The 250,772-nt window shown below is 42.4% G+C and overlaps 1 protein-coding gene, 1 long non-coding RNA gene, 2 other non-coding genes and 1 pseudogene across 10 annotated transcripts; 4 read left to right on the plus strand and 1 right to left on the minus strand.

Moving 5' to 3' along the window:
- The first annotated feature begins 20,891 nt into the window (after nt 1–20,891).
- LOC100349856 (small ribosomal subunit protein eS17 pseudogene) lies at nt 20,892–21,298 on the plus strand (annotated as a pseudogene).
- A 30,599-nt stretch (nt 21,299–51,897) lies between these two features.
- Nucleotides 51,898–53,158, minus strand: LOC149121204 (uncharacterized). 2 transcript variants are annotated; one of them, XR_016223874.1, is made up of 3 exons: nt 53,033–53,158; nt 52,481–52,730; nt 51,898–52,298 (listed from the first exon to the last, which is right to left on the minus strand). It is a non-coding gene; the product is annotated as an uncharacterized LOC149121204 (long non-coding RNA). The 2 variants fall into 2 exon arrangements; XR_016223875.1 differs by having other exon boundaries at nt 52,481–52,706; nt 53,033–53,140.
- Nucleotides 52,421–240,606, plus strand: NLK (nemo like kinase). 6 transcript variants are annotated; one of them, XM_089317474.1, is made up of 12 exons: nt 52,421–52,551; nt 54,079–54,233; nt 141,451–141,580; nt 158,355–158,410; nt 195,513–195,619; nt 197,292–197,377; nt 205,918–206,127; nt 211,068–211,169; nt 230,203–230,289; nt 235,606–235,804; nt 236,711–236,804; nt 238,820–240,606. In XM_089317474.1, the coding sequence occupies exons 3-12, from the start codon at nt 141,497–141,499 to the stop codon at nt 238,872–238,874; spliced, it is 1,080 nt and encodes a 359-aa protein (XP_089173600.1). In that variant the 5' UTR covers nt 52,421–52,551; nt 54,079–54,233; nt 141,451–141,496; the 3' UTR covers nt 238,875–240,606. The 6 variants fall into 6 exon arrangements, 5 of the variants coding, with proteins under 5 accessions (XP_089173600.1, XP_089173599.1, XP_089173598.1 ...); XM_089317473.1 differs by having other exon boundaries at nt 52,544–52,663; XR_519262.5 differs by lacking the exon at nt 52,421–52,551 and having other exon boundaries at nt 52,742–54,233; nt 238,820–238,946; nt 240,081–240,606.
- On the plus strand, nt 92,616–92,737 carry LOC127484534 (small nucleolar RNA SNORA54). The gene has a single exon (XR_007911595.1). It is a non-coding gene; the product is annotated as a small nucleolar RNA SNORA54 (small nucleolar RNA).
- LOC127484511 (U6 spliceosomal RNA) lies at nt 165,011–165,112 on the plus strand. Its single transcript, XR_007911572.1, has one exon. It is a non-coding gene; the product is annotated as a U6 spliceosomal RNA (small nuclear RNA).
- Nucleotides 240,607–250,772: the final 10,166 nt, after the last annotated feature.

Raw genomic sequence — 250,772 nt, forward strand, 5'->3', positions numbered from 1 at the left:
GGACCACAGAGTCCTGCAAATCAAACTCAGTTTGCCCCCTGAAGTCTACTCCCCCAGGATCTGTTGACATAACAAAATCATATTTTAATTGCTGTTAGTCTTAAAGGAAACATTTAAAGCAGTAGGTGACAGTCTTATGATAGCTCCTACAGCGAGCCCAGAGGAGAGAGGCTGGCTAGGGCTCTTCTGTGAAGTTAGATAATTCCTGAGAAAGGTGTGTGGGCCTGCTAAGTTCCTAATCAATAGTCCTGTTTAGATTTCTGATTGTTTCGCTTTTTCCTCCTAAAATAATGGATTGGGTCTAGCGTGTGGCACAGGGGGTTAAGCTGCCACCTTTGCAACACTGGCATCCCGTATCACAGTGCCAGTTCAAGTGCCAGCTGCTGCTTTTCTGATCCGGGTTCCCACTCATGTGCCCTGGAAAGCAGCAAGTGATGGCTCAAGTGCTTAGGCCCTTGCCACCCACGTGGGAGAACAGAATGGAGTTTCAGACTCCTGGCTTTGGCCTGGCCCAACCCTGGCCATTGTGGCCATTTGGGGAGTGAACCGGTGGATGGAAGATCTCTTTCTCTCTGTGTATCTCTCTCTCTCTCTCTCTCTCTCTCTCTCTGCCTTTCAAATAAATAAAATAAAATTTTTAAAAGTATCAATTCATACACACATACACACAAGGCGGTACCAGCAGAAGAAGTGTAAGTGGAAAGTTCCATCCTCGCTGATGCCAAAGAGGTCAAGTGAACAGCAATGAGTCTCTGTAGCACACACGCAGCCTGTGCCACTTGCTGGTCACAGTGTGAGGAGGGCGCAGTCATCGTTTCCAGTTTATAGCAAAGGGACTGGACATAGAAAGGCCACCGACGGTGCTCAGGTGCACGGAGGTAGATGCCAGAGCAGGGGCGCGCACTCCGCTGCCTGCCTCTCGGGAACAGTGACGGAACGCTCCTTGTCCACAGTCTTTAGCCTCTAGAATTTGAGACTTCACTCCCTGAGCTCCAGCGTTTCACTCCCGAGCGCCTGCCGACCTTCAGGAAAGAATCTAAATTATGGGCCGGCGCCGCGGCTCACTAGGCTAATCCTCTGCCTAGTGGCGCCGGCACACCGGGTTCTAGTCCCGGTTGGGGCACCGGATTCTGTCCCGGTTGCCCCTCTTCCAGGCCAGCTCTCTGCTGTGGCCCGGGAGTGCAGTGGAGGATGGCCCAGGTGCTTGGGCCCTGCACCCCATGGGAGACCAGGAAAAGCACCTGGCTCCTGCCATCGGATCAGCGCGGTGCGCTGGCCACAGCGTGCCGGCCGCGGCGGCCATTGGAGGGTGAACCAACGGCAAAGGAAGACCTTTCTCTCTGTCTCTCTCTCTTGCTGTCCACTCTGCCTGTCAAAAAAAAAAAAAAAAAAAAAAGAAGAATCTAAATTATGGGAAAAGTTTAATGCACAAAGATCTGCTTTGGACAATTACTGGAAACTAAGCGATCAACAGCGGGGCGACGGCTAAACGAATTATGGCTCATTCATGAACCTGACTGTGAGTCCACCACCCAAACCCCTGTTTATAAAGAGTTTGTAGCAACATGGGTAAGTGTTTATGTTAGGTGGAATAAAAAATAGCAGGGTCCACGTCAACCTCCACAAAAGGAAAATACACAAAGGAAGACGACGGAAGGAAGCATGCTAAAAATGTTTGCTTGTTTAAAAGTGCATTTGTAGCTGTGAGGAACACATTTCTGTCGTTTGCGATGGGTCTTTGTTGTGTGCGTTCTTCACGGTTTGCCCCAGGCCCACGCACGATTCCAAGGCTGTACAGTGAGGCCTTGCTTATCTAACTCTCAGATGTCTGTTTGACAGAACCAGCATCGTGTTAATATATTATTCCCCCAGCGGTCATTTCCACACAATGGACCTCCCTTAAGCAGAAGACATCTGTGCCAGGGTTGCCTTTTTTGTCCTGGCTAATGCTACCAAGTGCAGAGTGAGGGACTTTTTGGAGACCAAGGAAAGGGTTGCCTAAGGGGGCAGGGCCACAGGTGTCCGGGCGTCTGCCCCACACCTGAATGGAAAGCGATTCTTTCACTCAGGCACCCAAAAAACTTTCACTGCCCGCCTACCCTGTGTCAGGCACTCTCTGGGCTCTGAGACTCCAGAAGGAAAGAAGTCAAAGTTCAAATCATGTTGGCCCGAAGAGCATCTCTGCAGGTCACATAAGAAAATAGGAGGGGCAGGCGCCGCGGCTCACTAGGCTAATCCTCCACCTAGCGGCGCTGGCATACCGGGTTCTAGTCCCGGTTGGGGCGCCGGATTCTGTCCTGGTTGCCCCTCTTCCAGGCCAGCTCTCTGCTGTGGCCCGGGAAGGCAGTGGAGGATGGCCCAAGTCCTTGGGCCCTGCACCCCATGGGAGACCAGGAGAAGTACCTGGCTCCTGCCCCATGGACATTTTCCCACATGGAGCCACCTCCGTCTGCGCGTGGCCTGGGAAGCTCCCAGACAGGGTTTCTGGGCACGTGATGATCCACTTCTCCGGAGGCAGAGTGTCGAGAGCTGAGGAGCCGGAGCCCGAAGCCCAGAAGGCGGAGGAGTAGACCTGACCGTCCCCACCCTGAGGCTCTGCCCCTGGGGCCCCATGGAGAGAGTCTGGCTTGTGAGCTCAGACTAACAGCCTGTGATCTGCTCAGCCGATCTCAGCGGTGGTCTCCTGCCTCAGGGGGCTTGCGGTGCGCTCCCCACAGAAAGGCGGGCTTCCGCGGCGCTCGCCTCCCTCCGCACCTCAGCGCGCCGCACCGCCAACTCCTGGCGCCAGCTTCTCTTCTCCATTGCGCTAGGCCAGCCTCTTGCTTTCCGTGCTCCCCGTCTTGCCCAAAAGAACCAAAAGCAACTGCTCGGTTTCAACTTTGCAGCTCCAGGCCCTCCAGATCCCCTGCGACACCACTGGAGCCCGGGGTGGGGGGTGGGGGGGGGGGGTGGATCGCAGACTCCGCCGTCACCCCCCCCCCCACACCGCCAGGCTTGCCTTCTCAGCCGTTGTGGAAGGCTCTCGAAGGGGACCTCACACGTTACTCAATAAATCCTCTTCCCACGCCTCCTGCTCACTTCGTGGGGAATATGTGAAGTAAGAAGGGCAAAAGCCGGGACTTAGGGATCTTGGCCTGGGCACGAAGTAAAGCCGGGACATGGAACAGGAAGGGAAGGGAAACTGAGGGAGAGCTGGTGACGCAGGGGACCTGTGAAGCTCCAACTCCTGGTTCACTACACAAGCTCTTCGTGTAATCCATTCCACTGAGCTATGCACCTACCCTTAAGGAATGTAATGAGGTCTGGACACATTAAAAATCATTATGTAATCTAAGTGTCAAGGGCTTGACCACTCTGTGAATATCAAGTGGGATCCCATTAACTTTTTTTTAAAGGTTTATTTATTTATTTGAAAGGTAGAGTTTCAGGGAGGCAGAGGTAGAGACAAAGAGAGGTCTTCCATCCGCTGGTTCACTCCCCAGGTGGCCGCAACGGCTGGAATTGTACTGATCCGAAGCCAGGAGCCGGGAGCTTCTTCCAGGTCTCCTATGTGGATGCAGGGGCCCAAGGATTTGGGCCTTTTTTTTTTTTGATAGGCAGAGTAGACAGTGAGAGAGAGAGACAAAGAGAAAGGTCTTCCTTTTACCGTTGGTTCACCCTGCAATGGCCGCTGTGGCCTGCGCACTGCGCTGATCTGAAGCCAGGAGCCAGGTGCTTCTCCTGGTCTCCCATGCGGGTGCAGGGCCCAAGCACTTGGGCCATCCTCCATTGTACTCCCAGACCACAGCACAGAGCTGGCCTGGAAGAGGAGCAACCGGGACAGAATCCGGCATTGGGCCATCTTCTACTGCTTTCCCAGGCCATAGCACAGAGCTGGATCAGAAGTGGAGCAGCTGGGACACAAACCCGTGCCCATATGGGATGCTGGCACTGCAGGAGCAGCTTTACCCGCTATGCCACAGCGCTGGCACCCCCATTAACCTTTACTGCCCACATGACAATTGCTCGGCTCCCCACCCGGTCTGGCAAAAGGCTATTCCCTGCTGTCTGCAGCAGCCTCCCCAGAGTGCCTTCCATGCTCGTAGAACAACCCACCTACTTAGAGTCCCACACAACACCCATGGTGCTCTTCCTCCACGCCACCGCGTGAGGAACACCTGAGTGAGAGGCTTGAGTGTTCGTTCTGGGATCACAGAACGATCCAGCTGGTACCAGCTCCTGCTTCTCTCAATATCACCACTGCCAGGGCCCAGGGCCCTGGCTAGTCACATTTTGTCTCTTGGGCCCTAAAGCAGCCCAGAGTTCAAAAAGTCACTGACAAAAGAAGACTTCTAGACTTTCCATTCTTCCTGTGGGCCCCAAGCTCTGCAGGCACCTGCCTGGTGTGGATATATGTAGAAATAGGCAGCCAGCTCACAGCTGCAGCTGTAGCCCAGTCATACCAACCACCAGCCACTGCAGTGCCATGGCTCTGGACCTGGCTTTGGGGACAAGCAGCCGCCGGTGCTAGCGTCAGCAGCTCCCCTGTTAACTCTTTGACTTGGTATGTCATATCTTACTCTGGGCTGGTTTCTTCATCCATAAAATGGAGACAAGAATGACACCTGCCTCACAGGACAACTGTAATAATCCATTGACACCAATCATTTAATGCACCATTTCCCAAACTTGCCCCATCCTGGGACCCGGTAAGGGGCTTCTGTTAAAACTGTGGGTTGCAGAGCTCTACTCCAGGCCTGCTGAGTTACATCTCTATGAAGGGATTTGAAATCTGTGTGTTTAATGAGTGTTTCAAGTAGTTCTTATGACCTCAGGATAAGTGCTCAATAAGTGGTTGCTTGAGTCATGATTTACGTGATCAATATCTACAGTCAGTTTAACGATGATGTCACCATTTCCTTCAAGAACAATGAGTGAGTGCAGTGTTGTACCTGCCATAATTAAAGGGCCATCCTGAGATTTTTCTTAAACTTGCAGTCTTCTCCAAAGGTCTCTAAATCTAGATACAGAAAAGTAATCTGTAAATTTTTGCTTCTTTATTTGAGGAAGGAGCTCAAGAGAGAGAGAAAGAGGCAGAGAGAAATCCCATGCACTATTTCACTCCCCAGTGCCCATCATGGGACGAGCTTTTGGTGCTTGGGATTCCTGTACCTCATATCAGAGGACCTGGTTCAGGCTCAAGTGCCACCTTTTTTTTTTTTTTTTTTTAGATTTATTTATTTACTTGAATGGCAGAGTTACAGAGAGGCAGAGAGAGAGAGAGAGAGAGTCTTCCATGTGCTGGTTCACTCCCAAAATGGCCACAACAGCTGGAACTGGGCCAATCTGAAGCCACAAGCCAGGAGCTTCTTCTGTGTCTCTAATGCTGGTGCAGAGGTCCAGGGATTTGGGCCATCTTCCACTGCTTTCCAGGCATTGCAGAGAGCTGGATCAGAAGTGGAGCAGATGGAACTTGAACCTGCGCCCATGTGGGATGCCGGCACTGCTGGTTGGGGCTTTCACCCACTACACCACAGCGCCAGCCCCCTAGCTCCACTTCTGATTGTAGCTTCCTGCTAAGATACACCCTGGGAGGCAGCAAGTACTTAGTTCAAGTACTTGGATCTCTACCACCCATGTGGGAGGCATACATTGGGTTCTGGGCTTGGCTTATCCCCAGCTGTTGCAACATTTGAGGCATAAACCAGTGAGTGGAAGCTCTTCCTTGCTCTCTGTTTTTGCCTTTCAAATAAAAATAAATAAATAAATGTAAATACATGAATACATAAGCACTTTTTCTGCTTCTATCCACTGAAGCTTCAAATATTTAGGATCTGCTCATAGATAAGCAACCCTATCACATCATGTACTTTATAGCCTTTTATATGCAGTATTTCATCTTCAGAATTGTTCGATTCACATAGGCAATGTCAACACACGTATAATTTTCAAAACAGAGCAGACTCAGGAACATAGGCCTGGCAAACCTTGGAAGTGGTCATATAGGTTTTTCTTACTCGATTCATTCATCCTTAAAATCTTTACATCCAACTGTGATCAATCATGTCTATCCTTTATAATTATGGATTTTCTGTGATGTTTTCGACAAAAACTTTCACATCACTTCTCTTCTCACATTATCTGATTTTCCAACTCGTTAGTCTGATGCTTTCTCCTCAGTGTGAAATTGCTGACATCAATGAGGTGTGAATCCACCCTCCTGGGTTTTGCTCCTGTTTGAATTCTCTGGAGAACCATGAGTCATGACTTCTAAATGAGAACCTTTGCCCATTTTTGTTCAGTGACTTCTGGGAGGGTTGAGCTCTAGCTGAAAATTTAGTCTATGTTCAGTTGCCTATAGGGCTTTTTCCTAAGAATTCTCTGAAATTCCATCTTTTTTAAATGGTAAGTTTTTTTAAATATTTATTTATTTATTTATTTATTTTAAAGGCATTGAGAGAGAAAGAGAGAGAGAGAGAGAGGTCTTCACTCCCCAAATGGCTACAACAGCCAGGCATGGGCCAAGCCAAGGCCAGGAGCCAGGAACTCCAACCAGATCTCCCACATGGATGCAGAGGCCCAAGTACTTGGGCCATCTTCTGCTGCTTTCCTAGGTGCATTAGCAGGAAGCTGGATTAGAGGCAGAGCAAATGAGACTTGAACTGGCGCTCTTATGGGATGCCAGCATCGTAAGTGGTGGTTTGATATGCCATCTTTTGAGGTGGTCTCTGGTGCCTCCACTGGTCCTTTTTTCATCCATTTGTTTTTGAGAGGAGCTCATCACACAGGTTCCATACCCGTCTTGAAGTAGAAAGCTGTCCAGTGCCCCTTGATGGGAAGGTGGAAAAAGGGTCAAAAAGACCCGTTCAACTTAGGGTGTTCTCCAAAGCAGACTGATAGGAGTTGCAGGTCTGTCTTTAAAACCATTCAAGTTCAAAGTAGAGATGCCAAAAGCCATCTTTAAACTCCAAAAAACCAGACTGAAAGCAAGGGGTTCATGCTGTGGTGCAGCCGGTTACACTGCTGCTTGTAATGCCAGCTTCCCGTGTTCAAGTCCTGGCTGTTCTGCATCCAGCCCAGTTCCCAACTAATACCATTGGGGAGGCAGCAGAGGATGGCCCAAGTGCTTGGATCCCTGCCATCCATGTAGGAGGTGATGGTGAAGCTCCTGACTCCTGGTCTCGGCTCTGCCCAGCCCCAGCTTTTGTGGCCATTTGGGAAGTGAACCAATGGATGGAAGACCTTTCTCTCCCTGCCTCTGTCTCTCTTCCTCTCTCTCTGTCATTCTGTCTTTCAAATAAATAAATAAACCTTTTTTTAAAACAGACTGAAAGTGGCCGGCGCCGCGGCTCAATAGGCTAATCCTCCACCTTGCAGCGCCGGCACACCGGGTTCTAGTCCCGGTCGGGGCGCCGGATTCTGTCCCGGTTGCCCCCCTTCCAGGCCAGCTCTCTGCTATGGCCAGGGAGTGCAGTGGAGGATGGCCCAAGTACTTGGGCCCTGCATCCCATGAGAGACCAGGAGAAGTACCTGGCTCCTGCCATTGGATCAGTGCGGTGCGCCGGCCACAGTGCGCCGGCCGCGGCAGCCATTGGAGGGTGAACCAACGGCAAAAGGAAGACCTTTCTCTCTGTCTCTCTCTCTCACTGTCCACTCTGCCTGTCAAAAAAAAAAAAAAAAAAAAAAAAAAAAAAAAGACTGAAAGTAAAACAGAAGGCCAGGAGATGAGGATGAGTCAAGGGCAGAAGCAGGTGGAAAGCCTGGGTGAGTACTGGTGGCAGAAAGGGGGCTTTGCAGTCACGGTGTCGTGGTGCCGGGATGGGCCTGCCTAGGCTAACAGTTCTTCTTCCCTTGCTGCACGCCTAAGAGGAGTGCTGTCCTTGCCCACTGTTTTCCCCGCTGTCAGCTTCCTTGACTCGAACTTGGATTTGCTGAGATTGACGGAGCTGCCAGAGGAGCCAGCCCGGCTGTCTGGTGTGTGTAGTTAAAAATAATCTTGAGAGTTTGCTAAGCTGGCTTCTGAATATCTGTGGCTATAATTGATGGGTGATCTTCACGCTGTCGTATGAATTGAAAACTATTGCTTCTAGAATGCATTGTTGGCCCCGGCCCTGGCTACTGAGACTCCCTGTGTCGTCCCTGTCATCTGCTGGCCCCAATCCACTTAATCTGGCACCTCCAAGGGCCGCAACCTGTGCTTCAATCCAGTGGATTGAGAGTCTCCATGGGTCTACCCAGAGATACCCTGAGAAACAGCTTTGAGCATAGAGAATCACGAGAGAGCTTCGTCATAGTTTATTTCTCTGTTTTTCTTGCAGATTTCTCTGCTTCAGCTGCCTCAGGGGGCAGGTACAACAAAATGACAGAAACGAAAACACTGAGCCACATTAAAATGCTCTACCAGCAACAGCCAAATCCTGAGCCCGTGGAGATTAAGCTGACGGCAAGTGCAGCTGTCCCTTTGCTAGCAGCAGGGAGGGTACGCTCAATGCGTGGTGTTGGGCTTAAGCCCAGGAGTTTAGCGACAATGATGATGGTGGTGGTGGTAATTATTATTATAATAACTAACCATCACTGAATGCCTTCTGTGTGCCAGACACTGTACTATGCACTGTGTTATCTGTACCTGGATCTCTCTATAGGCTATGTACATCTATATACCGAAAATCTCCTTTAATTGCTACTATCTGTAAGATAGGCAATGTGATTATCTCCATTTTGTAGAAGACAAGGTTGAGGCACAGGGAATTTCAATAACTTGATAATGACTTGTGGAGTGGGGACATAAATAGTTCAGCCATAATCAGATCTTCTGGGACATGTGAGGGAATACATTGGAGCAAAAACTGCTCCGAGCCCTGCTCTTTAAATCCGTGCCTGGGTTCATATACTTCTTCCCACATCTGCTAATGGGGTGACCTTGAGAGCACCCTATGGCCTCGTTTTGCTCAACTATAAAGGGCCAAATGCCTTGCTTATTCTTCAGTTAGTTTTTTGTGAATGTGAATTACAGCCTCCTTCAAGTTAGCTCAAGAAAATGGGAATTTATTGGAACGAAGATGATGCCCTGACATATCAACAAGAACTCTTTGGTTGTAAGTAATAGTAACCCCACTCAGATATAGCTTAACCCAAAACGGAGATATATTGGCACAACCAACTCAGACGCCGGCGGTGGAGTGCAGCTGAGAGATTGCTTCAGGCACAGCTGGATACGAGGACTCGAGGAGTCGAGCGATGTCTCCGAGCGATTCTGCTACTGCTCCAGCCTCTGCACTCTGCTTCTCCCTCTGCATTGGCTTCATTCTTTACAGCTATTGTTGGGCTTCCTCCCTTGAGCCAACAAAGGTCATCATGAGCAATCATAGTTTCATGAATGGAGAAGAAATACGGAAAGATTCTACCCAGAGCCTTAGGGGGAGCACGGCCCTGCTGATGCCTTAACTTTGGACTTCCAACCTCCAGAACTGTGAGACAATAAATGTCTATTGTTTTAATCCCTCTGGTTTGTGATTCTTCTATTGCAGCCCCAGGGAAACCACACACTCCTCTCCTCTTGGTCTCATCTCAGGAGGTGAGAACTGGCAGGTGATCAGGACTCTCTGTTGAACTCTGTGTGTCCAAACATGGCCTCAGCTCCTTTCTGTGTTCCTGCACCCGTCATGGAGGGAGTCCTCAGACTCGTGCACAGCGTGGACACAGACCCTCACGCTCTTCTGCCTGGAGGCCTTCAAGCGAGGGCCTGACAACACACAGCAGATGCCACCTCCACCCCGAGCTTGGGTCTCAGTGGACACAGAAGCCAAGTGTTCTTGTGGAGTGTGCTTCTCCTGCCCGGCCCAGGCACGGATCTGGAACCACCCTCTGCTCCCTGGGAGTATTCCGATTTTTACATTAATGAGCTTTAATGGAGCAAAGCATATGGTGACGTGGAATGGTGTCCAGGGTAAGCTGGGTTTGCAGATAAAAATGCTTGATCACATACATGATTCTATAAAACCCTGCTTTAGAATTTCTCAACCTCTCACGTTCTTTCTCGGCTTATTTTCCAAACACGATTACCAAGTCCTGGCAATTCGACTTTTCAACGAGGACTTCAACCAATAGCTACTGAGAACTCACTGTGTGCCAGGGACTGCTCTAGGCGCTGAGAACCCAGCAGGAGCAGAGAGATGACACTTGCCTCCCCTGGCCTTATGTTCTAGTGGAGGCCTGGGAAGGGAGAATGAGAAATGGCTACGTGTGTGATATGTCAGACAACGAGGTGCTCTGAAGAAGAACAAAACGAGGAAAAAGGATAATGAGTGATGAGCGCTATTTTTTAAATATAGGGCAGCCAAGGAAGGCCCATGTGATGAGGTGACATTCAAGAAGAGATCTGAACAAAGGAAGGGAGGGGGCTCGCAGTACCGGAGGAAGAGCCTCCCAGGTAGGGGACGAGAAAGCACAGCAGCCCTGACACCCAGACAGGCTCGATGGCTGGAACGGCGGTGGAGATGCCAACGTGGCTTGAGTGTGATGAACAAGGAGCGGTGTGTTCAGCCAGCGCCATGGCTCACTAGGCTAATCCTCCGCCTGAGGCACTGGCACCCTGGGTTCTAGTCCCAGTTGGGGCGCCGGATTCTGTCCCAGTTGCTCCTCTTCCAGTCCAGCTCTCTGCTGTGGCCTGGAGTACAGTGGAGGATGGCCCAAGTGCTTGGGCCCTGCACCCCATGGGAGACCAGGAGAAGCACCTGGCTCCTGGCTTCGGATTGGCGCAACGTGCCAGCAGTGGCGGTCATTTGGGGAGTGAACCAATGGAAGGAAGGAAGACCTTTCTCTCTGTTTCTGTCTCTCTCCCGCAGCATTTGGAGCCTCGCAGACCGCTGTGCACAATATGGGAAGCCACAGCTGTGAGCCGAGGAGCAAGACGATGTCCTTTTTCTTCTGAAGGATGCTCCTGGCTGCCATGTAGAGCAAGGAAGGAGGAGAGAATGGCTAGGGGATCCCTGCACTCAACCAAGTGACAGCCGTCGGTGGGTTGGTGCAGGGTGGGCACGGGAAAGGTGCTGAGAAGTGGCCAGGTCCTATTTGTTGAAGGTGGAGTCTATAGAATTTGTCAATGAATTGGACAAGAGGAGTAAGGCGGGGGCGGAGGGGAGGGACGGAGAGCAGAGTCGAGGGGAACTTCAAATTTGGGGCCAGCATGGAATTACCATCTTCTCTTATATTTATTCCCTCTTCATTCCCACCGCCACCTTCCCAGCTGAGGACCCCATAGAGTCTGGCTTACTGCAGCATCTGAACCATTCTCCTGCCTCTGGTCCTGCTCCTTCAGTCCTTCCCCCCCATCACTAGCAGCCAGATTCCCCAAGATCCACCCGTGTCACTCTCTTGTTTTCGTTTTTTTAAAAACTTGCTTTATTTATTTATATATTTATTTATATTGATTAGAAAGGGAGAGAGAGAGAGGCAGAAACAGACATTATTCCATCTGTTGATTCACTTCCCAAATACCCACAACAGCTGGGGCTAGGCCAGGCCAAAGCCAGGAGTCCAGAGTCCAGCCTGAGTCTCCCATGGATGGCAGGGACCCAAGCACTTGAGGCACCACCTGCTCTCTCCCAGGGTGTGCATTAGCGTGAACCTGGATAAGAAGCAGAGCAGAGCCTCAGACCCAGGCACTTCAAAGTGGGAGCTGGGTATCCTAAGCAGTACCATCACTACTGTGCAAATGCCCACCCCACGTCTTCCTTAGAAACCATCCCTGCCCCTCCATCATCAACTATGGGACAAAGTCAATCTTAGTATGGCCTGAGCCCCCACCCCACCCCCCAGGACCTGGCTTTGTGCTCTGACTTCTTCCCCCACAACCATCTCACAGGCAGCCTGCATCCCCTGCGGGTCACAGACCTGACACCGCTGAATATTCTTTTACACTTCCCTGCCTTTGCTCCAGCTGCTTCCTTGGTCTGCAGTGCCCTACACCTTGCTTCCTCCATAAAACCTTTCCAAGAACCCCAGGTATGTGTGACCCCTTTCTTCCTAAGCCCCCACCTTTTGATAGCTGGACTTGTCTCATTGCTTTGATGTTGTTTTCCTGTTCATCTCCTCTGCCAGACTGAAGCCCCTTGAAGGCAGGAATCCTGTCATTTCTTTCTGGAATGTTAGCACCTACTGTACAGCCAGCATACAGGAAACTATGCTCAATAAATGTTGATTGACTTAATGATGCGGTGGACAGGATGCACGGATCCACTTAACATGGTTGTCAGGAGAACTTGATTTGTAAAGGAATTTAAATGCTGTTGAAAGGGTCTGGCAGTGTGGCATAGTGGGTTAAGCCTCTGCCTGTGGTGCATAAGGGGGCCAGTTTGAGTCCTGGCTGCTCCTCTTCTGATCCAGCTCCCTGCTAGTGTGCCGGGGAAAGCAGTGGAAGATGGTCCAAGTGGTTGGGTCCCTGCTCCCACATGGGAGACCTAGAAGAAGTTTCAGGCTCCTGGCTTTGGATTGGCTCAGCTCTTGCTGTTGCAGCCATTTGGGGAGTGAACCATTGGATGGAAGATCTCTGTCTTTACCGCTCTCTGTCTATAGCTCTGCTTCTCGAATAAATAAATAAATCTTTAAAAAAAAAAAAAAAAAACAACTCTAATGGAAGAGTACAACACATCCCCAAAGAAAAGGGGATGTAAGATAATGACTTTAGCATCAGAATCTGGATTCAAATTCTGTCCTGACTGCTTACTGTGCCTCAGCTTCACCACCATGAGCCTCGATTTCCAGACTGGAAATTAGAAGTAACAATTCCTGCCACTGAGGCTACTGTGCAGACGAAGTGAGCTAATGGACACGTGAAGCCATGCAGAGAAAATTGAACTGCCTTAAGAGTTGACCCCGGAAATTCTGAGTGAGCTCAGGGTAGGAGGGGCCCCCGGGGCACGGGGCTGAGACATCATCAAAGAAGACAAAGTACTTTTTTTTCAAAAATAGATTTTTGTCTTGTAAAAAATGTTACATTTACAGAAAAGTGGCAAAGATAACCAAGATAATTCCTTTATAACTTTCACCCAGATTCCTCTAATATTAACATCTTACGTGGCAGATTTGCCAAAACTGACAAAGTAACATGGCATAGACTATTAACTACAACATAGACTTTTTGTTTAGCTCTCATCTGTTTTGTTTTCATTTTTATTTATTTATTTGAAAGGCAGAGATACAGAGACAGAGATCTTCCATCTATTGGTTCACTCTCCCAAATGCTTGCATTAGCTGGGGGGCAGGCAAAGCTGAAGCCAGAAGTTGGGAACTCAGTCCAGGTCTCCCTGGTGGGGGGCAGGGACCACTATGCCACGCTGCCAGTACTTGAGCCATTACTGCTACCTCCCAGGGTCTGCATTAGCAGGAAGCTGGAATAGGGAGTGGAGCTGGACTTCAACACAGGACTCAGACATGGGATGTGGGATGCGGGCGTCCTATCTTAACTCCTGCACCCAATGCTGCCTCCCCGTGTTTTCCCAGGAATGTCACTCTTCTGTCCCAGGATCCAGTCTAGGATACCACGCTGCAGCTGCACTTGGCAACTACTTTTCATAACCAGAGAGAAGGTGGTAACAGAAGTTTCAGAGCAAGCCAGGATCAGGAGACAGAGAAGCGAGAGGGAAATGGGGGGGAGGGGTGGAGATGGCGGAAGAGCAGGGGAGATAGGAGAGGGAAAGAGGAAGTCAGCTGCGCCGTGGTGACCCTGACTCCTCTCCGCCCCAGACCAGCCCACGGCCACGTGCCTGCTGACGGGAAACATGCTTGCCATGAACCTGCAGGAAAAAATGTGCTGGAGTTCACTTCTGGAAGGGTCTGACGGAAAAGGGAGGCCACGCAGGGAGGGCAGAGGAGCCTGGAGGCTGATTCGGCCCTGGGAGCATAAATCCCAGCCATGGAGGAGTTCTATCTCCCCAGGCTGCAGCGCCGCAGAGCTGGAGGGACAGGAAGGCCCCCCGCGGCCCCTGCCTGGCACAGAGTAAGCGCTCAGCCCTGTGGTGTCTAAGGCTCCGGTCCCTGCGTGAGGACTGGGACTCGGCTGGTAGCCCAACTCCCGCCCGCTGACTCCGGGACTAGGGCGGGGCCACCCTCCAGGTTCAGGCTTCCTGTGTGAAGACTTCACGCAGGTCATGTGGGGTCACTACCAAGTGAGGCCGCCCCGTGGATTGAGTGACAGTGATTGATGGAGGGAGAAGCTGAACAAGTAATGGGGCAGAGGTGAGAAAGGCCCCCAAACCTGGACCTCAGAGCCCCCACATTAAAATCCTGCTTTCCAACACCCCTTCCTCTCCCTCCCACGAATCTTCCTCTGCCTCCCTTCCTCCGTATCCCCAGGTCCCAGGAGTGTCCCTGGGAAACCACTGGCTCGCTCTCTCTCTCTCTCTCCCTCTCCCTCTCCCTCTCCCTCTCCCTCTCCCTCTCCCTCTCCCTCCACCACAGAGATGCGAAGACTTATACAGCCAACCCTGCCTGAGATGGAGTCCCAAGGGCTGGAATGAGGGTGACCAGCCCAAAGTCCATAGTTCCCCCTCCCCCACTGGATTGATCAGTATTTTAAGCACCACGTTAAAAAAATAATAACAGTTCTTTGCATTTCCAAAGTGCTTTTCTGTCCATTAGTCCAAGAAGCACGTAGGGTATGCCCATTTTACAGATGAAGAGACTGTGTTTCCAGAGGTCAGGCTTGGCCCCAAGGTCACGCAGCTAATTGCAAAGGATGTCGGACCCTAAGCAGGTGTCTCCCTCATGGCCCTGAGCGCCCTGTTGGCTGCAGTCACTGACGCTTCCCCGGCAGAAGCACTTCCTCGGCTCCTGGGGGAAGGTGGTGGAGCTCGGGCTCAGTGTAGAGAGAATTTCCCAGATGTCAACATTTTAGCCTTAACACATTTATTGGAAAACACACTTCTTCAAAATAATTTATTCCTGAATAGTTAAAGCAGGAGGAAAGGCGGTTGTCAACGGATGAATTGAGCAGACAGGAGAACAGACAGGTTAAGGGGAATAATTAGAAGCTTTTTTCTTGTTATTCAACAGCTTCTTTTGCAGGCCTGTCAATCACTGTTTATCACACTTGAACCAAAACAATGATTTTTTTTTCTCCCCCTCTTTGAGGCCAAGAGGACCTACTGGGGAGATAGTGGCTAGCAACTGTGAGGCAGGATCAGTGTGCCACACAGGCTGGCGCTCCAGCAGCTTCCACTTGCTCACTGCAGCCTGGAAACCCGGAGGCCTGGGCCGACGGGCAGGTCCTAGGTTCAGAGCTGACAACGCACTTGGCAGAGGAGGGAGCAAACGCTGTCTGCGCTCCTCCTGGGGGCTGGCGTTCTTTATCTCAGCTTCTCAACAGTGCCGCCAGATGCACACTCTTATTCCCACCTGAAGATACTGCAGCTCAGAGAGGTGAAAAAGCAGGCACACCAAAGAGATGCACAAGGCTCTGATGCTACAGGACGAACTGTCCGTTAGAGCCACTAGGATGGGTACCAGTAGGGGGCTGAAGTTCAGGCAAGTTCCTGCCTGCTGGAACCCTTGAGACCAAGACAGAGCTACCGCTCACCTCAGGGATCACAGAGTTAGGGAGGGAGCTCATCCTTGCCAAACAAATACCTAGAGTGGCCCAGGGCACAGCCACATTCCGAAGGCCACCTTTGGATGAAGCTCGGCCACAGATCCACTTTGGAAGGACTGAGCCTTACGGAGGAACAAGAATGCTAAGCGAGGGGCTGGCACTGTGGCACCGTGGGTTAATGCCTTGGCCTGAAGCGCCAGCATCCCATATGGGTGCCGGTTTGAGTCCGGACTGCTCCACTCCCTATCCAGCTCTCTGCTATGGCCTGGGAAAGCAGTGGAAGATGGCCCAAGTCCTTGGGCCCCTGCACCTGTTAAAAAAAGAATGCTGCTGGCGCCGCGGTTCACTAGGCTAATCCTCCGCCTAGCGGCGCCGGCACACCGGGTTCTAGTCCCGGTCAGGGCACTGGATTCTGTCCCAGTTGCCCCTCTTCCAGGCCAGCTCTCTGCTGTGGCCCGGGAGTGCAGTGGAGGATGGCCCAAGTCCTTGGGCCCTGCACCCCATGGGAGACCAGGATAAATACCTGGCTCCTGCCATCAGATCAGCGCGGTGCGCCGGCTGCGGCGGCCATTGGAGGGTGAACCAACGGCAAAGGAAGACCTTTCTCTCTGTCTCTCTCTCTCACTGTCCACTCTGCCTGTCAAAAAATAAAGAAATTAAAAAAAAAAAGAATGCTAAGCGTGCACAGTGGGGAGGAGTCATAGAAGGAAGGAACATCCGAGTCTGCTGGTAGCCACGGAGAAGGGCAAGAGCTGAGAATTCGCAGCAGAGACGAGAATAAGCAAAGGCCCATGTGCCAGGAACACCACAAAGTGCGGAGAAAACTATGGCTGGATGTAACTTGAGTGTTAAACTCGAAACAAGAAATGGCCATTAATAAGGCGAGAGCCGATAATAGCTAACGTCTATTGAACGTTTACCACATGCCAGGTGCTTCTAAGAGCTTCACATATATTATTCATTCTTTCTTTCCACAAATATTTATTGAGCCTCACAGGGCGGGTGAGATGATGTGCAGGTGGAATTTTTCAGGGCACAGTGAAGATGCCGGGCCGCTTGTGCAGAGCAGGAAGAAGCTTTTTGCTTTCTTCCACGGACTCTCAATCCACCTGTCACAGAATGTTTTGTTTGCTGTTTAGTGTTGTATTCCTGGAGCGCGGCCATACCGGCAGGGCAAGTGGAGACTCCTCACGGGCACCTAGCGCCAGGATCACATGGACGCTCCACTCTGACCTCCCTGGTCCATGCCGCAGGCCCCTACGGGCAGAGGGTGGCAGCAGTTGCTAGAAGAGGCATGGAAGCAGACAGGTGGAAAAGGTGGGGGCAGCAAAGGCAGGATTCCATGTGCCGGGGGTGCCAGGCCAAGAGCATGCTCCCTTGTCCTCTCAGGCTTCCTTTAATAAAACACAGATTCAAAGATCAGCTGCTTGTGAATTTCAAGAGCATTAACCTCCCAGTGCAGGGCCTCCTCTTCTAAGAGCAGGCCCTGAGCATCTGCCCTGTTTGCACACCCTCGGAGCCCCATCCCTGGAGTACCACCACCTGTTGGGATCTGCTCTGGACTCTAGGCTACAGCAGTGAACAAAACGAAATCAAGCTGTCTCGCAGCTTACACTCAAGTGGGGGCAGAAAACCGACAAAACCAGTGAGGCGAATAATACAGAGTACACGTTGTGGGATTACGTAACAGTGGAGGAACGAGATGCAAGAAGACAGCAGAGGGGAGCCTGGATCCCAAGGAGCAGTTTAACCCACTGTGCCACAACACCTGCCCCTAACATTTTTATTTATTTAATTTTATTTATTTGAAACTCCAAGAGAGAGAGAGAGAGAATCTCCTGTCTGCTGGTTCACTTCCCAAAAGCCTGCAAAAACTGGGGCTGGCCCAAGGCAAAGCCAGAAGCCCAGAGCTCAATCTGAATCTGCAACATGGGTGGCAGGGACCCAAGTACTTTGGGCCGTCATCTGTTGCCTCCCATGATGTGAATAAGCAGGAAACTGGAATCAGGAGCAGAGCCAGGACTCAAACCTATGTACTGAGATATGGGATGGAGGCATCCGAAGCAGAAGTGGAACCTCTGCACCAAACATCTGCCTCACCCAAAGAATTTTAACCAAAGCAATTGGAAAGGCGCTACTGTTAACTAAGATGGGGAAGGATGTAAACAGATCTGATTTTAGGAGAAATTGGAAATTAGATTTCAGACAGGTTAAGTTTAAGTAGAGATATCCAGTAGGTAGTTGCATATGCAGGTGGAGTTTGAGGTTGGTGTTTGGGTTGGAGATAGCAATATGGGAATAGTTACAAGCACAGTATTTTAGTAAGACTGGAAGAGAAATCTAAGGAAGTTGAGTCTGTCTAGAAAGAATTTTAAAGCCAATTCTGGGGTGTTCCATCAAAAGAATTGGAGGAGATGAGGAGTAGCCAGCAGGGGAGACTGAAAAGAGGGGGTCAATGAGATAAAATAAAAACTGGGAGACCATGGGGTCCTCGAAGCCACAAGAGGAAATGTGTTTCAAGAAGGAGAGGTTAACCTTCCATGTTCAATGCTGCTAGCGGATCAGTATGAGGAATGAGAACTGGCCTTTGATTTTAGCAACACAGAGTTCATTAGTGATGCCAGAAAAAGCAGCTTTAGTGGTGTGGTGGGGTGAAATCCTGACTACAGTGTGTCTAGAAGAAAATGGGAGTGAACCAATTCCTTGTCTTGAAAATTAGTAAGTAAAGTGGGAAGATCGAGCACTTATCCTCTTTTTCTTCAGGGTAACCAAAAATCAATGAAAAGAAATTTCTTATTAGAAGCATTCGCTTTGCAAACAAGGAAAGGACAAGAGAATCTCATTGTTTTGCAGCTCCCAGTGAATTGAGTGGATCTCCACAAAGCTCACCAATGGCACTATGAAAAGACACTGTGTGCTCCTGAATACAAAGGAATCTAAATCTGATTAAGCCTCCAGATCTAACTATCAACTTACAAAAACCACAGGGAGAGAAGAATCCATTTAGCCACACCACAGGGATGCAGTCAGGAAATTAGTCTATGGGAAAGTCTCCAGGAAAAATAGTCTGGTTTTTCAACAAAAACATTGCAAAAATGAAAAAAAGAGATGGAGAAAGAACCTATAGACTAAAAGAAATTTAAAGGTAAATTAGCAAATTATAATAATGACCTTTATTTATGTCTTGATTCAAATGAGCAAATTGAAAAAAAAGCCCGAGATTTGAAATAATTGAAAATTCACTGACTGGACATTTGATTATTTTAAAGAATCACTATTATTTTTAGGATGTGACATAGTGTTGTAGGTCTTTTTTGGTAGAGTGTTCATATCCTTTAGAAATACATATTGAAATATCTTTAAATGAAATTAGATATTTGGGATTTGCTGCAAAATTTTGCAAGGCAGGGTGAGAGATAAAAAAAAAGATTGGTCACAAACTGATAATTATTGACACTTGGAAGACAGACATGTAGGAATATATTAAGCCATTTTCTCTTCTGTGTATGTTTGAAATGTGTATAATAAAAAGACTTAAAATTGTTTTTGTTAATATTTAATTTAAAAGTCCGAGAGACAGAGAGAGAGACAAAGACTGAGAGAGAGAGCAAGATCTTTCACTGCTGGTTCACTTACCAAATGCCTGCAAGAGCTGAGCCAGGCTGAAGCTGGGATATGGGGTGGCAGGGACCTAAATACTTGAACCATCACCTGCTGCCTCCCAGGGCACACATTGTAAGGAAGCTTAAATTGAAAGCAAAACGGGGACTCAATCTCAGGAACTCCAATTTAGACATGAGCATACAAAGTGGCATCTTAATCACTGCCCCAAATCCTTGCCCCAATAAAAAAATTAATAAAAATAAAAGCAAAGAAAAGAAAAAAATGAGAAAATAAGTACAGACAATTCTTTCAGGTAGATTTCTGTAAAAAGGACCAGAGAAATGAGGCAGTAGCAAGTACTATTTTATTTAGTCCTCAATGACAACCTTTGAAGTAGCCACCATTATTATCTCTATTTTACAAATACAATGACAAAGTTATAGGAGGGTTGGTAACCTGTGCAGAATTACACATCAAATGGGATTCATATCATGTAGTCTGGCTCCAGAGCTCTTACTCTTCAATACACCATGATTAGTATGTTAAATGTAGGGAAATACATGGCTAGCTTTGCATTTTGGATTGTCTCGACAGATTTGTGGGAGAAAATGTTGGAGGCAAGGTAGACATCTACTACAATAGTTTAGGAAGAGCTGATGATGACCCGAACCAGGACAGTGGAAGCCAGTGAGAGACATGGAAGAATTATAAGCTGTATGGACATAGCACTGACCAGTAGATCTTGGTAGGGTTAGGAGAACAAGAGTGAAGAGGGCATCAAATGTGGATCTTGGGGCCGGCGCCGCGGCTCACTAGGCTAATCCTCCGCCTAGCGGCGCTGGCACACCGGGTTCTAGTCCCGGTTGGGGCGCCGGATTCTGTCCCGGTTGCCCCTCTTCCAGGCCAGCTCTCTGCTGTGGCCAGGGAGTGCAGTGGAGGATGGCCCAGGTGCTTGGGCCCTGCACCCCAGGGGAGATCAGGAAAAGCACCTGGATCCTGGCTCCTGCCATCGGATCAGCGCGGTGCGCCGGCCGCGGCGGCCATTGGAGGGTGAACCAACGGCAAAGGAAGACCTTTCTCTCTGTCTCTCTCTCTCACTGTCCACTCTGCCTGTCAAAAACAAAAAACAAAAAAACAAAACAAAAAAAAAAAAACAAAACAAAAAAAATGTGGATCTTGGGTTTACAAGTTAGTTCAGTGAAACAGTTGAGATAAAGACAAGGCAAGGAATGGGTTCATTTGGGATATATTAAATACCTGTAGTGCTCCCTGTTTGGGGAAGGGTATAATAATTGAGATTACCTTCCCTTACTGGCACAGGTGGTCTCACTGGTAAGCATCTTGTTAGTAACTACAAAGGATGGTTTCCTGTTTGGGGAAGAAGGTGAGCATTATTTTCACCTGGATGCCCATCTGAGACAGAAAAGAGGTGAGGAAGTAACATGGTGTCTTCAGATTCTCTCCTAAATTCTTGCTTCCTGAATCTGATTTCCCAGGGCCACCTCCTTTCCATCCACTAGGCATGACTGCACAGGTCTTGGCTTTCATTCTAGGTAATTTCACATAGCAAAAGGATACAAACTTGGGAACTGGACACATGTCATACATTAGCTATGTGACATAGGGTAAATTTCCAAGTCTTAGTTTCCCCAGCTTCAAATGGGGATAATTATACCTGTCTCTTAAGATTAAATGAGTCCTCTTTCACTCAGGACCCGTCAACATGGGCTGTGTTCACATCAAAACCGTTTAAAAAGTAGCCCAGGTCATCAATGAGAAGTACTATACCTGCCTGGGCAACAACTTCCACACCAACAAGCACATATGCAAGGAGATCACCATCATCCCTAGCAAGAAGCGCAGCAACAAGAACACAGGTGTGTCACACACCTGATGAAGTGGATTCAGAGAGGCCCTGTGAGAGGCATCTCCATCAAACTGCAGGAGGAGGAGGAGAGAGGAGAGACAACTATTGTTCCTGAGGTCTCAGCCCTGGGTCAGGAGATCACTGAAGTAGACCCTGACACTAAGGAAATGCTGAAGCTTTTGGACTTCGGCAGGCTGTCCAACCTGCAGGTCACTCAGCCTACAGCTGGGATGAATTTCAAAATACTATGTGGAGCCATTTGAACCTTTCTGCTTTGCTGTCATATTTTCAATAAATGTGGAACAACCAAGAAAAAATTAAATGTGTGATTGAATTAAAGAGCATAACAGAGGCAATTGTGTGCTCAATGACTGTTAGTTTTGTATCACATGCCCTTTGTGAGATTCATGGGTTGTGATATCTCCATGCCCTGACGATGTCTGTGAGTCATATTCTGCATATGGACAGAACAAGGACAGCAAGATTTGATTGCCTTAGCTGATTCAGACGCATTTCATTCTTATCCAGGAATACCCTCAACCCTGTTCACTAGTTAATGCTTTCCCAGGACTCCACAGTTGTTCATACACTACTTCTTCCTGTAGCCTCACTGCAGTAACTGTTGGGGTCGTCAGCACCAGGTGAGTGGACAGCTCCTTCCCCAGGCCTGCCCTAACTCTAATCCTGGAATCTACAATCTGCCATGGTTCTGATCAAGAGATCCCTGCCTTTCTTGTTCTTCTTGTCACAACTTTTTTTTTTTTTTTTTTTTTTGACAGGCAGAGTGGACAGTGAGAGAGAGAGACAGAGAGAAAGGTCTTCCTCTTTTTGCCGTTGGTTCGCCCTCCAATGGCCGCCACGGCTGGTGCGCTGCGGCCGGCGCACCACACTGATCCGAAACCAGGAGCCAGGTACTTATCCTGGTCTCCCATGCGGGTGCAGGGCCCAAGCACTTGGGCCATCCTCCACTGCACTCCCTGTCCACAGCAGAGAGCTGGCCTGGAAGAGGGGCAACCGGGACAGAATCCGGCACCCTGACTGGGACTAGAACCCGGTGTGCCGGCGCTGCAAGGCGGAGGATTAGCCTATTGAGCCGCGGTGCCAGCCCTTGTCACAACTTTTAAGCCCTTAAATCTGGCATATCAGAAGGTACCTGATTAAAAAATAAAGCAGATTAGACAGTAGTTTTTAAAATCTACTCAGATAAATACATTTTATAAACCTACGTCACTGACTTCAACTTTTTAAAAAAGATTTATTTATTTGGAAGTCAGAGTTACAGAGAGAGAGGAATAGAGAGAGAGAAAGAGAGAGAGAGAGAGAGATCCATCCATTGGTTTCACTCACAAAGTGGCCACATTAGCCAGGGCTGAGCCAGGCTGAAGCCAGGAGCCGGGAGCTTCTTCTGGGTTTTGGGCCCTCTTCTGATGCTTTTCTTGGGCCATTCACAGGGAGCTAGACTAGAAGTAGGGCAACCCCAGAACACAAACCAGTACTCATACGGGATGCCAGCATCACAGGTGGAGGCTTTATCTGCTACGCCACAATGCCAAGCCAACTTTTTAGGAAATATTGTTGTCTAATGAGGCTGATTCTTACATAAAGTTTATGTTTTGCCAACAGTGTAACTTTTTAAAGTTCCTTAATGAGGTCCTACTGGGTTGGAAATATCTTTCATAGTTGTGTTCTCTCTGGTTTTATTTTCCACATCTTAGAAAATGCTTACATAGCTATCACGGCTTTTCACAAATTATCAAGGGGTTAAGGACACGTTTGGGAGAGGGGCTTGACCTTTAGCCTTATTTTGAGGATATGTAGCTTAAACAATTATCTCTCTTCTCCCTCAAAGACAGGCATGGATATGGAAAGAGGAGAATAACAACTGTTGACAGGGGAGTTGTTTTTGCTCTGATTAAGGGAACTGAGCTAACACAGATATACACTAACACATGGAGCAGAGTCTTACATTTTACCGTATAATGCCAAAATGTCAAAGCTGCAAGTTGTCTTCAGCTTTTTAAATTGGGGACTTTCTTCTGTGAACCGAGTCCTGGGCTGACATCAGCGCTCTGATATTCTGCTACCTGGCAGAATAGCCCTGGTTGAGAGTTCCTGAGAGTATTCAGATGACCCAGCTTCTTTTTTAAAGATTTATTTATTTATTTGAAAGTCAGAGTTACACAGAGAGAGAAGGAGAGGCAGAGAGGGAGAGAGAAAGGTCTTTCATCTGCTGGTTCACTCTCCAATTGACTGCAACTGCAGGAGTTGTGCTGATCCGAAGATAGGAGCCAGGAGCTTCCTCTGAGTCTTCCCACATGGGTGCAGGGGCCAAGGACTTGGGTCATAGCAGAGAGCCGGATTGGAAGTGGAGCAGCCAGGACTCCAACCGGTGCCCATATGGGATACTGGCACTGCAGGCGACAGCTTCACCTGCTACTCCACAGCACCAGCTCCTCCCCATGAGTTTAATAAGCCATAGGTTTAACCCTTCTGCCTTTAGTTAGAAAATTCTCAGGCACTCAGAGCCAAGGTGTGGTTCTGAAGGAGGAGCTATCGTCCCTAGGAAATGATTCCACAGCAGTAGGGACTGGTTAGACAGAGATTCTCAATCAGAAAGTGTAGTGGCATGTGTCAATACCAGAGACACTTTCTCAATGCCAGCTGGCTCACCTCAGTTGAGAACTGCTGTATTAGGACTATTCAATGAGCCTAAGAATGAACTGAGAGTGGGAGGTGACTGTCTCCTCGGGGATCAATGCTAACCACTTCTGCATTATTATTACAGAGCAGCCGCTATACTCTCCACCATCTGGTAGACATGGATTTCCCAGGATGACTTCCAATTTATCTCCAGGGAACTTCCCATGCATTTTCTCTAATACAACTGGAAGGGGTTTGCACTTGTGGGTGCTCTGGCTTTTCTCCATACATGTCTGATGCTTCCTCCCTTGGGTTTTAAGTGGTCCAGGACACGTTGGCAGCTGCCTGCACACCAAAGGAGGTCTGAGGTCAGATGGCCCTAGGTGTAAGAGCACATCCATGTGCAGTGTGAGTGCTGGCAGCCAAGGCAAACTGTCTAGAGGGAGAGGGGGAACAGACACTAGCATTTACAAACACTGGTCCAAATTAAATTTTGAAAAAATCATGTCGAACAGAAAAAAAAAAAAAAAGACTGTAGGCTGTATCTGGCCAGTTTACAAACTACATTATGAATCAAACCCAGCAAAAAACAAACCCTTTCTGATTTGTGCTTGGCTTGAGAGCAGGCTGCCACACCTGGCTGTATCTGCCAAAGGAATCAGCCCATTTGGGAAGCTGCAATTCTAAAGCACTTAATCACTCCAGGCTGTGTTGAGTCGGCCACCTGTCAGGGTGACGCCTGTGGTATGGTCTTTGCTTCAAGGAAGAGAGACTAAGGGAAAAGGGCTGAGACAGGGCCAGTTCTTAACTGCCACCAAACATGCTCTGGTCACCTGTTCTGAAGCATCCTACTGACATGCTGACAGACTTTAATTCCATCACTAAAAATCACTCATGTCTTCCTGTTGTCCAGACTCAAAAATCAAGCCAACTCAATGCTGTTCGAATGCCAGAGAAATACCAGTTCCTTCTGATCTCATCTTCCTAATCTCCCGTGGAAGAGGATCATCTCCACTGACAAGCAATGACATCTGCAATTGGAGTAATTTGAAGTTGGCATTGCATTTTGCTTATCTTGCCAGCATAGATTCCAAGTGGCCTGGGGGGATTTGACCATTCCTAAAGGAAGTTCAGCCTTTTCTCTCCACTACCACAAAAGTGGTTGTGAATTCACTCACCCTTTGCTTCCCATTTGAAAGACGCTTAGTGTCAGTCTTTGCTGCAAAGGAGCAGAATCAATCAGCAGGTGGCAGATAATCCTTTATGCCTTGCAGCTCCTACTTCCGTCAGTCCTCTTTTTTCCCACCCTCTGGTGGGTAAGTGCCTTTCCTGAGAAAGCAAGCCTTGAGGAGGTGGGTGGTTCTGAAACAAGAAGAGTGGCAAAGACCTGCCTGATGGAGCAGCATCCAGGGAGTTCACTATCTCTTCAAAAGCAGCTGGGCTCTGGATCCATAGATTAAAGTCACAGTTCCTTTGCTATTGGTCTATGGTGTCAAATTCTTACCCAGAGTTCATGCTTCCTTGGATACATGCTAGTTTTTACAAGGAGGGGTGAGGAGGAGAAAGGTTTTTCAGAATCACCAGTGAAACATATCCAAAATATTCATGCTTGTCCATTCCACCCACCCCAACCATCTAGTCTATTGGAATTGGCAGAGGGGCAGGAGGTCAACCATACAAAGTTCAGAAAACTCCCTGGGTGATTTTAATTCACTGCCCTTTCCACTTCCACAATACCCTTGCCTCTAGTACTAATTGATAAGCACTGAACTGAGAATTACCCAACCGTTTCTGTTGCTTTGTGACTACATGGAGTCTATAAAGTACTCACTAACACACACGTGCACACACACACACACACAACTTGGATGTAAATATGATAACAGGGGCAGGAGTTTAGCCTAGCAGTTAAGACGCCCATGTCCCATGTCAGAGTGCTTGGGTCTGATACCTGGCTCTGCTCCTGACTCCAGCTTTCTGCTAAAGCAGACCTTGGAAGGCAGTAGTAATGGCTCAAGTAACTGGGCATTGGCCACCTATGTAAAGACCTAAACTGAGTTAGCAGCTCCCAGCTCCAGGCTCTGGCCCAAGCTAGGAGCAGTTGCAGTGAGCCAGCAGATGAGCTCTCTCTGTCTCTCTGCCTCCCAGATATATAAAAAATTTTAAAAATATTTAATGAATGGGATCAGACATATGCATAAACCACCTGAAGAAAACAGGAGTGGCTCCTATGCATAATCGAAGGTATTACCAAGTCTAAAGGACGTGTCAAGTTGAGTGGATGGGTGGTGCAGAGGAAAGAAAAGGTTGGCCAATCAAGAGAACATGGACAGGGGCAGTGCTATGGCGTAGCCTGCAGTGGCAGCATCCAGTATGGGTGCTAGTTCAAGTCCTGGCTACTCCATTTCGAATCCATCTCATTGCTATGGCCTGGGAAAGCAGTGGAAGATGGCCCAAGTGTTTGGGCCCCTGCATCCCCATGGGAGACGCAGAAGAGGCTCCTGGCTCCCAGCTTCAGATCAGCCCAGCTCTGGTCATTGTGGCCATGTGGGGAGTGAACTAGTGGATAGACGATCTCTTTCTTTCTCTCTCTCTCTCACTCTCTCTCTCTTTGTGCCTCTCTGTAACTCTGCTTTTCAAATAAATAAATAAATCTTTAAAAACAAAAAGATAACATGGACAAAAGAAAGTCACTGAAGCAAGGGTTGATAGTGCCCATCTCTGAGGGACCCTGAGCATCACAGACTGTTGGCAAAGCCATCACAGTCAAGAAGGGTGAGTTAGGTCAGCCTACGCTGATGTCAGTGAGCATCCATCAACCTGCTATCCCTGGTGCCCAGTCTGTGTTCCTTCACGTAACCTTCTGACCTGCTCTGTTACAGAGAGAAAAGCTGTTAGTCTGCATTTCTAGTTCCTGAGATAATGGTCATTCATAACAAATAGCTTTTGATTGAATATGATTTAGCATCCCATGAAGACTAATTCCAAACCCCTTCCTGCTGTGATCCAAACCGGCTCTTCAACTTCATCTTAAACCACCAAAGGGATGGCATATGACTTCCTTTTCAAAAGATCTATTCATGTTTTTTTTTAAGCAAAAATTCAGTGGCGTGTATTATATTCACAATGTTGTACAATCACTGCTTCTATCTTCCAAAGAATTCTCACCACCCAAAAAGGAACCCTCTACCTGTTAAGTAGTTGGTCCCTCTCTTCTCCTCTTCATTCTTTCTATGAATTTTTTATTCTGAATATTTTTTATAAATAGAATCACACAGTGTACAATCTTTTATTCAAATTTCATCCACATTGTTGTGTGTGTCAGTAATTCATTCTTTTTATGGCTGAATGGCATTGTTGGTATATACTATAGTTTGCTTATCCACGTTGATGGACATTTGGGCTGTTTCCCACTTTTTGGCCATGGTAATAGTGCTGTTGCAGATATGTGTGTACATGTATTTGTCTAAATGCCAGTTCTCAGTTCTTTAAGGGCCACATTACAATTCTATGTTTAACTTTTTGGAGAATCTCCAAACTGTTCTGCAGTGGTTGAACCATTTTACATTCCCATCAGCAATATAAAAGGGCTCCAGTCTCCCCACATCTCTGTCACCACTTATTATTATTTGCACTTCTTCAATGTTTATTTATTTATTTTCATCAACCTGAAAGGCAGTATCAGAGAGAGAGAGATTGAGAGAGACAAAAACAGAGAGAGAGAGCTTCCATTTTCGGGTTCATTCCCTGTGGCAGCTAGAGCTAGGCCAGGCCAAAGTCAGGAGCTCAGAACTGCATCTGGGTCTCCCACATGGGTGGTAGGGACCCAAGTAATTAAGCCATTGTCTGCTGCCTCCCAAGATGTATTAATAAGGACCTGGACTTGAAGCAAAGAACCAGGACTTGAACCAGATATTCCAGTGTGGGACACAGACATCCTGAGCAGCAGCTTAACCTGCTGTGCCAACACCCACCCCTGTATGTTTTTTAAATTATATCTATTTTGGGGTGGGTGTTTACCGTAACGGTTAAAATGCTGATTAAACATCTGAGTCCCGTTACCAGAGTGCCTAGGTTTGATGTCCAGCTCTAGCTCCTACTCTAGCTTCCTGCTAAAGCAGACTGTGGCAGGCAGTGATGATGGCTCAAGTGACTGGATTCCTGCCACCCACATGGGAGGTCTGGATGGAATTCCTGTCTCCTGGCTTTGGCCCAGCCCATTCCTCAGTATTGTGGCCATTTGAGGAATGAACCGGCAGATGGGAACTGCCTCTTGCTCTGTTTCTCAAGTAAATAACTAATAAATATTTTAAATTGTAGCTATATTAATATCTATGTGGTTGGGCATCTTTTTATGTGCTTCTTGGCCATTTATACATCTTCTTTGGAGAAATTTCTTTTCAAGTTCTTTGCCCATTTTTCCCTCTTCTTTTTAATATTTATTTATTAATTTGAAAGGCAGAGCTAGAGAGAGAGAGAGAGAGATCTTCCATCTGCTGATTTACTCCCCAAATATCTGCAACAGCTAGAGCTGGGTCAGTCCAAAGTCATGAACCAGGAACTTCTTTCAGATCTCCCATATAGGTGAGGAGCCCAAGACCTGGGAGAAACTCTAGGCTCCCAGTTTTGGATCAGCGCAGCTCCAGCCATTGCTGCCATTTGGGGAGTGAACCAGCAGATGGAAGATGCCTCTCTCTCTGTAACTCAGCCTTTTAAAATAAATAAATAAATAAATAAATATTTTTTTAAAAAAAATATAGGGTGCATATAGGATGGGCTTGGAATTCTTGTCAAAAATCAGCTGGCCATAAGTGTATAGGTATATTTCCATCCTCTCAATTCTCTTCCATTGGTCTTTATATCTAATCTTATGCCAGTACTCCACTGGTTTTTTATTAAAGATTTATTTTATTTATTTGAAAGGCAGAGTTAGAGAAAGAGAGAGAGAGAGAGAGAGAGAGAGATCACCCATTTGCTGGTTCACTCCCCAAATGGCCAAAATGGCTGAGACTGGACCAGGCCAAAGCTAGGAACATTGTGTTTACAATAATGTGTAGTTATATATTCATTTGTTTCCTTCTTTGTTAACTGCTGTGCCCCCTAGTAGACTTTAACTCCATGAAGTCCAGGAATAGATCTGTTTTATTCACTGTTGTATCTCTGACACCTCAAACAATGCTTGGCACATAGTAAACTATCATTAAGAATTTTTAAATAAATAAATGAAAATGCAAAGCGAGGTCCAGCTGATCTTTCCTGTATACCAAACTTATAACACTACTTTCAGACTCACATTCCTCTACCTTACTTATTAGTGCATTTTTAGCACTTTTTTTTTTTTTTGTAAGAAATGAGGTTCTTGTTTTCAAACTTTGATAACGAAATCCCTGTCATCCCACCTCCTCACCCTCACTTTACATTTCCACGCATGCGATTTCTGGAACATATCATAACTTAACAAATGCCAAGAAAAAGAGGAAAAGAGGAACCTAAGTACTTTTCAATAGCAAGATCTAATAGTAATTGAGTGTTAACTATGTGCCATGCCCCAAATACAGTGATCCATTATTAACTCATCTAATGCTCATGACAAAAATGTATCAGCATAAAGCCTGAAGCATCATTTTATTTTTTTCAGTATTAGGATCACACACTTTAAAATATGAGTTTATCCATATAGTCAAGAGTAACAGTTAAAATGAGTACATTAATTTATCTAAGTGAATATATATCAATGTCATTTGTTTTAAAAGGGCACTGGCTGTGTTAGCATAAACAAGGTCTTGGAGAATACTGCAATTGACAAGTGATAACTGTCAAGTTTAAAAGTCCATCAGGCAATAAACATTTACTGAGCCCTAAAATAGACAAATTGGTGGTGGTGAAACACGTAACGGAGGATAAGGGCCTAGCTGGCCAGAGTTGAAGGTTTTCTGGGATAGGCAACCAAAAAACAAAGAATGAAAGGAGAGAAGAAAGAAGGAAGAAAGAAGAGAGAGAAGAAAGGAGGGAGCAAAGAAGGACACTAACTATACTTCAACCAAGAGACTTGCATTTTTCTATTCACATGCTCAAATATCTATGGAGAAGGGGAATGATATGAGCATAAAACTACACCTGGTTTGAAAATTACCTAACCTATCACCACGTCCCTGAAAAATCTAGAACATCTTTCAAGTAGCCCTGCCAATCAGTTACAGTTGGTTCACGAATCAAAGTCTATTGACCATTCCTGACCCCTGTTGACCACTTTGACCCCTGTTGAGCACTCTTCACTCCTCGCTCTTTTGAACTTGCTTTCCCAAGTTTAAATAATGAAAAGGCAATGATTAATTCTCAGGGTCAATTCTTCTGCAGAGTTTTGGGGAGAGCTGGGTTTGGAATGGAGAAACATCATCAGATATACCCTGGAAAATTACCCACTGCTGGTCTCTCTCCTCAGCCCTCATCATTGATTTCATAGGACATACATGAGGCACAGACAGGAGAGAACCGTTCTGGCTGAGGAAAGAGGCGAGAGCCTCAGCTCTATCTGTGCACTTACCTTTTATTATCTCCCAACAGGGCCCAGGGAACTCATATGGCATTCTTGGGAGCAGAGTTGAACATCTCTTCTTTTAGGGGCAGTCCTAGATGCCTACATTCCACATTCAATTACCTGGGTTAGATTCCCAGCCCTAGTTCCCGACTCCAGCTTCCTACCAACGCAAATCCTAAGGCAGTGGTGGTGGCTCAAGTAACTGGGTTCTTGCAACACACATGAGATCCCTGAATTGAACTCCTGGCTCCAGGCTTCATCCCATCCATTGCAGACATTTGGGGAGAAAACCAACAGATGGGACCTCTCTCTGTCTTTCTGTGTCTGAATGTGTGTCTCTATGTCAACACTTAATAAAAAAAATTGACAAGATATTTTACAATTTTTTTTAAATTTAAAAGATTTTATTTATTTATTTGAAAGGCAGAGTTACAGACAGAGAGAAGAAGAGACAGAGAGAGGTCCTCCATCTTCTAGTTCATTCCCCAAATGGCCCCAACAGCCAGAGCTCTGCTGATCATAAGCCAGGAGCCAGGAGCTTCTTCCGGGTCTCCCACATGGGTGCAGGGGCCCAAGGAGTTGGGCCATCCTCTACTGCTTTCCTAGGCCACAGCAGAGAGCTGGAATGGAAGTGGAGCAGCCAGGACTCAAACTGGTAACCATATGGGATCCTGGCACTACAGGCGGTGGCCCCACCTTCTACACCACTTGTTCCATCCACAAGTTTATTCCCCAAATGCCTCCAACCACCAGGGTTGGGCCAGGCCAAAGCCAGGATCTTAGAACTCCATCCAGGTCTCCCAAATGCAGGTTCTTGAGCCATCATCTGCTGCCTTCCAGGTGCATTAGCAGGAAGCTGGTTGGGAAATAGAGACAGGACTGGATCCCAGACACTCAGATAGGGGGATGCGGGCCTCCCTCATGGTGACTTAGCCCACTGGCCACAGTGCCTGCCCCTAACTCCCAAGTGACAGAGAGGGAGAGACAGAGAGAGACAGAAGGAGAGAGTTCTTCCATCTCCTGCTTTACTTTCCAAAATGCTGTTAACAGCCAGGTCTGGGGCTAGGTCAAGGTCAGGAGCCAGGAACTTCATCTTGGTCTCTCACGTGGGTAGCAGGGCCTCAAGTACTTGGGCCACCTTCTGCTGCCTTCTGGGAAGCTGAATTGGAAGCAGAACAGCTGGGACTCCAACCAACAATTTGATATGCGATGCCAGCATTGTAAGAAGCAGCTTAATCTGCTGTGCCACATCACCAGCCTCAACTTTTCACTTCGTAAAGAATTATATGATGAACATTCATCTTCATAACTATATTTTATTATGACATGGCATTTTGGGAGTCAAGGGGTTATTTGAATGTTCTTAAGACATATTGACAAACCACTCTCCAAAATGACTACAGAATTTATACTCCTGGGAGCAATATTCATGTATAACCCACTTCCTTGTGAAATAATCAACAGTAGCTTTTAGCATTATTTTTAATTTGGCCAATCTGACATGGCAAAAATTGGAAATCCAAGTGTCACTTAAATTTGCATTTCTTTGATTATTTCTATGATTGAACTTTTGAGTGGAATTTTATTGGCTATTTAAATACCTTTGTATTCTTGAGGCTTTTTTTTTCTATTTGGATATTGTTGGGGTTTTTTTGGAAATTTTCTTCAAAAATTAAGGCTGGTAATGCCTTGACACATAGTTACAAATATTTTTAGTGTAAATCTGTCTTTTAACTTTTATCATATATTCTTTCAAATTTATGCATCAAAGTTAGAAAAGTTTTGCCTTTTTGTACTATGTTTAGAAATGTCTTCCCTACCCCAAATATTTTCTTTTAGTGGTAATTCTTCTGTGGTTTGAGTGCTTAGTACTTAGGGATATTGTTAAGAATAAAGTTAAGGTACAAAAGTTTTAGTTAGGAGTTAGTTAGCTTTTTTTTTTTAATATGTATTTATTTATTTGAAAGGCAGAGTTACAGAGAGGCAGAAGCAGAGAGAGAGAGAGGTCTTCCATCCACTGGTTCACTCCCCAAATGGCTCCAATGGGCAGGGCTGGGCTGATCCAAAGCCAGGAGCCAGGAGCTTCTTCCAGGTTTCCCACATGGGTGCAGGGGCTCAAGCACTTATGCCATCTTCCATTGCTTTCCCAGGCCATAGCAGAGAGCTGGATCAGAAGTGGAGCAGCCGGGACCCATCTGGTGCCTGTATGGGATGCTGGCACTGCAGGCGGTGTTTTTACCCTCTGTGCCATAGCACCAGCCCCAATGCAGAGTACTTTTATAAGCTTAGAGAAAGGTGTACTGGAATTACTGGATATATTCATTGCCATGAGTGGTGGAGTGTGTGTGTGTGTGCGCGCGCACACATGCGCATATAGAGATTGAAAGAGACACACAGAGATATTTTTTTATTTGGCCATTTACCCATTCATTTTTTAAAAAAGATTTATTTATTTGATAGAGTTACAGAGGGGGAGGGAGAGGGAGAGAGAAAGAAAAAGAGAGATCTTCCTTTTGCTGGTTCACTCCCCAGATGGCAGGCCAGGAGCCTGGAACACCATTTGGGACTCCTAAGTGGGTAACAAGGGCCCGAGCACTTCCTTAATGTGCAGCTTTCCCAGGCACATTAGCAGGGAGCCGGATCCTAAGTGGGGCAGCTGGGACTCGCAGGACTCCAGTGACAGCTTTTCACAGGTGGTGGCTTACCCTGCTGCTCTACCACGCCTGTCCTCATTTGGCCATTCAGAAATATTTTACCAGGGTCATTCATTCATACGCATGCCAGGCACAGTGTTTTGTTCTGCAAATACAGATGCTCAAGAAACCATCAGTATGGAACAGAGACAAATCAAACAGTGACTCTGGCGCCGAATGATCCGGGAGCACCTAGTAGAACCATCCCAAAGAGGAAGGGGCGGGGAGAGCTGAGTGTTGAAGGTGTGTGAAAGTGTGTGAAAAAGCACAGCCCACTCAATATGGCTGGGGCGGGGCCAAGGGCGGGGCGGAGCCAGAAGACGCCGATCCCTCAAACCGCCGCAGGACGCTCGAACAGGGCAGCTTCCCCGCGAGCTCCGCTGCTGAGCCTGCTTCTCCCTGAAGCTTCCCAGTGCCCTCTGTTCCACGCGGGCTGGGTCAGTCCCGATTACGGAGGAACCAGCCTCTGATAGTTTCTGACGTTTCTTGCTGATTTGTCGTTAATTTCCACTCCTGTTTCTTGCAGGCAGTTTCTAAATACATTGACTCCCCAGGCATTTCTCTAGAGACAGAGTGAACACACCAAGAACCCCGTCCTTCTGGGGTTTAAAGTTTTTGTAGAGGGAGACAGATAATTATGAATAATAAGCAAGGAAATAAGCAGCTTGCTAGATGGCTTGAAAGGACGTTTTGGAGAAAAATAAATCGTAGTCAGACAGATAAGTAGGTCCCTCGTGGTGCTTGCTATGTTGGATTGCCTGTGCTTCCACCTCCCCTAGTAGACTGAGAGCTTTTTGAGGGCATAGATTTGGTTTTATTAATCCCTATAGTCTACTGGTCCAGTGTCAGGAAGAGAAAATGTGTTTAATAAAAGTGGAGGAGGAGTAGAGGTTAAACGGAGTGAGGCGGTCTTGTCCTATAACCCAGTCACCGTCACAGATTAAAAGTATGACCGTTCTCTGTGCTGGTTTCCTCATCTTAAAAATGACAACGACAGCACCTGACTTCTAGGGTTGCTGGGAGGATTAAATGAGGCAATATGTGAAGGCATTCAAAAATCCCCCTCAATGATAACTATTACATTAAATAGCCAACTCTTCTAACGACATGGACCTTAGAGCAATGAGAATAGGCGTTGTTGGTTGAAAATGTTCCTCATGCTAGGTCTTCAGACAATCGTCTGTTGAATTTGCACCAGCACATCATGCAGCCCAAATCCAGTCCGAGACAGTCACACAGAACGTGGAGAGCTGAGTGTCTGACACGACCCCTGACTGTCCTTTTGTGACCCTCAGACCCTATTCTGCATCTAATATCTGGTCAAAACTGAGCTTCTCTGCCTCGATAGGAGATTTGGGAACATGACATTAAAAATAGGATTGTCCAGATGTGTTTGCTCTGACAGCATTTCGCCTACAGGCTATGTATGTTTCAGTCCTGGGTTCTTAGTGAGGGATTGCCTGGAGCGAAGGCATGTGTCTAGAAGCTTCTCAAACTGTCAACAAAGTAAGAGACTCATTTCTTAAATCTGCAAAACACTCTCCGATCCATTATCATTGGATCTGCAAGCAAATGCCCCAGAGACCCAGAGATGCAAGGCGGGGCAGCCTTTTCTGCTCAGTGGCTGTGAAAACGGAGCCTTATGAAGTCAAGCTTCAGGCACGTTGCTGAGCTTCTCGCTTATGGGTCAGCCTCAGGCTTCCCACAAACCCTGGGTTCCCCTAGAACACCCAGCAAGTTGATGTGGGCTTTCTGTCTTCAAACTTATCCATCGCTGTATTCCTTCAACTTGTCCAAAACTTGCCCACGTTCAGAGCCATAAAATTCATAACAATGATTTTTTTTTCTGGTCAGGTGATGCTGGTCTCAACCCGCCAGAGCAGCACACGCCCGCCACACCCAGAGCCCTGCAGTTCTCTGTCACGGGAGCCAACACTGCCTGGTTGTAGGACGGAGGCTGGGATTCTGAAGTGACTCCAAACAGGTGGATGGCACCCTAAGAAATAATGGCTGTAGAGGATCAGTTAATATGGCACAGGTTTGGGCACACCCCTCTGGGAGTTACAAAGGGACTTCAAAAAATTCATGAAAAAATTAAATTAAAAGAGAAGTTTTATTAATTAATAATTCTTATTAATTAAGTTTAATATCTATATACTTTTATTATATAAAATTAAAAGCTCAGTTATTGTGACAAAAATTATATGCATGTACAGTTTTTCATAAAATGCATTTTCAGGCTGGCGCCACAGCTCACTTGGCTAATCCTCTGCCTGTTGCGCCAGCACCCCAGGTTCTAGACCTGGTTGGGCACCGGATTCTGTCCTGGTTGCTCCTCTTCAGGTCCAGCTCTGTGCTGTGGCCCGGGAAGGCAATGGAGGATGGCCCAAGTCCTTGGGCCTTGCGCCCATGTGGGAGACCAGGGGGAGGCACCTGGCTCCTGGCTTCAGATCGGTGCAGCATGCCGGCTGTAGCAGCCATTTGGGGAGTAAACCAATGGAAGGAAGACCTTTCTCTCTGTCTCTCTCACTGTCTAACTCTGCCTGTCAAAAAAATAAAATAAAATGCATTTTCAATGAACTTTCTTAGTAACCTCATACACTCTGCCAATAACTTTAAAAATTGGTAATGTATGGTAGTATGAAGACAAATTTGCTAATTTATACTAAGTAAGGGAATGAATAATCATCATTATAAAACAACAGTATAGGGACATTTTCATACCAAAAAGGTAGCAGAAATCAAATTTCAGAATCAGGGATGGTATGTTTAGCTTTTTTTTTTTTTTAAAGATGTATTTATTTATTTGAAAGACAGAGTTACAGAGAGGCAGAGGCAGAGAGAGAGAGAGAGAGAGAGAGAGAGAGAGAGAGAGAGAGAATCTTCTATCTGATGGTTCACTCCCCAGAAAGCTGCAACAGCCAGAGCTGCACTAATCTGAAGGCAGGAGCCAGAAGCTTCTTCCAGGCCTCCCACGTGGGTGCAGGATCTCAGTGACTTGGGCCATCTTCCACTACTTTCCCAGGCCATAGCAGAGAGCTGGATCAGAAGTGGAGCAGCCAGGACTTGAACTGGTGACCATATGGGATGCCGGCACTTCAGGCCGCTGCTTTACCCGCTACACCTCAGACCCACGTTTAGCTTTATAAAGAACGTACAAGTCATCCTTATTTTTCTTGTTCTACTGAGGTCTGCGTAAAATCCTTCGTCAGACACTTGCTCTGGGCCTGGCATTTGGAATCACTGCTGTGGGAGTTATGACATCATTTTTTACACTCTCTGGCCTCGTATTTTTGACCCCTGCAGTGTTCAGAGCCAGAGACTTCCAGGCCTAAGAAGACACATGTATGGACTAACAATAAAGATTCTCTCAACATGAGAATTGGAGCCAAGACTTGTGAATCACTCTTTCTGGATGTACTATTAAAAGCAGTGAACGTGATATCATTAGCAGCAGTGGACTTGTTTTTGTAGGGGTTGGGACAACATGTTAATCCCAGGAAGGCTTAGCCTGGGAATCATTATGACATTTATAGTCAGCAGAGGGAAGTACCTGATTCTATGTCACAAGTTACTGCACCAATGAAGAAGCTGTCATTCTGAGATGATACCTTGATCTTCACATGGGAATTATATCCATTTTTTAAGAAAGTCTATCATGAGGTAGATGTCTGGCCTAGTAGTGAAGACACCTGTTAAGATGCCCACATCTTGCATCAAAGTGGCAGAGCTCAAAATCCGGCTCCAGCGCCAGACCCCACCATCTTCTAATGCAGATGCGATGGTTCAAGTGATTGGGTCCCTGCCACCCACATGGCAGAACTGGATTGAGTTCCCAATTCCTACCTTTGGCCTGGCACAGTCTTAGCTGTGTGGGCATTGGTGACTAACTGAAAGATGAGCTCGCTCTCTCTTTCTCCCCCTCTAAAATAATTTTTTAAGAATAAATAAATAAATTTAAAACCAAATAAAACACTGTATGGTGAACATTTGGGTAGATGTCATAAATATCATTATAAAGCCAAAAGCATACAAGAGTACTGCAAAATGTTCATGAAAAGTATGTTTAAATAACCTTATATTCCTAAGATAAGGCAAGGAACGGAGAGGGGTAATAATATTTTTTGAGTGTCCACCATGTGTCAGACACATGCAAGCAAACCCAACACCATATATAATAACCTTAAAAAATAAAGCAGTAATTCTTATTTTATGAGGGAAGAAATTGAGGTAGAAGATAGAGAACTTGAACAATGTCACATATATGGAAAGTGGCAGAGTTTAAGTTTATTTGACTGCAAAACCTGTTCTCTATGTAATATCTTTGGAGAAAATAGAACCAAGTCCTATAGTCCCACATCCCATAAGAGCGCCAGTTTGAGTCCTGGCTGCTCCATTTCCAATCCAGCTTCCTGCTGAAGTGCTGGGAAAGCAATGGAAGATGGCCCAAAGCCTTGGGCCACTTCACCAACATGGAAGACCTGGAAGAAACTCCTGGCTCCTGGCTTTGGCCTGGCCCAGCTCTGGCTGTTGCAGTCATTTGGGGAGTGAACCAGCAAATGGAAGACCTCTCTCTCTCTCTCTCTTTGTCTCTACCTCTCTCTCTCTGTAACTCTTTCAAATAAATAAAGAAGTCTTAAAAAAAAAAAAAAAAAAAGGACCTGGAGTCCCAACATCTTTTAACAGTGAAATGTGAATGATTGGAAATGTGAAATATTTTCAGGTTAAAACAAGAGGGAACCTTCTTGAATTTAGTAAAGACCGTCTGTGAAAAACTTAGCAAACAGATCACACTTCATACTGAAAGACTGATAGAGGACTCTTCTTTAAGACTGAGGTCAAGACAAGGAAGTTTTGCTTTGATCACTTCTATCCAGCGGTTCATTGAAGATTCTAGCCAGTGTAATAAGTCAAGAAAAACAAGCAAAAGCTCTAAATATTAGAAAGGAAAAGTGAAATATTTTATTTTCAGATAAATAAGATTCGAGCATCCTTAAAATTCAAGAAAAAAATTACTAGAAATAATGAAGTTAGCACAGTGCAAAACACAAGGTCAGTGTCTTTAAAAATCAAATGTATTACTGTGCATCATCAACAAATCATTGAAATGTGAAATTTTAAAACCAGTATCAAGGATGGACACTCAGTAATTAAGACACTGGTTAGTATGCCTGTGTCCCATACGGGGTGCCTGGGTTTGATGCCCACCTCTGTCTCCTGAATCCAGCTTCCTGCTAATGCAGACTTCGGGATGTTACAATGGTGGTTCAAGAAATTGGGCTCCTGCCACCCACATGGGATACCTGGATTAAGTTTGTGGCTCCTGTCTTCAGCCCCAGATACAGGCATTTGGGGAGTGAACCAGTATTTGGGAAGTCTTTCTCCCTCCTCCCCTTTCCATTTATCTTTATCTGTGTTTCTCTGCCTCTCAGAAAAAATATAAGCACACACAGACAAATATGTAAGCAGAAAATCCTATGACCTTGGAGTAGGCAAACATTTCATAAGATACAAAAGCACCAACCATAATAGGAATAATTGATAAATTGCATTTTTTTTTTCAAAATTGAGAACTACTGCTCTTTTTACTTTTAAGATTTATTTATTTATTTATTTATTTATTTTTATTTTTTGACAGGCAGAGAGGACAGTGAGAGAGACGGAGAGAAAGGTCTTCCTTTGCCGTTGGTTCACCCTCCAATGGCCGCCGCGGCCGGCACACCGCACTGATCCGAAGGCAGGAGCCAGGTACTTCTCCTGGTCTCCCATGGGGTGCAGGGCCCAAGCACCTGGGCCATCCTCCACTGCACTCCCTGGCCACAGCAGAGAGCTGACCCGGAAGAGGGGCAACCGGGACAGAATCTGGCACCCCGACCGGGACTAGAACCCGATGTGCCAGCGCTGCAAGGTGGAGGATTAGCCTAGTGAGCCGCGGCACCGGCCAAGATTTATTTTACTTAATTGAAAGGCAGAGTTGCAAAGAGAGAGAGGGAGAGAAAGAGAGAAAGAGAGAAAGAGAGAAAGAGAGAAAGAGAGAGAGAGAGAGAGAGAGAGATCGAGGTCTTCCATTGGTGGTTCATCTCCCAAATGGCTGCAGTGGCACTCAAATGGGGTGCCGGCCGCACAGGCTGAGGCTCGACCCTCTGTGCCACAGTGCAGCTTTACCATGACCGTCAGGAGCTGGAAACATCCCAGTGTCCACCAACTGGTGGATAAGCAAGCACTTTCATCTATACAACAGAACACCACCCAGCAACTAAAGAAAAGATCTACGGATATATCCAATAACAAGGACGAATCTCAAAGATAGTTTGAGTTAAAGAAGCCTTCCATGAAATTCTAGAATAGGCAAAAGTTACCTGTGGTGATGAGAAGCAGGTAACTGGTTCCCTGGGGTCAAGGGTGGGAGGCACTGACTGGCAGGGAGGAGGGGAGAAACACTTGCCTTCTTGACTGGGGTGGTGACCATGGGTATACATCTGTCAAAACCCATGGAACTGCAAGTGTTTATTGGGTGTAATTTTAACTCCATGATGTTAACTTTAAAAATAAAATTTTGGATTTAAAATGTTCCTAAGTTCCTCATTGTGTCCTTGTACTAGCCACTGAGTAAAAAGTCTCAGTTTGTGAGTGCTATTTATGTGGAAGTGTTGGCCTAGACAGGTGAATAGAAGTGAAATATGATTAAGTAGAAGAAGCCCATGGCTTTGCTGTTTATAACTAGTGTACGGTAGTGCTTAAAATCTGAATGTACCAATAAGAACAGGTTTTGAAGGCAGAAGACTAGGTAATATCAGAAGGGCAGCCTGCAAGGACAGAAGAAGAGGCCCTGGGAGTCTCATTCCCTGGGAAGTTGCTAGATGCTCCCCTCTTGTCAGTCTCAGAAGACTTTGGAAAGGGCAAGACTGAAGGCCTGAGAAAGCCAAGACGGTCACACTCTGGCAGTCAGTTCAGAGGCCACAGGAAGGCATCCCCCTCACCCAAGAGAGTCAGAGAAAGACATTGTGTGATGAAGGGACCCCCTCATAGCTGTCTATTCCAAAGAAATACCTGTTTGCCTGTGGCCTGTGGAGACATGGACAGGAACACTTGTGGAAGATTTGTTGTCAAAGCTGAAAAATGTCAGCAATTTAAATGAGAAAGGATTTAATGCAGCAAGTCACATCTGTTCCATAGCAGAGCTTGTCCGTGCCCCGCCCTGTGAGCTAGGACTTGCCCCGCCTCTGTGTGCAGACACACTTCCAGCATTTCCTTGACTGACAGCTCTTTCAGGCACCAGAGCCCTCTCTGCCCAGGTACACGGTGGTCCAGAAGGCCTGGGAAGTGAATGTCACAAGGAAGATGGCAGCAGATGATAAATGCTCCAGCTGTCTTTAGGCAGAAGGGTTCTCCGTTCATGGACTGCATGGACTGCCAGCATGCCCCTGTGGAACTCAGCCCTGATACCTGCCATGAAGATCTCCTTGGTAAGACACCCTTGGTTGACTTCCTTCCCCCCTTTATCTCACTTCCCCAAACTCTAGCAGCATTTTCTGGGCTCACCTCCCACAAAAGTAGATACACTTGAGCCCTTGACTCAAGGTCTCCCCCTGAACTCAGCATTTTGAAAGAACACAGTTGAGGGGCCAGCACTGTGGTGTAGCAGCTAAAGCCGCCACCTGCAGTACCAGCATCCCATGTGGGCACTGGTTGGAGTCCCGGCTGCTCCACTTCCAATCAGCTCTCTGCAATGGCCTGGGAAAGCAGTAGAAGATGGCCCAAGTCCTCGGGCCCCTGCAACTGCACGGGAGACCTGGAAGAAGCTCTTGTCTCCTGGCTTCCGATCGGCCCAGCTCTGACCGTTGCGGCTATCTGGGGAGTGAACCAGCGGACGGAAGACCTCTTTCTCTCTCTGTCTCTGCCTCTCTGTGACTCTGCCTTTCAAATAAATAAATAAATCTTAAAAACAAAACACAGTTGATCAGTACATGGATTATTATGAAAAGATAAAAAAATTATTAAATGAAAGGGTATTTTATGGAGCTAAATATGTAGAATACTGGCATGCATTTAAAAGCCAAAAATAAAACCAGTGTGTGTGTGTTCACGTGTGTGTGCGTAAACGCACATGAGATGGTCTAGTTGGGACACACATTTAAATGATAATGGTGGTCACCTCTGAGGAGAGGAGCACAGGATGGGGGGATCAGGGGCAAGTTTTGTTTAAATAGTAAATTTTGAACTTTTAAAGATAAGAACCTACTCATGAGTTACTTGTGCTTTTGTTTTATTTCTTTAAGATATTTTTTTATTTATTTGAAAGGCAGAGTGACAGAGAGAGAGAGAGAGAGAGAGATTCTCTATCCTATGGTTCACTCTCCAAATGGGCTTCAGCAGTCAGGTCTGGGCCAGGCTGAAGCTAGGAGCCAGGCTGAAGCCAAGAGCCAGGAACTCTATCAGGGTCTTCCACGTGGGGAACAGGGGCCCAAATACTTGGGCCATCTTCTGCTGCCTTCCCAGGTGCATTAGCAGGGAGCTGGATTGGAAGCAGAGCAGCCAAGACTCCAACCTGAACTCTGATATGGTATGTCAATGTTGCAAGCAGCAGCTCAAATCACTGTGCCACACTGCTGGCCCTGATTACTTCTACTTCTCAAAGTGAGTTTAGTGAAGGTGTGTAACCTAGAGGGTAAGAGCTCAGTTAAGACACCAGCGTTCCTCGGAGTGCCTGGATTCTATACCTAGTTCTGATTCCTGACTTCAGCTTCCTGTTAATGCAGACTCTGGGAGGCAGGGGTGGTGGCTCAAGTAATGGGGTTCCTGCTACTTGTGTGGGAGGCCTATGAGTTCCCAGTCTGCAGCTTTGGCACAACCCAGTCCTAGATGTTTTGAACACCTCAGGAGCAAATCAGTAGATTGGAGCTCTCTGTCTCCATCTCTGCCTTTCCCTGCTTCTCAAATAAATAAATAAATAATTTTAAAAAGGGTAAGCATTTGGTGCAATGGGTATGTTGTCATTTAAAATGCTTACATCCCGTATCAGACTGCCTGGGTCAAGTCCCAGCTCCTCCACTTCCAATCCAGCTTCCTGTTAATACACACCTGCATAGCTCAAGTGCTTGGTCCCTGTAACCCTCATGGGAGACCCACATTGAGTTTTGGCCTGGCCCAGCCCTGGCTGTTGTGGGCATCTGGAGAGTAAACAGGTGATTAGATCTCTCTGTCTCTCTGACTTTTAAGTTAAATGAAAATAACATTAATTTTTTAAACAATAGCTATTGTTTTTTAAATGAATATAATAAAAGTAACTTTAAAATGCTTTATAACGTCATGCAGGATCTCAGTTGACTTTAGCTGAAGAACCAACACTGGCACTGCGACACGCAGAGGAAAATAAGAGCTCAGTCCTTGTGCTCCCAGAGCAAGGCAACCAGCAGGTGAACAGCTGCAAGGCCGTGTGACAAGTAAGCAGGGGCTGTGGGCACCGAGTCAGGGCCTGGCCCACCCATGGTGGAAGGAAGTCATTCCTCCCCCAGCTCCTCTGCAGGAGCTTTGGTGCACTTCAACCAGAATGACTAGAGTGCAGTGAGCAAAGCTGAAGGTGTAATGATTAAGAACTGAGCAAATCAAGCGCTAGCCACACAGTCGGAATAGAGACAGTTTCAATAGAAGGATAATGACATCCCTGGACGAGTGTCCTGAAGCGGGCATTTATCAGTGTTCCAGCAAGCCCAGAAATTTCCAGGGGGACTATTAAATGGTTCCCAACTTTGCTGTACGTTAGAAGCCATTGAGGAGCTCTGAAAAACCCTGCGCTCACGTCACACCCATTCCTCCGAAGTGGCGGTCAGGAGCCCCAGGCAGCGGTGTGAGACTGGCTGCCACCCAGCTCGAGAGATGTATGAGTCGCCCCCCAAATCTTCCTTCAGTGATGTCACACTGCTGGCTTGAAGGCAACCATGGAGGAAGTTTCCAGGCTGTAAACATCAGCTACACTTACCAGTATCCATGGAAGTCAAGTGTCTTTTTTTTTTTTTTTGAAGATCCCCAGAGGATGGCAACGCATAGCACAGTCTTTGCCTACGTGGTGTTTGATGTCATTTTAGAGAGCTTAGTTTTACGTAGCTATTCTAGGAATATCTATATAAGGTCGCAGCTCTCTTTCTAGCCCACTAAAACCACTGCCTACAAGGATTTTCAAGCTGAGCTCTGTAACTTGGAATCCTTGCACTGGGGAAGATAGATGGAAGCTTTGTGCGTGACTCCATCCGATTGCCCTTTGGATTAAAAAGTACCTTGTGGCCGGCGCCGCGGCTCACTAGGCTAATCCTCCGCCTTGCGGCGCCGGCACACCGGGTTCTAGTCCCGGTCGGGGCGCCGGATTCTGTCCCGGTTGCCCCTCTTCCGGGCCAGCTCTCTGCTATGGCCCGGGAGTGCAGTGGAGGATGGCCCAAGTGCTTGGGCCCTGCACCCCATGGGAGACCAGGAGAAGTACCTGGCTCCTGCCTTCAGATCAGCGCGGTGCGCCAGCCGTGGCGGCCATTGGAGGGTGAACCAACGGCAAAAGGAAGACCTTTCTCTCTGTCTCTCTCACTGTCCACTCTTCCTGTCAAAAAAAAAAAAAAAAAAAAAAGTACCTTGTATTTTGAAAATGGATCGGCAGGACATCTCCTGTATCACATTATGATATGTATTGCTGTGTCCCATGCCTGTGAGTTACACTTCGTTTATTAAGATTTGAGGAGCCAATGTAATAAAAGGCATCTGCAACTGCTTGTAACCTATTTTAAAACTCCCCTTTAGAGTTCTCACAGATTCACCTGAGGGAAGGAACGTTTCAGGCACTGCCCGATTCACATGGCCACAGACATGGGTCGCAGCTGAGGTTTGCTGGGATGCATATCTCACCCAGGGGCTGAATGACGGAGAAGGGTGAGATGAGGCCAGAGTCCTCAGGACAAGCACAGGGAAGTGCCGTGGGGCTCTGGGGCTGTGTTGTTAGGGTGCGTGGAGACCCGGCTGTGGGGAAAGGCGCAGGCAGCACCTGATCTTAGACTTGTCTGGCCACACCCAGGCCCCCGGGGGTCGCCACGCCCATAGTCTGTTTTAGCTGTTATTGACGGCTGACAGTTTTCTGTGGCCTAGCCCCATCGATGTTCCCACCGTCCTGTTTGGCTTCCCCTGCAGTGCCTTCCTACAGCTGGTCCTGATCGTGCCATTCATCCTACAGCACCACCACAGGCCTCGCGGGGTTGCCGCCTTGTCCACACTCCACTGTACCACACTTCCAGCTTTACGTTGGCACTGACAGCTTCATGCTGCACCACCAGGCTGACGGAGGGCCTGAAGGGGCTCGGGAGAATGGACAGAGGAAGAAGGATTTGACAATTTACAGAGATCTGAGTATCACATCTCACCTGCCTCACCCCTCACTCCACCAACCAACTCTTCAAACGAAGGGCAACACAGGAAATGGAGACACCAAGAAAAAACCAACAAGTAAGCAACACACAGAAGTGAGGGAGGACACAACCCATCTGGAGTGGCTACCCTGGGTCTGGCATCATGCTGGTGATCCATATAGTACTACACGACCCTATTAACTCTCTGCACATTACTTTCTACCGCAATCTAGGTGTCACTACCCCCATTACACAGAAGAGGAAACTGAAACTCAAAGCGCTAAGTGCCCAAGGCCACAGAGCCAGAAAGTTATTCACAACATCACAGGTTTCAACAGATGCTGCACAAGCCAACTGCCCAAGTTCCGCAGGGGAGGGCAAGACTCAGAGGGCCTGGTGTCAGAGAGAGCTTCTCGAAGGGTCTGGAGCTCTAACAGCAGAGCCTTGAAACATGAATAGAACTGGGGTTGAAGAGGAGGTGGGAGGACAGGCCAGGCCTGCAGGGAGGGGTCTCAGCAAGCAAAAAGCACCGCCCAGAGGGGAATCTGCTGCAAGGTCGTGGGGATCCTAGCTGCCTGCTGCCGAGGGTTTTGCATAAAAAGTATTTTTTCAGAAGCGTGTTGCACCCAGTGAGGGAGGCCCTGGGCTGCCGGGGTGGGAAGTGGAAGTGTTCTCTGCCTGCTCTTCTCTGTACTCCATGACACCCTAGCTTCACTTCCTAGCCACTCCCTTCAGCACAGGGGTTCAGCTGGAAGAACAGATAGGTGCTGGGGAGCTGACTTGTCCTGGCTTTGTCACTCACTGGCTGTGTCAAGTTCAACAAGTTTCCTTGGTGTTGTGAAATGGGATGTATTTTGGAGTTACCACGAGGGATAACGTGTGTCTGTGTCGGGCATCCAGCACTGTTGAATGTGAGGGGTTCCCTCTGTAGTCTTTCAATCCCTCCCCATGCCCCTCCGGGGCCTAGCCCGAGGTCCACAAAGTGTCTGCAGACAACTGACAGGCCCAGGCAGTTCTTGGTAGAAAGGGAGGATCACCTCCCACTTCCTGCACATTATATTCCTGCTTATGCATTCTGATGTCCTGCTTGCTTTTTTAGGCTCTAAGTGCTATCCTGCTGACTCACTTCCAACTTCTCGTTCATCATGCTCAGCTCCTGAAAATGGAACAGAATGGAAAGGGCCGGAAATTGTACTGTCTGGTGATGTGTTTAAGGGGCCAGTCGCCCCACATGGATGGAATGCTGGGGACATGAACTGAGCCGACCCAAAGTGTGTTTCTCATCTGACATCGGGGCACTTGGCCTCAGATTGTAATATTAAGAATAACCAGCCCACTTGCTACCCCAGGGAGGGGCTAGCAGCCTTGGGGCTACATGCTTTCCATGGATTGTCTCCATGAGTCATCACAGTTGGAGAAGGCAGGGGTCTTCTTTATTTCCCTGACAAGGAAATTCACACGAAAGCAGGTTAAGGAAGTTGCCCAAGGTCACATGGCTAGCAAGGGGCAGAGCAAGGATCCAAACCCGTGATCTAGATCTGGGCTAAGCTGGTAGCCACTAGACGCGTGTGGTGACTGAGCACTGAAATGTGACCACTGTGCCTGAGAAAGTGGAATATTTAATTTGAAGGAGTTGTGTTGTATGTAAGTGCAAAGTGCACACCAGATCAAGTACACACACACACACACACACAGAGAGAAGTCCTTCAAAAAGCTCATGGAAAACTAAACTAAAAGTGTGATTTTATCTTGGTGCAAAAATATTATGTTATGAAAAAAACTATGCATGGATTTCAAAGGTTTTTTTTGCACCAAAATAAACATGTTTCATTTTCCCATGAACTTTGGAAGTACTTTTGTACAAACATCTAATATTGATTATACATTAAAAATTACAATGTTTTGAATAAGTTGGGCTTAATAAGATATAATTTAAAAATATTTACTTTTCATTTTATTTGAGAGACAGAGACACAGATTGATCATCCATGTGCTGGTTTACTCCCCAGATGTCCACAACAGTCAGAGCTAGGCCAGCCCGAAGGCAGGAGCTCAGGACTCCATCCAGGTCTCCCACATGGGTGGCAGGGACCCAAGAGCTTGAGCCGTCATCTGCTGTCTCCCAGGATTCGCGTTAGCAGGAAGCTGGGACTTAAACCAGGTGCTCTGATATGGGATGCAGGCATCCCAAGTGGCAACTTAACTGCTGCACCACACACCCACCCAAAATCTGTTGAAAATAACTCTACTTTTGATTTTTAACGTGACTACTGGGACATTTAAAATTTCACATGTACAGGACTGGTGCTTAGCTTAGTGGTTGAGACACCCATGTTCCATATCAGGGTACCTGGATCTGGGTTCAATATCAAGTTCTGGCTCCTGACTCCAGTTTCCTATCAGCGCAGACCTTACAGGAAGCCCTGATGGGATAGTGAAGCAGCGGTGATGGCTCAAATAATTGGGATCCTGCTATTTGTATGGGAGGCCTGGATTGGGTTCCTGGCCTCTGGCTTTGGTCTGGTCCAGTCCTGGGTTTTGGGGCATTTAGGGAGTAAAACTGTGGATGGGAGTATTCTCTCTCTCCTCTCTAGTAAACAAAAAATAAAAAATTCCATATGTGGCTCTCCTTTTTTTTTTTTTTTTTTTCATTTGAGAGGTAGAGTTACAGAGACAGGGAGAGACAGAGAGAGAGAATCTACCATTTGCTGATTCACTCCCGCCCCAGATGGCCGCAACAGCTGGAGCTGCGCCGATCTGAAGCCAGGAGCCAGGAGCTTCTTCTGGGTCTCCCAAGCGGTTGTAGGGGCCCAAGGATTTGGGCTATCTTCCACTGCTTTCCCAGGCCTTAGCAGAGAGCTGAATTGGAAGAGGAGCAGCCAGGACTAGAATCAGCACCTGTACTGGCGCCACAGGTGGAGAATTAGCCCACTATGCCGCAGCGCCGACCCCACTCATATTGCTATAGGACAGTGTTTATCTAAACCATGAAGGGGCCAGCGCTGTGGTGTAGTGGGTAAAGTCACCACCCAGATCCCAGCCGGTTCGAGTCCCGGCTGCCCCATTTCCGATCCAGGTCTCTGCTAAAGCTTTGGAAACCAATAGAAGGTGGCCCAAGTGCACCCACATGGGAGACCCAGAAGAAGCTCCTGCCTTCGAATCTGCGCAGCTCTGGCCATTACAGCCATCTGGGGAGTGAACCAGCGGGTGGAAGACTTTCTCTGGCTCTGCTTTTCTATAACTCTACCTTTCAAATAAATAGATCTTAAAAAAAGACTAGAGCTGTGATCAAAGTCGAAGGCTTTAGCTTTAAAAAATTAAATGTTTAATAGATAAATAAACCATGAAAAATAAATGGTCACTAGACCAAAAATTCCCAATATTTAAAAAAATTGTGAGAACTCCTTGATTTGTATATTTATTTGTAAATTATATACATGAATGTTACTCTGTGATATTACATACATTATAAAACACTGACAAAATGGACATTTAAAAAAGGCGGAATAGAAAACAAATGGAAATAGAAGTTGTAATGATGTCTTGCAGGAGCCCGCTGGCTTACTTTGTGTACTTCCAGGGCCCTCACACACCATTTTGGAGGTTTCTGCTCCAGATAGGCTTAGAGCTCCTGGAAGGCAGAGATCCTAAAACATGTAGGTCTCTTTTCCAATAGAGGAAGCTGGCCCCATGTCTACATGTAACTGGTGCTCAATAAATGTTTGTGGAAGGAGTCAAGAACTTTTAATGTGTAAATGTTTCCTGGTGGATTAGATTGATTTCACATGCATTGAGCACATTTTTAAAACATGTATTTTCTTTTTTTATTTGAAGGGCAGAGAAACAGAGATGAGAGAGATCTCTCATCAACTAGAATCACTCTCCAAATGCCCTCACCAGCTGGGACTGGGTCAGGCTGAAGTCAGGAGCCCAGAACTCAACCTAGATGTACCACGTGGGTGACAGGGACTCAGGTACTTGAACTATCATCTGCTGCCTCCTAGCATGTGTGATAACAAGAAGCTGAAATCTAAAGTGAACCGGGACTCAAACCCAGGCACTGATAGGGGATGCAGGTGTCCTGAAGGACATCTTAACCCCTGCGCCGAACACCTGCCCCACAGGCACTCTCTCTGCACTAAGTAGTAGGCTAGGTGCTATGAAGTGAACAGAGTTTCGGAAGAGCAAGCCCCTCTCCTGTAGGCTGGTGTTTCTCAAGCCCCTCTCCTGTAGGCTGGTGTTTCTCAAACTTCAGTGAGTGTAGGAATCATCTGGAGGGCTTGTTAGATTCCTGCCCACCCTACATTCTGATTCAGTAGGTCTGGGCTGGAAAAGAGGCTATGTATGTCCAAGGGAACTACAGTCCAGAGGGGACTGTTGTGCACTGGGAAATCAGAAAGGCATCCCAAATAGTAAGTGATGGAAAGGGTGGAAGAGACAATCTATGTAGAACTCTTACTATTTGCTAGCCCTTTTAATATAAATCACCTTAATTGATCCTCATGTCAGCTTGATGACGCACATATTATTTCAGTTGAGGCTACTGAGATTGAGGGTTAGTTATATTGCCTGTAGAGCTATGACTTTGAAATGGCAGACCTTGGATTTGTATTCACTTCTCCCATACTCAGTAACTCATAAAACTGTCTTCCCCTATTTCAGGCGCTGTCCTAGGAAGCAGGCATACCACACTGATTGATGGACAAGCGCTCATTCCTGTTCCAATTCAACAAGCTATTAAAATAGAGTTCCCAGTGCCATGAGGGAGACAGAGACTCTAGAACATGGTGAGTGAAAGCTTTCCAGAAAAATAGTGAGGTTCACACAAAGACCTAAGGCATGAAATAGAGGAATGGAGGACGTGTGGGAAATGTTTGCAGCTGAGGATATGAACAAAGGCACAGAGGTAACAATGCATTTGAGAAACTCTAAGTTCAGAACGTCTGAGGTAGAAACTCAACAACAACAAAACAAACAATCCAGTTAAGAAATGAGCAAAGGACTTAAACAGGCATTTTTCAAAAGAGGAAATCCAAACAGACACATGAAAACATGCTCAGGATCCCTAGCCATCAGGGAAATGCAAATCAAAACCACAATGAGGTTTCACCTCACTCTGGTTAGAATGGCTTTCGTACAGAAATCAACGAACAACAAATGCTGGCAAGGATGTGGGGGAAAAGATACCCTGGTCCACTGTTGGTGGGAACGTAAACTGATATAACCACTGTGGAAGACAGTATGGAGACACCTAGGAAATCTGAATATAGACCTTCCATATGCCCCAGCCATCCCACTCCTGGGAGTTTATCCAAAGGAAATCAAATCAGCATATGAAAGAATTACCTGTACCCCTATGTTTATTGCAGCTCAATTCACAAGAGCTAAGATGTGTAGTCAACCCAAATGTCCATCAGCTGAAGACTGGATAAAAAAATATTATGGGATATGTACACTATGGAGTACTACACAGCAGTAAAAAAATGAAATCCTGTCATTTACAACAAAATGAATAAAAATGGAAAACATTATACTTAGTGAAATAAGCCAGTTCCAAAAGGACAAATACAGTATCTTCTCCCTGACCTGTGATAACTCATAGAGTATCTAAACAGGTAATCTATAGAAGTGAAATGGACACTTTGAGATGCGATGACTTTGAACCACCCTTGTCTTGACTGTTGAGAAACAAGTTTTTTTTATACTATTTTTTGAACTCTTAGTATAAAGTTAATCTTATGTGTGTAAAGTTAACTGAAAATAGATCTTAGTAAAAAATAAGAACGGAAACAGGAGAGAGTAAGAAGAAGGGTGGGAATGCAGGTAGGGTGGGAAGAATCACCATATTCCTAAAGTTGTATTTATGAAATGCATGAAGTTTGCATACCTTAAATAAAATGTTTCTGGGGAAAACAAAAAAGAACATCTGCTGTATAGAGGTTAAAAGTAAGGGATAAAGTACGTGAGTCAGGCAGGAACCAGGCCATGTCAAGCTACTCAGACTTTTTTGCTTCATTCAAGGGTAGGGACAGGGTCAGATTTGTGCTCCGGTTCCCTCTATCTGCAGGGGGTATGTTCTAAGACTTTCCCCACACCTTAGTGGATGCCTGAAACTTTGCATAAAACCTAACCCTATTAATACTGTTTTTTCCTATATATACATATATCCATGATAAAGTTCAATTTATAGGACCAGCACTATGGCATGGTGGCTAAAACCTCTGCCTGTGACTTGGCCATTGCATATGGGCAGAAGTTCATGTCCCACCTGCTCTTCTTCTGATCCAGCTCTCTGCTATGGCCTGGGAAAACAGTAGAAGATGGCCCAAGTCCTTGGGCCCCTGCACCCGCATGAGAGACCCAGAGAAAGCTCCTGGATCCTGGCTTTGGATTGGCCTATCTCCAGCTGTTGCAGCCATTTGGGGAGTGAACCAGCGGATGAAAGATTCTGTTTCTCCCTTTCTCTACCTCTCAAATTTTAAAAAAGTTCAATTCATAAATTAGGCACAGTAAGAAATTAACAATAACAGAATAAAATATTTATAACAATATACAATAAGTTATGTGAATGTGGTCTCTCTCAAAATATCTTTGTATACTGTACATAGCCTTCTTTTGGTAATGATGGCAGATAATACAATGTCTATGTGGCAAGATGATACAATGCCCACACCATAAGGTGAAATGAGGTGAATGACAGGTGAGGCATTGTGACAGTGATAGATGACTTTGTAGAGGTTACATGGACCCACACATTGCCATATGGATGCCTCTAGAGTCTGATCATGGAGAAAGCTACTAAGTGACTATCGGGTGGTAGCATATACACGGTGGACATGCTGGACAAAGGATGATTCATCTCCCTGGGCTGGTGGAGCAGGTTGGTGTGAGATTTCAACCTGCTGTGCAGAACGATGTGTACTTTAAAATTTATGAATTGTTCATTTCTGGAACTTTCCATTTAATATTTTCAGACAGCAGTTGACTGTAGGTAACTGAAACCAGGAAAAGTAAAATGGCAGATAAGAGAGGACTGCTCTCTTTTTAATATTACTAAACCCTTAGAGGAGGCTAGATTAAAGGGGACCTAGCTTGTAGGAAGGGAGATGTGTTAAAGATGCCACTGGTGCAAATCTGGGTAATGCTGTGGTGGCTGGGGACAAGTAGGGGTGGGGAGGTGTTTGGTTGGTAAAGGGAGGAGTGAACGGGTTTTTGAGAATACAGTTTTATTAAGCAAGTTTCTGTAAGATTACTATGTGACGATTTCAAAAAAGTAAATTCAGAGATGTGAAGTAATGTGAAACACATTATTTCAGTAAAATGCCATGACCCAAACTTGATCAGAAAATGTGGGAGAAACAGAAAGACAAAAAATAGGGAAGAAAATTACTATTTCTGTGGTTAAGTTTACTTTTTTTGTTTTAATTTGTATCAACGCCTGTATCTATTGTTGAGAGGGAGCTCTGAATACTGGAGATAAATCCTTTTCGCCAAGATCAGGATTAACCATGGAAGACCAGCCATGGGCTATGAACTATCAGTCCATTTAGAGTTTCTTCTGTGACTGTTTTCTTGAGTAACGTTGGACCTGGAGTTTTTGAAGCTCAACATTTCTTTTTGCTCCTCTTGAATTTTCACACCTTACGCCTTTCAAGGGGTAATAGATGGTTCCTATCAATGGACGAGATACAATTTGGGCACCGCCTTCTCTTCTCGGTACCGCCCCCTTTTAGACCACACCCCTTTCACTTGGCCCCGCCCCTTGAAGAGGTCGTTTCTGATATGACAGAGAATTCTCCATAATTCTGCCCTATAGGAGATCTGTAGGGCGGGACCTGAATCAATCTTTTTTTCCATTTGTCAAGTGAAGCGTCTATCTGATTCCAGTTCCAGCCCACTTCATTTTCAACCCAAGGATTGGTTGTTTGGTTCTTTGTCTCCGGCTCATGATTGGTTCTTTCTTGCCGCCCCTCTCTTCCAGCTTTTGCAGGCGGGATTAGCACGCAGCTTCCTGCTCTTGCCAAAAAAATAAAAGAAGAAAAAGAAAAGAGAGAGGCGAAAGAAAATGTCACGGAGATCTTTGGTTTTTAATTGGTTTCCAGTCTTGTCGGTCAGGGCAGACTCTGCCTTTTGATTGGCTTTTTTGTCTGCCCATCCCGGATCGGAGGCGGGATTTCCCCAGGAGACCCTCACCTTGTTGCCACTGGTCGAACGGTGCGCCTGTCTGAAGCTCCCGGGCCAGGATTGGAGGCGAACGAGGACAGGTGGGCGTGGATTGGCTAGGGCAGCCGGTCAGTGCGAGGCGGGGGCGGGGCCTCGGCGGCTGGTTGCGCGTGTCCGCCGCTGGCTCCGCTCTATCCGGCTTTGCTAGGGGAGGTGAGTCCGGCCGCGGCGGCACCGGCGGCTGAGGAGGCGGCGGCTGAGGGGAAAGCGGCCGCGGCGGCTGAGGAGAAAGCGGCCGCAGGGACGGAAGCCGGGTGGGGGGGAGGGGGGGAGACGGAGCAGCCTTGAGCCCTGCGGGGGCCGTCGCGCGGGGGGACCCACCCGCTCTCCCCCCCAACCCTCCTCAGCTGAAGCAGCCGGCGGCGGGGGCAGGAGTCAGCCCGCTTCCGACCGTACCCCGCCCGCCTCCCGGGGCTCCTATTCTTCGGCCCCGGGACCCTCACCTCCTCCCGGGGCGGTTCCCTCTGTCGAGGCGTCCGAGTGCTGCCCACTGCTCTTTCATCCCGCCCTGCACCTCCTTACCTCCACTTTTGCCCCGGTTCTCTTTCTCCTCTCCGTCCTGCCTGTCGCCTCCTCGCCTCACTCGGTCCCTCCAGCCTCCTCCCTCGGCTCTTTCTGCCGAGCAAAGTTTGGTGCCCCCGCCCCCACCGGGGCCAGCCGGCCAGGAGTAGGGGGAGATGTAGGAAGGCCCGAGAGTTCGAGGTGGGGGGAAGCCGCCTTCCCTGAGTATTTCCCCCCATCTGTCTCGTTTAGGGTGGTTGGAGTTTTTACCAGTTGTGTTTTTGAGGAGGTGGTAGGTGTTTAGAAAAGGATGTGGGAATGGAAGGGGTAGATGAGTCAACCCTCTTAGGAGATTCCAAGGGTGCTGTGTTACCTGATCCTTTTCGTGTGTGGAGTTCAGGAGGTCGGGAGGCTTGGCCTTTATTCCCACATTCAAAGTTGGAACCTCCCCCCATTTAAGAATGGAGTTTTAGTACCCACTTGTGGCAGGAATCCTGGGGGGAAGGGGTCCTTTTTTCCTTTTTCTTTTTTTTTCTTTCCTTTTTTTTTCTTTTCCTGGGGGGCAACCCACACCCTTCCACTCACACTCACCCTAAAAACGAAACACCAAGATCTTCTAACTTGTTTGGATTGACTGATGAAGACATAAAGCCAGTTCCGCTCTATGTTTTCTGAGGTGGAGTGAGTGGTTTTTCTTCATTTTTAAATGGCCAAATGACAGCTTGACCCAGTTTGCTTTCCAATCAAAGGGCATTTTTTTTTGAATGTCTCTTTGTGGCGCAAGAGCCAACGCAAAAATGATGGCGGCTTACAATGGCGGTACATCTGCAGCAGCAGCAGGTCACCACCACCACCATCACCACCACCTTCCACACCTTCCTCCTCCTCACCTTCACCACCACCACCACCCTCAGCACCATCTTCATCCGGGGTCGGCCGCTGCTGTCCACCCTGTGCAGCAGCATACCTCTTCGGCAGCTGCGGCAGCCGCAGCAGCGGCCGCAGCCGCAGCCATGTTAAACCCTGGGCAACAACAGCCATATTTCCCATCACCGGCACCGGGACAGGCTCCTGGACCGGCCGCAGCAGCCCCAGCTCAGGTACAGGCTGCTGCAGCTGCCACCGTGAAGGCGCACCATCATCAGCACTCGCATCACCCGCAACAGCAGCTGGACATTGAGCCGGATAGACCCATTGGATATGGAGCCTTTGGCGTTGTCTGGTGAGTATCAGAAGAACAACACAGCTTCCCGTGGTTTCTCCTCAAGGTTGTGATTGGGCGAGTCATTGCTCATGGTTTTCTCCATGTGGGCCAAAAGCGAAGCAAGAATTTCAGCTCTCCTGTAGGAAGCCACCCTCACTTGCGTGGTAGAGGCCTACTGTTCTGGCCTTCTAGGCCTATGCTTTTCGGTCTTGGCAAATTTTGGTGGAGCACTGTCTCATGAGTAACACATGAAAGTTTGCTGCCTACAGAATAAACTTTGCTGTTGAGCCCCTCAGCAGGCCGCCGAATGTCAGGATAGAACACCTGTTCACGAAGCTCGCGTGTTTTAGTTGGGTTCGTTGCCCCGCTGCAACGAATGTCAGTGACTGACCCAAACTTGGTTTTGTTTTGTTTTTCTTAAATAATGGTCTTGTCATTAGGATATACTTCGCATATCTACTTTCCTATCCTGTGTATGTCTTGTCTTTTTTTTTTTTTTTTTTTTTTTTTTGATCTTGATCCTTGAAGGGAAGGTTCATAGTTGAGCCAGTTAAGATAATTGCTTGGGTGATTTATTTTAAACCTTAAAGCTACAGTTAGGAAGTATGTAGCTTTAGCCTTTTGATAAGAATGTATTAAATATAGTATCACACATGAGTCCCACAAATGAGGTTAGTAGACTGTAGCTGTGCAGTGGCCCACATTCGCTGTAATGTTTTAGTGTCATTGCGTCTTCAGCTGCTGTTATCCCTTGGTCAGTTGATGTGATGGGGAGTATACTTTTTAAAAGAAACGAAGCTGCTTTACTTTGGCTAGTGCTAGGATATTTTGAAAAGTCTTAAGGGCTTCTTAAGTGCAACATTTTGGTTTACTTGACCTTCTTAGGAAGATTAGTAGTTTGTAGTGAAATATTTTCCTGTCAGAACTGGAATGAACTGAGTTTTCCCCCCAAGGATTAAGCATTCCATTGTGGATACATTGATATTTTCAGTGCATTCAGAAATAGATTCTTAACAATGTCTCTAAAAGCCCTCATCACACAGGAAAGTGAACTCTTTTGGAACTACCCTGGTAAATAACTCCTTTTGTCCTTGTTTTTGAGGTTAAAATTGATAACACTATCCTTTTGCATTGTAATTGGCCGTTTTAATATTTATATTTGAGATTTTATAATCTAAGAGACTCAGTGACCTGACCCGACCTCCCCTCCCTCTTTTTTTTTGAACTAGTTTGTAGAGTCATTTTTGCAGCCTGTTTGCAAAGAGGTTGGTACTGTATTCTCCCTTGTCCAAGCTGTGTGGAGATTCCTGGTGGGTAAAAGAGTGACTGACAGTGGTGCCTCCTCAGTCACTCTACTCTGGGACCTACATGTTCTTGCCTTTCTCTCCTCCGTCTGCAACCTATCTTAAGGAATTTGGTTGTGCACTTCTGTTCCTTGCCAAACCCTTGAGGATTTCCAAGCTATGAAGGGTGAACAGGGGACAGGAAAACAGGTTGTTCCTTGCTTTAGATTTTGTCACCGATTTACTGGCTTTGAGAATTTGGATTTTTAGATCTGAATATGCTCTTTCATTTTAGTGCTTGCGTATAATACTAAGATGTAGGGATACTGAAAGAAACGAATTGTACCATCCTTGAATATGAAGAAATGTATTTACTTATATTTGTATCAAAAGGTGATGTGACTTGTTGAAATTTTAACTTTAGATTGATGGTAAAGAAAACTTTCTTTAAAATTTTTAATTTTTTAATTTTTTTAAAATGGGTAGTGGTGAAGAACTGTAGTACTAAAACATCTCACACAGCAGCCATTGTGGTATTGGGTACCATGAATCACCCATGCCTGAAAATCCAAGTGTGTTTGATTTGAATCCATTGTAGATTATATTGATTGACCCCTTCTGTCACCTGTGGGGTTGGTTTGATTTGAATCCATTGTAGATTATATTGATTGACCCCTTCTGTCACCTGTGGGGTTGGTATCACCTAGGGGGTTGGTTTGAAGTACTTCTCCGTGCACCACTATCTGTTGTACACCAGGTCCTTGTTTGCTGGGTCTCTGTAAGTTTGTAAGCCTCCTTGAGGGTAAGGACTATCCACCTAACTGCTGTGGCATCTTTACTGCTTGGTTAATTGATTTCCTGGCCAAGTCCTCTGTGTTGGCTTAAAACAACAAAAATTTTTTGTCACAGTTGCGGAGGCTAGAAATCTAAGATCAAGATGTCAGCAGGTTTGTTTTCTTCCAAGGCCTCTCTTGGCTGCCCTCTCACTGTGTCCTCACATGGTTGGGTATTCTGTTTTTTAACCAAGTTTTTCTAGTTCGTGCTTTGAGTGTATTTATCAGCTGTTAACAGGTGAAATACAATTTGGTATAAAAAAGGAGAACCAGGTGTGTGTTTTGGTATGCAAATACTTTTCTATTTTTATATTTACATATTGATGACTTGCTGTCGGAATTGCTTATTATATTTGGACTATAACTGCTGTATGGCCTGAAGCTAGAGATTTGAAAATCAAATCAGAGTGAATTGCGCTAGTATTCTGAAACCCAAAGCAAAAGTATTAGTGAGATTTTCAAGTTTTCAACCATTTTATTTATCTAAAACAATTATGTATTTCCTAAAAATGATTAAAATGGCTCATAAAAATATTCTCCCAATTATGCATCATTCCACTCAGTGGGGGTTCTAAGATGTATTCATTAAATGTGTTTTGCAAGTAGTGTTCCTGTATAGCCTATGTCAAGAACATTCACCTAGTAGTACTGATTGCTAAAAAAAACAATAGTATGTAGGGGCTTGCGTTTTGGTGTGGTGGGTTAAGATAGCACTTGTGGCACTGGCATCCCATTCTTAGAGTGTCGGTTGGAGTCCTGGCTTCTCTGCTTCTGATCCATCTCCCGGCTAATGCTCCTAGGAAAGCAGGTGATGATGGCCCAAGTGTTTGGGTCGAGTTCCTGGATCTGGCTTTGGCCTGGCCCAGCCCTGTTACTGTTGCCATTTCGAGTAAACCAGCAGCTGGAAGATCTCTCTTGGTTTCTCCTTCTGACACTGTCTCTCAAATTAATTAATTTTCTAAAAAAGCAGCAAGTAATTTTGAGGGATATTATTCCTCCCTGTGGACAAGGAGAGATGTTGTAGAAGTGGTACAGCATTTTACCATTCCGATTTATTACTGAAAATTTAGTCTACCTGGCTTGATTTATCTTTCTGCTGAATTTAACTAGTGGAATAACTTATCAGCGTTGGACAGTTGTGTAAAAGTAGTGAATTACCCCATTAGCTTGTTGGTAAAGATGGTACTTTGACAGTTCAATTAAGGTTTCATTAACAACTGTCTGTTGCATTTTATCTCAGAATAAGGGTTCCAGTACCTGGTCATATGATTGTAGGGTATCCTGAGGTGCATTCATTGCCAATGGTAGAATGCTGTATATAATTTGACCTTCATTATCAGATGTCAAGGCTTCCAGATGTCTATATAGACATTTTCATAATGCAAAAACAAAACACAACCTCCAGTCATTTGGTGAGGAGAATATAAATCTAACTTTGTAGTTCGTATTTGCCAGAAGAAAATGTCATGCTTAAAGATGGGACAACTTTTGGGACAGAGAGCTTTGGAGGCTCATGAAGTGTGTGATTTTGAGAGTTAGAGGAAGTTGACTACAGGAGAGTGGGTTGAATACTGCTAAAACCAGGCAGTTTTTGACATTGACAAACTAAAATTGAATTAATAGCACATTTTGCTGGCTAGATGAAAGTGAGTCTGGGAGAAGCTTGTACCTTATAAAATTAGTGTTTTGGTTTTTGACTTGTCTGATTAATTAAATGATCAAAGATTGTAAGATTTGTTTGGTCTTTTGTCTTTGTACTCCAAGTAAAGCTGGAGAGCTTTGAATTTTATTCTAATATCTAAATCAGGTTACTTTCAACTGTTTTTGAAAACTTAAGTATCACTATGGTGATACTTAGTTACTTATTAGCTCTGTGACCTTGATAAATTATTTAACCTTCCAGTACCTATAAAATGGGAATAATAATACTTACTTTAGGATTGGAGCAAACCAATGAATATACTGTTCAACACACAGTAAGCACTCAATAAATGTTTTTAAAATTGTAGTTGATAGAAAAATTAAACTCTGTTAACATGAAATGCAGTGTCAAAACTGTCAGATTTTCTGGGTGAAATCAACATTCAGACTATTTTTGGAGATGTGACATTGAATACCATAGGGTGTCCCCTTCAGTTAAACGTGGTTGAATTCAGAACCAAGAGAAAAATATTCTGTCCTGTTCTCAATTAATTAAAAACAAGCAAATAAAAAATAATACACATTTGTATATATTTGGTAGGTGTTTTAGCTAGATCATCTGCACTGTTTTATAAAGTATGTATTATGGATTTATGTACTAGGAAGGAAATTAGTTGTTTTTTTTTTTTCAGAGGGTAACAAATGAAGGATATCTTTTTTGTTAAAGTTGGGCTTTAGTGAAAATTCATTTTACTTGTGTTTGGATGAAGTGTGAATTGCCAACGAAGATCCCAGTTAGGTGGAAGAAATTTGTGTGCTTTAATAAAAAATTATTCAGTGTAAACTGTACATGGCGGAGGTTGTCTAGCTTGCTCTTCTTGTGAACATTGGAGGCTTTTTCTTTCTTCTCATGTTGGCTCTGGTCCTCTGGCTCTGGTCCACAAGGAGCAAACTATAGTTTGGAAAAATGGGGAATACTTTTGGGTTATATTTGGGGAAAATGCTGGAGTTGGTTGTACTTTGGTATATATATATACACCATAGGATGTCCCCTTCAGTTAAACGTGGTTGAGCCAAGAGAAAAATATTCTGTCCTGTTCTCAATTAATTAAAAACAAGCAAAAAATAATACACATTTGTATAATATACTAAAGTACAATTTTTTGATAACTGTTTTGCAGGTTAAGAATCTGTATGTAGGATTGAGAAGTTTCCCTACTCTCAGCCAAGATTAACAGCCACAGCTGGATTCTTTGGGGGGTCTGTTCTGTGAAAAGTGCTTTGAAGAAGCAGAGCCTGAACCATAAAAAGGAAACGGTTGCTCTTCTAGACATAACAAAGCATCCGTGTGAAACTAGAAATGTGGAAATCTATATTGTTAATTTTAACTACAAACGAACTTACTTTAGAAACTGTAGGTTCGTGGTCATAAAGTAGAGAAAGCAAAGGGAATAAAAGTAACACAGTCTGATGACATTGCATCAGTTTCTTGGTGATTGAAACTCCATATCCTGTAATGCTGAAAATCATTTTGTAGTTAGGCTCCCAACAAGATTATCCAAATTATGTCCAAAAGCCAAAAATAAAAACACAACACACCAAAAGAAAGTAGTTTTATTCTTGGGAGAAATTTCATGTTGTACTATTGAGTATCAGCTTTGAAAAAAGAGACTTTTTTTTTTATTTAAAGATTTCAGAAATGTTTCTAGTAAGAACAACTCTGTAAATTAAATGCCTTCTTTTTAGCTATCAGTTGGTACCACTGGGTGTATGTCTATAAAGAGAATTGGGGCAGATAAAGTATACTTTCACATGCTATGCAAGTTGAAGAATATTTGTAAAATGTATAAACTGAATATATGTTTGCATCTAAACTCTGGTTTTAACCCTCAAAATGTAGACAGCTGTAGAAGTTATTCATTAATATAAAAAGTCTTTTAGTGGAGTACTGGAATATTTCATCATCATCACAGTTTGGAGCATTAAAATTTGCACTGACTTCCCATGATAATTGGGTGGCTGTTCCTGGTGGTTTTTATTAGTTTGTTAATGTCCTAGCAATGCAAGAATTAACTGGGGGGCTTGCATTGTGTTGCTGCAGGTTAAGCTGCCTCTTGGCGATGCCAGAATCCCAGTTTGAATCCGGGCTGCTTTGCTTCCGTCCAGCTCCCTGCTAATGTGTCTGAGAGAGCAGTATTTAATGGCCTAGGCCCTTGGGTTCCTGCTGTCATGTGGGAGATCTGGATGGAGTTCCTGATTCCTGGTTTCAGCCTGGCTTAGCCCTATAGGAGCCATTTGGGGAATGAACTAGTGGATGAAGGATCTGTCTCTTTCTATCCCTTTTTATCTGTCACTCTGCCTTTCAAATAAATAAGTAAATCTTAAAAAAAACTTCGCATTTTATTTGTTTTCTTAATTTGCTGATTTGGTTTCTTTGATGGAAATTTTTAGGGTCAAAGAAACTTTTGCATTTGTCATGTAACCAAAAAATGAAATGAAGCTGTGTGTAGAAATTCTTTTATTTTAAAATTATATTTGGGTTTTAGTTATAACTCCCTGTGTATCCATAATACTCCAGTGAATTATTTTGTTGACTGGCTCATCTAATGCAGGTCAACAATGATTTCCTAACTAAAATAGCTTGTCAGTTTCATCCTATTGTTGCTTAGGGGTGACACAGAGAGTGCCTGAGGCAATAGTTGTATTACTGTCAATGAGCACCTAACAAAGTCATGGTAGATCTAGTCTAGAAGCATTAGGTGCCTAGCCAAAGAAGTGTTAGGAAAGATTCTGACACTCTGGCATTATGAAAACCTGACTTCTAAGAGTACTATTTTGAGACAGCTTTTACAGTTAGCTGTGATGGGTAAGTAGAGGGAGTGTGTACAGGGATGACAACTATTTTTTTTTTTGATTTATTTTTTTTTATCTTTTATTTAATGAATATAAATTTCCAAAGTACGACTCATGGGTTACAATGGCTTCCCCCCCCATACCGTCCCTCCCACCCACAACCCTCCCCTTTCCCACTCCCTCTCCCCTTCCATTCACATCAAGATTCATTTTCGATTATCTTAATATACAGAAGATCAGCTTAGTATACCTTAAGTAAGGATTTCAACAGTTTGCTCCCACACAGAAACATAAAGTGAAAAATAATAAATGATTTTTTTTAAATGATGATGAAATCAGATCAGACCTATTGTCATGTTTAATCCCAGTGAGAGTCAAGTTGGGAATTGATAATTTCTTTCTTTCTTTCTTTCTTTTTTTTTTTTTTTTTTTTTACGGAAGATCAGTTTAGTGTACATTAAGTAAAGATTTCAATCGTTTGCACCCCCATAGAAACACAAAGTGAAATATATTGTTTGAGTACTCGTTATAGCATTAAGCCTCAGTGTACAGCACATTAAGGACAGAGATCCTACATGAGGAGTAAGTGCACAGTGACTCCTGTTGTTGACTTTACAAATTGACACTCCTGTTTATGGCATCAGTAATTTCCCTATGCACCAGTCATGAGTTTCCAAGGCTATGGAAGCCCCTTGAGTTCTCCGACTCTTATCTTGTTTAGACACGGTCATAGTCAAAGTGGAGGTTCTCTCCTCCCTTCAGAGAAAGGCACCTCCCTCTTTGAAGACCTGTTCTTTCCACTGGGATCTCACTCACAGAGATCTTTTTGCCAGAGTGTCTTGGCTTTCCATGCCTGAAATACTCTCATGGGCTTTTCAGCCAGATCCGAGTGCCTTTAGGGCTGATTCTGAGGCCAGAGTGCTATTTAGGACATCCGCCATTCTATGAGTCTGCTGAGTATCTCACTTCCCATGTTGGATCACTCTCCCCTTTATTTATTCTATCGGTTAGTGTTAGCAGATACTAGACTTGTTTATGTGCTCCCTTTGACTCTTAGTCCTTTCATTATGATCAATTGTGAACTGAAATTGATCACTTGGAATAGTGAGATGGCATTGGCACATGCCACCTTGATGGGATTGAACTGGAATCCCCTGGTATGTTTCCAACTCTACCAATTGGGGCAAGTCAGCCTGAGCATGCCCCAAATTATACATCTCTTCCCTCTCTTATTCCCACTGTTATGTTTAACAGGGATCACATTTCAGTTAATTTTCAACACTTAAGAATAACTGTGTGATAATTACAGAATTAAACCAGTCATATTAAGTAGAACAGACAAAAAAAAATACTAAGAGGGATAATGTATTAAGTTGTCCATTAGCAGTCAGGGCTATGCTGATCAAGTCACCATTTCTCATAGTGTCCATTTCACTTCAGGAGGTTTCCTTTTTGGTGTTCAGTCAGTTGTCACCGATCAGGGAGAACATACGGTATTTGTCCCTTTGGGACTGGCTTACTTCACTCAGCATGATGTGTTCCAGATTCCTCCATTTTGTTGCAAATGACTGGATTTCGTTGTTTCTTACTGCGGTATAGTATTCTAAAGAATACATAAGGGATGACAACTGTTGATAATAATGATTGGTGCTATTTACGGAAACCCAGTCTCACATCTGTGTTTTGAATTAGTGTGGCTAATTGAATTTTATCATTGTATCTATTATCAGGCAGTGGAAAGCTTTTGACACTTTGTAACTCACTGATCAATATATTTTTATTGTCAGCTGATTATAGATCAACACTTTTATAGGCACCAGATGATGATATTGAGTTCTGTGGGTCACTTTGCAAACATCAGGCTTTTTCTATTATTTGTTTTATACACAGTACTGAGATATAGGGATATTTAGTTCAAGATTTTGCCTTTAAGGAGTTTATAGTCAAGTAAACATGAAAAATAACACATCTCTACTTTTGGCATCCATTGTCTTGATGGAAAGTTGGAATTAAATTTGAAACCATTAAATAAAACTTAAGGATGTTTTTTCACTTGTCCTTACAATACCTGTTTATTGTGTGTTGACTCTTTGCCAGGCACTGTGCTGGATCATAGGGATTAAAGGAGATTATAACCTCGTGGGAAGATAGATTTGTAAATGGGTCATTAGAATTCAGTGCTGTAAATGCACAATATAGTCAGTCCCTGTATACTATGGGAGCATAGAGGAGGGATTTCTTTGGAAGGTATGGATGTTTTCTGGAATAGGTAATACCTCAATTGAGAAAGTCAAGCAATGAGGAAGGGAAGTCTGCACTGATTGACTTATATTGTAGGAAACGATAGTGAGGGCTGAGTTGGCTGATAGTTCATTTCAGGAGGTGGTAGGATGTAACTGGAGCTAGACCATGAATTTGGAATGTCAGGCTGAAGAGTTGAGGCACTACTGGTAGGGAGGGTAGAAAAAATTTTTTCCTCTTTTATGGTAAAAGTACATATATACAGCATATATACCTAGACAGATACAAAGCATATCCATGGTATTAAAAGTTTCACAAGGGGAATGATTAGAAAAGAAGTCTTAAAAATCTCCTCAGGGGGGTGGTAATGGAAAATATTGAAACCTTGCTGATGGCAACTATTGAAAAATCTTGAGAGTGACTTAGATTTAGTGTTTTTTGAATATGTAAATAGTAGAGTAGAAACAGCTGAGGTTTGTCTGAACCTTAAGAAAATGTTCTCAGTTGTAGATGGAAGAAGTTACTGGAGGTGGAACTAAAAGACAATCAGATAGGAAAATGTGTTCACAGTGATTGACAACTGGAGTATGGCAGAAGATTGTTAGAAAGATGAGAGTGATCTTTGGTGCAGATAAAAAGCCAAAATGAAGGTAGAGAAAAGGGCATTGCATTTAGCAAGTAGATCATTGATGGCATTTGAGAGAATGATTGTGTTTGATTTTTTCTCCCTAATTATATATATAAATATATGTGTGTGAGTGTGTGTGTGTATTTGTTTGATTTTAAAGAGTATCTCAAGTATTAGCACTTTGTTTTATTGTCAGTAAAACTTTGTGAATCTTGGTTTCTTCATTTATAAAATTTGATGTTTCCTAAAATTCTTTTATAAAATAGCACTAACATTTATAAGCCATAGTGGCATTGTTTGAAACAAGTAGAGTCTGCTCATGACCACAGAACAACTTTAGCTCTTCAGGACTACAGATGTTAAATAGCTTGTAAAAATGTTTTAGGCCTGCGCCGTGGCTCAGTAGGCTAATCCTCCACCTATGGCGCTGGCACCCCAGGTTCTAGTCCCGGTCGGGGTGCCGGATTCTGTCCCGGTTGCTCCTCTTCCAGTCCAGCTCTCTGCTGTGGCCCGGGAGTGCAGTGGAGGATGGCCCAAGTCCTTGGGTCCTGCACCCGCATAGGAGACCAGAAGAAGCACCCGGCTCTTGGCTTCGGATCAGCGTGGTGTGCCAGGCGCAGCGGCCATTGCTGGGATGAACCAATTGGAAAAATAAGGAAGACATTTCTCTGTCTCTCTCACTGTCCACTCTGCCTGTCCAAAAAAAAAAAAAAAAAAAAACCAAAAAAAAATGTTTTAAAGGAAGAATAAGATAAATGTCATTCTGTTCCCAGTGTGATGACTTTTTATATAATTTCAAATTTGGAATCGGATTTTAAATGTGGGGTTTGTTCATGAGCCTTGTTTTTCTCTATTACTGATGTATTGGTGGGCATTGTACATGTTGTGGTTCTGTTGTAGAGAAGCAGCTTGCCTTTTGCAAATTGTAAATATAATCCTGTCATTTTCCTAACCTTCCCCTTTTTAATGTGTGTTTTTTTTTTTATTTTAAAGATTGATTGATTGATTTGAAAGAGTTACATAGAGAAGGAAAGGCAGGGAGAGACAGAGAAAGGTCTTCCATCCATTGGTTCACTCCCCAATTGGCTGCCAGTGGCTGGAGCTGCGCTAATCCGAAGCCAGGAGCCAGGAGCCTCTTCCAGGACTCCCACACGGGTACAGGGGCCCAAGAATTTGGGCCATCTTCTGCTGATTTCCCAGGCCATAGTAGGGAGCTGGATCGGAGGTGGAACAGCCAGCACTTGAACTGGCACCCATATAGATGCCGGCACTGCAGGCATTGGTTTTACCTGCTAGGCCACAGCGCCAGCTCCCCCTTTTTAATGTTTTAGACTTGCTTCTTTCTTAAATAGTTGGAATGATTTAAAAATTTTTAAATAAAATCTGATATTCAGTATTTTGTCTTTTTGTGAGTAATCAGGTATGATGATTTGGGAGCCACTGCTTACATTATTAATTTGCAAATTAATGAAAATATTGCCCCCAGAAATCTCTTTAAATCTTGAATTTGGGTAGGAGACTTCCTAGTTTGCAGATGAATCTCCTGGTATGAACCTTACAGCATATAGGCTATAGCAGTTTACAGCATACAATGCCCAAGAGAGGGAGAGTGACTTTTAAAGCTCTTCTACAAGAGGAAGGGAACAATTTTATCTGAGACCTCAGTAATTCAGGAATACTGTCCAATAAATATATAATGAAAGCCATGTATGTGATTTTTTAAATTTTGTAATAGCCACAGTAAAAAATGTGAAACAAAACATGACATTAATTTTATTTAACTTACATTAAAAATATTGAGATATTTTGTATTTTTTTTCCCATTCTATCTCAACAGAAGTGTCTTAATGCCTATAGCACATCTCAATTTGAACTAGCCAAAATTTTAAGTACATGGACTGACTACTTTATTGACCACTACCCACAGTTCTAGAGGCCCTTTGGTTTTTATTGGATTGCATACTCACTTTTGAACCAGTCACTGGAGATGGTATTCCTTTTGGATAATCAGGCCCATCCTTGGACCCTGGAGATGGAGTCAGTTATATCTAATTTATGTCAGATTCAGAACAACTAGACTGGATGCATTTATAAAACAGAGTGGAATAATGTTCTCTAAAGAAGTCCTGTCTGCCTGGAATTATCTGGAGTATTTTTATTTTCTTTTCTGAAGCCTTGTTTGCCTAAAGTGAGGGTAAAATTGGTACCTAATCCTTGTCATGTTTGCTTTCTTTGCCAATTAGAGCACATATCTTCCATTGATTTTTCTTCTCTATCAATGTTGTTTGTGGACACCCCCCCCCCCCCCCACCCAACCAGAGAAGTGTATTAAACTCAGCAGTGTCAGGCAGCTAACTCTTTACAGGGGAATGGACAACAGAGAAACTTTGTTTACCCATTCTTTGACCTGAAATTTTTGCTTTGAGCTACGGAGAAAGGATGAAGAAAGACATTTGCACAAATAGATAAAATTAGTCATTTGACCCAGATTGCTGCTTTTAATTTTTTTTTCTGTCTGCATGGATAAAAATCATCCTCCAATTTACATGAGCAGGTGATTTTTCTTACATGCTAATTTTCTTAATGTACCATGGCAGAGAGCTACAGATTTGCAAATTGTGTAAGTAAATTGAAACAAACCAGGTGACTATTTCACTGTATCATCTTACCAGTACAGAAGTACCCAAAGGGTGCAATTATCAGGTGATTGTCTCATTGTACATCTAAGTTATCAGGAAGCCTGGTGCAAAGGCTCCCTCCTCCCCCCCTTTTTTCCTCCACCTCCCACTCTTTAATTTTTTAAAAAAGGAAGCTTGATTTCTATATTCACTTCAGCAGGGCTGCAAATTTAGTAATATAGATGTGGAAGAAATTTTGAGCTTTATTAAAAGTAATCCAGAAACCATGAGAATTGGCAAGTAATATGGGTGCTGTGCAGAAAAAGGAGCACAGGTATACTTACTTGGTTTGGGTTTGAATTGCATCAGAGAATTATGTGAGAAGCTATAGTCATTTTAATTGGTTGGTTTCCCCTATGCTGGTTTTTCCAGATTCTGCATGTTATAGTAATTGGGATTTCCGTGAAGTTAACTGGGTGTGTACTGTAGCTAGAGCTCAAAGTAAACATTGATGGATATTCTTTAAAAACTCAAACCAATAGGTTATAACATGGTTTAAAACATTATTTCAATAAAATAGAAATTTTAGAAAGGTACAGTCATTAGTGTTGGAAACTCCAGCAGATTGAGAACAAAAATGTCAATAAAGCAACTGCATGGCTGGCGTTGTAGCAAAGCAGGTAAAGCCACAGCCTGCAGCGCTGGCATCCCATATGGGCGTTGGTTCAAACCCCTACTGCTCCACTTCCGATCCCACTCTCTGCTATGGCCTAGGAAAGCAGTAGAATATGGCCCAAGTCCTTGGCCCCCTGTACCCACGTAGAAGGCTCCTGGCTTCAGATCTATGCAACTCTGGCTGTTGCGGCCATCTGGGGAGTGAATCAGCGGATGGGAGACTTCTCTTTCTCTGCCTCTGCCTCTCTGTAACTCTGACTTTCAAGTAAACAAATAAAGTCTTTAAAAAAATAAATAAAGCATCTTCATTTAAAACACTCCAGTATTGACTGGCGCTGTGGCGTAGCAGGTAGAGCTGCCTGCAGTGCCAGCATCCCATGAGGGCACCGACTTGAGCCCGGCTGCGCCACTTCCAATCCAACTCCCTGCTGTGGCCTGGGAAAGCAGTGGAAGGTGACCCAAGTCCTTGGGCCCTTGCGCCTGCATGAGAGATCCAGAAGAGGCTCCTGGCTTCGGATCAGCTCAGCTCCAGCCATTGTAGCCATTTGGGGAGTGAATCACTAGGTGGAAGATCTCTCTTCTCTCTCTCTTTCTCTCTCTCTCTCTCTCTCGGCCTCGGCCTCTCTGACTCTGCCTTTCAAATAAATAAATCTTTAAAAATTCCAATATTAAACTTAGCATTTATTGCTATCTGATTCCTCAGATGCATACTATATTATTCACAGTATCTGTGGAGATCAAATTACATAATTCTTGTAGCTTTGAGGTAATGATTTGGAAATAAATCATAATTTTAAGCTAGTAAAAGTTTGGCTAGAGGCTGTTGTTATAGCATACTGGGTTAAGCTTCTGCCTGTGATGCCAGCATCACCTGTGGGCACCAGTTCAAGTCCTGGCTGCTCTACTTATGGTCCAGCTCACTGCTAGTGTGCCTGGGAAATGCCTGGGAAAGCAGCAGAGGATGGCTCAATTGCATGGGCCCCTGCACCTATGTGGGAGACTTGGAAGAAGCTCCTGGCCCTGCCCTGGCTGTTGTAGCCATTTGAGGAGTGAACCAGCGGATTGAAGATAGTTCGCTGACTTTCTCTCTCTCTAACTCTCACTGTGACTTTCTAATAAATAAATAGATCTTAAAAAATTTAGCTAATCTTCTTAGAGATAATTTTTGTTTATTTTCATTTTTATTTAAAAGATACAGACAAGTCAGAGAAGAATCTTCAGTCTACTGATTTACTCCCCAGATAACTACAGCAACCAGGGCTGGGCCAGCTCAAAGCCAGGAGCCCAGAACTTGGTCAGGTTCTCCTACCTGCTGTGTTCCCGGGTGCACATTAGCAGGAAGCTGGGATTGGGAGTGGATCCAGGATTTAAACCCAAGCACTGTGATAGGGGTTGCAGGTGTTTGAAGCATCATCTTCCTGCTGGGCCAAATGCCCACCCATGGCCAGTCTTTTCCTCCTAATACTTACATATTATTTCTCTTCAGTTTAAGAAAAATAATGAAGAACTTTCAGAACAAAAGCATTTGAAGAATTACCTGAGGAGGATTACCTTTAAGTACAAAGGGACAGTATGACTAAGTAGTTAAGAGTCTTTTCTGGTGACAGACTGCCTGTATTTAAATCCTGGCTTTGCCTCTCATTTGCTGTGGGCAAATTATTGTATCTCTGTGTCTCATGATCTTCATCTGTGAATTAGTTACCTGGTAATGGTAGGGTTGTTGTGAGGATTTAATGAATTAATGTTTATATAATGTCTTAAAATTTTGGTTGGCACTATGTGTTAGCTGTTAAAATTACCAGTTTTATATAAGTGGAAAAAAAATCTTATATCCTGAAAACTTACTTATTTAGGGAAAATAACCAACAGCAGGTATTAGTAATGTAACTGTTTTAGGAGATTTTTTTTTTCTGATGAACTCCCTCTGTTTTTGAAAAATTCATTCAAATTCTAGAATGTTTTCCAAATGTAAAATATCCTTTAACACATAAAAGAGGGTTTTTCCTTACCTGTTAACTACCCTCTTCTCATGAAGTAACAATATATTGAGGCAAGCTTTGGGGCACAGAGCATTAAGCCATTGCTTTGGTCATCTCTTTAGTTTACTGCAGTCTGGGCTTCTCCCATTCAGCTTCCTGCCAATGCATCCTGGGAGTCAACAAATAATGGCTCAATTGCTTGGACCCCTGCCACCCATGTGAGAGACCTGGGTGGAGTTTGGGCTCCTGGCTTTGGCATGATGCAGCCTGGCTGTTGATGGCACTTAGGGAGTGAACCAAAGGGTAGAAAATCTCTGCTCTGTCTTCTTCCCTCCCTCCCTTCCTATCTTTATCTCTTTCACTCTGCCTTTCAAGTAAAATGAAAATAAACATAGAAAGTATTAATATATTTATTGTAGTATACTTGAAACATACAGAAAAGTCAAGAGGAAGGACATCCTTTATAAGCTATTACTTAAGGGTTACCACTGATAGTATTTTGGTATATTATTTACAAGTTTTTTAGCTGGAATATGTGTGTATTTGTAGTGTTATTAAAGTTTCTTTGTTTCCTGACATTACAAAAGTAGATTTTGCCAATTTCTTTTGAGGGCTTTTAAATTCTTACTGGCCCAGAACTCTACCTGAAAAGAATGACAGGGTTGGAAGGTACTTTGGAATGCATCTATCCTAACTGCCTCATTTTATAAATAGGAAAGTTGAGACTCAGAGAAGCCAAGAGATTTGTTCAAGGTCACACAGCTGATTGGGGGCTCAGCCAGAACCTTTGCTGCGTTACCAATAATACTTATATCTGTCCAAGTTAATTAAGTCCATTGAAAGTGGAGGAAATGTTCTTATGAAAAGCATAATAATTTTTTTAAAAAGCTCTATACATGAACCCTGAAACAATGCATTTGAAAAAAGATGGAATATTATGATATTCTTTCAGTTTTTTGTGTGTCAGTGGCAAGGTTTTCTGGTTTAATGTCACAAGCTACAAAGTTTTTGATGAAGAACAACTCAGTCTTTTCATGTTATTGTAACCAACTGGGATTATCTATTTGAGTATTTTATACCTCCCCCACTCCTTTATTTTTATTTACTTTTATTTTCTTTTTACAGATTTTATTTATTTACTTGAGAGGTAGAGTTACAGACAGAGAGAAAGGTCTTTCTTCCACTGGTTCACTCCCCAAAAGGCTGCAACAGCTGGAGCTGCGCCGATCCAAAGCCAGGAGCCAGCTGCTTCTTCCCAGTCTCCCAAGTGGGTGCAGGGGCCCAAGCACTTAGGCCATCTTCTACTGCTTTTCTAGGCCACAGCAGAGAGCTGGATTGGAAGTGGAGCAGCCAGGACTAGAACCGGCGCCCATATAGGGTGCTGGCGCTGCAAGCAGAGGATTTACCTATTGCGCCACAGTGCCAGCCCCCCAACTCCTTTATTTTTAAAAAAATTTTAAACATGAAAAATTTTGAAATTATTGTGCAGTGATATGGCTGTGAACTTAGATTAGCATTTTGAGACTTTTGCTTTATCTACTTTGAGGCTGTTTCTGTAGAACTTGCTGAGATTGTGTTTCAATTAAGTTTAGACTTGAAAATGCTGGTCACTGCAGCAACTCACTGTTCCATGTAATAAGTTTTGCAAACTCTTCAACTGGAGATAGAACTAGAAATTTTTAAAGCTTGTGACTATTTTGGAATGCTATTTATTCCCTTAATACTTACAACAAAATTCAGTGTGAATCAAATGTGTAATTGAAACAAGTAGCAGTCAAAACTAAGCTTCAGGCAGAATAGAAATATTCCATTCTGAAGTTTTTCTTTTCTGTGGTGTTTATTCCAGGTTGGAAGTTCAGGGATCATTTTCAAAATTAGAATTCTAGGATCTGATTCATATATCTGTGGCAGAGGACATGATTGAGGCTATTACATTGTTGAGACTAAATTTTAAATTATTGTAGTTTTTAAAAAGTGAGTTTCAGTAATAAAATAGAATGAACTGATGATACTGTGATTTGTGTCACCCAATTCCCTGCTCTGTATTTTTCAGTACCAAATAACTCCTTTGTTAAACTCATTTTCAGTAAATGAGCCTTTGTTTCTCAAAGGGTAGCGATTATTTCTATACGTAATACAAAGCCCTAAGAAATACATTTCAAAGTCTCAAATATTAGTTAATGATTGGAAATGGTTGCAATCCTCACTCTGTGTATCAAGCCACAGTTGTGTGCGTGAAAAGAGCAGCTGCTATGTTTGCTTCTTGGGCTACAATATGAGATAATTATGTTTACTAGAAACAGGTAGCAAGCCTATAAAAGTGAAGTCTTTTGGTTTAGGTGCAAAAAGGTGGTTCTGTTGTCTTCCGGGCTATTACTTAACATAGTTTTGTAATGTAAACACCTAGAATGAAATAGCTGGTGCAGATCTAAGTGGTTTGTTGACAGGTAAGAAAATACGTAGGCAGCAGTTACTGGTTTATTTGATGCAGTTGTTATCAGTGTCTACAAATAAATCACTGACTTTTAACTATCCCAGCAGGAAATATATTAAACTAGGCACACTGTGATGTTTAACTAGGTTGGTGCTCAAAATCTAGTTAACAACACATTCAAGGGTACAAAAAGGTGGTAGAAAATGGTATTAAGGGATAGAATTTTAGCATTGAGGACAACAGTTAAGATTCTGGATGGGATGCCTGCATTCCACATTAGAGTTCCTGGGTTGGAGTCCTAGCTTTGCTTCTGATTCCAGCTTCTTGCTAACATGCACCCTGGAAGGCAGCTCAAGTGCTTGGGTCTGTGCCATCAGTGGGGAGACCCATATTGAGTTCTAGGCTCCTGGATTTGGCCTGGCCCAGCTCCAGCTATTGAGGGTACTCGGAGAGTGAACCAGCAGATGGTAAATCTGTGTGTGTGTATGTGTGTGTGTCTATCTTTCAAATAAAAATTTTCAAAAAAGAAAATGGATTTAAAGTTAGTTTATTTTGGTACCAACAATTTTGAAATCTGTGCATATGAGAGGTCTTCAAAATATTCATAGAAAATACACATTATGAAGACATTAATTTAAAAATATTTTGTACTGATATAAACTTTTATTTCCCAGTTCCATTTTTAATATTTTTAATTTATTTGAGGCCAAGAGAGTTTGCTCCCATCTACTGGTTCACTTCTCACATGCCTGCAATGGCTGGGGCTGTTGGAAGATAAGAGCCAGGAATGCCATCCAGATCTCCCTTAAAGGTAGCAGGAGTCCAGTTACTTGATCTATTACTGCTGCCTCCCAAGGTCTGCATCAGCAGGCACCCTGGAGTCAGGTACAGAGCCATCTATTGAACCCAGGCACTCTGATACAAGATACAGTTTTCCTAACCATGAGGATAATGCCTTCCCCAAACAACTAATTTTTAAATCTTTATTTTCCCCCCTCATTCTTGAAGACAAATTGATCTATTTCTGTCTCTCTTTATCTTTCAGCAATAATAACAACAAAAACTTAAAACCTCTTGTGACCCTGTCTAGCCACTGATCCACTAAAAGTGGTGAGAGCCTCAAAGACTGGAGTCATGTCTCATTTGCTTTCTAGAGCCTAGCACAAAACCAGGCTGGGTGCATATTGTTTGTTGTGGAGTTGAAAGTTTCAAATGCTTAGATTGTACGTGTTGACTTAGAAGAGTACTGTCACTGGCTTTTGCTGTTACATATTCAAGATCTGTACTTTCTCCTGCAGTAAAGGAGATTTTTTTATGAGGGAATACTTAGAGTGGTATTGAGATAGCCCTCTTGTAGTGTTTTTTGTTATTGTTGTTGTCTTTGGGCTTTTTTTTTTTTTTAAAGTAAGAGCCTAATCTAAAAATAGTATATGGTAATAATCAACTATCTCCAGAAATAGTCCTTTATTTTGAAAAGAAACTATATATACAGCCCTCTATAATCTACACAAAGTTAAGAGTGCTATTGAATTGTTTACAAAAAAATACCCCTTTCAATGCAGTGCTGCAAACTCAAGTTAAAAGAATAGAGGTGTAGTTAGTAGAAATTGTGTCCAAAATCTTACCAAATACATCAAAACATACCAAAGCAATCTGTGATGCTAGCACTGAACAACAACAAAAAATTCAAGTCTAAGCTCTTTATTCTGTTTTGAAAACTTTGAATAAATGGCTCTTTTTTGTTTGTTTGTTTTGTTTTGTTTTGACAGGCAGAGTAGACAGACAGAGAGAAAGGTCTTCCTTTTGCCATTGGTTCACCCTCCAGTGGCCGGCGCGCTGCAGCCGGCACATCGCGCTGATCTGAAGCCAGGAGCCAGGTGCTTCTCCTGGTCTCCCATGCGGGTACAGGGCCCAAGGACTTGGGCCATCCTCCACTGCACTCCCGGGCCATAGCAGAGGGCTGGCCTGGAAGAGGAGCAACCGGGACAGAATCCGGCGCCCCGACCAGGACTAGAACCCCGGGTGCTGGCACCGCAGGCGGAGGATTAGCCTATTGAGCCACGGCGCTAGCTGAATAAATGGCTCTTTAGTTCATGCCTGAGATCCTCTTTAAAATTAATGGGGAAGGGGGTGGACAGTATGTTAAGTTGCCACTTGAGATGCTGGCATCCTGTATTGCAGTTCTGGTTCAAGTCCTGGCTACTTCCAATCCAGCATCCCACTGATGCACCTAGGAAGACAGCAGATGACTGAAGTATGTAAATCCTTTCCACCCATATGGGAGATCCAGATGGAGTTCCTGGCTCCTGGCTTTGGCCTAGCATCGTCCTGGCTGTTGTATGCTTTTGGGAGTGAACCAGTGATGGAAGGTCTCTCCCTCTGTCTGTCACTCTTTCAAATAAATACATCTTAAAAGAAATTAGGGACCAGCACTGTGGTGTAATAGATTAAACTACCGCCTGTGCTATATGGGTGCTAATTTAAGTCCTGACTGTTCCACTTCCAATCCCAGCTCCCTGCTAATGGCCCGGGAAAGCAGTGAAAGATGGTCCAAGTCCTTGGGCCCCTGCACCTACGTGGGAGACCTGGAGAAACCTTCTGGCTCCTGGCTCCAGACCAGCCTAGCTCTGGCCATTGCACCATTTGGGGAGTGAACCATTGGATGAAAGACTTACCTCTCTGTCTCTCCCTCTCTCTGTAACTCTGCCATTCAAATAAGTCTTTAAAAATATTAGGGGAAAATGGCATATTGTAGTATGCTGGTGTGTATTTAACAACAGCGTCTTTGAGAAAAAAGCCCTAATTTATAGAGTTTTCAGATTTCTGTGGTGTAAATGCTCCTATAATGGCTAATTTCAGGCAATCACTGTAAAGTCACTGGATGCTCAGGTGGGATAGGATATGTAGCAGCAAACCATTACTTACAGGTAAAATGTTTAATACACTTAAAGGGTGTAAATCATAATGAAATAATTAGGGATTGATAATTTGAGAATTTATTACTTTGTTTTAAATGTAATTTATTGGGACCGACGCTGTGGTATAGTGGGTAAAGCTGTTGCCTGTGGCGCTGACATCCCAGATAGGCATTGGTTTGAGTTCTGGCTGCTCCACTTCTGATCCAGCTTCCTGCTAATGCACCTGAGAAAGCAGCAGAGGAGACCCAAGTGCTTGGGCCCCTGCACCCACAGGGAGACCAGGAAGAAACTCCTAGCTACTGGCTTTGAATTGGCCCAGCGCTGGCTTTTGTGGCCATTGAGGGAGTGAACCAGCAGGTAGATCTCTCTCTCTGTCTTTCAAATAAATAAATCTTTCAAATAAAAAAAAAGAAAAAATACTGTAGGAAAATATTGAACATTTATTAAAAAACAGGTTAATATGTTTAATTTTTAAATTTTTGTCTATAATATTTAAAGAAATAAGGATGAATAATCCAGCAGAAAATGAGCAAATACTAGAAAATGGGCAATTCATAGAGAAATACAGGTTGTTTAAAAAAATTAAATGATTCTCACTTTCATTAATAAAGAAATGCATGCTTATGTATACCCTGGGAAGCAGCATGCGGTTACTCAAGTACTTGGGTCCCTGCCACCCATGTAGGAGATCCAGATTAAGATCTGGGCTCTTGGGGCCAGCACTGTGGCGTAGAAGGTTAAGCCTCTGCTTGTAGTTCAAGTTCCAGCTGCTCCACTTCTGATCCAGTTCCCTGCTGATGTGCCTGGGAAAGCAGTGGAAGATGGCCCAAGTATTTGGGCCCCTTCCTCCAACATGGGAAGCCCAGATGGAGTTCCAGGTTCCTGGCTTGGCCTGGCTCAGCCCCGACTGTTGACGCCATTTGAGGAATGAACCAGTGGATAGAAGATCTCTTTCTCCTTATTTCTATATTTCTGCCTTTCAAATAAATAAATTAAAAAAAAAATTCTGAGCTCTTGACTTTTCCCTGGCCTAGCCCTGACTGCTGTGGGCATTTGAGGAGAGGACCAGCAGATGGAAGATCTCTCTCTCTCTCCCCCTGTCTCTACCTTTCCGATGAAATGGAAAAAAAAATATATAGCAATGAAGTGACACCTTTAACTTACTCTCAGCATTTTAAAATAAGGTGCCAGCACTCTGATGTCAGAATCCAGGACTAGAACCCGGAGTGCCGGTGCCGCAGGTGGAGGATTAGCCTAGTGATCCATGGCACCGGCCCAGAGTTTATTATAATTAATAACTCTAAGAGTAGATACATGATAGTGTCCTTGTTTATAGCAGAGGAAGCTACAATGCAGAGGTCTAAGTAACTTGTCCGTCAGACTGTGGTAGAAAAAGGTTTCAACCCGAGCCAGTTCTCTTCAAACACTCAAGTGTAATAAGATGATCATACTAGATTTATAAAATATGCTATGGACGTTATGAAAAATAATAACAATATCCATGAACATACCAGCCTAAGAAGTGGAACATCACCAACAGTGTTGATTCTGCCCATGAGTGCCCCTCCATCCTATCTCTGTCAAGATTAAGCCATTCTCATATGTTATGTTTATTATTTCTTTTAATGCTCTTTTTTAAAAAAAAATTTATTTATTTATTTGAAAGGCAGAGAGAGAGAGAGGTCTTCCATCCATTGGTTCACTCCGCTGCTGCTACAATCCCCAGATGGCCACAACAGCTGGAACTGTACCAATATGAAGCCAGGAGCCAGGAGCCAGGTTCTTCCATGTCTCCCATGCAGGTGCAGGGGCCCAAGGACTTGGGCCATCTTTTACTGCTTTCCCCGGCCACAGCAGAGAACTGGATCAGAAGTGGAGCAGCCAGGACTAGATTTGGCACCCATATGGGTGCTGGCACTGCAGGTGGCAGTTTTACCCACCAAGCCACAGCGCTGGCCCCATAATACCAATTTAAGATAAAGTTAACATATCAACAGTTCCTTTAGAATTTACAATTGAGGCCGGCCCCAAGGCTCACTTGGCTAATCCTCCACCTGTGGCGCCAGTACCCCAGGTTCTAGACCCGGTTGGGGTGGCAGATTCTGTCCCGGATGCTCATCTTCCAGTCCAGCTCTCTGCTGTGGCCTGGGAAGGCAGTGGAGGATGGCCCAAGTGCTTGGGCCCTGCACTGGCATGGGATACCAGGAGGAAGCACTTGGCTCCTGGCTTTGGACGCCAGCCGTAGCGGTCATTTGGGGGGTGAGCCAATGGAAGGAAGACATTTCTCTCTGGCTCTCTCTCTCACTGTCTAACTCTGCCTGTCAAAAAAAAATGTACAATTGGATGATTTTTAGAATATTTCCAAATTTAAATTTTCATTTTTGTTCATTTTTTCATCATCTCCAGAAGAAACCTCATAATCACTAGTAAGTCACCTTTTGTGCCTTGCAATTTCCCCAGCCCCAGGCAACCATTAATTTACTTTCTGTCTCTATGGATTTGGCTATGCTTATATTTCATGTAAATAGAGCCATGTATGGTCTTTTTTTTTTTCACATAATGTTTTCAAGGTTTATCCATGTTTCAGTATTTATCAGTATTTCATCCCTTTTTATGGCTAAATATTATTTCATTGTATAGATATACCATACCATTCTGTTTATTCATCAGTTGTTGGACATTTGAATTGTTACTATTTTTGTCTGCTATGGTTATGAACATTGCTGTGCAAGTTGTGTGTGTACAAATATTTTCATTTTTCTAGAGTATATATACCCGGGAATAGAATTGCTGAGTCATTTTGTACCTCTCTGTTTAACTTTTTAAAAAACTGCCAGAATGTTTTTGAAGGCAACAGTACCAATTTACACTCCTGCCAGCAGTGTATGAATGTTCCCTTGCAAACTTGTTTTTATGGGTTTTTGATGTTGTTGTTGTTACCACTTGTAATAGTGTGTGTGCGAAGTGGTACTTCATTGTGAGTTTAATTTACATTTCCCTGATAACGTAGTAATATTGAACATCTTTTCATGTACTTATTGGCCATTTCCTATCTTCCTTGAATATGTGTCTGTTTCGAGTTTTTGCCCATTTTAAAATTAGGTCATTTATCTTTGTTATTTTCTATCTTAATATATTCTAGATACCAGTCCCTTATCAGGTATTTGACTTACAAATAAAATCTCCGATTCCATAGGGTTTCTTTTTACTTTCTGCCTCCACTGTGGCATTTTGCTTATAGGTATGCATCATATACTATTTAAAAGCTGCATTCTCAGATAACTAATTCTTAGCAAAATGCTATGGGGACATGGTATATAAGAGATGTTGCTATTATGAGTTAATTTTAAATAGATTTCCCTAGTGATTCAAGTTGTTGAGAGTTGGAGGTTGAGCTACTAGTTTTTCCAGTTTCAGTATTCTATGAATGGTATTTTTCCTATGTCATTCTAACAGGCATTTTTTTTTAAAGAACATTTATTTATTTATTTATTTGAGAGAGAGTGTTCTCATCCACTGATTTACTCCCAAATGCCTGCAGCTGCTGAAACTGAGCCTAGAGCTGAGAACTCAATCCAGATCTCCCTTGTGGCTTGAGCCATCACCTGCTGCCTCCTAGGGTTTGCATTAGCTGGAAGCTGGAATCAGAAGCCAGAGCAGGGTATCGAACCAGGCACTTGAATGTGAAGTGTGGGCATCTTAATTGCTGCCCCTCTGTGAAGCTTTTTTGTTTGTTTGTTAGAAGATTTTATTTGTTCGAAAGGAGAAATTAGAGAGGAAAAGACCGAGATTTTCCATTTGCTGGTTCAATCCTTGAACAGCCACAAAGCCAGAAGGGTAGATCTCCATCTGAGTCTCCCATGTGGGTGCAAGGGCCTGAGGACTTGGGCCATCTTATACTTCCTTCCCTGTCACATTAGCAGGGAGCTGGTTAGGAAGTAGAGCAGCTGGGACTTGAACCAGAAGCCATGTGGGATACTGGCATTGTGGGAAATGGCTTAACCTGCTGCCACATAACACTGTCTGTGAGGCATTTTTTTTTTTTAAAGATTTATTTATTTATTTGAAAGAGTTACACAGAGAGAGGCAGAGGCAGAGAGAGAGAGAGAGAGAGGGAGGGAGGTTTCCATCCGATGGTTCACTCCCCAATTGGCTGCAATGGCCAGAGCTGCGCCAATCTGAAGCCAGGAGCTAGGAGATTCCTCCAGGTCTCCCGTGCGGGTGCAGGGGCCCAAGTGCTTGGGCCATCTTACTGCTTTCCCAAGCCATAGCAGAGACCTGGATGGAAAGTGGAGCAGCCAGGACTAAAACCGGTGCCAATATGGCCAGGGCATTAAGCTCTGCGCCACAGTGCCAGCCCCCTATGAGGCATTTTTAACAGGAGCCTATAATTTTATAGTTAGAAGCAAATTGAAGAATGGGCATTTCAACAAAAATTATTGTGAACAATCCCAGAAATGATTTTTATGCTGCCTTAGTTCACAGTGCTAGTGACAGAAGTAGCACCAGCTAGCTAATTTTGTGTTTTCTTTTTTTTTTTTTAAAGATTTATTTATTTATTTGAAAGAGTTACACGGAGAGGCAGTGAGAGAGAGGTCTTCCATCCACTAGTTCACGCCCCAGTTGGCCACAATGACCAGAGCTGCGCCTATCTGAAGCCAGGAACCAGGAGCTTCTTCCAGGTCTCCCAGGGGCCCAAAGGGTTGGGCCATCTTCCACTGCTTTCCCAGGCCCTAGCAGAGAGCTGGATCAGAAGAGGAGCAGCTGGGACTCGAACTGGCACCCATATGGGATGCCAGCACTGCAGGTGGTAGCTTTACCTGCTACGCCACAGCGCCGGCTCCACGTTTTCTATTTCAGTGTCACTTGAGTTCCTAACATGAATCTGAAGTAATATTAAATTTTCATATGCTTTGTAGGGAAGTCTCAGCTGTACAACACAGTTCATGGTAAATGCACAGATCCTAAATATCACTGAATATGAAATGTCTAGTGAGAGTCCATTTTCCCTTAAAATTAGAAATGCAGCTTTATTTTTTTAGAAGCTTTATTTATGTATTTTTTTTCAGAGATTATTTATTTGAAAGGGAGAGTTACAGAGAGAGAAAGAGGGAGAGACAGATCTTACATCTGCTGATTCACTCCCCAGATGGCTGCAATGGCCGGAGCTGGGCCTATCCCAAGGCAGGAGCCAGGATCTTCCTCTGTATCTCCCTTGTAGGTGCAAGGGCCCAAGCACTGGGTCATTCTCTGCTGTTTCCCAGACGCATCAGCAGGGAACTGGATCAGAAGTAGAGCAGCTGGGATATGAACTGGTGCCCACAGAGAAGCAGGCATTGCAGGCGGCAGCTTTACCTGCTGTGCTGCAGCACCAGCTCCTAGTTTGTGTTTTTAAGGTAGAACAGAAGCATTTCATTGAGTATACTAGTTTAATGACCTAGTAATTGATTATTTCCCCCTTAACTTTTACTGTGTAGGGTCTATACTGGATTATTCAAATTAGCATAAAATAATTTTTTAGAGACCAGTACCATGTAATTTAGTGGGAGAGGTTTGGGTGATAATATTCAAGAAGAGAGAAAGGAAAGTAATTACAAATAGGACATGTTGTTGGCATTTTTCTCAGAATTCCTAGAATGATGGCTCCATTGTCTTTATTTAATGAGTGAATTCTGCGTTGTGTTGCCCTGATGGTCAAAAGAGTTCTGTGTCTAGTAATTAATAACTTTTTTTTTTTTAGGGAAATGGTTTATTGGTGGGGAAACCCGACAGGCCAGAGGGAAGGAGTGAAGAAGGAAAAGAGGGAGAAGGAGAGCGTGAGAGAGAGCTAGAGACAGAAAGATCGAGAGAGAGAGAGAGAGAGAGAGAGAGAGTTGAGAGACCAAGAGACAAAGATAGAGATCAAGAGATAAGTAGTAGTAACTTCTTGCTCATTTTCTTTCATTTAATACATTTAACTGAATATAAATACCATTATAGAGCTTCCTATAATACTTAGAAAGTCTCTGAGAGTGATGACGATTTTAAAAGTGAATTTAAGAAATTTAAATTACAAAATCCTTTTAGGGGCTGGCGCTCACTAGGCTAATCCTCCGCCTTGTGGCGCCGGCACACCGGGTTCTAGTCCCGGTCGGGGCGCCGGATTCTGTCCTGGTTGCCCCTCTTCCAGGCCAGCTCTCTGCTGTGGCCTGGGAGTGCAGTGGAGGATGGCCCAAGTGCTTGGGCCCTGCACCCCATGGGAGACCAGGAAAAGTACCTGGCTCCTGGCTCCTGCCATCGGATCAGCGCGGTGCGCCGGCCGCAGCGCACCAGCCGCGGTGGCCATTGGAGGGTGAACCAACGGCAAAGGAAGACCTTTCTCTCTGTCTCTCTCTCTCTCACTGTCCACTCTGCCTGTCAAAAAAAAATTTAAAAAAAAAAATCTTTAAAAGAAAATCCTTTTAGGGGCCTAAGTTGTGGCATAGTGATAAAGCCGCCACATGCTGCAGGCTATCATTCCATATTAGCAAGGATTTGTGTCCTGGCTGCTCCACTTCTGTTCCAGCTCCATACTAATGGCCTGGGAAAGTAGCTGAAGATGGCTTAAGTGCTTGGGTTCCTGTTATCCACGTTGGAGACCAGGAAGAAGCTCCTGGCTCCTGGCTCAGCCTAGGCTGTTGCAGCCATCTAGGGAGTGAACCAGCAAGTGGAAGATTGATTGCTTTCTCTCTCTCTCCTCCCCCCACCACCTCTATCTCTGTAACTCTGACTTTCAAATAAATAACAGAGAAATCTTCCATATGCTGGTTTACTCCCCAAATGGCCATGATGGCTGGAGCTAGGCCAATCTGAAGCCACAAGCCTGGAGCTTCTGGGTCTCCCACATGGGTACAGGGGCCCAAGGATTTGGACAACCTCTACTGCTTTCCCAGGCACACTAGCATAGAGCTGCATCGGAAGTGAAGCAGCTGGGACTCGAACCAATGCCCATATCATAGGATGCTGGGGCTGCATGCGGTGGCTTAACCCACTACACCTCGATGCTGACCCCTTAAGTTAATCTTTTTTAAAAAAACCTTTTAAAAATTAAAACCTGAAATTCTTCAATTTTTAATTAAATGTCTTAAAATTTACTAGAATGCTCTGTGGTTGTCTCTGGTGAAAAAAGAATTAAGGCCGGCGCCACGGCTCAATAGGCTAATCCTCCGCCTGTGGCGCCGGCACGCCGTGTTCTAGTCCTGGTCAGGGCTCCGGATTCTGTCCCAGTTGCCCCTCTTCCAGGCCAGCTTTCTGCTATGGCCCGGGAGTGCAGTGGAGGATGGCCCAAGTGCTTGGGCCCTGCACCCCATGGGAGACCAGGAGAAGCACCTGGCTCCTGGCTTCAGATCAGCGCAGTGCGCCGGCCGCGGCAGCCATTGGAGGGTGAACTAACGGCAAAAGGAAGACCTTTCTCTCTGTCTCTCTCTCTCTGTCCACTCTGCCTGTCAAAAAATAAAATAAAAAAAGAATTAATATTAAAATCTTGTGTTGTAGTATGATTCACATAATAACCCATGCCACATATAACTTTCATAAAACTTTAATAAATTGACTAGCAACTTTTTTTAAAAGATTTATTTATTTATTTGGAAGTCAGTTACACAGAGAGAGGAGAGGCAGAGAGAGAGAGAGAGAGAGAGAGAGAGAGAGAGAGAGAGGTCTTCCATCTGATGGTTACTCCTCAGATGGTTGCAATGGCCGGAGCTGCGCCGAAGCCAGGAGCAATGAACTTCTTCCTGGTCTCCCATGTGGCTTCAGGGGCCCAAGAACTTGGGCCGTACTCTACTGCTTTCCCAGGACATAACAGAGAGCTGGATCAGAAGAGGAGTAGCTGGGACTCGAACCAGTGCCCATATGGGATGCTGGCGCTTCAGGCCAGGGCATTAACCCGATGTGCCATGACACCGGCCCCAGCTTTTTTTTCCTTTTAAGAAGTCACTTTCCCACATTTGTTACATTGTTAGTTTGATATAGCAACTATTGCAATTTACCTCCAGGTAAACGTTTAATGTGTAAGTACTATTGATGTCTTTGGATAGCATACTTTATATGGTATCCTGGGGCCAGTGCTGTGGTGCAGTGGGTTAACACCCTGGCCTGAAGCGCCAGCATCCCATATGGACACCAGTTGTAGTCCTGGCAGCTCCTTTTCCCATCCAGCTCTCTGCTATGGCCTGGGAAGGCAGTAGAGGATGGCCCAAGTCCTTGGACCCTTCTCCCGGGTGGGAGACTCAGAGGAAGCTCCTGGCTCCTGGTTTCGGATCGGCGCAACTCCAGACATTGCGTCCAGTTGGGGAGTGAACCATCGGATGAAAGACCTCTCTCTCTCTCTCTCTGCCTCTTCTCTCTGTGTGTAATTCTGACTCTCAAATAAATAAATAAATATTTTAAAAAATACGGCATCCTTGAGGAAAAATAATTTAAAATGAAATGATTTTTCTATATTTATACTTTTACTCTTAATCCATGCATTTTTCTCATCTTATTTACAGGGTTTGGGTCTTTTTTTTTATTTTTTTTATTTTTTATTTTAAAGTCAGAGTTATACAAGGAGAGAAGGAGAGGCAGAGAGAGAAAGAGGTCTTCCATCTGCTGGTTCACTCCCCAATTGACCACAATGACTGGAGCTGCGCCAATCCAAAGCCAGGAGTTAGGATCTTCCTCGGAATCTCCCACATGGGTGCAGGGAACTTGAGCCATCTTCTACTGCTTTCCCAGGCCACAGCAGAGAGCTGGATCAGAAGTGGAGCAGCTAGGACTTGAACTGGTGCCCTTATGGGATACCGGCATGGCAGGTGGCGGTTTTACCCACTACGTCACAGTGCCAGCCAGGGTTTGGGTCTTAAGAACAATACATTTTATTGAACTTGCAGTTTCCTAGAAAGTATTCACTACAGTGCTCTCCTGAAGAGAAAATCATTTCACAGTCTCTGAAAGTTCTTTTATTTTTGTCTGTATTAGTCTATACTGTATTAGAAAGTGCTTAATTCCTTTCACCAAAGATGTTGTCTGGAGAGTCAAATTTGTGAGAGTTTTACTCCCTCACATTCATAAAAGTTCAGTTAGTAATATGGAAAATCTTATTTCCCACTCTTTAGAATTTTATGTCAAACAGGGTGTTAACAGAAAGGAATTATGACAAAATGAGAAACCCTGAGAAGTGCATTTAGAAACTAAGAAATTTGAATTAAACTGAATGGAGTGGGAAAAGAATATTAATTTACTTGTGGAAAAACAGCACGATTTTTAAAAAGTTAAGGTAAAATAATGTTTTATGGAAAACCCTACCAAGGTAACAGATCTCTATTCTTTAGCCCTTTAGATAGTTTAAGTAGCTGTGATTTCAGTTAAATAGTTGGGCACATATCAGATTTAAAATAGCAAAAATAATTTTGTGAGCCTAAATGTAAGAAATTGTAACATTTTATCAGTCATTTAGGTAATGCTGAAGGCTTGTCAGATTTGCAGATCCATGGCACAGTAGATGAAAGATACCATAGGAAGCACTACAGGAATGATGGGTAGACATTCTCAAGCAGAAATTTGGTAGGGATAAATGTAAAGGTTTGAATTTAGAGTCATCTTGAAGTTAGTAAACATGTTTATTCAAGACCTGTACACTAGGCTTTAAGCATTTGTGACAGTACAGTGGGAACAAAATTAATATTGAGTAAGGAAGGTAGACATGAAACAAGTTATTTTAAGTGCAGTTTCTTGAGATTCTCTACCTTGATTCACATTCTGGTATTTCCTGTTAGCTGTGTGATATCAAGCTGCTTTACAGCTTGCTGTCTCATTTCTTCTTCTATAAACTAGTTATTATAATGGTTCCTGTTTCAAATTCTTGTGAAAATAAAATGTGATAATGCAAGTGTATTGGGGTGTTAGAGTTGCTACAGTGTGTATATAGATATGTGAAGGGGGATTTATTAGGGTAATTGGCTCACATGATTATGGCAGCTGAGAAGTCCCACAACAGGTTGTTTGCAAGCTGGAGACCATGTGATGATGGCCTCAGAGCCAGAGAAGCCAAGAGTGTAACCCTCAGTTTTTAGACTGAAAGTCAATGCCAGCAAGAGGGTGTAAATCCTGGAGTCCAAAGGCCAGCAACTGACACCCACAGCTCTCAGATAGAAAGACCAGTTCACCTTCTACAGTTGATCTTTCCAGACCCCCAGGCAGTTGGTAAAGCTTGCCCATGATGAGGCAGGGTCTTCCTATGGAGTCCACACAAACTTTTGTGCTCATCTCATTTGGAAACACCTTTACAGACACACCGCAAATAAGGGCTTTTCCAAGTTCATAGATACTCCTTACTCTAGTTAAATTGATACCATGAAATTAAGCATCATAGCATGTGAAGTGCTGTTGTATCTTGCCTATGGTAAACACTCAGTAAGTATCAGCTATTTAATAAAAATACCCATTGGCTCTTACTATCTTTGTTTTATAGAAAAAAACAGTGATTGTGGTTCTCACTTTAATTTGTGAAGCCAAGGAAACATTACTGACACAGTTTGTACCTGATAAAAACTTGAATATTTAGAAACAGGACTACTAAGATGTAATACAGAAAATACACAGGGTGCTTACTGTGGGAAGATATATATATATAAGATACTCAGGGCCTTGGGTCCGGTGCTGTGGCCTAGCAGGTAAAGCAGCCGCCTGCAGTGCCAGCATCCCATATGGGCGCCTGTTCAAGTCCCGGCTGCTCCACTTCTGATCCAGCTCTCTGCTATGGCCAGGGAAAGCAGTGGAACATGGCCTAGGTTCTTGGGCCCCTGCACCTATGTGAGAAACCCGGAAGAAGCTCCTGGCTTCAGATTGGCCAGCTCCAACCATTGTGGCCATTTGGGGAGTGAACCAGTGGGTGGAAGACGTCTCTCTCTCTCTGCCTCTCCTTCTCTCTGTGTGTAACTTTGACTTTCAAATAAATAAATAAGTCTTTAAAAAAAAAAAAAAGATACTCAGTGCCTCAGTTTGTACAATTCCTAGGGGACAGTTTCACAGCTTTATGTTGTGAAGGATACCTCTTGCGGTTATGTAGTTTTTTTTTTTTTTTTTTTTTTTGTAGTAGGCCTAAGTTAGAGGAATGACATCTAAGTTAAATTTTGATGAAAAGATCAGGGAGTAAGAGAAAAAGATACCTGAAGCAAAAGGGAATTTCATGTACATAGTCACGGGCACCTTAGAGATCACAGTATGTTTGGGAACCTGGAATTTGTTAGATCTAGCTAGAATGTAGGATGAAGGAGCAGTTATTAAGAAATGAGATTAAGAGGTTGGATCGGTGCCAGCGCTGTGGCACAGAGAGTTAATACCCTGGCCTGAAGCGCCAGCATCCCATATGGGCGCCGGTTCAAGACCTGGCTACTCTACTTCCAATCCAGCTCTCTGCTGTGACCTGGGAAGGCATTAGAGGATGGCTAAGTCCTTGGGCCCCTGCACTCACGTGGGAGATCTGGAGGAAGCTCCTGGCTCCTGGCTTCAGATCGACGCAGCTCCGGCCATTGTGACCAATTGAGGAGTGAACCAATGGATGGAAGACCCCTCTCAGGCCATAGCAGAGAGCTGGATTGGAAGTGGAGCAGCCAGGACTTGAACCAGTGTCCATTGGGGATGCCAGCACTGCAGGCAGTGGCTTTACTCGCTATGCCACAGCACTGGCCTCCAGATTATAAAAGGTAGTTCAGGCAGTACAAAGGAGAAAGATATGGAGTAGGAACAGATATAGAACGTGAGAGAAAATAACTATAATAGTCTAGATTAATGCTAGTGTAGATACAAACTTTATTACAGGTTAGCAGTGATGAATTAATGTATTTCTCAATAGTTTGAAGCTCATCCCTGGATGTTTAGAAACATGTATGACAACTTGATAGGATCCATGATTTGTAACCTCTGCTGGGCCTACAGTGTTCTGTAACAAGTCTTAACATTTCTCTTAAATAATTTTCTTTTCTCCACTGCTCACACAGCTGTTTCAAACCTCTGCCACTCTCTTCCGAGTTCCTGCACTATCTCTTCCTCAGTTTCTGCACATGACTTTATCCAGTGTTTCATAGAGAAAATAAAACCAACTGATACAGGAACTAGATAACTTCTTGTTTTATCCACAAATTTATCTCACCATACTTAGCTTTCCTTTACTTTTTCGTCTCTAGATTGTCTTCCCTTCCAAGTTTTCCTGGGGCTTTGCTCTTTCTATTATCATTTTCTTTCCTGTTTTTAACTTTTGCCTCTCTATAGTACCTTTGTCCTTAGCCTATGATTTTGCACAAGGTTCACCCCTAAATTTTTTCTCTAGATTACCAACCTAACCTCTCTCTCCACAGCCAAGTCCTTGGAAGAATAGTCTTCAATCATAGTGCTCTTTCATGGCTTATTGATTCTCAGTGCTCTGTCCAGTCCTTTCTACTTGTACTTTACAGCTCAAACTGCTCTGACAAATAAATGTGACCAGTAACTTGTTTGTAACTGGCATTAGGCACCATAAACAGTAAGCACATTTCATTCCTGTGATCTGTGTTGCATGTATCAATAGTTTGTCCCTTTCCATTGTATTCCTCTAATTTAACTTTTAAAGCTCTTTACCTGTTGGTAGACATTTGGGTTGTTTTCTAGTATTTTGACTTAAAAAAATTGGATTGAACATACATTTAGAAATCTTTGTTTGCAGATGGATGGACTTTCATTTTTCTTAGGTAAATATCTCAGACTGGAATGGTTGGGTCAGATTATATGTTTACATTTATAAGAATCTACCAAACTGTTTTCCAGAGTTATTGAAATTTTGCATTCCCCCCAGGAGTATATGAGAATTCCAGTGGCTCTGTATCCCTGTGAGCATTTGATAATGTCTGTTTCTTCCTCCCCTGTTGTAGCTGTTTTTCAAGTGCTTATTTGCCATCTCTGTGTCCTTTTGGGTAAAGAATCTGTTCAAGTCTTTACCCAATTTTTAATTGGGTTTTTTTTTACTATTAAGTGTTGAGCACTCTTCATATATTCTGGATATAAATACTCTTTCAGATGTATGATTTGTAGATGTTTTCCTCTACTTTGTAGTTCTTTCTCAAAAATTATCTTAATGATATCTTTTGCAAAACACATTTAAATTTTGGTGAAGTCTAGTTGATCAGTTTTTTCTTTCACTGGTTACATTTTTGGTGCTATATCTAGGAACTCTGCCTGATCTATGTCATGAAGATATGAAGATTTCTCTGTTTTTTTTTGTTTGTTTGTTTGTTTTTGTTTTTTGACAGTTAGACAGTGAGAGAGAGAGAGAGAGAGCCAGAGAGAAAGGTCTTCCTTCTGTTGGTTCACCCTCAAATGGCCGCCACGGCTGGAGCTACGCTGATCCGAAGCCAGGAGCCAGGTGCTTCTGGTTTCCCATGCTGGTGCAGGGGCCCAAGCACTTGGGCCATCCTCTACTGCCTTCCCGAGCCACAGCAGAGAGCTGGACTGGAAGAGGAGCAATCGGGACTAGAACCCGGCACCCATATGGGATGCCGGTGCCGCAGGCGGAGGATTAACCAAGTGAGCCACGGCGCCGGCCCCTCTGGTTTTCTTTCTTTTTTTTTTTTGACAGGCAGAGTGGACAGTGAGAGAGAGAGACAGAGAGAAAGGTCTTCCTTTGCCGTTGGTTCACCCTCCAATGGCTTCCGCGGCCGGCGCGCTGCGGCCGGCGCACCGCGCTGATCCGATGGCAGGAGCCAGGTGCTTTTCCTGGTCTCCCATGGGGTGCAGGGCCCAAGCACCTGGGCCATCCTCCACTGCACTCCCTGGCCACAGCAGAGGGCCGGCCTGGAAGAGGGGCAACCGGGACAGAATCCGGCGCCCCGACCGGGACTAGAACCCGGTGTGCTGGCGCCGCTAGGCGGAGGATTAGCCTAGTGAGCCGCGGCGCCGGCTTCTGGTTTTCTTTTAAAAGTTATATAATTTAATGATTTATGTAGAGCTCCTTTAAAAAAAATTGTCACAATACCATTTGTGTGAAAGCCTATCCTTTCTCCTTTATTTTACTTTTCTTCTCAACAAACCAGTTGACCATATTTTTATTTCATTTTCTTCTTTAACCTATTATTCAAGTGTTTATAATTTTCAAAAATGATCCTTTTTCAAGATACTCTATTGTGATGCAGTTTTGTTTGTGATAAGAATATGTGGCCTATATGATTGATACTATTTTCTTGGAATTTGTTGAGATTTATCCTGTGGCCATACATGTGATCAGTTTTATTTGAGAAACAGAGAGAGAGAGACATTGAAAGCAAGCTCTTATCTTCTGGTTCAGATCCAAATGCCTGCAACACCCAGGCTTGGCCAGAGCTGAAGCTAGGAGCTGGTTACTCAGTCTAGATCCAAGTATTCTGTTGTGTTTGAAATAGATGTGTTTTTATATTTTTAAGATTTATTTATTTAAAGAGTGGCAGAGAAGGAGAGATGGAGAGAGATCAATCTTCCAAATGGTTGCAAAGGCTGAGGTTGGGCCAGGCTGAAGCCAGGAGCCTAGAACTCTCTTAGGGTCTCGCACATGGGTGGCAGGGACCCAAGCAGTTAAGCCATCTTCTGCCAATAAACACCCTTATTCCTGTTACCTTTGTCTCCAAAATGAGTTTTTACCCCGTACCACTCACTGAAGATGCAGCCTCTAGGAGTCTTGGAATTAATTATTAAGGTGTTATAAATTCAGTATCTCTTCATGGTAGGAACCCCAGGTAGTTTCTTGTCATCTTGGCAAGTAGCCCATTAAGATCTAGACTTCTGTCCACCAAGGATCGGCCAGTAACTCCAAGGAGAACTCTGGCTGTAATATTATCTCTGTGAATTTATTGACTTGTTGCTACCCTCCAAGAATTCTTTCCTTCTCCCTGAGATTAACCATATATTTAAAAATATGAATTCAATACATTTAGGAATATTTTCAACCTTACTTTCCTTTAAAAAACATTTTTAAAAAAAATTTATTTATTTGAAAGAAAAACAGAGAGAGAGAGACAGAGATCTTCCATCTGCTGCTTCACTCCGCAGATGGCCACAATGGCTGGGACAGGGCCAGGGCCAGGGCCAAGCCAGGAGCCTGGAACTCCATCCAGGTCTTCCATGTGGGTGGCAGGGATCCAGATACTTGGGTCATCCTCTACTGCCTTCACAGGTGCATGAGCAGGGAACTGGATTGGAATTGGAGCAGCCAGGACTTGAACTAGTGCCATTATGGGATGCTGGCATCTCAGGCTACAGCTTAATCTGCTGTGCCACAATGCTGGCCTCCCCTACTTTACTTTTATTCTATAATCATTGTATCTTTGGGAGTTAAACTCTAGCTGTTTTTGAAATGTAAGAATTATAAGGCTAAAGAATAAAGTTCATATTTAGTCCAATCTCCAAGGTTGGAATATCCTTCCCTACTTTCAACCATGGGAAATTTATTATCTTCATTCATTCAGATGTCCTTGTTTTCTAGCCCCCCCCCCCCCCCCATTCTGGACAAATTCCTCAAATGCCCACAACAACCAGCACTAGGTCAGTCTAAAGCTAGAAGCCAAGAACCCAATCCTGATCTCCTTTTTAGGTGGCAGGGACCCAGGTACTTCAGCCATCATCTGTTGCTTCCAACAGTACACATTATCAGGAAGCTGGATTGGAAGCAGAGGAGCTAGGCTCAAACCAGGCACTGTGATACAGGGTGCAGGTGTCCCAAGCAGTGACTTATCCTCTGCCCTAAATACTTGCTCCAGGATGTAGCTTTTAAAGCAATTGAAGAGTATTGAACTTGTTGTTGATAAAATAGTTTTATTTGATGTATGGTAAATTCCTTGATTGGTTCAATTTAAGGAGGAATTAAAGTATGATTGAAGTATTAACTGCCATACAGTCTACAGAGGGACTGAAGTGGTGTAATTTTGGAGCCAGTGAAGATTTAACATCCTAGTTCTAAATCTTAACTAACTTTAAAATTATGCACTTTGTGTCTTGAACATCAAGGGGAATTTTTATTTGGGGATTATTATTTTTAAAAAATAATAAAAAAAAAAGTTTCCTGAATCTTGATTACTTTGTGTGTGGAGGAGGGAATGGGCAGGGGTCTTTCTGTTGCCTGAATTTTTAAATCCTTTGTTTAGTAAATTACATAATCATTTTATATGCTTGTCTTACAATAAATAAAAGAGACCTAAGAGCCTTTGGGAATCCACTGGAGAAGCTGATTTTATAAACACATATCCTTTCACATATTTGAAGAGGCACAGATGGGAAAAAGAAAAGAGTTAAGCAGTAGGACAAAAAAGGGAGGTAGGAGGAATACCTGGTAGCAAAAACAGTTTTGTGAGAAAGCCAACTAGCATAGTGGTTGGGATGGCTTTAACGATGAATAGGGCACAGGTCAGAGAAGATGAGGTGATACCAGCACCACAGGTTGGGAAATGGACATCAGGCTGGCACATGGTACTCGGAAGAGCATGTTTCACTAGTCAGCACAGTTCTAATAGCCACTTCCTGTAATTCTTAAAATCACTCAACGTCCCATAGCTTAATGGTGTTTGTTTTACCTTTTTGGTGGTACATGAAATAATAGCACATTTACTGTTGCTGGCATCTTAATGAAATTGTCCTACTTTTATGATTTTCATAGGGAATATTGGCTGTACTAGCCTGTTTATATTATGTGAAATGGCAGACACAAATTTTTAAACATTCATAAACTGTTGTTATTCCAGTAGAAGCCTCTTCTTTCAAAGAAGATTTATGTGAATTTAGCAACTACTTTTTGTAAAAGATCTGTCACCAAATAGGCTGTGTTTGCAGTTGCCAGAAATTCTAAGTGCAAGTAATCACTAGGTGAGATGAAACACCCTTTCTTACTTTTATTATTTAAGTCCTGTATTTATTTATTATAGAAGAACAGCTTGTAATAGCAAATTCTTAGCATTGCTTAGACAACATCTCTACACTTTGTGCCTTAAGTTCATCTCTGTTTTATATCTCTTGTGGAATTTTGATACACCCATTAAGCCCACAGGCTAACTTGTCTTGTTTTACAAAATTGGATATTTAAGTAAAAAATACCTCTACTTAATCACAGATGGCAGCTTTACCTGCTGGGCCACAAACCGTCCCACAAAACCTATCTTTTAAAAATGTTTTTGCATCTAGTGAAAACAGCAAATTGGAACTGGTAGAGTGGAAAGTCCAGTTTTGCTTTCCTTTTTTTATATATGTCTTAAATGAGGTGACATGTTTTAAGGAAGAGAATTTTGTTTTGCTGACATGTGTTGGTTCTAGCATTTAGGGGCTAATAAAGATTGTGAGCTTATTCAAGTCATTTCTAATTTTAAAATAATAATAAAAAATTTGGGTGGTTTTCAAAATAAGTCTTGTCCACTCAGTCTGCTGTAGTAAAATATATACCATTGACTGGTACAAACAATAGAAATTTCTTTATCACAGTTCTGGAGGCTAAGACATTGAAGATCAAGGTTCCAGAGAGGTAACTGGATTCATCTCACCATATTTGCTGTCTCCCTGTTGTGGCTGCCTCTGAAGTAACAAAGTAGCAAGAAAGATTGAGAATAATATACAGTCAGAGGTATAAAAAATTATAATAAAATTATGCTAATTCAGTGCCAGGTCATTTTTCTGTTGTTTCCTCCTCTCAGTGTTTTATTTTTTTTGAGTGCCTAAGTTTCTTTTTCTTTTTTCTCATTTGTTTTACTCTTCTGTCTCTCATACTAAGTATGAGTCTCTTTTCCTTCCCTTCCTTTCATTGTTATCCCTTGGGCATAAAAGTCATTCCTGAGAATTCATTGTCTTGGAATACTGAAATTATAACTATTTCTAAGTCTGTTAGGCATCTGGCACCATCAGTTAATCTAAAATATTAATCTAGAGATAAAATTAAGCATCTTGATGAATTTGATGCACGGAATGCTTAAACCTTGCGTTAATGCAGAGGGAATTAATAAGAAAATGTTTAGGAACCAAGAAGCTGAAGTTCCTTGCCATTGATGTGTTACAACTCATACTGGGGATTATAAACTAACCCTAGATTTTCATGTTTTTATAACATTAACCTATCAATACGTTACTAATTTTAGATCTGTAAACTTTAAAACAAGATTGATTCTTTTAGGAAATAGATTCACAGAAAGTTCTATTTCTTTCTTGAGCACATTATAGTTAAAATTTATGAAAAAGAGTTTTTACAAGGTTGTTATTCCTTAAAGTACTCATCTGCTGTTTCAGAACTGAAAAGAGTAAACAAAAAGAAAGTGACACTGAGAGCACTGTTTGTAAACTGTTAACCTGGCTGTAGTAACAGGTTCCAGTCCAGTGCTACGGCATTTCCAAAGGCACATAACTGACTGACTAGTGGCTTTCAGTTTCAGGTCTTGGAGACAAACTGGTAAAAAAAAGAAAAGAAAAAAAAAGGTTGGCATTGAATGAAACTAATTATTAAGGCCTCTATCCATTCAATCAACTAAAATATGAAAGTGTACCACTTTATTATACATTATTTTTTTCCAGAAAGCATATGTGATTATTTTCAGCTGAATGGGAGTTTTAGGTCCTTGCATATTCAGTAGAAAGAAATAAAGGTTTAGTTATTAAAAGATTTCCTGAAATAACATGCCTTTTTTCAAGCATTAAAATAAAAATGAAAGTAAAATATTCTTTGATTATAAGGTAGATGTTATTACCATTTAAAAAAATCAGTAGACTTTTTTTTTTTTTTTTTTTTTTTTGAGAAGCAGAGAGACAGGGAAAGAGAGCATCCGTCTGCTAATTCACACCCCTAATGCCTGCAACAGCCAGAGCTAGGTCAGGCCGAAGCTGGAAGCCAGAAACTCAGTACAGGTCTCTGATAGGAGTGGCACAAACCCAACTACTTCAGCTATGCTCTGCTGCCTCCCAGAGTCTGAATTAGCAGGAAGCTGTCATCAAAAGCTGGAACTGGGACTTACTGACCCAGGTACTCCCATGGGGAATGCAAGTATCTTTTTTTTAAAGGTTTATGTATTTGAAAAAGAGAGAGAGGTATCATCCCTCCACTGATTGACTCCCCAGATGGCCACAACAACAACCAGGGCAGGGTTAGACTGAAGCCAAGAGCCTGAAACTCCCCATGTTCTTTCATGTTGGTGGTAGGAGCCCAGGTACTTAGGCTATCATCTGCTGCTTTCCCAGGCACATTAGCAGGGAGCTGCATTGAAAACAGAGCAGCCCAGAATAGAACAAGCACTCTGATAAGGGTTACCAGTGTATCACAAATAGCAAGTTAACCTGCTGCGCCACTATACTATCCCACGTTACTTTAAAAAAAAAAAAAAAAGATTGAATTATTTGAAAGGCAGAGTTACAGAGAGGCAGAGAAGTCTTCCATCTACTGGTTCACTCCCCAAATGGCCACAATAGCCAGGGCCAGCCCAGGCTGAAGGCAGGATCCAGGAGCTTCCTCTGGGTTTCCCATGCCAGTGCAGGGGCCCAAGGACTTGAGTCATCATCTTCTACTTTCCCAGGCCATAGCAGAGAGCTGGATTGGAAGTGGAGCAGCCAGGTCTTGAACCAGCATCCATATGGCATGCCAGCACTGCAAATGGTGGCTTTACCCACTGTACCACAGCGCCAGCCCCACATGTTACTGTTTTAAAAAATTGAAGTTACTTATTTTATGTACAAAGAGCTCACATGATTTTCCATAGCACTGATGTCTTAGAGAATCTATTCAAGAAAAGTGACATAGTTCAACTTAAGGAAGCTGATATCCTTTGTGTGCTGATGGAAACACTGGTGGCCTTATTTCCAGATCAGACCAGGCTGGTTTGAGCAGCTGCAGTAAGAGGGGGAATTTTGGCTGAATTTTCCTGCGTAGGTCCTGCAGAGCTGCTGCTGACCCATTTGCTTTCAGGAGGCAAAAGGTCACATGTTGCTTTTTTAAAAAATTTACAACAAATCAAAGCCTGCAATATCTTCCTCTTGGTAGCAAAATTGAAGCTGGTCCAGGAAACTGTTGGAAGCTTTGGGGGATCATTTAGCGATGACACTTGTGATTTGATTAGTATTGTTATCACATATGCCAGGATTCCTGTTGTGTTCTCATAGTTGGTCTCCTTACTGCCAGTTTCACCCAATTTCTATTTCATTTTGTACCTACTTGCATGGTTATTGAAAGGTTAAATATGATATTTCATCATATGTGCCTTTTACAGTGCCAGAATTTGAGAGCACCGCCCTGCCCCATTCTCTCAGTTGTTGATAAAGTTCATCCATCGCCCTACAGTGACATGGGGAGGACTCTGAAAACAAGACTTTAGCCTCCCTCCCCAGATTGATTGTGATCTTGCAGATTCTATATTACAGGTTAAGCATCTGTAATTCAAAAATTCAAAATCTGAAGTGCTCCAAAACCAGAAAATTTCTTTTTTTCTTTTTTTAAGATTTATTTATTTATTTGAAAGGTAGAGTTACAAAGGCAGAGGCAGAGAGAAGACAGAGAGGTCTTCCATCCGCTGGTTCACTCCCCAAAATGACCACAACAGCTGGAGCTGTGCTGATCCAAAGCCAGGAGCTTCCTCTGGGTCTCCCTTGTCGGTGCAGGGGCCCAAGGACTTGGCCATCTTCTGCTGTTTTTCCAGGCTATAGCAGAGAACTAGATCGGAAGCGGAGCAGCCGGGACTGGAACTGGCACCCCTATGGGATGCCGGCAATCAGGCAGCAGCTTTGCCCACTACACCACAGTGTCAGCCCCCAGAAAATTCTTGAGCACTGACATTATACTTAGAAAGTTTCAGATTTTCTGATTAGAGATGCTCAGCCAGTAAAGTGTATTTACATATTCTAAAACCCAAAAATCTTCAAAAGCTAAAATACTTCTGGTTCTAAGCATTTTGGATAAGAGATACTCATTCTATAGTTACATCTGTTTTTTGCTATTAAAAACAGAATAAAAGCAAAGACAGAGGCTGGCATTGAGGCATAGTGGGAACAGTCGCCACTTGGAATGCCAGTGTTCCATATAGGTTCCAATTTGTGTCCCAGTTGCTCCACTTCCAATTCAGCTACTTTCTTATACTGGAAAAAGCTGTGGAAGATGGCCCAGGTGTTTGAGCCCCTGCCAACCATGTGGGAGATCCAGATGAAGCGCTTGGCTTTGGCCTGGCTCAATCCTTGCAGTTGCTGCCATCCGGGGAATGAACTAGCAGTTGGAAGATCTATCTGTGTCTCTCCTTTTCCCTATGTATCTCTGACTTTCAAATAAATAAATGTATCTTTTAAAAAAAAACCTGTAACATAAAATTTACCACATTAACTATTTTTAAGTGTACTGTACAGTAGTGTTAAGTATATGCAGATTGTTGTGTAACAGATCTGTATAACTTTGTCATCTTGTAAAATGAAACTCTACCAATTAAACAACTCTTTATTTTCTTTTCCCCCTTAGCACCTGGTAATCAGACTCTACTTTGAGTTTCATTTAACTACTTTAAATACGGTATATAAATGGAATTATATTATTATGGTATTTATCCTTTTTTTTCTTTAAAGATTTATTTATTGATTTGGAAGGCAGAGAGAAAGAGGAGAGACAGAGAAATCTTCCATCCACTGGTTTACTCCCCAAATGGCCATAATGGCCAGGACTGGGTAAGGCCAACGTCAGGAGCCAGGAACCGGTGCCTATATAGGATGCCAGCACTGCAGGCTGCGACTGAACCCACTGTGCCACAGTGCTGGGCCTGGCATTTATTTTTTTGATTGGTTTATTTCACTTAGCCTAATATCTTCAAGGTTTGTCTGTGTGTAGTATTATGACAGGATTTCCTTCTTTTGTAAGACAGATTAGTATTCCATTTTCCACATTTTATTTATCCTTTTCCATTTCCACATTTTCTTTATCCTTTCATCTGTCGAATAGATTGTTCTCTTTTTGCAGTAAACAGCTGTGCAGATACCTTTTCAAGATCCTGTTTTTAGGGCCAGCATTGTGGCATCGTAGGCTAAGCCTTTGCCTGTGGCTCTGGCATCCCATATGGGCACCAGTTCGAGTCCCGGCTGTTCCACTTCTGTTCCTGCTCCCTGCTAATGCTCCTGGGAAAGCAGCAGAAGATGCTCCAGGTTCTTGGGCCCCTGCACCGACATGGGAGACCCACATGAAGCTCCTGGCCTGGCCCAGCCCTGGCTGTTGTGGCCATCTGGAGAGTCTTCCATTTTATAAAATAAGTAGAATTTAAAAATAAAAAAATAAAAACTACAGCCATCTAAAAGAAGTAATCATTTACGTTTAAATTTATCATTAGACCTGAGTAGTAGAAATTGTGATGATTATTGAAACACAGCACAGGGTAAGTTCATGCTGCTAATGAAGTGGAGAACCTCAGTGAGAAGCAGAATGGGACTGGTATCAAGTGTAATATTTGTGGGCACTTGTTCAAGTTGTTTGCAATTTCTCATGGATGAGGTTGGTGGATCAGCATAGTGCACAGTCTTGTCAAATATTTTGAAATTTTGTTGAAAACAGTAAACCAAACACCCCAAATATTAGAACTAGTTACTTCTAGGAGAATTCACTGGTGAAAGTTGTTTTTAATTACATGGCTTTTATTCAGGGAACTTAATTGACTTAAAGTATTTATCAGTTTTGCTTTTAAATGTGGTTGGTTTTTTTTTTTTTAATGTGACAGAGTTAGTAAGAGTGAGAGAGAGAGAGAGAGGAGAGAGAGAGAGAGAGAGAAAGATCTTCCTTCCGTTGGTTCACACCCTAAATGGCCACTACGGCTGAAGCCAGGAGCCAGGTGCTTCTCCTGGTCTCCCATGGGGTGCAGGGCCCAAGCATTTGGGCCATCCTCCACTGCCCTTCTGGGCCACAGCAGAGAGCAGGACTGGAAGAGGAGCAGCCAGGAGTAGAACCCAGTGCCCATATGGGAAGCTGGTGCTGCTGGTGGAGGATTAGCCAAGTGAGCCACGGCGCTGGCCCTAAATGTGGGTTTTAACTAGTGATCATGGTTATTGATTCTGTAGGGCAATGGTGGTAATTACATTTAATCTTAGCCAATAGACTGAGAAGTGATGGTAGTGGTAATTATAATATGACAATAAATGAATTTTGGAAATTTGAATGTCCACCCCTCCTGCCCAACAGTAGATAAACTGGAAAGAACTGGAGGAGAGTCTATTCCATTGTGGAGCAAGATTTAATAAAAGCTTACTCTTGGCTTTTTCTAAACAAAAGCCTCAGTTATTGACTGTCCATAGGCTGATGATAATACGTACTGGGATAGCAAAGGTTTCATGTTTATTTGAAATTTGTCCCTTGTAGGTTTGCATTTGATACTGACATCTCCAAGTATATTCTCTGTCCCTAAGTAGATCAGTCCTTAGGAGAATGTGTTAGCAATGCTTTTATACTCATCATGGCTAAAAGCTTGTCAAATATACAAAGAGAACACCCCTCACTCTTCACTCCCCACCCAACACACACAAGGATTTATGCTGCTTTTTAAGTAGCTCTTTTTTTTTTTTTTTTTTTTTTTTTTGGACAGGCAGAGTGGGCAGTGAGAGAGAGAGAGACAGAGAGAAAGGTCTTCCTTTTGGCCGGCGCCGCGGCTCACTAGGCTAATCCTCCGCCTTGCGGCGCCGGCACACCGGGTTCTAGTCCCGGTTGGGGCGCCGGATTCTGTCCCGGTTGCCCCTCTTCCAGGCCAGCCCTCTGCTGTGGCCAGGGAGTGCAGTGGAGGATGGCCCAGGTGCTTGGGCCCTGCACCCCATGGGAGACCAGGAAAAGCACCTGGCTCCTGGCTCCTGCCATCGGATCAGCGTGGTGCGCCGGCTGCAGCGCGCCGGCCGCGGCGGCCATTGGAGGGTGAACCAACGGCAAAGGAAGACCTTTCTCTCTGTCTCTCTCTCTCTCACTGTCCACTCTGCCTGTCAAAAAAAAAAAAAAAAAGGTCTTCCTTTTGCCGTTGTTTCACCCTCCAGTGGCCGCCGCGCTGATCCGAAGGCAGGAGCCAGATGCTTCTTCTGGTCTCCCATGGGGTGCAGGGCCCAAGCACTTGGGCCACCCTCCACTGCACTCCCGGGCCACAGCAGAGAGCTGGCCTGGAAGAGGGGCAACTGGGACAGAATCCGGCGCCCGGACCAGGACTAGAACCCTGTGTGCCGGCGCCGCAAAGCAGAGGATTAGCCTATTGAGCTGCGGCGCAGGCCTTAAGTAACTCTTTAAATAGAAATGTTGCATCTGCAGTGTATTAAGATGACGACTTCTGACATGCCTGCCCGCCCCCCCAAAATAGATTGTTTAAATGTAATCTTTTGCTTAAATATTATTAGCTATTAAAAAGAGGGCAAAGGTCGGCACCACGGCTCACTAGGCTAATCCTCCGCCTGTGGCGCCTGTACTCTGGGTTCTAGGCCTGGTTGGGGCACCGGTTCTGTCCCGGTTGCTCCTCTTCCAGTCCTGCTGTCTGCTGTGGCCCGGGAAGGCAGTGGAGATGGCCCAAGTGGTTGGGCCCTGCACCCACATGGGAGACCAGGAAGAAGCACCTGGCTCCTGGCTTAGGATCGGTGCAGTGCACCGGCCATAGCAACCATTTAGGGGGAGAACCAATGGAAGGAAGATCTTTCTCTCTGGCTCTCTTTCTCACTGTCTAACTCTGCCTGTCCAAAAACAAACAAACCAACCAACCAAACGGCAAAAAGGTATGTGTATATGCTAACATAAGATATAAAATTCATTTGAGCAGTATAAATTATATGAATATATTTTGACAAAATACACCTTTACAAGTTCCACATGCCCAAGTATGAGTGTCTGCTAACATGTTTGTTCCACTTCTATCAGTTTCTTTTGTCTGAAATCAGGGCCTCCTTACCCTAGAGAATAGGAAGCTGGAAGAATGGGCAGGTGGGGTTAAAAGGGAAACACAATCCTCTGTGTTTCCTGTAGCTCTTCTTATTGGAAGTTTGGATTGTGAGCTGAAATTGAAGAGCATAATTTAATGTTGATTTCTAAAGTTGATGGTCCAAAAAGGTTTATTTGTCTTCACAAAACCCGTCAGTTTTTGAATTGAGTAGAGTGCTTTTGGTTGTAAAAGCTTTGAAATGTAAACATTGAGGAAATAACATGTTTGTAAAGCCTAAGTAATACAACATACACAGGTGCACACCTTAGAATTTTCTCATTTATTCTAAAAGTTATACCTAGTCATTTAGGAGAGAATGTTCAGCCATTAGAACAGATATGCTTTGTAGTTTAATGCCAAGGTTTCTATCGTGGCCCTCAGAAGTGTTTTAGTTAATTATAAATCTGTGTATGTGGAGGTCTGTTTGTCTACAATAACTGTCACATAGTTTAGGAATAAGCAAAAGAAAAGTCCGTCATTACATTGTTTTATTAAATTTGCCTTTTCACATGCTATCATTACTGTGCCATCCCTTTCACTGCTGGATATATAGGAAATTGTGTTAAAGTCTTCCATTTGTTTTCAGAATTATGTACACCAGTGAAGCAGCTTAATTTCTGGAATCTCATTTGTTTATTGATTTGAAAAATTCTTGATGTCAGGATGGATGTTTGTACTCTTTGTATGTGTGACAGGACACATGAACAGTATACAGGAGGTACCTTGTAGATGATTGATGAATATCTGTTGAATAAATTAATTAATACCCTTCTTGGGCTAATATATGAATTTACATGCAGAAGTTTTACTTTTTAATTAAATGTGCTTTTGGAAAAGAAAAATACTTACATGATATTGACAGGATGTTGCCTTTATTTCACATTCAAAAAAGAAAAGCTTCTTGTATTACATACATTTAAAATGTGGCGTCTGAGCCTTTCTAGTGAATGCTAACCAGTAGTGTGCATCAGATGTCTAGTTCCCAACCTAGACCTACTAAATCCAAATCTCAGAAGCTAGAGACACATCCATTAAAAAAAAAAAAAAAACAAAAAAACTCTACTAGTTTGCTCATTTCAGCAGCACATACACTAAACACTCTACTAGTAATTTTAATGTGTATTACTGTTTGAGAGAACATTTTGTGAGTTTTATAGTAACTGATTTTTTGTTTGACATGGATCTTAAAATATTTGGAGTTTTGAACACAAGTCTTTGTACATGGTTTTAAATTTTGCGACCATTCAATAGATGTTGGTTTATCTTCTTTTAGAGATAGAATTTTATATTACCAAATAACCTGAAAATCCATTATATGACCATTAAGTAATACACTGATTTGAAGAGAATATAAAGAAATAGCTAGAGCAGACTTTTGGGAGGAACTCAGTAGATGTTTGGTTTTTTTTTTTTTTTAAATCCTAGGCTTTTTAAAATTTTGTTTTTATTTGAAGGGCAGACACACACACACATACATACACATACACACAGATACCGAGAGTCAGAGACACCTACAAAGAGAACTTCCATCCGATGACTAACTTCCTAAATGCCTATAACAGCTGGGGCTGGGCCAGGCTGAAGCCAGGGTGCTAGAAATCAGCCTAGAACTCCATGTGGATGGCAGGGACCTAAGTACTTGAACCTGTTGCCTCCCGGAGTGCACGTTAGCGGGTAGCTAGAATCAGAAGCAGAGTCAGGACTTAATTTCAGGCTCTCTGATAGGGTTGTGGGTGTCCCAAATAGTGTCATAACCACTGGGCCAAAAACCCAATCCAGTAAAATGTGTTAGCACTCACTTACTGATAGTCTTCACTGCTCATAAGGATGAAAAAGGTTTCTTGAGTTAGCGAATATTGCTTTATTAAGTGTTTAATCCCAAATCTGAAACTAGTGAGCCATGGAACAGGAATAGAAAGAATCCAGCCTCCTAAGTGCGAGTTAACAAAGAGGCATTAATGGGGATGAAGTTTTTGACTCACAGGGCTCTGAGTTCTATATCATTGATTGCCTTTTGTATTTTTCGTAGTATCATTCCATTTTTTTTTAAATGTGTGCACCTCCACTTGGCACTGTGAAAGCCTCTCGCCCAGCTTTCTTTACCTTTTTTTTATTTTAAAGATTTTATTTATTTGAGAGGGAGAGTTATAGAGAAAGGGAGAAACAGAGAAAGGTCTTCCATCTGCTGGTTCACTCCCCAGATGGTCACAACAGCCAGTACTGAGCTGATCCGAAGCTGGGAGATAGGAGCTTCCTCCGGGTCTCCAACAATTTACATAGTTCAAAATTCAGAAGATACAGAAGAGTTTGCGAAGTTTCTTTTTCCATTACCCTTCCTGGAGACAAAGAAAATATATTACTGGTTTTCTTTTTAAGGAAACTTCCTGAAAATCAGACATAAAATTTCATTTATATTTCATTGGCCAAAATTGAATCACAAGGCCATACTAGCTGCAGAGAAGAATAAATAATTTGTGTAGTCTTTTTAGTTGAGTATGACTGCCTTGAAAAACATTGAAATTCTAAGGAAAAGGAGAACATGCTATTAGATGGCAACTAGAAGACTTTGCCTGAGATTGTTCTAATTTGTAATCACCAAACGTGTATAAAAACACAATTTTACATTATTATTGTTACTTTCTACCAAGTGTGCAAAATCAAATTCTAATAAAGTTAGAAAGATCCAGTATACTTATTTAAAAATGAGAGCTAAATAGATATTGAGTTTATTGCAAGCAAAATAATTTCTATCAAGATTATGGATGAGTTTTTTGCTCTTAGGCAAAAGTGAATGAGTTTTGAAGACAGAAAAGTTAATCACTTTACATTTATGTGAAAGTTACTGTTCAATTTCTAGTATGCCTAGAAATAGATTTTTGTAATTTCAAAAATTACCTGACTTAATTTTTAGCCTTTATGTAGACTGCCTGATATATACCAAATAGCAGATAATGAATGTGAATAAGAGATGCAATTGAATGGAAATTGGAAAGATATTTGTTTTTTCTTAGTTCTTTTGTGTATTTTATACTCACTCAATATGGTAGTATAATCATGCTAATCATTCACCATTATTATTGTATAGAAAAATGTAAATCAGAAAAGAAAATTCATGATATAATCAATGGCAGTATTTCAGCTAATGTTGGTAGTAATTGGGGCAAAGATAGGGAAACAAATTAGTTAAGAGCATGTAGGCATATTTGGGGAATAGCAGGTACTTTCAAAATTTTTAGGAGAGGGGCTAGTGCTGTGGCATAGTGGATAAAGCTGCTGCCTGCAGTATTGGCATCTCATATGGGCGCCAGTTTGAGACCTGGGCACTCCACTTCCAATCCAGCTCTCTGCTATGGCCTGGGAAAGCAGTAGAAGATGGCTCAAGTCTTTGGGCCCCTGCACCCGCATGGGAGACCCAGAGGAAGCTCCTGGCTCCTGGCTTCAGATTGGTGCAGCTCTGGCCATTGCAGCCATTTGGGGAGCGAACCAGTGGATGGAAGACCTCTCACTCTTGCTCTATCTATCTCTGCCTCTCTGTAACTCTGCCTTTTAAATAAATAAATAAATAAATCTTTTTCTTTTCTTTTTTTTTTGACAGGCAGAGTGGACAGTGAGAGAGAGAGACAGAGACAAAGGTCTTCTTTGCCGTTGGTTCACCCTCCAATGGCCGCCGTGGCCAGCGCACCAAGCCGATTCAAAGGCAGGAGCCAGGTGCTTCTCCTGGTCTCCCATGGGGTGCAGGGCCCAAGCACTTGGGCCATCCTCCACTGCACTCCCGGGCCACAGCAGAGAGCTGGCCTGGAAGAGGGGCAGCCGGGACAGAATCCGGTGTCCCGACCGGGACTAGAACCCGGTGTGCTGGCGCCGCAAGGCAGAGGATTAGGCTAGTGAGCTGCGGCGCCGGCCAATAAATAAATCTTTAAAAAAATTTATGGAGAAGTGGAGTTGAAAGATAATGAGCATTTTCTGTGGACTTTTTGAAGACCTGTTTATAAGTAGAGGAAGAAAGAAGATAAAACTATAAGGCTTGGCCGGCGCCGCGGCTCGCTAGCCTAATCCTCTGCCTTGCGGCGCCGTCACACCGGGTTCTAGTCCCGGTCGGGACACCGGATTCTGTCCCGGTTGCTCCTCTTCCAGGCCAGCTTTCTGCTGTGGCCAGGGAGTGCAGTGGAGGATGGCCCAAGTGCTTGGGCCCTGCACCCCATGGGAGACCAGGAGAAGCACCTGGCTCCTGCCTTTGAATCGGCTTGGTGCGCTGGCCGCGGCGGCCATTGGAGGGTGAACCAACGGCAAAGGAAGACCTTTCTCTCTGTCTCTCTCTCTCACTGTCCACTCTGCCTGTCAAAAAAACAAAAACAAACAAACAAACAAAAAAACTATAAGGCTTTGAATGTTAGGGTAGGAAATGTGGGTTTTATTCTTTCCTGTTTTTATTTAAAGTTTTTGAAGAAGAAAATTAACCTCATTTGCCCTGGCTGAGTATATTAGGTAGATATTTAGATCGGATGATCCCTAAGATTCCTTTTAGTACTAAATCTGTAACCTATGACGAGGTTGGGCTTTAGACATACCAATTCTGTGGTGTCAGCTTGATTGTTACAAGGCTTGTACCTTAATACTTGGATAAGATCACCCAGCAGAAAGGTTAGAGAAATAAAGAAAGCTAATTTTGAGAATGCCTACATCTAGAGAGTGCTTCCCTCTCCACGCCTCTCCCGTTCCCTTTGGAATTTAATTTTGAGGAATCCAGATGACTTTTTCTTAGAATTCAAAATAGTCTGTTTTTTATTGGTTGTGTCCATGTGGTGTCTCCTGTTCCTGTTTTCTCTTCTGTTTATTGATAGTTGGATCTGGAGACTTGATCACAGTCATGTTTGATTTTTTTTTTTTTTTTGGACCGGCAGAGTGCACAGTGAGAGAGACAGAGAGAAAGGTCTTCCTTTTGCCGTTGGTTCACCCTCCAATGGCTGCCGCCAGCGCGCTGCAGCTGGCACACCACGCTGATCCAATGGCAGGAGCCAGGTGCTTCTCCTGGTCTCCCATGGGGTGCAGGGCCCAAGCACTTGGGCCATCCTCCACTGCACTCCCTGGCCACAGCTGAGAGCTGGCCTGGAAGAGGGGCAACCGGGACAGAATCCAGTGCCCCGATGGGACTAGAACCCGGTGTGCCAGCGCCGCAAGGCGGAGGATTAGCCTAGTGAGCCACGGCGCCGGCCCTTGATGTTCTTTTACTTTGTTCATTTTTCATCATCGTCATCATCATCATCTTCCTACTCTCCTCCTTCTTGACAGTCTCTGGGAAGTGAACTAGACTTAATCAGGAGGCTAATAGTGTTGGGTTGTCGCTCTTTTTTATTCTTTTTAAATTTCCAGGGGCTGGCACAGTGGCCTAGCGGGTAAAGCTGCCGCCTGCGGTGTCAGCATCTAATATAGGCACTGGTTCCAGTCCTGGCTGCTCACTTCCAATCCAGCTCTCTGCTATGGCCTGGGAAAGCAGTAGATGATGCCCCAAGTCTTTGGGCCTCTGCACCTGCTTGAGAGACCCGAAAGAAGCTCCTGGCTTCGGATCAGCTCAGCTCTGACTGTTGAGGCCATTTGGGGAATGAACCAGCAGATAGAAGACATCTTTCTCTCTATCTCTGCCTCTGTAACTCTGCCTCTCAAATAAATAAATAAGTCTTAAGAAAAAAAAAAGTAAATTTCTATTTATTTGAAAGAGAGAGAGAGATGAAACCTTTCATCTGATATACTGGTTTATTCCTCAAATGCCCACAACAGCTGAGGTTTCGCCAGGCTGGAGTCAGAAGATTAGGACTTAATCTGGGTTTCACACATTTGGAAAAAAGGATAGGATCCTGTGGCAGAATTACCAACTGACATCCTAACCACTGTGCCAAATGCCTGCCCTGTCTCCTTTTGATGTTAGTAAATGTTGATATTATTGCCTAGATCCATTGATTTGTTATGGTTTGCAAAATGGTAATATTTCAGTTCTGTAATTCTTGATTTATTAGCTGAAATGCTTCTAGAAAAATAAAGCTTCATTTTTATCTGATTGTTGGTAGGTACAGTTTGTATAAAAGATCAGATAAATGCATATTTGATCACTTTATCCACTTACAGAATAATGAATTGGCTCATTAGTATCCTTTAACAGTGACCAGTTAATATTATTTATGAATGTAAGCATATTTGATATTTTCATTTCACTGACGTTGTCTTTATTGGCGTGCAAAGTATATTATATTGGCTACTGGATTCCTGAGTCTTTGTGAGATAACCATAGTAGTTCAGTTATATAGATGTGACCAAATCTTCCAGGCTGATTTTGTGCATTGCCTATCCCAGACATGGAGACAACCATTTCTGCAAGGTCCCCTTTGCAATAGAAGTACTCACTTTGCTTTTGGGTTGGTCATTGTTTCTTGGCTTTTTTAGTGGGTAGTCTAAGATAAAATAACCTAAGTTCATATTGATACTTCAGACTCAAATTAATTGTTAAAATCTGATCTTAAACTTTTGTCTCCTTTCTTACATATTGGAAATCAGTATATACACAGCATTCAAAATATCACCACCAATAAAATAGTTACTGAAAACAGGTTAACATTATTTAACCAGCTTTATTAAAGTATATTTACATACAACAAATGGCTTGTGTTAAAGTTGTACAATTTGGCAATTATATGAAATCATTGCCTCAAAATTCTGATATGCTCATTACCACAAATTCTTCTACCCCATGTAATCTTTTCTTCTCTTGCTACCACCACCCCACCCCCCCCAGTTTCTAGCCTTTTTTCACTCATTTTTTGTTTGCATTTTGTAGAAGTTGGGGGTGGGTATTGTGGCATAACAGGTTAAGTTAACATTTGGGGTGCCCACACTTCCAATCCAGCTTCCTGGTGTTGTGCCTGGGAGGTAGCAGATGATAGCCCAAGAACTTGGGTTCTGGGGTTCTGGAGTTCCTGATTCCTTGTCCCTGGGTTTGGTCTGGCCTGTCTTTTTCTGTTATAGTCATTTAGGGAGTGAACAAATGAATGGAAGATCTCTGTCTCTCCTCCATCACTTTGCTTTTTTTTTTTTTTTTTAAGATTTTATTTATTTATTTGAGAGGTAGCATCGCAGCGAGAGGACGAGACACAGAGAGAGGTCTTCCATCCACTGGTTCCCTCCCCAGATGGCTGCCACAGTTGGAGCTGCGCTGATGTGAAGCCAGGAGCCAGGAGCTTCTTCTGGCTCTACCATGTGGGTGCAGGGGCCCAAGGACTTGGGCCATCCTCCACTGCTTTCTCATAGCAGAGAGCTGGATCAGAAGAGGAGCATCCAGGACTAGCACCCATATGGGATTCTGGCGTCACAGACAGAGGCTTAGCCCACTACGCCACAGCACTGGCCTACTTTGCCTTTCTAATATATGTCATTTTTTTTAAAAGAGCAGAAATTGGGCCGGCGCCGCGGCTCACTAGGCTAATCCTCCGCCTAGCGGCGCTGGCACACTGGGTTCTAGTCCCGGTTGGGGCGCTGGATTCTGTCCCGGTTGCCCCTCTTCCAGGCCAGCTCTCTGCTGTGGCCAGGGAGTGCAGTGGAGGATGGCCCAGGTGCTTGGGCCCTGCACCCCATGGGAGACCAGGAAAAGCACCTGGCTCCTGGCTCCTGCCATCGGATCAGCGCGGTGCGCCGGCTGCAGCGCACTGGCCGCGGTGGCCATTGGAGGGTGAACCAATGGCAAAGGAAGACCTTTCTCTCTGTCTCTCTCTCTCACTGTCCACTCTGCCTGTCAAAAAAAAAAAAAAAAAAAAAAAGAGCAGAAATTATTTTTATGGCTTCCAATTTATCAAAAATACTATTAAGGATTATTAGAATTTTTTATGACCCCATTTTACTTTTCTTTTGGACATTTTAGCTGTAACTCTGCTGTATTGCTAAAGAGTTTATCCTATATATCTTAAGCTTATCACAGTGTGCCTTTAGTTGATATTGTACTACTTTATGCATAGCGTAAAACTTTACAGTAGTCTATCCATTTCTCTCCTTCTGGTCTGTGTGCTGTTGTCATACATTTTATACCTACATATGCTTTAAGCCTCCATTAAACAATTGATTATCTTGTTAGATTTAAATAATACCAAAAGTCTTTATATTTAACCTATGTTGTTATTTCCAGTACTCTTTGTTCCTTTGCTAGATCTTGGTTTCCAATTGGTATTATTTTCCTTCTGTTCACAGGTTTTCCTTTACTACTTATTGTGCGAGTCTGCTAGTAATAAAATCTCAGCTTTTGTGTGTCTGAAAAAGTCTGTATATTATCTTCATTTTGATTTTGTAAAGTTACTTTTGTTTGGTGTGCAGTTCTAGAGTGGCAGTTTTTTCCCTTTAAGTATTATAAGATGTTGCTCTGTTATATTCTAGGTTGCATTGTTTTCTCTGAGAAATACACTATCATCCTTATCTTTATTCTTCAGTATGTAATATATAATTTTTCCCCCTCTGGTTTTTAAGGTTTTGTCTTTATCAGTAGTTTTGAGCAATTTGATTATCATGAGTCTTTTTTTATCCTTGGAATTAAGTGAGTTTCTTCAATCTGTGAGTTTATAGTGTATTCATATGGTGAAATGTTATAAGCTGAAGAAATTCAACCTAGTTATGTCAACACAGATGAATTTTAAAAGCAAGGCTAACATAGGGAAAAGCAAATTATATTTAAAAGCCTTTGTCAGTGTGGTGCCACTTATTTAAATTCTTAAAACATAAAACATGTTATTTTATGGTTACAGTTATATTTATCAAAATTTTAAACAATAAATATCGAGGATTCACACCAGAGCCAAGATAATGGTTAACTCTGGATAGGGAGCTTTAAGGGAAAGCAATCTTCAGATGCATCTGTAGCATTTAATGTATCTGAAGCATTTGTGGCAAACATTTTATTTGGGCAATGAGTACATGAGTGTCCAATTTCTATATTTACCTAGATATCTAAAATATATGTTATGTAGTGATACATATATCACTGATTTGAAAGTATAGTTCATAAAGCTTCTGTTGTGTCATTTTATTAGTTCTAAAATGACCTCTCACATGTAAATCTCATTCAAATAGTTAAATTTCATTTATCTTCTAAGTAAGTTGTTCCCATAAATGTAAAAGTTGTGGCCGGTGCTGTGGCACAGTGGGTTAAAGCCCCAGCCTGCAGCACCAGTATACCATGTGGGCACTGGTTTGAGTCCCAGCTGCTCCTCTTCCCATCCAGATCATCTGAAGCCAGGAGCTTCTTCCAGGCCTCCCACATGGGTGCAGGGGCCCAAGGATTTGGGCCATCTTCTACTGCTTTCCCAGGCCATAGCAGAGAGCTGGATTGGAAGTGGAATGTCAGCATTTTACATGGAGGCTTTACCCGCTAAGCCACAGTGCCAGCCTCTGCCAGTGCTTTCCATAAGCTGACTTCTGTGCCCTGACTTTCCACATTGAAAACCAATTCCATTTGCAGTGGACAAGCTTGTTGGGTCTCCTTGATGACAGATCACTGTTTAAAGCAGCCATTAATTGGCCTGCCACCTATCTTTACATTGTTCCTGCTGCTATCTTGCTCTTCTTCCTCCTGGCCTCTGTTCAAGTAGACAAGAGGATGCAAGTCAAGAGGGTGCTCAGTCCCATCCCTAATCTTTGGTGGCCTAAGCTAAAAATCTAGTCACAGGCATGTTCTGATAGTGGTTTTTGGCCTCACTTTAAGATCAAACATGATGATGACCATGTTACCTTTAAGTCACTAGTAAAACTTTCCCTTAGTTTGGTTTGAAAAGGGAGGTTTTGCTTGTTTACTGTGCCCATGATGAGATAAATCTAGCTGTGAAATCATAATTTCAAACACTATAACAGAGGGACCCTGGTGGCTCACTAAAGAATAGACTCAAGAACCCTGTGATGGACTCTGGAAAAGAATTCAGTGCATATTTCCCACATGCAGGGAAATAGAGGCAAGAGGTCATTTGGAAGAGAGTTCTGAGATGGAGTCAGTGGAGGGGCTGGCACTTCGTATAACTCACTCAGGCTAACTTCTCCATCCTCTAGCTTGTAACCAGGCCAGGTGGTGGTGCAGAAAAAGATGAGGCATTTTTCTTTAAACTTTTTCTTGAAATAGTTGTTCTATGCCTCTTAACCTTGAGTCTCATCTAATAGGTGTGATTTTGACAATGAGCCATCCTGGCGAGAGCCTTTGCAAACAAAGGCGTTTCAAGCTAGAGTGCAGAGAGACGGTTCCAGTCCTTGTTACCACTTAGGTTGGTGACTGGGCAGGCGAAGGGATAAAGAAGCAGAGTGGGGGAATAAAAATTCTCCCCAGTAAACTCCGCCGAGGTAAGAACTCCATAGGAAGGACCTGACAGGGAACCCGAAAGAGGGTACTTGAGAAGTAAAGTAGGGGATACTGAAGACATGCCAAGACTTGTCTATGTAAGCTTAGGTTATTCAGGGAGCCACACTTAACGGGAGTCTAGAAATCATTAGCATTAACAATATATAGGTGTTTCTTAAATGTATTGCTGAAGGGCATAACCTTTTTGGATTGGTGACATGTAGCACTTGCACAGCAGCCTTTTCTTTCCATTTCTTGCAGTAAGAAGTAAAATATCCCTCTATAAGGACCAACTTTTCTTTGATTTCATGCTTCCAGTCTTATTGCATAGGTTTTTTAAAAAATTGTTTAAAAGAAACAGAAAAGGAAAGAATGAGAAGGAAGGGTAAGGAAGGGCTAGTCAACTTTTTGTTTGTCATCCAAAATGAATTTAGATAATTGAGATGTAACTTAATATGTTAAAAGTGTCAAAAAATATGTGAATACATGTACTTCTTTACAGCAAATAAAAATGTCTAGAACACTTAGTTGATAAGTGCTAATTCTTCCATTTTGGTGATAATTTACATTTTCTTTTTGGAAGAAGCCATAGGCTAGGGGATCTCTTGCTCCCATTAACTACAGATATATTTTGAAACAGTTTAGGATTTTTCTTTCCCTTATTAAGATCATTCCCTTCTTAAACTCTACTGTAACTGTATATACTTTATAAAATTTTATGTTTTCAATCCATGTTTAAGTTAGTAAAGCCCTTTTCTACAAACATCTATTGTGTAACAGACCTTGGGGAGATAGAATGAAGCAAAATGGACTGTGTCCTGCACTCACACAGGAACAGCTAAGAAACTAATTGGTTTATTTTAGTTGTTGTTATATTTTTAAAGGTTTCCTAAACAGGAGTTCTAAGAAATGCTCCTTCCCAACCTATGAATAATTACTCACTGGTAGAGGAGTTGAGGTTGAGGAAGGGACAAATGTTAATGAAACAAAGGGCTTTGGTTTCTTTGAAATATTCTTGTGACCTGATGCTAGAAAAATAAACAGTGAGTTTCTTAAATATAGTTTTGGCTCTGAAATACATACATACTTAATGAAACCAAATTGAATGCTCCTAGGTAAGCTGTATAATAGCATTTCCAAGAGTAGAGCTTTTGTGGGTGGTTCTCATTAGGAATCCCTCCATGTCTTCACTTCATAGTCCTCTTAATTTCTTAACCCATAGGCACACCAAGAGGAGCCATTTATAATAAAAAGGAAGAATTCTGTGAAATGTAATTGTGGTCAAAGGGGTCCTCAGAAGGTATTAGAGGGAAACCTTCATAATTGCTGCTTCATTGAACTTGAGGAGTTCAGAGAAAGCAGCCTGGTATAGTAATAAAGAACATGTACTGTAGAATTTAGCAGACTTTGATCCAATCCCTGTTCTGCTACTTACCCTGGGACCCAAGACAAGTTTGTGCCTTGGTTTTCCTATTTGAAAAATAAACATAACAATCATTTGCATGAAAATTGCATAACAAAGACCCTCACTATTCATTTATTTCATTTGTCCAGCTAATTTATTGGCATTGTACTGGACTCTTTAATGGTTTCTATTAATAATTGATGAACTTTGTTTCAGACCTTATTCTGCTGTCAAACTGCCCAAGTCAATATGGTCTGCATTATAACACATTAGAATTTCAATTCAACATCTCTAAAAAGAGATTGACAAGAAAAATTACCAAAAAATGACTATGACTTAATTATAAGGGTAGCAGAAATGTACTGCAGTAATTTTAATAGAATACAAATGATTCCCAGGATTTACCAGTTGTTTTCTCTTCAGTTGTTACCTGATTTCTGAACAAATAAGATGATTTTATTTAGGTGAGTTGAAATTAAACTCTCTAGAAAGGCTTTTATTGGAGCCAGTGCAGTGGCCCAGTAGGTTAATCCTCCACCTGTGGTGCCAGCATCCCTTATGGGCGCCGCTTCTAGTCCTGGCTGCTCCTCTTTCAATCCAGCTCTCTGCAGTGGCCTGCGAAAGCAGTGAAAGATGGCCCAACTGCTTGGGCCCCTGCACCCACGTGGGAGACCGGGAAGAAGCACCTGGATCCTGGCTTCAGATCGGCACAGCCCTGGCCGTTGCAGCCATCTGGGGAGTGAACCAATGGAAGGAAGACCTTTCTCTCTGTCTCTCCCTCTGTCTGTAACTCTACCTCTCAAATAAATTCTTAAAAAAAAAAAAAAAAGGCTTTTATTTTTCAGAACTTCTTAGGATTTACTAGACAGGAAATTCTTAGGTTCTTTCGTCAAGTTTTTGAGCGAAAACACCCCCAAAACAGAATTAAAACAACAAAGTATTTTGAGAATTGATGTCAGATTGTATCTGTTGTAGGTGCCTAAAAGCAAAAACAGCATTTTAAGAGGGATGTCTCTCTTTTGCATCTGTGAAATGACTATCATTGGTATAGTCATGAGCACATTATTTACTCAGCTATAGCCACTTGCCTTTTGCTGACTAATTTTAAGTCTTGTGTAACAGAAAGGGACATAATACCAGGAAATGATTCTTGACAAAGAGCTACAGATTTATATCTGTAGTACATGAGAAGTTGTGAAAGAGTTTATGAAAATGCATATTATGAGAAAACTATGCATGGATTTCAAAAACTTTCACACAAAAATAAATTTTTAATTCTACTTTTCCATAAACTTTTCAAAGTACTGTAGTATATTTTTTTTTTTCTTTTCTTTGACAGGCAGAGTTAAGACAGTGAAAGGTCTTCCTTCCATTGGTTCACCCCCCCCAAATGGCCGCTACGGCCAGCGCTGCGCCGATCCAAAGCCAGGAGCCAGGTGCCTCTTCCTGGTCTCCGATGCGGGTGCAGGGCCCAAGCACTTGGGCCATCCTCCACTGCCTTCCTGGGCCACAGCAGTGAGCTGAACTGGAAGAGGGGCAGCCAGGACAGAGCCGGTGCCCTGACCGGGACTAGAACCTGTGGTTCCAGCGCCACAGGTGGAGGATTAGCCTAGTGAGCCGCGGCGCCAGCAGCAATGGTTGGGTTTCTACCATCCATGAGGGAGACCTAGATTGAATTCTCTGTTCCTGGCTTCAGCCCAGCATGGACCCAGCTGTTGTGGACATTCAGGGAGTGAACCAAAGGATAGAAGCTTTCTTCCTCCACCCCCTCAAATTTTAAAAATAAATAAAAGTTACACCACCAGAACTGCCAGATTGTAGGAGTTTTCTAAAATAACTGGCTCAAATAGAAAAGTTGTCTTTCCCCCAAATACGTTCCTGTCCTTTTCTTTTGGTTGTGTGTTCTGTTACATTTATCTTAAAATCCTACAACCAGAATGGAGAATTTGCTGCAAAATTTCACGTACATTTGTCCATCCAAGTTTTACTTTAAGATGCAAGAACCTGTTCTCATAAGTAAAGTGTAATTGTATGTTCATGATGATGCCTTATTAAATAGTGACATTGAAGACATTGTCAACGTAGACATTCTTTTATAGGTCAAGGATAAACTGTCAAAGAATTGAAGAAGAATGATAACTACTGAGTTCTGAAGAATCTAGTATAGCATTCTAGACTTCATACTGACTTACTAAAAATAGGGATTAATTTTTGAAGAGATGACAAATTTGTACATATTTGACCCTATGTAAAATTGTAATTTTACATGTGAGAAAAAAGTACAATATAGTTTACTTTCAGCCTAATTAACCATAATAAAGCTGCAAACATGTAGGCTTAACCAAAACCTTGCAGAACTATTATTGTGATGTAGTTGGTATAGACTTGAGTTTTTGAAAGCAAAGTGGTGTTTTTTGTTTTTTTTTTAATTCCTTCAGAATAGTCTGAGATCTTTGGATGTAAGGGGGACATCATCAAAGGAGTATTGAAAGAAGAGAAAATGTCTCTCTCTTGTTTGCATTTGGATTTAGAAGGTTATAAGAGCTTTAATGCTGGAATCTTGACACCTAGGCGTCAAAAGAGAAACTTTCTGTGGGCCATTGATATCAGTCAGAAGCCCGTGGAGATCTTGAAGATACTTCTAGCTCCCTACTTTCGCAGACATCTATAAAGAGCAGAGAGAAAATGAGAAAATTTGGGAAAATCTTCGTTTTCCTCAATAAAGAAATAAGGCCCTAATAAAAATCTACTTTTACAAATCACTGGCATCAGGGAAACTGTTTAAGAAATCCTTTATTATTGGCAGATGAAGAATCATTTCCTTTCTGGTAGGAAATAAGAGGCACATTCTTCTTCCAGCAGTTGCCTTGTAGAATACATAAGTGAGACACTGTGAGGTCTAAACAGTGATAGCTGGAGCCTTTCCCTTATTTTCTGCTTTGTGTTGCCTAGCTGTGACATATATGTTACATTACAACATTCTTCCCCACTATCTCTAGCCAGACTTAATGTAGTAAGTTGTAGTATTTTTCAGTTTGATCAAACTTTGAGCCAGTTGCTTGTATTTCAGTTTGGTTTGGGATATAATTTACTTAATAATGAGTTACCTATCATTTATTTTTGATTATGAAAAATTTTAAATTATACTAATGTTATTTATAATTGACCACACTCCTAAATGTAATTATTTCTTATTTAGAAGACGTAGTAAGTGGGTTTCATTTCTTATCCGTGTGTGTGTATTTAACTTGGTTTTCTTGATTTGTCATTACATTAATAAACTCTTCCTTTTCCACAAACTGAAGTACATTTTTCATAGATGAATGGTTAGATATACTGTTTGTTGCGTGAAGCCCAAGTTGTATCTCAGTTTTATAAATGAATTATTCTTACTTTAATTGAATATCTGAACCTGATTAGATTAGGAAACATTTGAAAAGAAAACAGGGATGTTAATTTTTTGCCCTGAATAACTGACAGTATTTTGCTTTTCTCTGAAATTATCTATGATTGTGGGACTATTAGGCATGTTACCTGATGCTGATATGGTTATAATGACAGATTTTGGACATTTTCAGTGTCTTCAAGTAAGATAAGTGACTTTAAATTTTTAGCAGCTGGGAAACCATGAAGGATGTATCACTTTTCAGATGTGATTCCTGCCTTTATTAATCTTGACAGATTGAATTTCCATTTTATGTTGTAGTACATGTTCTCTGGATTGAAATTCACCAGGATTTAATGAGGATCCTCTTCCTACCCCTTCCCCATGAATGTTTTCAAGGTATACTATAAGAATCAACAAAAGTTTGTTTCTTCACACTTTTCATTTACCAATTCTGTAATTTTTTTTAAGTGTTGACTTATATTTTATAATCTTTCTTAGAAGTAGAAATGACCAGATCCAGCACTGTGCCGTTTTCCTTTTTACAGATAAAGGAACTGAGGCTCAGATAATACAACCCTAAAAAGTGTACCTTCTTTTACTCCTTTATCTACTACAGGGCAAACTGTAAGTAAATTATTAAAATAACTAATTCAATTTGTGCCTAAGAACTCTCTTGAAATGAAGTAGTCTTTTGTGATAGCACTGAGTAAAGTTCAAAGGCTTCTTAAAAAATTAATTGTGACAAAATTAGGCAGAAAATATAGCCTCATCTGCAGAAGTTGTGATAAAAGCAGGCAGTAATGATGAAATATTTTTCTTCTAAGTTAGAAACCTATTATGATAATTATTATTTCTTTCTTTGTATCATAACTTCCACAAGTAGAAGGTAAACATTTTTGTGAAGGTATTAGCATAAAATACAGGAAAGAGGAAGAATACCAATGTTGAATACATCTTCATTTGTCAGTAATATACAGGTATATTTAATGGACTCAATATTTAATAATAATTTAATTGGATCAATATTTTATTATATAACCAATCAGCCATTATTGGACATACAAGTTTTTCAGTTGTTTATGAAAAGCTTCCAAACCATTCTTGTACATAGTCTTACTTAATTTGATTATTTCTATAGTAAAAATGCCTAGAAATAGAATAACTAGGTCAATTAAGTCCCCATTTTTCAAGGTTTAGTTATGTAGATGCCAAATTACTCTCCAGAAATGCTACTCTAATTAACACCTTTCAAGATTAGCATAATTTTTAGCAACTCTGTAAGAAAAAATAAGTGTGATTTCAGTTTCATTTCTTTTATTAGTATAGCAGAGCACTGTTTCTTTTGTTTTCTGTTTTTCTGGGTTTTTGTAAATTAAGGTTTTGTTTACATTGTTATTCATCCATTTTAAGTGTAAAATTTGACTAATTTTGGTAATTATATACAATCATGGAACCACCACTACAATCAAGATATAGCATGAGTATCTTACCTACAAAGTGTCTGCTGCATTGCAGCTCATCTCTTCTCCCTTTTGTAGCCCTAAGCAACCATTGGTCTACTTTCTGTCATAGTTTTGTGTTTTTTAGGCAGAAGTCTTTTTCTGTGTACCTACTTCTCTCTAAAAAAAAAAAAATGGAACCATCTAGTACATGGTCTTTTGTGTTTGACTTTATTTACTTAGCATGATGTTTTGAGAGTCATTCGTGTTTATTTCTGTTATTGAGTTGTAGTCTTGAATGTGAACATACTAAAATTTATTTAGCCATTCATCAGTGGATGAGCATCTGGATTGTGCTGAACTTTCAGCTATTGTGGATCGTGCTGCTGTGAATATTCGTGTACATCTTCACATGTCTAGCTATTTTCATTGCTCTTGGGTAAATAGTTAGTAGTAGAATTGCTAGATCCTGTGCTATGTGCTTAACTTTGTAAAACATTGTTACACTGTTTTCCAAGCTGTACATTTTACATTCTCATCAAACAGCATCTAAGTTGAAACTGCTTGACATCCTCTCTGTTGCTTGCTATTTTCAGTCTTTTTTTTTCCTCCTTGAGCTCACATTTTATTGGAGGAAGATATATTCTAATAATTTCAGTGTAGAGTGATTAGTGCTGAACATGTAAGTCTTTTTTAACCATTCTAATGGGAGTGTAGTAGAATCTTACTGTGATTTTAATTTGCATTTTTCTGGCTAGTGATGTTGAGTTTCCTTTTAGGTGCTACCAGCCATCTGCACATCTTCTTTTATAAAATATAAATCTTTTGTCCATTTTAAATTGGATTGCTATTTATTTATTCTGGATATAAGCCCTTTGTCACATTGGTGTTTTAAAATATCATTTAATGTTTTGCCTTTTCATTTTCATTTTTTAGCAAATTATTTTTGAAAGTTACAGAGATCTTCTGTCCACTAGTTCCTCCCCCGATGGCCCCAACAGCCAGGCCAAAGGCCAGGAGCCAGAGGCTTCATCTGGGTCTACCATGTGGGTAGTAGGGGCCCAAACACTTGAAACTTCTGCTTTTCCCAGGCCATTAGCAAGGAGCTAGATCTGAAGTGGAGCAGCCAGGACACAAACCAGCACCCATATGGGATGCTGGTATTGTAGGCAGTGGCTTTACCTACTATGCCACCCACCATGCCTGCACAGACATTTTCATTTTAACAGTTTGTTTGGAAGAGCAAAATTTTTTAACCTTATGAAGGACTATTTCATCTGATTGTTTTTCTTTTATAGCTTATATTTCTTTGTGTTCTATGTAAGGAATCATTGCCTAACCCAAACTCACACAAATTTTCTCCATTTTTTTCCTCTGAAAATTAATGGTTTTAGCTCTTACATGGATATCTGTGCTCAGACTTGAATTAATTTTGTGTATATTGTGAGATAAAGGTCATGACTCATTTTTCTTCATATATATCTCATTGATCCAGCACCACTGGTTAAAAAAAATTTTTTTTGCCACACTGAATTACCTCAGCACCATAGTTGAAAATCAGTCAACATATAAGTGTGAGTCTATTTTTAGATTTTATTCTGGTTTGTGGACATGTCCTTACCTCAGTAACACAGCATCTTGATTTCTGTAGTGTTATAATTAGTCTGCAAGTTAGGCAGTGTAGATCCTTCATCTTTCTCTGAAATTGTTTTGCCTGTTTTAGGACCTTTGCCTTTTCATATAAAATTAAGTCTTTTCATATAAAATTAAGTCTCTGAAACCATGAACATGAATCTCTGGAGGTGGTATATTTCTCTTTAGGTTATTTCTAATTTCTCTGTGCAGTATTTTGTAGTTCTCAATGTGTAGGTTTTGCTTATCTTTCATTAAATTTATTCTTAAGTGTATTATTTTTCCATGCTATTTTATTGCAAATGGAGGTTTTTTTTTTTTTAATTTTGTCTCCTGATTGCTCATAGCTAGTATTTAGAAACACAAATGAGTTTTGTAGATTGATCTCGTATACTAGAACTTTGCTACATTTATTTATTCTAGTAGCTTTTTTGTAGGTTCTTTGGGATTTGCTGCATCTTGTCATCTGTCAGTGAGGGCATTTTAACTTTTACCTTTTGCATCTCTATGCTACTTATGCATTTTGCATCTCTATATACTTATTCTAGTACACATGCACACTTATGATGGCTGTGTGCTCCTGATGTATTACCCTTTTATGTATATAAAATGTCTCTAATTTATGTATAAATTTTCCTCTTGAAGCGGGCATTTGACCTAGAAGTTTAGATGCCTATGTCCCACATTAGAGTGCCTGGGTTTGATGCTTGGCTCCTGAGTCCAGCTTCCCACCAGTGCAAACCCTAGAGAAGTGGTGATAGCTAGATTGAGTTCCTGCTTTGGCTCCCAATTTGAGCTTCCCACCAACACAGACCTGTGGAAGGCAGCAGCTGATGGCTTAACTAGTTAGGTTCCTGCATTGCAGCCTGGATTGCATTCCTATCTCAGCCCCAGCAGTTGACCAGCATTTAGCGACTGAACCAGAATTTAGGAGTGCTCCCTCTTTCTCTGTCTGTATGTGCAGTCTCTCAAATAAAACATAATTTTAGCAAATTTCTTTTGAGATTTGTTTTATCTGGCATTAATATAAACATTTCAGTCTCTCTATGCTTATTATTTATGTGGTATATTCTATTCATTTACTTTTAACCTGTCCACATCTTTTTGTTTAAAGTTTGTCTCTTTGGTATTGGTTCTTTAATTTTTTTTTTTTTATTTGACAGGTAGAGTTATAGACAGTGAGAGAGAGACAGAGAGAAAGGTCTTCCTTCCATTGGTTCAGCCCCTAAATGGCTGCTACGATCCAGAGCCAGGCCGGTGCTGCTGCAGGCAGAGGATTAACCAAGTGAGCCACAGCACCAGCCCATGGTATTGGTTCTTTACCCATTAAGCCAGTCTCTGCCTTTTAATTGAAATTTTCAGTTCATGAATTTTTAAAAAGATTTTATTTATTTATTTTAAAGGCAGAGTAAGGGAGTCAAAGAGAGAGCTCATGCACTGATTCACTCCCTAAATGGCCACAACTGCCAGCACTGGCCAGGCTGGAGCCAGGAGCCTCGAATTCCATATGGATCTCCCACAAGTGGGTGGCAGGGCCCAAGTACTTAGACCATCTTCTACTGCTTCCCAGGTGAATTAGCAGGAAACTGGATTCAAGCAGCCAGCACTCAAATCTTTGCCCATATGTGATGTTGGCGTTGCAGGCAGCAGCCTAACCCATTTCGCCACAGTGTAGGCCCCAACTGATGAATCTTTAATGTAGTTAGTGATATAGTGAAGTTTGAGGTTATTTTATTTTTTGCTTTTGTTTTATCAAGATGGAAAAACATGTTATTTTTTTCAAGATGTCTAGAAGTCTGAAGACAGCAATTACTTTAATCAAACATTTTGGAGGGACTGGCATTCTGGCATAGCACCTATATGGCTGTGGGTTTGTGTCCTTGCTGCTTCACTTCTGATCCAGCTTCCTGGTGATGTGCCTGGGAAAGCAGGAGAAGATAGCTCAAGTGCCTGGGCCCTGCCATCCACATAGGAGACCCAGAGAAGAGGAAGCTCTTGGCTACTCACTTCAGCTTGGCCCAGTCCTGGCTGTTGCAGCCATCTGGGAGTCAACCAGCTGGTAGAAGATATCTTTCTCTCTGCCCCTGCATATCTCGATGTAACTCTGACTTCCAGATAAATAAATAAATCTTGACGGAAGGAGCAGTATTGATGATCCAATCAAGAGATTTGCATGTGTGTGTGTCCGCATTTACATATGATGGAACAAATTTGGAAATACGCTTTGATTTTAAATTTTATCAAATTATCACATTAATAGGAAACTAAAAAGTCAGTAAAGAGCTTTTGAAGCCAAATTTTGAATAAGTACTTTTGAAAATAGGTAAAAGTCTAATATATTCTTAAATTTAGTAGGTGCTCTCACATATATAGCTTAAGATCTGATTAGGTTTTGTAATTTGGAAATATAAAAGAGTCTGTCTATACTACAGTTCCCAGGGAAATAGTTTTAAGAGTGATAAATTCTTTGAAAAAATATTTTGACCATTTTACCTGCTGATTTTTTGATTCATTTATCATTTTGTTGTATGCACTCATTCTATTTCTATTGTTGGTTTTACTTGCTTATAATAAATGAAGCTTTTCAAAATTTCTTTTTAACTTGAAATTTGCTGTTGACTCTTTGGTGATAAATGTTTCCTGCTTGATGTTCACTGTATTATATTGTTCACTGAAACTAGTATATTCTCTAAGAGCAGAGCAGGGATTTCAAGAGATGGTCTTGGAATAGAGATATGTAAAGCTCTTCCCTAGGCTCTTTCTCACTTTGATCTTCACAGTTTCGTTTGTTTCTCCTGGGGATTTATGCCTTAAAATAATTAATATATATGTAAAAACACATTTTTACTTTGTCAAAATTGGGCCTTTCAGTGGAAGGCTGAGGCTTTTTTTTTTTCCCTTTGGTTTAAGGTTTAGTTATTTATTTTATTGGCAAGGCAGAGTTACAGAGAGAGAGAGGCAGAGACAGAGAGATCTTCCATCTGCTGGTTCACTCCCCAAATGGCCACAAGGGCTGGAGCTAGGTGGCGGACCTGAAACGAGACGTTTCATCCACATGGTGCTGGGACCTTAGTAGTTGGGGCATCTCTTTGTCTATCCTCTAAGACACAGTGCCAGTCCGTGGGGCTAGTTATTTTTGCTGACTATTGTAAGTGGTAATTTTCAGATAGACTGGTTTTTTTTGTTTTGTTTTATTTGGATTTTTTTTTTTTTTTTTTTTTTTTTTTTTTTTTTTTTTGCAAGCACACTCAGGTTTCTTCACTTTGATGGTTTCATGCTTCCTCCTGAGATAAAACCAAAAACAAGTGGAAGAATGCTCTCAGGAGAAGATTGAGAAATCAGTATCCACATGGAAGTAACTCCCAGTTATTTAGCAGAACTGGGTAGTAATAGTCTTGAAGTATTTTTACATAAATCCTGTAGATTCAGAAAAGCCTTTTCCCTCATGGGATGGTATTTTGGATATAAACAGCAAAAGAAAAGGAGTAAGAACAAATTGATGCTGCCCTAGTTTTAAATTCATTTTACAGTTTTTCTTGTTCCTGCTTTCCGCCTACTGCTAACATACTCTTGTACCATTGAAACCTATGTTCTGTTTGAGTTAGTAGCCTTCCATTCTTCAGTTGGTTTTCTGTTAGGTGTTCAATTCCTCAGTAAGTAAGCACAGACCATTTTCCTGTATTCAGCCACATTCTGCATGATTATCTCTGATTGCTACCTTAAATCTTCACCTTGGTTCAAGATGTCTATTAAAGTGAAAGGGAAAGGAAATAAGCACCTCCTTTCACCCAACGGTGTCTTTTAAATTCATTTCCCAATGGAGGATTAAAAATCCTCCCCCATGTAATAAACACCTGAAATTCTAGCTGTGGTATAACAGGTGGCTTCTTTAACATGGCTAATGATCTGTAGCTGAAGCGAATGTATCCCTCTTTACATAAGCTTTTATTGTTTGTAATTGTATTTATCTGTATGTGTATTTTTAACTGATAGTAATGAATTTCTTTTAATTGTTTTTTGATCCAAATGCTAATAAACTTCAGATCTAAGCGCTGGATGCTGTTTTCTTCTTCTTCCTCCAATAAACTGGTTTTTCAAATGGAGAAAACAGGGATTTTCTTCAAAAGGTCGCAGTTGTCACTTGTGATAAATAGTGGGTTTGGGGAAAAGTAAAGTTTCAGTCAGCAGGTAGACCTTTGCCAGATTGTTTAGGCAGCCAGATTTCTCCCCACCCTTATTAAGTGAGCCAGAGGACGGCCATAGAAAACAGTCCTTGCCATCAATTGCTAGCAACTTTTGAGCACTCTACCTGTTCTCCTAGATGTTTCTGAAGTTAAGTAGGTATTGTTAGCTAGTTATGATCACGTTACTCATTTAGAGTTATTCTGCTCCCTGTATCATGCCCGCGTACTTCAGTGCCCAGAACCAGTGCCACAGCCCTGTATCAAAACCTATTAAAAAAAAAAAAGTTAGCATTTGCCATGTTTGATGTTTCTATTGTGGGTGATTTATGTAATTTCCTTTATTGCTCTATTTGCCATAATTAAAAATCAGGGGCAAATTACAGTATTGGCTTGTGCATGCTTTCAAATATGTTTTTCAAAAACATCTGATTCTAAAGCCATCCATATTATAGCAGGGGGACCTAGCATGAAATACATAGAATAATGGTTAGTGCACCTCACTGTACCTATTTTGTTGAAAACGTACTTCAAACAACATTGACTTCATTTTTAAATTTTTCTAGAATATTTTTCATATTCAGAATTTAACTATATTATACAATAATGTTTTCCTGAACTACATCATTTTTATTTCATGTATAATGAAAATACATGAAGTATTTATCCCAAAACTTCTTTTGTAAAATTGAGGAATGTCCTAAACATCATGCTTATTTGCCACCAGATGTGTTCCAAATAACATAACAAGAAAAAAAAAACTTAACAAATGCAGGAGATTTACCAGAACACTTGAATAGGAGATAATATCTCACTATGAGAATTTTCTCTCAAATAAGCAAAAAATTAATTCAGTAATGAAACCATAAATTTTCGAGAGAAGGAAATAGTAAGCATACATATTTTACTTTAAATGCACAGATTTGAATATGTTCAATATCTTAATAAATATATCCAACACTATATATATCGTATCCTCAGGTTATAGTACAATAAGATTAGAAATAAGTAACAAAACAGCAGGTTTTTAACCAGATTAAAGAAAGGAAATATGTATGGAACTACAAAAAACTATACTATTCGAATGACATAAACCCCACTTTATAAGCTAGCCAGTTGTCTAGCTTATAAAGCCAGCAAAGCTACATGTATAATTTTATTCTCTCTATCACACCTCTTTCTTTTCTTTTATATATATATATATGTATGTATATAATTTTCTTTAAAAAAAATTAGAGATCTACTATCTGCTGATTCACTCCCCAAATGGCTACAGTAGTCGGGATTGAGGCAGGACTGGACCGAAGCCAGGAGCTTCATCCTGGTCTCCCATGTGGGTACCTGGGATCCAAGCACTTGGGCCAGGCCATCCTCTGCTGCTTTCCCAGGCACATTAGCAGGGAGCTGGATTGGAAGTGGAGTACTGGGATTTGAACTGGCATCCATATGGGATGACAGCATCACAGGAGGCAACTGAATCTGTTATACCACAACTCCGGCCCTCACCATGTCTCTTTCTACAAGAAACAAAACAAAAAAAAATTGGGACTAGTTAACCTCAGAAGGACCCAAGAAAAGAAGAGTGCTAAGGCTGACAAAATTAAGGTGAAAACTGCCAAACAGAATAAGTTTTAAATAACGATTTATATACTTGACTACAAAATTTTAGAAATACTATATAGCTAGATACAGTTGCAATAGGAAATAAGAAAATTTGATGGAGTCATTGGTGAAATTTTCAACATGTATTATCTATAAATATCATGAATAGCTAGTAAACATTGAATAAACTGGAGCCTAATTCGTTTATTTTGAGGGCTAGACAGATATGGTGTGTGCTGAGGCCAGAACATTAAGATTAAAGGCAATTTTGTTAAAATACACACATACAAAACCCTCTAAGAATACTAAGAATAATGCATATGAACACATAGTAAAAGACATTCAATATGACAAACAAATTTAGCATGACCAAGTGGAATTTAGTATAGAATTTCAAGATTGACTCCATTTAAGTCAAACTATTAGCATGATCCATTCTATTGTTAGGAGAAATAGTATCACTTACGCTAATATTCACTGAATTGGGACGGGTTGCTGCTCTAGGCACTGGGAGGATTCAAAGTTGTAGTAATAGAACACTTTTGTTCAAGGGTTAATAATTTTACTGGATGAGAGTTGGTTGAAAAATAAACTAGTAGGGACTGGCATTGTGGTATAGCAGGTAAAGTCGCTGTTTGCCATGCTGGCATCCCATATGGGTGCTAGTTTGTGTACTGACTGCTCCACTTCAGATGCAGCTCACTGCTGATGGCCTGGGAAAAGCAGCAGATGTCCAAAGTGTTTAGGCCCTCTGCCACCCATGTGGGGGACCCAGATGAAGCTCCTGGCTTCAACTTGGCCCAGCCCTGTTTGTTATAGCCATCTGGGGAGTGAACTAGTAAATGGAAGATCTCTCTCTCCTTTTCTCTATGTAACTCTGATTTTCAAATGAATAAGTCTTTTTTTTTTTTTAAGAAAAAGTAAACTTTAGAATGAAATACCAGTTCCAGAATTTACTCATGTTTTATATTATTATAAACTAATGTCATTCCATATATTATAGGAATTTCTAAATGAACTGAGTTAAACAAAACATTGATATTAAAAGAAAAGAGATAAATGAAAATTTTCTGTATTTATTTGAATAGATGACTAATATGTTACCTGTTGGAGTAATTGAAGCCACTGGAATGCTTTGTTTCTAAGTTTTTGCCTTTTCCAAAAATTTCATTTAAATGGTATCATGCATTATGCAGACTTCTGTGCCTGAGTTCTTTCACTTAGCATAATGTTTTTGAGGTTTAACCATGTGTTAGTAGCATGTATTTTCTATAAATGTTATAGTTTGTTCATTTACTATATGATAGATTTGACTCTTCATTTTTTTTATTATGAATAATGCTGCTGTGAATCTTCCCACATAAATCTGTGTGTGGTCTCATATTTTCTTCATTTCCTTCATGAAGATACCAAAGAGTAGAGTTGCTGGGTCTTGTAAGATTATGTTTAGCTGTTTAAGACTCAGCCAAACTATTATCCGAAGAGGCTATGCCATTTTATATTCCTACAAGTAGTGTAGTGTATAACGGTTCCAATTTTGATTGGAATTGTGTTTTGAATCTAGAGGTCACTATGTGGAGAAGTACCATCTTAACAACATTTTGTTTTGTTTTGTTTTTAAGATTTATTTATTCAAAAGGCAGAGTTAGGGAGGGAGAGATATTCCTTCCATCGCTTGGTTCACTCACCAAATGGCCACACAGCTGGGATGGACCAGGTCAAAGCCAGAAGACTTGAACTAAATCTGGGTCTCTCATGTGGGTAGCTGGGACCCAAGTACCTGGGCCATCACTTGCTGCCTTCCAGGATTCACATTAGCAGGAAGCTGGATTAGAAGCAGAGTAGTCCAAACTTGGAATTTGGGTAGTGTGATATGGAATAGGGGCACTCCAAAAAGTAGCTTTTAACCACCAACACCATATGCCTACCGTAGGAATTATTTTCTTGATTTCATCTTCAGATCAATTGTTGCTAATATATGGAATTACTATTGATTTTTGTATGTTGATCTTGTATCTTGCAACATTTTGTGTATTAAAATTTTCTATGTAAGAGTTCATGGCACCTACAAATAAAACTAGTGTTACATCTTTCCAATTTGGATGGCTTTAACTCCTCTTTATCTTTTTTGTTTTCACTTTTTTCATGAGTGAGAATTTTTAGTAAAAAGTTGAGTAAATATGGCAAGAACAAATTTCTTTGCCTTGCTCCTTAGGGGGAAACATTCATTTCTTCATTATAAAGTAAGATGTTAGCTGTATGTTTTCAATAAATTCCTTTTATCAAATTGAAGACGTTCCTCTATAGTCCTTATTGTTGTTTGGATTTTTTGGTTTGATTCGACATGTTGACATGTTGGATTTTATCAAATTTTTTTTCCTGTCAAGGTGAACATGTAATTTTTTTAGTTTTCATACTGTTGACAGTGATTTACTGCATAAATTGATTTTCAGATGTTAAACCAACCTTGCATTCTTGGGATAAGCCCCACTTGGTCATGATAGATACAGGTGTTCTTGACTAACAAGGGGGTTATGTCCCAATAAACTATTATAAATTGAAAGTTGGAAATACAGTTAGTACAACTAGCCTGCCACACATCATAGTAAGGTTTCTATTGAATGCATATTGCTTTCACACCATCATAGACTTAAAAAATCCTAAGTCCTTAAAATGGTTATCTTAAGTCAGAAAACATCTGCACTCTTTTTTTATATTGCAGGAATTGTTTCCTTCTTCATTCGTTGAAGATTTTCCTATCTGTGTTCATGAAAGATATTGAGCTGCACTTTCGTTTTCTGGTCATGTCATTGTCTGACTTTGGTCTCATAGAGTGAATTGGCAAGTGGTCTCTTCAATTTTCTGAGTTTGTGAAAGATACTATTTTTTTCTTAAGATTTATTTGTTGAATAATTGGATTTATTTATTGAAAGGCAGAGATATAGAGCTCTAGAGAGGAGAGAAAGGTCTTCCATCCTCTCAAATTCACTCCCTAAATGGCCAAAGCCAGGAGTTTCTTCAGGGTCTCCCACGTGGGAGGAAGGACCCAAACATTTGTGCCATCTTCCTCTGCTTTCCTAGGTGTGCTAGCAGGGAACTGAATTGGAAGTGGAGCAGCTGGGACTGGAACTGGTGCCTGTAGGGGATGCTGGCACTGCAGGTGGCAGCTTAACCTTCTACACCACAGCACTGGCCCCACTATTTCTTTTGTTAATGTTTGATACAACTCTCCAGTAAAACCATCTGGGCCTGGGCCAAACTTTGAGGGAATGTTTTGAATTACTGATTTAACTTGTGGTGTAGGTTTACTTATATTTTCTTTTTCTCTGGAGTCATTGTCAGTAATTTAGTCTCTAGGAATTTTCCTTTTTCTTCTGAATTGTTGACACAAAGGTTTTTGGTTTTGTTTTGTAATTAACTTGTATTTTAAATACACAGAAAGATCTGATCTTCCATTCTCTGGTTCACTCCTCAAATGCCCAAAACAGCCCAGACTGAGCCAGGCCAAAGCCAGGAGCTGGGAACACCATCCAAGTCTACTATGTGGGTGGCAAAGACCAACTACTGGAGTCATCACCTGCTACTTCCCAGGGTGTGCATCAGCAGGAAGCTGAAGTCAGGAGCAAAACCAGGACTTGAACCCAGGCAGTTAAGATACAGTTATCTTAACTGGTATCTTCACTAGGCCAAACCTCTACCCCATAGAGTGTTCTTGATAGTCCCTCATAAATTTTTAATTCATATAGGGTCAGTAGTAATATCCCCTTTTTCATTCCTAATTTTGTAATTTGTGTGTTTTGGTTTTTCTTTATCCTTTTAGCTAAAGATTTTTTTAAAAAATTTAATTCTCTAAATATGGTTTCCTTGAGTTCTTTGAATGAATTTATATGATAGCTGATTTTGAAGTCTTTTTTAGAGTTTAACACCTGGGCATACTCAGAAACATATTGACTGCTTTTTTCCCTTAATGTGGATTGTGTTTCCTGTTACTTTACATGTCCTGTAATGTTTTTGTTAAAAACTGGACATACTGGCTTATATACCATAACAACTCAGGTTCTGATTCTTCTTCCCCCTATCATTGTTGTTGTTATGATGGGTCTAAGTAACTTGTTTAGACTTAATGTGCAGAATCTGCCCTCTGTGGAATGTAATTATTCAGGTGTCTGGGTTTTTTTATTATTGTTATTTTAAGTTTTAGCCTGGCCTTCTTGGGAGTCTCCCTTGTGTCTGCATGGCTAAATAGTCAGCTGGTGATTAAAAGGGGTTGTGCTCAAACATCTTGAGCAAATAAGGCTTCCACCTTCTGCTGATTCGTATTTGTGTATATGTTTTGGGAGCTCATCCAGTTTCCACATGTGCCCTAGCCTTGGTTTTCTGCTGAGCTTGCTCAGTTATTCTCACATACAAGAAGCCTCCCAATCAGCCAGGGAGGTGTGGAAGAATTTATCTAGCCCCTTTATGGCCCTCCAATTTCCAGAATTTTGTTAAATTTCTAGATTCCTGTTGGTCTGCTCCTCTTTCCAACTGGGACAGCAGTATCACAGGGATAACGAAGCTGTGCACTTGCGCTTTTCTTTTCCAGTGATGATTGATGCTTTTAACCTTATTGCCATTGGGTGTGGATTTTTGCCCTCTACTTTACATCATGTCAACTGCTTTGGACAGTGGAGCCACTGATTTTCATGGCCATCCCTGCCTTGTTAGAATATTGTATGTACGAATATAAGGAGTTGGGTAGGGAACAGCCCCAGTGCATAATGCCACCGACTTCCACTGTTCTTTTTTTTCTTTTTTCTTTTTTCTTATTTATTTGAAAGACAGAGTTACAGAGAGAGAGGTCTTCCATCTGCTGGTTCACCCCCAAGATGGCCGCAATGGCCGTAGCTGCGCCGATCTGAAGCCAGGAGCCAGGAGCTTCTTCCAGGTCTCCCATGCGGGTACAGGGGCCCAAGGACTTGGGCCATTTTCTCCTGCTTTCCCAGGTCATAGCAGAGAGCTGGATTAGAAGAGGAGCAGCCAGGACTAGAACTGGGATGCCAGCGCTTCAGGCCAGGGTGTTAACCCGCTGCACTGCAGCGGCAGCCCCCTTCCACTGTTCTTTACCCACATTTTGATCATGATCATTTTCTAGGTCCTTAAAAATGGTTGTTTTGACACTTTTTTCTACTTGTAGTTTTGGCGGGAGATTTGCTGACCTCTTCACTTTGCCACAGCTGAAAGTTTGGCCTCTTTATTTTGTTTTTGCAGTATTTTTGGTTTTATTTTAAGCAGGCTAACTAATTAAAAACCTGAAGCAAATCTATATGTTATAGCTGCTTCAGCAGTTTGCTTCACAATAGAAGTTAGGTGATTGTGATTGCATTAGGGGTGAGGCGTAGTCTTGGGTTCTGCTGACAGCGCTCTCCTATGGAATGCTTCTTAATAGTTGTTCCTATTTTATGTGATGGTGAAGAAAATGTTTATTTTTCTAAGCAAGCAAATTCCTTTGGAATATTACCAAAACATAAAAAGACAGTACAACATACTCCTCTCTACAGAATGAACCTGTGGCACAGAGAGAGAAGTTACAAAATTCACTGGGCTGATATAGATGTGTGTCTATACAAAAAATATTAGAAATAATCATCTTTAAAATTATTCATACAGATTTTCAGCTAATATGCCTTTATTCAAGAAGATTGCCTTTTTAATTATGCTGCAACACCCATACAGAAGCATATACAAAATAAAATGGCTTATCACAAGATGTATACTTCCATAACTACCATTAAATTGGAAAAGAGGACCTTTTAGCACCCAGAATTCCTTTATGCCCTTTCCCACCATTATCCCTTCTCCCAAGGATGAAGCCACTATCCTAACTTCTTTTTTTTTTTTTAAAGATTTATTTATTTATTTGAAAGTCAGAGTTACACAGAGCGAGAGAGAGAGAGAGGGAGAGAGGTCTTCCATCCTATGGTTCACTCCCCAGTTGGCCGTAATGGCTGGAGCTGCACTGATAAGAAAGCCAGGAGCCAGGAGCTTCTTCCGGGTCTCCCACATGGGTGCAGGGGCCCAAGGACTTGGGCCATCTTCTGCTGCTTTCCCAAACCATAGCAGAAAGCTGGATCAGAAGTGGAGCAGTTGAGTCTCGAACCAGCACCCTTACGGGATGCCAGCGCTTCAGGACAGGGCATTAACTCGCTGCGCCACAGCACCGGTTCTTATCATAACTTCTGTGTTAGCCCTTCTTTCCTTAACAGTTTTTCTCGCCTAAGTGTGCATCTCTAAACTTTACAGTTGAGCTTTACTTATATTTTAAATATTATGGAAGTAAAATCTTATAATATATATTCACTGTGGCTGGTTTCTTTTTTTCTAAATTGTGCTTGTGCAAGTCCTCTCTGTTGCTGTATTTAACAGTTCATTTAATTACTATAGAGTATACCATAGTATGAATATACAACAATTTGTTCTTCTGTCCATGGATATATGAGTTGTTTCCAGTTTTAAGGGTATTAAAAATATCATTGCTATGAACAAACCTTATAAGTGTTTTAGTCTGTGGATGTGCCCATGCTCTTTGGGTGTATACATAGGAGTCAAATTGCAGGGCTTTGATTTAGGAAATAAATGCCAATTTGTTTTCCAAGTAACTTACCAATTTACACTCCTACCACAATCTATAAGAATGCTTTTGCACCACGTCTTCATAGAGCATTTGCTAAACAAAATGGTTTATAGGAAATATATATATATATATGGATAAGTATCTTTGTTCATTTTACATGTTATAAACATCTATTATGTGACTTGCATTTTACCCTCTTAACATTATACAGAAGTTTTTAAAGTAGTCAATTTTTTAAACAATTAACAATTTGTATCTGATTGTCCTAGTATCGTGAAGATATATAAGTTATCTTCTAAAAACTGTGACTTTACATTCCTCATTTATATCTAGCTAGAATTTATTTCTCTCTATAGTATTAACTAGAAGTACAGGTTCATTTTGTTTTTCCAAAACAGAGATCCAGTGGTTCCAATCTTATACATTGAAAAGACTGTTGTATCTGCCATAGTACAATCAGGAGAAAAAAAAAAAAAAAACACAACCGGTTATGTATTTTAAAGTTTTATTTACTTATTTGAAAGTCAGAGAGATCTCCATCCACTGGTTCACTCCCCTGGTAGCCACAATGACTAGGACTGGGCCAGGCCAAAGCCAGGAGCCAAGAACTTCATACGGGTCTCCCACGTGGGTGGCAGGGGCCCAAAGACTTGGGCCATCTTCCCTTGCTTTTCCCAGGTCATTAGTAGGGAGCTGGATTGGACGTGGAGCAGCCAGGACACAAACTGGCACCGCAGCCGTTATTTAAACAGTTTAACATGGAAAAAAATTGTTAATTTTCTATAGAATTATCAACCAGATAAATAAAAGGCAAGAAGAGAACAGATACCACAGAAGCAGCATTTATACCCTAGAACTAGGGAAACGCAAGGAAGAGATTGGAATTTTTAAACCCTAGAATCCTATGCAGCAAAAATTCAGTAATTTGAGAAAAAGCTGCTAGCTCACTAGTGCTGGTGTTTGGGGTGGAGGATGCAAAGAGGCTAGCTCTGCAAGTGCTAGGAAAACTGTAGATTAAATGGAACTGCTGCCATAGGAAGGCACTACCATTGCTGAGAGTGAGGAAGTGTCGCTAAGCTGGCCCTTAAACAACAGACAGAAGGCACACGGGAACGAACAAACAAGGCCTTCTTCCTCCAGCTTTGCAGGTTCTCTGTAGTTCTCCCTGTTGGCAGAGCCTAACGTAGAACCCATTGGAAAAACCAAAATGTGCTATGCAGAGTTTATCCTCAGTGTTGCAGAGCAGTGTTGAGAGGTTTGAAGCTGAGAAGCAGTAGCTTAATAACTGGTACCACCTTTCTGTCCCTACTGCTTTGCACAGCCACCTTTTGTCCATGGATGTGCTAATCTGTATCTGTGTCATATTCCTTTCAGTGGTCTATCCTTGTCCCAGAATTACACTGTGTAAATTTCTTGTAGCTTTAAAATAGATCTTCATATCTGGCAGAGTAATCTTTCCCACCTTGTTCTTCAAGAGTATTTTAGTTGTCCTTAGCATACTTGCATTTCCATAAAAAAAATTAGAACTAATTTGCCTAGTTCTATAAAAAGAAAACCTTGGGCAAGCATTGTGGAATAGTGTGTAAAGCCACTGCCCGCAGTACCTCTACTTCCAATCCAGCTGCCTAATAATGACCTGGAAAAAGCAGCAGAAAGTAGCCCAAGTGCTTGGGCCCTTGCTAACCACCTGGGAGACCTGGAAAGAAGCTCCTGGCTCCTGGCCTCAGTCTTGCCCAGCCCTGGCTATTGGCGGCCATCTAGGTAGCCAACCAGCAGATAGAAGATCTTTCTGTTTCCCTTTCTCTGTAACTCAGATTTTCAAGTAAATAAATCTTAAAAAAAAAAAAAAAAAAAAAAAACTTGTGGGATTTTGATTGGATTTCAATTTGATCTATAAATGAGTTTGGGGAAAATTAAAATTTATTTTTAATTTTTTTTATTTTTATTTTTTTTGACAGGCAGAGTGGACAGTGAGAGAGAGACAGCGAGAAAGGTCTTCCTTTTTGCCGTTGGTTCACCCTCCAATGGCCGCCGCGGCCAGCGTGCTGCGGCCGGCACACCATGCTGATCCGATGGCAGGAGCCAGGTACTTCTCCTGGTCTCCCATGGGGTGCAGGGCCCAAGCACTTGGGCCATCCTCCACTGCTTTCCCTGGCCACAGCAGAGAGCTGGCCTGGAAGAGGGGCAACCGGGACAGAATCCGGCGCCCCGACCGGGACTAGAACCCGGTGTGCCGGCGCTGCAAGGCAGAGGATTAGCCTAGTGAGCCGCGGCGCCGTTGGGAAAATTAACATTTTTACAATATTTAGTCCTTCTGGTCCATGAATATGTCTTTACATTTATTTTAAAATTTCTTTGAATAATGTCTTTAAGGCATTTTGTGTAGAAGTCTTGACTTGGTAATGTTAGCTTTACTTTAAGATACCAGATTTTGGGGCCAGTACTGTGGCATAGTGGGTAAAGCTGCCGCCTGCAGTGCTGGCATCCCTTATGGGCACCAATTCGAGACCCAGCTGCTCTACTTCCAATCCAGCTCTCTGCAATGACCTGGGAAGGCAGTGGAAGATGGCCCAAGTCCTTGGGCTGCTGCACCTACATGGGAGACCCAGAAGAAGCTCCTGGCTCCTGGCTTCAGATCGGTACAGCTTCAGCCCTTGCGGCCAACTGGGGAGTGAACCAACCAGTGGAAGACTTTCTCTCTCTCTCTCTCTCTCTGCTTCTCCTCTCTCTGTGGAACTTTCAAATAAATAAATCTTTAAAAAAAAAAAAGATACCAAATTTTAAAACAAATTTTTTTCAACTTTTTATGTTGAAAATGTTTACATATTTTCTTTTTTATAATTACATTCCATTATACCTACTACTTATATTCAATACTTATTAAGCTTTTCCATTTTTGTTTAAACGGTCCTTTTTTATTCTTCTAGCTCAAGTGTTTTGTTTTCATTTACCTTTTAATTTTTTAAAATTTATTTTATTTATTGGATAAACAGAGAGCTTCCATCTGCTGGGTCACTCCCCAGATGCCTGCAAAGGCCAGAACTGGACCATGCCCAAGCTCAGAGCTAGGAACGCAGTTCTGGTCTTGCATGGAGGTAGAAGGACCCAACTACTTTAGCCATCACCTACTGTCCCCCAGGGTCTGCATTAGAAGGAGGCTGGAATGGGGAGTCAAAGTCCCAGTCTTAAGTAGAAATCCTTTCTTTCTCCCCTCCTTTTTGTTGTTGTTTTCCTTGAAAGGCAGAGTTACAGAGAGAAATAATCTTCTATCCACTTCTTCACTCCCCAAATGGCTGCGATGGCCAGGGTGGGCCAGGCCAAAGCCAAGAGCCTGGAACTCCATCCAGATCTCCTACATGGGTACAGGGGCTCAAGCACTTGGACAGTCTTCTGCTCCTTTCTCAGGCATATTAGGCAGCTGGATTGGAATTGAAGCAGGCAAGACTTGAACTGCACCTATATGAGATGCCAGCATTGCAGTCAGTGGCTTAATCCACTCCCACTGGTCCCTTAAGTGGCCATCTGAACCACTTTGCCAGATACCTGGCTTTCCTTAAGATTAGTCGTTTGCAAAGCCATACTGTAAAATAAACCTATCATATGACTAAAATATTCCTTTTTTCCATATGATGTTTTCTACCTTTATAAACCTAGTATGCAATAAAAGTTTTCATTCTTCACTTTTTAAAAATTCTTCTATTCATTGGTATTCCTATTACTAAATGCATAACTTTCAGGAAGTCATCACTGGGATTAAATGCAAGTGCATTTTTGTGTTAAATAGTCTTAATTTTAGTTACCCTTTGTGACCTCTTCTTGCCAAAGTTGTTAAAATATGAAGTGAAGATACAGTTGTGAATTATTTTCCTTTGTGACTTTACACAGAAGACTTTCATTGCATACTGGTTTGCATCTTCATGTAGTATTCATAGATCTGTTTCTAAGGTTTGTGGCCAGTGGGCCATGAAAACTTCAAGGCTTGGCAAACTGGGCTATATCATGTTAAACCTCTAGCGTAAGGAAATCCCCATGGAAAAGAGGGTGGCAGCTTTCTTGCAGGCAGGTTGGACTTCTCACAGAGAGATTTGACAATGACTGAGGAAGACTCTCTGTATCTCCCTAGCTTTTGCAGTCTAAAGAATAATCAAGTATTCCCTGAGCCACAGGAATGAACATAAATGATTTTCAGGTTGTTGTAACTTATCCTGTATTATTTGTAAAGAATTGAAAGAATCTTAAAAATAAGATCTTTTTATTTTTTAAAAAGATTTATTTATTTATTTATTTGAAATCAAAGTTACAGAGAGAGAACTTCCATCCTCTGATTCACTCTTGAGAGGCCAAAACGGCTAGGGCTGGACCAGGCTTAGGCCAGCGGCTCAGAGCTTCTTCCAGGCCTTCCACATGGCAAGGGCCCAAATACTTGGACCATCTCCCATTGCTTTTCTCAGACAATTAGCAGGGAGCTGGATCAAAAGTGGAGCAGCTGGAACCCGAACCAGCATCGCAGGTAGCTTTACCTGCTACACCACAACATCAGCCCCAAAAGAAGGTCTTACTGGTAATAAGTGTGACAGGATGATACTGGAGGCTCCCTCCTCCTTTGTAGCATGCCTGGGTGTCTCATTACAGATCAGAATGGCCTAGTGATGCTACCCAGAGTTAGAAGATGTGTAAGTTTATATTAAACACTAATTAAATATAATTGTTTTGTATCTTCTAATCAGTAATGTTAGGCAGATGTGAAAAAACAGAATAAACTATTTTGCTGCTTTGTTTTAGCTATTGTGTAAGGCTTTTTTCCTTATAAATTAACAAATTTGTATCATTTTTTCTATCTTTTTTAAAAAGATTTATTTATTTGAAAAGTAGAATTACAGAGAGAGGGAGAAACAGACAGATGTTCCATCTGTTAGTTCACTCCCCAAATGGCCCCAACATCAGGCTAGGCCAGGCCAAAACCAGGAGTCAGGAGTCTCTTGTGGGCCTCCCATATGGGTGGCAGGGGCCTTGAAGCTTGTGCCATTTTCCCTGCTTTCCCAGGTGCATTAGCAGTGAGCTGGATGGGAAGTGGAGCAGCCTGGACAGGAATCCACAGCCATTTGGGATGCTGGAGCTGCAGGTGGTAGCTTATCCTACTGTGCCACAGCACTGGCCCCATTATGTATATTAAAAAAAAAAAAAAAAAAAAAAAAAGGATCTCTTTTTTTTGCATATAGCTAATTCAACAAATGCCAAATTTGGATAGCCAAAAAGTTCAGCTATTGGAACAAGTTACCAAGATATGGAAGATGAGAATCCTTTTTTTCTTTTTAAGATTATTTATTTATTTATTTGAGAGATAGCGTTAACAGGCAGAGAGGTCTTCCATCCACTGGTTCACTCTCAAAATGGCCACAATGGCTGGAGCTGGGCTGATCCAAAGCCAGGAGCCAGGAGCTTCTTCCCGGTCTCCCATGCGGGTGGAAAGGCCCAAGCACTTAGGCAATCTTCCACTGCTTTCTCAGGCCATAAGCAAGATCTAATCCAAGAGCTGGACCAGAAGAGGAACACCCAGGACACCAACCCACACCCAAATGGGATGCTGGTGCCACAGGTGGAGGCTTAGCCTACTATATCACAGCACCAACCAATAATCTTTTTTTATTATGTGTTTTGGATGAAGGCAAGAAGACCTAGAAGTATTCTTCAAAAAAAGGTACATTATAAATAGGTAATGTAGATTATGGCAGAGTACACACAAACTATAGCCCATTAAAATTCTGGTTAGGAAGAGCATAGGCATAAAAATAAATTCCTTATTCCTTAACTTATTCCACAAATTTCTCATGTGTCCTTGAACATGTAACAAGGACTAAGGTATAAACAGGATACATTTCCTAGTCTTGTTTGTTGTCAGAAACTGCCTCATAGCTTGTTCTTTTCTCAAGCAGACTTACTCTTACTCTAAATACAAGTAAAAATAACTTATAAGGACATGAACTTAAAAATGAAAGTGAAGGCAATAATGTAAATAGAATCTAGTTAGGAGGTTTTATTACTGAGATATATACAGTTTGGTACACTCAACATAGTAAATGTATGGATAGCAAAAGTAGAAGATTGCTGATTACAACTTTAAGCGAATAAAATTATAAGAATCTTGTTTTCTTAATACAAGTTTAAGTGTTTTTGTATTATAAATCTATTTGCATTGGATAGCTAGAACATATCAGAAACGTCAAGCTAAAAATATGTAGGGGAGAGATTATAAACATGAAAATGAATGAGAGAGGACTGGCATTGTGGCGCAATGGGTTAAGCTGCCGCCTACAATGCCAGCATACCATATGGGCACCAGTTTGAGTCCTGGCTGCTCCACTTCCAATCCAGCTCCCTGCTAATGTGCTTGGGAAAGCAGCAGAGGATGGCTGAAGTGCTTGTGCCCCTGCACCCACGTGAGAGATCTGGAAGAACCTCCTGGTTCCTGGCTTTGGCCTGCCATTTGGGGACTGAACTAACGGATGAAAGATCTCTCTCTTCTCTGCCTCTCTCTGTATATCTCTGCCTTTCAAGTAAACAAATAAATAAATATTAAAGGGGGGGGGGAGAAAATAAAGAAAATGAGGAATTTATTTTTTGAGATTGTTCCTAACTAGTTTAAAGATTTGTTTTTTTATTTATGGAAGGCAGAGTTACAGAGAGGCAGAGGCAGAGGCAGAGGCAGAGAGAGAGGTCTTCCATCCACTGGTTCATTCCCCAGATGGCTGCAATGGCCAGAGCTGCGCCGATCTGAAGCCAGGAGCTTCTTCCAGGTCTCCCACATGGATGCGGGGGCCCAAACACTTGGGACATCTTCGACTGCTTCCCCAGGCCATAGCAGAGAGCTGGATCGGAAGTGGAGCAGCCAAGACTTGAACTGGAGCCCACAGAGGATGCCAGCACTTTAGGCGTTTACCCGCTATTCCACAGCGCTGGCCCCTTAAAGATGTTTTAAGTAACATTTTCGTGCATGGAAAACTACCCCCAGTAATGAATTACACTTTTGTTTTATAACAGTTTTTCTGCTTGTCAGTAATTTAAACAGATTTGTGGTAATGGTCACAGTTTCCTGAGATTACACAGGGCCAGTGTTATGGCATAGCAGGTAAAGCCACTGCTTGTGACACCAGTGTCCTGAATGAGTGCCAGTTCATGTCCTGGCTGCTCCACTTCCTATCCAGCTCCTTGCTGCTGGCCCAGGAAAGGCAGCAGAGAATGACCCAAATGCTTAGGCCCCTGCCAACGTCCTGGCTCCTGGGTGCAACCTGGCCCAGTGCTGGCTGATGCTGCCATCTGTGGAGTGAACCGATGGATGGGAAGAACTCTTTCTGTCTCTCCCTGTCCCTCTTTAACTCTTTCAAATAAATAAATACATCTTAAAAAAAAAAAAAAAAGGAAAATAAAACTTCACCACAAAATTACCAAAACATTTAAATATTCCTGTTTTTGTAGTCTTGGCAAAATCTGTATCTCTCTAAAGAATGGTTTGAAAATTCTTCTGGCTTTTTAAACAACACTTGAGTTTGTGTTCTAAGTGCAGGGAAAATTGATGCACTCTGGGCAGATATAAGAAAGGGTTCTTTCTTACAACCCTTAAAATTTTATTTTTAACGTGATGTTTGAAGAATCAACTACTAACTGAAAAGTGTCAGTTAAAAGTAAAATTAAGGAGTGGGCATTTAACCTAGCGGTTCAGAGGCTCGCACACCATATCAAGGTTCCTGGGCTTGATGCTTGGCTCCAACTGCTGACTCCAGCTTCCTGCTCATATGGACCCTGGATAAAATGGAGCCCGTGATAATGGCTCAAGTTCTTTGATTTCTGCCAGCTGTGCAGGAGACTTGGATTGAATTTCAGCCTGGCTCAGCCTTGGACGTGGACATGTGGACATTTGGGCAGTGAACCAGTGGATAGGGGAGTTCTCTCTCTTTCTCAAATATATTTAAAACTTTTTTTATTGGAATAAAATAAACTTGAGAAGTGAACACCTGATGGTATAATTTGAGTACCTAAGAAGGTAATCAGAAGAAATGACAGATGCACAGTTTTATTTAAGGCATCTGGTATTTAACACGAAAAGAAACTGACCAGTAAGTGAATTGTAGGCCTAAGAATGGCAGCTCCTTCTTTTCTGAAATGAGGGAAATTGCACCATTATTTCTGTAGCTGGAGCTTCATTAGCAAGTGACTGTGGGAATGAACAGGGTATTGCAACAGTAGAGAAACTAAGCATGGTGAGCCTTTGAATAACAAAGAAAATAAAAGAATTCCAGAATAACACATAAACATACCTTTATCTGTTTTCTGTTGTACTTTTTGTGCTAAACTAAAACATCTGCTACCTTAAGAGAGAACAAACTCAACATGGCGTGAAATTACTGCACTGCCATTCACATTCATTAGAGTTATATTGTTACCAGCCACAGGCATGACTGACTTTTGCATGAATAATAAAATAAGGTGGTGCTTTGTGAATTTTAACTTAAAATGTTACAAGACAGAGTAATAACCTTGAGCCTGTGTCAAGTATTTTCAGGAGTGAGTTTATCTTCGAGCAGCTTTCCTCACCATAATAGGGTGTCCAGTAAGAATAAGTCAGAAGTTGGGAGAAATATTACTGTGTGAGACCTTTGGAAAGAGTATTATATTAATTTCATTGTTTGTGCCAGGCTAACTGAAAATATTAAAATTATTAAACCGCCATTTTGGGGCTGGTGTCATGGTGTAACAGGTTGAGCTGTCGCCTGCAATGCCAGTATCCCATGTGGGCACCAGTTCAAGTCCCGACTGCTGTGCTTCTGTTCCAGCTCCCTGCTAAAAGCCTCGGAAAAGCAGCAGAGGATGGCCCAAGTCCTTGGGAGACCCAGTTGAAGCTCCTGGTTCCTGGCTTTGGCCTAGCTCAGCCCTGGCCTTTGTGGCCATTTGGGAAGTAAAACAGCAGATGGAGGAAGAGCTCTCGCTCTCTCTCTCTCTCGCTCTCTTTCTCTCTCTAATGCTGCCTTGAAAATAAATAAATCATTAAAAAGAAAAAAGTGCCATTCGACAGCTGTCATTAATGGTCATTTCAGGGGTGAGTGTTGTACAGTGGAGTAAGCTTAGATTGCCCGCATCCCGTGTCTGAGTGCCTGTCAAGTGCTGGCTCCTCTGCCTCTGATCCAGCTTTCTGCTAATGCATCCTGAGAAGCAACAGATTATGCTCAAGTACTTGGACCCCTACCATGCATGTGGGAGACCTGGATGGAGTTCTGGAACCCTGGCTATGGCCTGGCCCAATCTTAGCTATTGTGGACATTTGGGTATTGAACCAATGGATGGAAGATCTGTGTCTCTCTCAGTCTGTCTCCTCTCTCTTTCCCTCTGTTTCTCTGACTTTTGAGTAGATGAAAATAACAATAACTTATTTAATAAGTGTTTAAAAATAACAGTTGATTCAGGCAAGAAAACCATCAGTAGTTGGTGAAAGTAGTGAGTCAAAGTTTGATAAGGAATAGGATATTTCCATAAGGGGAAAAATGGTAGCTTTACAGTGGAGAAGCCTAAAGTTACCACTGGTAAGGGGATATAGTGACATCATGTGCCTGCTAATATGATGCATTATTTCTGTTATTCCTGTGAAAAAACACCAGGAAAATCCAAACTGAGGATCAGTCTCTGAAGTATTGGCCTGTACTCTTCAAAATGGCAGTGCCTTGAAAGATAGGCTAAATAGTTGTTTTACATTAAAGACTACAGAGGCATGATGATTACAATGTATGATTTAGATTTTTTCCTTCTTCATAATTCTTTACCATTTTCCTCTTCTAAGGGGAAGATCAATTTTAAAGAAAAGTCTGTAGCACAGCGGGTAAAGCTGCTGCCTGCAGTGCCGGCATCCCATGTGGGTGCCAGTTCAAGCCCCAGCTGCTCCCCTTCCAATCCAGCTTTCTGCTATGGCCTGAGAGAGCAGTAGAAGATGGGCCAAGTCATTGAGCCCCTGCATCCATGCAAGAGATCCAGAGGAAGCTCCTGGCTCCTGTCTTTGGATCAGCACAGCTCCAGCTCTTGCGGCCAACTGGGGAATGAACCAGCAGATGCAAGACCTTTCTTTCTCTCTCACTCTTTCAAATAAATAAATAAATCTTCTTTTTTTGAAGTGATAATACTTAATTATCAAGTGATAGTACTTAATTTTTTTACTCAGTTTTCAATCACTGAAAGAAAGTAACCTTCATGTTGTTTAAAAATACTGAAATACATCATTTGTGAGTTTCATTAGTACTTAAGAAGTAGTGATCACCATGATGAATTCATCAAGAAGCTTAGTATGGTTTCTAGACAGGTAGATAAATAATGGGAATACTTCATATTTAGGAAGGCACTTTGGTGGTTGAGTTTCTTGTGGACAAGATGAAGAAATTGAATGATTATAATTAATTGAATGAGTAATTAACTGAATAACCATATCCAAGATTAATGATTAAATGTCAGTCTCGTAGATGGTTTCTAGTGTTATTACAGAGATCTAGTCTCAGTCCTCTTCTAAACTTCAGTAACTTGTATGAAAGCATTGATGACACATGAATCAAATTTTAAATGACATGAGCCTGGAAGAGATACCCAAAGCACTGGATGATCAGGAACAGGAACTGAAAGATAATAGTAGCCGAGAATGATGTGCAGAAATCTGGCTAAATAAATTTGATGGGAATAAATTCTAGAACAACCAGTCATAGCATAATAGGTGGAAGAAGAAAAAAGAAAAAAAAAAAAACACCTCTAGGTTAATCCATGGAATGTAAATTTGCCCAGCATATTGATGTGTTTCTTTCAAATGTTTGATTTAATATTGATTGAGTTCAGTCAGAAACATGGAAACCAACTAGTACTTGAAACATAAGGAAATGTACTACAGGAAATTGCTTGTACTAATGGTTAGAATCCTGATAGAAACAAAGAAGACCTGAAACTTTTAAAGAGATAGTAATTACAGTAAACAGGTGCCACACCAGGATCTGGGAAACCAAAGCAAAAAGGTTATAAAAACTTAGGAGGTAGAGTGATCCCGAAGCTGGCACTCAGACTTCTGAGGAGGGACGTTGTTCAGCCGCTGATGGTACTAAAGTTCATATTATTGTAAGATGTTCGTTTAAGTAAGAAGCCTAAATATTTAAATTGGGTTTGATCCTCTTTCAATTTGAATATAGTTCTAAATAAAACATAAAAGTAATTTGACCTTGATTGTGTTAATATTCTGTGGTGCTTATTTATTGTCCCCACTTCTCATCTTTGAAGTGGCTTTACCACTAATACCCTTCCTACCTCAGGTGTATCAAATGACCACTTAGAATGGGGTTTTATAGAAATTTAGACAGGGATATTTTTTAAAAGCATGGCAGAAGAATTGAGTCCTTAAACTTGCTTTTTGATAACAGATATGTATTTTTTTCTTTCCTACTGACAGCTGAAGCATTTGTAAGTGGATTTAATATTGAATGCTTTAAGATAAAGATATTTGTCATCATAGAAAACATTGGAGAACAAGGTTTGGAATTGATTTCTGTGTCTTTCTTTTTTTCCCTTCCCCTTCCCCAAACATTGTTTCTTTAGGTCAGTAACAGATCCAAGAGATGGAAAGAGAGTAGCACTCAAGAAGATGCCCAACGTCTTCCAGAATCTGGTCTCTTGCAAAAGAGTCTTCCGGGAATTGAAGATGTTGTGTTTTTTTAAACATGATAATGTAAGTGTAATTGTTGTTTGGGGGAAAATATTTCCTAAACCTAATACATTGAATTAGCAAAGAGAAAAAAAAAAGTTAAAAAGGGAACACGAAAGTAAAATGTGGAAATCAGCTGCAGTCTTTTTCCAAACTAAATGAAAAGCAGTAAGCCCACCAATGAGGTTATATAGAAGAGGCTTTCAACACACACCTTTTTCACAAGGACACACACATCGTTTTTAAAGTTGTGTTCTCTCAGTATTTTGCTTTCCTTTTACATATATTCTCTTTATGTCTCTGTAGCTATCCTGTTTTCAATACCAAGATCATTCATTGGATTTCTTTTCTTTTTTCTTTCTTTTTTTTTAGGATTTATTTTATTTATCTGAAGGAGAGGGTTACAGATAGAGACAGAGAGAGAGAGGTTTTCCATCTACTGGTTCACTCCCCACATGGCCACAACAACCAGAGCTGAGCTAATCCAAAGCCAGGAGCCAGGAGCTTCTGAGTTTCCCATGTGGGTGTAGGGGCCCAAACACTTGGGCCATCTTCCACTGCTTTCCCAGGCCATAGCAGAGAGCTGACTTGGAAGTGGAACAGCCAGGACTCGAACTGACACCCTTATGGGAGGCTAGCACTGCTGGCTGGGGCTTTAACCTGCTGTACCACAGCACCAGCCCCCACCATTGGTTTTCAACCTTGGTGATATACTATAATCACCTGGGGAGCCTGTTTTATCAAAATTTTATTTGGAGATTTGAAAATTAAACCATGAATTGTGTGACTTGCACAAGGCCTAACCTTCAAATTAGGAAATATTGAACCCAGTTCAGATTAGCTGTTGAATTGACGAGCATGCCCCTCATTTGTCAATCTGAATGTCTAAATTCTAAGATACAAACTATTAAATATGTTAGTTTTTTTAAAAAAAAAAAGATTTATTTATTGGAAAGGCAGAGTTAGAGGCAGAGAGAGAGAGAGGTCTTCCATCCTCTGGTTCACTCCTCAAATGACCACAATGGCTGGAGCTGGTCCAGTCTGAAGCCAGGAGCTGAGGCTTCTTCCAGGTCTCCCACATGGATGCAGGAGCCCAAGGACTTGGGCCATCTTCCACTGTTTTCCCAGGCATATTAGCAGGGAGCTGGATCGGAAGTAGAGCAGCTGGGACATAAACCAGTGCCCATATGGGATGCTGGCACTGCAGGCAGCGGCTTTACCCACTATGTCACAGCGCTGTCCCCTATTAAATATGTTTAAATGCATAGAAAAGAAAAGAAACATATATTTGTAGGCAAAATTGGTTTGGAAGAGACCACAACCAAGTTTCTTATTGAGGGGCTTGGAAACCTGAGACAAATATGACTTTTTCTATGATTGAGTAATAAGCAAATTTAAGTGGATTCTAAGATTCATTGATTGACAGATAAGGATTAATTGTTGCAAAGCAAATGTTGATATTAGCTGAGGAATAATAATATTTAACACAAAAATAAAGTGTAGTATGTTGTGAATGATGTCAGTGGAAATAATTGGTTCCTAACTTTAAGTATTTTATTTTTATCCTATAATAATCAGAGCTTAAGTTTAGAGGTGTGAGAAACAATTTCCCCTATAAAAAATGACAACCCTAAGGTAGCAGATTAGCTTATTTAAGACCAGATTTATAGATGTGAAGACTTGGGAGCACATGGATTCATTCTGCCTTTTGAGAGAGCTTCTCAGCTAATCCTGAATAAAAAGTCTGACTTGTGAAAAATTTACCTGGGGAATTATAGGCATTGGACTCTTCTCAGTGTCATCTGGAAAAAAAACTGCCTCAAGTTCTTCATATAGTTATTAATCTGTGGTATTTTAATTGCTGTTATAAAAGCTATCATAATGATTTCTTATGAGTGTGGGTGCTTATTTGCTCAGAAATATTTAGAACTTTGACCAAAGTTTGAGTGTAAAATTTTCCAAAGTTTGAGTATTTGGTAAAACTAGGAGTATCAGATTTATTATAGATTCACCTGAAGCTCCTTTGACATGTTCCATTTTATTGATTACCCTTCTTCAATACCTGTACCTTAGTTTTTTTTTTAAAAAGGATTTATTTTATTTATTTGAAAGAGAGACAGAGAAATACATCTTCATCCTCTGGTTCACTCCCCAAATGGCCGCAGTGGTCAGGGCTGGGCCAGGCTGAAGCCAGGTGCCTGGAAATCCAATAGGGTCTCCAACATAGGTGGCAAGGATCCAGGTATTTGGACCATTATCCACTGCTTTCCCAGGCATCTTAGTGGGGGGCTGGATTGGAAGCAGAGCAGCTGGAGCTCCAACAAGCACTCTGATATGTGATGCCAGCATAGTAGGTCACAGCTTAACCTGCTATGCCACAGTGTTGGCCCCTACGTAAAATTTTTTTAAAAGGGTATTGCTGGGGCCGGCTCTGTAATGCAGTATGTTAACGCGCTGGCCTGAAATGCTGCCATCCCATATGGGCACCGGTTCGAGACCCAGCTGTTCCACTTCTGATCCAGCTCTCTGCTATGGTCTGGGAAAGCAGTAGAAGATGGCCCAAGTCCTTGGGCCCCTGCACGTGTGTGGGAGACCAGGAGGAAGTTCCTGGCTCCTGGCTTCGGATCTGTGAAGCTCCGGCTGTTGCAGGCAATTGGGAAGTGAACCATTGGATGGAAGACCACTCTCTCTCTGCCTCTCCCCTCTCTGTGTAAATCTGACTTTCAAATAAAATAAATAAATCTTTAAAACATAAAACTTAAAAAAAGGATATTGCTGTGTTTTAGTCCATTTAAATTGCATTTGTTTTAATAATTTTCAAAATACTAACCAAGTTGCTGTTTTATGACTGGTTCCTCATATTTTTGGATACATAATTTAGAATGATATCTAGTACTTATAGTCACTTATTTCTTGATTTTGCCTTTTTTATAAAAAAGTTATTTGTTTATTTATTTGAAAGGCAGAATGACAGAGGAGGAGACAGAGAGTAGAAGAGATCTCCCATCTGCTGGCGCTGGTTCACTCCCCAAATGGCCCAATGACCAGGGTTTGGCCAGTTCAAACCCAGAAGCCAGGAATTCTATCTGGGTCTTGCACGTGGATGGGAGAGGCCCAAGCAGTTGGGTCATCTTTTGCTGCTTTCCCAGGCACATTACCTGGATTGGAAGTGGAATAACTAGGACTCAAACTGGCGCTCATGTAGGATGCTGGCATTGAGTGTAGCAGCTTAACCTGCTGTGCCACAGCACCAGCTCCCTCTGGATTTTGCCATAGTACCACCCCAGCATCAAAGAACACAAACCTTATGTACATTTTCAAAGATTCAAAGATATCTATGGTGAGTTACAAAGACAGTGTCAGAGTGAGTAGTATAAAAACAAACTGGGACCAGCGTTGTGAATGGGTAGTCTTCTCCCAGGTCTCCCACGTGAGTGCAGGGGCCCAACCACTTGGACCATCTTCCACTGCTTTCCCAGGCACACCAGCAGGGAACTGGATTGTAAGTAGAGCAGCTGGGACTCAGACCAGCGCCCATATGTAATACTGGTATTGCGGGCGGCGGCTTTACCTATTATGCAACAGTGCCAGCCTCCAGGTTGCTCCACTTCTGATCCAGCTCCCTGATAAATGGCCTGGGAAAGGCAGCTTGGGACCCTGCCAACCGCATGGGAGATCTAGAAGAAGCTCTGGCTCCTGGATCAGGCCTGGCCCAGCGCTGGGCTGTAGCCACTAGCTGGGGAGTGAACCAGCAGATGGAAGGTCTCTCTTTCTCGCTCTCTCTGTGTAACTCTGACTTTCTTTCTTTCTTTCTTTTTTTTTTTTTAAAGACAGAGTTACAGAGAGAGGTAGAGATAGAGAGAGGTCTTCCATCTGCTGGTTCACTCCCCAGATGGCCACAATGGCCAGTGCTCCGCTGATCCGAAGCCAGGATCATGGGTGCAGGGGCCCAAGGACCTGGGCCATCCTCCACTGCTATTCCAGGCCATAGCAGAGAGCTGGATCAGAAGAGGAGCAGCCAGGACTAGAACCGGCACCCATATGGGATGCTGGTGCCGCAGGCCAGCGCATTAACCAGCTGCACCACAGCGCCGGCCCCAACTCTGACTTTCAAACAAGTAAATAAATATTTTTTAAAAACTGAATTTTTGAGTATCGCATCCATTAAAACACACAACTAATTATGATGTCGTTTATTAGAGCTGGGCTGTAGGGTCAGAATTTCTATACTATTCTATTCTATACTATACTATTCTACTATTTTCTAGTGGCATGTCTTGGGCCTTGACTTCTCCAAGCTCTGAATTTTATCATTTGCAAAGCAAAAATAACTGTATGTGCTTGTTGGAGAAATTAAACTAGGGGTACCCATAATCCTGTATCTGAGTGTCTGGTTCGAAACTTAGTTCCTCTGATTCCAGTCTGGTTTCATGCTAATCCATACCCTGGGAGGCAGCAGATAATAGCTCAAATAACGGTCCCTTCCACCATGTGGGAAAACTGAACTGGGCTTCTGTCTTTACATGGCGCAGCCTTGGCTTTACAAGCATTTAGGAGTGGACCAGAAGGTAGAAGATTTTCTCTCTCTCTCACTCTCTCTCTGCCTTTCAAATAAAAAATATTTAAAAAATTTAAAAAGCACATGCAAACTACCACCATTTGGAGCTTCTAAGCTCCATCATAAAAACCATGCTTGGGGCAAGCATTGTGGCACAGTGGGTTAAGCCACCACTTGGGACACCCACATCCCTTATTTGAATGCTGATTTGAATCACCATTGCTCTGCTTCCAGTCCAGCTCTCAATGCACCTGGGAAGCAGCAGATGCTGCTTGAGTCCCTATCATCCAGATAGCCTCTGTGATGTCCATAGGGGTGTTCAAAAGTGAGGCAGATAGTCGAAGGTGAAAATGATGTGGTACCACTATTTTATACATGGTTAACTTCTGCTGTGATTGAGATCTCTGTGCTAAAGCATCTTGGGGCCAGCATACCTGGTATGTATGGAATGCCCATCTTAAAAAGCAACTGGCATTGATGTAGATAAGGCAACAAATTGTATCCTGTATAAAGAATGCAGTGCTAGTTCATGTGGGGGATACCTCACCTCCCTCAAAAATTTAAAGCAGTCTCCTTTTTTGAAGGGGGTAGACCAGATGTTTAACAGGTGTTACTGTGTGTCAGGAAGTAGGCTATATGCTTCATGTACATTAATATATTTACTTTTAAAATATTTATTTGTTTATTTGAAAGGCAGAGTTACAGAGAGAGAAGGAGAGACAGATTTCCATCTACTGGTTGACTCCCCAAATGGCTGCCATGACTGGGGTTGGGCCAAGCCAAAGGCCACAATGCCATCCTCCCCCTCCTCCCTTTTTTAAAAAGCACTTATTTCTTAAAAGTTGTGTTGGGTGGGCATTTGGCCTGGTGGTTAAGATGTAGGCAGCCACAGCTCAATAGGCTAATCCTCCGCCTGCGGCACTGGCACCCCGGGTTCTAGTCCTGGTCGGGGCACCGGATTCTGTCCCAGTTGCTCCTCTTCCTGTCCAGCTCTCTGCTGGGAGTGCAGTGGAGGATGGCCCAGGTCCTTGGGCCCTGCACCCGCATGGGAGACCAGGAGAAGCACCTGGCTCCTGGCTTTGGATCAGTGCGGTGCGCCAGTCGCAGCAGCCATTGCAGGGTGAACCAACGGAAAAAGGAAGACCTTTCTCTCTGTCTCTCCCTCACTGTCCACTCTGCCTGTTTAAAAAAAAGATGTAGGCAGCAGTTGACTGGCTCAAATACTTGGGTACTGCCTGCCCTAGTTCCTGGTGTTGCTGGACATTTGGGCATGAACCAAAACTCTGTCTGCCTCTCTCTCTCTCTCTCTCTCTCTCTCTCTCTCTCTGCTTCTCAAATGAATGAATAAAAAAATTTTTTTAAGTCTTGTCAGATAGGGCTTGTTAACTCTTTATAGAGGAGCAGCCAGAAGCTTAAAATTAAGTAACTTTGGGGCCAACGCTGTGGCATAGTGTGTAAAGCCGCCGCCTGCAGTGCAGGCATCCAGTGTGGGCGCTGGTTCGAGTCTCAGCTGCTCCACTTCCAATCCAGCTCTCTGCTGTAACCTGGGAAAGCACTAGAAAATGGCCCAAGTCCTTGGACCCTGCACCCTCATGGGCAACTCGGAGGAACCTCCTGGCTCCTGGCTTCGGATCAACACAGCTCCGGCCATTGTGGCCAATTAGGGAGTGAACCAGCAGATGGAAGACTTCTGTCTCTCTCTGCCTCTCCTTCTCTCTGTTTGTAACTCTGAATTTCAAATAAATAAATAAATCTTAAAAAAAAAAAGGAGTTACAAAGAGAGAGAAGGAGAAGCAAAAAGAGAGAGAGAGAGAGAGAGAGCGCGAAGCTCCAGGCTCCTGGCTTCGGATCGGCACAACTCTGTTGCAGCCAACTGGGGAGTGAACTAGTGGATGAAAGACATCTGTCTGTCTGTCTGTCTGTCTGTCTCTCTCTCTCTCTCTCTCTCTCTCTCTATATATATATATATATAATCTGCCTTTCCTTCTCTTTCTGTGTAACTCTGACTTTAAAGTAAATAAATAAATTTTTTTTTTTTTTTTTGACAGGCAGAGTGGACAGTGAGAGAGAGAGACAGAGAGAGAAAGGTCTTCCTTTGCCGTTGGATCACCCTCCAATGGCCGCCGCTGCAGCCGGCGCACCGCGCTGATCCGATGGCAGGAGCCAGGATCCAGGTGCTTTTCCTGGTCTCCCATGGGGTGCAGGGCCCAAGCACCTGGGCCATCCTCCACTGCACTCCCTGGCCACAGCAGAGAGCTGGCCTGGAAGAGGGGCAACCGGGACAGAATCCGGCGCCCCAACCGGGACTAGAACCCGGTGTGCCGGCGCCGCTAGGTGGAGGATTAGCCTATTGAGCCACGGCGCCGGTAGAATAAATAAATCTTTATCCACTATGCCACAGCACCAGCCCCTAAATGATATTTTTGTGATGTGATAAATGTGAGGACTGCCTGCATGGTTAAATGTTAATGCAGGACAGACTGTTGTGTGCATGGATGGCAAAGTGTATTTGGATCACCAGGGGGTCCTTAAAACCCAGATTAATGGATCTTAACCTCTGACCTACTAAATTGGAATCTTTTGGGTTAAGGTCCAGGTATTTGTAGTTTTTACAGCTTCTTAGTTTACTGGTGTTAGCCAGGTACCATATTAAGGAAAAGAGAAAAATTGTTATTGATTTAAACACTCAAAGATGCTTCAAACACAGAAAAGGTAAACCTTAAGATGAGCCTTTGGAAAATAAAATTTGACTGATCAGAGGGAGAAGAAAGGAATGTCATGATAAAAATGACATTCAGAAAGATTAACGTGGTCATTGTAGGAAGGTTAGATTTTAATTTGGGTGGCTTTTTATGTTTCAGAGAACAGCTACAAAGCCCTGGGAGGCTTTGGATTTTGTTTTGAAAGGATCCTTCAAAATCACTGTGTCATATTCATTATTTCATGAAATTTGACTGACTTTATATATACACACACAAGTATCTAAGTAGCTACTTTGCCATCTTAAAATTAGGTTCTCCTTGATGCAATAAGTCAGGGAAACAAATGGGTTTAACTTTCTAAAGATTTATGTTGTTTAGGCTTATCACTAGTTTCTAGAAAGAATCTGAGCTATCATAAAATCTAGCAGAATCTTTTCTCACCCACCTAGTGTCCATGTGCATGCACTTTCATCATTGTCAGATGATCAGCATGGAAAGCAATGACTGGGTTTTGTTTTTTTTTTAATCATGTAGTCCTTTCACAGTTTGATCAAAGTTATGATCTCTTTTGACAAAATGTACATAGCATTATATTTATGTCATATTAGGCTTTTGCTTGTTCTCTAGAGACCTTTTAGAGCCCCCTTAATGTCTGTTTTGATTTCTGCCAAAAGTCACTGTAATAGAAGTCTTGAGGTTTGTCTTGTATTTAGGCAATGGCAGTAAACGAGCAGTAGGAAGTCAGTGTATTTGAAGGAGTCCGTAAATGAATGAAAGTGACAGGAAAATATTAAGTGTCAGGATCCAGAATGATAGCCTCAGTGATCTCTGACTTTGGGTACTGTTTCCTAGTCTTAGCTTTGGAGTGCTCTACAGAGGAGTGGAATGAAGCAAAGAAGGACAATTTATTTACCTTTGTATAGTCTGACCCAATTCAAAAAGGGCTCTTGGGGTTCGTAAGTAGCATAGAGAATCATACCAAGATAGTACTAATCGGCTCTTTCTCTGAATGCAGACATGCTGTTCAGCTGTAGACATTAGTCATACTAACTGCTAAGTAATACTAACAGAAATACTTTGTGCTGTGTGAAAAAGCAACTGGTGCTGTAGAAGTAGGTTCCTTTTCAGTAGATTTAGTTTTGTTTGTTGTATGCCTAAAATTTATGGTGCTGGGCAAATTATTAATTCTTTTAAAATAATACAGCCTTCCAGGTTCGTGGACTGGAATATTCAATATGGTTAATATGTTTGTTTTCCCCAGTTGAACGGTATATTCAGTGTAGTCCCAATCAAAATCCCAGAAGGATTTTTTTTTTTTAAGATTTATTTATTTATTTGAAAAGGCAGAGTTACAGAGAGATTGAGGTCTTTCATCCACTGGTTCTCTCCCCAGTTGGCTGCAATGGCCAGAGCTGTGCAGATCTGAAGCCAGGAGTCAAGAGCTTCCTTTGGGTCTCCCACATGGGTGCAGGGGCCCAAGGACTTGCACCATCTTCTACTGTTTCCCAGGCCATAGCAGAGAACTGGATTGAAAGTGGAGCAGCTGGGACTCAAACTGGCCACTCATATGGGATGCCGGCACTACAGGCAGCGGCTTTACCTTCTTCACCACAGTGCCACCCCTGTTTGTTTCATAAGATTCACTCATTTATTTGAAAGGCAGAGTTAAAGAGAGGCAGAAGCAGAGAGAGAGAGAGAGAGGTCTTCCACTGCCCGTCCACTCCCCAAATGGCTGCAATGTCCAGAGCTGCACCAGTCTGAAGCCAGGAGCCTGGAGCCTCCCCTGGGTCTCCCACGTGGGTGCAGGGGCCCAAATACTCAGGACATTTCCACTGCTTTCCCAGGCCATAGCAGAGAGCTGGATCAGAAGTGGTGCAGCCAGGAATTGGACTAGCACCCATATGGGATACTGGTACTGTAGGTGGCGCTCCACCTGCTACACCATAGTGCCAGCCACAGGGTTTTGTATTTCTATATGTGTAGAAATTGCCAAGCTTCTAAAGTTTATGGAAATGCAAAAGCTGCGAAATAATCTTGAAGAAGCTGAGTAAAGTTAGATACTACTAGGTATTGAGACCGCTATCAAGTATTGAGATTCAGGTATTGAGCAGCATAAAGCATTGAGCACAATATATGGAGGCAGTACAGGGATAGACAAATAGATTTATTATAGAATAGAATAGGAAGTCTATAAACTGACATGCATATATATATTCACCTGATTTACTAAAGAGATGCCACTGCAATCCAGTGGGGAAATATAGCCATTTCAAGGAACAGTTCTTGTTATTTGATATCCATATTAAAGAAAGATAAACCTTAGGGGCTCGGAGGTGGGTTCAGTGTGTTAAAGCCGCAGCCTGCAGGGCCAGCATCCCCTGGGGACACTGGTTTGAGTTCTGGCTGATGCACTTCTGATCCAGCTCCCTGCTGATACGCTTGGGAAAGCAGAGGAGAAAGGCCCAAGTCCTTGGGCTCCTGCACCCACATGGGAGACCCAGGGAGGCTCCTGGTTCCTGACTTCAGACCAGCCCAGATGTGGCCATTTGAGGAGTGAAGGTGGAAGATCTTTGTCTCTCCCTCTGTAACTGTCAAATAAATAAATATAAATATTTTTTAAAAAGGATAAATCTTAGCCCCTACTGCCCACCGTATACATAAATTATTTCAAAATGGATCATAGAATGGTAAAATAGTAAAGCTTCTAGGCTAAAATATAGGGAAATCTCTCTTTGACTTTAGGTAAGCAAAGTTTTGTTGTTGTTGTTGTTGTTTTAAGGTTTATTTATTTATTTGAAAGAGTTACGGAGAGAGGGAGAGACAAAAATAGAGAGATCTTTCTTCTACTGGTTACTCCCCAGATGGCCACAACAGCCAGGGCTGGGCCAGACTGAAGTCAGGAGCTCCTTCCAGGTCTCCCATGGGTAGCAGGGTCAAACACATGGGCTGTCCTCCTCTGCTTTTCCCAAGCCATTAGCAAGGAGCTGGATTGGAAGTAGAGTAACAGGTACATGAACTGGTACCCATATGGGATGCCTATGTCCCAGGCAGCAGGCAGCAGGCAGCAGCTTTATCTGCTATGCCACAATGCCGGCCCACAAGATTAAGATTTCTTAATTGAAAGCAAAACGTTTAAAAATAAATAGCATTTTGAAGAAGACAAAAATAAATGTCTTACATGACATTTTCCAGATTATAAATTGTGTCTAAATATCATACATCATATAAACAGCATCTGTAAATCAAGATGTTTTACCAGTAAAAGAGATAATCAAGTATTTTACAAAAGAGAAGAACATGAATGTGTTCAAAGTTGTTAGTCATCAGAGAAAAATATAAAACTACACTAAAAATACCACTATACCCATCAGAATGGCTGAAATTAAAAATATTGATAGTTCATAAGTGTTGGCAAGGATGTAGATCAACTGAAACTGTTTTTTGGTGGGGAGGGTGTGTTCATTTTATTTTTATTTGAAACATAGAGTTAAATGGAGAGACACAGAGAGCTTCTGTCTGCTAGTTTACCCTCCCAAATGCCTACAATAGCCAGGGCTAGCACAGGCTAATGCTGGGAGCAAGGACATCCACAGGGGTCTCCCACAAGAGTGGTAGGAATCCAAGTACTCGGGCAGTCATCTGCTGTTTCCCAAGTGCATCGACAAGAAGCTGGATTGGAAGTAGAGGTGGAATTCAGATCCTAGGCACTTCCAGTATGTTATATAGGTGCCCTAAGCAAAGGCTTAGCCTGCTGCGCCACAATGTCACCCCTCAACTCAAACTCTTGTTCATTTCTAATAAGAGCATAAATTTGTAAAACCACTTAGGAAAACTGGCAGTTTCCACCAACACTAAATCCAATGGCTCGGCAGTTCTACTCATTGGTTTATACTAAAGAGAAATGAATATGGCACTGTGGGTTAAGTTGCCACCTGCGAAGCTGGCCCCTGACTCCCATGTGGGAGACCAGATTATAAATTCACTCCTGGCTTCAGCCTGGCCTAGCCCCAGCCATTTGGAGAGTGAACCAGAAGGTGGAAGAGCTTTCTGTCTCTCCCTCTTTCTCTGTAACTTTGCCTTTCAAATAAATGAATCTTAAAAAAAGAGAAATGAATACATATATCCACCAAAAAGTACATACAAGAATGTTCATAGCAGTTTTATTCCTGATAGCTAGAATTGGGAAACAACGCAAACATCTGCTAGTAGTAATGAGACAAGTACATTGTGGTATATGCCTTTCTGATGGTGGCATCCTATAGCTCAGTATAAAGGATGAGCCACGACTGATCCACACAGCAACATGGATGAATCTCACAAGTGTAACAGTAGATGAAAGAAGTCTTATACAGAAGACTTCATTCAGAAAAGATGCAATTTTTGTAACATTTAAGAACAGACAAAATTAATCTGTGGTACTATAGTGGGAATAATATAAGAAAGTTTTGGCTGAAAAGGGGCAGTGGAGCTCTCGGGTATTGAAAACGCTTAATTTCTTGATCTGGTGTTTACATGGACATGTGTGTGTAAAAATTCACCAGATTACATGCTTAGGATTTGTGTTCTATTTTACAATTTTATTTAAAAATAGTAATCTAAACTGTTCCCTGCCTTAAAGAACTTATTATCTATTGAGATTGTGATTGGGGGAAGGAGCTTCTTTGCTTAACATGATATTTAACTGGGTTCTTTGTAAATGTCTTATTGAGTTCTTGGCAGGATAGAAACTCAGTAAATGTTCTGTGAATGAACAGTTCAATTTCTTGTCTTTACATTTTGGATTCACATTGTTCACAGTAATTGGTTACTTTGTTGGGGTGACTGAAACTGAGCTATTTATCCATTATATAACCAGTTTAAGTGAAGCTCCTATCATGAAGGTTGAAATTGTAAAAAGTTAATAATGAACTTTTGTCCATTTCTTAAAAGATTTGAAAAATGTGCTGTTTGGTAATGACTGTCACCTAAGGGTGTAACTTTAATTCATTTTTTAATTCATCAAGTCTTTATCTTCTTTTTGTATTTGAGACCCTTTGAAGAGTTGATAATATTTTGAGATACTTGGAAACTTTACAAACCAAAGTCTTTTTTTAAATTATTTTTTTTTTATTTGACAGGTAGAGTTATAGACAGTGAGAAAGAGAGACCGAGAGAAAGGTATTCCTTCCGTTGGTTCACTCCCCAGATGGCCACTATGGCCGGCATGCTGCACCAATCCGAAGCCAGGAGCCAGGTGCTTCTTCCTGGTCTCCCATGCGGGTGCAGGGGCCCAAGCACTTGGGCCATCCTCTACTGCCCTCCCGGGCCACAGCAGAGAGCTGGACTGGAAGAGGAGCAACAGGGACTAGAACCTGGCACCTATATGGGATGCCGGTGCCGCAGGCAGAGGATTAACCAAGTGAGCCACTGTGCCAGCCCACAAACCAAAGTCTTTACAGGTGTCTTCTTTTTTACATCATGAGTCTAATTTCTCATACTTTTATTCCCTTAACTAACAGTAGGACTGTGGAGAAACTCTGTCTTTAAATGGAGAGTCAGGTGTGAAATGTGAAATTTGAAACAGCCCCTATTTCTTCTCAGTTACTCATTTACGTTTTTTCTGAGATTCCTGGATCATTTCTGCTATCTAAGTACTGTTTTCTACACCTAGAAACAGTAGAATGTCATCCTCTGATAAGCGTTTTAGAGTAGAAGAAGTACAAGGATAAAATAACAGGCATTTTTAAAATTCCAGACAGAGTTTAAAATATAATACCTTTGAAACTAACAGAGCTAAATGCTGTAGTGAAAGTGTCTAACCGTATTTTATAAGGCTTTTCTACAGAAAGCCTCATGAGATAGGGAGTAAGAAAGCCTCATTCTTCTCTATCAAGGTTTAAAATGTGTGGTTGTCACCTTCCTCTAGATAACCTCTAATTATAGAAAAGAGATTTGAAGTGTAAAATAGCTTTCTCTAATGGACACTGTCACTCATTACATTCTGTTTTCCCCAAGGCAGGATGTATGTTGTTCAGATACAGTATAGAGTCAAAAGATGTCAAGTAAAACACTAGTTTCCAACTGCCTTTCTCAAGTGTCAAATATTCATGTTAAAACATTTCTGTCGGGCCTGGCAATATGACGCAGGGGTAAAGCCACCGCCTGCAAAACCAGCATCCCATATGAGTACTAGTTGGAGTCCCAGCTGCTCCACTGCTGATCCAGCTCTCTGCTAATGTGCCTGGGAAAGCAGCAGAATATGGCCCAAGTGCCTAGGCCTCTGAACCCACACGGGAGATCCAGAAGATACTCCTGGCTTCAGCCTGACCCAGCTTCAGCCGTTGAGCCATATATCTTTAAAAAATTTTTTTCCTGTTAACTTGATGTGAGTTTATAACACTAATTATATAGTATTTAAATAGAAATGAAATAATTTCTTTCATATGATAAAATTTATTCTTTGAAGAAACTGGAAAAAGTTATTACTGTTTATACCAAAATTCTAAATGTAAACATTTTAATTCATAAAGGAAAAAAATAGATATTCCTTATTTAAACTGTCTTTTTGTTTGTTTGTTTGTTTTTGTTTTTTGACAGGCAGAGTGGATAGTGAGAGAGAGACAGCGAGAAAGGTCTTCCTTTTGCCGTTGGTTCACCCTCCAATGGCCGCCGCAGCCGGCGCGCTGCGGCCAGCGCACCGCGCTGATCCGAAGGCAGGAGCCAGGTGCTTCTCCTGGTCTCCCATGGGGTGCAGGGCCCAAGCGCTTGGGCCATCCTCCACTGCCTTCCCGGGCCACAGCAGAGAGCTGGCCTGGAAGAGGGGCAACCGGGACAGAATCCGGCGCCCCGACCGGGACTAGAACCCCGTGTGCCGGCGCCGCTAGGTGGAGGATTAGCCTATTGAGCCGCGGCGCCAGCCTAAACTGTTTTTTAAAACCTCTACATTTAACTGATTTTTGAAGTGAATGAAGGCTTTTTCACCAAAGGAAGTTTTAGTTTAATACAATAAATTCTAAGTTAAAATTTAAAGTGAACACTTGCCTAAAAAAAGAGGAACCATTAAGGTGGACAAGTAAGTTGCAAGAAGAAAAGGAAAGGAGGTGGAGGATAAATCTTCAGGTTAAAACTCAAAAGGCATAAATCAATCATAATAATACAGTAATGTTAAGTACTCCTGGTTTAGACTATAAACAGATTTTTTATTAAGAAAACTAAATATTAAAGAATTAGATCTGATAATTATATTTTTAAAAGCTGTTTAAAAATCTGTTATAGATACTGAAATAAAGCTGATATATACAACAACAGGTAGGTATTTAGCCTAGCAGTTAAGATACCTACGTTCCATGTTGAAGTGCCTGGGTTTGATGCTCAGGCCCACTCCTGACTCCAGCTTCCTGCTGCTTCAAACCCTGAGTGGTAGTGGTTATAACTCAGGTGATCAGATTCCTGCTATCCCTGGGGGAGACCTCAGTTGAGATCTTTGCTCCCAGTTTTTCTTTTCTTTCTTTCTTTCTTTCTTTCTTTTTTTTAAGATTTATCTATTTTATTTGAAAGGCAGAGTTAGAGAGAGGTAGAGGCAGAGAGGTCTTCCATCCGCTGGTTCACTCCCCAGTTGGCTGCAACAGCCAGAGCTCCAGCAATTTGAAACCAGGAGCCTAGCGCTTCTTCTGGGTCTCCCACGTGGGTACAGGGCCAAAGGACTTGGGCCATCTTCCATTTTTTCCCAGGCCATAGCAGAGAGCTGGATCAGAAATGGAGCAGCCAGGACTCGAACTAGCACCTGGGATGCCAGCACTGCAGGCGATGGCCTTACCTGCGCCAGCCCCTCCCAGTTTTTATAGGCATTTGGCAGTGAACCAGTGAATGGGAGTTCTCTTTCTGTCTGTGTTTCTGTGCCTCTCAAATAAGTAAGTAAATACACTAAAAAAATAAACAGGAAAAATTGTATGAGAAAGTAGAGGGTATAGATAAAAGAAGAATGCCCATGTGTGGATAATAAATGCCATGTATTGATGTATTCTTTATTTTTTTCTACTTTTATATATTTGAAATTCTCCAAAATTCCAAAATAAAAAAATGAAACTTAGCTAAAAATCACAAAGTTTGAACTTGTATCAAACAGCTTTTATTTAAAAAAAAAAAAAAAAGCTTTTATGCTGTTAGTTTCTTCCATGTTCTTTAAGTCTTGTATTTCTCATTAGCAAACTGGGTTCAAATTCATGGGTATGATGTCATAGATGAGGCTTAAAAGAACAGCTAGGCATTTGGTAAGGGGAATTTGGCCTATTTGTTATGTTGTGATGGTAGAAGTCACATTGGTAGTATGCTGTCTTTTTTAAAGAACTTGAAATTCAGATGCCTTGAAGTGTGTTTGCCCCACTCTAGTGACTTCTTATACTAGGAATAAAACCCAAAATACCTAACATGACTTGGAGGTTTTAGGTGATGTATCTCCTTTGTGATGTATCTCCACTTTGTACAGGTCTGTTTCCTCTCTGTGCACTATGCTCCCTGAGCACTGGCTTTTCTGCTCCTGCATTCTGCCTCAGTGTCTTTACATTGCCTGCTTACTGACTACTTCTACCCAGCTTTCCAGCTTTCAGATCCTAGTGTACCTCAGGAAACTGTTTCCTACCTAACACTCTACATTTTTCCTTCATGATAATAGATACCATTTTATATATTTGTGTAACTGTTTGTTTCGTGTTTATTTTTTCTCTAGTCATAAAAGCAGGATTAATTTCTCTTTCATTCATGAGTTTAATCTGCTGCTTCACACTAGTGCCTGGCAGTTAGGATGTTCATAGTAAACATGTGTTGAACAGAGGAATAAGGAAAGGAATGAGTGGTATACACAGCTCCCCATACTCTTAGAGCAACACTAACTTAAAAGCAGTTGTTTTCTTTTTATTTTTTTTCTTTTTATTTTTTTACAATACTCTCAACAGATTTTTTTTTTTTCTTTTTTTTGACAGGCAGAGTTAGACAGTGAGAGAGAGAGAGACAGAGAGAAAGGTCTTCCTTCCATTGGTTCACCCCCCAAATGGCTGCTACGGCCAGCGCGCTGCGCCGATCCGAAGCCAGGAGCCAGGTGCTTCCTCCTGGTCTCCCATGCGGGTGCAGGGCCCAAGCTCTTGGGCCATCTCCACTGCCTTCCCGGGCCACCGCAGAGAGCTGGACTGGAAGAGAAGCAACCGGGACAGAATCCAGTGCCCCAACCGGGACTAGAACCCGGGGTGCCAGTGCTGCAGGCAGAGGATCAGCCAAGTGAGCCACGGTGCCGACTTCTCAACAGATTTTGGTGGCATGTGGTGTAACCCAGTTGCCTCTCTTTCTGTAGTATGGGTAGAATTGTCTTTGAGGTAATAAGTTCAAAAATCTATCTTATTGTTTAGGACTGTGTTTCTTAACTGCTAAGTTCAGTTAATGTCAATTGGCAGTTGTGACAGCCTTAAGTCATTAAAGAGTTAATATTATATACTATTTATGTCAAATTTATCAAATTTTGTTTCCTTTTTAGTTCTCTAAATTTGGCTTTTTTTTTTCCTTTTCTCAGGTACTCTCTGCCCTTGACATACTCCAACCTCCACACATTGACTATTTTGAAGAAATGTATCCTAACCAGGGAATATGAAAGAAGGGGACAATTTATTATTATTAATTCATTTTAGCACCTTCTGGGGTTTATGCCTTGAAGTATATTAAATCTCATCCTTGCAGAAGTGGTTGAATACCTGGAACCAGGTAATTTTGAAATCCCAAGTATCTGGCAGAGCTCAGTATTGTCAACATGTCCTGGTAGGTGATGCATAGAACAGGACATCTGAAAAGATACTTAATCCCTACACAGCTTTATGAGAATCATTATTACCATACCTACTTCGCAGGTGAAACCAGTAAGGCAGCCATGTTGTGGTGGAATCCAATAAAGTCCTTTTGCCACAATTCAGTAATATTGATGGTGGTAGTGGTGATGATAACGCCCATTATGTATATAATTTTTATCAATTGCCATGCACAATTCTAACTTCTTTCCACATGAGTTTATTTAGTCATTGTAACGACCCTTTTGGGACAGTATTATCCCCATTTTACAGAAAAAGAAGTTGAGACAAAAAAGGTAAGAAAATTGACCAAGATCATAGAGCTAGTAAATGTGGAGATTGAAGTTCACTTCTAGACAATCCGACTATATAATCTTGCTTTCAACCCTTACCTGTAATGCTTCTGTCAGGATACAGGTCTTAACATTGTCCTCATACTACTGCTCATGTCTGAAAAGTAGTATGTTAGGTATTGTGAATCATATTGATCTGTAAAATACTGCTTGATAATAGCTTCTGTGTGCATGGAAAAAATTGAGACATAGGTTAGGTCATCTCACATTCCTAGGCAAATTTTCACCAGTTTCCATTCTTCATTTTGCTTGGTAAAGCTTTAACTGAAGGATGGGGAATCCTAAATCATTGAATTTGGTAGCACATAATAGTGTAATTTAGTCAAACTTTAGGCTTTTTATTAACACCTTAGAGCTTTCACAAAGAACTGAAACCAATATAATAATGAGGTTCTTTTCCTGGTGCAGCAGTGAAAATCTCAGTTTTACACAAATGGTAGGTAATTCCATGCTAGATGTTTACCTTTTAAATATGTGTAGAAACTGGGAACAATTAAGAGCTTCCCAAAAAGAAAGAAAAAGCTAAGCTGGCTAGGAAATTGAGAAACCTTATAAGGTGATAGATTTGTCACTAATCCATACTACTTCGATGTTTGATCTGATAAACCAGAAGTTCTTGAATGCTGTAACCTTGGTGATATTTGCATCCGTGATGGAATTAAATTAATCCCTTGTCAATAAAACTCGGTGGACTTGGGATGCTCCAGTCCTACACATTCCAAAGAAAGGGCTCCCTTGACCGGCTTCTGGTAGATAAGAGTGTCTGTACACCCGATTCTTGTGGCCAGGCCTGGTACTTCTGACACATCCTTTGTTAAAAAGTACAAAGTTAACCTAAGAGTAGGAGAACTTCAAAGGTTACTTTCTCCTCAGCGGCAGATCTGTATTAGCAACTGAGGATAAGGCATTAATGATTCCATACACTTTGTGACAATTACTGGATCCTCACTGAAGAAAAGGAGCTTATTTAATTCAGCAGAAGTCCTTTTCTACACCTGCCAGAGGCTACCCTCTATCCTTTTAGTTGGTGGAAAGGAAATCCACACACTGGAAGGCATTCCTATCAGTGCGTGAGTACCTTTTTTGCCTCTTTGGAAATGAAGTCGCTGAAACCAAACCTGGAAGTTAGGAGAAATTTCTTTCATTAAATATATTAATGTTAGTGTATTATAGATTTGTGTTGGGGGATCCCAAAACCACCTTAGGTTCAATGAATCAACCCAGAAAAGCTGTTTTTCTCCTGGTTACCCTTCATTCCTACAAAAAGATATAAGATTAAAAATTAAAATCAGCAGAAGAAAAAGACTAGTGGGACCTGGTGTGAGGTTCCCATTGTCTTTTCCCAGTGGAAGTGCATACACAATGCTTAATTCTCTCAGCAATGATTTATATGACAACATGGGCAAGTGTTGCCAACTAGTGAAGCTCACCTAAGCCTTGGTGTCCAGGGATTTTAGTGTGGGTCAGTCAGAAAAGCATTGAGCACCTGTATGACTGGCCTTAGGTACTCAGTCTCCAGCCTTCCTCCCACTTTCTCCCTAAAATCAAACTAATACAGCATTGACTGAGGCCACAGGCAAACAAAAACAGGTGTTCACCATAAATCGTATTGTTAACATGAACTGTCATGGGCAAAGCCCCAGATAAACTGAAACGCTGTAATCAGGCACGTATTCCAGTGGCACAAAGTTTATTTCCCAGAAATAAGGCAAAGACCAGGAACCCTGAAATGTACAGGGTTTGGGCCTCCAGGTCTGCTGAGTTAATTCTTTACTGTTCATAGGCCATTAATGGGAGAAAATGTTTTTATATAAGATAATCGGTGAATTTGAGTATAGTAAGTAATACTAAATATATGTAGATTCTCTTTATTGAACACTTAGCTATTAAATCCATTTTCTGTCTTAGATTTCAAATACAAATTGTCTATATAAGGTATTAATTTTATATCCTAGGGTTTGTCATCCCTTTAAAAGCCCTGTTTGTGCTTCTGTAAGGTAAGAGTTCTCAGTCACTTAACATTATTGATATGATAAGTCGAGTCTAAGGAATCTTTGATTCATCAGTGTTTCAAATAGTTAAAGAACAGAGGAAGAGTTAAGATAGTTATAGTTTAAAACTATGAGTAGCATAGGTGGTTTAGTAGCTGTTGATAGCTGATTTCAGCCCATTTCATTAGTTAGCCAAATATTTCAATGAAATTCCTCCCTGCAAGATTGTTCATAAGTGTTTGAGAGCCTTTGTCATGAATATTCACTGAGCCCTCAAGTACACCATTTCTTAAATGTTTTACTTTCTTATTTAGTCATCATGTCACTTATTTTTTAACTTAGTGTTAAAAAAAATTGGCACAATACTCTCATAATAACTTGCTGACTACAGATAGAAAAATCTTCCAGACCTAAACTTTGATATTCTTATGTTTTCTGACTTAATTTTTAAAAGGTAAGTGTTTTCAAATAGTGGCATCACTGGGAAAAACTGAATCCATTTTGCAAAAAAGAATTATAGCTGTTATAAGATTATAAAGACTTAATGAAAGAATAAATTAGCTTTAAGTACAGGATACTAAAAATTTGTTTAATGGAACAGCTGTTCAATATAAGAAATGCCTTAGCCACATATGTACTTTGCCTTTGCTTATTCTTTTAATATACTAAATGGAAAGTTTTCTGTTTTATGCTTTTTTAATGCAAATAAATTTTTATAGCCAGATTAAAAAATTTGTTTCCTTATTCCTTAATTATTCTCTGAAAAATAAGAACTCATTACCTAAAACAAACATATTGAAGATTGATAGGCTCTTATTACTATATGAATTTATTGTAATAAATATACATATCAAGAGCTCCCTTTGTAATTTCTCAAAAACATGCCACAGACATCATGCATGATTTTAGACACACAATGCCAGCCCCTCAAGTATACAGTTAGGAGTATTAACATATAGCATCATGCAGCTAATAATGATATTTCTCAAAAGAACTGTAATAAAATTATTATATCAGTGCCCACCAGAAATTTAGCTTTAGATAGTTTATTTAAATAATTTAGATAGCTTCCTCAAGCAATTAAAAAAAGATACCTAGATTATAACTGCTTACCAATCTGCCTTCACAGAAGAAGCAATAAATTCTACCATGTATTCTTTATTTTCTTTTTGGTGTTGTAGTTAGTAATCTAGTGTGTCAACCTTGCAAGTATATTTGTTAATAATTTTAAAGATAATGTATTTTTCTCAGCTGAAGTGTTAGCTTTTAAAGAGTTATGTTTTCTGTTTTGTGCTTTGAGTTTCCACTTAGAAATCCATATGAAAATAGTTTGGTAATTAATTACTTTGAACCTGATGAAATTTAATCTAAAACCAGTTCTGATCATCTGATTGGAGAATGATATTTATTTATTTTTTTTTTTTTTTGTATTTCATATACACAGATTTATTTTTTTTTTCTTTTTTTTTTTTTTTAACTTTTATTTAATGAATATACGTTTCCAAAGTACGAATAATGGATTACTATGGCTTCCCCCCCATACCGTCCCACCCACATCCCTCCCCTTTCCCACTCCCTCTCCCCTTCCATTCACATCAAGATTCATTTTCGATTATCTTAATATACAGAAGATCAGCTTAGTATACATTAAGTAAGGATTTCAACAGTTTGCTCCCACACAGAAACATAAAGTGAAAAATAATAGATGATTTTTTTTAATGATGATGAAATCAGATCGGACCTATTGTCATGTTTAATCCCAGTGAGAGTCAAGTTGGGAGTTGATAGTTTTGCCCCAAATGGTAGAGTTAGAAACATACCAGGGGACTCCAATTTAATCCCATCAAGGTGGCATGTACCAATGCCATCTCACTAGTCCAAGTGATCAATTTCAGTTCGCAATTGATCATAATGAAAGGACTAAGAGTCAAAGGGAGCACATAAGCAAGTCTAGTACCTGCTAACACTAACCGATAGAATAAATAAAGGGGAGAGTGATCCAACATGGGAAGTGAGATACTCAGCAGACTCATAGAATGGCAGATGCCCTAAATAGCACTCTGGCCTCAGAATCAGCCCTAAAGGCATTCAGATCTGGCTGAAAAGCCCATGAGAGTATTTCAGGCATGGAAAGCCAAGACACTCTGGCAAAAGATCTCTGTGAGTGAGATCTCAGTGGAAAGAACAGGTCTTCAAAGAAGGAGGTACCTTTCTCTGAAGGGAGGAGAGAACCTCCACTTTGACTATGACCTTGTCTAAACAAGATAAGAGTCGGAGAACTCAAGGGGCTTCCATAGCCTTGGAAACTCATGACTGGAGCATAGGGAGATTACTGATGCCATAGACAGGAGTGTCAATTGGTAAAGTCAACAACAGGAGTCACTGTGCACTTACTCCTCATGTAGGATCTCTGTCCTTAATGTGCTGTGCATTGAGATTTAATGCTATAATGAGTACTCAAATAATATATTTCACTTTGTGTTTCTATGGGGGTGCAAACTGTTGAAATCTTTACTTAATGCATACTAAACTGATCCTCTGTAAGAAAAAAAAAAAAAAAAAGAAAAGAAAAGAAGAGAATGATATTTATTATGCTTCAGTCAGGATTCTGCACTCAGTACAATATAAACAGGCCTGTTCCCAGAAGCACTGTGTATGCTTACTGAATTGGAAATAAAATCTTGGTTTGCTTTGGAAGAAGCTTATTTTTAACTTGAAACGTAATCTTAGCATTTAAGAATATGGTTGGTGCAGGTCTTCTGTACTAGAAGCAGTTACATCCTAAATCCAGTGAAAATGAGAAGTCTAGTGGGATGACCGTGCATCCAAGTTGGTTGGGACAGTCTTGGACTTTGCTAATCTTAGTACAATTATTAATAAGTTCCCCCTTTCACTTGTAGAAGTATTTCTGTTTGAATGGTAAGTTTTGGCAGTGCTTAAACAAGAATTTCTTGTCACACAGAAATATGTGTGTGGGGGCCGGTGCCGCGGCTCACTAAGCCTAGTAATCCTCCGCCTTGTGGCGCCGGCACACCGGGTTCTAGTCCCAGTTGGGGCACCGGATTCTGTCCCGGTTGCCCCTCTTCCAGGCCAGCTCTCTGCTGTGGCCTGGGAGTGCAGTGGAGGATGGCCCAAGTACTTGGGCCCTGTACCCCATGGGAGACCAGGATAAGTACCTGGCTCCAGCCATCGGATCAGCGCGGTGCGCCAGCCGCCGCGGCCATTGGAGGGTGAACCAACGTCAAAGGAAGACCTTTCTCTCTGTCTCTTTCTCTCACTGTCCACTCTGTCAAAAAAAAAAATAAAATAAAAAAAAAATAAAATAAATAAATAAAACAAATTCTTAAAAAAGAGAATAAATTCTCGACCTAACCACCACTTTGCCAGTATTTGGTCAGCCTTTTTATTCACTTAATATCTGTGGTGGTTTTAAAAATATAATTTTTCATTTATTTAATCTTGCAGAAAGTTTATGTGGGCCCAATGAAAGATTTTGTGATGAAGAAAGAATTAGAAGTGTACTTTGGATTTTATTTACTCGCATATTTATTTGAGAAACAGTGCTCCTGTTCACTGGTTCACTCCCCCAAAGGCAAATATTGGATTATGGACCAAGTACTTGGGCCCCTGCTACTCACATGGGAGACCTAGGTGGAGTTCAGGCTCCTGGCTTCAGCCTGGCCCAGCCCTGCCTATTGTGGCCCTTTAGGGAGTAAAACCAGTGAATGGGAGAGATTCATTTCTCTCTCTCTCTCTCTCTCTGTCTTTCTCTCTTTCTCTGTGTGTCTGTGTGTATTATGTGTGACTCTGCCTTTCAAAGAGATTAAAATAAAGGAAGCATTTTTAAAAGATTTAATGTGGTAGTAAACACTATCTCAAACACTTTATTCATACCCATTTTAAAGTGAACAAACTATAGCTTAGAGAATTAAATAACTTGTCAAAAGTCACTTAGAAATGACAGCACTGTGCTGTTTCCTAACGGCTTTCCTCAAGGAGAATACATTCCGTGGGGGAAGAGACAAGATGTAACGAAGTAACAGTATGCTGGCTTCAGCAGCACATGTGCTGAAACTGGAATGACACAGAGATTAGCATGGCCCCTGCACAAGGATGACACAAATTCGTGAAGCTTTCCATACTTTTTCTATTTATGTAAATTAAAATTTTAAATTAAAAAAGTAACTATCATGTGTGGTAGAATTTGCCAAAAGAATATAGACAGGGAGTGTGAGACTTTAAAAGAAAGAAAGATTATTTTAGATAGAAAACAATAATAAGGAAACTGTGTTGAAAAAAAGACATATCAGGTAAGCATTAAAGAGTGCATTAAAAAAGGATGGCTATTCCAGATTGAGTATAAGGAGCATCTTTGGGAAATGGTAAGTCAGCCAATGGTCTACACTTGTGTTCAACATGCACAAATAATGAGAAATTATGCTATGGGGCCTAGTCACAGAAGACCTTGAATGTTGAACTAAGGAAAATGATCTTTATTCAGTAGGCATTGGGGGCCCAATAAAAGATTTTCATGATGAAGAAAGAAATGTACATTGAATTTTATATATTTGAGAAACAGACAAGGGGCCAGTGCTGTGGCATAGCAGGTAAAGCTACCGCCTGCAGTGCTGGCATCCCATATGGGCATCTGTTCAAGTCCTGGCTGCTCCTTGCAATCCGGCTTCCTGCTAATGCACTTGGGGAGGCAATGGAAGGTGGTCCAAGTTGTTGGGCCCCTCTGCACCTACATGGGAGACTGGGAAGAAGCTCCTGACTCTGGGCTTTGGATCAGCCTGGTTCTGGCCATTTCAACCATTTGGGGAGTGAACCAGTGGATGTAAGATATTTTTTTTTCTCTCTCTCTGTAACTCTGCCTTTCAAATAAATAAATAATAATTTTTTTTAAAAGGTTTATGTATTTATTAATTTGAAAGGCAGAGAAAGAGATAGAGATCTTCATCGCTGGTTCACTCCCCAAATGGCCGCAACGGCCAGGGCCAGACCAGGCCAAAGCCAGGATCCAGGAGTTTCTTCCAGACTTCCCATGTGAGTGCAAGGACCCAGGGACTTGGGCCATCTTCTGCTGCTTTCCCAGGCCATAGCAGAGCTGGTTCAGAAGTGGAGCAGCCAGGACCTGAACCAGCACCCATATGAGATGCCAGCACTGCAGGCAGTGGCTTTACCCACTATGCCACAGTGCTGACCCCAAATAAATAAATCTTAGAAAGAAACAGACAGTGTTCCCATTCACTCGTTCACTCCTCCACATGTGAACAGTGGCTGGGACTGGGCCAGAGTCAGGAGCCAGGAAGGCAATCCAGGTCTCCCACATAGGTGGCAGGGACTCAGTAGCTTAACTCAGCAGTCAGAACTGGTAATCTAACCCGTATATTCCCATGTGGAACACAACTGTCAACAACTATATGCTAAATGCCTGCTCCCAGAAGTGTAGTATAAAAACTTAACAGGGAGTTTCTGTTTCATATAATGAAAAAGTTCTAGAATTAGTTAGTGGTAATGATTACAATCTTGAAAATATACTCAATGCCATGAAATTGTTTGCTGAAAATGATTTAAGTGGTAAATTTTATGTAATGTATATTTTACCATAACTAAAAACATAAATAGTAAACCACCATGACATGGATCTCATTGGAATGAGAGGCACTGACTGTTGTGCAAGATTGTTGTGAATGGAGAAGAGAACGATACCTGGCATCTTCCCAGGTGGTTTCTTGCAATATGCATTGTTTGTTTTATGATTTAATTTTCAAACTTCACCCTCAGCAAAGATGTACCAGCAGGTAGAGTAAAATGCAGCAATCATTGCCATTATCTTTAATGAGTTCATGGTCTAGTAGGAGTGACAGTTAGTTTTTAAATTATTACAGTCTCATAGTGATAAGTTTTGCAGTAGAGATACAACCAAATTTTCCTACAGATAAAAAACTAGCCTGCCTTCATTTCTAATCAGGGAAGGGCTTCGATGACTTTTCTGCAACTTACAAGTTTCATAGAATAAAACATTTTTGGGGGCAGATGTTTAGTCTAGCAGTTAAGACATCCATATCCCATATCAGAGTACCTGGGTTTGATTCTCAGCTCCAGTTCCTTACTCCATGGGTTCATGTAATCCTTTTTGCCCATCTGTTGTAATTATATAACAGTATCCAACAATGTTGATAGATGACACATGTTAAGTGCACGTTAGAATACTCATCCCTAAAATGTTATTGAGTACTATGACCAAATGGATAAGGTACTGTGTTAGTTCATATATCTCGACAGACAAGGCAGATCTTTTAAAATGGATCATCATTTCATTTCATCCTTTCTCAGCTACTATAAAAGGTACTCAGTATCTGAATTGAATTATCTCATAGACCTCTTCTAGATTCTTCCTACAGGTTTTTGTTCTCTGTATTTTGAATCCTCCCTGTCCTCCAGAAGTATTCTTTTTAATAGCTTAGACTTTGAATCTCTGATGAAAAATGAACTACACTGGGCCGGCGCCGCGGCTCACTAATAAGCTAATCCTCCGTCTGCGGCGCCGGCACCCCAGGTTCTAGTCCCAGTTGGGGCACCGGATTCTGTCCTGGTCGCTCTTCCTGTCCAGTTCTCTGCTGTGGCCAGGGAGTGCAGTGGAGGATGGCCCAAGTGCTTGGGCCCTGCACCCGCATGGGAGACCAAGAGAAGCACCTGGCTCCTGGCTTCGGATCAGCGCTGTGCGCTGGTTGCAGCGCACCAGCCACACCGACCACTGGGGGGTGAACCAACGGCAAAGGAAGACCTTTCTCTCTCTCTCTCTCTCTCTCTCTCTCTCTCACTCTCACTGTTCACTCAGCCTGTCAAAAAAGAACTACACTGGTGATGGTTGCACTGGGTGCATAAGGAAGTATCCATATGTTGGTATGTGTAAAGACTTTGCCTCCTTCAAAATGTTTCTACTGCTGATAGCAGTGTGTGCTTCAGTTTTAGTCGCATCATTCATGCAACTTTACAGTAGTTCAAACTGGAGTAAATGCCCTCAAACTGTATTGGGCAGAAGGATATTTGAAATTAAATTGGACATAGAAGTTTTTTCCAATTTGTTAAGTGAGGATCTGTGGGCCTAATTTGAAGGGTTCATTGTGTTTTAGAGAAGGTTTTATTTATTGTCAAAGAGGGTAATGTTTATTTGGCTGATCTGTGCATCCTTTACCATCAGAATGTGTTAAAAATTGAAAAAATTGCCTTTTCATATATGAAAAGCTTGCTAGGTAAAGGCTTTTCTTTCAAATGCCCTTTTTTATATTCAGAGAAATGGTGAGTATTCCAGTTATTTTGGCTCCACTCCTGGGCTCTGAATCTCTAGTTTAGATTTGGATGGTAATGCTGGTGGAAAGTTAGCATCTGCATCTGACAGAACCAGAATTTGTTTTGCCTTCTCCAGGGTACTTTGTGGGGAAAAAAAAAAAGAGAGAGAGAGAGAGAGCTGGAGCTGAGGTTTGAAGTAATACCGTTTTCTCTAGGATGCTTTTCTTTTTTTAATTATGTATGTGGCCTTAGTGACAAGGATTCATCCGACAGAGAACCCTCTGGGCTCTTATGGAGTATGTAGAATGACAGCTTTCCAGCTTGTTTTCATTTTTCAGGCGGTAGAATTGATTTTTTTAATCAGTTTTAAAATGTAATTGGGGTAATTTTAATTTTTGACATACTGTGCAACAAATTACTTGTTTTAAAAAGAAAAGGAATTTGCCTTTGCCTGGCAAAAAGATTGTCATATTCAAACATTTTAACAAGATGACCTTTTATTCCATTGATTTCTATAGAGAATCGCAGGCATGCTTCAGAAAAGGGCAGTGATTTAATTGGAGCACACACCAGTTTCTTCTTCTAGTTGCAAAGCTTTTTGTTGCAGAGAAGATGATGAGCTTTAGGGCTGCCCATTTGTTACAAGAGAACACAATTCTCTCTCTGACACATTTCTGTTTTTCTTTCATGTGGAAAGCATTGTTTGAAGTCAACATTATCCACCAACCAAATTGTCATTATCCACACTATTTAATGTCCTCACTTTTATTTTGGATTAGGAGATACAGGTTAAAATTCTTTTTTTTCTAAAGACCTGACTTTGGAAGAAAAAAATGTAATAAAAGAGATTTTGTTAAGTCTTATATATTTATGCTTGTGTAATTTTCCTCTTTGAAACAGGATTGGCAGGTTCTCAAAATTAGTGCATAAAGTGAGGTTGAGCATGCTTTAACTGTCATTCTTGTATTTGTCACATAAGAGAATCCATGGCTTGAGGAAGCATGCTTGAGTATCTGCAGTCTATAGTTTGACCCAAACATTTACTATGCCCTATGGAAAACTCATCTGATTTTCTTTCTTTAAAAAAAAAAAAAAAAAAAAGATTTATTTATTTATTTATTTGAAAGTCAGAACTGCGGGGGGATGGGGGGGAGAGGTCTTCCATCCACTGGTTCACTCAATTGGCTGCAGTGGTCGGAGCTGCACTGATCTGAAGCCAGGAGCCAGGAGCTTCTTTCAGGTCTCCCATATGGGTGGCGGGGCCCAAGGATTTGGGCCATCCTCTACTGGTTTCCCAGGCGATAGCAGAGAGCCGGATCAGAAGTGGAGCAGTTGGGACTCGAACTGGTGCCCATATGGGATGCTGGCACCACAGACTGGGGCCTTAACCCGCTGTGCCACAGTGCCGGCCCCTCTCACCTGATTTTCATGCTTGTTCCATCATGTATTGCAGGAGAATGTGTTTTTGTTTGTTTATTTGTTTAAGATTTATTTTATTTATTTGAAAGACAGAGTAACAGAGAGAGGTAGAGACAGAGAGAGAGGTCTTCCATCTGCTGGTTCACTCCCCCAGATAGCCACAGTGGCCAGAGCTGCGCTGATCCGAAGCCAGGAGCCAGGAGCCAGGAGCTTCTTCCAGGTCTCACACTGCTTTCCCAGGCCATAGCAGAGAGCTGGATTGGAAGAGGAGCAGCCAGGACTAGAACTGGGATGCCGGTGCTTCAGGCCAGGACATTAACCCGTTGTGCCACAGCACCAGCCCCGAACCTGTTTTTAAAAATTATAGAATGGTTTACTGGTATGAGACCTATAAATATTTGATAAATATTTAATATTATAATATTGATAAATATTTAATATTATAAGATTTCTTTTTTATAATCTGGCTGAGGATTGATTTCTAATATGAAGTGAAAAGCAAATGATGACTTAATGTTATGTGAAATCAGTGAAGAATATTTTGGGATTGAAATTGGGTTTTCCAAGCTTTCTTTCCATATTCATTCTGTAGGAAATAATTTGATATAACAGGTTCTCTATTTTCTTCTCCCAACCCAGATAAATAAGTTAAATATGCTTATTGTGTTATCTGAAAGTTTGTAACACATCCGTAATAGTTTGTTTTTGTTTTTTTTTTTTTAAGATTTACTTATTTGAAAAGCAGAGTTTCAGAGAGAGAGAGAGAGATCCTCCATCTGCCTGGTTCACTCCCCAAATGATTGCAATGGCCAGGGCTGGGCCAGACTGAAGTCGGGAGCCAGGAACTTCTTCTAGGTCTCCCACATGGGAGCAGAGGCCCAAGCACTTGGGCTATCTTCTGCTGCTTTCCCAGACCATTATCAGGGACCTGGATCAAAAGTGGAGCAGCTGGGATACAAACCAGCATGCATATGGGAGCTCAGTATCACAGGCAGCTGCTTTACCTGCTATGCCACAATGCCAGCCCCTACCAATAGTTTCTGTACAACATAAGTAGCTCATTGCACAGATAATATTAAATGTGCTTTCAGACTTCAGCCCATTTAATTAGGGCAAGCCAACCTGCTCTAATTCTCACCTCTGGATAGCAAGTTTTTGAACCTGAATAGTTTTTTTACCTAAAACAATGCTATAACTTCTCACATATCTGCACAATTTGAGCTGCCGAAGATGATTAACTCTCTATTTAAAAAACATATATATTCCTTGAATTTATTTTAGAAAAGAAGCAGAAGGACAGGGGGAGTAGGGGTGGGGAGAGAGTGAGCCCGGGAGACGGAGGGGAATGAAAGCGTGTACAAGGGAGCTTCCATCTGCTGGCTCACTCCCCAGATGCCTACAATAGGCCCCTGCTGAGACTGAAGCCAAAAGTGCAGGAATTCAATCCAGGTCTTCTACATGAGTGGCAAGAACTCAGGTTCTTGAACCAGCACTGCATCCTCCTCGGTTCTGCATTATCTGGAAGCTAGAGCCAGGTATTGAACCCAGGGACTCTGATGTATGTAGGCATCTTAACTGCTAGGCTAAGCACCTGCCCAGCTCTCTATTATTGAAATGCTTATTTAGCAGTGTTTTTTATGGCGTATTTACACACACTTTGTCAATATTAAACATTTTTTTTTCTTTTTTAAAGATTTTATGTAATTATTTGAGAGGTAGAGTTACAAACAGTGAGAGGGAGAGACAGAGAAAGGACTTCCATCCACTGGTTCACTCCCCAAATGGCTGCAATGGCCGGAGCTGGCCCAATTCAGAGCCAGGAGCCTCTTCCAGGTCTCCCACTTGGGTACAGGGGCCCATGCACCTGGACCATCTTCCACTGCTTTCCCAGGTCTTAGCAGAGAGCTGGATTGGAAGAGGAGCAGTCAGGACTAGAACTAGGAGCAGCACCCATATAGAATGCTGGCACCACAGGGGGATTACCCCACTGTGCCATAGCACTGCCCCAACATTTATTTATTTTTTTTTAAAGATTTATTTTATTTACTTGAAAGAGTTACAGAGAGAGGTACAGCCAAAGAGAGTGAGACAGTCTCTTCTATCTGCTGGTTCACTCTCCAGATGGCCACAACTGTCAGAGCTGCACCAATCTGGAGCCAGGAGCCAGGAGCCTCCTGCAGGTCTCCCACACACGTGCAGGGGCCCAAGGACCTGGGCCATCTTCCACTGCTTTCCCAGGCCATAGCAGAGAGCTGGATCAGAAGTGAAGCAGCCGGGACTAGAACCGGTGCCCATATGGGATGCCGGTGCTGTACGCTGGGGCCTTAACACACTGAGCCACAGCACTGGCCCCAACATTTATTTCTAATAGCTAACAATTTCCCCAGTTGTTGACTCTCTGTCTTGTGATGAATCCATTTTACTTTTTCTCTTTTGTGTGAGAGAGAGGAAAAATCTTAAGTCACAGAATGGGTTGAACATGGAGTGTGGAAAATTTATCTCCATTAAGAAATTGACCAGCCAAGTGTCTCCCTTTCTATCTCTTCTACAAAGCCTTTGTGGCTCCTCCATTACAAGGTCTTAGTATTGGAGCTTAATTAACAGCAGTCTCCAAAATTAGTCCCCTTCTCCATCCATTCTGCTTGCCACACAGAAAGGATATCATCATATCATCCTGTAGATCTGCTGCCTAATGGCAGCAATCTTGAGTTCAGTGACTTACTCTCCCATGAAGAAGTAGGAACAAGATCTTCATTCTGTATTTCAAATTTCTTATAATCATAACCAGCATAACCAGCATTCTGCTGGCTTGAAGTAATACAGTATCCTTTGTGGTGACAAAAAACCATGGTGCCTTGATCCAGACTGCCTAGATGGGGATCCCAACTTTGTCTCATTAACTGCAGACTTGGCCACGATCCTTAACCTTAACTTTCCTGTGTCTTCACTTCCTTATTTATGAGGTTGTAATGATAGTATCTGCCTCACAGAGTTATTTTGAGGATTAAAATGGAATCAACGGGGCAAGCATTTTGGTTTAAGTCTGCTTGGGACCACTTGCATCCCACATTCCATATCAGAGTCCCTGGATCAAACCCCAGCTACTCTACTTCTGATCTCGCTTCCTGCTGATGTGCCGAGGATGGCTCAAATAATTTGGCTCTTGCCACCCATGATGGGAGACCCAGATGGAGTTCCTGGATCCTGGGTTCAGTGTGGCTCAGCCTTCTCTGTTGCAGGCATTTAGGGAATGAACCAGAGGGTGGAAGAACTGTCTCTGTCTTTCAAATAAAATGAATAAAAATGTTGAAAACTTTAAAAGTCAGGTGGACAAATGGATGCATTGATAGATATAATACTTAGGAAAGTGCCTGACAGTAAGTGGTATAAAAGTAGTAAAGGAAGGTCTTACAGAGGAGGTAGAACGTAGTGAATCTTACAGAAGTAGGAGAAACTCCTGTGAACTTTGGATGCAAAGTGTGTTAGGCCAGTTGGCTGCAATGGCCGGAGCTGTGCCGATCTGAAGCTAGGAGCTTCCTCCGGGTCCCCCACCCCCACGCAGGTGCAAGGGCCCAAGAACTTGGGCCATCTTCTACTGCTTTCCCAGGCCATAGCAGAGAGCTAGGTCAGAAGTGGAGCAGCTGGGACTCGAACCGGCACCCATATGGGATGCCAACACTGCAGGTGGCAGCTTTACCCACTACACCACAGCGCTGGCCCTTGTTAATTAAAGTTGCTAGACACCAAGAGACATGCATTATGTGAGGACCTAGAATTTCAGAAGCTACTAAATTTTGCCAGACTAACCTTAATTGTTGGATACAGGGCACCAGTGAACTTTTAGCCATTTCATAAAACAGCTGAGTCCCTTGCTATCAATTCAGTGTATTTGAGAGCAGTACCTCAGAAAACTTGATAGACTTACAATACACTAACCCAAATCTTTATTTTAGCCAGAGTACAATTTACTTATGTACCATTCACTGTATTACTTTGCTCTCTACATACTACATTCATGTCATGATTCAGTATTAGTTAAATGCAATGAACTGCACTATCGGTGATGGATTTCACAATTACATGTTTAATTGGAAGTCTTTCCTATATTTTTAAAGGTTTGTTTATTTGTGTATTTATTTATTTGAAAGGCAGAATTACAGAGAGAGGGAGAAACAGAGATCTTCTATCCACTGGTTCACTCCCCAAATGGCTGCAACAGCCCAAGCTGGACTGGCCTGATGCGAGGAGCCAGGAGCTTCTGGGTCTGCCACGTGGGTGGCAGGGACCCAAGGACTTGGGACATCTTTGCTGTTTTCCCAGGTACATTATCAAGGAAGTGGATCATAAGTTGGGTAGCTGGGTCTTGAAACAGTGCCCATATGGGATGCCAGTGTCAGGGGCAGGAGCTTTACCTGCTACACCACAACACTAACCCTCTTCCTGTTACTGATAACATCATTTAGAGATGGCAGAAAAACCATATAAAAAAATAAGATAAATTTGAAATGGCATTTTTCCAAAGGGAATATGATTTACATGAGTAACCAAGATTTGAGTTTGTGTGTGTGTGTCTGGGTTTCTTTGGGTTTGTGGAATATTAATTATGAGATTCTAATCTGATATAGAATTTTTAGAACTCTTAGCTCAAGACTGAGAAACCTTTGAAGTTAATGGAAGCCCTTTAGCAAAATTAGGAGTCCCCTCTGCAGAGGTCCTCAGAGGTCTCAGAGATTAGCACTTTTAATTGATCCCTTGTGTTTCCAAACTCAGTTCCCAAAACCAGCCGTATAGGTACTTCTCAAAAATGTGTCCTCTAGGGGCAGGTGTTGTGACATCAGGTTAAGCTGATGCTTGGGATGTCCATATTCCTTACTGGAGTGCCTGGTTGAAGTCCCAGCTACTCCACTTCCAGTCCAGCTTCCTGCTAATACATCTGGGAGGAACAGATATTGGCCCAAGACCTTGCAAGTACTTGGGTTCCTACCACCCATACGAGAGAACTGCACGAAGTTCCTGGCTTCTGGCTTTTGCCAGCATGTGGGAAGTGGAAGACACCCCCACACACACTTAAATTTTATGTGTGTTTGTGTATCTCATGGAAACTTTATAGTCTAAGGAATGAGTGAACTTTGAAGGGACAGAGCTGTTGGACATAATATTTTTCAGCTCTCCAAAACTGACATGAGACCACATTAATAAATGAATGCAGTTTTCCCCTTCTTTCATTGGTGTTATCCTTTTCAGGTTGCCTCATCTTTCCTTTTGAGATCACAGTGACTTACAGGAGCTCTTTCAAGTGGTTTCTGGTTTCTTTTTTATATTATTTTGCTTTTTCGCTGGAATGGGTGTATATTGGGAAGAAATAAAAGCACATTCATACATTTTGTCAAAGGTTGTGGACTTTGAGATCAGGCAGTCTTGAGTTCAAATCCTAATTCTCCCCACACACACTTTCTAGCTTTCTGAAAAGGTGATTTGATAGTCCTCCATAGCGTCAGTTTCCTCGATAATGAAGGAGATAATGTTCTTCCTCACAATGCTGCTGTAAGGAATGAATGATGGATGTAGGACATTTGATACAGTGCCTGGCATATTGGTGTTTCATAAACTCAGCACCCTGCCTCCTTCCTAAAGCGATGATAATGATAGTTGACACTCATCCCTGCTCCTTATTGCAGCAGTAATCCTGTGTAATAGATGTCATTGTGCCTGTGTCAGAAATGCAGAAACCGACTCAGAGAAGTTTATTTAACTTGCCTAATGTTATAAAGCTAGTAGATGGCAGAGTAGAGATTCTAAGCCTGGTCATTTTAATTCTATAGCCTACACCACACTGCCTCCCACTGCTGAATCCTTTTAACTCCATTTAAAAAATCAGTTTCCAGGCATTCCTTCTCCTGAAGTGGAATTATTATTTTGTTCTTACCTTTTTTGTGGTTTCATTTTTCTGAGATATCCTTCATCTTTCAAAGGACAGAGTACAGGTTAAGAAAAAGATCTGGGATCTAATCCCATCTCTGTGCATACTAGCCAAGTGCCTTTACCTCTCTGTAACCCTCTTTGCTCATTTGTTTAACAGGAATCATAATAGATTTAATTCTTAGAGTAATGAGAAGTAAAAGGCAAAGTAAATTTAAAGCTGAATGTATAACACATAGGAAACTCACAATAGGTATCAACTGTTGAAAGCTTGTTGCTTCCTTTTTGTCTTCTCTGCTGGATTTTTAAGTATCAATGTCAGTCTTTTTTCTAATCTCTTGACTGTCGCCTTGCATTCATCCTTCTTTCCTGTCTTGTCATTCAGTTAGCATGCTTTCTACACTTGGTACCTAGTCAGTATTTATTGATGCTAATGATGATGGTTAAACAAAGATGCTGTTGGCACCAATCCCAAAGCCTCTGAGATTGCTTGAGTAATCATGACTTCCTAAAAACAGAAAAGTACTCAGTCATCTTACTCATAATTGAAGGTCAGAATTTGATGTCAGCATTTGTGTCTATGGTGATTGTGTAGCTTTTTTCCTGCAGAATTACCTTTGACAGTTGGGGTAGTCAGGATTTCTGGCATGAAGCTGATTATTCTGTATTCTTAAATTGCTTCTAAAACAGAAGCAGCATCATGGAGGTGAGTTAAACAAATGTTGATTATAGGATAGTTAAGATTTGTGTCAATTGGAGCAAAAGGTCAGGGGAAGCTTCCCAATGAGCTGTAGGTGGTTAGCAGGCTGTAGTGTAGATTATTTGCCTAACCTTCTTACCCATAATTCTTTTTGCATCAGAGAAAATTGCTCAAACCTGTTCTTTTTAAAAAAAAGTTCTAAGCAACTTTTTTAAAAAGAGATTTCTATTTATTTATTTGAGAGGTAAGAGTTACAGACAGTGAGAGGGAGAAACAGAGAGAAAGCTCTTCCTTCCATTGGTTCACTCCTCAGATGGCCACAATGACCAGAGCTGCACCGATCTGGAGCCAGGAGCTTCTTCGGGGTCTCCCATGTGGCCGCAGGGTCCCAAGCACTTGGGCCATCTTTTACCGCTTTCCCAGATGCATCAGCAGGGAGCCGGATTGGAAGAGGAGCAGCTGGGACTAGAACCGGTGCCCATATGGGATGCCAGTGCCACAGGCAGAGGATTAACCTACTGTGCCACGGCGCTGGGCCCTCTAAACAACTTTCTTTTTTGCCCTCCTGGTGTCAGTATCTCTAAAGTGTTCCCATTTATCTGCTTGACCCTCAGAAGGTTCCTTATGTCTTGCTTTTTCCTGCCTCTAAATTTGTCCTTCATGAACTCTTATACTCTGGTACTTGAAAGTTTCTGGACAGTGAAATCAGATGATTATTTTATTTTGTTTCAAAACAATGTTTGAACCCATGAATACTCATATTTGGGCACTGTGCACTTATATCTCAGCTGTTGATGTTGATGTGCATTCTTCTAAAGAATGTCATATCATTTTGCTTTTATTTATAATATATTAATGTCTTTGTGCTTCCATAATTTTAATACCCAGATTTTTAAAATGAAAGGCGGAAAAATATAAAGCTTGGGGACCATTGTTATAGTGAAACTGGTTAAGCCAAAACTTGCAATGCCCGCATCTCATATCAGAATACCAGTTTGAGTCCTGACTGCTCTGCTTCTGATCCATTTCCCTGGTGATATACTTGGAAAGCAGTGGATGATGGCATGGGTACTTGGGTCCCTGCCACCAACGTGGGAGACCCAGATGGAGTGCTGGACTTGGCTTTGGGACACAGCCATTAAGGCCATTTTGAGAGTGAACCAGCAAATGGAGGATCTAATAAAAGAAAAAGCTTCTTTCTGCAAAGAAAAAGAACATTGTAACCAAAAGCAAAATACCCCATCCCTGTCATATTTCCTTTAGTAAAAAGTAGAGATTGTTGTTTCTTTTTCCCAAACTTACATTGTCCATTTTCACCTCCCATCAAAGGCCTGTCCTGTAGTTTCCAGCAATCTCTAATTCAGACATTTATTCCCCCAGTTTCCTATCAAGGAGGATTACCCATCATAAACAAAAAAATTAAGCTTGAGTCCTGTGACCCTTTTGTACACATACACACACACACACACAAATATACTTTGAAAAGTTCATGGAAAAATAAAATTACAAGATAGTAACGTTTTCCACAAACTGAAGATTCCACATGTAACATGTTCATGCAAAGTGCTTAATATTTTTTTTTAAGATTTATTTTATTTATTTGAAAGACAGTTACAGAGAGAGTTCTTCCATCTGATAGTTCACTTCCCAGATGGCCTCAATGGCTGGAGCTGCACAGATCTGAAGCCAGGACCCAGGAGCTTCTTACAGGGCTCCCATGTGGGTTCAGGGGCCCAAGGATGTGGGCCATCTTCTACTGCTATCCCAAGCCATAGCAGAGAGCTGGATCAGAAGAGGAGCAGCCAGGACTAGAACTGGCGCCCATATGGGATGGCCAGGGCTTTTAACCCACTATGCCACAGCACTGGCCCCACAGAGTGCTTAATTTTAAAGTTTGTCATACCCATTTTTAAAAATAATAAGAAATATGAAACTAAGCATGTATGATTTATAAGGTCAGAGAAAATAGTTCCTGAGTTACCAAATTTATTTTTATAACTTAACTCAAAAATAGTATAAGAGAGGGGACGGCATTGTGGTGCAGCTGTGGCTTGGGAAAGCAGCAGAAGATGGCCCAACTCCTTGGGCCCCCTGCACCCATGTGGGTGACCTGAAAGAAGCTCCTGGTTCCTGGCTTCAGATTGGCGCAACTCCAGCCATTGCAGCCATCTGGGGAGTGAACCATCAGATGGAAGACCTCTCTTTCTGTCTCTACCTCTCTCTGTAACTCTGTCTTTCAAATAAATAAAATAAATCTTAAAAAAATAAGACAAGTATAAGAATAAAGACTTGAACAAAATGAATTCTCAGGAGGTAGAAGGAATGTGGTAGGAAAAATTTGCCACTTACGATTTTTTAACCTTTGTAGTTTTCAATTATTGACAAAGGGGTTATTATTTGGCTGTTCAACCTGACATTTCTTCTTTTTTTTCCCCAAAGAAACCTTTTATTTAATGAATACAAATTTCATAATTACAACTTTAGGAATATAATGATTCTTCCCACCATACCTGCTCTCCCACCCCCATTCCCAACCCACATCTTCCCTCTCCCATTCTCAGTCCCATTCTCCATTAAGATTCATTTTCAATTAACTTTATACACAGAAGACCAGCTCTATGCTAGGTAATGATTTCAGCAATCTGCACTGACACACACACACACAAAAAAAACAAACAAAACTTTGATAACAAGTTTTACAGTTAATTCACATAGTACAACTCATTGAGGACAGAGTTCATGCATGGGAAGTAAGTCCTCAGTGACTCCTGTTGTTAATTTATCAATCAACACTCTTAATTTATGATGTCAGTGATCACTCAAGGCTCTTGACATGAGCTGCCAAGGCTATGGAAGCCTTTTGAATCCACAATGTCCATCATTATTTAGACAAGGCCATAAGCAAATTGGAACTTCTCCCCTTCGAGAAAAGTACACCTTCTTTGATGGCCCCTTCTTTCTACTGGGGTCTCTCTCACAGAGATCCTTCGTCCAGGACTTTTTTTTTTTTTTTGGCCACAGTGTCTTGGCTTTCCATGCCTGAAATACTCTCATGGGCTTTTCAGCCTGATCTGCATGCTGATTCTGTGGTCAAAGCGCTATTTAAAGCAGTTGTCATTCTATGAGTCTCCTGTGTGGACTGCTTCCCATGTTGGAACATTCTCTCCTTTTGAATTCTATCTATTATCTTTACCAGACATTTAATCTTATTTATATGATCCCTTTAACAGTTAACCCTATCTATATGATCACTTTAACACTTGATATGGTCACTTTAACACTTAAGATGGCATTTTTTGCCACCAGCTTAATGGGATTTGGGGTCCCATGGCAAGTTTTTTTTTTTTTTTTTTTTTTTTTTTTTTTTTTGACAGGCAGAGTGGACAGTGAGAGAGAGAGATACAGAGAGAAAGGTCTTCCTTTGCCGTTGGTTCACCCTCCAATGGCCGCCGCGGCCGGCGCACCGCGCTGATCCGATGGCAGGAGCCAGGTGCTTTTTCCTGGTCTCCCATGGGGTGCAGGGCCCAAGCACCTGGGCCATCCTCCACTGCACTCCCTGGCCACAGCAGAGGGCTGGCCTGGAAGAGGGGCAACCGGGACAGAATCCAGCGCCCCGACCGGGACTAGAACCCGGTGTGCCGGCGCCGCTAGGCAGAGGATTAGCCTAGTGAGCCGCGGCGCCGGCCCCATGGCAAGTTTTTAAACTAACCTTAGAAGTAAGTCCTTAGGAGTGAATGCAAAACTACACAGCTTTGCAGTTACAAACTTCCTCCTCCCTCTCTTAATCCCATTCTTACTTTTTACTGAGATCTATTTTCAGTTGACTTTATACACCTATGATTAACTCTATGTTAAGTAAAGAGTTCAGCAAATAGTATGAAGGGGGAAAAAAAAAAACTTCCTTGACAGTCAAGACAAGGGCTGTTCAAGTCATTGCTTCTCAAAGTCAATTTCACTTCTACAGATTTCCTTTTAGGTGCTCTGTTATCACAGATCAGAACATACGCTATTTCTCCCATTGAAACTGGCTTATTTCACTAAGTATGATGTTTTCCGGATTCAACCATCTTGTTGCAAATGACTGGATTTAAATTTTTTTTTTTTTACTGTTGTGTAGTACTTCATAGAGTGCATAATTTCTTTATCCAATCTTGAACTGATAGGCATTTTGGTTGATTCCATGTCTTAGCTATTGTGAATTGAGCTGCCTTATACAGCTGATTTCATTTCCCTTTAAATTCCCAGGATTGGAATGGCTGGGTCATATGGTAGGTCTCTATTCAGATTTCTGAGGTATCTCCAGACTGTCTTCCTTAGTGGTTTTACCAGTTTACAGTCCCACCAACAGATTAGGGTATCTTTTTTCCCACATTCTCACCAGCATTTGTTGTTTGTTGGTTTCTGTATGAATGCCTGGGGTGAGGTGAAACCTCATTGTGGTTTTGATTTGCATTTACCTAATAACTAGTGATCCTGAGCATTTTTTTTTTAATTTTTTGACAGGCAGAGTGGACAGTGAGAGAGAGAGACAGAGAGAAAGGTCTTCCTTTTGCCGTTGGTTCACCCTCCAATGGCCGCCACAGCCGGCGCACTGCAGCCGGCGCACCGCGCTGATCCGAAGCCAGGAGCCAGGTGCTTCTCCTGGTTTCCTATGGGGTGCAGGGCCCAAGCACTTGGGTCATCCTCCACTGCACTCCCTGGCCACAGCAGAGAGCTGGCCTGGAAGAGGGGCAACCAGGACAGAATCTGGCACCCCGACTGGGACTAGAACCCGGTGTGCCGGCGCCGCAAGGCGGAGGATTAGCCTAGTGAGCCGCGGCGCCGGCCGATCCTGAGCATTTTTGCATGTGCTGTTGACCATTTGGATTTCCTTTTTTGAAAAATGTCTGTTTAAGTCCTTTGCCCATCTCTTAACTGGGTTGTTTCTTTTGTTGTGGAATTTCTTGATCTCTTTATATATTCTGGTTATTAATCCTTTATCAGTTGCATAGTTTTCAAATAATTTCTCCTATTCTGTCGGTTGCCTCTTCAATTTCCTGAGTGTTTCTTTTGCAGTACAGAAGCTTCTGAATTTGATGTAACCCCATGTGTTAATTTTGGCTTTGATTGCCTATGCCTCTGGGGTCTTTTCCAAGAACTCTTTGCCTATGCCAATATATTGCAGGATTTTCTCAATGTTCTTTAATAATTTGATGATATCAGGTCGTAGTTTTAGGTCTTTAATCCATTTTTATTTGATTTTTGTGTAAGGTGTATGGTAGGGGTCCTGCTTCATACTTCTGCATGTTGAAATCCAGTTTTTCCAGCACCATATGTTGAAGAGGACATTTTTTTTTGCAAAGAAAAGGGTTGTTACAACCTAGGTTTGAGTCCAAACACTGTGTTGAGTAGCTTTACCTGTCCCAGTTTCAGTGTATTTTATCTCTTAAATGAGAAAAGTTATAAATTACGCAGTTATTAGGATTAAATGAGATGACGTTTAAAGTAGCACAGAACTTCAAAAAATGCTAATGTTCATTCTCCCTCTCATAGTCTGTAATTAAGATTGTAACTTAACTGTCTTTTATTTTAAAGTAATCCATGTGCTGTAATGGTATTTGGTTAAGAACTGAGAATAATAGACTCATTAAGGCAAGCTCCTATGCAAAACAACTTGGTGGAGTGGAAAGACCACTGGACTAACTAATCCTGGCTTTTTATGGGCAAGAATAGGACTATGGGTAAATCACATAAGCTCTCTAGTCCACATTTGTATTTCTACTAAGTAAAGTTTTCCAGTGATTAATATTTGAGAAAACAGTAAAGAAGCTTGAAATAAATTAACACAGATAATGTTGCTTCTCTTGGGCACCTGAGGCTAATTGTTCATTTGCATCATTCATTTTTCTGAAGCAAATCAGTACATTTTGAAATTCATATTTCATGGTGCTACTTAACTAATTGCTACAATCAGCAGTGATTTATTGTGTAACAGGGCTGTTCAAATCACTCTGAGGTTGGCATACCATGTACAGTGCATTTTTAACCTTGTTTTTAATCACAAGTTTTAAAGGGGGATATTCTAATATTCTCCTAAAAGCCCTAACTTTGGCTCTATAGTTTCACTTTGCCCAGTGGTAACTTAAGCCATAGGGAAGTTATTGGCCCACTGCATGGGTACACCAGCTGTTGTAGAGGCTGTCCCATTTAGAGGGACCAAAAGTGGAAAAGGACATCCTATTTTTACTCTTGTATGGAGACCCTCATTAAATTACTCAGAAACAATAATCAGATAGATGCTGTTCAAGTTAATGGCACTTCTGAATCCCTGTCAAGAGAGCTTTATTTAATGTGCAACAGACCTGGAGTGATGCAGGTGTCTTTTCAGACCCTCATTTAATGTAAGCTGCTTTAGTTGGCATGGCAACTGGTTGAGCCATCTGGGAGACATTATGCTGGGGATTGAGACTTCAGAGGATTCTGCTACAGCAAAGCAAAAACCTTATCATAAAGTAGTATGTGTTGCTCCCAAATTTTTGCAGCTACATTGTTAAGTTTTCAAATTCAGCAATTATATTTTCCAAAGAAAACTGTAAAAGGTTGGCCTGGTTGTTTTTCTGTGGGGAAAAAAAAAAGAACTGCTGTATTCATGGAATGAAAAATGTATTTCCCCTAAGAATTTACTTTCCTAACCTAAAGCATGACAAAATATATTATTAGCATATTGGTTGATTTAATCACTTTGTGAGAAGCTTGTGTTTTGATCTTTTATGTTTTTTTTTCTTTTTTTTTATCTTTTATTTAATGAATATAAATTTCCAAAGTACGACTCATGTGTTACAATGGCTTCCCCCCCATACCGTCCCTCCCACCCACAACCCTCCCCTTTCCCACTCCCTCTCCCCTTTCATTCACATCAAGATTCATTTTCGATTATCTTAATATACAGAAGATCAGCTTAGTATACCTTAAGTAAGGATTTCAACAGTTTGCTCCCACACAGAAACATAAAGTGAAAAATAATAGATGATTTTTTTTAAATGATGATGAAATCAGATCAGACCTATTGTCATGTTTAATCCCAGTGAGAGTCAAGTTGGGAATTGATAATTTCTTTCTTTCTTTTTTTTTTTTTACAGAAGATCAGTTTAGTGTACATTAAGTAAAGATTTCAATCGTTTGCACCCCCATAGAAACACAAAGTGAAATATACTGTTTGAGTACTCATTATAGCATTACGCCTCAGTGTACAGCACGTTAAGGACAGAGATCCTACATGAGGAGTAAGTGCACAGTGACTCCTGCTGTTGACTTTACAAATTGACACTCCTGTTTATGGCATCAGTAATCTCCCCATGCACCAGTTATGAGTTTCCAAGGCTATGGAAGCCCCTTGAGTTCTCCGACTCTTATCTTGTTTAGACACGGTCATAGTCAAAGTGGAGGTTCTCTCCTCCCTTCAGAGAAAGGCACCTCCCTCTTTGAAGACCTGTTCTTTCCACTGGGATCTCACTCACAGAGATCTTTTTGCCAGAGTGTCTTGGCTTTCCATGCCTGAAATACTCTCATGGGCTTTTCAGCCAGTTGATCTTTTATGTTTAAGAGATAATAGCTTTCTTTTTTTTTTTTTTTAACTCATATTGAGTCTTTTTTTTTTTTTTTTTTTTTGGACAGGCAGAGTGGACAGAGAGAGAGACAGAGAGAAAGGTCTTCCTTTGCCGTTCGTTCACCCTCCAATGGCTGCCACGGCCGGCGCGCTGCGGCCGGCGCACCGCGCTGATCCGAAGGCAGGAGCCAGGTGTTTCTCCTGGTCTCCCATGGGGTGCAGGGCCCAAGCACTTGGGCCATCATCCACTGCCCTCCCTGGCCACAGCAGAGAGCTGGCCTGAAGAGGGGCAACCAGGACAGAATCTGGTGCCCCAACCGGGACTAGAACCCGGTGTGCCAGCACTGCAAGGCGGAGGATTAGCCTGCTGAGCCGCGGTGCCGGTGAGATAATAGCTTTCTGCACAGAAGTTAAAGGAAATGGTAGACTGGAGCTCTGTGTGTCTCTGTACCCTGGACTTTCTGATTTAATTAGAGTTTACTAGCCTGCCCCTCTTCTTTTTTGACCCAACCTATTATCTCCTCAAGGAGCAGATATATGAAAGTAGCATTCTTTGACATGCCTGTTTCTTAAATATTATAATAGAAGGGTGAATGAAAGGCTTTTCAAGTTCACCAGTCTTGAAGACTGGTGAACATGATGATACAATTATTCATGTTTAACAGAGGAATTACCTTGTTAGTGGTGGGTCAAAAATAGCCCAGTTTGTTGGTTTGAGTCCATTAGAGTTAGGATGAACAACATCCTGATCTGATACGTTTAATAATGCTAAGTATCAGAATTTTTTTTCAAAAATGACTAGTTATGAAAATATCTGGTTAGAACAGTACCTATTCCAGCCAGACAGTGTTTTCCTTTTTCTACTTTTTTTGAAAATGCATATAATGTTATTTCATATTTAATCTCTGTTTGGGTCTTTTTGTATCAGTTTGTTCCTTTTATAAGTCAAAGCAAATTTTCCAAGTGCCAGCACTCTGAATTCAACCAGATAAGTTGAAAATTAAGATGTTTTCTCTGCATTTACATGCATACCAACTGTCACTGTTAACAGTAAAGATCCTGACATCACAACTTGTCTGCCAGTTTTCTAAGATGTGAAGCAGAACAGAATATAACCTACTCTTCAGATCCATGCAAGACCTTTTCTATCCCAGTGGGAGCAAAAAAAGTTCTTAGTAAACTCAGCTGACATGACTGACATCCCATACAGCTAAGTATTTCATACTGTTTGTTAAGGAGTTGTTTTTTTCTGAAAACAATCTTAAAAAAAAAAAAGCTTTATTTATTTATTTGAAAGGCAGAGTTACAGAGAGGCAGAGAGAGAGGGCGGGCGGGCAGGCGGGCTTCCATCTGCTGGTCACTCCCCAAATGGCCACAATGGCCAGGGCTGCACTGATCTGAATCCAGGAGCCAGGAGCTTCTTCTTGGTCTCCCATGCAGGTGCAGGGGCCCAAGGACTTGGGCAATCTTCTACTTTCCCAGGCCATAGCAGAGAGCTGGATTGGAAGTGGAGCAGCCAGGACCTGAATCGGCGCCCATATGGGATGCCAGCGCTGCAGACCAGGGCTTTAACCCACTGTGCCACAGCGCGAGCCCCTTGAATACAATCTTAAATTGACAACTGTCTTTGTTCATTTGGGCTGCCGTAACAAAACTACCATAAATTAGGTAGCTTATAAGCAGTTATTCCCAGTTCTAGAGAATCAGATGTCTAAAGTCAATATCCAGAAAGATTGGTGTCTGGTGGGGCCCCACTTCCTGGTTTATAGTGTTTAAACTGTAAGCTAAGGGCCGGTGCCATGGCTCACTTGGCTAATCCTCTGCCTGTGGCGCCAGCACCGCAGATTGTAGTCCCAGTTGGGGCGCCAGGTACTAGTCCCGGTTGCTTCTCTTCCAGTCCAGCTCTCTGCTGTGGCCTGGGAGTGCAGTGGAGGATGGCCCAAGTGCTTGGGTCCCTGCACCCGCATGGGAGACCGGGCAGTGTAGCACCGGCTGTGGCGGCCATTGGGGGAGTAGGCCAATGGAGGAAGGACCTTTCTCTCTGTCTCTCACTGTCTATAACTCTCTCTCTCTGTCTCTCTCTCTCACTAACTCTGCCTGGCAAAAAACAAACAAACAAACAAACAAAGCTAACATGGTGAAAAGGACTGACAAGGAGCCATCCCTGCAGTGCCAGCATCTATGGGCGCTGGTTCAAGTTCCGGCTGCCTCTCTTCCAATCCAGCTCTCTGCTATGGCCTGGGAAAGCAGTAGAAGATGGCCCAAGTTCCTGAGCCCCTGCACCCACTTGGGAGACCTGGAAGAAGCTCCAGGCTTCGAGTCAGCACAGCTCTGGCCATTGCAGCCAACTGGGGAGTGAACCAGTAGATGGAAGAACTATTTCTCTCTGTCTCTCCTTCTCTCTGTGTGTAACTCTTTCAAGTAAATAAATAAATCTTTAAAAAAAAAAAAAAAAGACCTACAAGATCTCCTAAGCCCCTTTTATAGAGACGCTAATCCCCCTAGTGGGGCCCCTGCCCGCATGACTTCATCACCTCTAACCCTGTGGTCTAGGGTTTCAGCATATGGATTTAGGGAGACACAAGCCATGTGCAACAACACTGAATACGTTGATGGACATTGTGAAGTTTTCCTCTTTGGGTTGTTTTGTTTTGTTTTTCCTGTATGATGTTCCTTTGATGTTTGGTTTTGATTTTGTTTTTTTGTTTGTTTGTTTGTTTGTTTTTGTTGCTTGAGATTTCTGGAACCAGCAGAACTCCAGAATATTGGGACTTCTGATTAAGACTTAATGGTGCAACTGTTTTCTTGTCCCTATCCTGAGGTTAATATTTCCTAGTGTGAAAACATGTTTCACTATATACAAAAGAATTAATACCCTTAATATAAGAAGCTGTCTTACAAATAAAAATTATCACCCCAGTAGGAAATTGAACAAAGGACAAGAACAATTTTCTTTCATTTCTGTTTTTCTGTCATACACATACATGTGAAAAAGTCCTCAAAAAAGTTCATGGGAAATGTGCATTACCTTTTAATTCCATTGGGGGGGGCAGCATTGTAGAACAGTGTGTTATCACTGCCTACAGTGCCAGCATCCTATATGGATGAAAGTTTGTGTCCTTGTCGTTCCACTTCTGATCCAGCTTGGAAAAAGTAGAAGTGCTTGGGCCCCTACCACCTACCTACATGGGAGACCTGGAAGAAGCTCCTGGCTTTCTGGTTTTAGGCTGGCCCAGCCCTGGCCATTGTGCCCATTTGTGGAGTGAACCAGCAGATGGAAGACCTCTTTCTCTGCAACTTTGCCTTTCAAATAAATAAAATTTAGAAAAAAAATTTATTTCCTAGGAACATTTTGTAACCCTCTTATTTGTGGAAAATAAACATGTAAACTAGTTTTCTGCCTGAAAACATAGTTGATAGAACACAAATCTTTACTACCATTCCTTCTGCCAGTCCTTCTAAAATGTCAGTAAAGGGTTAAAAATTCAGACTGGAAGAAGCATAAAACCAAGCTACCAGTAGTGAGAACCCAGAAACAGGTTGGTTCTTGCTATAGAACATGAGAAAGACTCAGGAATTGAAAGCATCAAGTACCTCAGAAAGTGGGGATGTAGGTGGGCCCAAACACAATATTGGTTACAATCATGTGTAAGAGATACCCTGCCCTACAGGTGACTACACGTTTTTCTTTTCTTTTCTTTTCTTTCTTTTTTTTTTTTTTTTTTTTTTTTGACAGGCAGAGTGGACAGTGAGAGAGAGAGACAGAGACAAAGGTCTTCCTTTGTCATTGGTTCACCCTCCAATGGCCGCCGCGGCCGGCGCACTGCAGCCAGCGCACCGAAGGCAGGAGCCAGGTGCTTCTCCTGGTCTCCCATGTGGGTGCAGGGCCCAAGCACTTGGGCCATCCTCCACTGCCCTCCCGGGCCACAGCAGAGAGCTGGCCTGGAAGAGGGGCAACCGGGACAGAATCCGGTGCCCCGACCGGGACTAGAACCTGGAGTGCCAGCGCCACAAGTTGGAGGATTAGCCCAGTGAGCCGCGGCGCCGGCCCACGTTTTATTTCTTCAAAACAGCATGGACAACTATGGTACCTTTGGCTCCTAACCCCACTGACACAGAACCCTGGCAGCCTGACCTGTAGTTCTAAAACAGAAAATTTGAGGATTTTTTTTTTTCCTGGAGGAATGGATTAACCCAGTAGAGAATCTACACATAATTGAGGTCCCCGGCCGGCGCCGCGGCTCACTAGGCTAATCCTCCGCCTAGCGGCGCCGGCACACCGGGTTCTAGTCCCGGTCGGGGCGCCGGATTCTGTCCCGGTTGCCCCTCTTCCAGGACAGCCCTCTGCTGTGGCCAGGGAGTGCAGTGGAGGATGGCCCAGGTGCTTGGGCCCTGCACCCCATGGGAGACCAGGAAAAGCACCTGGCTCCTGGCTCCTGCCATCGGATCAGCGCGGTGCGCCAGTCGCAGCGCGCCGGCCGCGGCGGCCATTGGAGGGTGAACCAACGGCAAAGGAAGACCTTTCTCTCTGTCTCTCTCTCTCACTGTCCACTCTGCCTGTCAAAAAAAAAAAAAAAAAAAAAAAAAAATTGAGGTTCCCACATAAGGTACTACTATACAGCTGGAAAGCACTCCCATAGAGTATTGTTATTGTGAATGAATGTAACAGCCTGAACTTCCAGTGGTAGGGGTCACTCAATTCATGGCATACCACATAGAATGGAAAACAATATTATGTCACAGAATACATAATACCATGAGAAGATGTTCTTTTTTTTTTTTTTTTTAAACATTTATTTATTTACTTGAAAGAGTTCCAGAGAGAGATCTTCCATCTGCTGGTTCACTCCCCAGATGGCCGCAATGGCTAGAGCTGGGCCTATCTGAAGCCAGGAACCTGGAGCTTCCTCTGGATCTCCCACATGGGTTCAGGGGCCATCTTCCCCTGCTTTCCCAGGCTATAGCAGAGAGCTGGATTGGAAGTAGATCAGCCAGGACTCAAACCAGCACCCATATGGGATGCTGGCACTGTCAGGCAGTGGCTTTACCTGCTATGCCACAGCATCAGCCCCCACAGTATTTTAAATATTATACATACACACATTTAGGTAAATTCCTGCTTTGACATCATAATTCTACTTCAAGGAATCAATCATTAGGAATAATCAGTAAATAATGAAAATAGCATACTTTTTTATTTTAAACTTATTTGAAACAGTTACACAGAGATAGAAAGTGAGGCAAAGAGAGAGAGAGAGAGAGGTCGTCCATCTGCTGGTACACTCCCCAGTTGGCAGCAATGGCCGGAACTGAGCCAATCAGGAACCAGGAGCTGCTTCTGAGTCTCCCACACAGGTGCAGGGGCCCAAGAACCTGGGCCATCTTCCACTGCTTTCTCAGGCCATAGCAGAGAGCTGGATCACAAGTGGAGCAGCTGAGACTCAAACTGGCGCCCATATGGGATGCTGGCACTGTAGATGGCGGCTTTTCTCACTACACCACAGCGCCAGTCCCCCAAAATAGCATACTTTTAGGATGTTTATCCCAGGGTTATTTAAATATAAAAAAAAGTAACAGATTTTCAACAATGATGGATTAAGTGACTTATACCCACACATTAAAACACTATACAGTCATAAAAATCTTGCTTTATTAGACCATTAACTGCCAGGGTCCTCTTATTTTTTATTTATATGTTTATATTTTATTAAGGCTGCAAATCCATGTTATTATTTATAATAATTATATTATCAATAAATTATTACTTATTTTATTGATGATTGATTACTAATTTTAATGAATTGATTTGTTGATTAATAATTGTTTTATTATTTATGATATGTATGATTTATAATAAGCATATTATTTAAGTATATTTTAGCATATATAGGTATACACATTATTTTCATCAAAATTATATAGGTTGATTTAAAGAGAGAGGATTCTAAGTGGTTTCTGTATTCTTTGTGTTCCTCAGTTTTCTACAATGAAATTAGAAAAAGACTATTAACAGAAATTTTCTTCTTTTTTTTTTTTTTTCAAGATTTATTTTATTTATTGAAAGGTAGAAACACAGAGAGGTCTTCTATCCACTGGTTCACTCCCCAAATGGCCACAGTGACCAGTACTGGGCCAGGCCTAAGCCAGGAACCAAGAGCTTCTTCAGGTCTCCCAAGCATGGGTGCAGAGGCCTAACAACTTCGGCTGTCCTCCGCTGCTTTCCCAGGTGCATTAGCAAGGAGCTGGATCAGAAGTGGCACAGCCATATGGGATGCCAGCACTGCAGGCCAAGGCTTTAAAGTGCTGTGCCACAGCACCAGCCCCAGAGATTTTCAAAAATACATGAAAGTAGAGACAAACAGTGGTTACAACAACTCTCATATATTCATTGCCCAGCTATAACAATGTTAATCATCTTGCCAGTTTCAGTATTTTTATCCCTTTTTGTTAGGGAGAGGGAAAGGAGAGCTGGGATAGTTTAACGTAGATCCCAAACATTATTTTACCTATAAATACATAAATATACATTTCTAACTCTTAAGGACTTGAAAAAATAATCGTTTTTCCATTATTACACCGAATAAAGTTAGCTAATTTCTTAATATCTCAAAAACCTCTTTTTGAATTAGGATCTAAACAAAGTACACAGATTTTGTATTTGGATATCATATCTCTCTCTCTTTTTTTTTTTTTAATTTTACTTATTTGAAAGTGTTACAGAGAGAGATAGAGACAGAGAGAGAGAAGTCTTCCATCCACTGGTTCACTCCCCAATGGCTGCAATGGCCAGAGCTGAGCTGATCTGAAGCCAGGAGCCAGGAGCTTCATCCAGGTCTCCCATGTGGGTGCAGGGGCCCAAGGACCTGGGCCATCTTCCACTGCATCCCACGTGCGTTAGCAGGGAGCTGGATTGGAAGTGGAGCAGCCAGTACTCAAACCGGCACCCATATGGGATGCGGGTGCTGCAGGCCAGGTCTTTAACCTGCTGTACTATAGCACCAACCTCTATATTGTATCTCTTGAGTCTCTTTTTAAAGATCTCAAACATTCCTGCCTGCCTTCCCCTCTTCAGATACATTTTTTGGGAGCTGTGTCATTGATTTGTTGGAGAAATTTTTTGTGAACAGTGGCCTACATTCTGTGTTTGACTGGTTGCTTCTTCATGGTGGCTTGTTTTTCATTCCCCCCCCCTTTTTTTTTTATTTGAAATACAGTTACAGAGAGAGGTAGAGACAGAGAGAGGTCTTCCATCCGCTGGTTCACTCCCCAGATGACCTCAACAGCCAGAGCCGCGCCAATCCGAAGCCAGGAGCCAGGATCCTCCAGGTCTCATGCGGGTACAGGGGCCCAAGGAGTTGCGCCATTCTCTACGGCTTTCCCAGGCCTTACTTAGCAGAGAGCTGGATCAGAAGAGCAGCAGCCAGGACTAGAACCAGTGCCCATATGGGATGCCGGTGCCCCAGGCCAGGGCTTTAACCCACTGTACCACAGTGCCGAACCCCCATATTTGTAATAAACCCGTGATTGCAGTGTTAGAGGATTGATTATTCAAATTAAGTTTTCTTAGACATTAATACTTTGGTAGGTAGCGATGTACATATCCCCAGGGCACAGTATCTTGATCCATGTTAAGTAATGCTAAAATTGGTATATCGAGTTGATGTCAGATTCTTCCTCATCTCTTTTAGTTTTTTTTTTACCAGCCATTGTTGGTCTGATCTGTGATTTCATAGAAACTGCAGAACAGTGATTTTTCCTTTTCCTAACTCTACTTTCTATTTGCATTTATTCACTGAAGTTCATCTGTAAAGGACACAGTAAACATTTAATAGATTTTCTTATAGTTTTTTAAATGTTGCTCAGAAAGAAGAAAAGAAATTAAACTTATGGAGTGCCATTGAAGCAATTTTAAACATGTGAAATCTAAACTTTGCTACTTGGGTAGATGGGTAAATCAAATGCCTCTGATACTACTGGCATCCCATATGGGTGTCAGTTTTTGTACTGACTGCTACAGTTCTCTGCTAATGGCCTGGAAAAAGCAGTGGAAGATGATGACCCAAGTGTTTGGGCCCTTGCCACCCACCTGGAAAACCCCAATGAAGCTCCTGGCTCCTGGCTTCAGCCTGGCCCCTGGCTTCAGCCTGGCCCAGCTCTGGCTGTTCTAGCTATTTGTGGAGTGAATCAGCCAATGGGAGATCTCTCTCTTTCTCTCTCTCTCTCTCTTTCTCTCTCTCTCTCTCTCCCCCCTCCCTCCTTCTCTGTAACTCTGACTTTCAAATAAATAATGTTTTAAAAATGAAATAAACCACTATTGTGTAACATTTATTAGTTGGCTTACCTTCAGTTTCCTCATCTATAAATGGAGTGCCACCAACTTCTTGCAGAGATGCCCTGAAAACTAGATGAGATGATATATTTAAAATACTAAGTACAGTGCCTATAACCTCCTAGGTGCTTAAATATATTAGTTCGCTCATTGAGATATTTATAGTTTACTGAATGCAGGCATTATTCTGAGAGTTAGGGACAGATTTATAAACAGGGTGAAAAAACCTTGAAGTAGTGATAGGTCTACAACAACCAATAAACATAAGTAAATTAGACAGGATGGTATGATAAATACTAATGGAAAAAGAACAATGTGCTGGGAGTAGCAATTGGATAGGAAACGCAAGACACAGCATTAGACTAGTCAACATCTGCTTCATTTGAAAGATAGTATTTCAGCAAAAATACAAAGGAAATGAAAGAGTTGGCTAAATAGATGTCTGGAATTGTAATCCCAGCAGAGAGAACAGTTAAAGCAAAGATTTATGATTGGAGTTCAGAGAAAAGCCAGGAGGAAAAGAGATAGGAGAGTGAGAGTAAGAAGACCAGATCATATATGACCCTGTATAGCTGCTGTAAGGATTTGACTTTACCTGAAAATGAAATGGAAGGTTTTGCATAAGAGTGATATAATTCAGCCTATTCTGTGAAGTGCATCCAAAAATTTAGATGAATTGATGTGAAAGAGCAATAGATAAATGTATGATAAAGCAAATAAGTATCCAATGTGGATGGTAGGTATATATAGGTAGTCACATTTATTTATTTATTTATTTTATTATTTTTTTTGACAGGCAGAGTGGACAGTGAGAGAGAGAGACAGAAAGGTCTTCCTTTTGCCATTGGTTCACCCTTCAATGGCCGCCGCAGCCGGCACGCTGTGGCCGGTGCACCGCACTGATCCGAAGGCAGGAGCCAGGTGCTTCTCCTGGTCTCCCATGTGGGTGCAGGGCCCAAGGATTTGGGCCATCCTCCACTGCACTCCTGGGCCATAGCAGAGAGCTGGCCTGGAAGAGGGGCAACCAGGACAGAATCCCGCACCCCGACTGGGACTAGAACCCGGTGTGCCAGCGCCGCAGGCGGAGGATTAGCCCATTGAGCCGTGACGCTGGCCATAGGTAGTCACTTTTAATGTTTTCAGATTTTCTGTGTTTGAAAATTCTTAGAAGTTAAATAAAAACTGCCAAGAAGAAAACTAAGTATAATCCTCATGCTATCACATTTTAGTTATATATTGCTTTACAGAATAATTGTAACGTCATTAAAAACCAACTTACAAGGAAATGGTACGTACCAGATCTCATTTCCTTACTTTCATTATGAGGTTAAATGCATTTCTTTGGAAAGAATCTGAATGATAAAAGCTAAGATTAAAATATCTAAGAGTGTTAAAAATCTTAAAATTTTATTTTCTGTATCATAAAGTAAATGTCAGTATATAAACAACATTATACTAAAAAATTTTCTCAGCTGCTGTGTTTTAGAAATGTAGGGGTCTTGGACCAGGTTGATAACAGTGGACATGATAAGAAGTAGCCTAATACTAAATTTTGAGGATGAAACTGACAGGAATTTCTGATAGAGTAGAAGTAGGGAGAAATTGAGAGAAAAATCAAGGGTGACTCCAAGGTTTCTGGTTTGTGGTATGGATAAAATTTAATCTGGAAAAAACTGGGTTTGCTGTGGGAAAGCCTGCAGCAAGAAAGTGGTAGAGGAAAGATCAAAATTAGTACTGCACATGTTAGTTCGAAATGTCAGTTAAGCATCCAACAGAGATGAAGAATAAGCAGTTTGGTTGGTGTATGTCTACACTTAACGAAAATTAACTAGAGATTTAAATTTGGAAGTCTAACATGGATATTATTTAAAGGCATGGGACTAGAGCCAGGTACCCAGGAAGCAAAGAGCAAGCCCTGGGGCGTTTCAGTATTAAGTGTTGTTAAGAGGAGAGAACCAACAGTGGAAACTTAGAATAACTCATGAAGGAGGAGAAATTTGGTATCTTACTGTTACTTGAAGAAAAAAAATTGCTCCGAGGAAGAGGGAGTTGTGTTTTTTTGTTTGTTTGTTTTCTTTTGACAGAGTTATAGACAGTGAGAGAGAGAGAAAGGTCTTCCTTCCGTTGATTCCCCAAATGGCCACTACGGCCAGCGCTGTGCCAATCGAAGCCAGGAGCCAGGTGCTTCTTCCTGGTCTCCCATGCGGGTGCAGGGGCCCAAGCACTTGGGCCATCCTCTACTGCCTTCCCGGGCCACAGCAGAGAGCTGGACTGGAAGAGGGGCAGCCAGGACTAGAACCCAGCACCCATATGGGATGCCAGCACCGCAGGCGGAGGATTAACCAAGTGAGCCACGGCACCGGCCCCAGGAAGAGGGAGTTTTAAAATGCTATCATTTTTAATTCTTCTTGCTCCCAACTCACCTAGTTTTCTGCTTTTTTTTTTTTTTTTTTGTTAAAACATTAAATTAAAAATTGTCTTAGGGTTATACTTAAGTCATAAATTCACCCAAACTTAATGAGTTCTTAATTGCAGGCAAGGTCAGAGACCAGTGTCTTCCATTCTACCTTTGGCAAAAACCAGTTCTTTCATGTTTAACACTGATGTAAGCAAGGGCCATTTGTATGGCTCTTGGGCTCTAGCCTTTGATAGACTGCCATGTGTTGTTTGAACAAAACCATGGGGATATGACAAAGTAGCAAGGATAGCAACCTTGAATTGCATAAGGGGGATAGGGTTCATAACATACAAAGTTATTGAAAAAATAAAAGAATAAGCATGTTAAGATTGTAGAGAAATTTGGATTTGAAGTCATCTTTTTATGTGTTTGGGATTAGTACCATCATTTTAAAATTAAAGCTTAAGCCACCGTTGATGGATTGGTTGTGATCTTTTCTGTTGGTGCCATGGTTGCCTAGGGTGAGATCACCAGTCTTCTTATGTTTGAATACTGCATTAACACCTCTGAGTAGACCTTGAAACTGTTTGGTCTTCACACTTTTCCTGGCCTGGCTGTTTTTTAAAATGTTTACCTTTGGTTGTCTCTTTTATAATGCTGATTATAAGGAAATCATTTGGTTGTTTACTTCTGCTAACTTTTAAATATAAATTCTTTTCATTTTGGCAATGTTTTATCTTGTGCGGGCTGAAGTTTTCACCTCTGTCGTACCATCTACAAGCTTTCTTTTCCTAAACTTTTCCATCCTTGAGAATCAAGGTTATTCTCTAGATCTGGTGACTACTTTGAGAGAATTGGGGGCTGAATTCTCTAAACTCTCCTTAACATAAAAACCTCAAGATACGTTGTCACAGAATTGATGCAGAGTGACCTACATAAAATTATTGTGTCTCCTCAACCACTCAGCTCAGATCATGTCAAAGTTTTTCTTTATCAGATTTTGCGAGGTAAGATTTTCTTTATGAAGGAAAAGGCAATGTCATGGTATAAATGAAATGTTTTGTTTTTCATCTGATCTTTCAAGTTTTCTTCCTCAAAGACTTTTTTTTTGCCAAAGTATATTTCATAATTGTTATATCTGATGTTAAATAAGAATGATGTGTAAAGGTGGTCAAATAGTACTCACTTTCAGTGATGGAAGAGAAGACCCTGCCAAGTTCATTAGATAGTTGAGTGAGTTAATCTACTAAGGTAAACAAGCAGAATGATTTGTTTCAAATCCATTAAACAGTCTTGAATTCTTGATAGATTAGGAGCATTTGGCATCTTGTGACTAAGTTAAAAACCATCTACATTGCCAGAATATTGGCACCTACATGGCTGAATCCAACTCTGGAGAAACAAAATGGCCCTTAAAACCAAAGCAGATGAGAAAGACTGATAGAAGAGGGCAGTTGATTAACTCCAAGCTAGGGGATTAAGAGCATGGACTTGCCTGATAAAATTATTTGGGCCAACCTTACTGATGCCTCTTCTGGCCATCAGTTGTGTCCTTCAGAATTTTGTTGTTAGAAATGGAGACTTGTTATGCTGACAGAGTAGTCTTACCTAGTAAAACATTTTCTGCCCCGACAGAATTCACAGAATCAATAGATTCTTAATAGAGATTTCAAGACATCTGCCAAAAGAATTAAAACATATGAGCAGTATTAAAGCTAGAAAATTTACCGCCAATAAATTTGTTGCTATTCTATGGCAGAGGGAAATGGGAAGGATATTGGCTCTTCTCACACTTGAGAAAAGTGTGATTTGTTACATTTTATTTAAAAAAAAAAAAAGAGAGAGAGACTCAGCCATGAAGCTGAAGCCCCCAGTCTTTTATGTCAAAAATATTTTTTTAAAGATTTCTTTTATTTATTTGAAAGACAGTTACAGAAGGTAGAGAGAGAGAGGTCTTCCATCCGCTGGTTCACTCCCCAGATGGCCACAATGGCTGGAGCTGTGCCAATCCAAAGCCAGGAGCTTTTTCCAGGTCTCCCACACGGGTGCAGGGGCCCAAGGACCTGGGCCATCTTCTACTGCTTTCCCAGGCCTTAGCAGAGAGCTGGATCGGACGAGGAGCAGCCAGGACTAGAACCGGCCCCCATATGAGATGCCGGCGATTCAGGCCAGGGCTTTAACCTGCTGCGCCACAGTGTCGGCCCTTATGTCAAAAATATTTTAAAAGTGGTAAAGAATATTACTGACAATCTGGGCGTTTCCTGAATTTTGTTGTAGCAGTGAAAAATCTGTCTTGGGAAGGTCTCCCTGTTAATGGAATCTGTTAGAGCAGGTGCAGAGTGAGTAACAGATCTCTAGCAGTCACACTGATGAGCAATTCAAAGATGTTAGTGTGATCATTCTTAACCCCTGTGCCTGAGAAGCTTATCTGTATTTAAGCCTACATAATCTTTTGAATTATAGACATTGTCTCCAAAGTGCATAGACCTCTGATGAGACTTTATTTTACTCTGGCAAAATTAGTTTTTTGGATGTAACACTAATAATATTTTTAATAATGTTCATTGTGTAGTTATTTAGGGAACAATTTTAAATTCTGTTTCTTTCAAGTTTTTTTTTTTCCAAACTGAGTAAATAAAAATAATTAAATGTCTGCAATAAATATGTTTGTTATTTCAGGTTTGAAATATCTCCATTCAGCTGGCATTTTACATCGAGACATTAAGCCAGGGAATCTGCTTGTGAACAGCAACTGTGTTCTAAAGGTAGCTTTTTTAGTTTATTTAAATATCTGAGAAAAATAAGAATTTCACCTTAAAGAAGGCTAAGAACAACATGCTTTTGTGGAATAAATAGTTAAGCTTATCCTCATAACTACCAAAAATTAAAGAACTCAGTTTTCTCTGGCAATATCAGTCATAGCCCTGATAACTAATCTGTAGTCTTAGCTCATGTTTTTTAATGATATTTTGCCTGTGTTTTGGAAACTTAGAAATTGGAATTATAATGTGACTAGAAAGAGTAAACAAGGTGCCTTCTTTTCAGATTGTTCCATTATTAAAGGAAATGTGTATCAGGAAAAAATATTAAAAGACCAATAAGCTCTTTTTTCTGAGAATGAAGTATGGCTTTTGGGAAGACTATATTTTACACTGTTAACATTTCTTTATGCTGTTTGACTAAAGTAGCAAAGGAGGAAGCAGAAACATTGAAAAGTGAAAATGCTAACCACATGTCAAATATATTTCCACAATATATAGTAACCACTCCTCAGTTACTTCTCCAAAGAAGAATTGATTTCAGGATTAATTATATTTAGTAGTCCCAAAATCTCAAGTCACCAATTTTACTTCTCTCCCTAGTAACACTGCTCACTTACAAGCAGCAAAATCCACTTCTGTGCATTTCTCTGCCTCTAATACAGAATTCCTATTCCACCATATTTTCCCCCATCCTAGAAATCAGAAATAAGGGCCTTCCTAAAGTTGTGTCATCTCTAAGTAGCCAAATAAAAAGCCCACTTAACCTTACCACTTACCACTTAAAGTAGCTGAGGAGCTATTGTACTACATGGTGCATCAGTCAACAGTAAATATTTTTGCCACTTCAATTGACATATTTGAAAAGGAAAACTTTTTTAAATGTTCCTACTTTAAAAGTAATCAAGACTATCATTATTACTTAGATTGTTGGCAGTTAAATTAAGCAAGTGTGAAGTATGTAAATAAATTTCTGTTTTTAATTTTTTTTAATCTTTTATTTAATGAATATAAATTTCCAAAGTACGACTCATGGGTTACAATGGCTTCCCCCCCCATACCGTCCCTCCCACCCACAACCCTCCCCTTTCCCACTCCCTCTCCCCTTTCATTCACATCAAGATTCATTTTCGATTATCTTAATATACAGAAGATCAGCTTAGTATACCTTAAGTAAGGATTTCAACAGTTTGCTCCCACACAGAAACATAAAGTGAAAAATAATAGATGATTTTTTTTAAATGATGATGAAATCAGATCAGACCTATTGTCATGTTTAATCCCAGTGAGAGTCAAGTTGGGAATTGATAATTTCTTTTTTTTTTTTTTTTTTTTTTTTTTTACAGAAGATCAGTTTAGTGTACATTAAGTAAAGATTTCAATCGTTTGCACCCCCATAGAAACACAAAGTGAAATATACTGTTTGAGTACTCATTATAGCATTACGCCTCAGTGTACAGCACATTAAGGACAGAGATCCTACATGAGGAGTAAGTGCACAGTGACTCCTGTTGTTGACTTTACAAATTGACACTCCTGTTTATGGCATCAGTAATCTCCCTATGCACCAGTCATGAGTTTCCAAGGCTATGGAAGCCCCTTGAGTTCTCCGACTCTTATCTTGTTTAGACACGGTCATAGTCAAAGTGGAGGTTCTCTCCTCCCTTCAGAGAAAGGCACCTCCCTCTTTGAAATTTCTGTTTTTAATTTTAAAAGCTTTCTTTGAACAGTGTGCCAATTCTGTTTAAAAGAAGGTAGGTTTATACGGCTTATGAATGAAAATTTGCTCTTCATTGTGGCCTTAAAGAGCTGTGACCCTTTTTAAACTCTAGAAAGATTAAAAACCTGCTTTTCATATTTTTCCTGAAATAACTGATTATTATAGTTCATTCTTTTTCCACAGAGAAGGTGACTGCCCCCCCCAATTCTACTGAAGTAAATATTCCTTACATACATCTTTGATTTCATCCACTTGTAACTTTTTACTTTTTTAAAATTTTATTTTCATTTTTTATTTAAAAGACTGATGAAAACAGAGACAGACAGATATCTTCCATCTACTGGTTGACTCCTCAAATGCCTACAACAGCCAGGGTTGTACCAGGCCAAAGCCAGGAATCTTACAACTCAATCCAGGTCTCCAGGCGTGGGTGGAATCCAAGTACTTGAGCTGTCTCCTAAGGTGCACTTTAGCAGAAGGCTGAAATTGGGAGCAGAGCTAGAACCCAAACCCACTAATTCTGATATGGGGTGCAGGTTTGCCAAGCGGTTTCCTAACCCTGTGCCAAACACACACCCCACTTTGCACCTTTTTTTTTTTTGTCCTTTTAAAACTATTTATTTGAAAGGTAGAGGTCTTCCATTGCTGTTCTACTTCCGCCCATGGCTGCAGTGGCTGGGGCTGGTGCAGACTGAAGCCAAGAACCTAGAACTCACTCTAGGTTTCCCCCATGGGTGGCAGGGGCCCAAGTACTTGGGCCATTATCCACTGCCTTCCTAGGCCATTGGCAGAGAGCTGGATAAGAAACAGAACAACTGGGATTCAAACCAGAGCAGCTGGGACTCAAACCAGCATTCCTATTGGTGATGCCGGCGACACAACCTGTAGTATAATCTGTGCCACAATGCTTGCCCCCACTTTTCACTTTTTAAAAAGAGCTTATAGTTTATCCCTTTACCCCTTTTAATCTTTAACAATAAAAAAGTTAAAACCATATATATTGGGGCCGGCACTGTGGCGCAGCGGGTTAAATAAAGCCCTGGCCTGAAGCACTGGCATCCCATATAGGCAGTGGTTCTAGTCCTGGCTGCTCCTCTTCCGATCCAGCTTTCTGCTATGGCCTGGGAAAGCAATAGAAGATGACCCAAGTCCTTGGGCCCCTGCACCCACGTGGGAGACCCGAAAGAAACTCCTGGCTCCTGGCTTCGGATCGGCACAGCTCCAGCCGTTTTAGCCATCTGGGAGTGAACCAGCAGATGGAAGACCTCACTTTGTAACTCTGTCTTTCAAATAAACAATAAATCTTTTTTAAAAAAAAAAAAACATGTATATTTAAATTCTTTGTTCTATTCCTAGCAAATCAGTCTTTTGACAATTTAAGCCAGTTTCTTATTTTGGTTTTTGGTTAGAGGTCTTCACAATGGACTTTGTATATAACCTGCCATGTTTGATGTTATTAACTGCTTAAAACCCATTTTCCTAATTGTCTGTTATTATGGTATTGTAACCCCTGGCTGCATGAATTGATAACTATAAGAAAATGTCACTTGTAAATACATAACACAGAGATGAGAAGAAACTGAAATTCTGCTCTGCTGCTTTGACATATCTTAGAAGGCTTATTTTTAAAAAGCCAGAGTAGAGTGCTAGACTAGATACAATTCTTCTCAAATGTACAGATTCCCTGAAGATAATTGTAACAAAATCTTCTTTTAAATTAGTACTCTCTTTTTTTAAGATTTTAAAATTTATTTTGAAAGAGTAATAGGGAGAGAGAGAGAAAAATATGGGACTAGTGCTGTGGCATAGTGGGTTAAGCCTCCCCACCTGTGGCACTGGTTCATGTCCTGCCTGCTCCTCTTCCGATCCAGCTCTCTGCTGTGGCCTGGGAAAACAGTGGAAGATGGCCCAAGTCTTTGGGCCCCTGCACCCATGTGGGACACCCGGAAAAACTCCTGGCTCCTGGCTTCGGATCGGCGCAGCAGCGGCCATTGCAGCCAGTTGGGGAGTAAACCAGTGCATGGAAGACTTCTGCCTCTCTCTCTGACTCTACCTCTCAAATAGATAAATAAATCTTAAAAAAAGAGAGAAAGATATTCCATCTGCTGGCTCATGCCAAACTCAGGAACCTGGAACTACTTCCAGATCTCCAATGTGGGTGGCAGGAGTCAAAGACTGGGCCGCCTTCCATGGCTTCTCCAAGCAGAAGTGGAGCAGCTAGGAATTGAACTGGTACTCTGATATGGGATGCTGGAGTCATAGGCGGCAGCTTAACCTACTTTCCACAATGTTGGCCCCCATACATCTTGTAAAGATTTATTTGTTTGTTTATGTGTTTGAAAGGCAGAGTGAAAGATTTCTCCCATTCACTGCTTCACTCCCCAAATACCCACAACAGCCAGAACCAGGCCAAAGCCAAGAGCCAGGAACTCCATACAGGTCTCCCATGTTGGTGGGTGGGAGGGACTCCAGCACTTGAGCTGTATCACCTGCTGCCTCCTAGAGTGTGCATTCGTAGGAAACTGAATTGCAAGTGGAGGTGAGATTTGAATTCAGCTACTCCAATACAGGGAGCAGACATCCCAAGAACCAGCTTATCACTACACCACAATGCCTGTCCCAAAATAGAACAATTTAACTTCTTTGGTTTGGTTTGGTTTAAAGATTATCCTAAAAGTTATGGCCAAATAAAAGAGTTTTTAAAATACTAATATGTTATGTGAACTCAACCCTTTGGGAGGACATGATATATGTTTTTTATTGTTGTATTATAGTTTTTCTGTTTGATGGAGAATTTCTTTCACTGTTAAGTTTTAAAGATGTTGGTTTCAGTGTAGGCATTTGGCACAGTGGTTAAGAAGTTGCTTGGGGCAGCTGTATCCATGTTGGAGTGCCTGAATTCAAGTCCTGGCTCTGCTCCCAGTTTACTAGTTTCCTGTCACTGCACACCCTGGTGGTCAGCAGGTGATGCAAGTACCTGGGTCCCTGCCACCCATAAAGAAACCCAGACTGAGTTCTGAGTTCTTGGCTTTGGCCCACCCCAACCCTAGATGTCGTGGGCTTTAGAGGAGTGAATCAGCAAATGGAAGGTCTCTGTCTCTGTCTCTCTGCCTTTCAAATAAATAAAAACTAAAAAACATTGGATGCATACTGACTTATCCCCCACATAATACATAATACATATGAATTAATCTGGTGCAGGAATTCAAATCAGAAAAATAAGGCAGGGGGTGGGGTGGGAGGTAGCGCTGTGGTATAGCAAGTGAGGCCGCCGCCCGCAGTGTCAGCATCCCATGTCGGCGCCAGTTCAAGTCCCCACTGCACCACTTCCAATCCAGCTCTCTGCCGTGGCCTGGGAAAGCAGTGGAGGATGGCCCACTTGGGCCCCTGCATCCACGTGGGAGACCCGGAGGAAGCTCCTGGCTTCGGATCAGCTCAGTTCCAGCCATTGCAGCCATTTGGGGAGTGAACCAGAGGATGGAGGACCAATCTCCCTCCCCTTCTCCCCCTCTCCCCCTCACCCCTCACCCCTCCCCCCTCTCTCCCTCCCTCCCTCCTTCTCTCCCTCCCTGCCTTCCCCCCTCCCCCACCTCTCTGTAGCTCTGCCTTTCAAAAAAAAAATCTTAAAAAAAAAAAGGGGAAAAAAAAGGGAATTCAACTCAGAAAGAGGAGATTGCCAAAAATTAGAGATAAATTTTGTTTTCTATAAGCAGTGGTTTTCAAGCTTTTTTCTGAAGCTACCAGAACCCTTTTTCTTTTTCTTTCTTTTTTTTAGACAGTGAGAAAGAGAGAGAGAGAGTTATAGACAGTGAGAGAGAGACAGAGAGAAAGGTCTTCCTTTCCATTGGTTCATTCCCCCAGTGGCCACCACGGCCGGTACTACGCTGATCCAAAGCCAGGAGCCAGGTACTTCCTCCCGGTCTCCCATGCAGGTGCAGGACCCAAGCACTTGGGCCATCCTCCACTGCCCTCCCAGGCCACAGCAGAGAGCTGGACTTGAAGAGGAGCAACCAGGACTAATACCCGGCGACCCAACCGGGACTAGAACCTGGGGTGCCGATGCCACAGGCAGAGGACCAGCCAAGTGAGCCACGGCACTGGCCAAACGCTTTTTCAAATAAGATTTTAATCTGAGACCTGAAGTTAGAAAATAAAGTTAAAATGTTACTTCATCATTTATATAATTTTTTATTTAGATAATATTGACTTGTAAATTAGAACACTGAAGCTTACATGGCTATTACTATCTGATCTTAACGCTAGTGCTGTTACTTTTTATGTTTTGCTTGCCCAATGTCAATAAAATCTTAATTCTTAGAGATAAACAGTAGTTGGTGGTGTTACTGCTGCTGTTTATTAATAGCTCACTTGGAAAACTTAGTATTCCTTTCAGTTAAACAGAAATATCTAGAAAACACTTTTTCATAGGTCTGCATAGAAGTTAACCATCTTTCTTATTTGTAAGTATTCCTGTATTCTCAAGATTCTGGCCTACTGTCAGAAGTGTTAACAAGTGCTCAGTTAAATATTTGTGGTGTGAAGACATGAATGCACTTATTAGCTTTAGCATCTGTGCTGCTGCATTTTGGCATGCACACATTGGGGCGTAAGTTAGGTATGTTAAGTATGTTAAATGTGCCAGTTTGAGTCCCAGTTACTCATTTCAGATCCAGCTTCTTGCTAATGCACCTGGTAAAGCAGAGGAGGATGGCCTGAATATTGAGCTCCTGCCACCCGTGAGGGAGACCCAGATGGAGTTCTAGGCTGCCGGCTTAAGTCTGGCCCAGTCGTAGCTATTATGGCCACTTGGGAGTAACAAGCAGATAGAAGATTGCCTTCCACCATCTGCTCTCCTAAACCTCCCTTACTCCTCCCCTCTGCCTTTCAAATAGATTAATCTTAAAAAAAAAAAAAAAAAAAAAAAAAAAAAAGATAGTAGACATAGTGTTAGCCTAGGTCTTTAAGATATACCTCCTGGGGCTGGCACTGTGGCATAGTGGGTAAAGCCTCTGCCTGCAGTGCCAGCATCCCCTATGGGTGCTGGTTCGAGTCCCTGCTGCTCCACTTCCGATCCCACTCTCTGCTATGGCCTGGGAAAGCAGTAGAAGATGGCCCAGGTTCTTGGGCCCCTGTACCCGCGTGGGAGACCCGGAAGAAGCTCCCGGCTCCCGGCTTTGGATCAGCACAGCTCCGGCCATTGCAACCAGAGGATGGAGGACCAATCTGGGAGTCACATCTGGGGAGTGAACTAGCAGATGGAAGACTCACTCACTCTCTCTCTCTCTCTCTGCCTCTGCCTCTTTGTGACTCTGCCTTTCAAGTGAACGAATAAATCTTTACCAAAAAAAACAAAAAAGATACACCTCCTTGGGGCCAGCACTGTGGCACAGCCAGTTAAGCCATGTCGGCAGTGCTGGCATCCTATATGGATGCAGGTTCACCTCCTGGCTACTCCACTTCAAGAAAAAGATACACCTCCTTTATCATATCTTCCTATATTGAAAATAGGTAATTAAACCTAGAAGTGTGCATTCAGCTAATTTTTTTCTGTAGTTGCCAATTGGAAACATTAAAAAGGGGTAGAATTTTTTTTAAGATTTTATTTATTTATTTGAAAGGCAGAGTTACATAGAGGAGAGAGTTCTTCCATCCTCTGGTTCACTCCCCAAATGGCCGTAGCGGCTGGGCCTGAACCAGGCCAAGCCAGGAGCTCAGAACTCCATCCAGTCTATATGGTTGCAGTGGCCCAAGCACTCAAACCCTCTTGCACTCTTTCCCAGGCACATTAGTAGGGAACTGGATGGGAAGCAGAGCAGCCAGGACTTGAACCAGTGTCTATAGGGGATGTTGGCATCCCTGGCAGTGACTTAACCCCCTGCATTCTCGTGCTCGTCCTGGGAAGAAAATAGAATATTTTTTTTAAGATTTATTTACTTATTTGAAAGAGTTACAGAGAGAAGGAGAGGCAAAAAGAAAGAGAAAGAAAGCAGTCTTCCATCCGCTGGTTCACTCTCCAGTTGGCCACAATGGCCAGAGCTGCGCTGATCAAAGCCAGGAGTCAGGAGCTTCTTCCAGGTCTCCATGGGTGCAGGGGCCCAAGAACTTGAGACATCTTCTTCTTCTTCTTCTTTTTTTTTTAGAAATTTTTTTTGTTTGTTTTTAAGATTTATTTATTTAAAAGTTACACAGAGAGAGGAGAGACAGAGAGAGAAAGAGATCTTCCATCTGATGGTTCACTCCCCAACTGGCCGCAATGGTCGGAACCGCGCCAATCCAAAGCTAGGAACCAGGAGCTTCTTTGGGTCTCCCACATGGGTGCAGGGTCCCAAGGACTTGTGCCATCTTCCACTGCTTTCCCAGGCCAAGCATAGAGCTGGATCAGAAGTGGAGCAGCCAGGACCTGAACCAGCACCCATATGGGATGCTGGTACTTTAGGCCAGGTTGTTAACCTGCTGCGCCACAGCACCAGCCCTGGGCCATCTTCTATTGCTTTCCCAGGCCATAGCAGAGAGCTGGATTGCAAGTGGAGCAGCTGGGACACTAAACGGTGCCCATATGGCATGCTGGCACTGCAGGCGGAGGCTTCACCTGCTACGCCATAGCACCAGCCCTGTGGGAAGAATTTTTTTAAGATACATCATTTTATATAGAAACAGTGATGTTTGAGACCAGATTATTTATTGATATAAAGTATTTTCTACCTGTATCATTGAACTTTAGAAGTTCAGAAGTCTACCAAGTTTTTGGCGTTTTGCTTTGTTTTTGCTCTTCCATTTGTAGCTGTAGTTTCTGCTCGATAATATTTTGATTATCTTTCCTGTTTAGATTTGTGATTTTGGATTGGCCAGAGTTGAAGAATTGGATGAATCCCGTCATATGACTCAGGAAGTTGTTACTCAGTATTATCGGGCTCCGGAAATCCTGATGGGCAGCCGTCATTACAGCAATGCTATTGACATCTGGTCTGTCGGATGTATCTTTGCAGAACTACTAGGACGAAGAATATTGTTTCAGGCACAGAGTCCCATTCAGCAGGTATGATTTTATTTTAAGGCTTTAGTAACTTTTCAGTTCTATTACACACATGTCTTGGGCTCATTCACTGTACTGTCAAATTTGCTTTTAGCAAATTCCAGTTCACTTAAAATTCAGAATTTTAGAAAGTTGAAGATTACAGAGAGATTCATTTGCAAGTTAGAAGCCTGTTGGAGATGTTGACTTTATTAAATGCAGCAGTCTCTGCAGTAACAGTTTGCACAGGTGTAATCTGCAGTTGTCAGAGAGCTTCTGTTCTTTCTAGCTGAGTGAATGTATCTGGTGACTTAATGTACTTACACTTTGTGCTATAAATGTGAAATTTATAATGCTGATTATTTATAAAATAAGATTTGTTTTATTTGAAAGGCAGAGTTGGAGAGAGAGAGAGAGATGGGGGTGCGGATCTTGCATCTGCTGTCTCACTCCCCGAATGCCCGCAACAGCCAGGGCTGAGCCAGAGCAAAGCGATTCAACTTCACCCAGGTCTATCACATGGGTGCAGGGACCCAGATACTTGGGCCGTCTTTTGCTACTGTCCCAGGTGCATTAGCAGGGAGCTGGATCAGAAGTGGAGCAGCTGGGAATTGAACTGGTACCCACATGGAACTCCAGCGCTACTGACAGCTGCTTAACCTGCTACACCACAGCACTGGCTCAATGCTGACCTCTGTAAATCTGATCACTGGAGAAAATTTTCTAACTTTTTTTGTTGAGCTAAATTATTTGTGGGAGAAGACATCAGGAGATAATTAAAATGTTTCCTTAAGGAACCATGTTACTTTATCTTTATATCTAATTCATTTTTATGCACATTGTCTTGGGATAATTCCTAAGTGTTTTTATTCACAAATTTTAGTAATATTATTTACATGGAAATAATGTAACAACAGTGAGCTCAGGCTGTGGAATTAGATTGGTAGGTTCAAAACCTAGCTCTGTTACTTCCTACCTATTAAACCTTTGGTGACTTAGTTAACCTCTCTGAAGTGGTAAAGCTGAAACTAAGGCCTTTATATGGTAAGCACTCATTAATCATTAGCAATTATGTTGATGGTAGTATGCCAGGATGCTCGGGTACTGTGGTAAGACAGACAAAGTTACTTTAATCCTGCCTTTGTAAAACTTTCAGGTGAGACTGAAACTAAGTAAATGTGCAAATAGATATAGTCCCAAGTAATAATAAATTTCATGAGGAAAACTTAAAAAGTTTAGGAATAAACAATGATGGGAGGGCAGAATGACCCTAAAAGATTATATGAGGGAGCATCATGCTGTGGAGGAGTGTTCCAAGAAGAGGGACAGCACAAGCAGCATAAAGAAGTCCTGAGGCATGAACAGCTGTGTCCTGTTGGAGGGTGGAATGATCAAAGAACAGCCTGTAGGAGATGACATCATCGGGGCCAGCACTGTGGCATAGCGGGTAAGGCTGCCGCCTGTGGTGCCGGCATCCCATATGGGTGCCGTTTTGAGTCCTGGCTGCTCCACTCTCAGTCCAGCTCTCTGCTATGGCCTAGGAAAGCAGTAGAAGATGGCCCAAGTCCTTGGGCCCCTGCACCCACATGAGAGACTTGGAGGAAGCTCCTGGTTCCTGGCTTCAGATAAGCCCAGCTCCGGCCCTTGTGGCCAACTGGGGAGTAAACCAGTGGATGGAAGACGTCCTCTCCTCTCCTTTTGCCTCTCCGTCTCTCTCTCTCTATGACTCTTTCAAATAAATAAATAATCTTAATCAAAAAAAAAAAAAGGAGATAACATCATGAGAGGGAAAGGGCCTGACCCTGGTGACCTGATAAGGACTTTGTATTTTATTTTGTGATGGAAAGATAGATGAAAGCTTTGAACTAGGGAGTGTTAAGATTTGATTGATCATATTTCAAAAGATCGCCTGGCTACTATGTATCTTTATAAATAATTCATGTACTGGACCAGAGATAGAATAATTAATTCTACCCTCTTTGTCCAACAAATTATTAACTAGTTTGTTAGAAACTATATATGCTGTGATGAACATTTAAATTTGTTTCTCTGTCATTCAAAATCTATTTTTTAAATATTTATTTTTATTTTATTTGAAAAGCACACAGACAGAAACAGGGACAGATAGAGATCTTCCATCTGCCAGCTTACTCCTCAAATAAAACAGCCAGGTCTGGGCTAAGCCAAAACCAGGAGCTCAGAACTCCATTTACATCTCCTGTGAAAGTGATAGAAACCCAAGTACTTGAGCCATCATCTGCTGCCTCCTAAGATGCACATTAGCAGGAACTGGATCAGAAGCAAAGTAGCTGGACTCAACCCAGGCACTCTGATAGAGGATATAGGTGTTCCATGGAAGTTTAGGATGCACCTCCAAATGCTCATGCCTAAAATATATTTTTTTAAGTTTACATCTTAAAACTTGATCCTAGCGATAAAGTATTATCAGGTGCATATAATGTATAATCCAATGTTGGGAACTGTTGACAATATCTACTATTCAATTTCTTCAGAAATTATAATTTAATAGGCCTACCCATAAGACCATCATGTCTGTAATAGACTTACCTGTAAAACTATTACTTCTGAGGCCGGCGCCGCGGCTCACTAGGCTAATCCTCCGCCTAGCGGCGCCGGCACACCGGGTTCTAGTCCCGGTTGGGGCGCCGGATTCTGTCCCGGTTGCCCCTCTTCCAGGCCAGCTCTCTGCTGTGGCCAGGGAGTGCAGTGGAGGATGGCCCAGGTGCTTGGGCCCTGCACCCCATGGGAGACCAGGAAAAGCACCTGGCTCCTGGCTCCTGCCATCGGATCAGCGCGGTGCGCCGGCCGCAGCGCGCCAGCCGCGGTGGCCATTGGAGGGTGAACCAACGGCAAAGGAAGACCTTTCTCTCTGTCTCTCTCTCTCACTGTCCACTCTGCCTGTCAAAAAAAAAAAAACTATTACATCTGGGGCCAGCATCATAGCATGACAGGTAAAACCATCGCCTGCAACACCAGCATCCCATATGGGTACCAGTTCGTGTCCCAGCTGCACCACTTCTAATCTAGATCCCTGCTAATGGCCTGGGAAAAGCAGCAGAAGATGGCTCAAGTATTTGGGACTGCACCCACATGAAGACCCAGATGAAGCACCTGGCTTCATCCTGGCTCAGCCTTTGTCATTGCAGCCATATGGGGAGTAAACCAGTAGGTGGTACATATCTCTCTCTCTCCCTCCCTCTCTCTCTCTTCCTCTCTTTCTCTCTTCCTAGCTCTGAATTGCAAATAAGTAAATAAACCTTAAAAAAAAAAAGGAAAAAATAAAGAAAAACTATCATGTCCAGGTATCAGCATGTGGTTAAACTGCTGCCTGCAACAGTAGCATACTATCTATGAACCAATTTGAGTCCATTTCCTATCCAGCTCCCTGATAATGTGCCTGGGAAAGCATCTGAAGATAGCCCAAGTGCTTGAGTACCCATGGCCCAGGTGGGAGCCCAGATGGAGTTCCAGGCTCTTGACTTCAGTCTAGTCCAACCCCAGTCATTGTGGCCGTTTGGGAAGTGAACCAGTAGATAGAAGCTTTCTCTCTCTGTAACTCTGCCTTTCAAATAAATAAATATTTTTTAAAAAAGGAATTTATCACATCTGGATTAAGAAACTGTTATAAAATTAATATGACTACTGCTTTGCATACAAAAAAGTCTAAGTAACTAAAAAAATCAGGAGGTATTTAAATTATGTATAGTGAACAAAGATCTTGGATTACTACTGAAAAGAGTGTGTAAAAGGAAGTGTGAAGCAACTGGAATGGGATTCAGATCCCTCATTTTCTAGAGAAATGCATAGGTATTGAGCTTGTCAGTCTGACATAACCATTGAAGCAGAACTTGTCTATTGTCTATTGAGATGAAAAATCAAGATCTTAAATAGGAAAGGGATCTAACATCTACATGGAAGTAATTATTTTCAGTTGCATTCTCTCAGTGTCTTTGTGAAGTAAATACACTAGGTATTCATAAAATTACTTTTCACCTATGGATCTGACACCTTTTAGACAACTTTTTAAAAGTTTCCATGAGCCAGTCATTTCCTTCTGGCTTTTAGTTTGATTGTTAAAGATCCATTAAGTATTAACCTACCATAATACCTTTATCTCAAGATGTCCTTTCCAAATACTTTTCCCAAAAAGCTTTGTATAGAGATCTTTACTACTGTAGAAAACAAGCCTATTAAGTATCGCCATTATCTTGAAGAGCGTGATGCTGATATTTACCCCATAGTTCTGATAAGGGGAGAATATAGTGTTTCTAGATGAGAAGTTCCCATCCTGGATGGGTCTAAATGAAATATCACTGTTCATTACGTTATTTAGTTAGAACAGTTGTTGCACTTCAGAAGACTGGTAAGACAGTTTGCTACCCACAGAGATTTGTTTGTGTGAACACCATTAGTCTCTTCTTTGTTGCCCACTTGCTAAATGTGGCCTTAGGCAGTTTCATTTTTGTCTAAGTACTATGCTTTTCTGCCAGTGTAATAGATTTCCACCATGATTGGAACACAAAAGGATCCCAACATTGAGAATTTAGCTTTCATTTTGGTATGAATGTTTTGAATATTTGTTAAATCAGAAATGACTGATTTGTGGATTGACTCGTTGATGAGCTTACGTCCATTTGAAGCATCAGGATCCATTCATTAACTACCGGGAAAGAACAGTCATCAGCCATCATCCAAAGACCAGTTCAACCCTGCAAGGGTCATAGATGTTATGCTCTCAGGACAACAGGCAGGCAGATGCAGATTCCTAAATTGCTCTGGCAATAAGTGATAAAGTGAAAGTAGGGGCTCCTATCAGTTTATCTGGACCTGATTTTAAGACTTTTCCCCAAATTTGATCATCATTTCTAAGGTTGTGATTTAAGAGTGATGAAAAGCTGTTTCCATGAGCTCACTGTCCACCTGTATTTCATGTTTCCTTATAGTTGGATTTGATCACAGATCTGTTGGGCACACCATCACTGGAAGCAATGAGGACGGCTTGTGAAGGCGCTAAGGCACACATACTCAGGGGTCCTCATAAACAGGTAAAGGAGGAAGGAATCTGTACCTTGTAACCATCTGTCTTGGCAGATTTTCCCTTCCATTGTAATAATATGTTGAGAGTTTATTTAATAAATGTCTTTATTTAAAAAGACATACTTGGAGCCGATGTTGTGGCGTAGTAGGGGCAACTGCCACCTGCGATGCCAACATCCCATATGGATGCTGGTTCAAGACCTGGCTGCTCCACTTTCAATCCAGCTCCTTGCTAATGCACCTGGGAAAGAAGCAGAAGATGGTCGAAGTACGTGGGCCTCTGCCACCCACGTGGGAGAACCAGAAGAAACTCCTGGCTTCTGGCTTTGGTCTGGCCCAGCCCTGGCCATTGCAGCCATTTGGGAAGTGAACCAGCAGATGGAAAATCTTTCTCTCTCTCTCTCTCTCTCTCTCTCTCTCTCTCTCTCTCTCTCACATGGTCTCTCCCTCTCTCCCTCTAATCTGCTTCTCAAATAAGTAAAATAAATCTTTTTTAAAAAAGGAAAAGAAAGTGACAGAAACAAAATTTTTTAAAAAGACATTTTTTATATTATGTCCTCATATAAGAAAACTTTGTTAAACCAAATAAAATATGGTCATTCCCATACCTTTGCATATCTTTGTAGCACCTTTGCTAATAAATGATCTCTGACTTTGTCTCTGCTATTTTTTTTTAAAGATTTTATTTATTTATTTAGAAAGTAGAGTTACCAGACAGTGAGAGGGAGAGAGTGAAAGCAAACTGTTCACTCCCCAAATGGCCGCAACAGACAGCACTGGGCCAATCTGAAATCAGGAGCTGGGAACTTCTTCCGTGTCTCCCACTTGGGTGCAGGGACCCAAGCACTTAGGCCATCTTCTGCTGCTTTCCCAGGGCATAGCAGAGAGCTGCATTGGAAGAAAAGCAGTCGGGACTAGAACGGGCATCCACATGGGATGCCAGCACCGCAGGCAGAGGATTAACCTACTACGCCGCAGTGCCAGTCCCAATCCTAGTTTTTTTATATGATGGGGAAAGTTACTGGAGATACAGCTTTGCCCTGAGAACCACAGCCTAATACATTTTCATTAAGATGTCCTTTCCAAAAAGTGAGCCAGAGTATTTGGTGTCTCTCATTTCAGCCAGGAAAGTGAAGCATTTGCAATTGTACTCTTGGCATGAACACAAAATCATGAATGTGAATGTTGTTACAAAAGAAGTGTGAAGAGAGATTGCCAGATATGCACCTATCATCATTACTTGATTCGGCCAAGACACTGCTGAGAAAGACGAGATCATTTTTATCTTCACCCTGTTGATTTAGCAGAAATTTTTTCACATATTTTCCTAATTTCCTTTGGACTAAAACTTAATAATATGAGGAGTGAGAAAGGAGAAAAAATTTTCTTGGAAAAGCAAACCGAAATGGGGCAGATGAGGCTTGGACAGGTTGAGCTGGCAACTGATCTCCTCTCCTCTCCTCTCCTCTCTTCTCCCCTCCCCTCCCCTCCCCTCCCCTCCACTCCCCTCTCCTCTCCGTCTCTCTTTTTTTTTTTTTTTTTTTTCTTGACAGGCAGAGTGGACAGTGAGAGAGAGAGACAGAGAGAAAGGTCTTCCTTTTTGCCGTTGGTTCACCCTCCAATGGCCGCCGCGGCTGGCGCGTTGCGGCCGGCGCACCGCTCTGATCCGATGGCAGGAGCCAGGAGCCAGGTGCTTTTCCTGGTCTCCCATGGGGTGCAGGGCCCAAGCACCTGGGCCATCCTCCACTGCACTCCCTGGCCACAGCAGAGGGCTGTCCTGGAAGAGGGGCAACCGGGACAGAATCCGGCGCCCCGACCGGGACTAGAACCCGGTGTGCCGGCGCCGCTAGGCGGAGGATTAGCCTAGTGAGCCGCGGCGCCGGCCCTTTTTTTTTTTTTTTTTTTTTTTTTTTTGGACAGGCAGAGTGGACAGTGAGAGAGAGAGACAGAGAGAAAGGTCTTCCTTTGCCGTTGGTTCACCCTCCAATGACTGCCACGGCCGGCGCGTTGCGGCCGGCGCACCGCGCTGATCCGAAGGCAGGAGCCAGGTGCTTCTCCTGGTCTCCCATGGGGTGCAGGGCCCAAGGACTTGGGCCATCCTCCACTGCACTCCCTGGCCACAGCAGAGAGCTGGCCTGGAAGAGGGGCAACTGGGACAGAATCCGGCGCCCCGACCGGGACTAGAACCCGGTGTGCCGGCGCCTCAAGGCAGAGGATTAGCCTAGTGAGCCGAGGTGCCGGCCTCTCTCTCTTATATTGATACCAGGTGACTCCACTGGGAGATGCAGGCAGCTATACTAAATACCTACTCCCATGGTTTCTTTTAAGTTGGACTTTGAGAGGAGCCGATGGATAGTACCAAATGACAGACTGAGTTGAACATTCTTCTCTGTCACTAGCCAGATATTTGGTCAAGGCCTTGCCTTCCCCCTTGCAGTTCCCACTGTTTAAATCTAGCATGACTCCAGAACGTTTGTTTTCAGACATAAAGGACAGCACTGAGAAGTGTGTTCTATTCTTAAAAAAAAAGGTAGAAGTGTTATGTCTGTATTTTAAATAGCCTGCTGATAGTTATATCTTTTTTGTTGCATTTAATTTAGAGCTGTAAAATAATTTGAGGCCCTGACACCCCTAGAAGAACACAGTAAGTCTGGACCTACTAGGTTTACATTGTAGAAGGAAGTAACAAGATCTATTATGTTCTATTTTTTTGGCCAGTGTCGGGAGCACTAAACTAATTTATCAGTACCTTATGGTAAATGTGTCCTCAGAAGAAGCACAAAAATTTTCCTCTTTTACTAACCTTTTTAGATCACTGAGTCTTACCTAGCTAGAGATAGCTGGTAATGAAAAGTGCCACACTTCATCTCCAGAGAAGTCTCAACTATTATTGCTAATGGTTGCCAGTTAATTAATCCTCTGTGGCAAAGAGTTGCTATACAACAGTGGAGAGAGCAAGACTTCGTGAGGAATTTCCTATCTGCTGTCTAGAAGAGCTCAAAAATGTATTTACTGTAACAAAGTCAGTGAGCAGTCCTTTTTTTTTTTTTTTTTTAATTTGACAGGCAGAGTTAAGACAGTGAGAGAGACAGAGAGAAAGGTCTTCCTTCCGATGGTTCACCCCCCAAATGGCCGCTACTGCCCGTGCGCTTTGCCAATCCAAAGTCAGGAGCCAGGTGCTTTCTCCTGGTCTCCCATGCAGGTGCAGGGGCCCAAGCACTTGGGCCATCCTCCACTGCCTTCCTGGGCCACAGCTGGACTGGAAATGGGGCAACTGGGACTAGAACCCAGCGCCCATATGGGATGCCGGCGCCACAGGCAGAGAATTAACCAATTGAGCCAGGGCGCCAGCCCAAGTGAGCAGTCCTTTGAGCATTCCTGGCAAGTGAGTCCTTTTGCTCCTAGGAATTTTAAGAATTGTTGGAATAGAAATTACATGAAATTTTTTCCCTTTATATAAATTAAAAAATAAAATTATAAAAATGTTGGTGCTTTCTATTCAATAAAATATTGAATATCATATTTTCTAAAACAAAAGAAGGAAGAAAGGAAAATTTGAAGTTCCTTTTTACTTTAATAAATTACATAGGTTGAGATTACTAACAGAACCCTTTCATGTACTTTTATTTTTAAGATTTATTTATTTATTTGAAAGTCAGTATTACACACAGAGAGGAGAGGCAGAGAGAGGTCTTCCATCCAGTGGTTCATTCCCCAATTGGCCGCAACAGCCAGAGCTGCGCCATTCCAAAGCCAGTAGCCAGGAACTTCCAGGTCTCTTACGTGGGTGCAGGAGCCCAAGGACTTGGGTCATCTTCTACTGCTTTCCCAGACCATAGCATAGAGTTAGATTGGAAGAGAAGCATCCGGACTAGAACTGGTGCCCATATGGGATACCGGTGCTTCAGGCCAGGGCGTTAACCCACTGCACCACAGCACTGGCCCCTTTCATATACATTTTTAACACAAATTTGCCACTTAACATTAATGCCTCCTAAAGTTTAACATTTTGCTTAGCACCAATTTTACCACTAAAACAGTAAAAGCAGTAGCATTTGTTAGTCTTAGTGTTGAATATTTTTATTTTAAAGAGAAAACTATGGGCCAGCATCATGATGTAGCAGGTGAAACCATTACCTGCATGCATGTCCCCGCTGTTCCTCTTTCAATCCAGTTCTTTGCTAATGGCCTGGGAAGGGCAGCAGAAGATAGCCCAAGTGTTTGTGCCCCTGCCACATGGGAGACCCTAGCTTCGGCCTGGGTCAGCACTGGCTGTTGCAGCCATCTGGGGAGTGAACCAATTGGTAAAGGATCTCTTTATCTTTCTCTCTCTCTGTAAAGCTGACTTGATTGATAAGTAGATAGATAGATTTTCAAAAAGAAAGAGAAAACTAGCTAGGAAACCATTTCTGCTCAAAGGCTAGATACACCTTGCCCAGACTTGACAGATTTACCTTTAAATTGTTTTTAACCAGACTGCAAATGGTTTTCTCAGAGTCTTTGAACACTAACCAGAGATTTTGTGTAAACTATTCCTACCATATGTATAACTAAATGGAAACGAATGTAGTGTATTGCCTGGTTCCATTTTTCTGCCAGCATTGAAATCACTTTTTATTTATATTTTGATCTTTATATATACTATCACCACTCTCAGGAGAAGCTGACAGGATCTTGAAGTTCTTTACCTATACCACCAGTCAGATTCCATCTTTTCCTTTTCTATCCCCTACCCCCAACCAGGCCCCACAATGCACATTTACATGTCTCTTGTTAGTCTCTTAGCTCTTTGAAGATATCTCCGTTTATGTTACAACTTTGGTTTTTTTGAATATTTATTTTGTTTATTTGAAAGGCCGAGTTACAGAGAGAGAGAGAGATCTTCCATCTGCTGGCTCACTCCCCAAATGGCTGCAACTGCCAGGACCGAGTCAGGCTGAAGCCAGGAGCCAGGAATTTCATCCAGGCTTCCCATATGGGTGCAGGGGCCCAAAGACTTGGGCCATCTTCTGTTGCTTTCCCAGGCACATTACCAGGGAGCTGGATTGGAAGTGGAGCAACCAGGACTTGAACTGGCGCCCATATAGGATGCTGGTGTAGCAGGCAGCGGCTTGACCTGCTACGCCACAATGCCAGCCCCTTTATTACTTTATTTGAGAAGCTGAGAGACAGAAAGACAGCTCCCATCCAGTAGTTCATTATCCAAATGCCTGCCTGGCCAGTGCTAGTCCAGGCCAAAGCAGGTATCCCATGTGGTTGGTAGCTATCTAACCGCTTGAGCCTCACCTGCTGCCTCCCAGGGTGCACATTAGCAGGAAGCCAGAATCAGGAGTGGAGCTGAGACTTAAACCAAGGAACACCAGTGTAAGACATGAGCATTCAACTGCTGCCTTTCTGCTAAGCCAAACCCACGCTTATCCCAACATCTTAAATGAGAAAAATCATTATTATCTCAATTTATGCAGAAAAAAACATTTGACATGGTTCAGTCCTTTTTAATGTCTTAATAAGGAAATTTTTACAAAAACTTATAGAAAAAAATTAATGGTTATTAATTTACTTTTAAATTTTGTATTCATTTTAATTTTCTGTTTGAAAGAGAAACAGGCAGATAAAAATCTTCCATCCACTGGTTTACTCCTCAAATGTCCACAACAGCCAGGGCTAGGCCAGGATGAAACCACGAGCCTAGTTTCAGTTGAAGTATCACATATGGGTGGCAAAGACCCAAGTATCTGAGCCACCCTTTATTACCTCCTAGGTTTTGCATCAGCAGGAAGCTGGATCAGAAGTACAGAGCCAGGACTTGAACACAGGCAATCTGATAAGAGATGTGGGCATCCCAAGCAACAACTTAACTGCTGCACCAAATACCTGCCCCTAAAGAAAATCTCTTGATGAATTCCGTTTAACTTCATGAACAGGCAGAAAGAGAGGTATAACATATTACTACTTACGTGAAATATAAATGGACGCCTGTAGAAGGAGCCGCTAACGTTTATTACAGAAGATTCCTAGTAATCTTCAGTGAAGCTGCTTGGACTAATTGGAGGTCTTCATGGGGCAAGCTCCATGTTACTGTATTTTTCCTCTCTTTTTCTTTTTTTAAATTACTTTATTTGAAAGAGAGAGTTCTGCATCCACTAATTTACTCCCCAAATGCAATGGCAACAAGGTCTGGGCCAGATTGAAGTCAGGAGTCAGGAATTCCATCTAGATCTGCCACATGGACAGGAACCCAAGCATAATAGTTGAAAGTTTGGTATATACTAGTCATTGTCCTAAATGCTTCTTCTATATTTCTCATTAAATCCCACAGCAACAATATAATATACCATTATTATTCCTTTTTACAAATGGGAGATTCATTACAAGGATTTTACAGAGGTTATATATAACATGTTTGAGGTCATAAACTAGATCTCAAAAATGAGTTTTTCTACTCCAAAAAACTGTTCTTTGCTAGTATACACTCCTGGCACCTAAATCTTTATAGCACATATCTTAAAATTTTCATTTGTATATATGCCAACAATGTTAGTACTTATGAAAGATTAACAGGACTTAAAGTGATCCTCACCACCCCCAAACCAAGTCTCTTTTGGATTGATTTGTGAATATCTTTCCAGACATATTTTTCTGTTGACTTATTTTACATATATTTGTACAAACAGATACATATGCTATTGTTAGGGACTTTTTTATTTTTATATTTTAAAGATTTATTTATTTATTTGAAAGACAGAGTTTCAGAGTGGCAGAGGGAGAGAGAGAGGGAAAGGGAGAGAAAAAGAAAGAGTTGGGGACTTTTTAAAAACTACAAATATATTTATAGAAAGAGAACCTGACTATCTTAAAGCCACAGATTACTGCCTCAAATTAATCTCCTTCTGTGATAATATGTATACTTTCACATAGTATATTGGTCAAGACTTTTATATAAAACTGAATTCAAATTTGCTTAAGCAAAACAGGATACATACAGGCTCATATAACTGAAAAGTCTTGAGCTTCATCTGATTTGAGACCCTGTCAGAATTCATCTTGTCAGATAATGTTCCATACCAGGAATCACTCCTATCCTCTTCACTGTTTTCCTGTTATTGACTTAATTTTCAGACTTTTCCCCATTTGTTGCAAAAATGGAACCAGCAGGGGCATCCCATATGGCACTGGTTTGGTCCCAGTTGCTCCACTCTTAATCCAGCTACCTCTTGCTGGCCAGGAAAAAGCAGAAGATGGCCCAAATGTTTGAGTCCCTTTCACCCACATGGGAGATCCTGATAAAGCTCCTGGCTTCAGCCTAGCCCAGCACTGGCCATTGCAGCTATCTTGGGAGTGACCCAGCAAACAGAAGATATCTCTCTCTCTCTGTCTCCCTGTCCTCTGTAACTCTGCCTTTCAAATAAATAAATAAATCTTAAAAAAAAAAAAAAAAAGAAAGAAAGAAAGAGAGAGAGAGAGATGAAACCAGCAGACCAGGACTACATTCTACTGTCTGAGCCATCCTTCTGAATAGAACTTCCTAATTAGCTCTAGAAGCCTTGAGGTAGTTTGGAACTGGTATAGCAGCAGCTTACTTGTATCAGGCGTCCACTTTTTTTTCTTACTTTCTGCTATACCATCTTTAAAATGTTGACTTCGTATTCTAGCTTATCATCTCATGGTCCCAGTGTAATGTAGCTTGCCTAGAAATCGTATCCTTCTTCAAAGCAAGAAAATGCGGACAAAAGGGAACACTGGCATTATCTGCCCTGTTCATCAGGTAGGCAACAGTTTTTGTAGAAACCTGCCTAACAAATGTCTGCTTATATACCAGCATCCAGAGCTGTGTCATATGTGGCCTCTCAGTTGTAATATAGCTAAAAAGATGAGTATTTAGCTCATTTAGCTTTTCTGTCCTATACCCATTATGTCCCATCATCCTGTATATAGAACACCTGTACAGACTTAAACTGAGCAATAAATACAGCACTTATGGTAACTTTGGAATAAATATTATGTTGTTGAAATATTTGCCGAATTGAAAACTTGGGACGTAATAGGTTAAAAAGTCAATAAGAGAAAAAAGGGTTGGGAGTATTTGTTGGGCTAGCCATTCTGTGATGTGCCCCTTGCCTGTTTTAGACCATGTACCTATCCTGGAGCCAGTCGTGATACTCAGAGGAATAACATCACCTGATTGGGTAGGCTTGGATCTCGTGCCCCTCCTTGGAGTTAGGAGATTAAAGTCAAGCCTAACCAAACTATTTGGTTTGAGAACAAAAAAAAGAATGATCCCTAAGACTCAGGGAATTCTGGTCAGACAAAAACACTGTATGGTATTTTTTATTGTCTCTTTTTAAAGCTCAAAATCCTGGATGAAGGGAAGCTTAGATGCCAAGTATCTGTTAATAGCATTGAAAAGTCTATTATCAGCCCTTTAGTCCTTTTGTTCATCTCTTAAAAGGTTTAGGGCTCATTTTGTTCAGTTTGTTTTCAGCTAATTGTATCAGAAGTAGATAGAATATTTTCACTAACATGGAAGTAGTCCTGTCTGTTGTCAGGGACTGTGGGGAGCAATCCGGACTAGACTGAGTTGCTCGAATTAGGACTTATTCTATGCATCTGCTCTCCCACAATATGGCGCTGGGAGAGAAGTAAACAGCTTCCGCACAGCTGCCTCCAGTTCAACCAATTAACTGTAGGACTTGCTCCTGATTGGAGAGCAGCGTACTCAGCCGAGTTGGGATTGGCGGAGGAGGACTATAAAGGAGGAGAGAGACGGCATGCACCAGGAACATCTATGGGGAACATCTAAGGGAACCTGTGCAGCCCCCGAGAAAGCCGGCCGGCGGTGTGCCGCTCCCCTGCGGAAGTGGGGAATGCGGCCAGGGGGAACTGCCCTTCCACGGAGGTGGAAGGGATAGTAGCCAACCCGGGAAGAACCAGCAGCAAACCCGGGGAGGGCCGAGCAGACGAAAGAACAGCGCAGGGTCCTGTGTTGCTCCTCCACGAAGAGGGGGAGCGACATAATGGTGCCGTGACTCGGATAGGAAACCTAGCTCGGATAGGAAACCTAGGACGGATAGAAAACTTAGGAGGGAAGAAACGTGACTCGGATAGGAAACCTAGGACGGATAAAAAACTTAGGAGGGAAGAAACGGGAAGAACTGGGAAAATACCGGAGAGAGAGACTAGCAAACAGCCTAGGGAAAAGCCGGACGAAAAAGGAGCCGGAAGAAGCTATTGAAAGCCTAGGCATAGATTCGGATACGGACTACGGGGGGAAGCTGGGAGAAATCTCTAAGGTCGAAAGCGAAAGTGAAAGTTAGAACAAACAGACTCGGACGCGGACTGTGGGGAGAGGCCAGGAGAAATGAGGGAGGAATATCGTTGGAGGAAAGCTTGGGGAAACATACCGGGTAGAGAAAAATGTTAGGGAAATTGAAGCCGCGGGGGGCAGGCCAAGGCGGAAACGAAAGCCACTTTGGGATTCTCAAGTTAGCCCGGGAATAGGGGGCGAAAAGTTAAAACCAGAAGCTGAGACGTAAACCAGATTGGGATCCGTCTGATTAGCCCGGGGAGCAAAGGACGGGAAGCCAGATCGTGGGGCGGAGACGTACGCTGGGTTGAATTCGCCAGGCTAGCCCGGGGAACTTAGATTGAATCCTAGTGGCGGAGACGCAAGCTACGCTGTGTTACTCGCGGAAGCCGCCGCGTGCAGAGAGAGCACGGGGCGTGAATAGATAGGGAACGCTGGCGTAGGCCGTGGTTCAGACGCGAAAGGGTTAAGCGTGGAGACCGCGGACCGCGCAAAGCCGGGAAGCCGCGCAGAGAGGCGCGCGGGCTGAAGCGGCGCAGAGCCGGGAACCCGCCGGCGGGGCGAGGTGCCGGAAAGCCGCAGGGATAAGAGAAACAGAAGTTTGGAAGTGAAGTAAAAGAGAAATGGGAATGCTGGAAGATAGAAGTGAAATGGGAGAGGTAGGAATGCCCGGAGATAGAGAAATAGAGAAAAATAAGGCCTCCCCTTAACATGCCAATTAGAAGGCTTGGATTCGGTCTGCCTGATTTAAGGCGGTAAGCGCCAGCAAAGCTCGACCAGAGTATGAGCTGCAGGTCACCGAAGATAGGCACGAACCAACACTAATAAGTCTCCCCCACAATAAGGCAATGAGAAGGCTTGGATTCGGTTTGCCTGATAGGTTTTGTAAACACCTGCAGGCAGTTCTAGCAGAGCAGAGTATGCGCTGCAGGGCACCGAACACAGGCACGCATCAGCGCCTAAAAACCTCCTCACAACATGGCGAAGAGAGGACCCGGATTCGGTTTTCCTGATTGATAGGACTTGTAAGAGCCTGTGGCAGCTCTAGCAAGTAGAGCAGAGTGTGTGCCGCGGGACACCGAAGACAGGCGCGTATCAACGCCAAAAAATAAAAAGAAAGGGGGATCTGTGGGGAGCAATCCGGACTAGACTGAGTTGCTCGAATTAGGACTTATTCTATGCATCTGCTCTCCCACAATATGGCGCTGGGAGAGAAGTAAACAGCTTCCGCACAGCTGCCTCCAGTTCAACCAATTAACTGTAGGACTTGCTCCTGATTGGAGAGCAGCGTACTCAGCCGAGTTGGGATTGGCGGAGGAGGACTATAAAGGAGGAGAGAGACGGCATGCACCAGGAACATCTATGGGGAACATCTAAGGGAACCTGTGCAGCCCCCGAGAAAGCCGGCCGGCGGTGTGCCGCTCCCCTGCGGAAGTGGGGAATGCGGCCAGGGGGAACTGCCCTTCCACGGAGGTGGAAGGGATAGTAGCCAACCCGGGAAGAACCAGCAGCAAACCCGGGGAGGGCCGAGCAGACGAAAGAACAGCGCAGGGTCCTGTGTTGCTCCTCCACGAAGAGGGGGAGCGACAAGGGACCATTTCTTATATTTAATAGACTCAAAAAGATGCTGGAGATCATTCAGTTCAAACTTATTTTATAGGTAGGTGTTTCTTTACTGTCACCTCAGAGTGCTTCCTATAGATACTGTGCATTGTACATACTCAGTGTTGCTGACTGTTCATTACAGTTTCTTTGCTGTCAGCTCTACAAGTCTAAAATTTATATATAGTTAGGTGAAGACTAACAGGAGTGTCTGCTCATGGTGCTTGCACAGCCTCGCCGACTGAACTGTGGCAATCATCACTCTGTAGTTAGACTGTGATGACTGTGGCATATCATTTAGGGCCTCTCACCCTAGTCCAGAGCTCATCCATGCTGCTTCATTTCACTGACAAGTAATCATAGTCATTAACAAAGCACACTCTTTATAACCTCTCCTGTCCTCATGACTCAGCACTAGCACCCACTCACTCCCACATTGCTAAGTGACTTACAAACATGCAGAGCAAACAGAAAGTGGACTGGTGTAATTAAAGAAGGAAAATTAACGTGTGTGAATGTTGAGAATTGGCAAAAATTTACTTCTAAATGAGACATTTAGGGTATATTTCTAATCATTTTTTTCATATTCAAACTGATCCATTTGCACTTCTAAGAAATAGAACCTTCTTGGCCAGCACCGTGGCTCACTAGGCTAATCCTCCGCCTGTGGTGCCGGCACACCGGGTTCTAGTACCGGATGGGGCACCGGGTACTAGTCCCTGTTGCTCCTCTTCCAGTCCAGCTCTCTGCTGTGGCCCAGGAGGGCAGCAGAGGATGGCCCAAGTGCTTGGGTCCTTGCACCTGCATGGGAAACCGGGAGGAATGTACCCAGCTCCTGGCTTTGGATAGGCACAGCGCAGGCCGTAGTAGCCATTAGGGGAGTGAACCAACGGAAGGAAGACCTTTCTGTCTCTCTCTCTCTCTCTCTCTCTCTCTCTCTTAAAAAAAAAAAAAAAGAAAAGAAAAGAAAGAAATAGAACCTTCTTGTCTGTTGCTGATATCCTGGGCCCAACTCGTTTTAACCATAATGATTCAAGGGAAAAGGGGGAAACTAGAAATCCAGCAGCTCTAGCACGCTTCTTTCCTGTGGAGCCAGTTTTAGGAACTAAATAATTAGTGGTTGTCCTTTTTTTTTTTTTTTAAGATTTTATTTATTTATTTGAGGGGTAGAGTTACAGACAGTGAGGGGAAGAGACAGAGAGAAAGGTCTTCCATCTGCTGGTTCACTCCCCAGAAGGCTGCAATGGCCTGAGTTGCTCTGATCAGGAGGCAGGAGCTTCTTCCAGCTCTCACTCATGGGTGCTGGGACCCAAGCACTTGGACCATCTTCCACTGCTTTCCCAGGCCACAGCAGAGAGCTGGATTGGAAGAGGGGCAGCCAGGACTAGAACCAGCGCCCATATGGGATGCCGGCGTCGCAGGTGGAGGATTAACCTGTTGTGCCATGGATCCGGCCCCATGTGGTTGTCTTTCTGAAGAAGTAATGGCATGAATGAACTGACTCACTCTCTGTGCCTTTTTTTTTTTTTTAAGATTTATTTATTTATTTATTTGAAAGTTAGAGTTACACTGAGAGAGAAGAAGAAGCAGAGAGAGAGGTCTTCCATCCACTGGTTCAATCTCTAAGTGGCCACAACAACTGAAGTTGCGCCTATCCAAACCCAGGAGCCTGGAGTTACTTCTGGGTCTCCCATGCAGGTACAGGGGCCCAAGGATTTGGGCCATCTGCTGCTGCTTTCCCAGGCCATAGCAGAGAGCTGGATCGGAAGTGGAGCAGCTGGGTCTTGAGCCGGTGCCCATATGGGATGCCAGCACTACAGGCAGCAGCTTCACCAGTTCCTCCACAGCACCAACCCCTGTGCCTCTTTTTAACACAGAGAAAAAGAAAGCATAGATTCTGGCTGAAATTACACTTAACCTTATCTTTAGTGTATTTTTTGGGATGTACTTCTGTAAACAAAGTTGAAATTTGGTGGGAGTGCAGCACATTTAAAATTTCAAATAGCCAGGGCCAGCTCTGTGGCATAGCAGGTAAAGCCATCACCTGCAGTGCCGGCATCTCACATGGATACCAGTTCAAGTCCCAGCTGCTCCACTTCCGATCCAGCTCTCTGCTATGGCCTGGGAAATCAGTAGAAGATGGCCCAAGTCCTTGGGCCCCTGCACCTGTGTGGAAGACCCGGAATAAGCTCCTGGCTCCTGGCTTTGGATTGGCACAGCTCTGCCCATTGCGGCCAACTGGGGAGTCAACCAGCGGGTGGAAGACCTCTCTCTCTCTCTCTCTGTGTAACTCTGACTTTCAAATAAGTAAATAAATCTTTAAAAAAAATTTCAAGTAGCCTTAACATCAACTCATTTGAATTTTCTCAAGTGCCCTTTCCCATGCCCAGTCATCCACAAGTGTTATAAATTTTGCTTTTTCATTTGTTCTCTATTCTCTAGTGGCATTACTCAACAAAGGGTCTGGCATATGGTGGATGTTAATAATTAGCAATGATTTTTAGTAGGTAAGGATATCTGTACTGGTACAGTCTAGTAGATGAGAAAGTCCACCCTCAAGTGATGTGTCCAAGTCTAATAATGGCAAAGTTAAGAATTTTAACACATATCTTACAGTACTCCAGTATTCACTTCTCCAAGCTATAACATACTTCTACCACAAATATGAAGGGTAGATTCACTTTGAGAATGGAAAAGAGAATTGCTTTTAGTGAGATATTTTGGCCAATTCACTAAGAACTGTCTAGAATTTGGCTGCCAATCTTCACAGGCCAGTAAAAAAAGAAGACTCCTATTCACAGTCAAATCAGAAATCTTTTCACGAGTATCATTATTCACTTTACAAAAAAAAAATCTTGGAGAAAACATATGTAAATTAAAACTGCTTGCCTTGGGCTGGCACAGTGGCGTAGCAGGGTAAATCCACCACCTGCAGTTTCGGCATCCCATATGGGCGCCAGTTCGAGTCCCGGCTGCCCCACTTCTAATCCAGCTCTCTACTATGGCCTGGGAAAGCAGTAGAAGATGGCCCAAGTCCTTGGACCCCTGCACCTATGTGAGATACCCAGAAGAAGCTCCTGGCTCCTGGCTTTGGGTTGCACAACTTTGGCTGTTGTGGCCAATTGGGGAGTGAACCAGTGGATGGAAGACCGCTCTCTCTCTGCCTCTCCTTCTCTCTCTGTGTAACTCTGACTTTCAAATGAATAAATAAAAATCTTAATTAAAAAAAAAAAAAAACCTGCTTGCCTGTCACTCTTCCCATTCCCCCTTTTCTTGCCACATTTAGTTTCAGAAGTACTATAGACTTAGTGTTACTAAACCAGAAACACTTCTCTATCCACCCAGGAGATAGTAAGTTGGTCTACAAATATGTGAATAGCAATTATATATGGATTCTGTGCACATTATGTTTTGTTACCTATAGTACTCTGTTAAGTCACATGCTATTTTAGATTAAAATAAACTTAACAGATCATCTAGTCCAACGTCTTCATTTTATTCTTAAAGATACTGAGTGAGGTTCAGACAAGTTGATTTATATAGTTAGTGACAAGACAGAACTAGAACCCCCATCTAATCTATTACTCTTTCATTCGAAAGAAAACTTCTGTATGGTAAATACCTCCTAATGATTCTGAGGCACCTTCTTCTTGTTCTTGTTGGATTTGCCTTTGCTGCCTTTTGTTGGGAGGAGGCTTTGTCTGTAGAAGATTGTAAATTCTTTGGTATTAGTAGTTGTCATAGCAGGATTCTGAGGCTGTGATCAAGATACAAGGAGACTTTAGTGTTCTACTTCTCTTATTTTTGATGTAGAAAGCTTGGCCAGCATATTTATACTGCTGATCGTGTTGGTTTTGGGGGCTTCCAGTGCCCAAAATAGCAGGAGCTTTCTGTTAGGTTTTGAATTTTCATCTATCAACAACCCTGAAAATACAAGACAGGATTGCCACCAGAAATACAAGAGCACTAGAGAAAGTCTGTGGAAATATATAATTAAAAAATGGTTATTGGGGCCGGTGCTATGGCACAGCAGTTTAAAGCCATGGCCTGCAGCACCAGCATCCCATATAGGCACTGGTATGCTTCCTGGCTGCTCCATTTCCGATGCAGCTTCCTACTAACACGCCTGGGAAAAACAATGAAGAATGACCCTGGTGCTTGAGTCACTGCTCCCACGTGGGAGACCTGGAAGAAGCTCCTGCCTTCCGCCTGACCTAGTCCCAGCCTTTTTGGCCATTTCAAGAGTGAACCAGTAGATGGAAAATCTCTCTGTCTCCTTCTTTCTCTATAACTCTGCCTTTCACATAAATACATCTTTTTTTAAAAAATAGTTATTTAGGGGCCAGGGTTGTTTTTTTTTAAGATTTATTTTATTTATTTGAAAAACAAACTTATAGATAAAGGTAGAGCCAGAGAAAGAGAGGTCTTCCATTCTGCTGGTTCACTCCCTCAAATGACCGCAGCAGTCAGAGCTAAGCTGATCTGAAGTCAGGAGCTCCCTCTGGGTCTCCCACGTGGGTGCAGGGGCCCAAGGAGTTGGGCCGTCTTCTGCTTTCCCAGGCCACAGCAGAGAGCTGGACCAGAAGAGCAGCCAGGATTTGAACCAGTGCCCATATAGGATGCCAGCACTGCAGGCTGGGCCTTTAACCCACTGCTTGGAACACTGGCATCCAACATTGGAGTACCATTTGGAGTCTCGGCTACTCTGCTTCCTATGTAGCTTCTTTCTCATTAACCTGGGAAGCAGCAGATGATGGCTAAAGCACTTGAGTTCCTGCCACCTACCAGGAAGACCCAGATGGAATCCCTGCCTCCTGGCTTCAGCCTGGTCCAGTCCTGGCTGTTGTAGCTATTTGAAGTAAATGGGGGATTTAAAAAATATTTTGGTACAAAAAAAAATGAAGGATCATCAAAACTGTGTATGATGGAAAAACTGCATAGGTTTTTCTCAAAAAGATTGATTTATTTGAAAGGCAGAGTGAAGAGGGAGAGGCAAAGAGTTATCTTCCAATAGCAGATTCAGTTCCCAAGTGCCTACAACAGCCAAGAGCCCAGAATTCTTTCTCAGTCTCCCACACGGGTAGCTGGAGCCCAAGGATTTGGACTTGCTGTCCCCTGCTGCCTTCTCAAGCACATTAAAAGGAAGCTAAATCAGAAGCAGAGCACCCAGGATCCAAACCAGGTACTCTGATAAGTGATTCAGGTGTCCCAAGCAGCAGCTGAACCTGTTGTGTCACAGCGCCCACTGCCTATGCATAGATTTCAAAATGTTTTTGCACCAAAATAAACATCTTATAAAAATGTACTTATTTGAAAGGCAGAGAGAGAGGGAGAGACAGAGAAAGGTGTCTTCCATCTACTCATTCACTCCCCAAATGTCCACATAACCAAGTCTGGGCTAGGCCCAAGCCAGGAGCTAGGAACTCCATCCAGGTCTCCCATATGGGTGGCAGGGGCCCAAGTTAAGGACCAGATATCAGGGCCAGATAAGGATGATACCACCATATTCACTAACATTTTGAAAACTCACTTGAGGTTTCTCCACAAACCTAGACTCATTATATAATCATAACATAGCAATTTGGGAATTAAACAAAATAGGAAGCCCCAAAGAACTATGAAGTTGGTTCTAATCTGAGAATATTTATTTTATTTTTATTTTTTGAGTCTGCTCTCATTGGATCTTTTGTTTGTTTTTAAGATCTATTTATTTGAAGGGCAGTGTTTCAGAGAGGCAAATGCAGAGAGAGAGAGAGAAGTCTTTCATCTGCTGGTTTACTTCCTAGATGGACTTGGGCCATCTTCTACTGCTTTCCCAGGTCATAGCAGAGAGCTGGATCGGAAGTGAAATAGCTGGGACTCCAACTAGCACCTATGTGGGATGCCAGCGTTTTGTAACTTTTTTCTGAAAAAGAAGATACAAATAATATTTAACATTAACAGGAAGTGATCCAATTCAGATAAAATGTAGTTTATGCAGGGACCCACCTCACTTTCCAATGTGAAAGTCAATAACTCTGAAGTTAGGTGATGTTCTTTAAGCCCAAGTTTTAACTTTGTTGTTATTGGAACTATTTTTCATAGATTTTAGCCTACCTAATGTATCTGTTTTAGGGGTAACAGGTGGAAGCCAGTTCTGAAAAGCTTTAGGAAAATATTTACCTTAAGATTAGTTTCTTTTTTTTTAAAGATTTATTTATTTATTTGAAAGTCAGATTTACACAGAGGAGAGGCAGAGAGGCAGAGAGAGAGAGAGAGAGAGGGAGGGAGAGAGGGAGAGGTAGGTCTTCCATTTGATGGTTCACTCCCAAGATGGCCACAACGGTCGGAGCTGTGCCAACCTGAAGCCAGGAACCAGGACCTTATTCCAGGTCTCCCACACGGGTGCAGGGATCCAAGGACTTGGGCCATCTTTTACTGCTTTCCCAGGCCAAAGCAGAAAGCAGGATCGGAAGAGGAGCAGCCGGGACTAGAACCAATGCCCATGTGGGATGCCAGCGCTTCAGGCCAGGGCGTTAACCCGCTGCACCACACACCACAGCGCCAACCCCAAGATTAGTTTCTCTTAAAAAATACAATTTAATGAATATTGTACCTAGAGTAATTTGGCCACACATTTAGAACTGTTGAGACTTGGAGGAAAACTGCACTGCCAAAGGTCGTCTTATTTTGATTTTTAATTGTGTATTTATTTAAAAGTGAGAGAGCTCCCATCTACTGGTTCACTCCCCAAATGCCTAAAGCAGCCATGGCTGGGCCAAGCAAAAGCCAGGAACTAGAACCAGTCCAAGTCTGCCATGTGGATGAGAAGAAATCAACTACTTGAGCCATCATCTGCTGCCTTCCAGGATGGGCGCTAGAAAAAGCTAGAATTGGAGGCAGAGTTAAGACTCAAACCTCGGCACTCTTGGTATGAGTTGCAGGAGTCCCAACCCAGTTTAACTACGAGGCCAAACGCCCACCTCAAAGATTATAGTAAGCCATAAGAAGAAAGAGAATGTGTCACCTTCCTTTAATTCTTCCTTTCTTCTATTAAGAATTTACTTGAAGGAGAGACATAGCAATGATTCTATTCACCTTTCTTATCTCCTGACATTTCCTGTAATGACATAGAAGCTTTATAAATTCTATGGCTTATTGGGTCATCCAAGCTATCTCCCTGCCTCAGAGCAAAGGGGTCACACATGACCATGTGGATCTGCCTGCTACTTATGGAAGATAATTACTGAATGAAAAATCAGTGATAAAGGCAGTTCAGATAGAACCAACAGAAACAATAGCATATTTTCTTACATTTTTATACATTCTTGAGTGTCCCATAGCTCCTATAAACTAGTATTTTGATAATACTGCCAGTATTATAGTAATATCGGCAGTGGTGACATTGCCATAGAGTATATTTACGTGCCTACTTGGCACAGTTCACACACTTAATCTTGCATGTGGCCAAGGCTTTAAATCTTTTTTCCCCATGCCAGTGTTTTGGCACTGCAGGTTAAGCTGCCACCTATAATGCCACCTCCCATATGGGGGCTAATTCAAGTCCTGGCTGCTCTACTTTCGATCCAGCTCCCTACTAATGTGCCTGGACAAGCCATGGAGGATGGCACAAGAGCTTGGGCCCCTGCACCCACATGGGAGACTGGGATGAATTTCCTGGCTTTGACCTGGCCTAGCTGTTTCAGCCATGTGGGGAGTAAGTCAGTGGATGGAAGATCTCTCTCCCTGTCTCTGTAACTCCACCTTTCAAATAAATAAAATAAATCTTTAAAAAAAATCTTTTTTTCCCCAACCATAGACATGTTTGACCTTCCCTTATCAAGCAAAGTGTTTAAGATACAAGAGTAACAGGAGCACCATGTTTACAAGGGTTGGTTTCTATTTTTTATGGGCTCTTTTGTGCTCTGACCTACAGTGAGTGATTATGCAGTATAAAATATGCTACTGGAAGTCAATGACAGTGGTTACTTTTGAAGTCTGATTAAAGAGGGGGAAACTTGTTCCGTTTGTGTTTAGACTTATGTGTACACGTTGTCTTTTAAGCTGGGTGCTTACCTAGTTATATATCGGCTGCATTCCATGTGTACTTATGTAAAGACTCACTTAAATATTTGAATTTTTTTATTCTTTCACAGCCATCTCTTCCTGTACTCTATACCCTGTCTAGCCAGGCTACACATGAAGCTGTTCATCTCCTTTGCAGGATGTTGGTCTTTGATCCAGTAAGTAGTGTTTGTTTTTATATTTTGTTAATGAACTTAAAATACAAGTTTTTAAAAGAAACACCTGGTTTTGAATAGATTGGCAATGTAAATATCAACTTTTCAGAAGATAAACTTCAATCCCCAGATTCATGTTTATCAGGTTCACTCACCACATAAAAGTTTATTAACACAAGAAGAGAGATAAGAACTCTACCATTCTTATTTATTTCGGTATTTGTGAAAGGAGTTTGAAATGAAGTTAAACCAGTAGAAAAAAAAATAAGATTATTTGAAAAAAATCTGCCATTTCTGTTGCATAAGGAAATGTTTGCTCTGGGTTGTTGAGATGGTGGCTTTTTGAAATGCCCTTTCTGGACTTGACTCTTCTGGGAAATACCACAAACTACGCAAGTTCTGCTCTTTATTTATTCATTGCTCCAAAGAATATTTTTTTAGTTACATCTGTGCCAATAACTGTAATCAAACAAGACTCAAAAATGGAAGCTTTTAGACTTGAATTGAGTTCCCAGCTCCTGGCTTTGGCCCAACCCTTTTTGTCATGGCCATTGTGGGTATTTGGGAGTGAACCAATAGGTAGAACTTCTCTTTCTCTCTATGTACGTCTCTGCTCTGCCTTTCAAATAGCAACAACAAAAAATGAAGCATTTGGAAAAGTTTTCTTGACAAGAATATAAGGAAGTCACCATTTGCAAACTACAAAAGGTATCCAAAGAATTCAAAAACCACAAAATTATCAAAGTTAAATTTACATTGTTCTATTTGTGATGAAAAAAATAGGGGGCAACTTTCTTTGTTTTGTTAAGATTGATTTATTTATTTGAAAGAGTTCCAGATAAAGGAGGACAGAGAGATCTCCCATCCATGGTTGATTCCCCAAATGACTGTAACAGTCAGGGCTGTACCAGCCACAGCCAGGAGCCAAGCTTCTTCCAGGTCTCCCATGTGGGTCCATGGGCCAAAGTACCTGGACCATCTTCTGCTGCCTTCCCAGACCCACTATCAGGGAGCTCGATCAGAAGTGAAACGCTGGGACTTGAAATGGCGCCCATGTGGGATGCTGGCATCATTGGTGGCAGCCTAACCTGCTACACCACAATGCCAACCCCCAAAAAAGGCAAATTTCTTACGTGACTGCCACATCCATAAGAGTCAGAACTGTTTAAAGATATCACCATAAAAAAGATTAGGAATAAAAAAAGTTCTTTTCTGGGGTTCAGGTTTGTAAGAAATAGTAAGTTTTATTACTTGGGTGCACAGAACCAGTCAGGGTTACCAAGTTATTTTTGTGACATCTCATTGTGCAGACTGGATTTTTAAAACTTTGACATTTATTTTTGTGTTTTTACTTGTGGTATATGAAGTGTTAAGCAACATTGGAAGCAAGACATGGTGGCAGTTCTTGCTTTCACAGTCTCTCCTTGTGATCAGGTTCCTGCCAATGAGCACAGCTGTAGTCACATAAAGTCACATAACTTCTGATTACGTATCATTGGTTTGATATTTTTTTTGCAAGTTTATGGACATAGCTCATAGAAGATGTTAATATCTAACATCTTGGGTCTGGCACTGTGGCATAGCAGGTAAAGTCACCACCTGTAGTGGCAGCATCCCATATGAGCACTGGTTTCAGTCCCAGCTGCTCCACTATGGCCTGGGAAAGCACTAGAAGATGGCCCAAGTCCTTGGGCCCCTGCACCCGAGTGGAAGACCCAGAATAATCTACTGGCTCCTGGCTTTAGATCAGCCCACTTCGGCCGTTGTGGCCAACTGGGGAGTGAACCAGCGGATGGAAGACTTCTCTCTCCCTCTCTGCCTCTCCTTCTCTCTTTGTGTAACTCTGGATTTTAAATAAATAAATAAATGTTTACCAAAAAATCTAACATCTTTTGTATGGTTAACAAAACTAGAGCCATAGGAAACTTAAGCTTCAGAGGTAATTTCTCTCTGCCTCTAGAGGACTTTATAAAGGTCCTAGGGTTAACATTTACTTTTTTTTTTTTTTTTAAGATTAATTTATTGGGGTTGGTGTTGTGGTGTAGCGAGTAAATCTACTGCCTGTGATGCTGACATCCCATATGGGTGCAGGCTCATGTCCCAACTACTCCACTTCTGATGCAGATCCCTGCTAATGGCCTGACAAAGCAGTGGAAGATGGCTCAGGTACTTGGGCCCCCGAACCCACCCTGTGGCCTAACCCCAGCCATTGTTCCCATCTGGGGAGTGTACCAAAGGATGGAAGATGTCTTTCTGTCTCTCTGTCTCTCCCTCTTCTCTCTGTAACTCTGCCTTTCAAGTAAGTAAATAAATCTTTGAAAAAATAGCAAGGCTAAAAAGGTGCAGGCTGCGTAGCACAGGTTAAGCTGCTGTTTGAGATCCCATATCAGGAAAAAGGAGTTACAAGAGAGAGGGAGAGACAGAGAGAGAGAATGAGAGGCCCTCTATCTACTGGTTTATTCCCCAAGTAGCCGCATCTGCCAGGAGAGACTGGAACTCCAAGTGGGTGGCAGGGGCCCAAGCATTTGAGTCATCAGTCATCTACCACTGCTTTTCCCAGGCCATCAGCAGTACATTGGATCAGAAGTGGAGTAGCCAGACATGAACCACTGCCCATATGGGATGTCACAGGTGGCAGCTTTATTTGCAATGGCAGAATGCCAGCCCCTCAGGGAAAATTTTTTCTTTTTTAAGTTTATGTATTTGGCCCTGCGCTGTGGCGTAGCAGATGAAGCCGCCACCTACAGTGCCAGCATCTCATATGGGCACCTGTTTGAGTCCCGGCTGCTCCACTTCCAACCCAGCCCTCTGCTATGGCCTAGGAAAGCAGTGGAAGATGGCCCAAGTCCTTGGGCTAGTGCACCCACGTGGAAGACCCTCAAGAAGCTCCTGGCTTCTGATGAGCACAGCTCTGGCCATTCCAGCAATTTAGGGAGTGAACCAGCAAATGGAAGACCTTTCTCTCTCTGCCTCTGCCTCTCTGTAAATCTGCCTTTCTTTTTTTTTTTTTTTTAAATTTATTAATTTATTTGAAAGTCAGAGTTACACAGAGAGAGGAGAGGTAGAGAGAGAGAGATCTTCCATCTTGATGGTTCACTCCCCAATTGGCCGCAATGGTCGGAACTTTGCCAATCCGAAGCCAGGAGCCAGGAATTTCTTCCGGGTCTCCCATGTGAAGGCAGGGTCCCAAGGACTAGGGCCATCTTCTACTGCCTTCCCAGGCCCTAGCAGAGAGCTGGATCAGAAATGGAGCAGCTGGGACTAGAACCAGCGCCCACTTGGGATTCTGCCACTTCAGGCCAGGGCGTTAACCCGCTGCTGCATAGCACGGGCCCCTTAAATCTGCTTTTCAAATAAATAAATAGATCTTTTTTAAAAAAAAAAAAAGTTAATGTATTTATTTGAGAGGCAGAGCCACAGAGAGAGAGAGGGAGAGACAGAAAGGTCTACCATCAGCTGGTTCACTCCCCAAATGGCTGCAACAACCAGAGCTGAGCCAGTCCCAGGCCAAGAGCCAGGAGCTTCTTCCATGTCTCCCAGGTGGGTGCAGGGGACCAAGTACTTGGGCCATCCTCCACTACTTTCCCAGGCCATAGTAGAGAGCTGTATCAGAAGTGGAGCAGCCAGGACTCGAACCAGCACCCTTTTGGGAGTCAGCACTGCAGGCAGCAGCCTTACTCTCTACGCCACAGTGCCAGTCCCCAAGATTATTGTCTTAACTCACAAAGTTTTTTGAAATCTTTGAGTTTACCACTTCAGCAAGAAAAAATTTCTAAAATGCCAATATATTTAATCCTTGACAAAGAGTATTATTTTCAAGTCTTTGAAATTTTTTATGTCTTCAATATACTGAAAGCAAATTGGAACAGATTTGATGTTAAGAAATCTCATAATATGGTATATTGACTCCCTACAGAAGTATACAAAGTACATCAGTTTGTTTACCTAGAAATATTTCATATTTGTAAAATGGAAAGTTTTATCAACTTTTATTCAAGACTAAGGGAGCCAATTCTGATAAAGCAACAGAACACAGGATAGAAACAGGTGTCCGTATCTATTACAAATGTTGAACAGTTAAAGAAACAAGATATTCACAATGTGTAATTAAGATATATAATATGCAATTAAGTGCCATTAGGTCTTTTAGAACACCATTATTAACCATCTGAGTAATTTTGTGATTTCTTTCTCAATTTAGCAAGAGAGTCCTTCCTGTCAGTGATATCACATTTTGTAAAATAACAGCCTCCTTTCTTTGGCCTTGTGAGGTCCTAAAGAGGTGTTAATTTGTTTAGAGACATGGAGGTTGATCATTGCGTGCCAGGAATCTGGTTTACTTTTTGTTCAAAGGTTTCTCTTTGGTAAAACACTTTGGTACACATAGAACACATAGAGCATAATATCCATAGTCAGGAAAAATACTAAAATCTTTTCAACCCTACATTCTCAAATTTCAGGAAATACCAATCTGCAGACAAAAGAAGCTAACACAGGAAGCAGACTCCAGCTGCTGGTGCCAGCTGACTGGGACCCAGTGTCTGACATCTGCCACCTGATAGAAATGACTTAATGGTCAGATGATAAAGCGCAGATTTAATCACCATTGCCAATAGTGTGAGCAGCTGGCAGCATGTTCAGTCACAGATTTGGCCAAGGACCAAATTTAATGTACAGAAAAGCTAGAGAACTGAGTCCCACAGGTGTGACCAAAGAAGCCAAGGAAAGGGGAGCTGACCACCAGAGGGGTGCAGGACCAGGTCTGCTGCTCTGTTAGTATACTTGTTTCTTTGGGTTTAAATGGGGGAACTTTATCCCAGTGATTTCCTATCTCTCCAGGAAGACTTGGACTTTTTAAAGGAAAAAAACTTTGCTTGCTGTTAGTGCAAGGGAGTCAGGCTTAGAAGGGCTGGGTCACCAAACATATTACCCACAACCTAACAAATAGGTAATGGCAGTAAAGGAAAAAAAACAAGGTCACCAAGTTTACCCTTGTAGGTTCATGGTGGATAACCAACAGCTTTGTTTTATCTTATCCTGAAAGGTCATGATATAAGCATGGTAGGAACTCAATTTTAGTAGAAATACACATGTAAGTGCTTTATGGTGGTATATGCTAACAGTAGTTTGTCATCCTAAGCTACATGCCCCCTCTATTTCTATGTTCACTTTTAAATTCAGTTATCCTTCTTTGCCTATGATATACTATAAATTAAGTGTAAACTATGTAAAGCAATTTCTGTGTCTTGTGAAATATCTTGTGTGGACAGTCATATTTATCTGTAGTGTTGATGTGCTGGTCTCTAAATTTGATTTCAGTCTAAAAGAATATCCGCTAAGGATGCCTTAGCCCACCCCTACTTAGATGAAGGGCGACTACGATACCACACGTGTATGTGTAAATGTTGCTTTTCCACCTCCACTGGAAGAGTTTATACCAGTGACTTTGAGCCCATCACCAATCCCAAATTTGATGACACTTTTGAGAAGAACCTCAGTTCTGTCAGACAGGTTAAAGGTGAGTGTCTTTTTTGGCCTTTGGCCAAGCAAGATGACTGGTAACATTTTCTGTTATGTGCCTGTGAAGAGCTGAGAGCTGGATGCTGACCAGAGTTCCTCTGTATGTTTATTTTATTACCTTACTAACAACTGTGTGTCCAGGCAGATCTGTCAGGAAAGCTATGTGTGTTGTACAAATGTTGATTTAATGTTGCATGGAGGAGAGGGTCAGGCAGAAGAATGACTGTTTTGTTCTTATTTTCAAAGTGGTAGTGAGTGTAACTCAAAATATATTTAATATGTATTCATTCTGTCATTTCATTAACTGAAATACTTGCCTTCTTTTTTAAAAGGATTAAAACCCACTGAGGGAATTATTCTTTGAATGATGCCTAGAGAAAGGAAATTCTGATAGTTTATTCATAAAATTTCATGGCATGATAATCTGTTGAGATGGATGGAGTAGGTATAATGACATCCAAAATTCTGAATGTTTAAAATGTGTCTCTTCCAGGGCATTTAGAAGAGAGGGTAGCTCCCAAAGTAAACAACCCAAAACTATATACCTAAATACCAACTGAAATTTTTAAGTGATCTTGAAAAAGGTGATAATTACCAGCAATTTAGAAGAGTTCACCCATTACACCAATCCTATGGAGTCTGAAATTTCTAGACTATTTTACTCTTTACATTGATGGGGTTCCAGTCTGTGTAATGCCACCCTTTAGGGTTTTGTCTGTATTTAGCAACAGCTGTCATTTTTGTTTCAGAAAAGTTCAGTTGTGCTCTGCTTGATAGCTGACCTGTGTCTTTGATGTAACTAAACCAATAGGAAGTGCCATTCAGATGCTAAAGTTAGCTGAGAATCCACTGCTCCCAGGCCTGCAAATTAGCATGGATTAAATGATGTTTGTTTTCTCCACAGAAATTATCCACCAGTTTATTTTGGAACAGCAGAAAGGAAACAGAGTGCCTCTCTGCATCAACCCTCAGTCTGCTGCTTTTAAGAGCTTTATTAGGTAACTATATGTATGTATTTCTGACATTCTTATTAGAAGTTAAAAGATGTTGTGATTTTGTTACTCAGCATATTCCCGTTTTTATGTAGATTGGATAACATAGATAAAAGCTCTGACAGAAGCCATTATGAGCTTTGGCTATAGTCAAAGGTATATTTAAAATAGAAGCGTCAGTGTGTACGTTGATGCCAGTCCACGGTGGTTGCTGTGGCAGTTTTTCCCCAGGTGCGCATTGTGCTGCCTGATGATGAGCATGTGCGTGGGGTCTTGCTGCAGCCACAGTGTGGCCACCACCTGCCTGGGGATTAACATGGTCATCTTGGTTCCCACTGCTGTTCCCACCCTAGTAATAATAACTGCAAGCAAGAAAATGCCTTTTTTAAAGGTGAGCTCCTCACCTGGCTTATTTAGAGGAGAAGCCAACAGGCTGATAGCAGAGCTATGAACCTGTTTGCATCCTAGCAAGCTTCCTTCTGTTTGTCCCTTTTTCCTGCCTTCCCTTGGTCTCTATATTAATCAGGGTACAGTCAAGACAGAAACTGCTCCAGTAATATGAATGGGGAAAATTAAGTTACAAGAGTCATTAACAAGATGGCTAGCTACTGAAAGGCATAAAAAGAGGATTCTGAAGTAGCAGATGCAGAAAGGAGCTACTTCTGTAGACTGAGGGCAAGTGAATGAGGAGGAAAGAAGATGCCCTCCACCAGGGAGCTCTTTGGAGGGAGTCTGTCTGCTACAGGAATGCACAGCAGGAGGGCAAGGAAGGAATGTCCCAGAAGGTGTGGGCAGAGGCCTGCTAGGTCGCAAAGAAAGTTGCCAGACAGTTTGGTAGACCAAACCTGGCCTTGCACATCAAGACAAAAAGAGAACGCCAGAATCAGAGGGAAGCTGCCTCCTGCTGTGTGTTCAGCCTTGCAGTGCCCTTCCAGCGCCATCTGTTGCCAAAGGCTAACATTAAGCCCCGTGGTAAGAGGGAGCCGAGAACAGTTTCTGGCTCCAGTGTCACAAACAGGACAAAGGGTGGATTTGGATCTGAGAAGCCACATAGTCTCCTTTTTTCCCCACCTGCCTTTCTCCCTCTCCCTGTCTTCTCTTTCCTTTTTATACATGATATTGAAGTGGTCTGAATTTGTTGAACCAAAGTAAAGAATTTTTATTTAAAAATTGTGAAATGAAGTGACTTTCATTTCCTCCATGTATTTTTTTCTGTAGAAGCAAGGAATTAACTTCTATTTTTAACTTCTCTGTGATTTTAAATTACTTTGTTTTACTATTTTACTCTAAAACCAGAGACCCAGTCAGCCAACTACAAATCATTTGTTATCCTTGGCCCTGGGGAACTCAAGTGGTTACCACCACCCCCACCACCCCTTCTCAGGTTTATAATCTAATTAGCAGCCTGAGAGAATCATATAAAGTAACTAAAACAGATCTATGGATAACAAATGTTAAAGGATTATACCTCCTAGTCCATTACTGTTTGGTAAAAGATTGTTTATGACACACCTTCAAAATAGGACTCCCCTGAAAGTCACCATATTTTGAGAGGCCACTTTTAAGTGGATAATTTTTGCATCCTTTAAGGTTATTTTCCTGATTTATAATAGATATTATTTAGAATAGCTACTACTTACATTATGCAATAGGCACCATGGAAAAATGCTTTACATATATTATCACAGCTGTTCATCACAATATCCTGTGAGGCAGATAGCATTATCCTTTTCCAAACGTAAAAAGATCAAGGAACTTGCTCAGTGCTCAACTTTAAATTATATGTTGTCTTCAGGCCCACGTCTTAGCCACCGTGCCATATCACCTCACTATAGGTAATGGACTCAAATGGACAATTTGCAGCAAATTTAACATTAAAGAAGTTAAAGAGACAAAAATAAAAATCCAGGAATGGGCTTAAAGTTTTTTAAAGGAAGAGAGGAAAAGACAGGCAGCATTGGGTTGCCCTGTTGCCTGCTGGAGTGTTACAGCTGATTTCACCATCTGTCCCTTTTTTCCAGTTCCACTGTTGCTCAGCCGTCTGAGATGCCCCCATCTCCTCTGGTGTGGGAGTGACCGTGGACGATAGTGTACTACTGAAGATGTGATGTAGCTTTCCACTGGAGTCTGGGATTTGCAATTCTGGAGGTTAATCATGCTTGTACTGTAATTTTACTAATGAAGTTTTAAATTAACAACCACTACTTGTATGATATGAATAATATTTAGAAATGTTACTAGACTTTTAATCTTGTAAAGTGGTTGTGCTTTTAGAAGAGAAATATTTTACCCAGAGTTGCACATGTTTTATGAATTTAGTGCAGCTGTTATGGCTCACCTCAGAACAAAAGAGAATGAACCAAATTTGGGAGTTTGGGGTTTTGTGTTTTTTTGTTTTGTTTTGTTTTGTTTTTCTCTTTTTAAAATGAAGTGAGATTGTTCACACACACAAACACACACACACACACAGACACACAAAGGACAGTCATACTTTTTGATATTTGAGCCATTCCTAAAGATTTGGGGTTTTCTAAAACTAAAGAATCTAGAAACCTTGCCTGCGACCAATCATGGAGCCACAGGAGCTGATTGTGGCTGCACCTGGGGGGGAGGGTCGGGAGGAGGGGCATGCCACCGAATGATCAAGCCCTATGATTAGCTTCTCGTTAGAGCCGTGATGGTGATGTGTGCTGTCTAAAATCCAATGTTGTGGGTAGAGAGAATGAGTTTGTGACTAGGAGAGACTAAACTTTTGTTTTCCTTACCCAGTATAAATATATATATATATATTTAATCTATTTTTATTAGAAGTTTTTCTGCTCTTTCTTACATAAAAAACCCCAAGCATGCATCTTTCATGTGTGTAAATAATTCATTTCTGGGCTAATTTCAAAAGAATCCCAACATTGCTGTATAGAGAGAGAACTAGCTTGCACATTTTAGGTCTGTGAAATTTTGTGAGACTTTTCCTGCACTGGACAGTGAAAAATAATAAATAAAAGACAAAAACAAATTTTAAAAAATTTTAAAGCCACAAAAAAGGCACATAGGGGATTATGTCAAATGTGTTTGTGTCCTTAAGCAAAGCTGTGGGAGTCTTGAAATGTCACAGTAGTAAATAACTTATTACTTTTTGACAAAGTCTTTTTCCTGTTGGAACACTGAATTCTTGTGTGCATATGTATATATGAATACAAATCGAAGGCCTCTACCTCCTGGAGCTATACAACTTGGCTTGTTTACCTCCACATGCTGATGATGACTATTTTTTTTTTTTTTAAGTTCAATGTGGAGACTTGAAACTTGAATGTCCCTTCCAACTTTTATATTAAAAATAAAAAGACAAGAAAATTGAAGATCGTTTTTCACCTGTACAAGGAGTACTAATGGATCGTCTTAAAATTGGTCTAGGAAAAAACCTTGGTGTGTGTTATGGACAATTAACTGTTAAAGTTATTGTAAGTTATCTGTATTTAGCAGAGTATTTTCATCTTGAGTGATCTGAGCTGAATTTGAAGACTATTAATAAGTTATGTTTGGAAGTTTTAACTTCAATGAAGTAATTATTTGCTGTGAAAGAAACAAACATTGAATTACTAAACAAAGATGGTGCAATATCTTTGTTTTTTTTTATGAGGCTCCTGAGAATCAACCCAACTGAAGCATTTCAATTCACTTGAATGAGAAACGTGTTTAGTATCAAAAGAGCCCGAGAAGACACTGGTGTGAAAGGTACAATCTCAGAGGTTGGTCAGTTCCCGTGGCACACTTTCTGGTCACTTTGTACAATGTAGATTTGAAGTACAGTGGTGAAAACATTAAATGTGACATTTGAAAAAATGTGTCTTCTGTTTTATTTCAGTTTCTTTGCTTTGTTTATGCTTCTGTAAAGTACTTTGCTAAGTCTTGAGACATTTCCTACTTATATTTCCACTTGGGTTTCTGAGGAAATTAGAAATTTTCTAAAATTTCCCTGGAAGCTGAAGTGCCAAAAACATATTGAAAACTTAGTTAACCAATATCAGAAACACTGTGACTAAGTCTGGAATGGCATGAACTTCTCCCCCATCCTCTCTCTTTTTTTTTTTTTTTTTTTTTTTTTTTTGACAGGCAGAGTGGACAGTGAGAGAGAGAGACAGAGAGAAAGGTCTTCCTTTTGCTGTTGGTTCACCCTCCAATGGCCGCCACAGCCGGCGTGCTGCGGCGCTGCAGCCGGCGCACCACGCTGATCCGATGGCAGGAGCCAGGTACTTATCCTGGTCTCCCATGGGGTGCAGGGCCCAAGTACTCGGGCCATCCTCCACTGCACTCCCGGGCCACAGCAGAGAGCTGGCCTGGAAGAGGGGTAACCGGGACAGAATCCGGTGCCCCGACCGGGACTAGAACCCGGTGTGCCGGCGCCGCAAGGCAGAGGATTAGCCTAGTGAGCCACGGCGCCGGCCTCCCCCATCCTCTCTTAATTTAGCAAAATGAATAGATGTTATTTTTCCTGATCTGGGAAACTCGACTGTTAAATACAAATGTGTGTCTTAGTTTACTCATTTAACAAACTTTTTTTTTTAAGTTTCATCTGCTTTGTTTTGTTTTGTTTTTAGGATTTTTTTAGGATTTTTATGTATTTACTTGAAAGCCAGAGTTATAGAGAGGCAGAGGCAGAGAGAGAGAGAGAAGTCTTCTATTTGCCAGTTCACTCCCCAAATGGCCACAACAGGCAAAGCTGAGCCGATCCAAGGCCAGGAGCTTCTTCCGGGTCTTCCCACACAGGTGCATGGGTGATGGTCCTTGGGCCATCTTCCATTGCTTTCCCAGACCACAGCAGAGAGCTGGATCAGAAGTGGAGCAGCTGGGACTCGAACCAGTGCCCATATGGGATGCTGGTACTGCAGGCAGTACCAACAGGCTTTACCTGCTATACCACAGCACCGACCCTATAAACCTTTGAATACTTACTAAGTGCAGGAAGCTATGCTACTATCAATGAATGCTTAAGTAAGAAAACCAGTTTTCCTCATTTAGGAAAAAAACATTTTGAACTGCACATATAACACGTTCTTTTTTAAAAGATTTTATTTATTTATTTGAAAGGCAGAGTCACAGAGAAGCAGAGAGAAAGAGAGGTCTTCCATCCACTGGTTCACTCTCCAAGTGGCAGCAACAGCTGGAGCTGTGCCAATCCAGAGCCAGAAGCTTCCTCCAGGTCTCCCACATTGGTGGAGGGGCCCGAGGACGTGGGCCATCCTCTACTGCTTTCCCAGGCCATGGCAGGGAGCTGGATCAAAAGTGGAGCAGCCAGGACTCAAACTGGCGCCCATATTTGATGCCAGCACGGCAGGCAGCAGCTTTACCTGCTACACCACAGTGCCGGCCTTGACATACAACACTTTGAAACTGAAGTTCCTCACACATCAATAGAAGAGAAAATATATTGACCTGTTCCCACTGGAATCTGTCTAGTAAACCAAGGAATTTATGTGTTATTTATTTAAAATAGTTGGGAATTGCAAATATGTAGAATTTCTAAAGGCAATAAAGTATGGACAGGTAAGTTAGGGCTGTCAGCTACAGTCTCTTTGCTGTTTAAATAGAAGCCCAGGGGTGGGTGTTTGGCCTAGTAGTTAAGACACTGGTAATAGCTGGCGCCGTGGCTCACTAGGCTAATCCCCCGCCTGCGGCGCTGGCACCCCAGGTTCTAGTCCCAGTTGGGGTGCCGGATTCTGTCCCAGTTGCCTCTCTTCCAGTCCAGCTCTCTGCTGTGGCCAGGGAGTGCAGTGGAGGATGGCCCAAGTCCTTGGGCCCTGCACCCACGTGGGAGACCAGGAGAAGCACCTGGCTCCTGGCTTCAGATCAGTGTGATGCGCTGGCCGCAGAGGCCATTGTGGGGTGAAATAACAGAAAAGGAAGACCTTTCTCTCTGTCTCTCTCTCTCTCACTGTCCACTCTGCCTGTCCAAAAAAAAAAAAAAAAAAAAAAAAAAGACACTGGTAATAGTTCAAGAGATTAGGTCCTGCCACCCGCATGGGACACTTGGATTGAGTTCCTGGCTTTCAGCTTTAGCCTCCCAGCTGTGGCCATTGAAGGCAATGAATGCAAAATTTGCATGAGTTTTGAAATTAAGACAACTTGAGAGATGTTTTCAGAAAACAAATTTAGTTTACTATCAACAGAGCTTCACCAGAGGAAGTTCTGAAATGGAATTTTCTAAAAGCAGGTATCTACTGCAAGTATGGTGACCAAAGAACGTGGTGGACATGGAGGGAGACTAGGCAGAGACTGCATGAAACAATAATGTCTGCGGGTGGGCGAGGTGATAGGTTACAGCAGCATCTGGTAAACTGAGGACAGCAGAAGACTCCAGCAGCTACTATGGGGCAAATAGTTGGGTTTGGGGGTTTTCTGTTTTCTGGTTTTTTGGGTTTTTGTTTGTTTGTTTGTTTTCATTTTGTTTTGTTTTGTTTTTTTTGACAGGTAGAGTTAGAGAGAGAGACAGAAAGTTCTTCCTTGCATTGGTTCACTCCCCAAATGGCCGCTATGGTCAGCACTGCACTGATCCGAAGCCAGGAGCCAGGTGCCTCTTCCTGGTCTTCCATGCAGGTGCAGGGGCCCAAGCACTTGGGCCATCCTCCACTGCCCTCCCGGGCCACAGCAGAGAGCTGGACTGGAAGAGGGGCAACTGGGACAGAACCCGGAGCCCATATAGGATGCGGCACCGCAGGCAGAGGATTAACCAAGTGAGCCACAGCGCCTGCTCCCGGGTTTTTTTTTGTTTGTTTGTTTGTTTTTGAAGGCTTATTTATTTTATTTATTTGAAAGGCAGAGTTATACAGAGAAAGAAAGAGATCTTCTATCTCTTGGTTCACTCCCCAAATGGCCACAAGGGCCAGGGCTATGCCAAGTTGAAGCCAGGAGCCTGGAACTCTATCCAGATCTCCCACGTAGGTTCAGGAGCCCGAGGACTTGAGCCATCTTCTGCTGCTTTCCCAGATGCATTAACAAGGAGCTGGATAGGAAATGGAGCAACCAGGACTCCAACCTATACCCATGCTGGATGCCAATATTTTAGGCAGCGGCATAACCTGCTGTGCCACAATGCCAACCTCAACAGATGTTTTTTTTTTTTTTTTAAGAGAATCAATTTTACGATGTTTTCCTCCATCTCCATTCTAACCCTCAGAGTTTTCCTTTTCACCCTCCTCTTCATAGTTAACCATTCTCCTACTTGAAAAAGAAAGACCAACACATGCCCAGTGTTGTGGTGCAGCAGGGTTAAACTGCCACTTGCCACATGGGCATCCCATATTGGAGAGCCAGAGTCCCAGCTGCTCTGTTTACAATACAACTTCCTGCTAATGTGCCTGGGAAGGCAGCAGAAAATGGCCCAAATACTTGGGCCCCTGCCACCCATGTGAGAAACCAGGGTGGAGTTCTGGCATCTGGCTCCAGCCTGACCCAGATCTGGCTATTGGGTGCTTTTGGGAAGTGAACCAGTAGATGGAAGTCAGTCTCTCAGTCTCTCTGCCTTTCAAATAAATGTCTTTTTTTTTTTTTAAATTGATAGTGTTAGGTAGTACAGTAGTTCCATGTTCCTGGGAATAAAAGGATAATGTGAAGCGGTTTTTGTCTATTAAAGACCTTACCTTGGGGCCAAGTCTTGTGGCATAGCAGATAAAGCCACTGCCTGCAATACCAGGATCCCATATGGATGCCTGTTCAGGTCTCTGCTGCTCTACTTCCTGTCCTGTTCCCTGCTAATGGCCTTGGAAAAGATGATCCAAGTGCTTGAGCCCCTGACATGTGGGAGACCTGGAAGAAGCTCCTGGCTCCTGGCTTCAGCCTGGCCCAGCCCTGGCCCTGGGAAGTGAACCAACAGTTGGGCAATAACTCTCTCTGTGTGTGTCTCTTCTCTCTACCTTTCAAATAAAGAAGTCTCTTCTTAAAAAGCAAACAAACAAAAAAACCTCTCACTACATCAATCCTGAGAGAGAACCCCTTGAAAGCAAAGTAGAAAGAGCATTAGAAAGAGATACTGAGACTGGCAGTATTTATTTCAAAGTCATAAAACATGCCTGACTTAAAATTGAGAAGTGCGATATTTTTCATGGAAACATGTATAAAATGAAGGCAGACTTTTCCAACAGAAGATAAATATGTTTTGGCGGCGCTTTTTTTTTTTTTTTTTTTTTCCAACGAGGACTTTCTAGTTTAATCTGGTAGATATTTTTCATAATTTTAATTAGCCTGAATCTGCCCCTACCAGATTCTGGCAAATATAATTTGAAGCAAACGATAAAAATATTCAAAAAATATTGTGCAAGTATTGGCAAGTATGTGGAAAATTGGAACCCTTGTACACTGCTGATGGGGATGTAAAATGGTGCAGCTGCCATGGAAAATAGGCTGCTAGTTCCTCAAAAGGATAAAGAATTTTTTCTAGCAGCTCCATTTCTAGGTATATACATAAAAGAAAAATTGAAAGTAACTCTCAGATATTTTATACCATTGTTCATAGAATTATTCCCAAAGGCTAAAAGATGGAAACAACGGAAATGTCCATCAAGGGATAAATGAATAAATAAAATGTAGTGTAGGCATCCAGTGTAATATTCAGGCTTAAAAAGAAGGAAATTGTGATACAGTATGGATGGACTTTTTTAAAGTTTTTTTTTTTTTTTAATTGAAAGAGTTAGAGATCTTCCATCCACTTATTATCTCCCAAAGATGGCTGCAACAGCCAGAACTGGATTGGGCCGAAGCCAGGAGCCTGGAGCTCTGTCTGGGTCTCCCATGTGGGTGGCAGAGGCCTAACTGCCTGGGCCATCTTCCACTGTGTTTCTAGGCACATTAGCAAGGAGCTGGATTAGAAGTGGAGCAGCTCTGACTCAAAACTGGTGCTCCTGGGGGAGACCAGCATCCAGGTAGCAGCCTAACCTGCTATACCACAACGCCAGCCCCCAGATGCCTTTGAAGACATTATGCTAACTGAAATAAGCCAGACACAAGAGAACAAGCGTTCTAGATTCTACTTACATGTGGTATCTAGAATAGATTCACAGAGACAGAAAGAATGATAGTTGCCTGGGGTTACAGCAGAGAGTGAGTTACTTAATGGGTTTAGAATGTCAGTGTTGGAGTTGATGAAAAGGTTCTGGAGATGGATAGTGGAGACTGTTGGACGACAGCATTGTACGTATTTAATGCCCCTGAACTGTACATTTAAAATGGTCCATTTTAGGTGATGTATATTTTATCATAATGTTGGAAGTAGAGTTGTGCTGCAGAAATGGAAAGATGTTTAACCATTAGGCAATCCATTTATTTATTTTCAGTCTGTCTTTTCTAAGTAATAAAAGCATTTCAAGGTCATAAAAATCCACTTGATAAATATAGGGTTTTACTTCTGGACTGTAAATTTTTTTAAATACCTGTTCATAACCTCATATCCTTTGCCCATTTCTCTTCTTTTTTTTTTCTTTCTAGATTTATGTATTTATTTGAGAGGCAGAGTTGCAGACAGAGAGGGGGAGATAGAGGTCCTCCATCTACTTGTTCATTTTCCAAATGGCCATAATGGCTGGAGCTGGGTCGATCTGAAGCCAGAAGCCTCTTCTGTGTCTCCCACATGGATGCAGGGGCCCAGGTACTTGGGCCATCATCCTCCACTGCCCTCTCAGGCCATTAGCAGGGAGCTGGATCAGAAGTGGAGAAGCCAGGACTCCCAACTGGTGCCCATATGCGATGCCGGTGCCACAGGCAGGGGCTTAACTGCTATGCCACAGTGCCAAGCCCTGGAGTATAAACTCTGTTGTTCCACATGTCTGCTTTATGTCAGCACCAAACTCTCTTGATTACCATAGCTTTGTAGCAAGTTCCAAAACTGGGAAGTGTGAGTTCTCTGACTTTATTCTTTTTCAAGATTATTTTGCCTATTCTGGGTCCCTTGCATATTTCCATATGAACTTTAGGGAATATCTCTCCATTTATTCAGTCTTTCATTCAGCAGTGTTTTGTGCTTTTCAGTGTACAAGTTGTGTACTCCTTTGTTAAGTTTATTCCTAAGTATTATTTTTGATGGACGTTTCATATTCTTCATTGGTAACATAAAATTGTTTTAGTATTGGTATTACAGCCTAAATGTTGGTGAACTTCTTTATCAGTTCGCATATTTTTAAATAATTCCTAAAGATTTTTCAAAGATGTATTTATTTACTTGAAAGGCAGAGTTAACAGAGAGGCAGAGACAGGCAGAGAGAGGTCTTCCATCCCCTGGTTCACTCCCCAGATGACCGAAGTGCTGGAGCTGCACTGATCCAAGCCAGAAGCCAGGAGCTTCTTCCAGGTCTCCCATGGGGATGCAGGGGCCCAAGGACTTGGGCCATCTTCTACTGCTTTCCCAGGCCGTAGCAGAGAGTGGGATTGGAAGTAGAGCAGCTGGGACTCGAACCAGCGTCCATATGGGATGCCAGCACTGCAGGCGGTGGCTTTACCCACTACGCCACAGAGCCAGCCCTCCTAAGATGTTACAATAAAGTTTGAAGTCCCCTGGAAGAAACATAATCTAAAAATTTTATATAGAGAGTTTTTGTTTTTCCTCAGGAGGATAAGAATAGTAATACTTGGGGCCCACGCTGTGGCATAGCAGGTAAAGCTGCTGCCCGTAGCGCCAGCATCCCATGTGGGTCGGTTTGGGTTCCGGCTGCTCCACTTCCAGTCCAGCCCTCTGCTATGACCTGAGAAGACAGTGGAGGATGGCTCAGGTCCTTGGGCCACTGGATCCAGGTGGGAGACCTGGAAGAAGCTCCTGGCTCCTGGCTCCAGATTGGCACAGCTCCAGCTGTTGCGGCAAATTGGGGAGTAGAACAGCAGATGGAAGATCTCTCTCTCTCTCTCTCTCTCTCTGTCTCTCCCTCTCTATGTAATTCTGACTTTCAAATGAATAAATAAATCTCTTTAAGAAAAAAGAGAATAATAGTACTTAAAAGTTCCATTTATGCCAGCGCCGTGGCTCAATAGGCTAATCCTCGGCCTTGCGGCGCCGGCACACCGGGTTCTAGTCCCGGTTGGGGCGCCGGATTCTGTCCCGGTTGCCCCTCTTCAGGCCAGCTCTCTGCTGTGGCCAGGGAGTGCAGTGGAGGATGGCCCAGGTGCTAGGGCCCTGCACCCCATGGGAGACCAGGAGAAGCACCTGGCTCCTGCTTTCAGATCAGCGTGGTGCGCCGACCACAGCATGCCAGCCGCGGCGGCCATTGGAGGGTAAACCAATGGCAAAGGAAGACCTTTCTCTCTGTCTCTCTCTCTCACTGTCCACTCTGCCTGTCAAAATTTAAAAAAAAATATGTAAATTCCATTTCTGCTTAAAAAGCATCAGTAAAACCATTTAATAAGCAAAAATTTTTTGAGAGGCAGCCTTTGCTATCTCTGCCCTGCCTTTTGAAAAGTAGAGAGATGGTGGACCAGCACTGTGGCGCAGCAGGTTAATGCAATGGCCTGAAGCACCAGCATCCCATATGGGTGCCGGTTCTAGTCCCGGCTGCTCCACTTCTTATCCAGCTCTCTGCTATGGTCTGGGAAGGCAGTAGAAGATGGCCAAAGTGCTTAGGCCCCTGCACCCACGTGGAAGACGCTGGAGAATCTCCTGGCTCCTGGCTTTGGATAAGTCAGTTCCAGCTGTTGCAGCCATCTGGGGAGTGAACCAGCAGATGGAAGACCTCTCTGTGTCTCCCTCTCACTGTCTGTAGCTCTACCTCTCAAATAAAGAAAATATTTTTAAAAAGCATTTACCTTACAAAACTAAATTCCATTATCTTACTAATTATCTAAGAAATCCAACCGTTAATATATTACTTCATATTGCCTACATTCTCACATTCCTAAAATTTCATTTATAGATTTTTTTTTTTAACCCAGTTCAGGATCCAGTCAAGGATTGCATCTTGCATTTGGTGTGTCCTTTTAGCACCTATTAATATATGAGAGTACCTCTGCCTTTTTTCATTGGCATTTATGCATGTGCAAAGCCCTTTGTTACATACAAAGTTCCACAGAGATTGGTATTTGTCTGTTTGTTTTTCATGTTTAGGTTCGAGCTCAGTTTTTTGGAAAAACTGTTACAGAGGTGATGTCATACACTTCCCACTCCATCAAGTCAGGAGTCTCATTTTGGTGATAGTAAGATGCTCATTTGGTCCAGTCTGTGAGTGCCAGTGCTCACTGTTGGCAAGATCCCTTGTGCCCTTCTTAACAAGTAATCTGTGGAGAAATATTGTACAACAACGTAGTCCTCAAAAATGGCATCCAGTTGCCATCTGTTGAGCACCATGTCTGTCAGTGGTTGGGAAATGGTGACTTCCTCATTCTGTCATTCCTTCTACAGTTTTTTCTTTTCCCAAATAGACTCAGCCATCTGAGGATCTTCAAAACTACACATAGAAACTGTGTTATAAAATTATTCATGGATTTCAAAATTTTTTTTGCACCAGGATAAGCTTACCTTTTAATTCCATTTTCCACAGACTTTTTAAAATATCCTAGTATAGGGAAGGGCTCACCAGAATTTCTCTGGGTGAAGCACACCTCGGATGGAAGTTCTAAAACTGCCCTGGCGTCTGCTCATGGACCTCTGTCATCTCTCTCTTCCCAGGCCTATAGATAGGCTCGTCTGCATTCCCAGAGCCCCCACTGCTAAGATGTGGGTACATGACCAGGTTCTCTAAATGAATGTGACTGAAAGGGTTTGTACCACTTCCAGATCGGGGCCTCTCCCCTTCTTAGTGACAATCCAGGACCAGGGGACCTGGCCCACCTTGACAATGCCTTAGAGCAGGTGTCAAATTATGACAGCCACAGGTCAAATTAGGGCTCCTCTTTGGTAAAGTTCATGGAACAAGGCCATCTTTAATGTACATATTTATTATAGCTGTTTCCACTCAACAAATGGCAGAGTTGAACAGCTGGGACAGACTGACACACACACCTAAAATATCTGTTGGCTGTTTATAGAAAAACCTTACCAATCCTTGCTTCAGTAAAATAGTGGACACCCTACAAATGATCAATGTTAATGCATCCATTAAATGAGTCGCTTCACTGCTACCACCTATACCTTATGTTACATTGATTTATTTATATACACCTGGTATATTTTTCTTAAGATTTATTTATTTGAAAGAGTTGCACAGAGGAGAGAGAGAGGTCTTCCATCTGTTGGTTCACTCCCCAGTTGGCTGCAATGGCCTGAGCTGCGCCAATCCGAAGCCAAGAGCTTCCTCCTGGTCTCCAATGTGGGTGCAGGGGCCCAAGGACCTGGGCCATCTTCCACTGCTTTCCCAGGCCACAGCAGAGAGCTGGACTGGAAGTAGAGCAGCCGGGACTCGAACTGGTGCCCATATGGGATTCCAGCACTGCAGGCAGCGGCTTTACCTGCTACACCACAGCACCAGCCCCACACCTGGTATTTTTTCACAGTTAAACCAGGTGACTGCGAGGAGTAGGGGAAACTGACTTATATATAGCTCACTCAGAAATGAGCCCAGCTTTGTGTTAAATGAAGATTTATGTGGTCTACTGGAAGACAGGTCCAGAGACAAGTACTAAGATCAGTGTTGCTCAGAGTGGAAGGGAATAGGGACCCTGAGTGCCACAGAGGTTTAGAGTGGTACGCAGTGCCACCAGAGGCCACTGGAAGGAGGCCTTGAACTGGGCCTTAAAATACTTAGGGGAGGATGTGGAGGAGGGTGTGAGAAAGGTGTGTGCAGAAAAGTGAAGCCAAAGCAGAGCTTTGTAGTTAACTGCCCAAGAGGAAACTGGCCATTGTGGGGCCACGTACCACATCCGGCCACCTCCACCCCCTTCCAGCTGGGGTTAAAATGCTCCCGCTCATTCCCTTTCCACCACCCTGGGGACTGCTACTGGTAGGTGGTGTTGTCATAGCACGAGTGATTTTCAGAAGGCACTAAACACTGTCTGTCTTTATCAGGACGG

This window comes from Oryctolagus cuniculus, chromosome 17 (assembly GCF_051225735.1).
Source record: "Oryctolagus cuniculus isolate XC-2025 breed Fujian yellow rabbit chromosome 17, ASM5122573v1, whole genome shotgun sequence".
NCBI lineage: Eukaryota > Metazoa > Chordata > Mammalia > Lagomorpha > Leporidae > Oryctolagus > Oryctolagus cuniculus.

Bases quoted from the DNA above. Each gene is read 5' to 3' on its own strand.
- NLK (XM_002718934.6), top strand. From the start codon at position 53,776: ATGTCTCTTTGTGGCGCAAGAGCCAACGCAAAAATGATGGCGGCTTAC. The intron at 195,620-197,291 runs GTAAGATTTTCT...TTGTTATTTCAG, and splicing joins TCTTTATCAGATTTTGCGAG to GTTTGAAATATCTCCATTCA. The intron at 206,128-211,067 runs GTATGATTTTAT...GTTTCCTTATAG, and splicing joins CACAGAGTCCCATTCAGCAG to TTGGATTTGATCACAGATCT.